This window comes from Chelonia mydas, chromosome 3, assembly GCF_015237465.2.
Source record: "Chelonia mydas isolate rCheMyd1 chromosome 3, rCheMyd1.pri.v2, whole genome shotgun sequence".
Classification (NCBI taxonomy): domain Eukaryota; kingdom Metazoa; phylum Chordata; order Testudines; family Cheloniidae; genus Chelonia; species Chelonia mydas.
Window position 1 is genome coordinate 43,251,020 of NC_057851.1, and position 268,178 is coordinate 43,519,197.

Here is a 268,178-nt window from a genome sequence, read left to right on the forward strand (position 1 = left end):
AAATACTGTGATCTCATGAGAAGTAACTTGAAATACTATGTCATCTGTGCAATATGACCATGTTAATGTTGCTGTGAACTCTGACTTTCCAAACTTGTGAGTTTAAATGTTCATACTTAAGTTGGTATTCACATAGTATTTTATATTTATGTGTTTGATTTTTTTGTGACATTATCTGGTTTCATGCATTCTAATTAATATTTACTGGTTGTGGGTGATTAAATTTGCCAATACCATCATGTAATTAACGCTATGAGGAATAGTTTTAATATTTTAAGCTGTTGCCTCTAGTGCTTTACATTTCAGCATTCCTTCTGGAGGAAAAGAGTGGAGTTAGGTAAAATGCCATTGTATGGTATGAATTGTTTAGTTTGATTTGTGGGGTGGGGGAATTTATAGGTAGAAGCTCTAGACAGAAAAATGAATACAGACACATCTGTGAACCAAACAAACCTCGTTTGCAAGGCTGGAAGGCCTAACCGAAATTCCTCTCACCAACAACCAAACTACATGAACTTTAGACACACCAGGTTGCTATCTCATCTTAAAAATAACACAATTTGTCAAACATGCTGTTTCATCTAAACTGAAATGCTTTGCAGAGACATTTTGGTTTCAACAAAATTTTCAGCATGAAAGGGGAGGAGAGAGGGAGTGTATGGCTTTAGCCTGGTAGACACACACAAACTTCCTGAATTGAAAAACTCAATCAAAAAATAAATTTTGATACAATTTCATTTTCACAAAAGCGTTCAAAAGATTTGAGTTTCATTCCAGATTTCAAAAGCTGTCATGAAACAGAATTGTGTTCTGGTCAGCTCTGATACATAGCAGCTGAGGGCTTGTCCACACAGAGAAATTTACCAGCATAATTTTACTGATATATATAATTATGCTGATGTACGTTCCCACGTGTACACTTATTCCAGAATAAATGCTTCCACATGTGGAATTATACCAGTATAACTGTAGCGGTATATTAGTAAATTTCCCCATGTAGGCAAACCCTAAACATCAGTACAAGAGTTGTACTCTTTAAATGATCATGAAAACTACATGGAAAAAGCTGAACCATTTTGGCTGAAATTAAACAAACAAAAAAACCCAAAACAATCAGTTTGAGGCAGACACCCAGGATACAAAATTTCAGGCTGAACAGTTACACTATGGCAAAACTATAAACAACTGAAAACAGGGTCTTAGAATGGGATGCATCAGGCACCTTGCTAATAGGTGGCCCTAGCAGCCCTTTCCATAAAAATGAGCAGCCCAGGTTTCCAGAAAAGAACTTTTTTGATAGGTATAAACAATCCACTGACAGGGCTTAGTAAGAAATTTCCTCTGTGGGCCGGTTATTATATAAGCGTCCCCTACATGGTGTCTTGCACCTTTCTCTGAAGCAGGTGGCCACTGTTAAAGATAGCATATTGTTATTATTTATTTGTGTTGCAGTAATGCTTTGGACCCCCATGGTGCTCGACACTGTACAAACATGGGTCAGACAGATAGTCCCTGTCTCAAGGAGCCTGCAGTTTACTGTCCAGTATGGCAACTCCTAGGCAACACTCACAGAGAAGGACCACCAGCACACACTGAAAACTCTGTCACCAGCATCTTGCTACACTGGCATCCCAGCAGCTATAAACTGGGGGAACCCTCACTAAGCCTGCTCCCCTGGTGACAGGGGTGGGGGGTGGCGGGCACCCAGGATGGGGGCGTATCTGTGTGGATGGGGGCAGGCGTCCAGAATAGGGGTTAAGGGTGGGAGGGGCCCAGGATGGGGCTGTGAGGCAGCGGGTGACTAGAATATGGCTGGGGAGGGGGCAGCAGGGCCCAAGACGGCGGTGAGGGCTGGCGGTACCTGAGACGGGCTATGGGGGGAAAGGGGTGCCCGCGACTGGGGAGGGGGCAGCAGGTGCCCAGGATGGGGGTTGGGAGGAGAGGGTGGCCAGGGCAGGGGGGAGAAGGAGAGTGGGTGCCCAGGATGGACCTGGGGCGGCGGGCGGTTGCCCGGGACGCAGCATGGGGGGAGGGGAAGGGCAGAGGCCCGGAGCTGTGGAGGGGGCGGGGAAGGCAAGAGCTGCCTGGTCCCCACCGTCGCTACCCAGCCCTGTCCCGGGGACACACCTCACGCCGCCCAGGCTCCAGCCCCACCAGCACCCGCCGCCGAGCTAGGCGGGGCGGCGGCCTCCGGTCTCTGCCCGCCCCCGGAAGTCTCCCCGCAGCCACTGAGGAGCCACCTTGTTGCGGCCCGCGCCGCCGCCGCTGCTGCCGGGCAATCTGGTGGCCAAGCGGAGGCGTCTGAGGGGCAGCGCTGAGCCCGGCCCAGCCCCCCACGCCGCCGCCGCCGCGCTCGCCCTAGCCCTAGCCCGGGCGCCGCCCCTGCCCGCGCCCGCCGGGCGGGCCATGCGGCTGGGGGCCGGAGGCGGCTGGAGGCAGACCGGACGCGCTCTCAGCCCCGCCGGGCGCGGCGCACGTGGATGCTGAGGGGCGGCGAGGCCGGGTCGGGAAGATGCTGTTGTCCCTGGTGCTGCACACCTACTCCATGCGTTACGTCCTTCCCGCCGCCGTGATGATGGGCACCGCGCCGACCTACGTGCTGGCCTGGGGCGCCTGGCGCTTGCTCTCCACCCTGCTGCCCGCCCGCTTCTACCGGGAGCTGGATGACCGGTTCTACACCATCTACCAGAGCATGGTGCTCTTCTTCTTCGAGCGCTACACCGGCGTGCAGGTGAACCCGCCGCGCCTGGCACCGGGAGAGGGCAGCGAGCAGAGCGGGGGGCCCGGGGCGGGGGGAAGGGAGGGCTACATTTGGGGTCACTGCCAGTCAGCTGCCACGTGGAGGGCCCGGGATCTGCCCTGGGACTCGTGAATCCACCCATCGCCGTGCCGTTCGGGTGCCACTACATGGACTGCTCAGAGCGGGCGGAGCCTGGTCACCCCGCGGCAAGCATTTGTTGCACCTAAACTGGTGCCCTGGTAAATACTTAGGCAGATGTTAGCCTTGCTCCCCCGAGTAGTCTCACTGAGGTCAGAGTAGCATGAAGGCAAAGAAAATATACTCAGACCACCACTGGATGTTGTGATTGCCCACCTAACCCTCTGTTTGCACAACCTCTCCCTTCAACCTCGTCACTCCTTCCTGTTCTTGTCTCGGTTTTGCAACTAAGCGAGCTGCCCTTGATTGCTGCCACTGACCTTGAAGCCCTTGAGCAGCACTCTTGGAAGTCAGTGGTAAAACTCCAACTGACTTCTGTGAAGGCTCTGACCTTTCCATTGTAAGCATTTGGGGGGCTCCGACTCTCTTATTTTGTAAAGAATCATCACAAAAAGTTTTTATCTGCACTTTTTATTCACAGCTCTAAAAGTACTTTACAAAGGAAGGCAAGTATTGTTATGCTCATTTTACAGGTGTGGAAACTGAGTCATACAGTGGGAAAGAGACATGGGCACAATAATGCTATGGAATCCAGACCCCCCAGTTTAGTGCTTTTAACAACTGAACCATGTTGTCTCTTTTGCACAATCATGATACTAAATAGATAGGTATTAAAATAATAGTCACGAGTAAGGCAAGCAGAGTTAATGAAACTACTAGATGTTGCTACTGCTACCCAAAGCAAAACTTGAGTGACCTTCTTTCAGTCCTTTGCAAATAATGGATCCAAACATATCTGTAGTGCTGAACACTATGAATACAGCTTGGGTATTGCTGATGTTTGACTTGGGTTTCAGGCTGGACTTTTTCTATTATCCTCTAATTCAAAGTAGAGGGAGTGTTAAAGGGATACCTTTGAGATAAAATAGTATGTAAAATGAAATTCCTTACTATATTGCTGCTAATAGTTTAAATTATTATAACTAATGAAAGTAAACATAATGTCTTAATATTTGTACTGCTCATTTGCCCAAGTTTTGGGTCAACTGAAGTTAATAGGAGCTGTGATCACTCAGCAGTTCTGAATTCAGGTTCAAGACCTCAAGTTAGGAACCCAGAATTGGTGGCCTCTCTTGCAAGTTTCAGCCGTCTGTTGCCGCTGTCAATGTGCATCTGTGTGCAAATAATTATACTTCATATTTATTGAGCACCTTATCTTGGAGAATCTCAAAACACTTTACAGATATTAATGAAAAGTCTCCTAATGCCGCTGTGGGGGGGTTACATCTCCATTTAGAGTAGGAGAAACTGAAGTATAGAGATGTTAAGGCCTACATTTTCAAAAATGTCTTAGTTTTGGATCTCCATTATGAATCACCTATGCCCTGATTTTCGGAGCAACTGAGCACCCCTTATAGGTCCAACTGTAGTCAATAAGAGCTGCAGGTGCTCCGCACCTATGAATATAAGCCCTAAGTGTCTAAAGATGGGTAACCAAAATTGTGTACGCTTCTGAAAATGTAGGACTAAATCGTTTGGCCAGGTTCACACAGGAAGTTTGTTACAGAACTGGAAGTGGAGCCCAGATCTCTTGACTCCAGTTCTGTAACAAGACTATGCCTCCAAGCATTAGCATTCTTGGAGACTTCAGGAGCCAAGTTAGCGATGTGCATATTTTTGTTTACAAGCTTGTTAGTGCCTTTCAGTGCTAAACTTGGACTTCTCCTGTGTGGAAGTTAAATGCATAAGGAGCACTAACTCATTTGATTTGTGATATGAACTAGAACAGGGAGGAAGGATAGTGCTGTGTTTAAGGCACAGGACTAAGATCTGGGAGTTCTGTTCCCCGCTGTGCCACAAATTGTGTTACTGTGGCCAACTCAATTAACTTCTGTCTCTGTTTCCACATCTGTACAATCAGAAAAACAATACTTCCTTATGTCACAGGGTGATGTTAATTGCTTACTCTTTGTTCACAGCCTTGTATTCACATAACGTCTTCCATCCAAAGATCTCAGTACATTATTATTTATTAGAATTGATCTGCCAGAGGTGAAAGGCTAGCCATTTAACTCAACCAATCTTAAGGACAAAATTCAAAATCAAGAATATATGTATGATGTAAACCATAACAGAATAAATATATGGTTCAGATTTCTTGTTAGGAAGGTGCCCTGGGGTAAATATTATGAACAGGACACTTATCATTGAAAAATGCCTGCTCTGTTGAAAATCTAGCACTAACTCATAAGAAAATAAGAATAGAGAATGTCCAGGAAAGACATAGAAGGGGAAACATCAAGAAAACCACTAGCTATGCCAATGCTGTGCTTTTTTCTTAATTTCCCTCAGTTGCTTCAGTGCAAGTCTATCAGTGATGGCAACATAGACCATCAGTTGCTATTTTTGTCATAGGATCAAGTAACCCTGCTAAGAATTGCAACAGTGGATGATCTTTGGAAAAAGTGCAGTGCAGGCAAGGCTAAAAAGAAAGAGGGAACAGAAAGGAACCGAAAGCTAACAAAGGGGAGAGTCCCCAAGACCAGTGCTTGTGGAATAAAGCTTGTGGCTTAAAACCAGGAGATGGAAAAATAAAGGGAGGGAAGAGGGAAACTGAGAGTAAGAATTAGTCGGAGAAATGCCAAATACCTGGTACTTTCAGCATTTTCAGGTGTAGGAGAGAGAATCCCTGAAACTCATTTTATGTATACATTTTACTACTCTTGATTGCATTTCTCTGAAAAATATTCCATAGCTCTTAACTTGGAGAGGGGTCAGGTCCTGGCATAGGCCCCAACCTTGCAAACACTTAAGGAGATGTTTGCTGGATTGGGGCCATAATCTTGAAACTGCTACTTTGGGGCATATAATTAGGTTAACAGGGCAGGCAACAATTTTTCCCTAAATATCAAGGCCTGGTGCTTATAGTAAAATATCACTAAACTCAAATCAAACAACAAAAATAGGATATAAGAATGTTAACATTATACTTCTATAGCACTCTTCATCAGGGCTCTCAAATTGCTTTACAAACATTAAAGCATCCTAACATCTCACCTGGGGGAGCTAAATTACTGGATGATGAATTGCATAAATTAGTAGAAATGAAAAAGATGTAGCTTAAATCATTCTCTGGTTTTACAGACAGGGAAACAAGATGTTAAGGACCTGATCAAGCAAAGCACTTAAGTATATATATAGTGTCATTGAAGTCAATAAAACTACACATAAATTTAAATGCTTTGCTGGATTAGGGCTTTAAGTGACTTGCTCAAAGTTGTACTGTGAGACAGTGGCAGAACTGGAAAAGATCATTTTATTTGAGACTGTATCCTGTCCAGGATTCTTTGGATCTGTTATATTTGCATGATTTGTGGATTTTTAATGCAATAATATATCTATTCTGTCATAAATATTGGATGTGCCTGCTTTTGATATCCTATCTGTCATGAAATTTCCATTGATATCAATGGAAGTTTTACTGGGTTAACACTGTGAGTTGAGTCCTATATGTAGATTATTTTTTTAGCTAAATTAAATAATAGTGTATCTTATTTTTGCAGGAATGGAGAGGAGAGAAAAGGAGGTTTCTGTGTAGCAACAGCTGTTAATCCACAAAGTATCTAATTACACACAGTTTTTTTCATTCTTCTAACTTAGGGTTTCTAACCAACTTGAGTTCATAAAAACAAAAACCCTCCTCCATGCTGCATATGAATTTTAACTTTATAGCAAACACTTAAAATTTAAATTTGTGAAATAAAATGGAAACTGGGATATATATTTAATTATGTAGCAGAGCTAGTCTGATATGTAATAACCTATAGGGATTGGGACTAGAAATTAAATTTAAATATATAGTTGTTATTGCAGAGCTCTACAACTATAGGAACCACTGCTCCAGCATTTTGTTTTAGAGTGTGGTTCTGGTCAGTGATCATGTAGAAGCAGTGCCTTCTTACTCAATCAGCTGCTGTTCTTATATTTTCTGAGTCATATCTGCTTACCTTCCTGCCAAAAATATGCTTTTTGCTCCTGATAGCTTTGCAGATCCCATACAGCAATGAAAGAGAGAACTAGATTCTGTTGTGGCTCTCACGTAATCAACAAAACTGTTAATGAATTTTCAAATGCAGTCTTATTACTGATAATGATGCGTCGCTTGGCTTTCAGAACCCAGAGTGAATTTACAGAGTTGGCAATTAGAAAAAACTTCCTAACCTGCAAATGAAGTCAGTTTAGTCAGACACATTGTGACTGTAAACATGAAATCCCATGATGCCACTTAGAACCATTTTTCAGTGTATAACTATATTTTAACTGATATTCGTGCACTTTGTTGTGATTCACATGCTATAAATATTTATTAAAATAAATCTGTATGCTACGTTCTGACAACGCCCAGGAGCACTAGCTTGGATTACAAACTTATAATGACTGAAATGTGTAAATGCAATCTGCTGAAAAGTGGGACATGGATAATCGCCACATTCCTTTCCCTCACACGTCTATCTTGTTGCGAGATCATTGTGTTCTTAAGATACATTTCTATTTTTCTTTGACTTAGCTGTTGACTCCTCTTTGCTCTGCTGTGAGCTACAGCAGTGTTACAATATATTTTTTCTAGCTAGCACATATGTTTAAAGATGTTTAAACACTTTTTAAATTTAAAGTGAATAGAAAATTTGACAGCAAAGGATGTTACTGAATGACATGGTGGGTCAGAACGGCCACTGACACAAACAGGTGCAACTCCTCTGAGTCATTGGGGTAGCATTTGCTATGCTAATTGTGGATTTGGCCCCAAGTTTCTAAATCTTCAAATATGTGGCCTATTCGCAGTTGGTTCACTTAGTTTATTATCTGTTAGTATGTCTATTGTTTCTTTTTGAATTCACCTTTATGTTTTGAAGCAGTTCTGTACCCTTGCCTTCAGGGAGCTCAGAGTTTGTATGTTCTTATTTCAAGGTGTGACTGTGAAAACTAAAATGTTTAAAAATATTTCTGTGATTAGAGTGCTTGAATGGTTGAAAGAATTGGAAATGGGATATGGTAAAGCCTTTCACCTCTCAGTGACCATTTAGACCAGGGGTTCTCAGGAAAACTTTTTTGGTGGACTGGCCTCAGAGTGCGGCCACCAACTCTTGCTGGTGGCCGCTCTCATATTTTTTTCCTAAAATACTTGTGGGCTGGAGCCTGAAGCCCTGTGTCCAGCTCCTGAAGCCCCACAGGTGGGGCCGTGTGGCTGAAGCCTGAGGCCTGCTGCCACACAGCCAGAGTCCAGGGCTGGAATCTGAAGCCCCATGGTCAGAGCCTGCCTCCACTGGGCTGAAACCCAAAGACTGAGCCTCACTGCCCCTGTGAAGGTGGGGAACTCAGTGGCTGCCTGCTCCTCCAGCGTTGTGCCCCAGGTGTCTCCAGAAGGGGGCAGAATCCAACCCCTGCTGGCAGCCCCAGTAACCAACACCAAGGCGGTGCATCCAGGAGCAACAGGGAGGGACCGCTACTTTGCCATTTCCCCTCACTACCCCACTACCCCCAATAACAGCCCAGGAGGCTTTGGCCGCATTAGAGAAACACTGATTTAGACTCCTATCCCAGTTGCCGTCAGGGTGATGAAATTAATGCCTGTGGTGGTTGTGCATGTGTTTCACAGCTGGTGAGGGGTAAATGCTCTTTATTGTAATCTTTTCTAATTTTGTTTGGTATTTGGGTTGACTGGCAATGTAGAAATGTTAAAGAAGCAGCCAGAGTGATGATTTCTTTAAGAATTATATTCAAACTGCAGGGTTTTGACTGATATAAAATCCATGCCTGATTTACTGTGAATGGTTTTTGGGTTTATTTTCCTTGTCCAACATGCACACATCTACCTTTCTGTCTCCATTTGCACCCTCTTTGGAGCAGGAAATGTTAGAAGTGATGCTTCTAGAAGCGTTATGAAATTCTAATTTTAATAGGGCTCAAGTTATTAGGAGAATTGGATGTGTCTCATTGGTAATGCTTCCACAATTATAGTCAGCACAACCATGTTGTTTCTAACATCCATTATAGAGTATGTACTACACCACAAGTACGCTACGTTGTATAATATGCTTTCTGCAATGGGAGTTAAAGTTTGGACCTGTATACATTCATAGACAAATAGTTTTTAACGCTTTGGCCTAGTCTGTACTGGGAAAACGGCATGGTGTTAGAAAATGTGCTGACTAACACATAGTTAAAAAACAACTTGGCACCTAGTAGACAAGGACAGCTGTGTTTAAAAATGTTAGCTGCTGATGGCCAGGAATGCCTTGTTTTTCCTAGAGCTCTCACTGATATTGCCACTGGAGATGCTATAGTAGCAATCATGAGATATGTTGGGGGGAAAAGTCCAGTATAGTCACAGCCTGGTATTCCTGGCTAATGCTAGAAGCTCTTAGTGAGGCAAATGGGTGGGAAAAGTTTGGGAATGGCTAAGGGGACAGGTTTGAGACTATAATGAGTGTGTTGATGGGAATGAAAGTTAACTATCCCTAGAAAGGGCATCCCTTTAGTGACAGACACTATAGAGGAGTGCTAAATCTCATGATATAAGGTAACGAAACAAGGAAATGTTGGGACCTGACCCTAAGTTTTAAAATTATGACCCATTGTTTGGGTCTGACTTTCACAAACTTTAGAAAGGATCCCTACTTTTTCACAATTATTTCCCAACTGGACACTCACAGAGACTGGTTTTAGAATAAAATGTCTCACTAGGGATGTTAGATAGACCAGGTGGGGGAGGTAAAATCTTTTATTGGACCAACTTAGGGATAGTCAGGAAGAGGATTCTTACTAAGGAATATGTGCCTTATATAGTACAATATTTCTTTGTGTATATTATTTTACAGGTGTTAAATGATGCTGCTTAAGCACAATGGATAAAGTTTCCAAACATAGATACCTAACTTTAGATACCTAAATCCACAAATAGATCTAGGTAGCTAAAGTTAGGCACCTGAGTGAAACTTTGGCCATACTCTGTATGTCTCAAACATATTTTGGGGTATGTGTTTCGTGCTACAAGATGCAGAAAATCCCACACTGGGGGTGCATGTATGCATGCAAGATAGATAATGTGTGTCTATCTATCTGTGCTTAATTTCTATTCTGATTGCCTTTGACTGCCACTGAGAGTGAAAGTGGTGTCCCATTTAAACACACAGAGACGGTGTTTACCATTCAGCTGGATGCCAAGTAGAAGTTTGGTATATTGCAGCCTGTGACTATATGTTAGGGGCCAGCACTGGGAGATTCAATTAAATCATACAGGGCCTGACATTGAGGTGTTTTGTGCTTGTTGCTCCCATTGTCTTTGATTGAAGTTGTGGGTACTTAGCATTTCTGAAATCAAGCTTCTATTGTCAAAACCAAAAGTAACCTAAAAGCTCCGGCAGTTGGCAAACTAGTAAAAACTTGTTTGGACAGTCTTGTAAACTGCACTGTCTTTTTAGTCTCCAAGTTATGACTGTACTTGAGTTTCATAATGATGTCAGCGATCGAAGGTTGTATCTGTATCTAGTACCAACATGTGGAATTGTCAGTAAATATAAAGTTATGCATCTAGGGAAATCCTAAGAAGTCAAAAATATATGCTGGCTAGCACTAAAGAGAAAAGGACTTATGAATAATACCTTGGGGGATTAAAACAAAAAGGCTTTGTGTTTGAAGGCAGGTTCAGCTGCAAGAACAAGAGGATGAACTAGAAGGATTTGCATTTCTAAACAATCGTTTAAACAATCCTGTTTGTGATTGAGAGTCAGGAGATTTAACTTAATCACAAACAGGATTGTTTAGATTAAGTCAGATCTCTTGACTCTCCGTTTTTACAATCCTGTTTGTAATTAAGTCAAATCTCCTGGCTCTCAATCTAGTGCTCTATCCTCTCAACCTTCATATAGGGATAGTTTCTCTCCTCAGATACATTTTACCTCAGTGGTGGCCGAGCAACTGAAAGGGTGACCAATGTGTAGCTGTTGCCTTATTTAGTATAGTGAAACCACCTTCTCTTATTAAGCATCTGTTTTGCAGATTTTCCTACTTTGACCTTATAACTCTTCAGGAATTGTTTGAACTACATTGACCCTTTTTTGTCATCATAGTTATTAACTGGTGGATAATGGATCATGGAAATATCCACAACAGCTTTATATTTAATACAACCAAATAGTTTATGTACAGTTGACTGTTAACAGAATGAGAAAAGACTCCTTTATATTTGGTATAGTGCCCCTCTTGCTCTGCTATTGCCACTCTTAACATCGTTTGAAAAAATTGGGTGTTACTCTGGATTGACAGTGAATTACTTCAGTGAATTATTCAGATTTAAAGTGGTATAGCAGAACAGAATTTATCCTAGGGTCCCTTAGTAGTGTTAGATTTGAAAATAGGTTTGGATGAAAGAGATCCTGACACTTCAGATATAAAGAAGTGTTCTGTTGAGGAGAAAACTTCCCTTATCTATTTTGGATTATTTTTTAAAGAACTTTATGCAGAGTGAAATGAGGAAAATCTTCTTTCCCCTCCCCCTGCTTCTGTCACTCAATATGTGCAAAGCAACCCCACTATAATAGATGGGGAGCTGGATGATCATAAGTATTGGAGGGAGAGACTAGTTTGTTTCAAGTTATTTTGATTTGCATTTAAAATTAGTCACTCATACTTGGGTGAATTCTGCTTATTTGAACATATGCCTATATACTAAAAAATTAAATTTCAGACTGCATCATGTTTATAACATGAATATCATTTACAGAATCATACATTGCTGTTAGACCAGAGAAGTGTTGGAGAACTAAGTAAGGCACTTTTGAAAATTTTTAAGTAACATTTTCAAAAGTAACTTTGGCGCCTGCGTTCCACTGAAAGTCAGTAGTATTTAGGCTTCAAAAGCACTTTTGAAAATAAAGAATAGGTGCTTATGAAAATCTTATCCTGAGTCACAAATGAAGAAACTCTAGCATTTTCACTATCTTCCTTTTCCATCCCTCATGATTCATTGATAAGTACATGCCAGCCTAAGAGTTTAGGGCAGGGGTGGCCAACCTGTGGCTCCGGAGCCACATGCAGCTCTTCAGAAGTTAATATGCGGCTCCTTGTACAGGCACCGACTTTGGGGCTGGAGCTACAGACACCAACTTTCCAATGTGCTGGTGGGTGCTCACTGCTCAAACCCTGGCTCTGCCACAGGCCCTGCCCCCACTCTATCCCTTCCTGCCCCCTCCCCTAAGCCTGCTGTGCCCTCACTTCTCCCCTATCCCCCCAGAGCCTCCTGTATGTCATGAAATAACTGATCAGGGAGGGAGGGGGAGGTGCTGATCAGTGGAGCTGCCAGTGGGCGGGAGGCACTGGGAGCCGGGTGGGGGAAGTGATGGGAGCTCCTGACGTATTACTGTGACTCTTTGGCAGTGTACATTGGTACCTTTTGGCTTCTTCTCCGGCTCAGGTTGGCCACCCCTGGTTTAGGGCATACTTTTGTACAAATATTTGTACAATGTTACAGATAACATTTAACGAGCGCCCTCTTCAAGTCCTTTGCAAGAGGTTAACTATAAGGTCCTGTACAAGAGTGTTTCTCTCGCTAGAACTCCTAAAGATGATGTCTGTCAGAATGTCCCTGATTCTTGCTGTTAGGGGAGGGACTAAGGATAAAATTTTCAAAAAGCACCTAAGTGATTTAGGCTCCTAAGTGTCATGTCACTTTTGAAAATTTTAGCATTATTCTAATTATTCATTAAAGGAAGGTGTGTTCTTGGGAAACAATAGTTCTTACATTGCATTTGAGTCACTCAGCTCTCTTTTGAGGAAATCCCAAATTTTCATAAGTCTTGAACGACTTTGCTACAGGATTATAGGGGAGACTATTTCAGGCATTTTTGCTATCTTAATGAAGTCAGTTAGAACAGCTTGTTCTAGGTGGGAAGTGGTTTCAAGTTTTTAAAAAATCAAGATGTTCACTTTCCAGGCAATACTCTTCATCTAGTTCAGCTGAAATCTCAGCTTGTAAATAGATTTCCTCTCACTTTACTTTTTCAGGTTTCAGAGTAACAGCCGTGTTAGTCTGTATTCGTAAAAAGAAAAGGAGTACTTGTGGCACCTTAGAGACTAACCAGTTTATTTGAGCATGAGCTTTCGTGAGCTACAGCTCACTTCATCGGATGCATAGCATATCGTGGAAACTGCAGAAGACATTATATACACACAGAGACCATGAAACAAAACTTCCTCCCACCTCACTCCCCCGCTGGCAACAGCTTATCTAAAGTGATCCTCAAGTAGAGCCATTTCCAGCACAAATCCAGGTTTTCTCACCCTTCCCCCCCCCCCCCCCACACACACAAACTCACTCTCCTGCTGGCAACAGCCCATCCCCCTTTGAAACCCCTCTTTATAATGCGCATGATAATCAAGGTGGGTCACCTCCAGCACTAATCCAGGTTTTCTCACCCCCCCCCATACCCCCCCCTTTTATGGCTCTACTTGAGGATCACTTTAGATAAGCTGTTGCCAGCGGGGGAGTGAGGTGGGAGGAAGTTTTGTTTCATGGTCTCTGTGTGTATATAATGTCTTCTGCAGTTTCCACGATATGCTATGCATCCGATGAAGTGAGCTGTAGCTCACGAAAGCTCATGCTCAAATAAACTGGTTAGTCTCTAAGGTGCCACAAGTACTCCTTTTCTTTTTACTTTTTCAGTGTGTGCTTGAGGGACCTGCAGTCCTCTCTAGAAAATGCAGTGTTTTAGTAATTTATATTAGGGCCTGCTTAAAGGGTGTATTGACTTTCGTCTTCCCATCAATCACCCACTATAAGGACTGCAAATTTTTGCCAATGCAAGTAATGTCGGCATAAAGCCACTGCAGTTAGTATATTGCTTGACTCCTTGCGTCGGCAATGTGTGTATTCACCAGGAGTGCTTATTTTGAGGCACAGTGCAGTGCACCGTGGATAAGTATCCCAGCATGCAACTCGCCACCGTTCAGCGCACTGTCTTTTGGTAAGTTTTTGTAATGCATTGAAGGGCAGAAACGGGTGACTGGGACTACAGGGTCAAGTCCCCATCATACTGTTTTCGCCACCCCATAATGCCATCTCTATTCCATAAATTTTGTGCCTATTTTAAAAATCCCATGAACCCACACAGGATTTATCACTGTCTGCCATCTTGGACAGAAGCGTGGACTTTTACAGCTTTGCACTGTTGTCATGAGCTTTGCAAGAACAGGATGCATGATCTTTGGTTTTTGCAGAGCCACAAGAAGAGCCATGGGGAACATAGAATCATAGAATATCAGGGTTGGAAGAGACCTCAGGAGGTCATCTAGACCAACCCCCTGCTCAAAGCAGAACCAATCCCCAACTAAATCATCCCAGCCAGGGCTTTGTCAAGCCTGACCTTAAAAACTTCTAAGGAAGGAGATTCCACCACCTCCCTAGGTAATGCATTCCAGTGCTTCACCACCCTCCTAGTGAAAAAGTTTTTCCTAATATCCAACCTAAAACTCCCCCACTGCAACTTGATGATTTCCTGGAGGGCATACTGCGGTGGTGTTCATGGAGCAGCTGGAAATGGTGGAGTGCTCCTTCTGGGCTGGAGAAATGAGCACTGACTGGTGGGATTGCATCATAATGCAGACTTGGGATGATGAGCAGTGGCTGAAGAACTTTCAGATGCATAGGGCCGCATTCCTGGATCTGTGTGCTGAGCTTGCTCCAGCCCTCCAGCTTAGGAACACCAGAATGAAAACTGCATTGACAGTGGAGACGCAAGTGGTGATTACATGGTGGAAACTTGCAACGCTGAGTTGTTACCACCGGTCAGTGGGAAATCATTTTGGAGTTGTAAAATCCACTGTGGAGGCCCGTTGCGATGTGAGACTCACCTCGCCTCAGTATATGGATGCTGCCAGTCACCACCTAGCCCCCATTCACTGGGGCGGACTGCAGTGTACAAGCCACTCATCACAGGCAAGGGGGGGGTTGGACCTGCTGCCTCCACCTACCCTTGGGCTGCCCTGTGGCAACCCCAGTACCCTGTCTTAGGCCATCTGCCAGGCCTGCAGCCTGGGGCTTTTCCAGTCTGGAGCCTCCTAGCTCCTCTGGCCTTCCCCAGCCCTGCTTCACCTCAGGTACCCTGGTACACTCCCCAGCAGCCAGGCCGGTCTCTCTCCACAGCTAGAGGAGACTCTGTCTGAGCGTCTGGCTCACAGTCCTTTTATAAGGGCCAGCTGTAGTCTGTTTGGGGCGTGGCCCCAGCTGCGCCTACTTCCCCAGTCAGCCTGGGAGCTACTTGCCCCCAGCCACAGCCCTCTCCTGGGCTGTTTTAAGCCCCTCTGGGCAGGAGCAGGTGACTATCCCGCTACAAGGCCATTGTCATGCAATGGTACAGGGCCATTGATCATCTCCTGCTACGCAGAACTGTGACTTTTGGCAATTTGCAGAACATAATGGATGGCTTTGCAGCAATAGAGTTCCTGAACTGCGGTACTCCAGCAATAGACGGCACTCCTCTTCACTATTTTGGCACCGGACCACCTTGCCACAGAGTACATCAACAGAAAGGGCTATTTTTCTATGGTTACGCAAGTGCTCGTGGGTCACTCGGAATGCTCCAATGACATCAGTGTTGGCTGGTAAAGGAATGATGCTTGCATCTTTAAGAACATAGGTCAGTTCAGAAAGCTACAAGCATGGACTTTTTCCCCGACCAACGGATTACCATTGGTGATGTTGAAATGTCAATAGTGATCCTAGTGGACCCAGCCTACCATTAGTCCCCTGGCTCATGAAGCTGTACATTGGCCACCTCAACAGCACCAAGGGAAAATTCAGATATTGGCTCAGCAGGTGCAGAATGACAGTTGAATGCACTTTTGGTAGATTGAAGGAACAGTGGCATTGTTTACTCAAAAGATTGGATCTCAGTGAGAAAAATATCCCAATGGTTATAGCAGTCTGCTGTGTCCTGCATAATACCTTTAAAGCAAAAGGGGAAAAGTTGTTGCCGGGGTGGTGGGCGGAGGTGGAACAGTTCTCTGCTGCGTTTGAACAGCCAGACATAAGGGCTATCAGAAGAACTCAATGCGGAGCTATAAGGCACTTAAAAGAGCATTTTAACAGCGAGCCACAGTAATGCATCATGGTGTACAGTGCTCTACCTGCATTTTGGGTGCCTGTTAGGAATTGTTTGGTGCTTAGTGCACATCTGTAAATATAACACTGACAATGCACATACTAATTTTGTGGAGCTTGCTGTACATTTATGATTGTTACACTGTGTTTGCCACTGATCCTATGAGTTGTGTCACAGTGTGTAAAACAACTAGTGGGTGCTTTCAGTACCGTCAGGCTCTCTGCAGCATATGTTGGGAACTAATAAAGATGAATTATTTTCCAAACAATAGAATTTTATTGAGTAGCAAAAACACTTCAAAAATTCTGTGCAAGTTAAAAGCAAATACATTAAAACCTCAATAAATTTATGGAACAGAGCGTAAAGAAGAGGAAGGAACATTCAGGTTCATTTTAGCTACAAATGCATCAGTCATAGCTCTCACAGGTCAGTGTATGTGAAGCTGTGATTCTCCTGAATGGTCCCTGGTGTGCAGCGGTAAGAAAGGGATGCAGCCCTCGATGCCACGTGGAATGTTGGGGGGGTGTAGGGAGGTGCTATACTGGGGTTGTCCAGGGACTGCAAAGGGAGGTGAGCCTTGGATTGTTGTGCCTATAGATCCACAAGAGTTTGCAGCATCTGTTTGTGCTGCCAGAGAAGCCCCATTATGTCCTGGTGCATCTACCTCTCCTTTTCCTGCAGGGCCTCTTGGACCTTTCTCCTGTTTGCTGTTTCCTTCTCCATATAGTCTGTATTATTCATCCTCCAGGCCCTCTGTTCATGATCTGATGCAGCCCTGGCTTACAGAATCTCACTGAATGTGTCATCCCAAGTCATCTTCTTTCTCCTCCTTATCTGGCACAGGCATTCTCTGGGTGTGGAAGGGGAACCCATCAAGGCCTCAACAGCAGCAGCTACAGATAAAACACACAGAGCTAGGATTGTCAGTATAATCACAATGGAAAGTGAAAGTTAAGATTCAGAACTCCCTTCCCTTGCTCCCCTAAAGTTTAAAACAAGACATGGTTATTACATACTTCTGCTTTATGGTGCCACGCACAAGCACTCTAGCACCAGCCATGGTGACTGTGGGCAACCAGGATTGAGGGAAATGGGGAGGGGATTGCTCGGTTGCACGAAACTATGATTATAGGGCAATGGCACTGAAAATTGGTACCATTTTCCATAGGTTGTGGTGACGTTAGCTGATATCTCACTCATGAGGGTAACAAAGGCAGAGAGCGCACAGCTCCTGTGGGCATCCCAAAGCTACCCAGTCCCTTTTTACTGGAACTTTTCCTGCCAAAGTTGTCACTGACTGGCGAGGGAAAGTGTCCTACTGTGGAGGAAGAAATAGGGCTGCCATCCTAGAAACCTTCTGGAGAGGATTGCAGAGCACCGCCATGAAAATTTCATCAAGATCGTTCAGGTAAATTCTAGGGACATCCCTGTACGTAAACAAAGTGCTCTGCATGGTCCATCTCTTGCTCTACAGAGGAATGGAAAGCAGATGACAATGCGCTCTCTTTTTGTTCTACTGCTGTCTCTTCTAGTACGAGTAAATAAATGAAAAGTTGATAGCTGTGTCCTGCTAAGTTGGGGCTGCCATCACTGTAATGGAAAATAAATTTACACACTTAGCCAAGGTTCCTTTCCTGCATTGAGCTCACCCATGCTCAACTGCCAGGACTGACTGGACTGTGGTGGAGTCTCAAACAGGTCATGGCTCATGGCATCGCCTCTTCTTTCTCCTCCTCCTCCTTGTTCATGCCAGGGGCCTGTGACTTAAGCTTCATGGCGATATCGGTGGTGTGCGGGCTGGTGGTAAGTATGCAGCTCTTTGTAAAAGTGGCAGGTCTGTGGCTTGGCACTGGATTGACTGCTGGCTTCCCTGGCTGCCTGATATGTCTGACACACTCTCTTCACTTTCACGTGGCACTACTGCTGATCCCTGTTGTACCCCTTCTCTTGCATCCCCCGTGCAATCTCCTTGTAGGTTTCCACATTTCTACAGCTGGTCAGGAGCTGTGCTTGCATACCCTCTTCTCCCCACAGGCCCAGGAGATCCTGTCTGTTCCAGTCCAGAGAACATCTGGAGCATGTAGCCAGCATGGTCACCTGCGAAGTTGTGCACGGCAATGAAGAGCTGCTAGGTGTGCTCGCCAAGCTGGGCAATCAGGACAAGGCATTTTAAAAATTCACAGGGTTTTAAAAGGCTTCTGGTCTCCATGACCTCCGGGCAGTGGAGTTCATAATTGTGATCAGAGAAGTCAGTGTCGGGCATTGTGGGACAGCTGCTGGAGGACTGTTAAGATTGACATAGGTAACACAGTGTCTACATTCGCACGGTGTCAACTTCAGTTTGACTGTAGTTCACCATTGTTGGGGAGTGGTGTTACAATGTAGGCGTAATGGAAAGCTTACATCAGTGGGAGACAAATACAAGTGTAGATGCATGCACAGCTTCATCGATGCAAGCCATCTTAGATAGACCTAACTTTGTACTGTAGACTAGGCCTCACTCTCTGTGGGGCTCCAGTTCCAACTCTGCCACAGACTTTCTGAATGGCCTGGGGCAGGTCACTTGGGTGTTTATTTTAAGAAGTGTCCACTAATTGAAATTACTTGAAGATATTTGGCATGTGGTTGTTCAGTATCTCCAAAAAAAAGGCCCTCAATTTAGTACCCCAAATTAGTGGATATTTTTGAACCTTTTGTTTTTCTCTCACTTAGTTTTCCCATCTCTTAAAATGGGGTCAGTAAAGCACGTTGAGACTATTCAGGCAAAAAAGTGTTAATAAAAGAAACTCAGGACTGCGTTTTGTATTTTTCTGTATCTAGGCAGAACAAGTAAACGCATTTGTAGCTAGCTTTCCTCCTGTGAACTTAGTTAACTGAAATTAGTGGTTTAATATTTATAAAATAAGTGTTTCCTGCTATTATCACCTGCCTCTTGTTCTTTTGAGTAAGGTGAAGATAATGAGCCTTTTTTCACTTTACATTTTTCCCTTCTAATGGGTTATCTGCTGTGGAAATATCTTTTTACCCATTTTAATAGAAGCTTTCTGATTCTAGATGGATAGATTACTATAGTTTGTTAAGGCCTGAATATTTGAAAGTTTACATTTTTAGGGTCAAATACTAAAAATATATGTAGTCAGAGAAATATGAGCAGAATGAAAGACTTCAAAACTATATTTTTCATGCCATTTATAATGCTATTTTATTACAATTATTGTTGTATGTTTTCTTTGGCTGACTAAAATAATCCCATTTCCTTTTAAAATGTCAATGATTCCTTTTAGCTAGGAATAGCCCCTGCTGGCAAGGCTAGATCAGATCCTTTGCAGTTCAGACTCAAGACATATTCATAACTGTCAGATGTTCTTGTTTAATTCAGGTGGGAAAACTAGTGGAGCAATTCTTTATATTTTAGTGCCTGTAGCAGTGCAGGACTCACCCCTGCAGCGCCTCTTGCTGGTCGTCCAGGGAATTAGCGTTCCAGCCTCTGGAGCGCCCTCTGCAGGCCAGTGTCCCACTTGCCACTGGCCCCCGTGTCCTTCCCGGACCCCAGTGCCCCTTTTACCTGGGGTGCTTCCCCCTGGCAGTACCCCCACAGATCTGGGTCTCCCCACCCCGGGGAACCCCCACCCTCTCTCCCACACCTTGCCTCCGTCTATAGCCACTGCCAGTTATCAACTAGCCCCCATTCCCTGCGGCTGACTGCAGTGTAAACGCCACTCATCATAGGCAAGGGGGGTTGGGACCTGCTGCCTTTGCCTACCTTTGGCTGCCCCCTGCAACCCCAGTACCTATTTGGCTTAACTCCCCAGCTCCTCTGGCCTTCCCCGAGCCCTGCTCCACCTCAGGTGCTCCACTCAGCTTCCCAGCAGCCAGGCCACTCTCCCTCAGCAAACGTGAGGGAGAATCCTCTCAGCTGCTGGCTTCCCTGGCCTTTATAGGGCCAGCTGGGTCTGTCTGGGATGTGGTCCCAGCTGTAGCTGCTCTGCCAATCAGCCCAACTTTTCCCCTGCCCCAGCCCTCTCCCAGGGCTGTTTTAAGCCCTTCCAGATAGGAGTGGGTGACCACCCCGCTACAGTGCCCAAAACCCTGACCCTACAAAACTTAAACATTTGCCTAATTTTATGCTCGTGAGTAATCTCATTGACTTCAGAGTAAATACTCAGGTGTTTACATGTTTGCAGGACTAGCGTGTAAGAATAAAAGTCAGGGCAAACAGTTGAGATACAGAAGTTTAGTACTATACATCAAATGACATAATTGGAGTAAACAAAATAATAAATTGCTAGCTCTAAGTATCATTTCTAGACAGAGGAAATGAAATAAATCAGAATATCTTTTTATTAAATCCTCTGCTTCTCAATACAGCCAAGTAAAGGATTTCTCAAACATCTTAAATTACACATAAGACTCTCTACAAGGTGCCTGTAAAGTTCAGTCTGTGGGGTTTGGCAATAGTTTCCTTCCCTGAAGACAAACAGAACACACAAGTACCTCTATTTCTGAGTGAATTACCTGCTTTAGTAATCTGGATTGGATGTAAACTGTGACTTCATTGTCTGATGAGGCTTTCAAGCCAGGAAATTGCACTTTGTGACTATGAAGTCTCTTTGCCCACTGTATTGCTATACCTCATATCTTATTAAGCAGTTGTATAAAAATATGTGAATGTAAAGGATTTTTTTTTCAGGAAAAAATATTATTTAGAGCCAAGAAGTTTGGAGTTGCCCTTTCGTAAGAACGGCCATACTGGCTCAGACCAAAGGTCCATCTAGCCCAGTATCCTGTCTTCCGATAGTGGCCAATGCCAGGTGCCCCAGAGGGAATGAACAGAACAGGTAATCACCAAGTGATCCATCCCCTGTCACCCTTTGCCAGTTTCTGGCAAATAGAGGCTAGGGACATTATCCCTGCCCATCCTGGCTAATAGCCATTGATGAGCCTATCCTCCATGAATTTACCTAGTTCTCAAATTAATGGACTAAAAAATTAAAGGACTCTTTCCTTCCCTCTCCTTTCATCTCTCCTGTCAGATGGGGGTTTGAAAAATACTCTCTCTCTTACTCTCCCCCCCCCCCCACCTACAGGAGTGTTGTGAGGATACTATACATGAAAAGATTGTGAGATGTTCAGTTACTGTGGTATTGGGGGCCATATAAATACCTGAGAGAGAGAGAGTTCGGTATTCCAGCGCCTACAGTAGCATTCTCTCTCAAGCCCCATTACTGCCAAATGAAGGAGAAGGTTCCGTGATCTGAACTACTTCTCCTGAGAAGCCCATTGTGGGCTATTCTCATCAGCTGAATAAGTAGGAAAGAAAGGAGAGAGACAAAAAACCCAGGATTTTTTTAAAAAATAAAAATGTGAACAACCTCAAACATACAGAAGCTGTTGTGATTTAGTAGTAAATAAAACTGACATCAGAATGGTTATAAATAGTTATTCGTTTCCTCCAGTAAATCCTTTTATAAGAGCAGTAACATCACAGGACCTCAGTACATACACAGTGTATGTTGGTTTCTGAATGCATACCTTACAGTTTGTTTGGTGTTTTGTGGGCGATACCCCATTGGACACTGCTACAAAAATATCTCCATACTGATCAGTTGCCATTTTGAAAGAAAGAAACAAATGAAGTAATGCCCCCAAACTTACTGTATTGGAGTCTCTTTGTGGTAGGTGTTGTATTAGAATGAGTTGGGCTCCACCCCAAAGAGCTCACAGCCAAAAACTATAGTATCATGATAAGCTGTAGTTATTTGGGCTGTTATTGTACAATACTTCTTTGAGGTTGAAAAAAATGTACTTTTTTGAGGTTGAATCTAGGGCTAATGATTTTTTTAAAAAATCATAATCGCGAGATTTAAAAAAATAGTTGCAATTAATCACAGTGAATTGAAAAATACTATTTCTTTTGTTTTTTACAGTGCAAATATTTGTAATAAAAATAAAGTGAGCACTGTACACTTTGTATTCTGTCAATATATTTGAAAATGTAGAAAAACATCCAAAAATATTTATAATAATTTTAAATTGGTATTTTTATTGCTTAACAGTGCGATTAAAACTGTGATTAATCACAACTATTTTTTAACCTAGTTAATTTGTTTTAAATTAATTGTATGCATTAGCTGCGGTTAGTTGACAGCCCTAGTTGAATCCTTACCCTCTACTAGATCTGATTAGTTTAAAAGGACCTGATCCACCTTCCATTAAAGTAAATAGGAACATTTCCAGTGACTTCAGTGGAAATTGGATTGGTACAAGTATCCCTTTATAGAAACATAATAACCTTTATATATAAACAAAAGGGAGATCAGGCAGCACTTGAAACCTATCGCTGTGCAGGAAGAAAGAATAACCAGGTATTTGCTTGCATGGACAGCTGGCTTTTTCTATCTGGTTTATTCTCTTTTTCTTCAGCTCACTACTCTGACACTGTTTTCTCACTCTCTTTCGGCTACTCCCCATTATTGTTAAGTTTCTGTGCTACTTCATTAAACAGATAACAAAGTCCTGGTGCCAGAGAGCTCACAATCTTAAATTAGTAACACAGGAAAAGGAGGAGATGACAACACAGAGCTGGGAGTTGTGGGTAAGGGAAGATTAAAAACAATAGGATCTTGTGGTTGTTTGGAGGAGAAATGCTGGTAGCTTGAGTGTGTGTTTCTATGAACTCTTTAACCCTTGACTGTTCCCTATTTCTTTTTCACCTATGGACAGGAGGGAGAGTAGCCCTGCTAGTATTTTTATACTTTCAATTCCTCTCTAATTGGCATTCCCCATGTACTTGAAACCTTATGTAACTTTCTGATTACACATTCTGCCCTTTCCTTCTGTAAAAGGAGCATGGTGCAAAACACTTAGCTTGGTGCTGGAATAGCAGCAAAGAGGAGAAGACTGTTACTTATTGTGTATTTCAATGCGCAGCTGCCATCCAAAAGGCTAACAGAATGTTAGGAACCGTTAGGAAAGAGATAATAAGACAAAAATATTATAAAGCTACTGTATAAATCTATGGTATGCCCACATCTTGAATACTGCATGCAGTTCTGGTCACCCCATCTCAAATATGTATATATATTTGAATTTTTAAAAAGTACTGAGAAGGCAACATAAATGATTGGGGTATGGAACAGCTTCCATATGAGGAGAAATTAAAAAGACTGGGACTGTACAGCTTAGAAAAGAGATGATCAAGAGGGATACGTATATATATAAAATAGAGGTCTATAAAATCATGAATGGTGTGGAGAAAGTGACTAGGGAAGTGTTATTTACCACTTCACATAACACAAGAACCAGGAGTCTTTTAACAGGCAGCAGGTTTAAAACTAACAAAAGGAAGTACTTCACAAACAAACACAGTCAGCCTGTGAAACTCATTGGCAAGGGTTGTTGTGAAGGCCAAGAGTATAACCCGGTTCAAAAAAGAATTAGATAAGTTCATGGAGGATAGGTACATCAGTGGCTATTAGCTAAGATGGTCAGGGACGCTGCCCCATGCTTTGGGTTTCTCAACTTCTGACTCCTAGAAGCTGGGATTAGATGACAGGTATGGATCACTTGATAAATTGCCCTGTTCTGTTTACTCCCTCTGCTTCTGGCATTGGCCACTGTCGTAAAACAGAATACTGGGCTAGATGGACTGTTGATCTACCCAGTATGACCATCTTTATGTTCTTATCCAGTTTCCTTTTGCATTGGGGAAGAATTTCTGCAACTGACACTGCAGCTGGTTAACCTGTTGGGACTGCCCTGCACGGCTCTTCTACGAATGAAGCATTTGCCTATTGTGATAGACCTCTCTTCTGAGCCTTTGTACCTAGAATATAATTAAGAGACCTGCTTTATTTTCTTTAGCATATGTGGGGCTTCCTAAGTGCAAAGCTTTTTTATTACTATTATTCTTTAAATCTTTGCCTAAATGAAATGATCTCACATATTCTGTTAATCATAGAATCATAGAAGTGTAGGACTGAAAGGGACCACAGTAGGTCGTCTGGTCCAACCCCCTGCACTCAAGGACTAAGTAATAATTAGACCATTCCTGACAGGTGTTTGTCTAACCTGTTCTTAAATACAGTACCTCCAATACCAGCGATTCCACAGCTTTCCTAGGCAACAGTGCTTAACTACCATGACAGAAAGTTTTTCCTAATGTCCAAACCTAAACCTTCCTTGCTGCAGTTGAAGCCCACTGCTTCTTGTCCTATCCTCAGAGGTTAAGTACAATTTTTCACCCTCCTCTTTGTGCACAACCACCCTTTATGTACTAGAAAACTGTTATGTCCCCCCTCAGTCTTCTCCACACTATATGAACCCAGTTTTTTCAGTCTTACCTCATAGGTCATGTTTTCTAGATCTTTAATCATTTTTGTTGTTCTCTTCCGGACTTTTTCCAGTTTGTCCATATCTTTCCTGAAATGTGGCGCCAAGAACTTTAGACACAATACACCAGTTGAGGCCTTATTAGCGTGGAATAGAGTGGAAGAATTACTTCACATGTCTTGCTTACAACACTCCTGCTGATACGTCCCGGAATGATATTCACTTTTTTTTGCAACAGTGTTATACCGTTGATTTGTATTTAGCTTGCGACCACTATATTCCCCAGATCCCTTTCTCCAGTGCTCCTTCCTAGGCAGTCATTTCCCATTCTGTGTGTGTGCAACCGATTGTTCCTTCTTAAGTGGAGTACTGTGCATTTGTTCTTACTGAATTTCATCCTGTTTGTTTCAGACCATTTCTCCAGTTTGTCAGATTTTGAATTTTAATCCTGTCCTCCAAAGCAGTTGCAACCCTTCCCAGTGTGGGTATTGTCCACAAATTCTATAAGTATACTCTCTATGCCAGTAGTCACCAACCCATTGATCACGATCGACTGGTCGATCCTGGAGCCTCTGCCAGTCTGTCGCAATTTCCGGGCTGCTAAAAGTCCAGCAGTGCAGCTGGGCTCAGGCAGGCAGCCTGCCTGAGCCCGGCTCTGCCGCCAGCTGAGGCCGCCTGTGTAAGCACCTCCTGGCCGGGGCCTGCACCTCACATCCCCTATGCCCCCCCAACCTGCTGCCCCAGGTCAGAATCCCCTTCTGCACCTAAACTCCCTCCCAGACCCCACACTCTCTACTGCACCCTAACCCTCTGCCTCAGGTCAGAATTCCCTCCTGCACCAAACTCCCTCCCAGAGCCCGCACCCCTCACTCTCTCTTGCACCCCAATCTCCTGCACCAGCCCGGAGCCACCTCCTGCATCAAACTACCTCCCAGAGCCTACACCTCTCACCTTCTCCTGCACCCCAACACTCTGTCCCAGCGTGGAGCCCCCTTCTGCACCCAAACTCACTCTCAGAGCTTGCACCCCTCACTCCTGCATTCAATCCCTCTGCCCCAGGCCAGCCAATGCACACCCCACAGTTGAGAATGTTACACTGATTTGTGACAATCCCTGAAGGATTTTGGATCTATAAACCACAAATGACACTAATAAAAAGTAAAATTCATGAAATGTCCAGTGGATTCTATGAGATTATGTGCACTGTGACCATATGACCCCTGCACCCAAACTCCCTCCCAGAGCTTGCACCCCTCACTTCTGCACCCCAACGCCCTGCCCCAGGCTCAGCCCGGAGCTGCCTCCCACACTCCAAACCCCTCAGCCCCAGCCCAGTGAAAGTGAGTGAGGGTGGGGGAGAGTAAGCGGTGGAGGGAGGAATGGAGTGAGCGTGGCAGGGACCGGGCCTTGGGGAAGGGGCAGGGTAGATCCTGGATTGATTTTACATTCAAAAAATGATCTTGTGCATAAAAAGGTTGGAGACCACTGCTCTATGCCATTATCTAAATCACTGATGAAGGTAGTGAACAGAACCAGGACTCATCCCTGTAGGACACCACTCGATATGCCCTTCCATCTGGACTGTGAAGCACTGATAACTATTCTCTGGGAGCAATTTGCCAACCAGTTATGTATCCACCTTATAGTAGCTCCATCTAGGCTGTATCTCCCTAATTCGTTTATGAGAGGGTCATGCGAGACAATATCAAAAGCCTTACTAAAGTCAAGATATACGATGTCTACCACTTTTCCCATTCCACAAGGCTTGTTGCCCTGTCAAAGAAAGGTAATAGATTGGTTTGACATGATTTGTTCTTGACAAATCCATGCTGACTGTTACTTATCACCTTATCTTCTAGGTGTTTGCAAATTGATTGATTGGTTATTTGCTCCATTATCTTTCCAGGTTCTGAAGTTAAGATGACTGTTCTGTTATTCTCTGGGCTGTCCTTATTCCCCTATTTAGAGATTGGCACTATATTTTCCCTTTTCCAGTCCTCCTGAATCTCTCCCATCTTCCATGAGTTTTCAAACGTAATTGCTAATGGCTCAGATATCTCCTCAGGCAGCTCCTTGAGTATTCTAGGATATATTTCATCAGGCCTCGATGACTTGAAGACATCTAAGTTGTCTAAGTAATTTTTAACTTGTTCTGTACCCTATTTTAACCTCAGATCCTACCTCATTTTCACTGGTGTTCACCATGTTAGATGTTTGATCGCTCCTAACCCTTGTAGTGAAAATTGAAACAAAATACGCATTTAGCACTTCCGCCATTTCCACATTTTTTCTTACTGTCTTTCCCCCTCATTAATCAGTTAGCAACCTACGTCTGTGACCTGACTGAACTGCTGGTTTGACTATGACCAAACTGGTGTTTTAAACATGGATGAGCTAGTCTGTAGGCAGCAAGTCAAATTGCATCGACTACAAGCAGGGCTTTGAAATAACCAAAACTGACTAACTGACACACTTGCATAAAAGTCAGGGTTAGAAATAGAAACATAGGACTGGAAGGGACCTCGAGAGGTCATCTAGTCCAGTCCCCTGCATTCATGGCAGGACTAAGTATTATGTAGACCATCCCTGACAGGTGTTTGTCTAACCGGCTCTTAAAAATCTCCAATGATGGAAATTCTACAACCTCCTTAGGCAATTTATTCCAGTGTTTAACCCTCCTTACAGGAAGTTTTTCCTAATGTTCAACCTCAAACTCCCTTGCTGCAATTTAAGCCCATTGTTTCTTGTCCTATCCTCAGAGGCTAAGAACAACAATTTTTCTCCCTCCTGCTTGTAACAACCTTTTATGTACTTGAAAACTGTTATCATGTCCCCTCTTAGTCTTCTCTTTTCCAGACTGAACAAACACAATTTTTTCAGTCTTCCCTCATAGGTCATGTTTTCTAGACCTTTTATCATTTTTGTGTCTCTTCTCTGGACTTTCTCCAATTTGTCCACATTTTTCCTGAAACGTGGTTCCCAGAACTGGACACAATACTCCAGTTGAGGCCTAATCAAGCACGGAGTAGAGCGGAAGAATTACTTCTCGTGTCTTGCTGTGCTCTAACATAGTTGCAATTTAAAGCCTAAAATAGTTGTCTACTTTACTTTCTATATTGTCAGTCACATTCCTGGTTAAAAAACGTAGCTCACTATATTGCTCTTCCCTTTAACTTATTTTCCTTTCCTGGCTTCACTATGCTATTTTTCTCTTCCTGTGTTGTCTTCAATGTTTTTCCCCCCCTCCTTCTCCACTTGCCTTAATCTCTCTCTCATAAGAACATACTCTTCTTTCTTAAGCCACTGATCTCTCCCACTAATGCATCGGTGAGGCTTAAAAACTTTTACGTGGTAGGTAGAAGACTAAACTTACGAGCCAAAGTTTGATATGAAAGGCTGGGATGAGGGTGGGAGGTATTCTGCAGTGAAACTCCCAACAGCCCATGCTTCCTCTCCCTCAAGCTGTTGGAATTGACAAGACTAATCAGGTCACTTTGCTGCAGCTTGGCAAAATTATAAGCAGCAGGAAGGAGGCTGAAGCTATCTGTCTGCGGACTTCAGAGTACAGCACTGCATTGTTGACGCTCGTTTCATTTTGCAACCATAAATGTTAGGCTCTCTTGTTCATAGTAAGGCCTAGATTGGTTAGAAGTTGAAGGCATTTGCTGAGGAAAGCTTCCCACACTCGTCATGGACAAGTAGATTTTTCAAAATCCATCTCTGAGCATTAGGTCTAGTCAGTGTTTTCAAGCGCTCCAGTCAGGAACACCTGCCTCTGTATACCAGTTATATGTCATAGCTAGTCCACAATGTTGAAGGGTCAGAAATTACATTTTTTTGCTGTCTGCTGTGGATCATATTAGACTGATTTGAAGAGAGATTTTTATAATGTACTTTCTAGCGCCATCATTTAAGGTCTTTGTGAGACTCTTCAGCTGAACTTGCTAAGGAAAGGGTGTATTATTTCTGTTCAATAGAGTTCTTGAAGTCTCCGCTAGTCCTATGTTTAGTGCATATGAAGATACTAGGTATACAGCACTGAAAACAAAACTTATCCATCCAAAGGAATAGTATGACATGAGTGACAACAGTGCAAGCTTCTCGACTGTGCCCTGCTGTGTCCCTCAACTCAGACCTCTTAGAGTGAGAGGGTGGCCCTGTAGTTTCCATCAGGTTCTTCTTGCCAACAAAGCTAATGAGGGTTTAGATGATGTAGTTTCAGTGCAGTTCCTAGCGGATGAGTGTCTAAATTCAGTTCACTAAGGCCACCAAACAGCTGTCAGATGGTAACAACCTTTTGGTCGTCACTGAAATGGGCCAAATTGAAATCGGTGACCTAGGAGTGAAAGTCTTTACATCCTGTTAACCTGAGCCATCCTGTCCCTCAAGACTTGACAGTATTTGGATCCTCTCTTTCTCGTTTATAAAATAAGAGGTAAAAAAGGCTGGAAATATTCTCTTCAGTTCAAAACGGGAGAATGTAGATTTTATCTATATAACTAAATAATGTGTCTCTTTTATTGGATATAGCTGTATTTTGTGCTTAACGTGTGTCTTGAATAAATCAATTTTTCTTTGGTCATGTACATGGAAAACCTGTTATGAACATGGAATACTCACTATGAAAAAAATCGATTTAGAAAAAGCATCGTAAAGGTTCTTTACCAAACTGGGATTATAAAAAATAAATTATAGGGAAAGATCCAACTCTGTAGAAATAAATAATGTAGATTTCCTCTTGGATTTGGCGGATAATCATGGCTATATCATAGGATGCTATCTTGGGAAACAGTACTGTTTGTTTTTTAAATTCATTTTTCTTATTTATTAGTCATAAGTCAATTGTGTATCTCAATACTAGTGTGGGGTTTGGGGGGAGAAAAGGAGGCACTAAAATTTTGTTTTTTAAAATATTTGTTTCTCACTGGTAGCTTTATCCCTCTTTTGTTGTACAAGGTTAGTGATAGTACACAGTTTTGTTGTTGTTGTTGTTCTTGCAAGACTTAAATGTTGTGAAATAGCTGTTACTGTTCAGTGACCTTCTGCATGAGTGTTTGTTTCGTAGGGATGGATTTAGATTGAGTTTTCCCTCTTCATCTGAAGCTTTATCTTTGCCAGGAAGGGTGTCATTTGATTCAGAAAAATCTACATAATTTCAAGAATGTCACCCTCTGCAGCATGGCCAGTGGAGACTTGCTTCCCTCCCTTTCCCGCCGGCTCCTAGCTCCAGGTCTTGGTCAATGTTCCCTCTAATTTTTTCTGTCTATGTGTGGAATGAATTTTATGTGCACCATATCGAGGTAATGTGCAGATGTGTACCACCAGTAGAAACAAAAAACCTAGGTATAATATATATATTTTTAAAAGTTACCATAGGGATAATTATTCCAGTCAGGACAGATTAGGCATTATAGAACTCACTACTCACAAAATTAAATTTAAGCGTAAGAGAGAAATAAAAATTATGAAATGCATAGAACAGTCACAACACTAAAATAAGAGCACATTGAAAGAATAATATTACAGAGAATATATGTGTATTGCATGAGGTATCAAGAAGTAACAACAATAATACAAGTATGTACTGGGAGGTGAGCGGGAAAGACAGACACATAGAGTGTGTGTGTCAGAGAGAGAGAGACTCTGTGTGTGTGTGTGTGTGTGTGTGTGTGTGTGAGTCAGACAGACAATGCATGTGTGTGAGTGAGAGAAAGACACATGCTGCCCCTTTAAGTATGCCGCCCCTTTAAGTAGATTGGCACTCACCACTCTGAACCCTGCTTGTTCAGACACAGCAGCAGCCACTAGCAAGCTCTGTCCGGTGTCCCACTCCTGAGCCCTGTCATGTTGTCCCCCTCGCTCTAGAGATGGGGTACAGAGGTGGGGGGAGGACATCAGTGCCCCTCCCTGGCCCCCCAGCTCTGCACAGCAAGCAGAAGGCTCCGGGGAGCAGCTAGCCAGGGGCTCCAAGGTGGAGGGCAGGAGCAGTGCAGCAGTGGGGGTAGGGGCACCTGAAGTGCATGGCATTTGATAGATTGCTGGGCGGCCACGCAGCTTAGGTGTTGGTGGAAATTTTGATAATACAGTGTCATCAGAAGTGGGTCAACTTGGGTATTATTAAAAACCCTTTCTCCAATGAACACAATGGTACCAAACATGGCAAACCTAAACAATTATGTAAATATATATTCAAGAAAATTTTTAAAAATCAACATTTTTTTAAATGATACTCTGACACTGGCATATCAAACATGCAGCCCTCGCAAAGTTAGATTGAGGCCCTCAACTGACTGTTCTTTATCACCTCCTAAAGTGACACCAGATTAATTTTTTTCAATGCTTAACAGATTACTATAAATGGAAGGAGTGTTTCAAATTGATTTGCCATCATGGGCCAAAAAAAAGAAAGTGGCTCAGTGGTATTATCAGATTTATTATGCCAAAAGAGTTATAATGGGGCACCAGTTAAAATGTCAACAGCCAACCAGAAATTACTGAAATCCCTCTGCAAATAAGTATGCACTTATTTATATAACATATAGTACATAACATAATATAATTACAATCCCAAAGTAATTTATTACAAAATCCTTGTTTTTACTTTGGTCTTCATGATTTTTAGGCATCAATGGGGCGATGAACAGTACTGACTAGTAGTTGAATCTTTGGAGATTATTTCTGGGGAGGATCTGGTTAAACACAACGCTCAGTGGCTTCTGACATTCTGTAAGAAGTGCACCCATAAACTGAATTTGGCAAGGTTGGAGTGGAAATCCATCAGGAAAAAGTTGAAAATGCCAGGACGAATGCCAGCTGTGCATAAGACTCACCTTCTGTTCGGTCCCATGATATGGGTTTAGAGAAGAATGCCTGCTTCTTCTGCAGTAAGCTGGAAACCCAATGGCATCCATTGAGCACAGTTTCAACATGTGAGATAGATGAGAAACTGTATGAGGCAGTCACTCTTAGCAAGAATGTTGCATGGAAAGTAAGTATGTGCATTAACTCAAAAGACATCCATGCATACAACATTGCATATCACATCATGTGCTATGCCAAGAATAAATGTAATGTGTTGCACCCAAAGGAAAAAGCAACAGAAATAACTACTGGTTTTTTTACTGTAAACTGTGCAACTCAGCTGGAGTTCATAAATTGCCTCGCAGAGGCTCTAATGGATGGGAAAGTGGTGGTGGTGGCCGTTACAGAGGCTAAGAACAGAGAAATATGTGTTTTGTATGGGATTGAAGAGGAACAAATGCTCAGCAGAGAGGCTCTTAAAGGACTTATTGAAGATGAACTGTGGGATATGGATGTAGTTTTTAGCAATCCTATCTGTAGAAATGAATCACAGCGCATATCTTTAAAAACTGCAAAATAGGTGATCCTATCAAAAGCAAAAGAAAGTGCTGATGTCAACAGTAATATGAAGACTGTTTGCAGATGCTAAATTTTTAAGAAAAACTATTTTGTCTTGTAATATATGGGAGTTCCAGAGATTCATAACTGATGGCAAACTGAAGAAATAATATTGTGTGACCTGTATTACTTGAAGTTTTGCATCGGTAGTCTCAGTGACTTCATCACCATCAAGTATGACAGTAAGCAAATGGAGCACAAGGATGCCGTTTTATTGCAAAGCCTCATATATGAGAGTTTGAGCAAAAGATAGGTTTCCAACACGTACACAACAACTGTATGGAATCTGCATAATTACCACTACAGGTAGGTGTTGGCTTAACAATTCATTCCAAAACCCATAGCAAATTCCTTGTGTAGCTTATGCACAGGATTGGCTCCTCCATTGACTATAGCAAAGTAGTCCGCCTGGAGACTGCAATTGCAAATGAGGTTCTTCACTGAATGGAAGTGAATGGAGAGATGTGCGTTCCCCCAGAACTCGTCAAGGGTGGGTTTATATTTTGTGCTGATTTCCTTGAAGATACATCAGGTGACAAACACACCTTCGTGCTTCAGTTATGGTCTGCTATCAGGAACATATTAAGGGGGACCTGTCCCAGTCTCAAGTCCTGTCTAGATCAGCAAAGACCATTCCATGAAGGGGCTTCCTGTCTTCATGGCTTGCTTACTTTCCTGCCAAGATCCAAAAATTCTGAAGCCAAGAAGTCCAGTTTTCAATGAATCAGCAGTTGAATTGATTATAGTAGAGCTTTCAACATTCACTAACCTTGACTTCACTTGATCATTGTGCAGAAGTCAGGTACATTCCAGGGGTGAAAAATCATTGAGTACGCCATCAGCTGAAGAGAGAGAAGACATATCCTCAAATGATCCAGACGCTCAGCACATAGCATACCACACACCCTTTCAGGAGAAAGCTACATTCCGACATGGTCAGCCTTTAACTTGGCACTATGTAAAATGCAAGAGTGAATGACCTGCAGATGCATCCTGCCAATTGTTACTGTTTGCCCCATGGTTGCTGTTTGAATGTGACAGAACATTGCATATGTGCCTGGGGAAAAGCAAACTAATGCTATCTTGCATAGTCTTCCTAAGCCAGCACCTACTGACAGTGTGGCTAGTACCCTATGCCAACAGAGGGATGGCATAGCAATGGTACGAGGTACAAGCTTTTGACCATCCAGAAAAAGTTAATCTTCTGAGATTGGCTGAATTCTTCATTATGAGGCAACAGAGAAAATACTGGACTTATGACAAAGTCCGCTTTGTGTTTGACATGTATGCAGGAGAATCAATTAAAATATTACCATAAAGAAAAGACTCCATGGGATTGCACCAGTCCAGTACAAAATCATTGACTCCACAAACATCTCCAATGTCACAATGAAGAAGTTATTGTCTCATACTCACAGGAATGAGGATTTAACCACATACATTGCAGGAAAAACGCTCCAGCATGCAAAGAATTTTGTCATTGCATGGCATAACAAAGTTGCTGCCTCACACTGTTCTGTGGAGTTTCTTTGTAGGTCCCATGAGTAGGCTGACACTAAAATTATCTTGCATGCCATCGGTGCCACAGAGAGAGGTGCTACTAAATTATTGATTTTTGCACAAGACACAGGTATTCTAGTGCTCTCTATGAAATGCGACCAAAGACTTTTGCAAGACTCTTTTTGTGCCTAATGCTATAGAACAGAATTGCTGGGTATCCCTCAGCAATGTGTTCATATCACTTGGACCATTTAAGCCACCACACTGCCAGGTTACCACACCCTTTCAGGATATGACACTACTGGAAGGTTGGCTGGAAAGACCAAATTATCTCTTTCTGGAAAGCATTTGATTAGCCTCCGAAGACTTTTCTTGCTGTGAAGATGCTTGGAATAGCTGAGACAATCTCTGATATGCTGTGTGGGTGACAATCCGTGTGACAACGTGTCTAGCAGTGGTGCCCTAGACTAAGACAACACTGATGATGACTTTGATTTGAATAAATATTTTCAGTCCAACATGTCAAGGCTAACTTCCCTAGAATTATCAAAGATCAATGCCTGTTTTATGTAAGCAAACCATCCCTATGTTAAAGTATAGTTTTAAAAAGTTGATTTAAAATAAAATCTTCTCAGATATATAGCTACATAATTATTCTAGGCTTGTCGCATTTGGTACCATTGCATTCATGAGAGAAAGGACTTTTGAGTAATACCCAGCTTGATCCATTTCCAACTAAATTGTATTATTAAAATTTCCACCAACCAGAGGATCTGGATCTGGGCTTCAGGGGGACAGCAAGTCCCCCCCAGCACTCTGCAGAGGGTGACGCCATTGAAATTATGATTCTGTGGATTTTTACAAATCAAATGATACCTCCCTTGCCTTTCTATCACTAAATTGCCCATGGAATAAGATTTTACTACATTATGCTCCCACACTAACAAGACAAAGCTTTGTTTCGCAAACTAGATGATTTATAATTTCAGTGGAATTCCTGTAAATGACTTGTAGGATCCGGCCCCTAAACTGTTGCTTTGTTCCTGAACAATGTGTAATATTTACAGTTGGCATTAAAATTTAAAATTAAATTTAAAATGTCCAGTGTAATGCAGTGGCCAAACGGGTTTGTGATCCTGGAATGGTATAAACAGGAGAATAGCAAATAAGAGTGAGGAGATTACACCGTCTTTGTATTTACACTGGTGTGACTGCTGCTGGAATACTGTCCAGTTCTGGTGTCCACAGTTCAAGAATAATGTTGATAAATTGGAGAAGGTTCAAAGAGCCACAAGAATGATTAAAGAATTGAAAAACCTACCATATAGAGATAGACTGTTTAGTTTAACAAGAGAAGATTAAGTGGTGACTTGATCACAATTCATGGGGAACAAAAATTTCATAATGGACTTTTCCGTGTAGCAGACAAAGGTATAATGGGATCTAGTGGCTGGAAGTTGATGCTAGACACATTCGGACTAGAAATTAGGTGCAGATTTTTATCAGTTAAGGTAATTAACCATTGGAACAGGTTACCGAGATTTGTGGTGAATTTTCCATCAACTTTCAAAATCAAGATGGGATGTTTTTCTAAATGATGTTCTCTAGATAAAACCTTAATTCAGGGAAGTCTTATCGTTTGTGGTTGTGCAGGAGATCAGACTAGACTAGCACAGTGATCTTTTGTGGCATCAGCATCTATGAAATCTTTACATAAGAAAATGTTCAGACAAATTCCATGAAGGTTTTGGAGGGCTTTCATTCTGGATATTTTCCTTGAATTGTTGACTGTCCTACCATTCAAATTACAAAGACAGTTTTAAATTGGAGTACTGACTCTTGGGCTAATTTTAACTCAGTGGGAGTTACACCCATTTATGCCACGCCTGAATTTGACGTGTCTCTTTGCCATATACTGATGTAATTCTCTGCAGACATTGTAATCAAGTAATTTGTGTCTGTGTGTATAAATCCACTAAAGCAGTAGTCCAGTATTTTCTATGTTTTCTCTGTCTTTAGTAGTAGAGGAGCTGAACGTGTATGTAACATAGTTTAAAAAAAAAAAAAACTGGTTACAGGGATTATGAATAGGAAAGTTTAAAATAAGTGTGGCAAACTTCCCTGGGCCTGAACAGAGACGTCTGTTCATAAGAGCCAAGAACTAAAGCTAATCCACAGAAAAATGCTTTGAGACAGTTTTATTATGGAAGTTGGTGGTTTCTCATGACCTGATTACATTCAATATGGGCAGAGGACAGTCCCAACCTATACTATATATTGAGTGTTTCAAAGGGCCTATTTTCCCAAAACTGAGGGAAATTATCAATACAATTGTGTGGGGGGGTGGGAAATTGAGACCAAAAAACGTGAATCAAGATTGGCAGTTTCTTTTAAATGTTTATCAAATGGCCAAAAAGCACAATGCCACAATTAATAAAAGAGGACTGTGCCGCACTCTATATGATTTTATAAAAATATGCTAATGAGTGTGAATATAATGTAACTGGAATATGCTTCATGCAAAAGGTCTCTTGTAAGGTATCATTACAAAGCTTATACTCTACTGAGTGTGGTCATCCTATTTGTATAAATGTTTCACTCTTGTATCTGAAACTAGAAATATAAAATGTAACTCTGAGGGCCTATTGTAATTATGCAAAGTGTGGGCTATTAATGGTGGTTTGGAATCTTGATGGCTCCCATTAACCAGGACAATCTAGATGGCTCTGTTTCACTTGTAAGCCTTCCTGTATACGGGTGTGCTGGCAAGTGGGTAATGAAGTCTTACAGTGACATGTGATCATGTCACCTGAACTGGAATCCATCTTTAACCTGGTGCTTTCCATTGAGAAGGAGGGGGTAGGAACACAGAGAGGGACAAAGGATTCCCGCCTTAAGCAAAAGATATATAAGTGGGTGGAACAGAACAAAGTGAGGCAGCCGTCATGAGAAATCCCCTAGTTACCACCTGAGCTGGAACAAAGGCTGTACCAGGGGAAAGGATTGTGCCCAGACTAGAAAGGTGTCCAGTCTGTAAAAGAAACTTATTGAAACATCTCTGAGGGTGAGCTTTTATCTGTATTCAGTTTTACCCTGTATAAGCTTTACACAGGGTAAAATGGATTTATTTAGGGTTTGGACCCCACTGGGCGTTGGGCATCTGAATGTTAAAGGCAGCACCACTTCTTAAGTTGCTTTCAATCAAGCCTGCAGCTTTGGGGCACATGGATCAGACCCTGGGTCTGTGTTGGAGCAGACTGGCGTGTCTGGCTCAGCAGGACAGGGTGCTGGAGTCCCAAGCTGGCAGGGAAAGCAGGGGCAGAAGTAGTCGTGGCATATCAGGTGGCAGTCCCAGGGGGGCTATTTTCCCAAAACTGAGGAAAATTATCAATAGAATTGTTTGGGGGGAAAAAATTGAGACCAAAAAACGTGAATCAAAATTGGCAGTTTCTTTTAAGTTTATCAAATGGCCAAAAAGCATGATGCCACAATTAATAAAAGAGGACATCTTTGGCTAAAAGCTCATCCTGTTTCAGTGCTAAAGTAAAGGCAGCAATTAGCTATGAAAAAACAATATATAACAAATGGAAAAAAGGGGAAAGATGTAACAATCAGTGTAAAATAGAAGTCATGAAGTGCAGAAAATGTATAAGGAAAGCTAAAGATAACAGGGAAAAATCCCTGGCTGGCAGGGGTAACAACAGTAAGAAGGGATGGTTGCGTGTGTTTTATAAAGTTTGTTGTTAACAAAAGAGATCCTAGCAATGGAAGAGTTCCATCACTAGACGGAGATGGTAAAGTTGTTAGTCATGATGCAGAAAAGGCAGAAATGTTCAATAAATATTTCTGTTCTGAATTTGGAAAGAAGTGGGATGATGTATTCCTATCATATAAGTACTTTCCAGTCAATTAGTAACTAAGGTGTCTGTTAGACAACATCTACTAGGAATAAACATTTTTAAATCAACAGGCCCAGATAACTTGCAGTCAAGAGTCATAAAAGAGCTGTATGAGGAGATCTCTGGCCCACTGATAATTTTTAATAAATCTTGGGGTACCGGGCAAATACCAGGGAGTGGAAGAGTGCAAATGTTGTGCCAATGTACAAGAAGTGCTGGGTTGACCCAGATAAATGTACGCCAGTGGTTAGCCTGACATTATTCTGAGGCAAAATAATGGAAAAGTTGATACAGGAGCCTGCCTTCAATTCAATTTATTTGATAGAGAATTGGAGGATAGGAATATAATTAATGTCAGTGGACATGGATTTATGGAAAATAGTCTTGTCAAACCTTATTTTATTCTTTGTTGAGATTGGTTGATAAAGGGAACTGCTTAAATGTAATATACTTAGACTTTTGTTAGCCATTTCATTTAGTATCAAACAACATTCTGATTAAAAAATTAGCACTGTACAAGATCATTAAATGGATTAAAATCTAGCTAACTGACAGATCTCAAAAAGCTGTCATTCGGGAATCATGATTTAATGGGGTTGTCTCTAGTGGGGTTCCATAGCAATTAGTCCCAGGCCTGATGCTATTCAACATTTTCATCAATGATCTGGAAGCATAAAATCAGAGTTGATAGCAGATGGTGCAAAGATTGGTGGAGTGGTATCATAATGATGACAGGGCATTTATACAGAGCAATCTGGATCACTTGGTAAGCTGGGCCCATTCAAACAAAATGTCTTAATACAGCCAAATGCAAAGTTATACATCTAGGATGAAAAGTAGGCCATGCCTACAGATTGAAGGTTTGTATCTTGGATAGCAATGGGTCTGAAAAAGATCTGCATGTCCCAGTGGACAAACAAATCAACATGAGCTCCCCATGTAATGTTGTGGGAGAAAGGGCTACATGTGATTGGGCCCAGTTTTGGTGTCCACATTTTAAAAAAAATATTGAAAAATTAGAGAAAGTGCAGAAAAGAACCACAAAAGTGATTTGAGGGCTGGAGAAAATGCCGTACAGCGAGAGCTTAAAGATCTAAATCTGTTTCGCTTATCAAAAAGATGAAGAGGTGATTTGATTGCATAAATACCTTCACAGGGAGAAAATACAAGGTACTAACATACTCTTTAGTCTAGCAGAAAAAAGGCATAACAAGAACTAGTGGCTGGAAGCAGGAACCAGACAAATTCAAATTGGAAGTTAAGCACAAATTTTTAACATTGGGACACACTACCAAGGGAAATGGTGGATTCTCCATCTCTTGATGTCTACAAGTCAAGACTGGATGGTCTTCTGGATGATATGCATTAGTCAAGCGCAGGTTATTGGGCTCAATGTAGGGGTAGCTGGGTGAAATTGTGTGTCCTGTGTAATCCAGGAAGTCAGACTAGGTGATATAATGGTCCTTTTTTTGCCTGAAATGCTATGAATTTATGAATCGCATGGGCATAAGGATCTGCCTTCCTGGATCCAGTGGCAGGATTGAGACTCAAATAAGGAAATGTCTTTCTTACTTCAGAAGCGGCGTATAGACATTACTCACTATTTGGAAATAAAGTATACACATAATGGGTCCTGATAAGATCTCATTAGAAGTTATTTTAGTTAATGGTGGTAACTGGCTGAGAAGTTCTGTTGCTTATTGTTCGTTAAGTCTCTTTATTAATTGAAGTAATGAATGTAAATAATGAAGTAATGTTTTATTTCTTTTTTTAGATTATAATCTATGGGGATTTGCCAAAAAATAAAGAAAATGTAGTATATTTATCAAATCATCAGTGTACAGGTTTGTATCTCATTTGTTTGCACTTTTTTTTTTTTTTTTTTTTTACTGAAAGATAGAAAAACAGAATTTTAAAGCTGTTGGTCATGTCATTTAAAGAGAAATATTTCAGATTTGCCTCTGAATAATCTTAAAGTATAGATAGTATATATGTTTTAGCTAAATCTCGGTAGTATTTATGTAATCTGTATTTTTTAAAAACAACCTTAGCAACAAAGTAGGAGATTTTTTTTAACAGAAAGTCATAAACTGACCTTGCAAATGTGTATTATAGCCACTTATTTCTTAAATTAGTTTCTTAAAAGGAGGGTGTCACAGATTGTTAACTCAGATTATTAGCTAATGTGAGTCCAGAGAAATATAATCTCCACATCAGAACCTGTGCTTTAAATTTCTGTTGGTGTTTCTGGACCTGAACCTGCAAAGTGTCTTTGCATATGATCCTATTCAGCACTGCGTGCAGCTAATGAGGGGCACTTGGCACCTTGCAAGGTTCAGCCCTATCTGAATTACCACAAAATGTAAGTCATAACATTTAAACTCTAAAACCAAGATGCACTCTAAACGGAGGGGATGAGGAGGCAGCTAAATTCAGCAAGAAAAACTCCTGAAATGATTTCCTCTCTCAAGCACCTTTCAGGATCAGGTCCTGAGTACCTTAACTTCCATTGACTTCAGTGAAGGCACTCAGCACCTTAGAGGAGTAAGCCTTTTAGTCCAATCTGCTATGCATTATAAGGTAACATGGTTCAGCTCTGCTCATCCAAGTTTCCTTATGTCTGGATTTCTCTACAGGGAAGACAGATACCACCTGTAACTCAAGGATAAAGGTTCAGTTACCTCCCTGCTAAACATTTGATTGAGTCTGTGCACCTCCTCAAACAAAGGTTGAGTGAGAAATCCCACTGAAAACTACAGCTAAGAATTGGTACTTACAAACTTATGTGCTTTATGGTCCATTTGTTTTAGCTTTCCTCAGAGGATTTAGGTGTACAGTTGGCTGATATGTGGGGGTGTTGGTATTTGATTTATGTGGTGCTGCTCGGTACAGGGGTGAACTGACAGTATTGCATTTTGTTTTTGTAACTTTAAAGGATTGGCTGTGTGCTCAGACCTTCTGTATGAGAGCTTTTTATTTATTCTAAATTGAATGAAATGTATTCATGAAGCTGTCTACAGCATAGTGTCTGGGCAATGATCAACAGTAATGGTTCTGTACCTAACTTGTTGATCATTGTCAACTCTGGAAGAGTCTCACCCATCATTTAAATTATATAGCACCCCCTAAATGCCCCCATTAGGCAGAAGCCCAGGAGAAAACAGTCTTGCACTGTGCTCTGAAGATCAATGGAATCTGGCTTTGGCAACCTAGGGAGAGCAGCAAGTTCCAGAGCTAAAGGCCCTCCACTGGAGTGATGCCACTGTATTTCTTTTGATTGATTTGACAAAGTCTGTTCTTACTTTAGATAAGTGTTTTGCGCTATTCATCACTGGTCTTTGCAGCTGATCTAAAAAGCAGCAATGAAGGACTCCAAAGGAGAAATCCATGGTGTCCTCAGAGGTAGGGGTCATAAAGAAGAAAAAGTTAAATGGCAAGGAAGTGAGGGAATCTCTCAAGCTTGAGTAGCGACATACAAAGTAGGGGACCTTCCAGGCTTGGAGGAGAGGAAAATATATTTTTCATACATGGTAGAGAAAACTAGTAACCTAAAACAAAATTTCCTGATAAATTCAGTGCACCTGATGGCTCTTTGTACGAGCAAATTGCAGAGGTACATGCCTAAATGCCACAAATTGGACTTTCAGTTGATCAATGAAACTGGAAAACAGGCAAGGCCCCTTTAAAATATATTGACTGTAATGTTTAACATATTAAAATAAGATGATTGTTATCAAATGTCTGCTTTCCATATTGTGGGACATGTAAGAAGTTGCCAATATGGAAATGGATTCTGATGCAAGGTTTTTCAGAAAGATGTAATTTGTGTATGCACATGGCCATACACACAAAATGCGTGTCATGTAAGGTTATTGCAAGCAACATGCCTAATGCAAATCTTCAACAACAAAGAAACAAAAAGTTAAGTAACAGTACATACCGTCTGTTCCTCCACCCAGAAAGATATACCTCACCACAAGCTCAATCACTGTGTACCACAGATAATGTATCTCAACCTTAACTCTGCCCCATTAGGAATGCCCCTCTTTCAGTGACCACTTTCTGAAACCTCCACTACAGTTATCTTCATAAAGACCAGATACCGCCCACTGTTACTTCTACACAGTTTTGGGAATTCATGTGAACTCAAACTTTATAGAATTTAAGTCAATGTGGCTACTTGCGTGCATAAAGTTATGCTTGTGCAAGATCAGCCCCTTAATCTTTGCAGATAATTGATGACAAAATTTCAAGTGTCACCAAGTTTTTGGATCTGGAGCTAAATTTTTTTTTCTTGTTAAAGATGTAGTGAAGTGCTGTCCGTGCATGGGAAATGACTGCCTGGGAAGGAGTACTGCAGAAAAGAATCGGGGGGTTATAGTGGATCACAGACTAAACAGGAGTCTACACTGTAATACTGTTGTTTAAAAAAAAATAAACAAACATACATTCTGGGATGTATTAGCAGAAGCATTGTAAGCAGGACACAAGAAGTAATTCTTTCACTCTATTGAGCACTAATAAGGCCTCAACTGGAGTACTGTGTCCAGTTGTAGACACCACACTTCAGGAAAGATAACGGACAAATTGGAGAAAGTCCAGAGAAGAGCAACAAAAAAGATTGAAGGTGTAGAAAACATGACCTATGAGGAAAGATTGAAAAAAAATGGGGTTTAATCTGGAGAAACAAAGACTGCGGCGGAGGCACATGATAACAATGTTCAGGTACATAAAAGATTGTAAAGAGCAGGGTGATAAATTGTTCTCCTTATCCACTGAGGATAGGACGAAAAGTAATAGGCTTAAATTCCAGCAAGGGAGATTTAGGTTAGATATTAGGAAAAAATTACTTAGGGGGGTTGTGGAATCTTTGTCATTGGAGATTTTTAAGAACAGTTTAGACAGACATCTGTCAGAGACGGTCTAGACAAAACTTAGTCCTGCCTCACTGTATGGGAATGGACTAGATGATTTATCAAGGTTCTTTCCAGTCCTACATTTCTATGATTCTGTAAAACTAAAAAACAAACAAAAACCCAACACCCATCTCTTGGAATGAAATATTTAAAGTTATGAATGAACAGGAGTAATTAATGTGTGGGGAAGAGTTGACAAGGAAGTAACAAATAAACGTGATTCTGGGAAGATTTCTTAGTATTGCCATTGAAAAATATCAGTTATCTTGAGTGTTTACTACATGCTTTTTTCCTCTCATGAGATTTCTGTTATGAACATCAGAAGCATAATTACTGTTTCAGAAGCACTTTATTACTATCTTATGTACAAAATGTGTTTTGTTTCCTCAGGGATATTTGAGGCCTAGTTTGACTAAAGAGTTCTGGGTTTTTGTCTTTGCAGTTGACTGGATTGTTGCAGACATGTTGGCAATCAGACAGAATGCTCTTGGACATGTCCGATACGTTTTGAAAGATGGGTTAAAATGGCTTCCCTTGTATGGGTGGTATTTTTCTCAGGTAACTCCCGTTTGTTTGGTTGTTTTTTTCCTACTGTTTGCACAGGTAGCGTAAAATTTATTATCTTCTTTACTGTGTATTTCTAATACTACTTGTCCAAAAGCAGTAGCAGTGAGTCAGAATTTTCTTGGTGTGCCTTTATTTTAAGAAGAAAATTACTTGGTCTCATTCAGAAGTGTGTACATTTGAACATTTATCTAATGTTGATGTAAAAAACAGCTGTTTATCAGAGGATCGATTCAGCTTTTTTAATTAATATTTCTAATTAACAAAATACTGTGTTTTAGAGTAATATCAGAATTAAAATCATGGGGCAGAATTTAGAGGTGGTGTCTAACTTGGGGTCCTTTACACTTGTTCTCCTTTTCAGATATTTACATATGTGTGCTTGTCAATGTGTAAGAGCCTGATTCTCCTTTCATACTTCTGTAAATTGGGGGTAATTTCATTGAAGAAAATGGAGTAATACTGATGTAAAACCAGTAAGAGAGGAGAACTGGGAGAATATTGTCTCTGTCATTTTGTCAAGGGAGATTGAAGTTTGCCTTCATGCTATTGCCACTGCAGAATGGTCAGGGTCACCTTAACCTGCAGGTGTCATGAGATCTGCACAGATCTCATTACACCAATAACGGACTAGTGCTTCTGCACAATTGTCTAGGCCAACCTCTCCCGCATGACAGCATGACTCCTTTAGTACAGTAGAACCTCAGAGTTACAAACACCTTGGGAACAGAGGTTGTTCGTAACTCTGAAATGTGCATAACTCTGAACAAAACGTTATATTTGTTCTTTCAAAAGTTTACAACTGAATATTGACTCAATACAGCATTGAACTTTACTATGCAGAAGAAAAATGCTGCTTTTAACCGTCTTAATTTAAATGAAACAAGCACACAAACAGTTACCTTATCTTGTCATATCTTTTTTTAAACATTCCCTTTATTTTTTTTTAGTAGTTTATGTTTAACACAATACTGCATTGTATTTGCTCTTTTTGGTCTCTGCTGCTGCCTGACTGCGTACTTCCAGTTCCAAATGAGGCATGTGGTTCAATGATTATTTCATAACTCTGGTCATAACTGAGGTTGAACTGTAACTACTGCCAGTGGCTGGCATGTCCATAGCTTGGGAGTAGTAGTTGTAGAGATGGTTTACTCAAAGTCAGTGCTGCTTGGAGCAAGCATCAATTCTCAAACACCCTGTGGGTATGGATGGGAGCATGCCACAGAAGGTATCTGCTTCCTTGCTCCACTCAACTCAGTACGCACAGAGCCCAAACCCTGTGGTGCTCCAGTGAAGGGGCTTCTATTGGGTCCTGAGAAAAGGGGAGAATGTGCTGTGGAGACAGTGACCCTTCCTTCTGTGTTCCCTCCCCACCCACTTAAGCCCTCAAACCAAAGTGACAGTTTCTGATGCTCTTTTATTTCTCCTCTGCCGTGCAGAGTGCAAGGAGAGACTACGATTTGTGGAAAGAGCACTATTGTTGCCCTTGCATATAGTCACTATGTCTCTGGTGGTCTAATTCTGCTTTTATTATAATGCTAACAGTTCAGGTTCTCTATTGCATCCACTATCACTAGGTGTCCAAAGTTATTTTTGTTATTTTCCAAAATCTTGCAATGGCTCGCTGGAATATTCTGTGTTCAACTTCCTGACTACTATACTGACTGTTAATAGACTGTTCCTCTGGAAATTAGTGTAAATGTAGGCTACACTTTTATACAGAACGTAGTTATTAACTTAAACCTGTGTAGTTTTGTGTGCCCCACAATATTTTTCACACAATTAAAGACATTAAACAGAGATGGATATATTACTAATCCAGGAACACAAATGGAAGACTGTTTACAGACACTAGTGTTGGGTCTGTATTAAAGAAAATGTGTTTAAATGACTGAAAAGGATACACCAGGACTGTAGTGCAAGCTATTAGGTATTTTTATTGTCTTTATCACACCAAACACTGCGAAAACATAAAACACTTCCTCCTCTTCCTGTTGATGCTCTGTCAGTGATGTCACTCACACTCCACTAAAACTTTCCAGTGATATGTACTTACGGAATACTCATGGAATTTATATTCCCTACCTCAGGTAAACATCCTGTTTGGAATATACACATATTTTGGCTACTCAGTTGTGCAGAATTCAGGCGCTAAGGAAACATATTTGTAAACATAGTTCATTGTTGATCTAGAAACATGTTTTAAAGTACAGAGGGAAAAAATTGAAAATATAGACAGTGTGCTTATGGACCTCCAGAAATCTGTTTTTGAGACATACACATATATTTTGATATTATTCAAAAGCAAATACAGTAGAAATTCAATATAAATTAGGAAACTGGATCTATAGATGACTGCATAGCTAACAAATTCCTTTTTTTAAATATGTATTTCTAATGGTAACAAACAAAGAAGCTCCTTACATTCATCTGCTATGGCACAGGATTGTTCTGTTAGCTAAAAATATAAAATCTATGTATCTAAAGTTGTCCTTAGTATTTTTGTGTGGGTCTGCAGAACAGTTTCTGCCCAGTCCTTCTCCACTAAAATGCAACCATGCTGGGTAAAAGGTCAGCAGAGAATTTTGGGAAAAATTTAGCAAAAAAAATACTCTTTTTTCTATGCTTCCTTCTAGTCCCCTACTAGCCATCACTGCTTGTCTGGGTAAGTAGCCATGCCTCAACTGGCTATCAGCCTGTGATGGTTTTGTGATTCCCTTCTGAGATGGAGTGACAGAACAAGTAATGAGGAGTTAATGCTCCATTGAATTTATGCTCGCTTTTGATGCTTTTTTTGGAGAGCAACATGCTAAGTGTGGCTCTCACTCTTCAAACAGAATATCACTTCTAATACTATGTGGGCTTCTGCAACCCACAAAGCTCATTTGGGCAAGTCCATCCTCAGTTTAGCCAGTGTCTAAAAAGATGGACAAATTATATGAATATTTACCCCAAGAGGATTTTTCAGACTCTTTGGTAGTAGAAGCTGCTGTTCAGAGACCTAAGGGTGGATTAGTACACTCTATTTCCTCAGATAAAAATAGAAAGAAAATGAATTTATTGGGAAGAAAAGTCTTCTCATCTTCCACATTAAGTTAAATTCCATGAATTACCAAGCCACAGTGCACTAACAATGCCGTCTTTGGAAGAAAATGTCAGTGTTTATTGACTTGCTCCTGAATGAACAGAGGAAACATGCTATCATAACAGAAGGTCTCTGAGTAGCATGACATGCCTTGATAGCATCTATTGACTTCAGATGCAGCAACTAGAGCTGTAGCTACTACGATTTCTATCAGAAGGTAAATTGGCTTGAATTTTTGGCACTGCCTCTAGAGAGCTAAAGTGGAGGATCTTCCTTTTAAAGGAAGAGGACCATTGGGAACCAGCACTGATGAGTTTCTGTAAAAGATGGAAAATAGATATACTGCCAGTTAGTTGAGCATCTGGAAAAGGCCACAAGTACTAGGTTTTAAATACCAAAGACAACACTGCCCTTGATTATCTTCTTACCTTACTCAAAGGAGACAGTAATATCACCAGCAATAGCCTCTTTGGCAGTTTTCTAAACCAAAAAAAAAAGAGCTTCAAACTGAGATCAAGGGGCAGCCAGGCATCTTGAGTAGCTATGTTATTGGGCAGTATGTTACTGGGCAGTATGTCAACTTTGTGACCTAAGACCCGAGAGCTCTGATCCAGTCTTAATCCAGGTTCACGCCCCTCCATTTGAGGACTGGCTATATCATTTTTTTCCACTGTTGGACTTTTATAACCATGGATAAGGCTACGATTTTTTTACGGAGCTCACAGAAGTCACAGAATCCATGACTTCCAGCGACCTCCGTGAATTCAGCCGGGAGCTGCAGGGTCCCCCGTAGCACCCGGCCCCCATGGGAGGCAGGAGCTCCTGGCCACTGCGGGGGGACCACGCCATAAATTCAACTAGAGCTGGGAGCAGGCCCCTGCAGCTGCCCAGCCTCTATAGGCAGTGTGCCGATCCCACAGCTGAGCTCCCCATTTTGTCATAGATATTCTTAGTAAAAGTCACGAGGTCAAAGGCTTCCATGATTTTTTCTTTAATGCCTGTGACCTGCCCCTGACTTTTACTAAAAATAGCCATGACAAAAACTTAGCCTTACCTATGGACAAGTGTATTTTAGAGATTGTCCGTAGAAGGTATTCAATACAATTTAAAAAAAAATATCCATCCTTCCAATTGTACTCTCCTTCCCTCTCACAGGAACCTGTTGAGATCAGAGATTCTAGCTCTCCTCAAAATAGGGCTAAAGAGGAGATAATATGTACTGCACCCCATAGAACCTGCATCACTCAATCCTTGAGATGGTACTTCTAAAAAAAAAAAAAAAGTTTATCATCTAATTTAAAATAAACCTGCACGCTTATATAACAGTAAAACTGAATAAAATAATAGTGTCTTACATTGACATAATACCAATCACTTGAGGGCCACAAAAGGCTTTGTAAACATGAGTCATATCAGTATCACGATCCTGCTGTGAAGTAGATGGTCCTCATGCTCCAGGACTTCCACTGGTTGCCTAGAGGGGTCAGGAAAGAATTTTTTCTCCAGTACACAATTGGCTAGGTGTAGTCTAAGTTGATTTATTTAGCCTTCCTCTTAAGCAGAGACTGGCCAGAGCAGGAGACAGAATAACATATGGTTCAGACTAGTGCTCTGAGATGGTACAGAGAATCCTTTTTCTATATGTTGGACTGGTATGTCTTGCTCACATGCTCAGGGTTATAACAGGTTGCCAGATTTCAAGTTGGGAAGCAACTTCCCCATGTCAGATTGGCTGGGACTTTGGGGGTTTGGTGGTTGGTTGTGTTTTTTTGTTTTGTTTGTTTTGGCCTTCCTTTGAAGCAGTGGGCATGGTTCATATGTTGGGATCATCTGGGCATCTCTCACCTAATCAAGTCCCTTTTATTGCAGAAGTCTTGGGTATTCATGGTACTTTGGTCTCTCACAATCTCTCCTTGTGACACAAAATAAAAGGTGGAAGCCTTTGCCTTATATTATACCTCAAGAAGTTCAATACTTTCATCAAGACATCTTGTTTCTGTATGCTACCCTAGCCTCTGTCATACCCTCACTTTGAAAGATTGGCTTGCAGCTCATTATTTAAAGGACAGGCATTTCCATATTTCCTCTTGTTCTTATTGCAAATACCGTCGTTTCTTAGTGGGAGAGGACTACTTCCAGTACAGGATCCTTCCATTTGGACGTTATGCTGCCTGCATAGTATTCTCAAAATGTCTATCAGCAGTGGCAGCTCATCTAAGAAGAGAGGGAATTCTCGTATACCCTTATTTGGAGGATTGACTAATAAAAGTGTCATTAAAGGAACATTTTTGTAGTGCTGTCCTCCGCACATGTACTCTCTTCAGAAATATGGTTTCATGATAAACCCTAAGAAGTCACTCTAACAAATCAGTTAGCAAATCTTATCTCTGTTAGACTCTGAGATAAGCAGAGTACTTCTTCCTCAAGAGAGGTTCCTGAATGTAAAATCAGCAGTAGAAACTTGGCACTCTCAAAGGGTAATGTTCTATCTCAAGTTGATGGGACTCTTAACTTCAACAACATATGCATGTCTCAAAATAAGAACTTCATAGCACTGGCTGTCAGCAAACTATAGACAAAGTGCAGACAGATGAATCAAAAGCTTTCCATTCCAAAGAAAGTGCTAATATCTCTAGATTAGCAAGCTCAACCTTATGATGTCCTCAAAGGGGTATCGTTCAGTCATCTTCCGTCCATAACAGATACTGCATGTGCATCCAACATAGAGTGGTATGCTCACTGCTGCAGGTTCACAGTCCAGGGACATTGGAATCCCCCCAAAGACAACATTACGTTAAATTATATTAAAACCTTCTAGAGCTCAGAGCAGTTTGTTGGGCATTTAAAAACATTCTAACCTCACGTCCAGCACAAAGTTGTTCGGGTGCTTATGGACAGCATCTCTAATATTATATATATGAAGAATCAGGAAGGTGCCCATTCTTAATTTTGCAGTGAGGCAATGGAAATGGTGCCCTCTCCACAACATGTGGCTATGCATCTAACAGGGAAAAACAGCCATCTGGAAGACCAGCTAAGCAGAATCATGATAGCCACCTGTGAGCGGTCACTGAAAACTTCAGTGATACAGGAAATCTTCACATGCTAGGGACACCCGTAGACAGACTTCTTCACAATGAAAGAAAATGCAAAATGGCAGAAGTTTTGTTCGGGAGCAGAGACCGACAGACATTCAATTTCAGATGTGTTCCTCATATCATCATGCCTTTCCTCCTATTATGTCTAATAACAGAGTGTTATGGGGGACATGAAGATAATTTTAATAGCGCCTATTTGTTCACAGATTTACTACACATCTCATAAGGGATGTACAAAACGTTGCCTGTCATTCCAGATTTGCTTACTCAACAGGATGGTTGAGTCTGCCAATCAGACACATACTCTGTTCACCTTATTTAGTTTTCTAATGGAACTGAATTTATTGCCTATCTTGTTCCATTTCTGTTCAGGATATATTAGTGAGCTCTGGAAAACGTTACATTTTAAAATAGAAAAGGTTCACAATTTGGGCAGAGGATGACGATAATGATCCCATCTCACAGCCTCAATCTAATGTATACTGAGTACTTCCTCCAGCTCAAAATAGCAGACCTATCTGTCTCTTCAATTTAAGGTTCATTTATTAGCCTTATCCGCCTTCCATTCTCTCAATGATAATAAATTGTTGTTTGCTCATAAGACCATATTTACTATCCTATTGAAAATCCATCATCCTCTTGGCACCTTAATGTAGTTTTCATATATTTAATGAAACATCTATTTGAGACTATAAGAGAATGTTCTTTACTTATGTGTTTAAATCTCTCAAAGATTTTTATTGAAAAAAATCAATGCAAGTAGTCTATTACAGTACTTAGAAAAAGCAGTAAATATGCAGCAGTGATGAAAAGATGATTTGGTAAGATAACAGATTTTAATTTTGAACATTCAAAAATATTGTTATTTATAACAATGAGGAATTTATTTTTAAGAGGCAAATTTTATTTATATCCTCTTTTTTATCTTTTTTGTTTTCATTGTGTTTCTCTCTTTTCAAAATTAATAGTGCAATCGGTCTCTCAGTTTTAAAATGTTAATAGTAATATGTCTGGGACAAGTTATAAAACTAATCTTTTCCAGGAAATGGTTTAGTTTTTCATAAGGTTTTCCAGTGAAAATGCTATTGTTGTGAAGAATTTTTGCCTTCTAAAACAAGTAGTTATTTTCATTTATCTGAGCATCATCAGTAGCTAATGTTCTCTTTGCAATTACCAGACTTTCTTTTGTTTGTGAAAGTGTATAATAGTGTGATATGATCAGTGCTGCTTGTTACTACATGCGCACATACATACATACGTACATATGTGTATCTTCAATATGATACCTATTACATGTGTCTTCAATATTTGTCTTGTGTTGCTATTTACAGCATGACATCCAGATTTGAAAATTCTGATCTGCAAATACTTATGCAAATGAATAACTTTACTCATGTGAGCAGTCCCACTAATCTCAGTGGTACTACTTGCATTAATAAAGTTACTTCTTTGTGTGTATTTGTAGGAATAGACCATCGTGTCAGTTCCAGTGTTGACTTCTGATTCAGTAACATTATTAAATGAGACAGGTCAGGTGCTTTCTAATTATTTGTGTGGACATTGTGATCTGCATGTATAACATTTCTCCTTATATGTAACTTTGTTGAAGAGTATGTATTGCTTATGCAAATGTAAAATAGTGTGTCTTTCATCCTGAGAGAGAATGTTCTTTACTATGCAGGCTGCTAATTTTATCTCAATAGATGCTTCTAATGACCTGTCACCATAATATCTAAAAAATTTTGTATCCAAATTCAAACGTTTTGTTTTTTCATCAAATGTAGTACGTGATAAATACTAAATACTTTTCATTTTGAAATGTTTATGTCCTAGCATGGAGGAATCTATGTAAAACGAAGTGCCAAATTTAATGAAAAAGAAATGAGAAACAAGTTGCAGGCCCAGGTGAAAGCTGAGACTCCAGTAAGATTACACTTTTTTCTCTTTATTTTATTATTATTTTTAAATAATCAATCTTTGTACTGGAAATGACTGCATCAGAGGAATTAGAAATAACTAATATTTGTAAATTACAAGACAAGCAACCATGTGCATGTTTTCTTTATGTATTTTCACTGATTATTCTTGATAATTAAGACTTCTAGTTAGTCACTGTTTATAAAGTCTCTAAAGTCTATATTACATAGGAAAAATTAAGTGTGTCAAACTTTTCTTCTCCAGTAAACCTTAGAGCTACCATTACAGCAGCTGAATTTCTTTCCAGAAACAGCCAATTTCACTGTTCCCTATATTTTAAAATAGCTTCTTGCTTACTGTAGTAATGCCTGTCAGACTGATTTTTTTTTTAAACTGTATATCAAATTAGTTTGGTCTTTTGAAAGTCAAGAAACATTCTTACAAAATGTTTAATTAATCAGCTGTCAGGATGATTAATCATTTTTAATGTAAGTGACATTTTAAAGCTGAATAACTTAGTCTGCTACAGGGAAAATCTCTTGATAATTTTCTATTTGAAGAACAACTGTTACTGCCAAGTGACTTTTCTCATGACTCCCTCTATGGTCCGTGGTTCAGTGGTTGGAATCACTATGCTTTCATTTGTATTAGTTATTGTACATTAATATGTTGTGTTTCCCCCCTTGTTGGCTTTGTGCATTATAACGCAGTTGGTAACACTTGAGATATCTCAGTTGATCAGCTATGCTTTAAATTATATGAAAAAGGAACCTACAAAAAGTGGAAACATGGACAAATTGCTAAGGATGAGTACAAAAGAATAGCACAAGCATGTAGGGACAAAATCAGAAAGGCTAAGGCACAAAATGGGTTACACCTACCAAGGGACATAGAAGGCATTAAGAAGAGGTCTTATAAGTACAGTAGGAGCAAGAGAAAGACAAAGGAAAGTGTAGGTCCTCTACTTAGCGGGGAAGGAGAGCTAATGATGGATGACATCAAAAAGTATGAGGTGTTTAATGCCTGTTTTGCTTCAGTCTTCACTAAAATGGTTAATTTTGTCCAGATACTTAACACAATTAACATTAACAACATGGGGAAAGGACCATAATCCAGAATAGGGAATATACAGGTTAAAGAATATTTAGATAAGTTAAGCCTGGTCTACACTTAAAAGTTAGGTCAACATAGCTGCATCCAGTTAGGAATGAGAAAAATCTACACCCCTGACCGAGGTAGCTATGCCAACCGAACCCCCAGGATAGACACAGTTATATCAAAGGAAGAATGCGTCTGTCAACATAGCTACCATCATTTAGGAAGATGATGTTTGTACTCCGATGGCAAAGGCCCATACCGTTGATATAGGCTGCATCTACAGTAACAGAGTTTTGCTGCCATAACTACAGCGATTTGGCTGTGCCGGTATAGTCTCTGTAGTGTAGGCATACTTCCAAATGTATTCAAGTGGATGGAATTCCCCTTTGGGTACTTAAGGAACTAGCTGAAGCAATCTCAGAATTACTAGCTATTATCTTCGAGAACTCACGGAGGATGGGTGAGGTCCCATAGGATTGGAACAGAACAAACATATTACCTGTCTTTAAAGAGGGGAACAGGAGGACCCAGGGAATTATAGACCAGTTTGCCTGACTTCGGTTCCAGGAAGGATACTGGAACAAATTAGTAAACAATTAGTTTGTAAGCATCTGAAGCATAATAGGGTTATAAGTAATAGCCAACATGGATTTGTCAAGAACAGATCATGCCAAACCAATCTAATTTTCTTTCTTGACAGTGTTACTTGCCTACTGGATAGGGGAGAAGCAGTAGACACTATATATCTTGATTTTAATAAGGCTTTTGACAGAGTCCCACATGACATCCTCATAGTCAAACTAAAGAAATAAGTCTGTCCTGTGTCTAGTACCATTTAATATTTTCATTAATGACTTGGATAATGTGGTGGAGAGTGTGCACATAAAATGTGTGAATAAATCCAAACTTGGTGGGTTGTAAGTGCTATGGAGGAAGTGCAAAATATTATACTTAAGAAGGAAAAATCAAATGGGGAATAAATGGGCAAGGCAGTAGTACTTCTGTAAAGGATCTGCAGATTATGGTGGATCACACTTTGAGTATGGGTCAAGAAAGTGACACATTTTGAAAAAGAATGGTGATCAGTTTTTCTCCATGTCCATTGAAGGCAGGACAAGAAATAATCAGCTTAATCTGCAGCAAGGGAGATTTAGGTTAGATGTTAGCAAAATCTTTCTCACTATAAGGATAGTTAACTACTAGAATGGGCTTCCAGGGGAGGTTGTAGAATCCCTGTCTTTGAAGGTTTTAAGAACAGGTTAGACCAACACCAGTAAGGGATGGTCAGTACACTGGACTAGATGTCCTCTTGAGGTCACTTCCAGCCCTACCTTTCTATGAAATATACACACAAACATTTTTAGTGATGAGTCCTAATGATGGCACGTGTTTTAAAGCTGAAACCATGGTAAAGATTATTTGGTCTTAATACTCTTCAGTATTCAAGGATTCAGCATGGTATGACTTTCTTCAAATATTAAAGTGGCCTTTTTGAATAGTCAATCAAAAGAAGTTTATACTTGATAGTATGTTTTCAGTCAAAGCTCTGATGTGCTTACTTAAGGCCCTAATTCCAGAAGGCATCTGTACTCAGGACAGCATTTAAGCAGATTCTATCCTCAATTGGGGCTTAGTATGGACATATTTTGTTAAAATGAAAAGAGCAAACTTGTCTGTTCGGGTTTATAAAAGTAAAAAGTGGATTTAAGTTGACAACTAAATATTTGACAGAGTTTTTCTGTCGGTCTTTGGCTAGTGCAGGGGTCGGCAACCTTTGGCACACGGCCCATCGGGGTAATCCGCTGGTGGGCCGCGAGACATTTTGTTTACGTTGACCGTCCACAGGCACACCACGGTTCACCATGGTGTCCATAGGCACAGCCACGGTTCACCATTCCTGGCCAATGGGAGCTGCAGGAAGCGGCGCAGGCTGCAGGGACATGCTGGCCGCCACCTCCCACAGCTCCCATTGGCCAGGAATGGCAAACCATGGCCACTGGGAGCTGCGGGGGGCCGTGCCTGAAGATGGTCAACATAAACAAAATGTCTGGTGACCCGCCAGTGGATTACCCTGATGGGCCGTGTGCCAAAGGTTGCCAACCCCTGGGCTAGCGTGTGAAATGTCATTTAGTTTAGCAATGCAAAACTCTTATTTGCCCTGTGTGAGAACTTTTTTTGTGGGTAGGTAAGTGATACAATTATTATTAGGGCATGGTAGAAGGCGAATTAGTACATGTCTTGGTGGTTAGATTTTCATGACACTTCTGTAATGCTGGCTTAGTTCAGTTTTAGTAGCTATATATTATCATATCTGTGTTTGTGTGTGTATTTTGTTTTTTAAAAGGGCCAAATTCTGCCCTATGTTATATGGGTAAAATTTACTTTGAATTAAGTTATACCTCATAGCAATTTCATGTTATAATTAACAATAAATGCTCTCAAAATTGTTGGTTGCTTAAAAATATTTCTGCTAATGAAAGTGATCATTTTTTGCACAAAGCAAGTTTACGTTCAAATATTTATGTAATATATCTAACCAGTTTTAAGTATTAGTATTACAGTGAAGTCAGATTTATACTGTTGCATTTGTGTTTGAAATTTTACCATGTGAATACATTAAATATTTGTGCTTCCTGTCAATCTGGATAAGAATCCTTCCATTTTCTTTCAAGCCCAAAGTGCCATGAAATAATAGCATAGTGAACATATACATTACATTTAACTCGTACTAGCAAATGGCAGACATCCAAGTTGCAAAATAACCTACAGAAGAAAATGCTTGCATACAATACGTTGTCCTCTCATCACAAATTAGAACCATTTTATTCTTTCTGTAAATAGACACATATTAATTATTATAAATCTGCAGAAAGACTCTTTCTCTGCCTTTATCATACACAAAAATGTCTCAACATAACTTGAAGACCCAGCTTGAAGTAACCGTGAAAAATAAATAGTTGGAAAAATCTTTCCTTTCCCTGTTTTGAGATATGAGATTGTGTCAGGATTTTGGGTGCTTTCAGTATTTAAATTTGAGTCACTAAAGTCTAGGCCATGTGCATGTTTAACTTAATCCTTGGAGTTGGGTGGAGACTGAGTGACACTGCCATATCGTTTAAACAAAATGATGCTTCAGAATCCTCTTTAGTAATCCATCAGAGATTACTAGTATTTCTGAAATGGCTTAACATATTTACATTTAACAGTGAGCACGGTAGCAAATGTGTTAATCAACACCGCCTAGTCTGTTGAGGTGAATATAAAATAGAAATAATTACTGAATACCTGGATTGATGTTATGACGGCATGTCTTAAACCTTTAGACCTGGTCTACGCGCGCGGGGGGGGAGTGTATCGATCTAAGTTATGCAACTTCAGCTATGTGAATAACGTAGCTGAAGTGGATGTACTTAGATCTACTTACTGCGGTGTCTACACTGCTGTAGGTCCACTGCTGACGCTCCCCCATCAACTCCGCCTACGCTTCTCGCTCCGGTGGAGTACTGGAGTCGACGGGAGAGTGCTCGGCAGTCAATTTATCGTGTCTTCACTAGACACGATAAATCGACCCCCCGCCAGATCAATCGCTCCAGAGGAAAGTGTAGACGTGCCCAGAGTATGAGTGGCCTGTTTCATTTCAAGTATTCTAAAGCTATGAAAACAGGTTCAGGAAAAATAAACAGTCAAAAAACACACTCTAGATACAGGCTGGATTACTGTAACGTTCTCTACATGGCATGACTCTTGAAGTTCACTCAAAAGTTATGGCTGGTATGTTATTCAACTGCTTATTTATTGATTGGTGATAGTCACAGGGAGCTTTGCTTCGGTGCTCCACTTGATTTGCTGGCTCTCTATTCACTTCTGGGATCTTTTTATTGATACAAAGCAGGAGTTCTCAACCTTTTTGGGCTCAGAATCCAGTTGCAAACCTTAGTGGACTGTGACACCGCACAGGCAACCCGCCCTTCCCCAATTACTCCAGCCATGATAAAGGCTAATGCAAACCTAGGATGCATGAGGTGATGTATTTCCAGTAGAGAGAGGGAAGTGTTTTTACCATTGTACAAGGCACTGGTGAGACCTCATCTGGAATACTGTGTGCAATTCTGGTCTCCCATGTTTAAGAAAGATGAGTTCTGACTGGAACAGATGCTACTAGGATAATCAGAGAAATGGAGAACCTGGCTTATGAGAGGAAACTTAAGGAATTTGGCTTCTTTAGCCTAACAAAAAGAGAAGCTGAGGGAGATATGACTGCTCTCTATAAATACATCAGAAGGATAAATACCAGGGAGGGAGAGGCATTATTTAAGTTAAGGGCTAGTGGTGGCACAGGAACAGATGGATATAAACTATCCATGAACAAGTTTAGGCTTGAAATTAGTTGTAGGATTCTACCCATCAGAGAAGTGAAGTTCTGGAACAGCCTTTCAAGGGGAGCAGTGGAGGCAAAAAATCTAACTGGTTACAGGTCTGAGTTTGTTACATTTATGGAGGGGATGATATGGTGAGGTTGCCTACAATGGCATATGGCCTGTCTGCATTTGCTGTAGCAAATATCTCCAACAGCCAGAGATGGAAGAGGAAGGCTCTGAGTTACAACAGAAAATTGTTTCTCAGGTGCTCAGGGTATAACTGATCACCACATTTGGAGTCAGGAAGCAATTTTCTCTCAGGTCAGTTTGCCTGGGACCTGGAATATTTTTTGCCTTCTTCTGCTATATGGGACACGGGTCACTTGCTGGTTTGAATTAGAGTAAATGGTGGATTCTGTATAACTTGAAGTCTTTACATCAAGTTTTGAAGACTTCAGTAGTTCAGCCAGAGATTATGAGTTGCAGGAGCGGGTGGGTGAGGTACTCTGGCCTGAAATATGCAGGAGGTCAGACTAGATGATCATAATGGTCCCTTCTGGCCTTAAAGTCTGAGAGTGAGATGCTCCTTGATCCAATTTCAAAATGTTCACGGAGGGCATTGTTCTGCAAACTTTTCTTACACTGAGTAGCACTTACTCATGAAACTGTTCGTAGTGAACTTTTGAAAATGGTTTTCAAGTGAAATTGGGACTGTTCCAGCATTTTAGCGATGGTGTAGGTGTGAACTTATCAGTGTAGCCAACATATAAATGGGTGTACTGTTTTATAAACCTCTTTCCAACCAAAGAAGAGAATGTAAGTTTATCAGGTTGAAATAGAACTGTCAAGGTTATACTTACTAAACCAAATGCTCATGTCTGTTAAGATAAAAGAAGCAGTGCTTCTGAGTCATTATTTCAGGGAAAACTTAAGTTTCCATTATCTACTCTGTCTGAGAATAGTTTAAATATAGATGTTGTAAATACCCTTTGATCTACAATTACCATATTGAGACAAGAAAGTGATAGCTTTATGCATTTAACACACTATTCATGAAGATACGTGGTTGTTCTGAAATCTAACATGACATGTCCACAAGACATCAAATTGTGTTTTTAATGGAAGACCTTTTAGTCAGACAGAGCTTATGTGCCAATGAATTTAGCACAAGAATAAATATTGCTGTATTCCTTGACATGACAAATAATGGCAGACATTCCAGAATAATAATTTGTTTACCTGATGCTGCAGTCAGGGCAGAAAAGCAGTGTGACAACATGCACAAAATAAAACAAATCCTTTTATTTGGTGTTTCTAAAAAATCTTATCTTATTCATTTCTTTAAGTGTCAGGGTACAATTAACTTAGGTTACCTTGCATAATGACTTAACCACTCCCAGTCTCTATTCAAGCCTATTTCCCCTTGTTTTTTCCTACCCCCCACCCCCTCAGATGTTCTTGTTAAACCCTGGATTTGTGCTGGAAATGGCCCACCTTGATTATCATACACATTGTAAGGAGAGTGATCACTTTAGATAAGCTATTACCAACAGGAGAGTGGGTTTGTGGGGGGGGTGGGAGGGAGAAAACCTGGATTTGTGCTGGAAATGGCCCAACTTGATTATCATACACATTGTAAGGAGTGATCACTTTAGATAAGCTATTACCAGCAGGAGAGTGGGGTGGGGGGAGAGAAAACCTTTTGTAGTGGTAAACACCCATTTTTTCATGCTTTGTGTGTATAAAAAGATCTGCTGTAGTTTCCACAGTATGCATCCCATGAAGTGAGCTATTGCTCATGAAAGCTTATGCTCAAATAAATTGGTTAGTCTCTAAGGTGCCACAAGTACTCCTTTTCTTTTTGCGAATACAGACTAACACGGCTGTTACTCTGAAACCAGGGAAAAGGTTGTTTGCAGATTGAGAGAAGTGGGGGAATCTGGATTTGGGATCACTTTATTATTTATCATTTTCACCTACAGTTTTAAAAAAAATTCAAAATGATTAATGTTTAGGCTTTCTGGAGTAATGCCTGTTCCCATTAACAAAGAAACTTGAGAGTTCAAGGAAGACAGGAACGGAGTTGAGGCAGACCAGCTCTTAGTTTAGTGCATCTTTTGGTTACATATATATATATATATATATTTGTCCTACCTCATGTCATGTGGTCCCGTTCATTTTTCATTCTTTTAAAAAATAACACTTGAGTAAAAAGGAAAAAAACTTGGCTGCCTCCTGTATTAAACTGCTGCAAAGATAAACTGCCCCTTCTTGTGTCTGCTGCTCAGAGTGGTTTCATTCTTTCCAAATAATGTGTACCAGAAGAGTTTTCTTTCAAGAGCTGGAATTTGATTTTTAAACTTGTTAGAAATTCTCACAGTATAGTAAGCTGAAACTTCTTGCTAGAATTTGGAGATTATCAACTACTAAATTGCCTTGTTTTTCAGGAAATTTCACTTTTGCTTGCTAAATCCACATTGAAATGGATAGTCAGCTGTGCCAGCATCATATCTTTTTTTTTTTAAATAGGCAAAGCATTTAAGTACCTGTGCAAAAGGTAAATAATGGAAAACCCAACCAAAAAACTATTAAATTGTGTTACTTCACTATCAGCTATTTCTTATATAATTTGCATTTGCATCATAAGGGCAATAACTGTTGTCACAAGAGTTTGTATGGCAGCTTTAAAATCATATTACCATGAAATAGGGGCATTATTACTAGTTTTTTAATATTACTACAACTTGTGCATTAGTATTGTTGCAGTCAGAAAAGTGACTGAAAAAATTACTTTAGTATTCAATATTCTTCAGCAATTACTGATCTACTTAATATGCTAATTCATAAATAAAGTTGACCTTTCCTAACTGCAAGTTGTGAATCTTAACTTGTTTCCTGAAAAGGTAGCCTGTATTCTCTCTCACTAACCGTCTAGAAGAACAAACCCAAAATCTAAATCCTGCCTCTCTTGTGCACTGCAAGACAGCTTGGAGGTGTTCCAGATGTTCTGCCCATGAATCTGAGAATATAGCCACATCATCAAGATAGGCGACTGCAAATTCCCCAGATCTAGCCAGAAGGTTATCTACCAGTCTCTGAAAGGTGGTGGGTGCATTTTGCAGTCCAAAAGGGAGCACATTAAATTAGTACAGCCCTACATGGGTGATGAAGGCTGACCTTTCCTTGGCGGGGTCATCTAGTGGCACTTGCCAGTACCCCTTAGTTAAGTCTAAGGTGGAGATGAACTGGGCATGTCCCAGTTTCTCCAATAGCTCATCTATGCGTGGCATTGGATAGTTTTCTGGGAGAGTTACAGCATTTAGTTTATGGTAGTCCACGCAAAAGTTTAGGAACCAGAACCACTGGAGAGGCCCATGTACTCTCAGAGGGGCGGATTACACCCATCTGTAACATGTCCTTGATCTCCCTTTCTCTTGCAGTTTTGGCTTGAGGAGCCATCCGGTAGGGTTCAGCTCTAATTGGGCGAGCCTCACCTATGTCAATGGAGTGGTACGCCTATTCTGTCTGTCCTGGGGTGGCTGAAAACATTGGTACAAAGCTGGTGCACAGCTCCTGGATTTGTTGTCGCTGCTTACGCCCAAAGGTCATGGAAAGGCTCACCTCTTCTATGCCACCATTTCTTTTTCCTTCATAGTATACTCCTTCCGGCCACTCAGCGTCCTCTCCCTCCTGGGCTGTAAACTGGAGAACCTTGATTTCTGAGGAATAAAAGGGCTTTAGAGAATTAACATGGTATACTTTAGGTAGGGCCTGGGAATGTTATGAGGTAATTAACGGCTCCCAGGCACTCTCAGACCATAAATGGCCCCTCCCAAGATGCTTATTGGCCTGGAGCACTTTCAGGACCATGACTTGGTCATCTACTCCAAAGGTTTCAGAGTAGCAGCCGTGTTAGTCTGTATTCGCAGAAAGAAAAGGAGTACTTGTGGCACGTTAGAGACTAACAAATTTATTTGAGCATAAGCTTTCGTGAGCTACAGCTCACTTCATCGGATGCATTCAGTGGAAAATACAGTGGGGAGATTTATATACACAGAGAACATGAAACAATGGGTGTTACCATACACACTGTAAGGAGAGTGATCAGGTAAGGTGAGCTATTACCAGCAGGAGAGCAGGGGGGAAAAAACCTTTTGTAGTGATAATCAAGGTGGGCCATTTCCAGCAGTTGACAAGAACGTCTGAGAAACAGTGGAGGATGGGGTGGGGGAAATAAACATGGGGAAATAGTTTTAGTTTATGTAATGACACATCCACTCCCAGTCTTTATTCAAGCCTAAGTTAATTGTGTCCAGTTTGCAAATTAATTCCAATTCAGCAGTCTCTCGTCGGAGTGTGTTTTTGAAGTTTTTTTGTTGAAGAATTGCAACTTTTAGGTCTGTAATCGAGTGACCAAAGAGATTGACGTGTTCTCCTACTGGTTTTTGAATGTTATAATTCTTGACATCTGATTTGTGTCCATTTATTCTTTTACGTAGAGACTATCCAGTTTGACCAGTGTACATGGCAGAGGGGCATTGCTGGCACATGAGGGCATATATCACATTGGTAGATGTGCAGGTGAACGAGCCTCTGATAGTGTGGCTGATGTGATTAGGCCCTATGATGGAGTCCCCTGAATAGATATGTGGACACAGTTGGCAGTGGGCTTTGTTGCAAGGATAGGTTCCTGGGTTAGTGGTTCTGTTGTTTGGTGTGTTGTTGCTGGTGAGTATTTGCTTCAGGTTGGGGGGCTGTCTGTAAGCAAGGACTGGCCTGTCTCCCAAGATCTGTGAGAGTGATTGGTCGTCCTTCAGGATAGGTTGTAGATCCTTGATGATGTGTTGGAGAGGTTTTAGTTGGGGGCTGAAGGTGATGGCTAGTGGCGTTCTGTTATTTTCTTTGTTGGGCCTGTCCTGTAGTAGGTGACTTCTGGGTACTCTTCTGGCTCTGTCAATCTGTTTCTTCACTTCAGCAGGTGGGTATTGTAGTTGTAAGAATGCTTGATAGAGATCTTGTAGGTGTTGTCTCTGTCTGAGGGGTTAGGGCAAATGTGGTTATATCGTAGAGCTTGGCTATAGACAATGGATCGTGTGGTGTGGTCTGGATGAAAGTTGGAGGCATATAGGTAGGAATAGCGGTCAGTAGGTTTCCGGTATAGGGTGGTGTTTATGTGACCGTCGCTTATTAGCACTGTAGTGTCCAGGAAGTGATCTCTTGTGTGGACTGGTCCAGGCTGAGGTTGATGGTGGGATGGAAATTGTTGAACTCATGATGGAATTCCTCAAGGGCTTCTTTTCCATGGCATGAAGATGGCATGTTTATCATACCAGGCCTTTTGCTCTTGTTGAGCATCCTGTAGGTTTTCTCGAGCAAGGGCTAGAGGGTCTTTGAGAGTGTTTTGCAGGTTGGTTACAAAGTCCAAAATGTTAGTTTCTGGAGAAGATGTAACCACCACCCCCTACCACCCCCATTGCTGCTTCACCAACTGTAATGGCCCCTTAACTTCGTAGCCATAAACAAGTTCAAAGGGTGAAAATCCCAAACTGGGATGTTGTACAGCCCTGTAGGCAAAGAGCAACTGCTGCAACTCTAGGTCCCCAATCATTGGAGTGCTCATTCACAAATTTACCTATCATGGCCCCCAAAGTCCCATTAAACTTCTCCACTAGGCCATTCATTTGACGGTGGTAAGGGGTGGCAACTAAGTGGCTCACCCCATGAGCTTCCCAAAGAAGTTTCATGGTCCCTGACAGGATGTTAGTTCCTGAATCTGCAAGCCTTCCCATTGGGTCTTTTGGTCAGGTGCCCACTCCTTCTCTTTTACCTGTGGGCTTGTTAACCCTTTACAGGTAAAGCAAGCAGAGAACAGACACCAAGAGGGATTTTACAGCTAACTGCCTGGCTGCATGTCCATAAAAGGGAGCTACCCCCCACTTCATTTATCACAGGAGCATAAACTCTAGCAAATGAAATGTAAAAATATAATTAGGAATGCCAAAAAATAAATTTGAAGAACTGCTAGCCAAAGACTCAGAAAGTGATAGCAAAAAAATGTTTAAGTACATCAAAAGCAGGAAGCCTGCTAAACAACCAGTGGGGTCACTTGTCCATCAAAATGTTAAAGGAGCACTCAAGGATAAGGCAATTGCAGAGAAACTAAATGAATTCTTTGCATCAGTCTTCACGGCTGAGGATGTGAGGGAGATTCCCAAACCTGAGGCATTCTTTTCAGGTGACAAATCTGAGGAACTGTCCCAGATTGAGGTGGTGTTAGAGGAGGTTTTGGAATAAGTCGATAAACTAAACAGTAATAAGTCAATAGGACCAGATGGTATTCACCCAAGAGTTCTGAAGGAACTCAAATGTGAAATTGAAGAAATACTAACTGTAGTCTGTAACCTATCATTTAAATCAGCTTCTCTACCAAATGACTGGAGGATAGCTAATGTGACCTCAATTTTTAAAAAGGGCTCCAGAGGTGATCCCGGCAATTTTGGCCGGTAAACTTGACTTCAGTACCGAGCAGATTGGTTGAAACTATAGTAAAGAACAAAATTGTCAGATACATAGATGAACATAAGTTGTTGGGGAAGAGTCAGCACGGTTTTTGTAAAGGGAAATCAGGCCTCACCAATCTACTAGAATTCTTTGAGGGGGTCAACAACCATGTGGACAAGGGAGATCCAATGGATATAGTGTACTTTGATTTTCAGTAAGCCCTTGACAAGGTCCCTCACCAAAGGCTCTTAAGCAATGTAAGATGTCATGGGATAAGAGGGAAGGTCCTCTCATGGATTGGTAACTGGTTAAAAGATAGGAAACAAAGGGTAGGAATTAAATGGTCAGTTTTCAGAATGGAGAGAGGTAAATAGTGGTGCCCCCCAAGGGTCTGTACTGGGCCCAGTCCTATTTAATATATTCATAAATGATCTGGGAAAAGGGGCAAATGGTGAGGTTGCAAAATTTGCAGATGTTACAAAATTACTCAAGATAGTTAAGTCCCAGGCAGACTGCAAAGAGCTACAAAAGGATCTCTCAAAACTGGGTGACTGGGCAACAAAATGGCAGATGAAATTAAGTGTTGATAAAAGCAAAGTAGTGCACACTGGAAAACATAATCCCAACTATAAATACATATAAAACAATGGGGGTCTAAATTAGCTCTTACCACTCAGGAAAGAGATCTTGGAGTCATTGTGGCTAGCTCTCTGAAAATATCCACTCAATGTGCAGCAGCAGTCAAAAAAGTGAACAGAATGTTGGGAATCATTAAGAAAGGGATAGATAATAAGACAGAAAATGTCATATTGCCTCTATATAAATCCATGATACGTCCACATCTTGAATACTGCATGCAGATGTGGTTGCCCCATCTCAAAAAAGATATATTGGAATTAGAAAAGGTTCAGAAAAGGGCAACAAAAACTATGGGTATGGAACAGCTGACATATAAGGAGAAATTAATAAGACTGGGACTTTTCAGCTTGGAAAAGAGACGATTAAGGGGGGATATGATAGAGGTCTATAAAATCATGACTGGTGTAGAGAAAGTAGATAAGGAAGTGTTGTTTACTACTTCTCATAACACAAGAACAAGGGGTCACCAAATGAAATTAATAGGCAGCAGGTTTAAAACAATTAATAGGAAGTATTTTTTCACACAATGCACAGTCAACCTGTGGAACTCCTTGCCAGAGGATGTTGTGAAGGCCAAGACTATAACAGGGTTCAAAAAAGAACTAGATAATTTCATGGAAGATAGGTTCATCAATGGCTATTAGCCAGGATGGACAGGGACGATGTCCCTAGCCTCTATTTGCTAGAAGCTGACAATGGGCGACAGGGGATGGATCACTTGATGATTACCTGTTCTGTTCATCCCCTGTGAGACACCTGGCATTGGCCATTGTTGGAAGACAGGATACTGGGCTAGATGGACCTTTGGTCTGACCCAATATGGCTTTCTTACATTCTTATGAAAGATTGAAAAATTTGTGTGTGGTTAGTCTGGAGGAAAAAAGACTGAGAGGGAACATAACAATCTTAATGTATGTAAAAGATTGTTATAAAAAGGAGGGGTGATAAATTGTAGTTCTTACCCACTGAGGACAGGACAAGAAGTAAGGGGCTTAAATTGCAGTAAGGGAGATTTAGGTTACACATTAGGAAAAACTTCCTAACTGTAAGGGTAGTTAAGCACTGGAAAAAATTACCCAGGGAGGTTATGAATATCTGAGATTTGGAGGCTTTTAAGAACAGGTTAGATAAACACCTCTCAGAGATGGCCTAATACTTAGTCCTGCCTCAGTGCAGGGGACTGGACTAGATGACCTATCGAGGGTCCTTCCAGTCCTATGATTCTATGACTATGACTACTCTACTCCGTGTCACTCTGGCCTCATCTTTGACTCCTCCCTCTCTTTTCCTCTACACATCCAGGCTGTGTCCAAGTCCTGTCACTTTTTCATCTACAGCCTTTAAATTCCTTCCTTTTTTTTCTCGTCCATGCAGCTGAAGTTTTCTTATTCAAATCTTTCTCATGGCAATCAAGATATTGCCTCTTTCTCTACACTTTTGCGAACCACCCAAGTTGGTCCCTCCAGTTAGTTTAAAATGTAGCTGCTAAGATTTTTGCATGTTGCCCTGACCATATCACCTCCATTTTCTCACTAAGTTCCACTGCATAAATCTTAAGCTTCTTTTCCTACCATTTAGGGCCCTTCATAACTTTGACCTTTGATAATGGTCCATTCCTGTCTCATATCACATCCCTTCTCCCTCCAAAGACTTCGTACCACAAATGCCAGTCTTGTCCTCTCAGGTATCAGCTTCTCATTCCAACCTCTCCGTAACTTCTTCTCCACTGCCCTTATGCATGGAACACCTTCCTTTCACTATCTGCGAAGCCACTACCTTTTCTTCCTTCACATCTTTTTCCACAAGACCAACCTCTGCTATGACACCAGAGAAATCGGCTATTTGGGTTAACCATAACTGGCTGACATGATTTTTACACCGAATAAAATCAAATCATGTTTAATTTCATGCTAGTTAACATTTGCTATAACATGGCATTTCCAATGCATATATGTATGTGTTTAATGCAAATCCAATCAAAGGTATGGAGCATTTTTATGTAACATTGTGGAATTTATATTTGATCAACTAATAGAACTTCTGGTGATTATGGAGTCTGAGATAAAGTTTAAATTAAAAATAACATCAGTGGTAACGCAGAAAATCCAGTTTAGATCCTCTGTGATATGTCAATGGAAAAGAGTAAACATGTTATATTTAGAGTTCATTCTGCCACTGTATTTCGAGTTGAATACTATCTATATTACTAAAAATTATTACATGAGAACAGGAATTTTGTTCTTAGCTCAGCTGCTCCTGCTGTTTATTTCCTCAATTGATTTCCTAATGTTTCTTTTGATATGTGGCTTTTTTATCTTTCCTCTTAACATTTGTTAAATCACTGCAGACTTATAAAACCCTGAAAATTGGGTTAATGATGGAAAATAGTTTTAAACCCTAAACTGTAGCATTACAAATGTACCAGCTATGTATGCGACATAGTTAAAGTAAGCCTCCTGTAGCTTTGTAATGAGCGTTCATTTTCTTCCAATACTTGCAGCTGTATCTGGCATGTGATGTTAATCTCATGTGTAAGGCCAAAATTGTATTAATGTTTTCAGAAATTATCTGCTATGTCTGATTTTTAAAATATGTGCATATATATTTTTTTAATCCCACAGATGTATCTTGTGATTTTTCCAGAGGGAACTCGTTACAATCCAGAGATGCCAAAAGTCATTGCAGATAGTCAGTTATTTGCTGATAAAGAAGGTAAGCAAAACTTCAAAGAACTTTGGTGAATGAAGAGGGAGAGAACATTATTCTTTTATAACATCACATGTATGTGTTTGTGTTTGTGTGAGTGAGATAGAGAACGAGAGAGACTTTTTTTTGTTTATTTTGTAACATATAAAACATTACTTCATATGTCTTCTGATTTGAATTAGGAATTAAGTTTGTCCACTCCATAAATCACTCTTAACAAAATGATAACCTTCATGCGGTGCTTCTGTTAAGTGCTGGGGGGTTTTGTGGTCTGTGTTTTGTACAAATCCACCAACATACCAATGTCGTCAATTGGCCACTGGACATCGTTTTACCGACCTCCAAGTGAACGTAGCAATGATTATACGTCTTCATAAATTTGTAGTTGTTGCTACCTACCCAAGCTATACGAAAGAATAAGAACAACAACAAAATCAGCTACCATTTTTATTTTGTCATTATTGATTTACTGATGTTTTTTAATAAAATAGTAGTTTACTTTTTGAAGTTTTAATGTATGTTTTCACTTTGTACAAGCTTGTGTCCATTTTCTAAAACAAGGTTGTCTGTTTGATTTTTATCTATAATATCTATACTTCAGGGGAATTACTTCAGAAGAGCTTTTAGGAAGATGGATCAGACTACTGGTCCATCGAGTTCAGCATCTTGCCTCTGATGATGATCAGTACTACATGTGTAATGAACCCATGGTATAGAATGACCCGCCCAAGGGAAAAGTTTGTTCCTGGCATTCATTTCTAGGAGCCCTCATCGTGGATCAGGACCCCATTGTGCTAGGCACTGTATAAACAAAGGACAGTTCTTGTCTCAAAAAGTTTACAATCTACGTACAAGACAAGAGAGTACAGATGGTGGAGTACAAAGGAACAATGAGACCATGTTGATCAGCATAATAGGCTGTGATGTCAGCACACCAGTGCTCTAACTGTTGAGGTTTTTGTAGGCATTATGACAGAGGAGAGTTTGAAGGAGGATAATGAGTTCGTTTGGCAGAAGTTTATGGGGTGCTCCTTGCATGTGGTCAAGGAAAGCAAGGGAAAAAGCATGAAGGTGCTTGTTTGAAAATTTAATAAGTAGGCAGTGGAAGCTGACATCATGAGCCACGTGAAAACAGGAGTCAGCATCTCCAAATGTTTGTACTTTTAAGTGTAGCTGTTGGGAGAATGCATTTCTTGGTTTTTGTTTGTCTTTTTTCATTTTTTTTTTCCTGTTGATCAGAAGTGAAATCAAAAATACAACAATGGTTCTCAGAAAGTCATTTCTGTGACACTGAATTGAATTGAGAAGTGAATCAGCATGCTGATATTGTCAGGCTGTTGAACTTTTGTTAATTTTAGCCCAAAGAGAGAGACATTTTTTTTCTGCTTCTCAAGAAGAATGGAATTTGTATATGTGTACGTTGTGTGCATGTTTAAGTCATAATGTATACATCGCTTCAGTTTCCTGTTGAAAATGAACGACGGGTGTTAGTGATATTTTTTCCTGGTCTTAATTATATCTGTTCTATTTTGTCACGTTATTATGGTTTTTTCATGGTCCTTGATGTTTCATAGCATCTGTTTACTTATTCCAGCACCTTCTGGGACGATATATTCTGTTGTTGTTCTAAATCTTAAGAGAAACTCTTGTTTAAAAATACTAAAAATTGATCCTTCTAATATAAATATTTCTAGGTTATAAAATGCTTTTAGTTTTAAAGCAGAATCTTCCTCTTCTGCATTTTTCTAATTCTCACATTTTGTTGGATAAAAATGGTCTTTCCTCAACCCCGCAGGCAAGATATAGTAGCTCAGTGTGGATTCATTCCTGCTTCCATTCATGACAATGGAAAGAGTCTTAAAGTAAAGTTTACTAACATGTTATGAAATATCATAAAAATGAACTACAGTTGTGAAAATAGTGCATTTTGTTTGCAGTATCCTTTTTTGTTCACTTGTAATTTCACAAAATTTAGTAATTCAATTGTAATTTCACAATTTAGTAATTCAGAATTCATTGCCTACTGTTTAAACTTTGCTTGACTTGGACAATAAAAATAGTCTGGTCAGTTTTATCTTTTGTTACAGTCAGTTCCACTTTGATTTTTATGCACTAACACAATGAATCGATGTTTGGGTTGCAAACACTCTAAGGTGTTTGTTTTTTTTTTCCTTAAAAAAAATTGAAACTTGAATAAAAATACAAGGAGACATTTCTATTGATTTTTTTTAATTTAATTTAATTAACTTTTATTTTTGCTAAACTTAAATTTTGATACAAAATTTATTGAATATAATTCTCTTAAAATATTTGTTCAGCATCAGTTGAAGTGATGAGACCTAAAGCATAAAAAATGTTGCTGTAACTACTATATGAATATACAAAATTGTTGAAGATCACAAAGCTGTCCCAGATCACACAAAAAAGTTCTTTTATACTTTGTTCTCATGTTTGACCTCTGGAAACATTGATTGCTTTGAGCATGATTGAGTATACCTGAGAAGTTTATTTTGCTTTTACAAAGTGAGAAGTATGGAAACCTTCCTCTATTTTTACCTTCTGTAGGACAAATTGATTCCCTGGAGAAGCTTTCTGAAAACAGGAAGAATTTATTTCCCCTCTCCCCCCAATCTTTGGTGTATAAGATAGATATGTATCTTTGTCTGGTTATTGATATTAGTTAAACATCAGTTATAAAAAGGCTGCAGTGACTACACATTCAAATTGACTGGATTGCAAGATAGTTTTGGGACTGTAGAAGAAAAAAATCAGACACTTTGGGGAACATCCAAGCACTTGATTTGCAGGTTACTGACCTGAAATACATGCGCGTGACATGATGCAATATGAAAATGTAAATAAGCTTAAATGTGCATGGATAAGATGGAAGAATATCAAACGCAAAGAATTTAAGCCAGTTGAGCTCTCTGGTGAAACAGAGAGGTGATTTTTATTTTTTTATTTTAGTTTATTAAATAGATTTCCACGTGATGGTTTGCTGAACCATGAAATTTGGGATCTTGTCTGCCTGATTTGGTTAGGAAGCCTCCTGTTTCTAAAACAGAAGCAAATGAGATGCATAGAATTGTTTCTGCCTTGTGGAAATCTGGGTATGAAGAAGATGAGGCTGAAGATTGTGGAACATGGGGAAACTTCCCTGTTAGGAAAATGGGCCTCCTCCTTACCCCAGTGCTCTCAGAAAAAAGGATAGATTCTCTAACATGAAAAATGAGCTCAATGAACTGGATTTGCAAATTGCCATAATGCACTCTGCCAAGTTCTCAGTTGAGTATACTGCCAGGCTTTTTGTTTACAAAAATCCAAAGGATGCCAGAAACTTCTGGAGGCTAAAGATAGAGTTAGGGGGCATTAATATTCCTGTTTGGGGGAGAAACTGAGATGGACACACACTGATTAGACAATACAATCAAATATTCCTGTATATCTGATGAAAAATATTATAAATTGTTCCACATCCTTAAACCTGTGTGTGCAAATACGAGTTAATTTGTAGCCTACAATCTATCCCATAGATAGTATCTGTAGATATGAAAGGGGATGGATACAAAAATATGAAAAGTATGAAAGAACAGCTTTTTTCTGTGATCTGGGACAGCTTTGTGATCTTCAACAATTTTTGTATATTCATATAGTAGTTACAGCAAACTTTTTTATAGCGGACTTGCTTCAGAAATAACTTATCTCCATAGCATTCCTGCAGTACATCATACTGAATGCTGTAAAGCAGGGGTTCTCAAACTGGGAGTCACGACCCCTCAGGGCGTCGCAAGGTTATTACGTGGGGGGGTCGCAAGATGTCAGCCTCCACCCCAAACCCTCTTTGCCCTCAGCATTTATAATGGTGTTAAATATATTTAAGTGTTTTTAATTTATAAGGGGGGGTCGCACTCAGAGGCTTGCTGTGTGAAACGGGTCACCAGTACAAAAGTTTGAGAACGATTGCTGTAAAGTATTTTGGATGGAGGCTATGCCTCAGTTTCAAATTATGCCCCAATGAGTGGGGGGCTGAACCCTAATGGGCTGCTGTGAAGTTAACTTTTTACTACTACTATAGCAGAAGTAGAAGTAACTTTGAGTCGGGGGAAGCAAACTCCATGACATTGCCTACGAGCATTTTGTCAGTAGAGAGGCTTTCAGAAAAACTGAAAAAGACCGTATATGCATTTTTTCCCATGTGTTCATTTTGTTGTTGTTTATATTTGGGCGAGGAAGCACTGTTATTGATAATTGGTAAAATAGTCGAGAGTTTTACCACTGAATTCATTTGGGCCAGGATTTCACCCACTGCTTGTAAGGTACTTTTGAATATGTAAAGGGCTATAGAAGCACTGTTTATAAACATTAGTTTTTTGGATTTTAAAAATGTTTTACTCATCAAGATCTGAGATAAGTGTTGTTATTTTTCACTTTTTAAATTATAGGCTGAGATTTTAAAAGGAGCCTAAAGAAGTTAAGCACCCAAATCCCATTGTAATTCCTTTAGGTTCCATTGAAAATTCCAGGCATGAGTGTATTCTAAAATACTAAATATAGGCATTGCTTTATTGAGATGTTGATTGTGTTGTGGTATGGTGAGATACTTGGATAATCAAATATTGAGGTGACATCAACTCTAAGGAACTAAAAATATTTACTATTCACATTCAGTGGGTGCCAGAAAGTTCTAGGCAACCTCTTACATTTTAGTTGGAATAAGAATAGTCAACATTTTAAAAACAAAATCAGATATTTGATGCAATTCAGTGCATTTCAGAAGCGAAAAATGTGCTCTCCAGAAAGAAGTATTTAATGAGCCCGTGATATAAAAGTGATTTCTGAGAGGCATGATACAGCAATACCCAGAGAAATGAGGATGTTCTGTAGAGAGAGGGAAATCACTTGAACCTTTCATTCAGCTTGGTGCCATAAATATAACAATTCAAGAGACTTTATAGGCATAACAATCTATGCAAGTTTTGTCAGAGTGCAAGAGAGGCCCTCGGGTATCTGTCAGAGGCAGACACAACCTACCCCATGATAGGGTTACACACTAAGTCTGCGTTTGATCCCCTGTATCCATTTATAGTCTATTCCTGACATGGTATAGGTGACTGTGTAATACAATGCCATATCTCCTTTCTCCCAGAGTCAGGCACAATTGTTTTCCTCATCACTTTCTGATGAGATGTCTTTTAATGATTCCTGATAATTTGAGGAAATTTCTTTCTCACGCTTCTTCGTATTTGGGGTATTGGAGTAGAAAGTGTGTCCATTTCAGTTCCCCCTGTGTCCCATTGTATGCATAAAAAGAAAAGGAGTACTTGTGGCACCTTAGAGACTAACCAGTTTATTTGAGCATGAGCTTTCGTGAGCTACAGCTCACTTCATCGGATGCATAGAATATCGTGGAAACTGCAGAAGACATTATATACACACAGAGACCATGAAACACTCCTTTCCACATTTGGACTATGTTTTTTGCGTCCCGCTTTCCACAAATTCCATATTTCTGTTTGTGGTCACTGATTCTGCAGTTGGGGAAAGTCTGTCTTAGTTTTGCACATTTCATTGTGATGAGGTAGTTAGCTACCTGGTTGTGATAGTTCTGTGTATGATCTGTCGCAGTCCAGTTTGTTGGTGTCTTTGGTTTGTTCTTCCCAATGACATGTATACTGGTATTTTAGGTAGTGATCTAGCATCTTAAGCAGCTCCCAGTTTTTAATTGTTGACTGCACTGGTCAGAGGTTTTGAGTTGTTGAGCCTGAGGAGCAATAACATATAGGTGTGGATTGTATTTTAATTTGGATTTAGTATTTGATCATTTAGTCCTTTGTAGTGGAAGTAGTGTTTACTGCCTTCTCTGGTAAAAATCTACAGACCCTTGATAGCATATTACTGGCCCTCTGCTGGAGACAAATATTTCTGTAAAACGCACAAAATATACGTACATTTTTCTTTACACTTTTACATCTAAGTTAGGAGCTGCTCTACACTTCACTATAGATACCATGTTTAATTGTGATCTTTCTCTAGTGGTTAGGCCTATACCATCACAAACAGGAAAGCAGGACCTCATTTTCAACATTCCATTAGGTTTAGTAAAACATGAAATTCACTAGATTTCACAAAGGGCACTCAAAAGTTTTGAAAACAAATGGCAGTGAACTTGAGCCTTGCCATTCCTAAAATTTCTTTAGTAACTTTTGAACTGATGAAAAGATATTTTAAAATGATCAAAAATTAAACTTGGCTTATTATTACCAAACCAAGACAAAACAATCTCCCCAGGCAAAATGCATTCAGGAATTTTCTATAAATGCCTATGCCAGAAACTAGACACATTTTTGCACACATGTTCATACCCACACCAAATAAAAATTAATTTATTAAATGAAGAGAGTTGAAAATATTTATTTTAAAATGTTATTTAAATGTAAATATTATCTTGATTGAGATTGCTCTTTCAATTTAAGCTTATTCTGCATGTACAAACATTTGTCTTACTTTATCTGTAAAAGTGGTCTGTAAAAGTGATATTTCAATTGACTTAATTAGGTCCTGATACTTGTTTTGGTTTGCATTTAAATAATTTGTAGTATTTTTATATCTAGAAATGATTATTTGGAACCCCCTCTTACAGAAATAGCAGCTTTGGTGATATCTTGCTTTTGCATACTTTCAACTCCTATATAAGCAAATTAAATACAAAATACAGAACAAAATGTGGAGAGGAAGGTGTAGAATAAATTGAAAGTGTGACTCCTGTGTTGCATTGGAAACGTTGGAGGGTCATGCTTAGGAAAAAGAACATAAGAATTCCCTAGTGTCCTTTGTTTCTTTCCATGGGGGTGTCTAATACTGGCAACGGTATGTTAAGCAGTTTTTTCTGGGGTTGGTTTGTTATGGGAAAGCCCTGCTGCTTTGGGTGTTAGTTTCTTTCCTTGTAGTTAAGTATATAGTAACAGGAGTCCATCTTACCCAGAAGGGTTTGTAATACTCATATTAATGTCTTTAATTATCATTTGAGTCCTACCTCTTGAAATTGGTGGGAAGGCAATGCAGAAATGGCATTCTTGACTGTGGCGGGTTGTTACACAGCACTTCTCTTTAGAATTGTTCATTGTCACAGGCAGTGTAGGATGGGGCATTCTCTTTTGCTTGTTCTAAAAGAAACAGTAATAAGGAAGGGACATTGTTATCCCAAGCCATAATCAAAGGCTAAAATGTTTAACCTAATGTTCCATACTTAGGCACCTAATTAAGTAAGCTGATTTTCTTCTTCGAGTGCTTGCTCATGTCAGTTCCGTTCTAGGTGTGCGTGTGCCCATGTGCATGGTCGTCGGAGATTTATGCCTTAGCGGTACCCGTAGGGTCGGATGTGGCGCCCCCTTGAGTGCCATGCTCATGTGTCGGTATATCAGGCACCGCCAGCTCTGCACCCTCTCAATTCCTTCTTACCACCCATGGTGATTAGTCGGAGTGCCTTTCCTTGCATAGCAAGGGCTAGCAGTTTTGTCTCTTCTGACTTCGAGCCTTAGGGCCTCGTAAATAGTTGTTTATAGTAGTTAGTGTTAAGTAGTTAAGTGTAGTTAGAAGTTAGAGTCCCAGCGGTGACTTCGCCCCAAGCGGGGCATGCCTCGGTCTCCAGAGCTTAAGCCCTGTGTGGACTGTAACAGGCCTATGCCTGTAAGTGACCCCCACAGCAGCTGCCTCAAGTGCTTGGGGGAATCACATTTGAAGGACAAGTGTTGTATTTGTAAAAAATCTTGACCCAGAACTCAGAAAGAGTGGGATAGTTGGTTGAGGGCTCTCCTCATGGAGGCTGCCCTTCATCTGGCTTCAGAGCCGTTCCACCAAGACTTAACTCCTACTATCTTGGCCTTGGTGCGCAGTGCACCCAGGGCACTGGGTTCCACCTGGCACCACTCCCCATCACTGGTGCCCAGAAAGAAAGCTAAAAATCAGGGCTCCCCGGCACCGTGCAAGAAAGGCCATGGGGCATCGGGCAAAGGACACAGTTTGGGCTGCCCAGCCACTCCAGAGCCAAGTGGATGTACCTCCCTGGTCGGACCCCTTAACCCCTTAAAGGATCCACCACCAACTCCCAGGAGTCATAGGGGACCCAAACTTGTGGCGAGATTGATGCCTTCCCAAGCTCCCCTGGCACTGAGAGAGCAGAGGCCTCCGCCCATGCCACAGGAAACATCAAAGTCTCCCTACAAGGGAAAGCCAGCCTCGAATACCACCCCCCACCCTCATGGGGGCAGTGGAGTGCTGCCGATCCCCCGAGCCAAGGCAGTGCTCTCCATCTCCACGTCGCAGATCTCCGTCATCACAGACCAGATCTTCTGGGTTCGCCCTCAGTCACCGGCACTGCATTCATGATTCCTGCCATCTCAGCGCGGATCACCTAGGAGGAGGCACCGGTCTTCATACTACCAGCACCGTTTGCCCTCCCGCTGGTCGTCCTCTCGGCACAGATCTCGGTCACATGCCCCGTGGGAGTGCTCCCGTCATGATACCGATCCCCCTTATACCGGCACCAATCCTCCCACTCCAAGCACTAGTCTCTGGCGGTGACAGTCAGCAAGTAGACCCAGGCTGCGATGGCTCCACGATGGTCACCGGAAGGGCAATTTAACCCCTCACCGAGACTCCACCGGTGCAATTGGACACCTGAGGCCTCATTGACTTCTGTGGCACCACCTAGGCAGCACGGCCGGTGACCATTGCAGGGGCCTTATTGGAGTGTGTGGTGCATGACGAATTTAGGAAACAAGCCCAAGAGAAATAAAGTATATTTGATAATCAGCAGTACGGTTCTGATGTGATAGATATGCAATTTCCTGCAATATCCTTGAAAAACCTTACTGAATTAAGTTTAAGTATCTTTGGAGTCCATTGTATTAAATGCAAAGGTTATGTATTATTGTAGGCTGGGTTTCATGTAACTTCTGTAGGGGGAGGTGAATGCAAATTTCCTACCCCCTGCTTATGCAAAAAAAAGTCTAACCTTTTGAAGCTGCGCCCTGAGGAGTGGACCATTGTCATAAGAACATAAGAATGATCATCCTGGGTCAGACCAATAGTCCATCAAGCTCAGTGTTCAATCTTCCAACAGTGGCTGATTTCATTATCAACATTGAATTCCATCTGCCATTTTGTTGCCCAGTCACCCAGTTTTGTAAGATTCCTTTGTAATTCTTCACATTCTGCTTTGTCTGCTGATCACCTGTTCTTGGAATCTGAAGATCAAAGGCCCAACCTGTATAAAGAAAAGACTGAATTATTCGTGGTTGTGCTAATTATGAGCTTAGGCTGTTATGAACCACAGAAAAAACCCTTGGTGGGGTTTGAAGGACTGATTCCTTCCAAAGCCCTTCAGGTGTGACCTTTAGTAAGTTTGTTAACAGAGGCGACGTGTGGGGGAGCATGTAGGGTCACGTGCCCTCTCCCCAACTTCTGCCAGTTTTTTCCACCCCCCACTCAGCCACATGGTGCAGCCAAATCCCTCCTCCCTGCCAGCAGCTGCCAGACTCAGCAAGCTGCGTGCCCTGGGGAGAGGCAGGAGCAACACCTGGGAGCTTCAGGGAGGGGCCACTGCTTTCTGGGAGGGGAGATTGAAGGTACGTCTCCTGGGGGGAAGGGGCAGCACATGACTCAAGCTGTTCAAGGGGCAGCCAAACCTTTAAACTGTGGGTCCCCCATCAGCAGGTACAGGTCGTCTCTGCTTATTAGCATGTGTGTAAGTTCTTTTATTTTTATTAATATTTTTCTCTGCAATGCTTTCACCTTACAAATAAATGTGCTTGCTTACAGGGAGCTGTATGGTAACTTGTAACTGCTGACAGTTACATTGTTCATAGTGCTGAAAAGAGAAAGAAGCGCACAGATGCTGGCCTGTTTAGGCAGTCTGGCTTGCTGGGGAAATCACAGTGTGGGCAGGGAACTGTGGAGCCTGGAAAATCCCCAGTCAGGAGGCCAAGAGATGCGGATCTCTACCCAAGGGAGGTGATGGCTAAAGAGCCAGGAGCCTAGAGTTGGGTGCCATTGGTAGACCGCAGAGGGGGAATTCAGGCATAGTTGCCCTGAACTATGATATCTGGTAATGCAAGTCCAGCCCTACATTGGATGTTCCAAAGTCATGAACAAAATGGCATTGCCACCAGAGTAGAAGTGTCTTTTAAACACAGCAGTGAGATGGTTTGTTGTGTAATATAGCCTATCAGACATATGGTACGTTCTGCATCATGATTTTCATTTTAAGAGTTCGCAAAACAAAACGACCTTCACTTGCTACTTGTCTGCATGTTTTCATACGTTTTCTTGATGTTCCCCCTTCACCTTCCTCCTCTGTCTCCAAAGTCCCTCCACCAGGAAGATGCATATTTGTTCCTTGATTTTATGAATCTTTTAGGGGGGATTTATAAATTTCTGATGCTAGACTCATTTTAAGATTGTGGCCTAACAAATGGTTTTCTGTCTGTGTGGGTGGTCTGGTAATGTGTATCTTATTGGTTGGATAGCAGACAGTGTCTTTATCTGAAGATACTAGAAACAGGAGATGTGAATTTGCCACAGAGCAGCTAACTCACCCACTGTGGAAATAGCTGTGATATTTTTGTAACCTCACTTTTGATCAGTTCTTTAGCATAGTGGTGTTATCATAGTTCTCTACAGTGTAGTCCTGTAAAGGGAGAATATGTGACCCTAATAATATAAGAGACTCCCACCCAGACATCCGAGGTTAGCAAGGGCTTCTTCTTCCATACGTAACTTAGAACTGTCTTTCTCTGTTTAACTTTTAAAAACAAAGCTGTTAACCATGTAGAGCGAAGAAATTGTAGGACTAAAAAAGAGTTATTACCAGATGGATAAAATGCATCTAGCTTATCCAGCTTGTCAGCAGAATTTATCACTTATCAATAGATGTAACCATACAGTAGAACCCTGATTTTATGAACATCAATCTTCTGAATGATCGGTTATATGAACGATTTTTCTGCTGTCTAAGCCAGGTTCCTGCTGCCAAATATGAACTTCAGTCCTTCAACCGATGTTCAAGGAATTGTACAGGGTTAAAAACTAAGAGATTTGATGGCAAAGGATTCCGTTCTCTCAAAGAAAAATCATTTTTATTGTATACATTTATTATCTTCATTATGTATACTATGCACTGTACCTATTGTAATTTTCAGACGTTCGATGTTATGAACTTTTTGATTTTATGGACTGTTCAATTCTCAATTAGTTCATAAAATAGGGCTTTTACTGTGTATAAATCCAATCAACTGGATATTGATCTATCTGAACCTATTAGAAAGTATTTTAAAAGTGTTAAACTCAATGTTTCTCTCGCCACTTTCATCCACAGAAAATACCGTCGTGGAGTTTTAAAATTAACATTGCTAAATCTTGTATTTTTCTCCATAAACCTCAAAATTGCTCAATGCCAGTCTGTGAACCATGATGTTCTCTGTGGAGATTGGGGTGAGACAGAATACTGTGAAAGTATCCATAAATGTTGTTAGAATGTAATGAGTATGTCCCATAGATGTTTCTTACTCGTTGGTCTGTTTGTTGGGTGGAGTTTCCCATAAGTAAGTTTTGGAATTTCACAGTGTCCCTGAATTTTTGGTAATCACAATCGTAATTTTTTTCTTGCCTTGCAGAAGACTTTTCATTTATCTCTGGAGGACGAAGATTGGGGGAGGAAAGGAGGTGTTTGCATTTCCTGTGTTCATACCTCATGGTATGCTCCACAGTTCGGTTTGGTTTGGGTCAGAGACTGTGTGAGAATCCTAATGTGTATTTTTGGAAAAGTAGATTTTGGACTACTCAGAGAGTTTGTGAAGATGTTTAAGTTTTACAAGTTAACTAGTCTTATGGATTTCTTCGCTATGTTAGACAGTGTCTCTGTCCGTTCCAGTGGGAAGCCTTTCATGTCTGATTTTTAGATTAGAACAATGTCCAGGTTAGTCCCTTTGGACTCTCAGTGGAGATACTCAAGGGATTCCGATTCAAATTAGATTTTCCTGTGTCTGAACATAGTAGGAAATATCATGGCTCCTCTCCTCCAGATATGTTCTCTCTTGGTCTGTGGTGAATACAGTTTCTGGGAGTAAGATTAAAAAGAGGGGAACCAGCTGACCTAACATTAGTCCTGGATGATCACTGAGCCGGTTTCTTGTCCAGTGATTTGTCTGCAGTAAAATTATGAATGGTATAAGGCATAGTAGACACTGATCTTTAGTTGATCAACCTGACTCTGAGGTCTAGGTTTCAGTCTGTTTTGGGCTCTGGTGACACAGGCATTCACTGACTTTACCAGATACATTATAACTATCCACTGATTTTTCCAGGCTCTGGTTGGCATTTTCTCTGTTCATTGCCTTCAGATACGACTTGTATCGAGGAGGAAAAAAAGTGAATGGTCAGACATTTATATATCTATTTTTAATTTAAAAGGTTAATTTCTAAAGATTGTGGTGGCTGGGACTTTCACACTCATGAGGGAAAACTTCCCATTCATCTCTGCTAAGTGGTTATTTTTTCTGAGTTGAAATAATCTTTACTTTTACTAGATCTGTTCACCAGAATGATACCTGAAGCATCATTGTGCTCTTGATTTTCTTTAGATTATCTGACCATTTTAATAGAGGCCAGTTCTTTTTTGGTTTTATTGGCCTCCCTAGCTTATCTGTTAAGACTTTGTATTTTTTATAATAGTTTACTAACTTGATAAAATTCAAAAATTAGGTTCTCCTCTATATATTAGCAATGAGAATAGCATTACAAGGTAAAGTATGACATTATTAGATATTTAGCTTGTTTTCTTTGGCTTTTAAAGTAAAATCTCATGACCTCAAATATTTTAACATAGAGTCTTAACTTTGTATTGCCCAATATTAAAAACAGTTTAAGCACAGCTTGTTTTGTGAATTGCATGCAGACAGGCTGCCAAAATAATTGTAACTAGTTGTTTTTAAATAATGGTATGTTGACTTTAGCAAAGATTATCAAGTGATTGCAAGACTATCTAACATTTTTTATAAAACAGATACTTTTAAAAGATGTGATGTATGCCCAGTACTTTCATTTGTTTACAATATACTGAGCTAGGCATATTAAATAGTGCATTACAGCTTTTATTTTTTAAGATATTTCTTGGACCATCTTCATTATTAACCAAATGGGAGGCCCTAAATCAGAGCTTACTTTGTGCTTAGGCCTTCAGAGCTCACCAGTAAATCCTGGAATGGGAAGGAAATTAACTCTACTTTCACAGTTAACAGCTTCCCAGTGACTACCCTAATCTCCAAAACAGGATCATATTTTCAGAATTTCATGTTCTTTGAGTGCTTGCTCATATCCATTCCATGTTAGATGTGTGCATACCCGGCACCATTGCCAGAGATTTTTCCCTCACTGGTATCCATCAGGATGGCTCTAGTACCCTCTGGTGCCACGTTCTTATGTGCTGGTATAAGGGGTGCCACCAGCCATGCACCCTCTCAGTTCCTTGTTTCCGCCCACAACTGTTGCTGGAACAACCCCTCCTGCTTCAGCAAGGTTTCCCTCTCCCTGTTGTCAAGGGACTGGGGTCAGGCGTGCCCTGGTCCCTGGGTTTCAAACCTTGTGCTTCCTGTGGCAAGCCTATGCCCATGAGTGACCCACACTCCAGCTGAAGTTTTTGGGAGAGACTTACGTGAGAGACAGGTGACAGATCTCTCTGGACTTTTGACCCCGTACAAAAAGGGACTCAGAGATTAGAGGTTATCCAAATGGAAGCAGTGTTCAGACCAGCCTCAGAGCCAGGCCACTCCCATTCTGCACCAAGCACTTGAGACTCAGTACAAAGTGCTCCTCCGGCAACACACACTTCCTGACACCATTCCCCATCTCCAGTGACAAGAAAGCAGCACACTGACAGAAGGCGCTCACCGATGCAGAAGAAAGACAAACATGGGGAAGGCAGTAGAGTGTGACCAGGCCACTCCTCCAGCCCAGGTCCCACGGTGACACCATCGACTCCATTCAGAGCATTGAGTCTATCTACCTCGAGGTTTCACATCTTCTGAGAGCTCGGAATGCACTGACGGGTCACTGAGCAGATCCTTTTCCTCTCACCATGAGTGGTCCCTTCACCCGGAGTTCACCAGGTTCATCTTCCAAAGGGGGTGGGTCTCCTCAGGTAGACTTGTTTGCGACCGAGCAGAACAGGAAATGTCATCAGTTCTGCTCACTCTGCAGGCACAGCCCACGTTCCCTCTCAGATGCCTTCCTGCTTCCCTGAACAGAGCTCCTGTTCTACACATTTCCCCCCAGCCCCTCTGGTTCACAAGATCCACCTGAAAATCAGATGGGAGAAGGCAAAAGTTAGTCTTATAGCTTCAGCATGGGCATGCCAGCACTGGTTCGTCACGCTACTGGGTCTATCAAGAGCAATCCTGCTTCTACTCTGCCCTGGCCTGATCTCTCAAGACCATGGTCGGTTACGCCACCCAAATCTCAATTCTCTTCACCCACCAGTGCATGGATGTTACATGGCTGAACGCAAAAGAGCAGACCTGTTCATAACAAGTTTGGCAGGTCTTGTTAGGTAGTAGGAGGCCATCCACTAGGGCCGAATTTAAGTACTTCTCAATATGGGCATCCCAACAAGGCCTCTCTCCAATTCCGTCTTCCCTTTAGTCTATCTCAGACTACTTGCTCCATCTAAAACAGCAAGGTCTGGCCCTCGCATCTATCAAAGTGCATTTAGCAGCAGTTTCAGCCCTTCACCCACCAGTGAATGGCAGGTCAGTGTTCTCTCACAAGAGGATGGTCCTTTTTCTTAAGAGACTGGAGAGACTTTATCCTCAGGTCCATGAGACAATTCCCCCATGCAACTTAAACCTGGTTTTCTCAAGGCTCAAGACTTCACTTTGAGCCACTAATGTCGTGCCCTCTACTGCTTCTCTCTTGGAAGGTCGCCTTCTTGGTGGCGATCACCTCACTCAGAAGGGTCTCTGAAATCAAAGCTCTTATGTCAGAACCACCATACCTGGTTTTCTTCAAGGACAAGGTCCAACTGCGACCCCACCCAGCCTTCCTGCCAAAGGTGGTTTCGCAGTTCCATAGCAACCAGGCCATTTTCCTGTCAGTCTTCTTCCCAAAGCCTCACAAGAACTCAGAAGAGCAGTTGTACATTAGGCGTGCCCTCACCTTCTATATCAAGAGGACTAAATCCTTTCGCAAATCCACACAACTCTTTGTAGCAGTAGCAGGCAGGATGAAAGGGTGTCCAGTGTCAGCCCAGAGAATCTCATCCTGGATAACCTTGTGCATTCGGGCATGTTACGAGCAGGCAAATGTCCCACCTCCAGTCATCTTAACCATTCACTCCATTAGAGCTTGGGCCTCTTCAGCAGCATTCCTGGTGCAGGTTCCAATCCAAGACATTTGCAGGACTGCAACTTGGTTGTCAGTGCATACCTTCACATCGCATTACACCATTACCCAACAGGCTCAAGACGATGCCAGGTTCGGAAGAGCAGTGTTGTTGTCAGCATGTTCATGAACTCCAAGCCCACCTCCTGAGGTACTGCTTGTGAGTCGCCTGAATGGACGTGAGCAAACACTTGAAGAAGAAAAAACAGTTACTAACCTTCCATAACTGTTGTTCTTTAAGATGTGTTGCTCGTGTCCATTCCATGACCCACCCTCCTACCCCTCTGTCGGAGTTAGCCAGCAGGAAGGAACTTGAGAGGGTGCGTGGCTGGCAGTACCCCTTATACTGGCACATAAGCGCACAGCACCAGAGGGACTAGAACTGGCCCGACAGATACCACTGAGGGAACAATCTCTGGCAGCGGTCGCACACACACCTAATGTGGAATGGACATGAGCAGCACATCTTGAAGAACAGCAGTTATGGAAGGTTAGTAACCGGGTTTTTTCTGTAAGTACCTACATGGGGAACAAATGTGGAATAATGGGCTCTTCAGACTAGCAGAGAAAAGCATAACACAGTCTAAGGCTGGAAGTTGAAGCTAGACAAATTCAGACTGGAAATAAGGTGTAAATTTTTAACATTGATGCTACTTAATCATTGAAACAATTTTCCAAGGGTCGTGGTATCACTGGCAATTTTTAAATCAAGATTGGATGTTTTTCTAAAAGATATAGTCTAGGAATTATTTGAGGAAGTTCTATGACTTGTGTTATACAAGAGGTCAGACTAGATGATCACTGTGGTCCCTTATGGCCTTGAAATCTATGAAAACAGCTCAGCACCTAATAGCTCCCATATAGACACCTAAATGAATGACCGGTCATGAAAAGAACTCTGTTCCCATTTAGGCTTGATTTCCAGTTGTGCTCCTCCCCTATTAAGACTAATGATCCCATTCATGGTCATACTTTTTAAAAAAAAACTAACAAAACACACTCCTCTGAGTACTGTGTACACGCAGAGTTTGAAAATCATGTCAGTATAGAGTTAATTGAACGTGCGCAAATCATAGAGCATTCCTTGAATGTAGAGAGGGTTGGTTTTTTTCTTTGTCTGAATGGATGTAAATGTTTCCAGAAAGATCTACATGGTGATGGTAGCAGGGGGAATGATAAATTTCAGGCCACAAGGAGTGTATTTGGGGAAAATGAAGCAACATTAGGTATGCTGAATAGAATGTCCACACCCATAATTGTATAATTACAGGTACAATACTGTAATCTTCAGCAACATATTTACCGAATAAATATTTTGAAACACAACATAGTGGCATCGTTTGAAGTGACAGTTCACAAAATAGAAAAATATGGCCACCATATTATGCTTCTAAATATTTACATAATTGATGTACAATTGAATAAACAAATATCACTGGGGCAAGTAGGGCTTGTTGTATATGAGGTGTACCTCATTCAGTGCACTAAATGCCCCGATAACAACTATGTGGGTGAAATGAGACAATCATTACACTCTCAAATGAACTCACATAGAGAAATGATAATAGACAAAAACACTGTATCACCTGTGGGTGAACACTTTTCACAAAGCAGTCACTCTATAGCTGACCTCTGAGTCCTCATCCTGAAAAGATGAGGACTTCACCTTCAAAAGTTGAGCCTGGAAGCTTAAATTCATAACGTTGCTAGATACTAAAAATCATAAACTGAATAGAGACACGGGATTTATGGCTTATTACAACAATCTATAACCCATTTAACCCTCTTCCTCCTCCAGCTTTTTTTTTTAATGGTTATTCCTTTCCCCCCTGTAACTGGAGAGGTGTTAATGGGTTACTTCACCTTCAGTGATCTCTAGAAATGTGTTAACTACTTATACTAAACAATCTGTTCCAGCTTCTATTTAGCTGTGACACTCTGGGTATGTCTACACTGAAATTAAAAACCGATGGCTGGCCCGTGACAGCTGACTTGGGCTTGTGAGGCTCGGGCTTGCGGCTGTTTAATTGCAATGTAGATGTTTGATCTTGGGCTGCAGGGACCGTGTGAGATGGGAAGCTCCCAGAGCCAAATGTCTGCACCACAGTTAAACAGCCCCTGAGCTTGAGCCTTGCAAGCGTGAGTCAGCTGGTTTGGGCCAGCCATGGGTGTCCAACTGCAATGTAGACGTACTCTTTTGAGTATCTTCCCACGACCTGAAGAGCTCTGTGTAAGCTCAAAAGCTTGTCTTTCTCACCAACAGAAGTTAGTCCAATAAAAGATATTACCTCACCCACCGTGATGCTCTAATATCCTGGCACCAACATCGCTATACCATTGCATACTCCTAAAGAAGCAAGATAGGGATAATGACTTATACAGATCCTTTCAACTTTAAGGATCCCAGAGCACTTTAGAAATGAATTGTTTAATAGCACTCAGTAGTACTACAGGGCAGTTTCAAAATTTTAGGTCAGGAAGTGAAGGAAATCCCAGAGGTTCTCCCCAAAATACTTCAAGGTGTCTCAAACTTTGTCATAGCATTCTTGTAGGCTTCTGCATTGTAACGATTTATTTAAAGAATGTAGAGGTAACAGACGGTCACTGGCAAACCTTTTTAATGTTGCAATGATTTTGTCAAGTCCTAAGGAAAAAGAAACTGTTAATATTTTAACTCTGTAAGTTCAAAAATTCCTTAAGCAGTACTGCAGTATTTAATATGTTTACACTCTGCTTTGGAAATTCTGCTGTTCAGTGAGCAGGTGGCCTGGGGAACATTTTTGAGACAGAAATAACAAAAGATAGAATATCTCCTTGTAACAGTTGAGGCTAAAAGTGAGTAACCTCCAAAGCCTTCTAATATTTTACTTGGAGAAGAAGTTTTGTTAACAGCAAGAGACTGGAATTTTTCACTTCACATGCGGTCCATTTTATAGAAGTATTTTTAAAACATCAAAACACTGACTTCAAATCATCTGTTTCTGAGATTCAGTGCACGTTCAAACTCTGTGGAACTAGACCATGGTTTCACTTCAAACACAAATAAAAGTACATATATTCTGGGCATGCTCAAAAGTGTGTTTTCTTATATAGAAATGGATATGGTCAGCCACAGCAATCATGGATTTTAAACATTTTGGTTAAAACTTTTAGGATGCTATGAAACTATATACCTTTTTGTGTCCAGTCACATATATCTTCAGACTGAACCAGTGTGCAAGCCGCGGGGCATCTCGGTGTTCCTCAGGAAAACTCTGAAGGTTTAGCTGTTCAGGGAGTGTAGACCTCTTAACTTTCCTTCAGAGTTGTTTTCTTAATTCCAGATTTCCCAACTACAAATACAGCCACATCTGCTCAACTTATCTTCTGTTATGCACCTGTCAGCTGAAGTAAGCTTTTTTTCCCAGTTTTTATCTAAGCCAGTGGTTCCCAAACTTGTTCCGCCGCTTGTGCAGGGAAAGCCCCTGGCACGCTGGGCCGGTTTGTTTACCTGCTGCGTCCACAGGTTCAGCCGATCGCGGCTCCCACTGGCCACAGTTCGGTGCTCGAGGCCAATGGGAGCTTCTGGAAGCAGCAGCCAGTACATCCCTCGGCCCACGCCGCTTCCAGCAGCTCCCACTGGCCTGGAGCAGAGAACCGCGGCCACTGGGAACCACAATCGGCCGAACCTGCGGACGCGGCAGATAAACAAACCGGCCCGGCCCGGCCCGCCAGGGGCTTTCCCTGCACAAGCGGCAGAACAAGTTTGGGAACCACTGGTCTAAGCCATTTCTGAGGCCTCAATTCAGTGTCTCACCTTTAGCAGGAGATAGTCCCATTAACCAATAGTCAATGAGATTATATGTTTAAGAGTATCTTGTTGAATTAGATCTTCATCCGCTCATCTTTACTGTGTGTGAAAAATACAGCAGGTATTTTGGCATCCCCAGGAGGAGTGAGTGTTCCATCCATTTCACTATGTGCCTGCCTGCCTTAATGGAGTTGAGAGTAAGTTACCTTTGAAAACTGTTTTTCCCATGAATTGTTGGACTAGTCTTAAACCATATTTGCAAATAACAAGGTGCTTGTTTGCCTGGGGATCTAGTCTTCTTGGAGACCACATAAAACTTTACTGACTTTAATGGGAGTTGTTACAGTTTATTGATGGAAGGCTATGAGCAGTCATTGGCAAATACCATTCATTAGTTCTCATATCTTGAGGGTTTTTTAACCTTTTTTCCTCCTTCCTGGTGGGCAAAGAATTCTTTCCCAGTTATATACAAAGGAAGATACAGAGAATAAACTGGGAGAGTATTCAAGGCTTATGAGTTCTTCAGTTAGCATGAAGAGATATTTTCTAATGGAAACTTTTGAAAGCCCTCCATTTTTAAATTATTAAAAAAAAAAAAAAAAAAAAAAACCCCCACAGGCGAGGAGTAAATTTCACAAGAATAAAACTTCAGTTTCCAGTTGCTAAGCAGCTCCCAGGTCAGATGTGCAAAGACTTCATTTTTCATGTGAAATGCAAAGTGTTTTTAAACAAATATCTTGTCAGTTGTATTAACAAAAATTATACATCATATGGCTTTGCTGAGCTAGTCAAAACACACAGCTGCATTACTACTGTCCTAAGGATGGATTGTTTAGTGAGCCAAATGGTATAATTAGCAATAATGGAATAGAAATGAGGAAAGAACAATGTAGGTTGCATCGAAGGGATAATATACTGTGAGATCTGTTAGACTTGTAGTAATCTCTCAAGTGAAGTTGTGAAAGCCCCACTGCTTGAATACATTTTAAATTGGAGTGGTCAAAGCACTCAAGTATATTCTATAGGGAACAGTTATCCACTGCAGATATCTGAATAAAACAACCGTGTCTCTTTTCAGTCTACAGCTTCTGTGATGCTCCATGATTCACATTATCAAAATATTATTTCTGTAAAATAAATGGGTAGTGATACTTCCTGATACTCATTTCACACCTTAGGTATTATCACTTTCCTTCTATCCTATCTCAACATGATATCTCTTACTGTTTTCTGTTACTGGCTTGATTTTATAGAAGTGTGGAAACAGGATTAATCAGATATCTCCAGGTTAAATGTGATCTGGAGCTGGAGAACGTGCATGTTTTTACTGTCCGTCCTTGCTTTTTTCAAAAATTCTTTAATAGCAGAATCCAATTTGTCATGCTGCTGCTACTATTTCAAACAGTGCTCCCTTGGCAGTGGCGGTATAAGCAGCAGGGATGCGGTGTTGAGCAAAGTGAAAACAAAATTGTAGAGAAAATGGGATGAGGAAGGGCCAGGAACAGAAGTTGCAAAGATGTGTGCACACACAGAGAGGGGGACTGAACCATTAAAGTATAGCCACATCATTTTAGTTAGGAACAGAATTTGGTTACTTGTATGAGGAAAGACCTTTGATTGCTCTTAATCAGTCCCTTCTGGCAAACTGAAAAATTGGATGGTTTCAGAGTAGCAGCCGTGTTAGTCTGTATTCGCAAAAAGAAAAGGAGTACTTGTGGCAGCTCGCTTCATCGGATGCATCCGATGAAGTGAGCTGTAGCTCACGAAAGCTTATGCTCAAATAAATTGGTTAGTCTCTAAGGTGCCACAAGTACTCCTTTTCTTTTTGAAAAATTGGAGTTGATGAGTTATCAGAATAACATCTCAGACAGTGGGATGGTTGCGGTTATACAGTGCGTTTGAAAGAGGGAGAATTAGTATTTAGGGAGGAGAAACAAAGCAAGCATAATGGAATCACCAATTACACTTTGACAGTGGGGCCAAGAATAGCATCCTGTCTATTCACACATAATTTGAATAGATTTCTGTGTCACTGATATTGAGGGGTAATGGAACTCAATATTTAGTGGACAAAAAATTGGTTTCACACAGGGAGTAAGATGTTGGGTGAATATTAAACTTGTTTGAATTTACCTGTGTTTATGTTTTGCCTTCTGAGTTGGTTCCAGGAAACAGCCTTTATGTTCTAACACTTCTTCACAATTTCAACTCACTTTATACCCCTGTGAGACAGAAAGAAGGTATAGAAGGGACATTTTTCATACTCCCCACTCGTAGAATTTAAATGGTGTTCATTACTACTTACAGAGGTTCCCAAACCTTTCCACAGTGAACCATATATTTAATACAGAGATTGTTAATGGAAAGAGAGGCTGGTCCACAAAACAATCACATAATATCTCTAATGCAACTACAGCAGTTGTTTAGGTAAAAATACATTAAATATGTTCTATCTTCTTAATACAGTTTAGGAAATGGATATCAGTAGGTGAAACCAGCAACATGTAGCCAGACCGCTCTACACAGACCATAGTTTGGAAACCACTGAACAGTCATCTTTTGAAAATGGCTTTTCCTTTGTATATTTTCAGTATTTAAGTCCAGCTATTTTATCCAATGTCTGTCTGTGCTCTTTCCTAGGGCTTGCAGTATTAAAACATGTGCTGACGCCACGTGTAAAGGCAACTCATGTTGCCATTGACTCAATGAAGAATTACTTAGATGCAGTTTATGATGTTACAGTAGCATATGAAGGTACTGTGGACCACAAAGGGCAAAGAAAAGTGGCACCATCCATGACTGGTGAGTTGACATTATTTATTAATTCATACATGCACTTATAAAAATACAGGGCCAGATCCATCGCACAGCTCAGTTTGCGCTGCTCAGATGGTTAACAGCAGCAGTATAGCTTGGTGAATCCAACCCACTGAGGACTTCGCATTGGGGATCCATGGATGATGAACATATATAGTGACTCCTACACAATTTGGTAGGAGGTTCCCAAACTGTAGGCTCCTATACCAGGTCACCGCTTCTGGCTCTCAATTCAGGGAGTATTCCCATGGCCAAGTCCTACCAAATGATTAAGATGAACTCTTGTGGCCATTGGCAGCCAGGTGACATTAACTTTTAGGCTTGTGCTGACTCCAGGTTTGGGAGACTGTAACAGTTGCTTAACGCCTTCCTCTCTGGTCCCCCTATTTTTGTCATGCTTTTGGATTTCTGTGGAACACCTTAGAATATAACTGCTAAAATTTACATGGGAAAGTATACACTTAATAATATTATTTGAAAAATTAAAATACAATTATTACAGTTTAATGTAATCTAAAATCTTATAGAAAATATAGCATTTTGTCTCCTAGGCCCAACCAAGTCATATGGACACATGTCCAATAAAACTTTAAACAGTGTCAATTTTAAATCAACATCTTTTATTGCACTGTAGCTTTTCCAGAGTTTTTTTTTTTAATATAACCTTCTGCTCTCATAAAGTTCAATTGCTTTCAATTATCATGTGCTATTAGGATGAATTAATGGAGATTTCTAACTTAACTAAGTAGTAGTAGTTCCTTTAACTCTCTTAAAACAGGAGCCAGAATTTTTTTTTTACTGTAACAAAGTAACTCAAGTTTTCTTGCAACCGTATTGACGTGCCAGATGTTTTCCTTTTGCCAGCTTCAGTTGGTGAATTATCATCACTTCTAGGCATCACTATCTGAATCCATTAAGTTTCCTCTGTCAGTAATGAAGGCCAAAATGTTCATTGTCAAACCTGATCTTTAACTGTAATTTGTCTTTTCAGTACATTACAAATCTGACTTTGCATATTAGCTGACCAGGCCTTTTTGACTTCAGAGTCTGCTTTGGTGCAGAATTGTTTTTTTAAGTCGGGGCAAGACTAAAAAGGATTGCATGAGCATTCTTACTCTGTTCTATAAATATAAATATAAAGTATGCAGCTGAGCTTTGAGTTACTCTTCTGTGCTAGTATGAAGGAGGAGCCTGGATCTTTATCTAACCAATATGACCATTGTTTTGTTACAGTTTAATGGTGGGTTTCTTGTACAAATCTTAAGTGTGACCCACACATTTTTTTCAAAATAATTAATCAACATATTCCTTCATTGCAAAAATTATGTATATAAAAATCTGTCTTTTCAGAGACCTTCAGGTCTCCTTACAGATGGACATTCCTTATTCTTCTTCCATCTAAGAATAACTCTTAGATGGTAGACAGAAATGTAGTTCAGCTGTTCCCAAATCCAAATTATTTTTTGTTCAATTATAAAATATTTTCAAGAACATGTGAAACTTTTTGCTATGACTTGCATTTTTTTCCCTATTTAATGTTCCAAACTCCGAAAGCATTTTGTCTCCTAGGCCCAGCCTAGTCATATGAACACATGTCCAATAAAACTTTAAACAGTGTCAATTTTTAATCAACATATTTTATTGCACTGTAGCTTTTCCAGAATTTTTTAATATAACTTTCTGCTCTCAAAGTTCAATTGACTTCCCCATTACTGTTATAATAGAAGTTTGTTTGTTTATTAAATATATTTGTCTAGTTATTTTAGGTAAGGATTCCATACATTATTACTTTTCATCTTAAAGTTCTCTTCAAACTTTTTTGGAAGCTCCCTTGTACTGAGTATTGCCAAGATGCACTTTTGTAAAACCTGATTCAGTTTGTAATTCTGCAAGCCTGATGAACATCTGTAGTGAACATTTTGAGAACACTATTTTCCATTCAGTTCTTCAATATTAACATTTAGCTTTCTCTTTTTTAAAAAAAAAAAATCTTTTTGAACTTTTATCTTGTCTTAAGTGTTATGATCAACAAATATATTCTGTTTGTAAAGTGCTGCGTAAGTTTATGATGATAAATAAATATGTAAAAAAATTTGAGATGTATCCTTCAGCCAACTAATTGTGAAGGTTGAGATGACTACGGCCTCACACTTGTCTGTACTTTCAGCAACAGAAAAAATGTGATGAACATTCAGCTAAATAGTTATTTTATTCATAACCAAGTAGCCGTATGAAACATCTATCCAAAACATACCAGATTCTTGTAATAGTCACATAATCTACGTAATTTATTATTGGACATATAAAAGCTAGGGCTGTTAAGTGATTAAAAAAATGATGATTAATCATGCAATTAAAAAAATTAATCATGATTAATTGCTTTGTTAATAGAAAACCATTTATTTAAATGTTTTCTACATTTTCAAATATATTGATTTCACTTACAACACAATACAGTGTACAGTGCTCATATTATATATTTTTTATTACAAATATTTGTGCTGTAAAAAACAAAAGAAATAGTATTTTTCAATTCATCTCATACAAGTACTGTAATGCAATCTCTTTATCATGAAAGTTGAACTTACAAATGTGGAATTATGTACCAAAAAAAACTGCATTCGAAAACAAAACAATGTAAAACTTTAAAGCCTACAAGTCCACTCAGTCCTACTTCTTGTTCAGCTAGTCATTCATACAAACAAGTTTGTTTACATTTGTAGGAGATAATGCTGTCCACTTCTTGTTTACAATGTCACCTGAAAGCGAGGACAGACGTTTGCATAGTACTGTTGTAGCCGGAGTTGCAAGATTTTTACGTGCCAGATGTGCTAAAGATTCATATATCCTTTCATCTTCAACCATCATTCCAGAAGACATGCGTCCATGCTGATGACAGGTTCTGCTCGATAATGATCCAAAGCAGTGCAGACCAACACATGTTCACTTTCATCATCTGAGTCACATGCCACCAGCAGAAGGTTGATTTTCTTTTTTGATGGTTTCGGGTTCTGTAGTTTCCACACCTGGGTGTTGCTCTTTTAAGACTTCTGAAAGCATGCTCCACACCTCGTCCCTCTCAGATTTTGTAAGGCACTTCAGATTCTTAAACCTTGGAATGAGTGCTGTAGCTATCTTTAGAAATCTCACACTGGTACTTTCTTTGCATTTTGTCAAATATGCGTGAAAGTGTTCTTAAAACGAACATGTGCTGGGTCACCGTCCGAGACTGCTATAATATGAAATACTTGTCAGAATGCAGGTAAAACAGAGCAGGAGACATACTATTCTTCCCCTAGGAGTTCAGTCAAAATTTAAGTATATTATTTTTTTAACAAGCGTCATGATCATGAAGGCATTTCCTCTGGAATGGTGGCCAAAGCGTAAAGGGGCATACGAATGTTTAGCATATCTGGCAAGTAAATACCTTGCAATGCCAGCTACAAAAGTGCCATGCAAACCTCTGTTCTCACTTTCAGGTGACATTGTAAATAAGAAGCCGGCAGCATTATCTCCCGCAAATGTAAACAAACTTGTTTGTCTTAGCGATTGGCTGAACAAGAGGTAGGACTGAGTGGATTTGCAGGCTCTAAAGTTTTACATTGCTTTGTTTTTCAGTGCAGTTACGTAACAAAAAAAAAATCTACATTTGTAAGTTGCACTATCACGATAGAGACATTGCATTATAGTAGTTGTATGAAGTGAATTGAAAAATACTATTTTTTATCTTTTTTACAGTGCAAATATTTGTAATCAAAATAATATTTTGAAGTGAACAATGTATATTTTATTCTGTGTTGTAATTGAAATCAATATATTTGAAAATATAGAAAAACATCCAAAGATAGTTAATAAATTTCAATTTGTATTCTATTAACAGTGCGATTAATTGCGATTAATTTTTTTAATTGTGATTTATTTTTTTGAGTTAATCACGTGAGTTAACTGCCATTAATCAACAGCCCTAGTAAGGATATATGAAAAATTACTAATATGGTCATATTTGTCATTCTCTTGAACCCTCAAGCCACAAAATAGAAGAAAAGTATATGTTCTGAAAAGTCAAGACCATTCTACCATTTGCCAGGCAATAGCCGAAGAACTGTTTTGTTCAAGAATTAATATAACATGGTTTGAGGGCACTGGGAATCAATACAGAAAAATTCCTAAAATTAGTACTATAGAACATCCAGTATATGATATGTAGATATTCATGTCAGAATTAAAAGGGGAAAAAAAATGTAACTTACATCAAAAACAAAATGGCAGCACAATCTTGTTAACTTCCAAAAGAAGATAAAGTTGACATTCCTTTTTCAATTTAGTAGCTTTGATTGGAATTTATTGCATGGAAAACAAACTTTTGATAAGCACAACTCTAATTGAAGGCAATAGATTTATTATGTTAAAGCATTATTTCCCATGTGAATGAAATTTGACTTCCATAAAGTTAAAACATATTTCTCAAGAAATCCAACATGCTTTCATAACTGTAAAACAAAATTCTTCACAAAAGCCCCTGTCATTCTCAGAACCCATATGTGTCTAGGGACTTGGTTAATTCTTTGCTCACAATTTTTGTTCAGTGGTAGTCATGAGTAAGGCTACATTTTAGTCACGGGTATTTTTAGTACAAGTCATGGACAGGTCACAGGCAGTAAACAAAAATTCATGGCCCGTGACCTGTCCATGACTTGTACTAAAAATACCCGTGACTAAATCTTGAGGGGATGTATTGCCAGTGGGGGGCGGCCCAGGGATCACTGCGGGTGCAGGGGGTGGCCCGGGACCCCACTGGTGCTGGGGAGGTGATTGGCAAGGCTGACAGGCTTCCTACCTGGCTCCTCGCACCACCCTGGAAGCAGCGACATATCCCTCCCTCAGCTTCTAGCTCTGTGTGCTGCCCCCACCTCAAGCATTGGCTCTGCAGTTCCCATTGGCTGGGAACCGCAGCCAATGGGAGCTGCGGGGGCGGTGCCTGCAGGCAGAGGCAGCGCACGGAGCTAGAAGCTGAGAAGGAGGGACATGTCGTCACTTCCGAGGAGCCTCCCACGGTAAGTGCCACCCAGAGCCCGCACCCCCCCAGCTCCCCAGCCCTGATTCTCCTTCCACATGCACCCAAACAGCTGCTGCTGCTTGGTGGGGGAAGGGACACAGTGGCCCAAGACTGACCCAGCAAAGGCTGGTGCGGCTGGCCCAGGGGCTGCCTGAGCTCCTCAGGCAGCCCTCGGGTCAGCTGCTGCAGGAGTCACGGAGGTCTCGGAAAGTCACGGAATCTGTGATCTCCGTGACAAACTCGCAGCCTTAATCATGAGAGAGAAGGTAAAGTGGGCACTATGTACTCTATGGTTAAAATACAGTGCCTCTCCAGACAAGCAAGATGTTGTCAATGTAAATGACTAAAGAAACAGAACCTAAGAACTGTATTAGATCAGACCAATGGTCCATCTAGCCCAGTATCGTGTCTCTGACAGTGGCCTGTGACAGATGCTTCAGAGGGAATTGACAAAACATTTGACAGAATTTGCTGTCAATTCTGAAAAGTCCTTGTGGCACCTTAGAGACTAACAAATTTATTTGGGCATAAGCTTTCATGAGCTAAAGCCCACTTCCTCAGATGCATGGAGTGAAAAATATAGTAAGCAGTGTACGTATACAGCACATGAAAAGATGGGAGTTGCTTTACCAAGTGGGGGGAGGGGAGGGTCAGTGCTAACAAAGCCAATTCAGTTAAGGTGGAAGTGGCCTATTCTCAACAGTTGACAAGAAGGGGTGAATATCAAGAGAGGGAAAATTACTTTTGTAGTGCTAATGAGGTCAATGCAATCAAGGTGGATGTCGGCCATTTCCAACAGTTGACAAGAAGGTGTGAGTATTAGCAGAGGGAAAATTACTTTTTGTAATCAATTCTAAGTCAGCCTCTCTCATCCAGTCTGTTTCTGGCAGTTGGAGGTTTAGGGACACCTGGAGCATGGGGTTGCGTCCCTAATAGCTGTTGGTGTACCTATCCGCCATGAACTTACCTAATTCTTTTTTTAACCGTTATACTTTTGGCCTTCACAACATCCCATAGCAACAAGTTCCACTGGTTACTATGCATTGTATGGAGAAGTACAGTAACTCCTCACATAAAGTCATCCCGGTTAATGTTTCGTTGGTACTTTGCTGATCAATTAGAGAACATGCTCGTTTAAAGTTGCACAATGCTCCCTTATAATGTTGTTTGGCAGCCGCCTGCTTTGTCCACTGCTTGCAGAAAGAGCAGCCCGTTGGAGCTAGCTGGTGGGGGCTTGGAAGCAGGGTGGACCAGCAGCCCCCCATCAGCTCCCCGCTCCCCTAAGTTCCCTGTGTGGCAGCTGCAGGCTATTAACTGCCAGGCAGTTCAGCTGTCCCTCCCTCCACTGCCGCATGTTAGAGAGCTTATTCCTTCACTCTCCCACTTCCCTGGTCCTTCTTGCATGAACAGAGAGCAACAATACCCGAAGTCCGAAGGTGCAAACAATTTGATGTTTATTGGGGTGAACTTCCAGCAAGCTTAAATACAAGTTCCTTTTTCCTTATTTTCGAATCCCAACTTACTTCCTGTTTGCCCCTAATTTATATAGTAATATTCTTAGCTATACCTTAACCAATCATTCTACTGAACTAACCAATCCTAACATATTGTAACATGATTAGCTAACCAATTATATCCCACCACAGTAATTAGATTACACCCAGCAAAATTAATTATACAGCAGACAGAAACAATCGCAGAACCAGACAGAGATTATACAGACAAACAATAGCAAAGTGGGAACTATAATGACAAAACAATACAGAAGTGAGGATTTCACATCCCAGCTATTGATAAGTGAGTTCTTGCCAGACAGGATGCTATCAAACTAAGTTTCCTTTTACATTTTCTAGGCACTTCCCTTTCTCTGGAGGTGATAGGAATACAATCCTGTCCTGATAGTGCCTGACAGCCCAATAGCACCTTATTTCAATGTGACTAGTTTGGAATGTGAGGAGCTGACCGTTCGCTTTCTAGCTTATGGCTGCCTCTGCTGCTTAGCCAAAGGCCTTAGCCTAAGAACAGGGCCTCAAACTCTCACAGTAAGAGAAGGCCCTTACACCGGCAGACAGTGATTTTGATTCTCTCTTTTATACCTCTAGAACTAGCCAAGTGATAAGAATACACCTAAATTCTTAAAGTACAGGCCTTTACAGACAGGCCTGAATATCTATATCCTAACACCGCATGCCTTATCTCCCCGGGGAGTGGGGTGGGGGACAACACAACAGGGCTCAAGATGGAGGGAGCTTGCTGGCAGCAGCTGCTGTCTCAATTTGCTAATCTACTTTAAAAGGCAGTGTACTTAGAGTGGGCTCAGCGTACTTAAACGGGTAAGTGCATCTCTCACACACACGCTGTGTATCTCTGCCATGCTGTCTCCCCTCCCTCCATTCGTGCTGCCTTGTAGAGTGTGAGGCTACATTAACAACAATGTGTTTACCCTTGTGGGCTCAGCCAAATGCTAGATCATCATTTAGCAGTAAGGCATTCCCTGGGAAATATCCCACCCTCTGAGTTCACCACCTCAACCAAGCTTCACGATCATCATTACTGTGTACAGTATTAAATTGTTTGTTTAAAACTTATACTGTGTGTGTTTGTCTGTCTTTTGTCTGGTGGAAAAAATTTCCCTGGAACCTAACCCCCCCATACTTAATTTAATTCTTACCAGGAAATCGGATTCGCTTAACATAGTTTTGCTGAAAGTAGCATTTTTCAGGAACATAACTACAACATTAAGCGAGGAGTTACTGTATTTCTTTTTATTTGTTTTAAACTTGCTACCTATTAATTTAATCAGGTGATCCCTCGTTCTTATGTTCTCTAAAGCAGTAAATAACATATCCCTATTTACTTTCTCCACACCATTCATGGATTTATAGACCTCTATCATATCCTCTTCTTAGTTGTCTCTTTTTGAAGCTGAACAGTCCCAGTCTTTTTCATCTCTCCTTGTATGGCAGTGTTCCATGCCTCTAATCAATATTGTTGCCTTCTCTGCATCTTTTCCACTTCTAATATATCTTTCTTGAGATGAGGCAAACAGAACTGCACCCAGTATTCAAGGTGTGGGTGTACCATGGATTTATGTAATGACATTGATATTTTTCTATTATCCATTTCTTTTCTAATGGTTCCTAACATTGTTAGCTTTTTTTGACTGCCACTGCACATCGTTAGATGTTTTCAGGGAACTATCCATGATGACTGCAAGATCTCTTTCTTGAGTGCTAATATCTAATTTAGACCGCAAGATTTTGTATTTATAGTTGGAAGGTTTTTTATTCCAATATGCATTACTTTGCACTTTTCAACATAGAATTTCATTTGCTATTTTGTCACTCAGTCACCTAGTTTAAATGAGATTCCTTTGTGGTTCTTCACTGTCCACTTTGGACTTAATTGTCTTGAGTAATTTTGTTTCATCTGCACATTTTTCCACCTCACTGTTCACCTACTTTTCCAGATAATTTATGAACATGTTGAACAGCACAAGTTCCAGTACAGATCCTTGGTGAACCCTGTGTTGTGTCTCTTTTCACTGTGAAAACTAACCATTTGTTCCTACCCTTTGTTTCCTATCTATTAACCAGTTACTGATCCAGGGGAGGATCTTCCCACTTATCTCATGACAGCTTAGTTTACTTAAGAGCTTTAGGTGTGGGATCTTGTTGAAGGCTTTCTGAAATCCAAGTACACTATAGTCACTGAATCACTTGTGTCCCCATGCTTTTTGACTCCTCAGAGAATTCTAATTGATTGGTGAGGCATGATTTTCCTTTTCAGTAGTTGTGTTGACTCTTCCCCAACCTATCTTTTTCATCTATGTGTCTAATAATTCTGTTCTTTACTTTCAACTAATTTGCTTGGTACTGAATTTAGACTTGCCAGGATTGCCTCTGGAGCTTTTTTTAAAAATCAAAATTATATTTGCTACTGTCCAGTCAACTGTTTCAGAGGCTGACTTAAGCAATAGGTTACATACCACAATTAGTAGTTCTGCGGGAAGCGGCGCGGGCCGGGCCACCACTTCCCTCAGTTCCCATTGGCCAGGAACGGTGAACCGCGGTCACTGGGAGCTTCGAGCGGCCGTACCTGCAGACACTCAGGTAAACAAAGCGTCTCACGGCCCGCCAGGGGCTTACCCTGAACAAGCCGCAAACCAAGTTTGGAAACCCCTGGTCTACTGGCACCACTGATCGTTTGACAGACTTTCTGCTTCAGATGTACTTTAAAAAAATTGCTGTTCGTGTCTTTTGTTAGTAGTCTTTCAAATTCTTTTTCGGCTTGCTTTATACTTATACATTTGACTTGCCAGATTTTGTTCCTTTCTATTTTCCTCACTACGATTTGACATCCAATTTTTAAAGTATGCCTTTTTGCCTCTTATCACCTCTTTTACTCTCTTGTTTAGCCATGGTAGGATTTTTTGGTACTCTTATTATTTTGTTTTATTTGGGATATACATTTAATTTGAGTCTCTATTATGGTGTTTTTAAATAGTTTCTATGCAGCTTACAGGCATTTTGCTCTTGTGACTGGTCCTTTTAATTTCCATTTAACTAGCTTCCTCATTTTTGTGTAGTTTTCCTTTTTGAAATTAAATGCTACTGTGATGGGTTTCTTCAGTATTCCCCACCCCCAAAGGATGTTACATTATGGTTGCTATTGGCAAGCGGTTCAGCTATAGTCATCTCTTAGGACCCCATCCTGTATACCACTTAAGACTAAATCAAGAATTCCTTTCCCCTTCAGGGTCTCAGGAATAGCTGCTTTGAGAAGCAGTCAGATGGTGTCTAGAAATGTTATCTGTCTTGAGGTGAGGGGTACCGACTATGGGGATAGTTGAAAGCCCCATTATTATTGGGTTTTCTTTTTTGTAGCCTCTCTAATCTCCCTGAGCATTTCACAGTCAATAGCCTCATACTGGTCAGGTGGTCAATAGTATATTCTTACTGCTATATTCTTATTTTTCAGCCAAGGAATTTCTATCCATAAGGGTTCCATCGTATATTTGATTCATTTAAGATTTTTACTATATTTGACTATGCTTTCTTTAACTTAGTATTACTCCCAGCTACTCTGTCATTCCTGTGTATTTTGTATTCTGCTATTACTGTGTTCCGTTGATGACCATTGGTCCACCAAGTTTCTGTGATGACTATTATATCAGTATCCTCATTTAATACCATACACTCAAGTTCATCCATCTTAGAATTTAGACTTCTAGCATTTGTATACAAGCACTTATAAAATTTGACTATATTTAGTTATCTGCCTTCATGTGATGTAATGGAATGGGACTCTTTTTCATTTGAGTATTTTTCTTCATTTCCTGCTTGTACTTTATCAACTTCTGTCCTCACTCTATTATCCTAGGAAAGAGGAATCTCCTTTAATAAATCCTTCCCTATGGGATGTCTCTGTCCAAACCATGTGCTCCTCCACCCCAATCAGCTTTCCCTCAGACCTTAGTTTAAAAATTGTGCCAAGAATACCTGTCCTCCATTCCTCACCCCAGTCTCAGCAATATCTCAGCAGTCTCCAAGCATGCCTGTTCGTAACTCCCCATCCAGAGGGGCAGAGCATCCCCAGATCCTGGCTCGCACACATTGAAGTAGACATCCCTAGAAGGGCAGTTATCAAAGAGCACTTCGGAGGGAAGGATGGTGAGAAGAAGGGCTCAGCCCATCTCTCCCCCCCCCCCCCCCCCCCCCCCCCCCGAAAGGCAAGTCCTCTCCAGTACCTGGCTTACATGAAGGGGGACTTGGAGGAGAGTCAGATACCCATAAATGGTTAACCACCTCCCCACCCACCCCGATCCTGGCACACATACAGGAGCACAGGGAATGGGGCTCAAAGAGAGGCAAGATCCTCATATCTCAGCAGGGAGAGGGGCTGTGACCCTCCTAGATGGTCCTGGCACACACACAAAAGTAGTGAGTGGGGCTCAGACCCACCCAGATCTTGCCCCACACTCAGAAGGCAAGAATGTAGGTGTGAGGCAGCCCTGCCCCTATTCTCCCCCGCCACTCCCTTCCCTGTGTCCCTTACCTCTTCCACCTCCCCCCATTGAGGTAGGCCCAAACCCCCTGACCCCTTTCCTCCCACTCTCCCATCCATAAAGTGCCCCTCCCCTTCCAGCAAACATTTGTATGTCTAATTATTTTTGCAAAAATACTTTGATTACACCCCACACCACCCCCATCTGAGACAGATTTTTAGCAATATGCCTTGTGTTTGAGGTGGGACTCAAACTGACGCTCATTGGATGTGCCAGTTTCAGAAGGAGTACTGCTTATCTTGAGCCATCTAGTTGATGTGAAACTTTCAGCACTAAATCCCGTTGGCTCCTCTGTCTGTGTATGCTCAGTGTAATCTGTTTGGTGCAATGCCAAACATTGCAAAGGTTGAAGTGCCTAATTAAAGAACTAAACTCTTTGGCTAATAATATTTTCCAGGCTAATGAATGGCATGCACTCTATTGGAGTCACTCAAAGCACTTGAGACCCTCGTGTGATCATCTCAGCCCTCGTTTGATCTGTATCTGCACAAAATTAGCTGCTAGAATGTGTCAGCTTTAAGAAAAGCTGTTTGATTTCAGGGCTATGTCTTGAGAACTCCTTGTTTAAATAGCCCCAAATTTGGATCACTGACCAAACCCCATGCCCCCATGAGGCACACAAAATTTAAAGGCAATCTGAGTAACCACACAGATTTTAGAGTATTTAGAAGAGTCGAGCTTTAAACATAAAGCTGGTTTTAATCTGAGGCCTTGTCTACCCTACGAAATTAGGTCGATTTTATAAAAATCGATTTTTAGAAACCAATTTTATACAGTCAATTGCGTATCTCCACACTAAGCGCATTAAGTCGGCGGAGTGTGTCCTCACTACCGTGGCTAGTGTCAACTTACAGAGCGGTTCACGGTGGGTGGCTATCCCACAGTTCCCGCAGTTGCCACTGCCCATTGGAATTCTGGGTTAAGCTCCCCAATGCCTGATGGGGCAAAAACATTGTTGCGGGTGGTTTTGGGTACATGTCATCAGGCCTCCCTCTCTCCGTGAAAGCAATGGCAGACAATTGTCTTGCACCTTTTTTCCTGGGTTACCCATGCAGATGCCATACCACGGCAAGCATGGAGCCTGCTCAGCTCACCGTACGTCTCCTGGGTGCTGCTGGCAGATGCAGTACTGCATTGCTACACAGCAGCAGCTCCTTGCCTTCGCGGCAGACAATGCAGTAGGATTGATAGCCGTCGTATGTCTCCTGGGTGCTCCTGGCAGACCTCGGTGAAGTCGATCAGGGGCACTTGGACAGACATGGCTATCCTCCTCTTAAAGCACCGAATGGGAGCCAGAGACTCCAGGTCATTCTCTTCTTTAAGTTTCGTCTCATGGAGTTTCTGTCCTGCCTGGAATATCATGCGAGCTGGAGGCTTCTGCCTCAGGCTGCTCTCCCAGCTGGCAGCACCGCACGGTCACACCTACCCCTGGCTCCCATGGCTCATGAAGCCTGGACAGTAATAAGGAGCAGTTCAACTATAGGCTGAGCAAGTGCAGAATGGTGGTAGAATGTGCTTTTGGACGTTTAAAAGCTTGCTGGCGCTGTTTGCTGACTAGGTCAGACCTCAGCACAACCAACATTCCCATTGTTATTGCTGCTTGCTGTGTGCGCCATAATATCTGTGACAGTAAGGGGGAGACATTTGTGGTGGGGTTGGAGGTTGAAGCAAATCGCCTGACGTCCGATTTTGAGCAGCCAGACACCAGGGCAATTAGAAGAGCACAGCAAGGCACGCCGCACATCAGAGAGGCTTTAAAAACCAGATTCCTGACTGGCCAGTCTTCGGTGTTACAGTTGTGTGTGTTTCTCCTTGATGCAAACCCGCCCCCTTCGTTGATTTTAATTCCCTGTAAGCCAACCACTCTCACCCTTCGAAATAAAGTAACTATTGTTTTGAAACCATGCATTCTTTCCTTATTAATTTTAAAAAAATGAGATAATGGACAAGGTAGCCCGGGTGGGGTGGGGGAGGAGGGAAGGACAAGGCCACATTGCTTATTGTAGCCACACTAAAAATCAAACTGTTTGAATGACAGCCTTCTGTTGCTTGGGCCATTCTCTGGAGTGGAGTGGCTGGGTGCCTGGAGCCTCCCCCTCTGCGTTCTTGGGCATCTGGGTGAGGAGGCTACCATGGAGAGGAGGGTAGGCGGTTATACAGTGGATGCAGCACGGGTCTGTGCTCTTGTTGGCTTTCCTGCAGCTCCAACAGATGCTTCATCATGTCGGTTTGCTCCCCCAACAGACGCTTCATCATGTCCATTTGCTGCCCCATTAGCCTCAGCATTGCGTCCTGCCTCCGCTCTTCACGCTCACTTAATTCTTTCCTGGCCTCTGCCACTGAATGCCTCCATGCATTAAGCTGTGCCCTATCAGTGCAAGAGGACTACATGAGCTCGGAAAACATGTCATCGTGAGTGCGGTTTTTTTTCGCCTTCTAATCTGCGATAACCTCAGGGACGGAGATGTTAGGGGATTCTAGGCTCTACGATTCTGGGGGGACTACATGGTCACCTGTGCTGCTGAGTTTGCCACGCTGACCAAACAGGAAATGAAATTCAAAAGTTCCCGGGGCTTTTCCTGTGTACCTGGCTAGTGCATCAGAGTTCAAAGTGCTGTCCAGAGCGGTCACAATGGAGCACTTCGGGATAGCTCCTGGAGGCCAATCTCGTCGATTTGCATCCGCACTACCCCAAATTCAACCAAGCAAGGTCAATTTTAGTGCTGCTTCCCCCTTGTTGGGGAGAAGTACAGAAGTCTATTTTAAGAGCCCTTTCGGTCGACGGAACAGGGTTGGTTGTGTGGACGCAGTTTTTTTCTTAAATTGACCTAACACAGCTAAATTCGACCTAACCCCGTAGTGTAGACCAGGCCTTAACTATAGCAAAGTTGGTGCAGGGCTCCTTACTGCTGTGGTACTGCATCACAATCCAACCCCAATCACTAAATGAAAGTTCTTCCTATTTGTTGGTTATTCATTGCCTCTTGTGACATGAGTGAGTGGTCTCAGTCAAGTTTCTTGAGGACATCCCTCAAAAGAACTGGTTATTACACAAAATTATCTTTTCCCACACCTCTCAAGTTGGTATCTCCTGGTAAGGGATGAGACAGTTTGGTGGACCAGTTTGGGGAAGCTTGCACTGCTCGTTACCTGTTTATTTTTAATAATCTCTGTTAGACTCCAGTGTTGTCATTGGTACTTCAGTGAACACGAAATTCATATTTATCTCTCTATATACTCTGCCTGGGGTTTTTAACACAAGCAGATGGTATTTATCTGGGATTCGGGATTAAATAAAGTGTGAAGTAGTAGCATCTGACAATGATAAACACTGAATAAAGATAGCAGGTGACATAAAGATAGACTCTGTGTTACAGGAGCCAAAGGAAATCCTGAGAAGTACTGACTGAGCCCTATCACCGTTCCAGACAACATGATCTGAAAAGTTTTGTTTTGTTTTATAGTTACTACAGCATTTTGGTCAATATAACCTGAGAGGATTAAACCAGTTTGACTTTGAGGGAAAATGATGCCTTTCTTATTCCTTAAATTTTTGGTACAATCTAATAAAATGGTAGATAAGTAACCCAGTGAGAATAATTTCCTGGATTTTTCAAAAGCATTTAGATTAAATCCCTCAAAAGATGATTAATGAAGATTGATTTGCTATGGATTAATGGTCAATATCTTGTGAATTAAAAGATGGCTAACAGATAGGAAATAGTCATAGTGAGTGATTACCACCTGATGTAGTGAGGAGGTAATAGTGGGTTAGCCAGAGTGCAGCGTCAATAAAAAGAAATCCGAGATATAGAAAATAATCCTCATCAGGAGCACTGGCCAAATTTTATTTAACCTTTTATGTCTTAAGCTCCAAAGAAAGGTAATAGAGATAGCTAGAGATATGATGTAAGAATCTGAAACTAGATGTACTAACCTGTTAAAGAAAAGAGTGAGGGGGGCTTGAATAGCTAATTGGAATGATGATGGTCATAGTGAGAAATGATAGAGTCACATCACTTCAACCTGTCCCTTAATATAAGAGCAAAGGGACACTTAGCGAAAATTAAAGAACAGTGAATTTAGAGCAGGTGAAGTAAAGAAAACACTACCATTCTTGATGCTGCGTATTGTTGGCATGTGGAATTCAGTACTGCAGAAAGTAATTGACCTGAGTATGTGGCTGGCTTTTGAATATGACTAGATAACGAGATGCCTTGAACAGCCTCTGACTAGGTAAAAGCTAAAATAAAAATACTTCTATTTCGTGGTGTAAACTTTCCATTTGAAAGATGCAGGAGGAATTTTTATTTAAGAAACTTTTAGCTTGAATGACAGGTTTCAGAGTAGCAGCCGTGTTAGTCTGTATCCGCAAAAAGAACAGTACTTGTGGCACCTTAGAGACTACCAAATTTATTAGAGCATAAGCTTTCGTGAGCTACAGCTCACTTCATCGGATGCATAGAATGGAACATATAAGATATATACACACACACACACACACACACACACACACACGTAAGAAGTTACCATACAAACTGTGAAAGGCTAATTAGTTAAGATGAGCTATGATCAGCAGGAGAAAAAGACTTTTGTAGTGATAATCAAGATGGCCCATTTAGACAGTTGACAAGAAGGTGTGAGGATACTTAACTTAAGGAAATAGATTCAATATATGTAATGACCCAGCCACTCCCAGTCTCTAGTCAAACCCAAGTTAATGGTATCTAGTTTGCATATTAATTCAAGCTCAGCAGTTTTTCCTTGGAGTCTGTTTTTGAAGCTTTTCTGTTGCAAAATTGCCACCCTTAGATCTTTTACTGTACTTTTACTTGCAAGTACCTTTGTGAGGTTCTCAAAGTGGTGGACAGCACTACAGTCTGTGACCTGTTAATCATCCAAACAACACTGAATACTCGGAGCACCCTTAATACCTGATACAGGTCTTGCTACTAAAAAGTGGGTGCTGACTATTCCAAACACTACCCTGTTATATTGAAATAAGACCTTCTGTGTGTTAATTGTGAGGTACATTGTCTTCAATCCCCATTTTTAGACAGGCTCGGGCTAGGTTGATCTTGGAGAACAGCATACCACCAGTTATTGAGGCAAACATATTCCCTATTCTAGGTAAAGGAAACTGGTTTGAATGCAATACTGAATTAATGGTAACCTTGTCCTCACAGATCAGGACAGCCCCATTCTTTTTCAGCATTGGCACAACAAAGGTGTTTCATTTGCTCCAGTTAACCTTTATACCTGGATGAGGATCATCACATCCTCAATGCCAATTGTTGCATCCTTGCTTTCAATACAACATTAAGAATATGGGAAACCACGCTGGCAAAGTTGGCATTCCACATAACCATGTTTATTAACTACGTAAAAACAAAAGACCTAGGTACCTATATTCACTGCTGGTCTGAGGGTTCTAATGGCTTCTGCAATTGAAGACGGAGGGCTACTAGAGGGTTCCCAAACTATTTAAAGCATAATAACCAGTTCCTACCTATACTCTACAATATATATCAATATCAGATCCAGATTTCCCCTTTAACCTTGAAGGACTTTGGCAATGTTTGGAACACACTGAACATGACATCACAGGAGGTTGAAATCTGACCTGAAGGAGATCTTATTAATAGAAATAAAATTGAAAATGTATCCTTTTAGCAATAGAATATTGAAAGTTGTGGTATATAAGCCCTGCCTGTTATGGCTACAATTCATGTAAATAAAGCTCTTGTCCAAAGTGCAAGTGTCCTCCTTTAGTTATTTTATAATGTTTTTCACTTTGCAGTTCATACAATCATTAGTCTAGACTGAACCTTTAGACTCAAGCCATTATTAATGGATTTGATCTATAGAGTAAGACATACTACCTCACTGCTTTTTACTGTTTTATAGCCAAAATTAGCAACCAATAAGTAAATCAAACATTAATTCTGAGTGCCAGAGTATCTCTCAAATTCACATCTGTAACCATTTTGAATCCAGTTGACAGAAAACCCTTTCACTGCTGGTTCCAGTGAAAAATGGTGACATTCCATTGCAATGTTGACTGTTGAAAGGCAGCAACCTTGTACAGGGAAGTAGCATTGTGGGGAAGGGGACATTCTGTCTGACAATGCAGGGAACAATTACTTGATTAAAGATAAATCTATCATGAAATTGTTACTCTTAAGGCCAAAGAAAACAGGTAATTAGAAACTTCTGAATTACAGGGTCTCTTCAGGAAATTATATGTAGATTGAGGTTCCCAAGACATGTAGATCTAGACATGGAGGCTCTCAAATAATTAGCTTTTGCTATTCTAAAAAGGTAAGTGGTATACTGTATTTTTCTATAGTGCTATTAGCACAGGAGATCAGACATTTGAAAGGGCTAATGCACACTGTTTAGCTGAAACAAGACAATATTTGACAGAGAACAGTAGTATTTATAGGGCTTTGTTCACTGAGTAAACCCCTTCCATTCTGTCAGACTGAAAATATAAAGTAAATACTCTCTTCTAGTGTAGACACACATTGTGAGAGATTTGAAGCTGATCTGTAATATATGAATACTGTATGTTGGGCAGATTACTGGGATACTTACTGTATGAATATAGGTTTCAGAGTAGCAGCCGTGTTAGTCTGTATTCGCAAAAAAAAAAAAAAGGAGTACTTGTGGCACCTTAGAGACTAACAAATTTATTTGAGCATAAGCTTTCGTGAGCTACAGCCCACTTCATCGGATGCATTCAGCTGTAGCTCACGAAAGCTTATGCTCAAATAAATTTGTTAGTCTCTAAAGTGCCACAAGTACTCCTTTTTTTTTTTGGTATGAATATGCTGGTTTAGCTCAATAGGAGGCTGTTTGGAAAAAACAAGCAGGAAGGAAAAGAATAGCTCAAGATTGCCACCTCTTAGCAATCATCATTCAGGAACAATGCCAGAACCGTTTGCTTGATGTTTCTACCTCTCCTCCAGCAAACCTACAAAACTGATTTTGACCAGCAGCGAAAGGACCCAGGAACACAGAAGAACTCCAGCAAGATTGAAAAGACACACTCCCTGAAGACGGGGTAGTTGTTATTCAGGGGAACCACTCACACACAGGACCCTGTTGGGTGCCTAAAGAAGTCAGGCCTGCCTAGATTATCATCAGAGGATTATGAGCCTTTAGGTAAAATAGATGTGTGTAGACTATTGCTTTAAAATCCTTTTTTCCCAAATGTGTGGCTCCTACTGCAAAACAAAACACATTTGAGAAGGCTGTTTTGTATACTACTGACCACAGACTACCAAAGGGAAGAACTGCGGGTGCCCAAACTCGGTCAGACCTGCAGCATAATAATGGCAGACGCACAGGGTACCTCAGCCCAGGTCCTAATCTAAGAGTGTGAAAACTGCTAAATTCCACCCAAGACAGGTAAAGGCATGAGGCTTCACACCTGGGGGGAGAAGGGGGAGGTGAAGTATGTGCACTCAGAGATCAGTAAGGAGTCAAAGGTGCAGTTAGCTCCATAAACTGTGACAGACATCAGACATGCCCAGAACATCCTGATTTCTTCCATTAATCTGAATGGATTTTCTACAGAAAAGACTACTACAAACTACACCGGGTTCCAACCCAGGGGCCTGTGGATAGCAGCTGTCTACAATGTCTCCTGTATCAGCTGCATGACAGCTACAACTCCCTGAGCTACTTCCCCATGACCTCCCCACAGCACCTTCTTTATCCTCACTGCAGGATCTTCCTCCTGAAGCCTGATCACATTTGTACTCCTCAGTCCTCCAGCAGCATCCCTTCTCACTCCTTGCACGCCCTCTACTAACTGATGAGAGGTCCTTTTTAAATCAGATGTCCTGATTAGTCTGCCTGCCATAATTGATTCTAGTATGTTCTTAATTGGCTCCAGATGTCTTAATTAGCTTGCCTGTCTTAATTGGTTCTAGCAGGTTCCTGATTGCTCTAGCGCAGCCCCTGCTCTGGTCACTCAGGGAACAGAAAATTATTCATCCAGTGGCCAGTATATTTACCTTCTACCAGACTCCTGCACCCACTGGTCTGGGTCTGTCACAAGTCTTAAAGCAACTAAGAGAAAATGTGAATTTTTCAAAGATTCAGTAGCATATAGTGGCCACATCGTTGACAAAGATGGTTTCTGTAAATTCCAAGAAAAAGTTGAAACTATCCTTAAGGCACCTGTAATGCAAAATTTGTCAGTCACACTCCTTTCTGAGGATGGTCAATTATTAGCATAGGTTCCTACCTCATGCAGCAACACTGTTACACCCCCTGAATGAATTGTGACCCAAAGGACAGAAATGGCATTGATCCCTACAGTGTAACGAGGCTTTTGATGAAGCCAAGAGGCTCATATAATTTGAAATGGTTCCTACACACTTAAAGGCATCTTTTTCTATAAAGTTAGCTTGTGACACTTCCTTGTATGGAATAGGAACAGTAAATTCATATGTAATGGAGGATCATACTGAAAAAGCCTATTGTCTTTGCTTCTAGATCTCTAGCCTCAGCAGAATGTAACAGTGCTCGAATTGATAGAGAAGGGCTGAGTTTAGTCTGGGGAGTTTGAAAGTTTCACCAGCATCTCTATAGGAAACAATGTACTTTTGTTACAGATCATCAACAGTTTTTAGTTTTTAGTTTCAGTTTTTAGAAAAGGAATACTGGCAATGACTGCAGCACAGTGACAGAAATGGACATTCTTGAGTGCTCACTGTTCCAATATTACGTTCAATGGTACCAGCCAACCTGGTAATGAAGATTGCTTATCACATCCACCATTAGAAGTGGTAGGAAAGGATAATGAAGTGGAGACACAGAGAGTAAATATGTTCTATATGGCACAAATTGAACCCTTGCCAGTAACAAATGCAATGTGAAATTTAAAATGATCCAGTGCTGGCTAAAGTTCATGACATTATAATGAGTGGATGGCCTCAGGCACACAAATAACTGTGTCCAGTTTTCTTAGCTTGAAAAGAATAGTTAAGTGTATGTCAAGATTGCATAATATGTGACACTAGAGTGGTTATTCCTATTTAGTCAAGGTCTCACAAACTCCAAGAGTTACCCAAAGGACATGTGGGAATTGCAAAAGTGAAAGTCCTAGCCAGGAGTTTTGTGTGCTAGCCTGGGATTGATAGACAAATAGTGAAAATGGCCAAACAGTGTCAGGGTTGTGAGCAAACTCCATACATGCTCCATTGCATCCTTTGGAGCATTCAGCTACCTTGTAGCAACAAGTCCTTACAGACTGTTTGAACCATTTATGGGACATATGTGTTTGGTTGCAATAGATGCTCATTTTAAATGGCATCTGTATGAATTGAGCTAGTTCAGTGGAAGTGTTAAAATTTTTGTTTTCAAGGACAGGAATTCCTGAACAGACTGTAAGTGACAATGGAACTCAGTTCACATACGAAGAGTTCCAGTTGTTTGTCAGAAGAAATGGTATCAAACGTTGTGATGTTGCACTCCATATGTTTTATGGAAATATGCTTATGAGTGTGAATATGGTCTAACTGGAATATGCTTTATGCCAAAGGTCTCTTGTAAGGTATCATAACAAAGGTTATAACCTACTGAATATATTCCTCCTATTTGTATTTATGTATCATTCTTGTATCTGAAGCTAGAAATATGAAGTATAACTCTTAGGTCCTTTTGTAATTATGCAAAGTGTGAGCCATTGACGGTGGTTTAGAATCTTGATGACTCGCATTGACTAGGACAATTGGTTGTAAATGGTTTATTTACTTGCAAGCCTCCCTGGGTACGTGTGGGCCAGCCCATGGGTAATGATGAATGAGGTCTCACAGGACATGTGGCCATGTCACATGATACTGGAATCCATCTTAAATCTGGTACTTTTCCATTTAGAAGGAGGGATGGGGACCCAGAGATACAAAAGATTCCCACCTTGTGCCAAAGCTATAAAAGGGGGTGGAACAGAAGAAAGGGGGCTGCAGTCATGAGAAAGTCCCTGTTTTCCACCTAAGATGCCTGTTGGAACTAACAAGGACTGTACCAGGGGAAAGGATTGGGACCAGACTAGGAAGGAGACTAGTCTGTGAAAGAAGCTTATTGGAACATCTCTGAGGGTGAGATATTATCTGTAATCAGTTTCTTAATGTATTAGACTTAGACTTGTATGTTTTTGCTTTATTTTGCTTGGTGACTTACTCTGTTCTGTCTGTTATTACTTGAAACCACTTAAATCCTACTTTATAAAATCACTTTTATTTATTAATGAACCCAGAGTAAGTGATTAGTACCTGGGGGAGCAAACAACTGTGCATATCTCTCTATCAGTGTTATTGAGCGTGGACAATTTATGAGTTTACCCTGTATAAGCTTTATACAGAGTAAAATGGATTTATTTGGGGTTTGGATCCCATTGGGAATTGGGTGTCTGGGCGTTGGAGATAGGTGACCTGCTGAGCAGTTTTTGGTTAAAGTCTGCATTTTGGGGGCATGGACCAGACCTGTCTGTGTTGAAGCAGGCTAGCATGTCTGGCTCCACAGGGCAGGGTTCTGGAGTCCCAAGCTGGCAGGGGAAACGGGCTCAGAGGTAATTCCAAAATGTCAGGTGACAGTCCCAAGGGCGTCTCTGTGACCGAACCCGTCACACATATCACATTGTATTTTTACCAACCTGCTGCAAAGGAATTAGTGGAAAGATTTATTCAGATGTTCAAGCACGTGATTCATGCTACAACCCTGGATAAAGGTAGCTTTGCAGACAGGTTTGTAGATTTTCCATTGGCCTATAGGAATTCAGTACATGCTACAACTAATCAGGGACCAATCATGTTTATGGGTCATAATTTAAAATCTCACCTACACTTGTTAAAACCTGACCTACAGAAAGACATTTGAAAGAAACTGTGATCCAATGGCCCCAAATAGTCCCACTTGCACACCTTCATGCAGAAGGAAAAAATCTTAGCAATTTCCAAGAATTCATGGAAGCCTAGCGTGATTACATCACATTTCAGTACCCTGTCTTATTGGGTAGAAGTAGCACCAAATATGTAATGGAAAAGACACAAACCAGTTTTTGAGCACAAGTTCAACAGGATATTCTGCACCTGTGATGCCTGTTGAAAATCCTGAGCCTTCAGTACAGCTACAGACAGTGACTTGTGATAGCGCCTGTGAGCCTCATGTCCCTGTTTCTTCTACGAAAAGACCCTAACACTTCAGAGCAGGAAGATGTTGTTGACACAGCTATACCAGAAAGTGCAGTTACTTTCAGAAACTGTTGCTATGCCTATGAGACTTTATTTAGAAAGAAGCCTTTAATCGATTACCTCTCAAACTTAATTTGTAGCATGTGTATTAGTAGTTTATATAGTAATACATTTATAATTATTTGTATGTCATTTCATGCAAAGGGGGGAAGACTATAGAAATTGTAATAGAAATTGGGTAGTATTTCTTTAAATAGTTTGGGAAACCTGTAGTGGGTCACCCCTTCTATTGCAGAAGCCACCAGAACCCAGTCACAGCAGCAGTGTACATAGGTAGCTTGGTTGTGTATATTTGTACATAGTCAGTAAACAGTTATTTGGAATCCATCTGTGACCGTACGATTCCACAAAAAAACTTATTTCTGGGGAGCGAAGAGGTTGAGGCTTTTCATATCCATCATTCAGTGGAAGTTTTATATTTATATAAGTAGTGTTTTTGTGTTTGAGGGCGTTTGGTTTTTGCTTTGCAGTTCATCTTTTATGGACTCGTCTGTGCCTTCCTCGATACAGAAGACTGAAAATGTTAATCTGTTTTGAAAGTACGGCATTAATATATAAAAAGTGGTGGAATTTTACTGGAGGCTTAGCTTGTGAAATACCATTGACTAAGATATTTGTTTGAGACTGAAATACATTTGAGATTTGATTGTCCCTTGGAGACTATCAGTGACATTTTTAAGAATCCAAATAATACATTATAACTCTCTATGCTACATTACCATGAATTCTTTCTTGTATATGGGGCTTGGAATTTCACTAATGGATTTAACATTCTTGCCTTAAAACATTGTAAATTGCCATATTTTCCTTCTTCTTGCTTTGATTGGTCATTAGTATCATTATAAGAGTTTTATGCTCTTAGATCTTAACTTGCTGCTAAGTCATTTTGTGAGACTGAAAACTTTTATTAGCAAGTTATCTCCCATACGAGAGTCAGTCCACTTTGGTCCCATGTGAATTATTAATGTTCATTTAACACGTATTATACTTGGTTCTTGATTTATAATCATAACTAAAGTTGTCCCTAATCAAAAGTTTGATACAGTGCATGATTCTCAATTATATTATATCTTTTGCAGGAAAGTTCAGACTTTTTTGTTCCTCCTGTTTATTGTAACAGATTCCGGCGAGAGCCGGGATTTGCAAAGCCTGTCAAATGTTGGCTTTTAGGGCCAACAACCCTAAAGTTGAATTTAATTTGTGCATAATAAATTGCTACAATAAGCTTTCTTAGCTTAATTACAAAAGCCTTTTGGGAGTTAAACTGATGTGAAATTAAGGGTCATGGGACTACCACAAACTTCTGGAGGTTATAGTGATAAAATCCATCTGTTTCTTCTCAAAAGCGGCAGCTCAATAAATTGTTCTTATCCACTGGTGTACGTAAGTGGTTGCAGTTGCACTGTGTGTCTAAAAAATAAAAAAATGGATTAGTCACATTAAACCCTAATATGAATTGCATAATAAAAATAGCTCAAGTAGCTGGCATGATTGCTTGCATTTGAGCATTTTGTATAGATGTACTGGAGAGCACAGTTTAAAAATGATCCTGCGGCTAAGAGCAAGGGGATTGGGGTGGGGAGGGAAAAGGATCTTTTAACACTTGTAGCTACAGATAAGAAAGTAGCACAGCAGCCTTGGATGCAGGCCAATCTGGCCATCCAGCTGCAAGGGTGAGTTTGGTGCAGATATGAGGAAAGGGATTAGGTTTACATAGTGAGGAAACCTGGATGGGTAGGAAGGTTTAGGACTTTGGTTTAGGTGAGTTAAACTTATGCTGTGCTGAAAAGCTAGAGGAGGAAGTAAGGCTACACATGCATTGGCATTTGCTGGAGAGAGGCAGCATCAGTGCTCAGATACATGGAATTTCTTTGCCATGAAAGAAGCGTTTCGTTTTAAGTTTGATTAAAATTGTTTTTGAGTAGCAAATCTTGAGGAATCAAATCCTCCTTTGTTTAGCTGTATGGATAAAACTGCAGAAACTTTGAAACATTTTTTCAGTTTGCGTTTATTGATCTACATATGTTCTATTCCCTTTTGTTAGCAGTACTGTAATGAGGTAATGTAGTCCTTTGCTATTTTACAATGACATTGGGAGCTAATCAATATTCTTCTACAGAGTTTGATAATAGTTGTAAAAATACCATATGGCTGTTAACAATGCTATTTTAGACTGGTTGGGGTTTTGTTTGTTTTTACTTAATTGTGTATAAATAAATGTCAGGGAAGAGCTATTTGTTCCTTTATAGAATAAAGTCATAAAATAAAACTTGAAATAAATGTACACCGTAAAAGTTCCACCATACTCCAGAACAATATTTTAAATATCTTTTAAAGGTAAATGGATACATTTGTATTTAGCAGCAGTTCTCAAACTTCAGGAACCCAAAGACCCCCATTTTGATTTAAAATTTTTCGGGGACCCACCAGCCCCCCTGCTCAGGCCCCGCCCCCACTTCACCTCTTCCCCCAAGGCCCCACCCCCGTCCCACCTCTTCCCACCCCCTCTCACTCTATCCCCCCTCCCTCCATCACTAACTCTCCCCACCTCACTCACTTTCACTAGGATGGGATAAGGGGTTGAGGTACAGGAGGGGGTGCAGGGTGCAGGCTCTGGAAGGGAGTTTGGGTGTGGGAGGAGGTGCGGGGTGTGAGCTCTGGGAGAGAGTTTGGGTGCGGGCTGTGGGAGGGAGTTTGGGTGCATGATGGGGTGCGGGCAGAGGGTTAGGGTACAGCAGGGGGTTCGGGGTGCAGGCTCTGACTGGGCAGCACTTACCTCAGGCATCCCCAGAGGCCACAGGGACGTGCCGGCCGCTTCCGGGAGTAGCGCGGTGCCAGGGCAGGTAGGAAGCCTGCCTTAGCCCTGCTGTGCCGCCAGACTTTTAGTACCTAAAATCTCCCTGTTTGGCTTCAGTAGATAGAAGGAGGCAGAGGAGTTGATCAGCAGGGACCACAGACCCCCTGGAGTACCCTCAGGGGCCTGGGGACCCCAATTTGAAAAATTCTGGTGTATATGGTAAAATGCTGCCTAAAATCAAGTAGAAAAAAGACTCGATAAGACAGCTTCCAACCATTTGTTTCCTATTTTTGCATATTTTAGAAAGTTCCATGTTAAGGCTTCTCTCCCTTGCCCAAAGGATGAGTTGTGCCCTAATGAAAGTTAGTAATTAGTATTTATTAAGACACAGATAATGCCCCTTTGGTTTTAAAATATGAATTGTGCACTCTTAGGCATCCCCACTCCATTAGTTTCAGGATTAGAATCTATGGTATGGATCTCTCATTTGTTTTGTTAAAGTATTTCAGAATCTTAAATGTGTGAAAATTGAAATACTTGGAAACTGTTTTCCTCTAAAGAGACAGTCTGTGCCACCTTCTAAAGATTTTGTCCTGTATCACATCTTCCCGCATATTACCACATAATAGATACTGGTGTGGTCGTGCAAGAATCAGGATGGGTTTCAGCTTTGACAAGCTATGATGTGGTGCATATGTCTCTGACTCTTTGGTCAAGTTTTAATTATTCCTCAACATAGCCCATATCTTGCATGACTGCACTGTTCACTAAGTAAAATTACAGCCACTTATTATATGCACCGTGGCCATCTGTTTTCCATCTGTTGTCTGTCTATAATATATAAAGGCATTTTTGGACCCTTTTCAAGGTTTAACATTGTCCAAATGTGGAGGTACTGCCACCTTCCCCAAAAATGCAGCATCAGGATGAGAAAGTGTGTTAAGGGTTTCTGTTGGTGGGACACCATGGTCACTACCTTTTAAACTTACATTTTCATCATTATTCATAAACACAAAGTGATATTATCAACAAAAAATCCAATACAGGATGTAAGATCCATTAGTATGTAACCGTTTAAACAGTTTAGCTGAGGTAACAGCTTCCAATAGGCTGTTCAGATAATAAAGAGTTCTATTCATAATTGGCTCAGTATTTGCATAGTGAACTGCTCTAAGCATAAATATGAGGTGAAAAAAAAAGAAGCAACAATCAAGCAATATAATGCTCTCTATAAAAACAGAAAAATGAAGAGGTATCAGAGGATCTGCCTTCTAACCAGGGGGGTGAAATAACTCCAGGTGACTATATTTTAAAACAAGTTTACCATCACTGAGATTATATTGATTATCAGATAGTGTAAAACATAAGTATACCCTGTGCTCTATCAAGAACACAGAGAAGCCAAGATTCACTGCCTACAACTAGCATCACCTACAACTTGTCTCTGGTGATGCCAGTATAAAAGAGTCATAGAATCATCATAGAATCATAGAATATCAAGCTTGGAAGGGACCTCAGGAGGTCATCTGGTCCAACCCCCTGCTCAAAGCAGGACCAATCCCCAACTAAATCATCCCAGCCAGGGCTTTGTCAAGCCTGACCTTAAAAACTTCTAAGGAAGGAGATTCCACCACCTCCCTAGGTAACGCATTCCAGTGTTTCACCACCCTCCTAGTGAAAAAGTTTTTCCTAATATCCAACCTAAACCTCCCCCACTGCAACTTGAGACTATTACTCCTCGTTCTGTCATCTGCTACCACTGAGAATAGTCTAGATCCATCCTCTTTGGAACCCCCTTTCAGGTAGTTGAAAGCAGCTATCAAATCCCCCCTTATTCTTCTCTTCCGCAGACCAAACAATCCCAGTTCCCTCAGCCTCTCCTCGTAAATCATGTGTTCCAGTCCCCTAATCATTTTTGTTGCCCTCCGCTGGACACTTTCCAGTTTTTCCACATCCTTCTTGTAGTCTGGGGCCCAAAACTGGACATAGTACTCCAGATGAGGCCTCACCAATGTCGAATAGAGGGGAACGATCACGTCCCTCGATCTGCTGGCAATGCCCCTACTTATACACCCCAAAATGCCATTGGCCTTCTTGGCAACAAGGGCACACTGTTGACTCATATCCAGCTTCTTGTCCACTGTAACCCCTAGGTCCTTTTCTGCAGACCTGCTGCCTAGCCATTCGGTCCCGAGTCTGTAGAGGTGCATGGGATTCTTCTGTCCTAAGTGCAGGACTCTGCACTTGTCCTTGTTGAACCTCATCAGATTTCTTTTGGCCCAATATTCTAATTTGTCTAGAGTTCTCTGTATCCTATCCCTTCCCTCCAGCATATCTACCACTCCTCCCAGTTTAGTGTCATCTGCAAACTTGCTGAGGGTGCAATCCACACCATTCTCCAGATCATTAATGAAGATATTGAACAAAACCAGCCCGAGGACCGACCCTTGGGGCACTCTACTTGATACCAGCTGCCAACTAGACATGGAGCCATTGATCACTACCCGCTGAGCCCGACAGTCTAGCCAGCTTTCTATCCACCTTATCGTCCATTCATCCAGCCCATACTTCTATAACTTGCTGACAAGAATACTGTGGGAGACCGTGTCAAAAGCTTTGCTAAAGTCAAGGAACAACACGTCCACTGCTTTCCCCTCATCCACAAAGCCAGTTATCTCATCATAGAAGGCAATTAGATTAGTCAGGCATGACTTTCCCTTGGTGAATCCATGCTGACTGTTCCTGATCACTTTCCTCTCCTCTAAGTGCTTCAGAATTGATTCCTTGAGGACCTGCTCCATGATTTTTCCAGGGACTGAGGTGAGGCTGACTGGCCTGTAGTTCTCCAGATCCTCCTCCTTCCCTTTTTTAAAGATGGGCACTACATTAGCCTTTTTCCAGTCTTCCGGGACCTCCCCCGATCGCTATGAGTTTTCAAAGATAATGGCCAATGGCTCTGCAATCACATCCGCCAACTCCTTTAGCACTCTCGGATGCAGCGCATCCGGCCCCATGGACTTGTGCTCGTCCAGCTTTTCTAAATAGTCCCGAACCACTTCTTTCTTCAGAGAGGGCTGGTCATCTCCTCCCCATGCTGTGCTGCCCAGTGCAGTAGTCTGGGAGCTGACCTTGTTCGTGAAGACAGAGGCAAAAAAAGCATTGAGTACATTAGCTTTTTCCACATCCTCTGTCACTAGCTTGCCTCCCTCATTCAGTAAGATGCCCACACTTCCCTTGACTTTCTTCTTGTTGCTAACATACCTGAAGAAACCCTTCTTGTTACTCTTAACATCTCTTGCGAGCTGCATCTCCAGATGTGATTTGGCCTTCCTGATTTCACTCCTGCATGCCCGAGCAATATTTTTATACTCTTCCCTGGTCATTTGTCCAGTCTTCCACTTCTTGTAAGCTTTTTTTTTGTGTTTAAGATCAGCAAGGATTTCACTGTTAAGCCAAGCTTGTCGCCTGCCATATTTACTGTTCTTTCTACACATCGGGATGGTTTGTCCCTGTAACCTCAATAAGGATTCTTTAAAATACAGCCAGCTCTCCTGGACTCCTTTCCCCCTCATGTTATTGTCCCAGGGGATCCTGCACATCAGATCCCTGAGGTTGTCAAAATCTGCTTTTCTGAAGTCCAGGGTCTGTATTCTACTGCTCTCCTTTCTTCCCTGTGTCAGGATTCTGAACTCGACCATCTCATGGTCACTGCCTCCCAGGTTCCCATCCACTTTTGCTTCCCCTACTAATTCTTCCCGGTTTGTGAGCAGTAGGTCAAGAAAAGCTCTGCCCCAGTTGGTTCCTCCAGCACTTGCACCAGGAAATTGGCCCCTACACAGTGCTTTGTATATCTCAGACAGCCAAGTTAACTAAAGGAAAAAAATACCCAAGTCCTGTGTAGTTCACTTTCCTTTAACAAACTATGATGACTGTGTTCTGACATTAGGCTGTAACTTATTGATTTAGGATGCATAACAAGCCAGTCAGGCTATTTCCCCAGAATCTTTTTGAAGTATTTTGGTTCAATGTATGTTAAGTAAATGAAATACCTGATCTGGGAGTAAAAGATACTATCAATCCTACACAGTCCATTCCAGTTAAGAATAGGTTGGAATTTTCGCTCACTTTACACTGTTCTATCAGGAATGACTTGATATTGAAGTCAGTAGCATTGTACAATGTAAAAGAAGTATGCAATCCCAATCAAACCCCATTACTATTGGCAATTAATGGAAGACAGAAGTGTATGTTTTGAGGACTGCATTTGATTTTTAGCTATTACACACTTAAATTATAGGTTATTTCAATTCTAACCCACATCCTCTTAGAGATGGCCAGGGAAGTTACAGTAATTTGAATTTTGTTATACAATATTTCAGGCTAGGAGCTATTTTAAAAAAAAAAACTAACTTTTGATTTTAAAAGGGACAAGACATGGGTATTAGATTTTAAGCAGTTTAAACCAAAATCTAAAAATCGTAGACTGGATAATTTTATGACCAATAACATGTAATAAAATATGCTGAAACAGAGACACATTACAGAACATCTGCTGATTGCTACTGGGATCTGGAAGGAACTTTCTCCATGTTGTACAATTGGGTTGATGGATTGTTGGAGGGTTTTCCACACTGGATAAGATAATGGATAAAATTTTCAGAAGCACCTGGGTCACTTAGCAGCCTAAATCCCCCCCCCAGTGACTTAGGTGCTTTTGAAAATGGTACTTAGGTTCCAAAGTCACTTAGACATTTTGAACATTTTGCTCTATATCTGTCTCTATTATTTAGTATTTATTTGGGGAACGTTTTTTCTACCATGTAAAAAGTACTTACTAGACTCGATTGTGTTTTTTTTGTTTGTTAGAGTTTCTGTGTAAGGAATGCCCAAAAGTTCATATTTACCTTGATCGGATCGAATTGAAAGATATTCCAGAAGAACAGATGTATATGAGAAGATGGCTTCATGAACGCTTTGAAGTAAAGGATAAGTGAGTAGCGATAGTCATGTCACATCTGAGATTTAAGATTTGATATGCTTCAGAGTTACTTATTTTTAGTATTAACACAATGAGCAGTCTTAGACCTTCTAAACATTTCCATGGACCAGATCACGCACTCTGCTAAGAATCCCATGGTAGGGGTCTGCTGGAAGCAAACTCTTAAGTTTGTTTTTCCACAGTTTTCCCCCAAATTGTTCCAACGATGGGGGTAAATGGCGTTTCCCACATTGGAATGTTTTATGGGGGGGGCACACACACAGTGGATCCACATGAGGGTCTGGCATACTTGCAGAGGTCTGTGCCTCCACATGAGCTCAAATTCCCTTCCAGTTCTCTCTTGTTCCCATGCAGCATGGTTCAGCAGGAACTGGCCTGCCAGAGTTTCCTCAGTTGGCAGCTGCTCCTAGGTATAAATAGGTGATTACTAATTCCTAACCGTCTATATACCTGCATACATCCCGTAAGTGAAAGGCTGCCACTTGTGACTCAACGGGTTCTGTAGGGATATATACCATTTCAAAGTCACAAGGCTATAATTGTCCCTGGTATAACTTCATTGAGGTCAATGAATAGATTAGATTAATTTGATCTTTGAGCCCATGTGTAAGGCAACTATAGATCTAGGCATCTATATATGGCCCTCATCACCACAGTATCTGAGCATCTCACAACCATTAATACACTTTCTCTTCACCGCACTCCTGTGAGGTAGAAATGTACTATTATCCCTATTGTGCAGATGCAGAACTGAGTCACAGGCAGAGGAAGTGACTTGTGCAGGGTTACACAGGAAGTGTGTGGAGGCAGGAACTGAATGGAGGTCTCTAGTCCCAGTTCGGTGCCCTTTTCACTAGATCATCCCCTACCTAGATACATTACTGCTTGGCATGTGAATTTTAGGGATATGAAACATTCAGTATTTTCAGAATTTAGTTACATGCTAAAATATTACTCTCCAAACACAGTAGAAGGAAACTGTTTTTGTTGCTGAGCCAATAAAGCAATATCCACTGTAGACATTTTGACTTCAACATGTAAGAATAAAATGTTGGTGTTTATTTCCAAAACCCTTTGAGTCTCCTGAGACTTCATTATCTTCCTGTTTTGTTACATGCGGACACTTTTCCTTTTGTTCACAGAGTTGCTTTTGTTATTGACAAGAAAATATTATTTTATTTAATATTTATTTTACAGGATTGGGGACTTGTTTTGCTAGGGACTGAGTAAATATAAATGTAGACACAATAATATACATTGAAAAGAATTGTTTTTAGGATTAGCATGGGATGACAGGAAAAATCATTTGTGTTCTTTTAAGGGATTAAGTTTGAGCACGCAGGTACAGAACATAACTTTAATTGATTGACAATATACTTACAGTATGTTGTCTGTTCTTACCAAACCATTGCCATATGCACTGCTAAATATTTGATAGGTAATATAGGATAAGATATAAAATTATTAGATGAAAGAAAATTGCTTTAAGCATGAACTAACACATAAATTTGTCTCTCACAGATTACTAATAGAGTTTTATGATGCAAAGGATTCTAAAAGAAGAAACAAGTTCCCAGGGAAATGTGTTCATTCCAGACTAAGCCTCAAGAAAACTTTACCATCCTTGCTGTTTCTAGGTGGCCTGACTGCTAGTATGCTTCTGACAGAATCTGGAAGGAAACTTTATGTAAAAACATGGATATATGGGACTTTAATTGGCTACTTATGGGTTAGTGTTAAAGCATAAGTAGATGCTGGTCTCTAATGAGAGAAATGTGCTCTCTTGTCTTGCACATTGCACCAAACTTTTTCCTGAATTTGTAAAGAAATGTAAATAAAGCCTTATTGATTGAACATTGGATAAATTGGAATTTGTGACTTACACCTGTGTGTGGTTGGTCTGGGGAAAATATACTTAGTTTTACAAATTTGCTACTGATTTTGCTGTAAAAATGACAGATAAACTGAGTTTTGTTACACATTGCTTTCCCCATGAACGAACATCCATCTGTATCTGCTGAAGATTAGTGGAAGTATGTCGTTATAGATACATAACTAAAGTGGACCAGTGAATGTATTTACTAACATTAATTTAGGGGATATATATATTCTTCTACTACTATTATTCATGTTTAGTTTTTGTTACTTTTCAATTCATTGCAGCAACTCAGTTATATCTATTCTAGCTGCATTACAGCTAACAGCAAAGCTAATGTTCTTCAGGATCTTGCTTTTCAGTTTTATCTAAATATGTTCCTCAGAAGCTGATCAAATAAATTCGTAAATCATGACATGTTATGCAAGGTAGGGAAAAAGTTCCTAAGAATTGTTGTTCATCGGGAAGAAGTTTTATTTATCTAGTGCATGATCTTTTGATTGCATTGCACTATTACCTGATTTAATTATTTTACATATGCAAAACATTTAATTATAATTAATATTATTGAACCAACAGCTTATTTTGTGCACCCTGTGTTTGTGCAGAAGAGAATATGTGCAGTATAATGAAATGTTAAGTTTAATTGTGGCCTAACCAGATTGTAGCCTACCTTATGTCTAAATCGTCAATAGTTTGTTGAAGATTCAGCTCAGCTAATAGAACTGTAGAGTGTATGTGCCATACACGGTATGAACATTCAGAAGTTTCCTGTTACCTCATCATTATCTCTAAGCAAATTGATGTAATCTGTATAATACATAGTAATACTATTACTTCAGCAGGAGTGTATATTATGGTAACAAGGAACTTTCAGATGTTCCTACTAAACTTAAAGCATGTGCCTTTGTCTGGTAATCTATGATTTAGCCTGATATTCATTGTCAAGAAATCATTTAGTGTTATAATATTACATTAGACTTTCACAGCATCCTAGTTGATGTACACTTCAGATGGATTGAAGATTTTGGTGTGGATACATGTGGTTTGCACGGTAGAATAATTGTGAAAGAAATGCATATCTGACCAGTATTTCACCTGCTTGAAAATACACATTTTGAAAACCCCTTGTGGTCAGCAAGCCTATGGTTCCCATGGCTATTGTATCTGTGTGTTACGTGGGGAAATTCCATTTCCTCTTGTCCAGGAAATAGGCTGTCTGCACGAGGGTTCAGATAGAGAAGAGGATCCTGTATTATCTTCTTCTATTAGGAAATCAGACTCCCAGCATCACAAGACCTAGAGTATGCTTTTATCTCACTTCTCCAAGCTTTAAATGTGCATCTCTTATTAGCTTTAATGGCATTTACATTGCATAAGCTCCTTATGCATTAAAATAATAATATACATCTTGAAATTATCATTGTTCTCAACTTCCATCATAGTCAGAATAATTGAACAAGTGCTTGCTTTTAATACATATTTTTTAAAAAAATTTATAGAAGAATATTTACAAATCACCTTAAAAATGATCCAGTACAATTTTCAGTTTGCAATTCTGTATCCAAAATATAATGGATTTTGTCACTAGACATATTTGTATCATTCATTTATGCAGGAGGTGTTGATGAACCATCTTAAAACAATGCCAGGGAACAATGTTTAGAATAGTATTGTTGTGAGGCTCTGAAACCATGGAAAAATAAGCCATTTTATGTAATAGGCAAACGTGCTTCCCATGTGCGTCGTACAGCTTGTGCTGTTCTCAACAGAATGGCCAATGGATACAATCAGAACGCAGTGTTCTCCTGTTAATCTGACTTTGACGTATGAAATGTAAATTTACAATGAATCCTCACTGTGTCATGATTTTATGTAACAGTCCAAAAGTTAAGAATAACACTTAACTGTACAACAAAAATAAATGCAAACTGCTTAACTCACTTGTAGCAGAATTACTGCTGTTTTGGAGGTCCTAATGACTACAATTTTGGCTCTCTCGTGTTAAACTATCTAGAATATAATTGATTCAGTGAAACAAAGCAACTGGCCTGTTTATTTTGAATGTCATTCTCCTGGCTACTCTTACACAATTTTTTTCCTCACAATTAATTTATACTTGTTATGAATTTGCTCATGCATTGGGTGTTCGGAGCATTGTATGCGATTTCTTAATATGCACTGGTGTCAACTTGAAATATTTCTTTATTAAAAAGGAAAGAGCCAGATGCTCATTCAACTTTTTTGCTGTTCCTACTCTTATTTGGAGTAATTTTTTAAGCTTTTATGTTTGTAACTGTTTACAGCTGAATTATTCTTTACAAAAACAGTCAACATGCATGATTCTAACACTCTTCAGTAAAAAGGTTTGTGTGAACAAAAGTCAAATAAAAATGCACTTGTCTTTCTTTTCTGTGCTGCTAAAAATTTTCAGAAGCTTGGAATGTTTTATAAATGCCCATGTTCAGGACTAAGGAGATGGCTAGACAGTGATAGTAGCTTCGCAACTGACAATGCCTGCAGGATTTCGTTTTTAGTATTATTAATCATGTTTATTATGGCAGTGCCTAAGGACCAACAAAGAGTGGGGTGCTGTACAGAGTAGTTGACAATCCCTCCCCCTCCCCCCCCCCCGCAGTCTAAATAGGCCAGGCAGACGGAGAGTGGGGGGCAGGGAGGAATAACGTGCAAAGCAGTGTGATGGCACAAGCATGATGGCACAGTGCCATGACTTTTTTGTGAGGGGAGGGGAGTTAGTTAGGAGGGGATAAGCTAACAGGAAAGGAAGATGAGTGAGTACGACAGGGCAGGAGAAGGGGAGGCAGTTGTGGAGTGAAGCTGAGATGAGGAGACGGGGAGAGGCAGGTTTGGAGCAAACAGCCAATTAGCACCGAGCAGAGGAAGTCCAGTCAAAACTGGAGAAAGTTCTCTGTGTCCACAAGCCTCTGCTTCAGGTGCTTCTGTAACTGCTCCTCCAGACAAGTCTCTGGTTGGCTCCTCTGTGGAGTTCTTTTTCACCAAGGCCACGGTGGGAGTGGGGGAGTGGAGAAGGGAGGTACCATCTGTGTCCTTGTGCCCCCAGAGTTGGGAAGGAGCCTTCCTTGCAACATTCTTCAGCTCTGCAAAGCTCAAAAGATATGATTGCTCTCTATAAATGCATCAGAGGGATAAATAGCAGAGAGGGAGAGGAGTTTTTTAAGCACCAATGTGGACACAAGAACAAATGGATATACAGTCCCATCAACAAGTTTAGGCTTGAAATTAGACAAATGTTTCTAACCATCAGAGAAGTGAACTTCTGGAACAGTCTTCCAAGGCAAGCAGTGAGGGCAAAAAACCTAACTGGTTTCAAGATTGAGCTGGATACATTTGTGAAGGGGGTGGTATGGTGAGACTGCCTATAATGACGTGTATCCAAGCTGCAATTGCTAGTAGCAAATATCCCCAGTGGGCTGGAGATTGGATACTAGATGGGGAGGGCTCTGAGTTACTATGGAGAATTCTTTCCCAGATGTCTGGCTGATGGGTCTTGCGAAAATGATCAAGGTCCAACTGACTACCATACTTGGAGTCAGGAAGGAATTTTCTCTAAGGTCAGATGGTCAGAGACCCTGGGTTTTTTTCCCCTTCCTCTGCAGTATTGGGCACAGGCCACTTGCAGGTTTAAATGAGAATAAATGGTGAATTCTCTGTAACTTGACATCTTTAAATCATGATTTGAGGACTTCAATAACTCAGCCAGAGGTTAGAGGTCTATTACAGGAGTGGGAGGTGAAGTTCTGTGTCCTGCAATGTGCAGGTCAGACTAGATCATGATTGTCCCTTCTATATGAAAGCTTGTCTCTCACAAACAGAAGATGGTCCAATAAAAGATACTACCTCACCCACCTTGTCTCTTAGTTTAGTATGTTCAGTACTACTAGATTTTGTGGATAGTCGTGTATTTTAGGTGTCTGTGTGCCAACGGTAAGGAACGGAAGTGGAAGTTTTGTGGGGCTTGTTTATTTTGGTGAAAAATAAATAATGGAAGGTGATTTAATTTTAATTTTTAATTTTATTTTAATTTTTTTTCTCACACAGAGAAGGAATCCCCTAGTCTGGGGACTGTAGGATTAACCATGCCCACAAAGGCCATAGAAACAGCTAATAGACTACAGATCTTATCACCTCCCAGCCTTCTGCCTTATAAGCCTGGGAACTGCAGCACAGCCTTTCATAGAATCATAGAATATCAGGGTTGGACGGGACCTCAGGAGATCATCTAGTCCAACCCCCTGCTCAAAGCAGGACCGATCCCCGACTAAATCAGTCCCCAACTTTGCGTGCTACGGCTGTGCTACATTGAACAGATCTACTCCAAGTATAGGAATTTAAGTGGAAGTGGTGGCGGTTTTTGTGAGCTCACCCTTTCCAGTACTTTTTTGTCTTTTGTTCATCTGGCCTATCTCACTGATGTGGAGTCCTGTGGTCCCAGGGAGAAGGAGCTTGGAATGTTTTACAACAACTTGCTGAACATGAAATAAACAGGAAGTTTATAGGTATGTTTGCACAAGTCTGGTCCGTGATGCAATTCAAGCAACCAAATATATAGATAATCAAGTGAGTGAAAACCAGTGAAAAATACCAGTTCATTTCATTAATTTAAAATATCTACCATAACTTACGGTAATTGAGTTCCCTATTTTGTAGTTCATGTAACCTTGTTTTCTGAGAAATGGTTTGGCTTCTTATATTTCTATGTTATGAGCTGTGTCCCTGTTCTGAAGGGGTCGTGATCCATAGTAATGGAATGGATTTTGCTGTTCTGTGTGTGGAAATTAAATATTTATGCCAGGTCTATATTAAACATACATTCCACTAGAAATGAGGGTGTGTGGGGAATAATATCAAAGGAACATACTATTGATTTTGAATGTGCACAATGACAAGTAAATATTGAAACTGGAACCATCCCTTCTAACTGGTCAGTTGTATCTGGTTCATGTTTATATGGTGAAAACTTACCCTTATTAGTTATTTTTGTACAAACTGAATATTTCTTGGCTGCTCTGTAATTTTTTTATATTGTATAAAATTAAGTCTCCAATAGAAACAACTCTGCTTTTTGTTAGTCTCAAGGTGACTACAAATTCAACGTAGGATTTTCCATCAAACCAGAATTAACCTAACCTACAAACCTGATTGTATTATCTGTGTGTGTTTTATGGCACCCATGGCCAGGGGAGTCCCCAGCAGTGCAGCTCCATTGGCCGGAGCTACTGCAGAGCCTCTGTGCAGAATATCCTGGCCAGCTGTTCATGTCCCAGAAGCCATATGGGGGGAATGGGAGCCTGCTCTGATTTTGTGTTCTGTTGAATTCAGTGGACTTTGTATCAGACGATGGAGGAGAGTCAGTGGAGTATCCAGCTGACCCCAGAAGGCTCTCAGACTTGGCAGATATCCTTGCGTTATCTCACCAGCACATTTTCAAAATGGTGCACAGGTAATTATACACACCAAGGCTTGGTGTTATGAGCACTCTCCTTTTTTTTAAGCCTTTGGAACCTTGATTGCAGAGGTTTAGGTAATTTATTTAAAAAAAAATACTGTGTGTGTGAATTTGTGCCAGTAAAATACAAGATTGACAGAACAAGGGATGTGCTAGTACAAGCTTCCCTGCTGATGTGCTTCAACCATGACCTTAGCGGGATTGCCTCTAGGGATGAAAGATTAGGTCAGTCTCTATAGAGTAGCTATAGATCTGGCTAGGCATGACTAAGCTTGCATATAGCTTGATTTGAGTGTAAAGTTAAACTGTAAACAGGGTGTGATATGCTGTGTGCAGGAGATGGTATTTTTGAGTGAGTTGAGATAATTGGGAACCCCCTGAACTGATAAGCTTCAAATGCAGATAAGGTGAGGACATAAGTGATTGGTCCTTACATGATCTATACGATAGCCAAACCAATTAGATTCAAGAAGTATAGATGTTAGTAGCTAGTAAAAATGTGTGTGATAGGTTTGGAATTGTGGTGTTACCCTCTACCTAAGCCACCTGCATTGTGGCCTGGCCAGCATGGGCTTAGGGCTGTTACATGCCTAATAAAAGTAACCTGAGTGACGAGCTGGAGTTGAACTGAGGTGTTTTGGATCCCAGAAAACTGGATGAAATGTTCTCCCAGAACTGGACAAGGTGCTTTGAATAAGCCGAGTGGAAAAGGTCTTGGAGGGAATCCCACATGTAGCCCATTCATTCCTTGGCCTCTCGTTTAGGACTGCTGATAAAGAAGCCAGTTAGTGTGATTAATGTGTGTGCATCTTTTCACTAGGACATGAACTTAGCCTGTATGAAATGACTATCTACCAGCCATCCCATAGTACGTTCAATCTCTACCTGCCCAGGCTTCATTAGCACCAGGAACTTGGAGCTGAATGCTCCTTACTATCCTGTTACCCTCCCCAGGGCCTGTGCAGTCATCTGGGTTCAGCCATTTTATGAATTAAGGGTTAACTCTTTTTACCTTAAGAAAGCATTTTCCTGTTCTTAGTAAATTGTAGTGAGGACAGGTATACTCCACCTAGCCATTTTATTGTTCTCGTATATCATCATAGCAGCTGTGCCCCCAATATAGCATGGCTCCCCACTACCAGTTTCTGTGAAAAGATGTGGGTGCATGCGCACGCACCTCTCTCTCCCCCTCTCCTGGACCCCTACTATTGCTAGTAGGAGAGTTCCAATTACCCAGCTGGAAGCCAGCTGTACTCTTCCTGCCCAGCTGTTTTCTGCAGCTGGCCTATGCTTGAGCACGCAAGCACTCTGGGCCCCATGGCAGGAAGCATCTATCCTGTCTTCTGCTGCAGGCATATGCCATCTCCCCAGTGCTGCTGCTCTACAGTCAAGTATTTCTCAGTCAGGACTTTTGAGTTCTGTTCCCAGCTCTGTCACAGACTTGCATGATGCCCTGGGGAAATCAGTCACCCTCTCTGTGCGCCACTTTATAAAGAATGAGATATGAGACAATTTGCTTCTGAGTTTTTCCAAAGAGGTTTTATTTGATCAAATCAGAGCCAAATGTCTTGTTCACTTTCGCGTACTCGGGAGACTAAACTATTGTGTGCCAGGCAGAGAAGAGAGACCAAGGTGCTGCCAACACCGGAGGCCCCTACCATGGCAGGGAATTGATTAGGTGGGATGTTATGCTGAGATGATCCTAGCAGGTGATCCCTGCCCCATGCTGCTGAGGAAGCTGAACCTCCCTTCCACAAGTCCTTGCCAATCTGATATTGGGAAAATTCCTCATCCCTGATGCTGATGAGGAAGATGGGAGGGGGGAACATCCCAGAATGCATCTGGCCAGTTGTGCAGGGGCAGGAGGGAAGGATTCTTCCTGACCATTGCAAATGACCAGCTGGAGTCCTAAAGCATGAGATTTGATTACATCATTATTTGAATGCAGAGCTGCAGGGTTTATGAGCATACTGAGAGGAGCAAGGCTGAACGTCCTGTTCTCTCCATGGCCTAGAAGGGAGAGAAGGAGGTAGATGGATGTGGGGAGGGGAGAGATTTGTGGTCTTTGCTTTCAGCTAAAACGGAATTCATGTCAGGGATGGGGCTAGAGTACCTCACAAGGATAGTCCCTTAAACGCACTCTGCCCTTACACAAGACAAATCCAACATGTCGCTGACCTAAGGAGCTCACAGACTAAATAAGGGAAGACACAGAAGCAGAAAAATTCCATCTGATCTTATCTCTGTTGTGTGAGAGCAAAAAAAGCTCAGTGCACTGTCCTTGTGGCGTGCATTGGGCTTTGCTGAGGGACCCCAATCTCTCTCTCTATGTAGTGAGGATGCTTGTGGACGTAGGGTATTGACTGAGTCTCCTCATCATCATTCTGACTCTCAGTGAAGGCTGTGTCATCCCCAGTAGCAATAGAGACAGAGAAGGGGTGTGGCTGCTTCTGATATTGGGCTCATCCTGACACTAAAACTGAAGGAGAGAGAGCTGGTCCTGACTGAAAAGAGCATTGTGAAACTCCATTGATCAAGCCAACTGCTCTGAAGAGTTTCTTCCCAGTGAAATGGCTGTATTTTGAGTAGCCCTGAGAGCAAATGGTAACTCCTGGGAGTTGTAGTTTGGGTGCCTCTTGCTCCTTTTCTCCTCTATGGGCACAGCTCTCAGGTTGGACTCTGACAGTGCACCTACAGTCCCATGACTCCCATGATGCACCAAAAGACTCAATGAGAGATGAGATCCCAATTCATTTTGGATCCTTAGCAGAGAAAGGAGACACAAATTCCCTAAACTACAACTTTCCTGGCTTCCAGTGTCATTGCCCAGCCAGTCACAGTCTTTCCATTCCTCTCCAAGGCTCCTAGTCCGTCTACTCCCACCATCCTCACAGGTACATCTCTTGTCCCGCTGCATTCAAATCAGGAAGCTTCCACCTCCATGCTGCCTGAGCCCAGCAGAGGGATCAATGAGAGCACAGGAGAGACAGTCTCCCTGCTTTCAGGTGTTGGTGCTCAGCCCTGGTCTGTCCTGGCCTGAAGCAACCCAGAGCAGCAATTCCAGGGAAAGTCCTGTTTAGACCTGGGCTGCATCATGCTCATTGTGATGGAATTTGAGTTACTACAGAGAATTCTTTCCTGGGTATCTGGCTGGTGAATCTTGCCCATATGCTCAGGGTTCAGCTGATCGCCATATTTGGGGTCGGGAAGGAATTTTCCTCCAGGGCAGATTGGAAGAGGCCCTGGGGGTTTTTCGCCTTCCTCTGTAGCATGGGGATGGGTCACTTGCTGGAGGATTCTCTGCACCTTGAAGTCTTTAAACCATGATTTGAGGACTTCAATAGCTCAGATATAGGTTTATCTCAAGACTGGGTGGGTGAGATTCTGTGGCCTGCATTGTGCAGGAGGTCAGACTAGATGATCATAATGGTCCCTTCTGACCTTAATATCTATGAATCTTTGGAGATTTTAGGGGCTAAAATCTAATAAGGCTTTAGTGAGAATGTCCAAACTGAGATTTTTTCAAAGGCTGATAATTTTGCCAAATTTAATTGGATTTTCATGGGGACAGCAAAAGGCACATCCCTGTCACATAGGCCACTCCTTCTGTCAAATTTCAAGTCCCTGCTACAAGGCAGAGGAGTGCTAAAGCTTTTCAAACAAAAGGTTGCTGGAATTTTGCCAAAACAACATTTTTGCCTAGCTTTTGTTCTGAGAAATGGCTGCAACATTTTGGCTGAAATTTTCTAAAAAATTCAGCATGAGGCACTCATCATATGAAATTTCAGCCAACATGAATAAAGTTTGGCAAAGTGATAGGGAACGGAAAACAGGGTTTTATAATGAGAGCTGTTGGGCAACATTAATAATAGGCAGTTCTGCCAGTTCTGTCTATAATATCTCTGTTTCTGACACTGATGATTATTCTGGCATCTAGCTCTTCCCTAAGTAGTTTCCAGAATTAGGATGTGAACACTTGCTGTATCAATTTTTCTGGTTTCTAAATTACCCATTACCCAAAACTTTTCTTCCTTAACTCCTAGGAAACTCGCCACTGGATATAACCTTAGGTTTGGCCAGTTTCCAGGCTTTAAGAGTAGGCCACTAAGGAGGTGTGTGCCAGAGGAGAATAAGGGGCAGGGGCCACTAGAGGAAGGAGCTGTGTAGAACTCCTTCCTACAGCCAGTCCTGCTTTGCCTTGCTACATCTTCTTGGTGGGAGCTGCCTCCCTCCTCTCCTAAGCCTAGGGAGCTGCAATGTGAGGCAGCACGTGTCTGCAGCAGAAGCTAAGGGGCTTCCTGTCCCAGAGCCCCGAACAGCTGCATGCTGAAGAGTAGGACCACTGCTAAACACAAGTGAGAAAGGAGGATAAACCTGATGTCTTGGGGTGGATGGGGCTTTTCAAAAACCTGTAGTGGGAGCTAGCAGAGGGCTAGCTAAGAGGAGGTGATCTCATTTACACAGGAGAGGAAAAGAGAGAGAATTGTGTTAACACAGGATATAGGCTATATGCAAGGGAGGCTGCAGGTCCACGGGATGAGTATATTAGTCTGAGGCATTGCAGGACATTGTAGCATACTTGTCCTGAGGGAGGGAGAGACCTTGCTCACCAGGTGATTTCTCTCAGCTCTAGTATTTACTACCATCTAGTGGTGAGATGGAAAATACCAGCTGTACTCAATTTCCATTTAACCCTATAAATAACGGAGAAAGGAAACAAGTTTTTCTCAGTTTCCAAGCTTTAGAGATGCTACCCAGCTCTGTGCTGCTCTGAATCATCTTTTCAATTTCCTGACAGAAAAGAAGGCAGGCAGCTTCCGGGAAACATTTTCAAGTTAAATTGCTATAGTTAATATAGATGTTGTTTTTCAGTGAGTGGAGCTATAATGGGGAAATTCTCAGCTAGGCTATGGCCCTGACCCACTGTTTGCAGATGGGAATTGTGTCCGTAAAAAAGGCCTCGATATGAATTACAAATGTGGGTCTTGGAAGATTTACATGTCTACTACCTGTTTTGTACCTGCCATGAAACTATTAGGATTTGTGCCCATAGTTCAACTGCGGTGCAAAATTGTGTGCGCAGATTTTGTGCTTATAAAAGTCATGGGTGCAAACTGTGCCTGAAAAAGGTGCCGATCTGAAAATGTATCCCTTTAAATGTATCCCTTCAGAGTGGCACCCTAAATTAGGTTCAACTAGAATTGTTGGATGTAGTAAAGTGATCATCAAGATGTTAACTCGGTTAGTCAGCAAATTATGGGTTGGAGCCATACTCTAGCCCTCTCTTACTTCCTGTTTAGTGTGTGTTTTCTTCCCTCTTTGTTTGTTTATATAGCTGAATAAAGCAGCATGTTCCCAGCATGCACAACTGTCAATCAAGTATGTTTCTTGTGCATTGCAAGGTCCCTTTACAAAATTGGAGCAGCCAATTGTTTCAGTGTATCAGCACTTTAAATTTCTGATGTTGGGGGTAAGAGGGATCCTCTTTACTCTTCTGTGGAATAGTAAAACAAGTGTTTACGGCATTAATAATAAACCAGCACCAGACATGCGACAGTTTTCTTGTGCCACAGTGAAAGGGAATCCTATAGAAATCCTGTGCTTCTGTATCAGTTTGGAGAAACAGAATTTCATATGTGCTGAGAATAAAGACACAGGAGATTTAGGATAATGGCTTCTTGCTAAAAATATATTAAACCAGTGGTTCTCAAACTTTTTTTTGCGCGGACCACTTGAAAATTGCTGAGGGTCTTGGTGGACTATTTAATGATCTTTCCAAATGTTGTTTGTACCGTTAGCGAACTATTGTAAAGCGCTTTGGATAAAAGCGCTATATAAAAAAAAAAAACCCTTAATAAATAATTAACTTTTTTTGTTCTACAAATAAAAGCACCCAACTCGTATTTTAATATCAGTAGTCTTACCTTTGTAATGCAATGGTTGTGCACTCTCTCCCCTGCTGCAGCAGCTCCCAAGCTGGGGATGGGAAGGAGGGGGGGATCTCTCCCTCTCTCCCCCACTGCAGCAGCCCCCGAGCTGGGGCTGGGACGGAGGGGGGTCTTTCCCCCACCACAGCATCCACAGAGCTGAGGCTGGGAAGGAGGGCCAACTCTCTCTGGCAGCTGCAGCCCTGGAGCTGAGGAAAGTCGCCTCTTTCTCTGGCCACCGCAGCCCTGCATGTACCAAATTTCCCCCTATCCCCCTCTTGTCACCCCCCACTGCCCACTCCCACCTACACCCTATTCCTCCCAAGGCCACCACCTCACCTTACATGTGCATCTTCTCCAGGGTCCAGGCACCTAAGTAGTGGAGCCGCGCCTGTTCACTTCTGTTCAGGGGCACAGCGATGAGTCTTATTGCACTAAGGAGCTGCAGCCACAATGTGCTTTTACTGACTGATTTCATTAATCAAAAACAAGTGTATAAAAAAGCCACCTGGCTCATGGGATGGACTTTTAACATACAGTTTCTCAATATGGGGGCAGTTGGACCTGCTTTCATCTCAGATTCTCCATTGCACCATTGAGCCCCAAACAGCTAGCCGCTCTTCTATGCTGCATCCTGGTTTCTAGAGCTCTGTGGAAATCCATGGAAAGTCACCTGTCATCATATACTGTCCCTTCAATCCGAGCCCTGAAAGCATTTTGCAGACATTGGTAGATTGAGCCTTACAGTGCCCTGTGAGGTAAGGGGTAATATTGTTCCTGCTCTGCATATGGGGAGGCTGATACCTGGAGAAGGGGATTGGCAAGCCAAGGTCACACAGAGTCTGTGGTAGTGTAAGGAGTAGAACCCAGTATGACTCAAAGGAATCTGTGTTTGTGTGGAGAATTAGAAGATAATATCTTGCCTTAGAAGGCTCTAAATCAAAATACCCTTAAGCCCAGAAGTACTGAGTGCAAATCCATGCCTCACTCCTCAGGACTAACAGTTTCGTGGGTTATATCCCACGAAAGCGCATGCCCAAATAAATTTGTTAGTCTCTAAGGTGCCACAAGGACTCCTCGTTGTTTTTAGTTGCTATTATGTTCTCTATTTTTGCAGCACCAGAGAAAGAAAGGGAGGGAGGAAAAGAAACAGTTTCCCTGACTCTGACTTTCATCCCCTTATAGCAGAATATAGTAAGGACATTCCCCTCCCTTCCTCCAGTGCAGGGAAGGGATACAACCTTCTTTGTGAACTGGTTTGCCTCCAGGTCCAATGTTAAACACCTCAGATTCTGCACTTAAGTGTTTGACAGTTTATCTTTATTGTGGGGTGCCCGCAGGGAGGATGTATTAACAGGAGTATTGTATGTAAGACCCAAAAGCTAATTGTACCACTCTACTCAACACCAGTGAGGACTCAGCTGGAATATTGTATCCAGAGCATCACACTTTAAGAAAGATGTGGAAAAATTGGATAGAGTCCAGAGGAGATTTGGGAAACCTAACCTATGAGGAAAAGTTAATAGAGTTGGGCATGTTTAATCCGCAGGAGAGAAGACTAAGAGAGGATGTAAGTCTTCAAATATGTTAAGGGCTCTTCTAAAGAGGCTGGTGATCAGTTGTTCTCCATTTCCACTGCAAGTAGGACAAGAAGTAATCATCTTAGTTTGCAGCAAGGAAGATTTAGTTTAATTATTAGGAAAAACTTTCAAACTATATAGATAGTTAAGCACTGGAACAGTTTACCAAGAGATGTTGTGGAATCCCCATCATTGGCAGTTTTTTAAGAACAGGTTAGACAGCCCCCTATTGGGGATGGTCTGGGTATGCTTAATTTTGCCTCAGCACAGGGGATAGACTAGATGACCTTTTGAGATCCCTTCCTGCCTTACATGTCTATAATTTTGTGATCTCTGATCCATAGGTCCTGTGCTATATCTGAGTAGTAACTATTCTGATTACCTTCAGGTGGCACTGGGGACCCTGGTTCTCTTAGCTCTTGGACTTTGTAATGGACCCATCCTATTCATCTTATTCTTCTCTTCCAAGGAAGAGTCTCCTTGCACAACTCTGCCTTCCTGTTCTTTATGGTTTGGAGCTCAGAGGAACAAGTTCAGAGAAGAAGCCTTCTCCCAAGAGGTTGTGCAGATTATGGCCAGGGAGCCAAAAGAAGTTCAATCAACAAATTGTACTTAGACACTTGATCCAAACTCATAACTGTGAGGCACACAGACATACCACACCCCCTGCTGGTTTGGATTTAGGAATAGATCTGCCATTATGCTCTGCTTTTCACTATTTCCTGGTTTCTTAATAGGTGGTGCCATAGTGCTAGCTATATTGAATCCTATCTGAAGATGACATAAGAAGAGGGTTGCCAACAAGATCACTTACTATTAAGATACATTCCCATATGAAATATTAGAAAGGGCACAATTCATCTTCTGGGAGTGCTTACTGTACTTCACACACTGAAAGATGGACCACTGCTGTGATCCAGGCTAGCAATTAATATGTTCCTATTGCAAAACAAACAAACAAAAACCCAAACAAAAAAAGAATAAAACTCTCAGACATCTGCTGTTTGGTCTACATAAATATCGGGGAACACTCTAAAAAAGTTCTCTTTAAGGTAATACAAGGCATTGTATCAATAATCTTGTAGGATGGTAAAACAAGATCAGATGGGCGTTAACAATGTTAACAGCTCTGTATAGTGGGGGGGGATTGGGATTCCCAGGTTTTGCAAAATATTCCTTAGAGCCTGATATGGCACCCTGTTGCCAGTGGGTTCCAGCTATACTGTTCCTTTCTACTTGTGTTTGGAAGTTTGTGTAAATAATAAGCTTGTTATGCTGTTGATATGAGTTATTTGTCCTATGTGGAAGGCTCACTTTCTGTTTGGTGTTGATAATCTTTTAAACATTGCTATTGTTTGACTTTCCATGAAGAGTGATGCACGATGAAAGGCTGCATTGTATTATGTTACATTTTTATAGTGTTTCTCACACTGACATAATGAAATACCTGCAGTGGAGCCAGAGTGTCCAAAGCATCCCGGTGGGTACTAAACAATATACGAGATGCAGCTGTGCATATTTCTGCTAGTGCAATCGGTGGTCAAAGAAAACTGAAGAATCTAAAATGGAGGAACTTGTCTAGTCTAACATTACAGAACTGGGCACTGCAACAGTGCATAGTTTATTTATGGAGAAACTTGGGGCCTGTATTAAGTTAACAGCTGAACAGTGGAAGGATAGACTGAGGAGACTGATCTGTCTAAAATAGATAACTGCTGTAACTTTTATAACTGTATGTATCCTTCTTATAACCCATAACTTATACTGCCCGCACTGTGCTGTATCCCCTTATCTGTGTATCTAACGCCCACTCTTATTGCTTATACAAACAATAATTTGTACTGTCAACAGCTTGGTTTAATAGTTATTTTAAAAGTGGGAGGAAAAAGCAAAAGGAAAGGAAGAAAGTGGTGCTGGGAAGAGCCCTACACTGCAGGGGAACAGACTAGTTGACCTAATAGGTCTCTTCCATCTCTCATTGCTGTGATAATCCCTGCTGTTTAGAAAAACTAATACAAATAGAACAAATTCAATGCACAATTGTGTTAAGTTTTTCTATATTTATTTTGGGTTTATCTTGCTATTTCTCATCCCACGCTCTCATCTCTCACCTTTGTCTCTCTGTTGGTTAACTTTTCTAAAGGTTTCTTTCACTTTCTGCAGGTCTGTTATCTTCCCCTTTCTTGGTCCCCTTCCCCTCCATTGGTTTCCACATCATCTTTCTCCTAACTTCTGCTCTTTCTCCCATTTGCTTTGTGTTGTATTCTTGTTCCTGTGTGCCATCTTTCCCAGCTCCTTTTCTTTGTTACTTTCTCTCTCTCCCCACCCCCTCTTCCCAGTTCTCCCCTTCTCTTTCAGGATGTTTTTGTTTTTTTTGTCCATCTTTGACTGGTCTTGTAATATTCTTTAAACATGGGATGCCTGATCTTCCTCTTGCTCATAATTGCTTTTACTCTACTGAATTTAATGTCACCCCAGCCACCTGCGCTGGTGTGAGAAGCGGAGAATCCAGCCCCTGGCACAGCACAGTACTTGAGTAAAGGAGAGGCAGCAAAAATCTCTGGGCTAAATCCTCCCCTCTTGTGGGGGGAGGGGAAAATCCTTCAAAAGGGTAAAACCTGCTAGAACCCTCTCACAGAGACCCTGGTGGCATTAGTGCCATATTCTGCACCCAGCGGAGCACAGAGTGAAGCCTTTAAACTCATTTGAACATGAGAATCTGTCATAAATATAAAGGGAAGGGTAAACCCTTTTAAAATCCCTCCTGGCCAGAGGAAAACTCCTCTCACCTGTAAAGAGTTAAGAAGCTAAAGGTAACCTCGCTGGCACCTGACCAAAATGACCAATGAGGAGACAAGATACTTTCAAAAGCTGGGAGGAGGGAGAGAAACAAAGGATCTGTATGTCTGTCTATATGCTGCCTTTGCCGGGGATAGACCAGGAATGGAGTCTTAGAACTTTAGTAAGTAATCTAGCTAGGTATGTGTTAGATTATGATTTCTTTAAATGGCTGAGAAAAGAATTGTGCTGAATAGAATAACTATTTCTGTCTGTGTATCTTTTTTGTAACTTAAGTTTTTGCCTAGAGGGATTCTCTATGTTTTGAATCTAATTACCCTGTAAGGTATCTACTATCCTGATTTTACAGAGGGGATTTCTTTATTTCTATTTACTCCTATTTCTATTAAAAGTCTTCTTGTAAGAAAACTGAATGCTTTTTCATTGTTCTCAGATCCAAGGGTTTGGGTCTGTGGTCACCTATGCAAATTGGTGAGGCTTTTTATCCAACATTTCCCAGGAAGGGGGCGGGGGGTGCAAGTGTTGGGAGGATTGTTCATTGTTCTTAAGATCCAAGGGTCTGGGTCTGTAGTCACCTAGGCAAATTGGTGAGGCTTTTTACCAAACCTTGTCCAGGAAGTGGGGTGCAAGGTTTTGGGAAGTATTTGGGGGGAAAGACGTTTCCAAACAGCTCTTCCCCAGTAACCAGTATTTGTTTGGTGGTGGTAGCGGCCAATCCAAGGACAAAGGGTGGAATATTTTGTACCTTGGGGAACTTTTTGACCTAAGCTGGTAAAGATAAGCTTAGGAGGTTTTCATGCAGGTCCCCACATCTGTACCCTAGCGTTCAGAGTGGGGGAGGAACCTTGACAGAATCCAACTCAGCAGAGCCCAGGACATAGTGGTACAGCTCTTTTGCATGGCTTTTGCATAGCATTGCTTAGAAGTAATACTCCCCTCCCATAATCTTCCCACATTCTAAACCTGTATTTGGGGCTCCAACGACAGATTCTTAGGAAAGGAGGAGGTGCCATGTAGCCCCCTTTTCTCCACTCATTCCATTGGTGGCAAATCATTTTAGCTACTCTTTCTTCCATATTGTTTGCATTTTTGCTCTGAAGCAGAGTGAGCACTTGACCCTTTGGTCTTCTTTAATGAAAGCCAGATCTACTCAATTTTTGTACCGGTATACCTATTTTGGTTAGGGAAGTGATTTTTTCCCCCAAAATAGTTTTACCAGTACAATCCCTGGCGTGAATGCAGGTATACTGCTATAAAGGTGCCTTATACTGTTATAGCTTATTCCCCTTCTTGTATTTGTTTAATCAAGGCTGTGCCCATCAAAACCTTCTATTGTGGCATCCATCTAGAGTATTTTTAATTTGTACAAAAATGTGTAAGAGCAAAATTGAGGAAATAGACCAAATAAAAATGTCATTAAAAAAAAAAAAACCCAAACTCCAATTTTTAAGCCAATCTCCCAGTAATTTTAGTAATGCTGCTAGCACCGCATTAGAAATCAGAAGAAAGGCTCCCAAGAAGTAGTCAATCAGTCTGCAGACATAAAAGTTACATACAGTACACCCTTCTTTAGTCAGAACTATTTCATATATGAAACATGGTCATCTCTCCTGATGCCTATTAATAATAATAAAAATTCCCTCTGTCATCCAAAAACTTGATTATCCAAACCCATTCAAAGTCCCCCATGACACTGGGATAATCAAGACTGTACTGTAGTTTCTTCAGCTGCTCTGTTTCCTGCTATGCAGGGCCATCCTTACTTTTCAGGCTCCAAACTAAGAACAATATTCGTGTGTTCAAGTTTTGTTTCCCACATTGTGTGTGGGTTTTTTGTTTGTTTTGGTTTATAAAATTGGCAGTCGAGGGCTCTGGAGAAATGATTTTCTTGGACGTGACACTTTGAATCACCTTTAGTTTGCAAGTACAGCCCTCAATGACAAAGATCAGTTCAATGGATGTTGACCCATTTGAAGTGCAGAACAGCTATGGTTTGGGTTTCTGAGAGTCCTGGTAACTTTTGAATGCTTACTGAGCTGCAGTGTGTGTATTAGCAATTGACACTGATGATCACAAGTGTTGAGGATCATTGTACATTAAAATTGCTACAGAGAGCTACTGTAAACATTGGAGCTGCTCTGTGACCCCAGCAAAATAGGGAAAGGGACTTGAGAAGTGTCATGGATATATATGTCACATAACCCAATGCTATCTACACTAGAAGTTTGGCTTGACAAAATCCATGATGGAAAATAGCCTGCAATTTTTGTAGCTAGTACGTAGAGTAATTTTAGGGAAATATAAATATACCACAAATCTTAAATGCTTTACATTTATTGTGGTGATGTGAATGAAATAAATATTATATTCAACTTACAGTATGTAAATTTTTCAAGCCAGGAAAAACATTCCTTCCCTCTCGCACCATGTGGGCTTGGGAGAAAACTGCAGAGGGGAGCCAGCCAGAGACTCTAGCTGATAGGGGCAGAAGCTGCCAAAGCAGGGACCTTGGTTCTTTGGACACTCAGGGTGTGTCTACATAGCAATGTAAACCCCTGGTGAGTGGAACTTTAGTCATCTGACCCTTACTTAGAGAACCCAGAGCTTGAGCGTCTACACTGATTGTTAACCCTATGGTAAGAATTTTCTAACACAGGCTGGAACCTGGGGCTCTGGCGTTCATGCTGCAGCATGGAGACCCAAGTCAAACCAAGCATACCCCAGACTCCATAGTACCCTCCTGAAATGTGGCTAGTCTAGGTCTTTGACTGTTGTGCATTCTGGAAACACTTGGCTGTCCACCCTGCAGGTTACTGAAAGTTTGAACAGCTGCCAACACTGCCTGCTGAGCAGTCCTTTTGATCTGAGAGCTCCCAGCTACCAGAGCCAGCAACCAGGAGGAGGCACCTTTTGAAGAACTTCTCTCGCTTGCGCTTTCACTTCTGTGTCAGGAAATGGGCAGAGCACTTGTGAGGTGCTGGTGGACATTTCAGTGGCCTTTTCTGACCCACCAAATGTACCTGACAGTTTATGATGGAGCAGGAGGAAGAAGGGGCAGCAGAGGGGTGCCCCCAGGCCTGGAAGACTTGAACTGGCTCATGCTATTCATGACACTCGGTGCAGCTGCTGATGCCCCCTATGTAGACCGGCACTTCTGGCACAGGGCCACAGGCACAGACTGGTGGGATCACATCACCAGGCAGAGCTGGGATGACCAGCAATGGGTCCAGAACTTTTGCATGAAGAAAGCTATATTTATGGAACTTGGTGAGCAGCTTTCCCCAACTCTCCAAAATCATCATGGTCCAGAAGCAGAGTGCTATAACCATCTGGAAGCTGGCTACACTGCATGGCTACAGGTCTGTTGCCAACCAGTTTGGTGTTGGAAAGTTGATCTGGGTAAAGTGGTGGAGGAGGCGTCTGAGGCAATCAGGCATGTGGTTTACCCCAAGGTGACAGCATAAAAGATATTCCTGAGGTAATTGCTGGCTTTGAGACAATTAGATTTCCAAACTGAGCTGGGGCCATTGATGGGACTCATGTACCCACAGTTTGGCCTCCTCAAGGAGCACAGGAGTACATAAACAGCAAAGGGTGCTACTCCGTTGTTACGCAGGCCCTTGTGGACCATAGAGGGCGATTTATGAATGCCAATGTGGGTTGCACTGGGCAAGTTAATGAGGCCAGGGTTTTTTGCTGTTTGGGATTCTACATCCCCCACAAGGGATGGCCCTGGCCCTGGGACCTGGAATTGCTGTCGGCAGGCCTGGCTACTCCTTAGAGGGGGCATCAAACAGCTCTTCCAAATATGGCCCTAGGAGGTGCTGCTGCTGCTTCTGCTCCTGCTCCTGCTCTAAAGCTGCCTTTGGGTCCAGTTTCAGCAACAGAGTGACTTTTGCTGTCCTCACTCAGCGCCCGCTGCTGGCTCCCATCAGTCCCCGTGTTGGATTCTGGGGGTTACCAGCAGGTGACCATCCTAGCTGAGCAGCTCATCATGCACATGCACCACTGTTGGCACCATGCTTGGTGCAAGGCCCAGCACACCTCAACACAGGCATAATGTTAGTGAGTTGCCCAACACGTGGTTCTGGTCCCTGGGTTTCCTGTGCTCGGTCTTGAGCCACTTAATCCGCTCCCTGCACAGTTCACCAGTATGGTAAATTTGCAGCGTTTCTAGCTTCCTCACTACTTGCTGGTATGCACGGTCATTCCTGGTACTCTTACTAAAGGCCACTGTTTTGCGGGCCTCCCACCAGAGATTTATCAAAATCTGGCTGTGCTCCCATGACCATGAAGCAGTGCACTTGGCAAAAGGCTTCTTCTCTTCAGTCTCTGTTGCAAACACAGAAGGCTCTCTGATAGTATGTTTGCAGCTTGGTGGTCAGAAGACAATGGAAGGGTTAAACGCTGACTCCCAAGCTGCTGCAGTACACCAAAGAGGTTGGGGGGGGCTTTAATTTTCACTGCAGTTGATTGGAGATTCTTGGGATAGAGAGGACAAAGGAAATTGGCCCATGGGATTGTGGGATACTTTTGGCTCACTCCCAGGACCCAAGTTCGGGGGGATGCATCTATACTGCAAAGCAAGAGCGTTTGAAGCCTGAATCCCGGCCAGATTCTGGTCTTGATCATCCACCCCTGCAATGTCATAGAACCCTAGGTTCAAGCCCAAGACTGACAGATTTGCGAGTACACAGAACAGGAGTTTGGGCTCAAGCCTGATTCTGAGCCTGGGCTTACGCTGCAATGTAGACATACCTACAGAGAACTTGCTACAGTTTTAACTGGACTTTCTGTGCCCTGTGCTGATTGGCTGTTTATTCCAACCCTTTCCCTCAGTCTTTTCACCTCGTCGTCACTCCACACCTGTCCTGTCTTCTCCCCATTCTCCCTTCCCTTTTCTTTCCCTTTAGCCTATATGCTCCTAATGACTCTCCCCACAAAACAAACACTGCGAAACTAACATGATGCTTGCTGCCATTACATTGTTCACGTTGCTTGCATGTTATCCCTTCCCCCAGTCTGCCTTGTCTGGTTAGACTGTAAACTCTTCAGGGTGGGGACTGACTGCTACTCTGTTTGCACAGTGCCTAGCACAGTGGGGCCCCACTTAGGTACTACCATCATAAACATGTTAAATAATATCACGTTTATGACTATCTCATATAAGCAGCAGGGTAGCTTCCCATGTTCCTCTACTATCTTATTCTTGCCCTACAGTGACTGAGGGCACTGATTTACAGTGAACAAATTGCACAAATTCCATGTTCAAGCTTCACAATCCCAGGACTGGAATGGTCTCTGATGAACTTGGGGGGGGCTGTGGGGGAGGAGAGGGTTGCTTATTAGACAGTTCTCTGAAATGTTTCATGTAGCTCTGTGCCCTCCAATCCGCCATTCATGTCACTCCTTGCGCTTGGCCTGCTTTCTTCTTGCCCCTACTGAAAAGTATCTGAGTGGCACTTTTGGCTGGGGGGTGTCCTTGGCCGTGTGCTCCAGGATAGGTGCCACTGGCTCCCTGACTCCATCAAATGCTTCTTCTGAGAGCATATAATGCAGTGGTTTTACCTAGAAGGAAAGGATGTTCTGGTGGTTAAAGCACTGGACTGGGACTTGGGAGATGTGTGTTTAATTCCCAACTTTGTGATCTCAGGCAAGCCACTTTAATATCTTTGTCTTAGTTCTAGACCTAATTCACTGCAAGTTCTATGTAGCAGCATCTGTCTCTTGCTGCAGGTATCTATGGTGCCTATCCAACGGAATCCCAGTCTCAGCTGAGACTGCTAGGTTCTACGGCAACACCACAGCTGCTCATAATACAACAATCTAAGACTCAAAGGGTCTTACTAAGAAACCAAATTTATGATGAATAGCCGAGAAAAAAATCAGATTAAAACAAAAGAAATGGTGCAATCCCTGTAATCTTCAATCTAGGTGTAATTTGTACAATCTGTGTAGTTACCCTGGAGATGGAAAGGATTACTTGTCTAAAGTAATCCACTCCCCCAACCTTCGGTCCTTCTCTGACCCCTTGGCAGGTCAGAATGTCAGAATTCCCCCTTGGGATAAAATGTTTTGTTTTGTCATCTTGCTTTGCTCCCCAAATCTTTTATAGTCTGTGTCCCTTAGATGATGCAGGCGCATCAGTATGCGTCCTCATATCAGGCAGGAAGGTGGAGAATCACATCAACATTGCAAACTATGTAATGTTTGATCAGGTGCACTGTCTGGGGGCTGGGAACAGGCAGAGTTCAAACAATCTCTTATGTGTACAATAGCTATAGTCCCCTATATCTGTTAACTCCAGAGCTAGAAAGGGGAGATGTTGTTTCCCAATTTTCTCTCCCAAAGTCTAGCATTCAAAATACCCCTTTGATCTTGCCTTTACCTAGAGTGTCAAGGTAACAGGATCCTGGTTTGCCTATTAAGGGCTCTCTTTCCTCACTTGGAGCATTAGAGCTAATAAGATTTGGGGCCTGGGTCTCTGTTGCCTTCCCCCTCATGCTGTCATTTATATTTGTGCAAAGAAGGTGTAAAATGCTGCCATTTTGATCTGGAATGTTTTGCAGAGCTGTAAATGGTTGTTCAAGGCAATGGAGCAGCAAGCTCTATAGGGCTCATATTTCCTAATCCTCCTATTTCATCTCCAAACTCTCAGTTTCACAGGATATAAACTATTGTCCCCTTTGTCGACCCGAGCAGCTAGTCAAAGTTCAGGGCCCTGGGGATGTTCTAGTTGGAAGTAGAAATTGATGGAGTCTGGTACTTCCTTTGATGCAGTTTTGTTTAATTACAAGGAACGTACACAGTCCTGCTTCTCCAAATGCAGGAGGCATCAAGAACAAAAGGAGCATTTTCTTAGCTTACAGTCCCAAGCCTCTTTAGCCAACAGACCCAAAACCACATTCTTTAGCTTCTTCCAAAGTCACACAGTGCTCACCAGCTACTGCTTGGCTTTCTTGTCCGTCCCCCGGCTTCTATTTCTCTGTTCATGTCTGTCCTCAGTTTCTGTGTTTTCCCTTCTCTCTCTCTCTCTCTCTCTCTCTCTCTCTCTCTCACACTCACACTCACACTCACACTCACACACACACACACACACACACACACACACACACACGGTGCCATACAGCATCAGATCAATGGTTCATATATCCAGAGTCCCAGCGCATCAGGGGGAGTACACAGAACAGGGCTATTGGCATGACCCATCCCTGTCTTCCCCTTCCAGCTTTTGGCAGTCACATGATACTCAGGGTATGTCTACACTATGAAATTAGGTCGATCTTATGGAAGTCTATTTTTAGAAATTGATTTTATACAGTCGATTGCGTATGTCCACATTAAGCACATTAAGTCAGTGGAGTGCATCCTCACTACCATGGCTATGCTCGACTTTCGGAGCATTGCACTGTGGGTACCTATCCCACAGTTCCCACAGTCTCTGCTGCCCATTGGAATTCTGGGTTGAGCTCCCAATGCCTGATGGGGCAAAAACATTGTCGCGGGTGGTTTTGGGTACATGTCATCAGTTGCCCCTCCCTCCATGAAAGCAATGGCAGACAATCTTTTCGCGTCTTTATTCCGTGCAGATGGCATACTGCTGTCAGCAGACGGTGCAGCAGGACTGCTAATCATCATCCACCGCTTCCACTGCAACTCTGCTCTCCTGCAGATGCCGTACCATGGCAAGCATGGAGCCCGCTTAGCTCACCGCTGCTGTTGCGAGCATTGCAAACACCTCGCGCATTATCCTGCAGTATGTGCAGAACCTGCAAAAGCCGGCGAGGAGACGACGACAGCGCGATCACGATAGTGATGAGGACATGGACACAGACTTCTCTCAAAGCACGGGCCCTGGCAATTTGGACATCATGGTGGAAATGGGGCAGATTCATGCCATGGAATGCCGATTCTGGGCCCAGGAAACAAGCACAGACTGGTGGGACTGCATAGTGTTGCAGGTCTGGGATGATTCCCAGTGGCTGCGAAATTTTCGCATTCATAAGGGCACTTTCATGGAACTTTGCTTTCCACTGCCCTGAAGCGCAAGAGTACCAAGATGAGAGCAGCCCTCACAGTTCACAAGCGAGTGGCAATAGCCCTCTGGAAGCTTGCGACGCCAGTCAGCTGCTGGTCAGTTGGGAATCAATTTGGAGTGGGTAAACCTACTGTGGGGGCTGCTGTGATGCAACTAGCCAACACAATCACTGAGCTGCTGCTATCAAGGGTAGTGACTCTGGGACATGTGCAGGCCATAGTGGATGGCTTTGCTGCAATGGGGTTCCCTAACTGTGGTGGGGCAATAGATGGAACACATATCCCTATCTTGGGAATGGACCACCTTGGCAGCCACCTTGTAATACTTAAAGCAAAGTATTACAGCCTACAGGAGACTAGACTATTATGTGTCACCAGCAGAGCTGAGATGGGCTGGCCAACTTTCTAATTTGCAAAACTGGACATTGAGCTTTGGAATCCTCCCGCACCCCCTACTCTGCCTCTTCACCTAAGGTCCCACCCCTCCTCCGTCTCTTCCCTTGAGGCCCCGGCCTTCCACTTCTGTGCCCACTCCCAGTATTCACTGCTCTCTCCACCTCCCTGCCCCCGCCATCTGAGCAGGGTTTTGGGGTGGTGGGGTGACTGGGGCAGGACCTTTGAGGGAGAGCCACACTCCAGGAATGAGTGACTGAGATGGGACTGTGGAGGGAGAGCCACACTCCAGGAGTGGAGGGGTGACGGGCATAGGATGGGGGTGGGAGAACCAGGCTCCAGGGGTGGAGGAGTGACAGGAGTGGGACGGGGGAGGGAGAGCCACGCTCTGGGGGTGGAAAGGTGACAGGGACAGGAGGGGGAGGGAGAGCCACGTTCCACGGGTGGAGGGGTGATGGGGGTGGAAGAGCCACGCTCCAGAGGCAGTGGTGTGATGGGCGCAGGATGGGGATGGGAGAACCAGGCTCCAAGGGTAACGGGGTGATGGGAGGCAGGATGGGGAAGGGAGAGCCGTGCTCCAGGGGTGGAGGGGTGACGGGGACAGGACCGGGTAGGGAGATCCACGCTCCAGGAGTGGAAGGGTGATGGGGGCAGGACAAAGGAGGGGGAGCCATGGTCTGAGGGTGGAGGGGTGATGCAGGCAGGATGGGGGAGGGCGAGCCATGCTCTGAGGGTGGAGGGGTGACAGGAGTGTGATGGGGGAGGGAGAGCCGCACTCCAGGGGTTGAGGAGTGACAGGGGCAGAACGATGGAGGGGTGACTTGGGCAGGACAGGGAAGGGAGAGTGATGCTCCAGGGGATGAGGAGTGACAGGGGCAGGATGGGTAAGTGGGAGTCGTGCTCTGGGGGTAAAGGAGTGATGGGGGCAGAACTGGGGAGGGACAGCTTCGCTCTGGTGATGGGGGGGATGACTGGGACAAGACCAGGCAGGGAGAGCCATGCTCCAGAGGCGGAGGGGTGACTGGGGCAAGCTGCAGGCAGAGCTCAAAAGAGGCTGAGAGTGGGGCCCGGACAGTGAACCCAGCCACTGGCCCTGCTCCTCAAATGCCACACGCTTCAGGATCCCTCCCCCTGGCTGCCAGTACCTCTCTCCACCGGAGCCAGGCAGTTCCTGCGTGATCCTCCAGCTCCAGCAGCAGCTGCTCTTCCCACCCTCCCAGAATGGAATGGAAGCTGATTGAGGACCAACTTTTGGTGTCTGGTCAGTAGTAGTGACTGGACACTGTCAGGTCCCCTTTTCAACCAGACTTTCCAGTCAAAAACCGACACCTGGTGCCCCTAAGCTGAGACCCAAGAGAACCAGTCAGGCTGAGATATGGCATCCATGACAGCCATATTTATTGTCCTGGGTTTTGGCAAGGCCTGCTGGGAAGTAGGAATGTGTATATAAAGATCACCCTTCTCACAGATCAGGCAGAAATTTGGAAGGAGCCTGCCTGACTGCGGGAAGAGGTATCTTTTCAAGAAGTACTGGGTAAGCTACTTATTGCTTGTTTTATCGAGTAATATTTCTTTGTAAGGACTCTGGGGCAGACACTTCCATAAAATGTGTGGTACAGACCCTGAGACTGGATGGAGGGATGTTTCCTCTTTTTTCATTTAAAGCCATATGAACCAGAGACCCTGACAATGGGAATTTTTGTTAAAAAATTCAGGAACTTTGTTTTGTGGCTTGGCCTGTAATCATAAATGATATTGTACCTAACTAGCTAGGTAATTTTATGGCCTGTCATTTCTTCGAATCCTTTGTCTGTCCTGCTGCTGCACAGCACAGTGTCTGCCCTTTGCCACTCAGATCGCCTTTGGAGCGTCAGTGAAAGGAAGTGCTGTGTGTGTCCCAGAAAGCCGTGTTAGCACATTGCTGCAGCCACACTGGCAGACTACCACCAGCAGGACTGGTACAGTAGCAGAAATAATCTTTTTTATACCATGTGAGTGAAATGGCAGCCATCATGCTGTAGAAAGCAGCTGGTGGAAGACATGGTTCTGATCAGACCTAGCAAGATTAGGGCCGGGGTACACCTGAGACATGTACAAGGGCAGCAACAGCAGAGGCTTAGAGATGGGGGTGGGCCTGGGAGTCCAGAAAGGCAGCAGTAAATGATTGGGAATTTGATGTTTATACACCAAACAAGAATGTCACATTCTCCCTAGGGTAAAATTCACATTGCCTGGCTTACATTTGTTTGTGTGCAAAGAAAAGACACTTGTCCCTGATAAGTGAGCGTCAAAGCTGAATAAAGATAAAGTTCCAAATACAGATGCAGATAGTGAGAGCAGCTGTCCAGCCAGCCTGCTGGAGAAGATATAGCTGTACAAATACAACAACATCCCTTTTATCATGAAACAGGCGAGTTATTTATTTAAAACGTTTGCTCTCAGAGAGCCTGCCTTGCTGAGATATACATCTTGCTTTTATGAGAGTCCCAGAGGACACCAGTTAATTATTATTTCACCGAAGCATACTTCAACGGGCACTCAGATAATTACAACGCATACCACTCATGCAAAAGGTGCAGACAACACTGAGCAGTCGTGGTGGTACTGAGAAGCTTTCTAAATGAAGAATTAAGATTTTCTTAAAGTCAGAAAACAGGGGTGTCTGTTCTAATGGACTAGGGAGCTGACTCCAGCTTTCTTGGGCACAGCAACTCTAAAGCCTCCCTCCCACAGTCCATTTGAATGCTGGATACTTTAATAATAATAGCACTTCAATATTTTTGTCTGTAGATTCCAAAGCGAGAAAAACTGAGGCCTGGAGAGAAAAATAACTTAGCCAAGGTCACCCAGCAGGAACTGAACCATGGTCTCCTGATGCCACATTCATTGCCCTGTTCACTAAGATGCATTGTTTCCTTTAATACAGAGATATATTACAATGTATATGAGTGTTATCAAAGCTGGCTTTCAGTCTGCATGACATCTTTCAGGTGACCTGCAAGGAGGGGAAAGTTGGTTACAATACACTTTTGGTTCTTCTTACAGATGGACTAAAAGGCTACCCTCTGGATAAGGGCAAGTTTTTTACAGAGCCATGGTGGCTTTCTTTCTCCCACCCTTTTAGCAGAGTATCCTGATAATACTTTACACGTGGAGGTTAATACTTCCCTGCAGTACACCTGTGCCACGACCATTACCCCACTGCTCAACCCTTGGTTCTTCACACGGTTTTAGCTGCATCACTCCACAGGACAGAGCTGTCTAACTGAGGGGTACATTTCCAGTGTATAGAGGCTCAGGAACCGAACTTCCATTAACAACATTAGCAGGAGTTCTGCATCTAAGCCCTTGTGTATTACACCAAGCCTGACCCCATTGAATTAAATGGCAAAAACACCCATTGACTTACAGGTGACTGCTTGCCTTATTTAAGTGTTGTGGCCACATGCAGACAATCTTTAAAAAATATATTTGTACACAATACTTTAGTGAAACCTAGCCAGGTTAATGGAGTTACACCAGTGTAAAACTGGAGTGACAGAGGGGTGAATCAGGACCCGCCCCACCATGTGCACTATTTCCCCCTCCCCTTCATTTTATAGTTGCTCATCTTAAAGCTACACTACAGTATTTCCCACAGAACTTTCACACTTTCCCATTATCTGGCTGTTTAGAAGGCTTTGTCCCACAGAACTATGTACACTGCTACCAGTGGGTAGGAGCAGGCCTCAGCCACTATCCCAGGACTTGTTAGGCAACTACTGAATTTCTTGGGGGTGGGGTGACAATTCTCCCCCTGTCCCCCAAATATGGAACACACACCAATGCTTAGAGGGCCTGAATTGACAGGACGGGGATATGATCTGTTTTATGGATTAGATATTGACCAGAGTGTTTCCAGGACTGATGGAGACTGGTTCACATGTAGCCCCAATCTCTTTGTATTATTTCTGGTAACTACCATCAGTACGGAGGGGCTGAGTCAAGCCTTGTGTGCATATATAGTCTTGGACTGTGCAAGGAGATCATGCTGAGCTCCCCAACAGAATTATCATGGAAAGAAGAAAACTGAGAAAAAGAGTGGCCCGGTGGTTATGGCAATGGCATGGGCCTCAGGATCTTCTGGGTTCAAATCCTACCTCTGCTGTAAGCTTCCTTTGTGACCTTGGGCAAGTCACTTAATATCTCTGTGTTTTAGTTCCCCATCTGTAAAATGGGAATAACAATATTTCCTTTCTTCTACCTTTTGTTTGATCTGTTATTACAGATTGTAAGATCATTGAGGCAGGGATTGCCTTTTACTACATGTCACCCAATGCCTAGAATACAGGGGAGGGGAGGGTTCCTCGCTCTGTTAGGGCCACTTGCACTACCATTAATAATGATGGAAATGAAAGAGGAACACTGGGAATGAGAAAATCTTGGCACACATGTAAAATCCCTGTACAAAAACATTGTACAGGGAAAATGAGATGATGAATTTCCATGATTTTCAAAAGTCTGTCAGTATTTTGAACGGCTGCCGACTTTAAATCTAAACGGACATGTTTCTTATGTTACTGTGTGTAGGGGGAGATAATTGCATTTCATTTCTCCACAGTTCACTGTGTAAAATGCTGAACCGCATTTCCACTCTGTCTGTTCTTCTTAACTCTGAGGAGCTTTAACTACTTTTGATTCTGGAGTCCCAGAAAGTCACTATTTAGCAATTAACTTTTTTTATGAACTATTAAGCCAAATATGACTGAAAATGCCAACGAAAATATGTCTGAAAAGATAGATAACATGGCTGTGCCAATAGAAACAGATTGTCGCACTATATGTTTCCAATGTATTTAATGAACATTTTGTCAAATGGAAAGGTATACTGATTCTGACTCTCTAAAAATAATTGTCTTAAAACTGGGAATTTTAAAAATACAAATAATAATCCTATGCTGCAGCTTTAAAAACATAAATTCTTCAACTATTCATATGTGTTTCTTTTGTGACCTGGAGTTCAAATTTTGCTGCTGTTTCACTGCCTACAGTGAAGCTGGAAAAAGCATGTTTGGTTTTGAGCTCTAGCACTGCTACACAATTGTGAAGGCCGAAGTTCCTATCTGTTTTCCTTCTGTAAGCGGCGAAGGGAAATAGCTGCCTCAATAGCTATTTCAAAAAACATTTGTAGGCCTCTCTGTAATATCAGTCTGTACATGAAAAAGGGATTCCTCCATTCTTTAATTCAAAATTCCATTCAAAGGTACCTGATTAGAAAGATTTGTTTAGGGTTTTCCTCACTTTATTACTTTCATTGTAGAAGATTGTTCGCAATGATAGTACAAGGGCGAATGCTACATGGTCTTTCCCAGCAAGGTACAGGGGTTCTTGTTTGTAAATGGTCTTGTTAGCGTAATTTTAGTTAGGTGTTTGTTTGTGCATCCTAAATACCAGGTAGCATGCTCTGCAATATATTGCCATTGCAATGTGAATTACAATATCAGTAGAGTATGTTTTATTGAAGAGACTCTTTAGTACACTTCCAACCTAGTTTCCTGGCACGTCATGTTCCTACTAATCTTATCTCCCTCTCCTCTAGCCTGCACTTTTCTAATGTAAAGCACTGATAGATCCTTTCCTCTGGATGTTGGAAAGAAAGCAAGTTGGCTTACTTGGACAGAAATGGTGATTTATGAAGGCTGAATAGATGTGCACAGCAGAAAAGGTGGGACTAGTGTGACTGATTCAGTTTTTGTCCAAAGAGGTACAAGGTTAACAAAATTATTCTAGGCAAAATATAGAATGAATGAATGCCCCTTGAAGTGCAAATATATATCAGAATCACTGATATAGTCGTAGCAATTAAACATAGCTTGTTGTATTTAAATTCTACTTTTAATTTTTAAACACTTCTTAGCAATCTTTGTTTATCTTAATAGTGTGACAGCCAATGTAGGTGATGTACATATGGCGCCATAACTGTTGTTTACAATATTTACCAATTGGAACCTGATGATATAGTCCAGATACAATAAGTTAGTCTTTGCTTCATCCAGCCCACTAGACAAACAAAGTAAACTGATGAAAAGTTATAGTCTAAGAATACAGGAAAGCTGCAGAAGTTTTCACTAATTGTCAGGGACACAGACTGGGCACCTGAACAGGAAATATTGTCCAATATTTGCTTCTCTTTAAAAAAATTTGGTGACAAACACCCATGCTAATTTTAATATGATAAAGCACTAAATCATTTAAGTAACGTCCACTATTTCTGAAAATCATGTGTAATGGGGTGTGTGGTAGACCTTCTTTGGAAAACCAGTGTGATTTGTGCTTCTAAATCTTTCTGGTAAATCTGAAAATCACCTTTAAGTGAGTTGTGTTTTATGGGGAAGATTTTCAAAGGCACAGAAGGGAGTTGGATACTTTAAAAATCTTCCCCATAATACACAACTACATAGGGTTTTCAGAAGTCCCTAAAAGTTTTAAAAGCACAAGTCCCATTGGTTTTCCAAGGAAGGTATAGCTACACCCCATTACATACAACTTTTAGAAGTACCTAACTCCCCTTGAAAGTCTATGGCTATTGGGCATATAACTCCACTTTGGGTCTCTGAAAATCTCTGTCTACAATGGACTTTGAAATGAATCCTACATATTCAGCAAAGTTTTCAGAATAACGATTCAGCTGCAAATCGGTTATGATCCCTCAGAACGTAAGTGGGGGAATTAAAATCCTGGAGCATGATTTGTCAAACAAAAGGGAGGGAGATTAAGTCAAGTACATAAGACATAAATATGAGGTTAGAAATGACATTTGGCTGTGAGGTCATGTTTAAAACTTTTCCAATTTGGTTTGCAGCCAGTACACTGCCTAAACCACACATTTTTGTTTAATAGTTTACATGATATGTGCTTCTGCTTGCATGTTCTTTCCTACCATTTAAATCACTGAAGGAACATGAAATGTTATCTGTGGAATACTTTTCTTTTAGGCACAACACATATGGTCCGAGTTGCTTTACTTAAATGTTTGGAAATACAGAGACCAACTGCCTTGACAGAGGTATGGTACCTGTCTTGTCCACTCCTTCCTGTTATGAGGGTCGAAAGATTAGAGGTATTTGGAACGATTTATGTTTTTTTCACATGCTTGGGTAACTCGTCCTTTGGTTCAAATATGGACCTGTGAGTGAGTAATACCAGTGATCATTTTGACCCTTTGTGGATAGCTAACATGTATGGAGCATTAAGATCTTGAGAAAGGATCATGTGGTCAGTCAAATCCTGCCAGCCTCTTTTCTGTTTTTTTTTTTTTTTTTTTTTTCTGGAAGAGATTTGTAACATAGCATTGAGATTAAAGGGCTCATTCACTCTTTTGATAGATTATGGGGGAGGGTCTGGGATGGAAAGGAAAGAGTAAGGAAATATAATTTTAATATCATATGTATATAGTGCTTTTCTCTCAAAATAATCTCATGTACAATAAACCTACATGATTGCTTTCACCCACAACTGAAATGTAGCCACTTCTCAGGTAGAAAGCAGAAGTGATTTAAGACAGGAAGCAAAGAATACCATAGACAATGGAAACTGCAGAGAGAACTGAAGTAGGCAGAATGTTCTTAACTAAACTAGGTTGGCCAAGACTCAAAGATTACCACCAGGACTGGCCTTACCATGATGCAAACTGAGGCAGCCGCCTCAGATGCCAGACACTGTGTGTGTGTGTGTGGGGGGGGGCCTAGGACCCAGAGAGTAGAAAATTGTGTCTGCTGCTGGTGCATATGTATTCTCTCTGCTCTAGATGCACAGAGATCGTGGAGTGCTGGGCTGGAGGAAGGAGGGCACAAGAGACATAACAGGCAGGCAGGAGAAAAGGTGAGAGGGAATAACAGAAAGCAGCAGGAGCTGCAGGGAGAGAGAGGAGGAGGAGCCTCTTATGTACCTCTCTAGCACCCCCAGGAGCCTGGACTGATTAACACCAGCTTCTCAGGGAGCTTCCTGTTTCCTGCTGCTTCCCTGAACCCACTTGAGGAGAACAGGCAGTCAACTGAAGTAGTAGGAGCCACTTAGGCCCTTAAGACGCTGCTATCTTCCCTCACTCAGGCCCTGCTACTATCCTGCTCATTTGTTCCCTTCAATTGAGTATTGAGAGCCACTATAGCTGGCACAGAACAGCATTCAGAAAAAGAAAGAAAGAAAAGGAAGCTTTTCCATCTAAGCAGGAAGGAACTCTCCTGAGATACATAGACACAAATGTTCACGGTGAGCCTTCCGGCCCCAGTGAGGATGAGAGTGGTGAGGAGATGCCTGATCTTCCAGTTAGTCAGAGTGCAGGTGACCTGGCAGCTACTGCAGGATCCATATCTCCATCTCAAATGGATGTAACCATTTTCCTGAAGAAAAGTGTAGCTCAGAGAAGAGCATGGTAGAGGTGCAAGAAACAGCTGCTGCTCAGTTTAGTTCCTTAAGTCTAGATAATCCAGGACTGTGGACCCACTTGAGTAGTAACCTGAGGGACTTCCCTGTACTGCATGGGTCACAGCAAGTGAAAAACTTCATGTTGCCCAAAGACAATGAAAATAGATGTTTCCATCCAACACATTACTGGCGTGAAATCCCCAATAGTGACAAAGTGGAGAGTCCATAGCTTATGTACTCAAAAGCACAGAATGCTGCATACCGTTTTTGTTGCAAACTCTTCCAGTCTAATGTTCCAGCCACATTAGGTTCTACAGGAACAAAGGACTGGAAAAATCTGGCTAGAAATCTTGCATGCCATGAGAAGGCAGCAAATCACCAGAGAGCATTCCATAGGTGGAAAGAGCCTGAGATGAGACTAAGGTTAAAGGCCACCATAGATGATCAGCATCAAGAGAAGACTGCATCAGAGTCTAGCAAAATGTTCTGAAAAGGCTCATTGCCATTGTGAGAATGCTTGCTACCCAAAACCTAGCACTGTGTGGCACTTCAGATCAGCTGTATGTGCCAAACAATGGAAACTTCCTTAAAATTGTGGAGCTGATGGCTGAGTTTGATGCTGTACTCCAGGAGCATCTAAGAAGAGTCACCACCCAAGAAATGTACACACACCACTACCTTGGAAAAACAATTCAAAACGAGATCATACAGTTACTGGCAACAAAAGTCAAACAGAAGATTGTGGCAGAGCTGAAGTCAGCAAGATATTACTCTGTTATTCTGGACTGCACACCTGACATCAGCCATATGGAACAAATGACTTGAATGGTGCGTTTTGTAACAACAGAACCTAGTGAAAATGTCCCTGCAATGGTGACTGTCAGAGAGCATTTTCTAGAATTTATTTGACTTTGATGATACTACAAGAGCTGGTATGACCAATGTTCTTCTTTAAAAGCTGGAAGATACGGGAATTGCGATAGCTGACATGAGAGGTCAGGGCTACGATAATGGTGCCAACATGAGAGGAAAGGACAGAGGAGTGCAGACATGGATCTGAGAGTTAAATCCTCGAGCTTTTTTTGTCCCATGCAGTTCTCATTCATTGAACTTGGTGGTCAGTGATGCACCATCAGCTTCTAGTAAGGCTGCTGAATTTTTTAATGTAATTCAAAGCATCTGTGTATTTTTCTCTGCATCAACTCATCGATGGCAAATTTTGAAGCAACATCTGGGAACGTCCTCTCTGACACTGAAACCACTGAGTGCCAAATGATGGGAAAGTCGAGTGGAGGCAATATAGCCTATCAAACACCAAATTGGGAAGATAGATGATGCCACAGTTGCCATTATGGACGATAATGCTATGACAGGAACTGTTCATGGGATAACAGTGGCAGAGGGAAATGGAATCACCAGAAACATACATAAATTCAAATTTCTGTGTGGCTTAGTGTTGTGCATGACATACTGTTTGAAATAAATGTTGTAAGCAAGAGACTCCAAGGTGTTGACCTTGATATATCTGGAGCAATGGAACAACGTGACAAAGCAAAGTCATACCTACAGTCTTACCGGTCAGATGGGGGATTTCAAAACGTTCTGAAGAGTGCACAGAAGTTGGCACAGGAACTTCACACGGAAGCTATTTTCCCACCCATTTAAGAATACAAGAGTCACCGAAGAAGCAGAAGACATTTTGATTATGAGGCACGAGATAATCCCATAAGAGACCCCAAACAACAATTCAAAGTTGAATTCTTTAACCAGGTGCTAGATTATGTAATACAGTCAGTTGAAGAACGTTTCATGCAGCTCAAGGAACACAGCAGTATATTTGGGCTGTTGTATGATATTCCAAAACTCCTCGCTATACCTGAAGAAGACCTACACCAGCAATGCAGGGCACTAGAGACAGTGTTGACACATGATGACATGCGTGATATTGATGTGAGTGATTTAGGTGATGAACTGAAAGCCCTTTCAAGATACATTTCAGCAGGATCAACTCCAAAGGCTGTTCTGGAATATAAGTGCACAAATATGATGACCACCCTCTTTCCAAATGCTTTTGTTGCTCTGCGCATACTTCTAACACTTCCTGTAACAGTTGCCAGTGGAGAACGCAGCTTCTCCAAGCTGAAGTTAATAAAAACATATCTACGCCTCCACAATGACACAGGAGAGGCTGGTCGGCCTTGCAACCATCTCAATAGAGCATGAGCTGGCCCAGATTGTGGACCTTCAGGAAGTTGTTCAAATCTTTGGAACGAAGAAGGCGCGGAAAGCACCACTTTGATTATTCAAACAGATAAAAATGCCAGTGTTTACTTTGAAGACAAGAAAAGTGACATTTGCTGTTCAGGCGTTTGAAAGTTAAGTGTTACTTAAAATTTTTGAACAAGGCATTTTAAGTTGTTAGTTCTCCTCTATTGGAGTAGGTAGCAGAGCATTTCCATGAGAGGAGTAGAACAGGAAGAAGGCAGAATTGAGACTTTTCAAAGTTTTGGCCCAAGCGAGGGGGCATGGGAGCGTCATTTGAGCTCCCCGCCTCAGATGCCAAAAGGTTGTGGGCTGGCCCTGATTACCACTCAATTTACAAAAAGTGCTATGGCTTCTTAAATGATTACAGTTGGTCAGGACCTTGGGAAAGAGATCTCCTAACAGCACAGTGTCCCCAGCACCAGGCTGGGATACTGCTATAGTACTGACTCCAAGGAATTAATGTCATTTACTAAATCAACAACACCACTTCCTATGGCCCAGTCCTACAGACTCTCCAATCCTGACCAATCTCCCAGCTCCACCCAAGCATGCTGTTAAGTGAATGTTCTGCAGCTTCTTCCTGCTGCCAAAAGTAGATACTATGGAAAGGCGGAGGAGCCTACTCTCAAGCAGAACATGGTATTTTGGAAAGTTTACTTCACAAAAGCTCACCTCAAAGCTGGCATATGGTTTTTCAGTGAACTATGGTTTCAGCAGCGGCAGCCAAATGTAAAGGTGTCAATTTCAGGGTTTTTCCTGAAGGTTTGGTGAAATACCATCTATATTGCTATGCAAATGTCATGATTCCCATCCACATATTGGGGGTGGTGCAGCAGTGGTAGAAGATGCAAACTTCATATGGCAAGTTCAAATCCAATTAACTCATTTATGTTTGGATGCAGTTTGGCTGATACAAATGTGTCTGAAACAGACGCATTCAGCTTGTTCACGAATGGTACATGAAACCCTTATTTTTACCCAATTTTACAGCAAAGATGGCTAAACTACAAAGTCAAGTAGCTCACTGAAGGTCATATCTTGAGTCATAGGAATAGAACTCTCCCGTTCTGGGCTCTAGGACCATTGCTTTAATCTTTAGTATACAAAATGTAATGAAATGTTGGCATATCCCCAAAAGAGAGTTTTGCTTAGACCACTTCCTCTGTAGTTCACTACCACAATTCTGGGTTTAGGCACATTTCCAGCTCAAATACATGATCCTAAACAGCAGCATTTTAAGTTAAATTTCAAGCAGGATAATGAGCATCTACAGTATTTCAAACTACAATCATTGTTCTAAATTTAAATATAATAGCAAGGAAGAATGTTAGTGAATATTCAAGAGACTAAACAATATATAGGATAGGAAAATATATGACAGGCTCATTGTTAGTCACTACTTAACATGTCTAAAACAGTTCTTTGCATTTAGTAATATCTGTTTTTCACCAAATTTTTTCACTTAACAAATATCCCTTCCTCTTCCCTCTGTCCCAGGATAAAGTGAAAACTGAAGAGCTGGTAAAGCTAACTGGCTGTGCTGACTTGCTGAGAAATCATTGATAGCAATAGACATTTTATTAAACTTTTACTATTTAATAACATATTGTAAAGAGGACTTCATTTTATAAAGTCTTAGGGTGTTGGAAGGAAAGATGTGATAATTCCCATGTAACCTCATAAATTCTCTTCCTAGTCAATCCTGAGTCTATGAATGCTAATAAAATTCTCATGAGAACACAGCATCCATCCATAAAAACTCCTGAACTCCCCATGGGAATCGGCTGGTTTAGAAGGGTTCAGGGGTTCAAGTCTGTGGTTTATTTATTAAAATTTTCTCAGTAAATAGATCATGGTACACGAGATAACACACTGTTCTGTACAAGAAACAACCATCCTTTATATAATACATGAACATTAAGCCTTAAAAATAGAAATATGGAAGAAGCTTAAGCTAGATTGAAATGAAAACATATTGGATTTTCTCTAACAGAGTCTCAAAACACAGAGAACGGTTGATTTGCTTTAAATACAAGAAGCAGCTCAAATTTTGCTATGTTAGGTCTTGAAAAGAAAATTCAGTTCACTTGTGTTGTTAATAGATTGTGGCTAGGTGCTTACAACATAACTGAGTCAGAGAAGACAGTGGTGAGTTGAAGCTAAAAAACAAGGACTAATATTAGAAGAGTGTTTCTGATCCAGAATCTTGGCGGGAGCCTGCCAATACCAAATGCTGGAACTATGTTCCTTTTGTGTATTTTGTGGTTACAGCTTTCCACCATAATGGGTATGACTTAGACCTACCCACCTCTCAAAAACCAGAAATCCAAGCAGATCCTCCTACAACTGGGGAAGAAAAGTCGAAGACTCCAGTAAGTCCACAAGGGATCCTCTACAAGGATTTAATTTACCCAGGAGGCACTGAAATAGTATGGCGATGAGTCTGATAGTTAAATTATATAAATCTAATTACTCTAACATCAGCTCTAGATATTCATTTCCCTGTGTGAAGACATGTATCACCAAAATACTTATTGATATATCCTTTTTTGCTGAAAAAGCAAAACCTGTTGGCCTAAATCTTGAGCCTCTTGTTCCACATACATGAAGAATGCTCACAGAACATACATCCTGAATCAGTCCTCCAGGAAGCATAGAGATGCCAGGCTCTCCATACACTCTAGATACAGTCTTTAGTTTCCTGGGATGCATTTCTGCTAGTGCAGAAATGAAGAAGCCCAGGACAGGTTGCAGCTTCACAGAGCAGTAGAAAGTTTAATCTCATTTCTGTACATAGTTCTGTTCAGAATACAGTGCTTCTCTTGACGCCAGTCTGCTTGTCAGTAAGATCCTACATGGCACCAGGAGCGGAAGGCAGAACGTGCTGGGAGACCCAGTGAGAGACAACATTGCAATGGTTGCTAACAGAGCCTGTGCATTACAACTACTTCCCCCCACCCTGAGAATCAGGGGAAATGCTAAAGATGCCTGGAAACAGTGAAACTGCAGTTTTAGCTGTATATGAAAGCCATGAAACTGGAGGATGAGCAAAAGATTGCTTTGCTCTTAACAGTGGCAAGCACAGAAGCCCTAGATGTCTACAATGCATTCCACACAGAAGAGGTGTGGGGTTGATCAGGGGAGGCAAAAGCCTTGTGGAAATAATGAAAATATTTGAGGACCACAGAGTCCCTAGGAAAAAAGTTACTTATATGTTCAGGAGGAGAACACAGAATGAATGAGAAACAGTAGAGAAGTCTGTCACAGTCTTAAAACTAAAAAGTCAGTCCTGTGAATATGGAATATTAAAAGACTCAATAAAAAGAGAGGCATAACAATAAAAATTCCATGAACAGTTACTAAGGGAGAAGGATCTGACACTAGAAAGGGCAATATGTATATGGCAAGCAGCAGAATGCATAGGAACAGAAATAAAAAGCATAGACTGGCACAGTGCACATGACTGTGAGTAAGAAAGCTGAACCAGTCAGAGAAAAGTTCACAGAAATTAAATTGGCCAAGGACAGAAACATGGAAAGCAGGAAACAATGCGAGAGATGTGGCAATCAGAATGAGTATAGAAAATGCCCAGCGTTCAGGCAAATATGTAGACACTGTAATAAAACCAACCAGTATGCGAAAATGTACAGAGAAACAGGAAAGAGCACTTATTAAGTGCAGAAAGGGATTACTTAAGTGAAGAGGAAGAACTGTCCTTAAGCACAATAGCAGAGGATGCTGAAAATGCAAACGATTGGCTACTTAAAATGTGCACAAATGGCACTTGTGTGATAGACAAGGTAGTCATGGGGAACAAGTAAATGTAATGACAGAAACTGAAATAGATGTAAGGACCATATGAAAGAAGAAAAGTTAAAAATATTTGTGAAATAGACTATAATGAAGGAACAATTCCAGTCTTGGGAGAGTGCACACTGATGCTTTAATACAAAGGGGAAACGATAAAACAAAAGTTTGTGGTGGTACACAGAGGCAAGCCACCAGTCTTGGGCCTATACACGTGTGAGGAGCTTGGTCTGGTTAAGAGGCTGCAAACCATGGAGAGACAGAAAGAGAACACAGAACCAGTTATGAGAGTATTAAAAGCATTGAATAAAACGTATTCACAGGCAATAGGTGCCTCCCGTAACATACAAGATTTAGTTAAGAAAAGACGCAGAACCTGTAGTACAGGCTACGAGGGCTTAAGAAGGAGGCTGAAGAAGAGCCGCAAAACATGACGGCAAATGGTATGCTTTGGAGTACAGTGGACCCAACAGATTGGGTTAACTCCTTAGTAATTGGTTTCAGAATAGTAAAAAGTAATTAACTCCTAAGTAATTGTAGAGGAAAAAAGGAGGGGGGCTGTTGCTGTGCATGGCCCCTAAGGAGTTGAACAAAGACATAGAAAGAACATACTTTCACTAGCCCACAAGAAGTAAACTGTTGTCTGAGATGAGAGGAGCCAAATTCTTCAGCAAATTAGATGCATTGGCAGAATTTTGGAAGAACCCCATGGACACTGAGAGCTCCAAGATCTGCTGTTTCAATACATCTGACAGATACTGCTCAGTAAATAGATCATGGTACCTGAGATAACACACTGTTCTGTACAAGGAACAACCATCCTTTATATAATACATGAATATTAAGCCTTAAAAATAGCAACATGGAAGACGCTTAAACTAGATTGAAGTTAAAACATATTGTGTGTAAAATCAGTTGGACAGATTGATTTTGCACACACTTCTGTGCCTAAACATTTTTGGTTGCCACGGTGTTAAGGATGCAGGATATTAAGTTTGGCTTCTTCAAGAAAGAGTTGTTTGACTGTTTTTGTTAATTATCTTTCTAATTCAGGCATTTGAGTTCTGTAGATGTAGTGAGCGCACATTGAGAGAAAAGATATCACAATTTTTTAATAAAAATGCAATCCCAACAGTGTTTGAACTTGACAGCTTTAAAATATAAAGCTAGCACTTTCTTCCCAGGACAAAACAAATTTTTGTAACATATACATTGGAATGTCCAGGTGTTATTATGGTCAGTGGAGGGAGCCAGTTGTTCCTTGGATTCAATACAAACATACCAAGAATCAAAGAGAACATTATTTTAAATTTCATTGAATGGTAAGGGTTACCTAGTTCACAATGAAGTCCATATTTCAGACCAAGAGCTACGTGCAAGCAAACTATGGAAAGAAGCAGACTGAAATGTAATGTGGCTCAGCTGCTGCAAAGGACCCCTGCTCTTTGAAGGAGAGCTCTGCCCTGGCCTTAATGACCATGAGGATGGGTAAGCTAGCACAATAGGTGCACACAGCAGCTAAGCAGACAGACCACATTTGGGTCCCACAGAGAGCCTGTGTGTGTGTGTGCGTGCACACGCGTGTGTATATGTGTGTGTGTGTGCCTGTGTATATGCATGCGTGTGTCAGTAGAGGGAGAAACGCATGGAAATAAGCTTCCCACCCCCTCTGCGTGACATCCACTGTCCTAGATGGCTCTTTTTCCCCACTGTGGAGATGCCTGCAAGGTGGAAGTGATGGTGAACTCTTTCAGGACCTCTGAAAGCAACAATGCTTTTGGTGGGAGTGGCATTGAGGGCTCAGTGAGAGGGAAGGAGGGTTCCACTGCCCTCCCAGACTGCCTGCATAAGGCAGTGTCTTGGGGCTGGTGGGCTCTGTTGTTCATTGGCAGCTAATTTTCAGATTTGTCGGATGGCTCTGATGCCGGACAGCATGGACTATTTGACCTCCCCTCTCACTGTCTCCCCATTATCTCAGAAACTACTCAGAGGGAACATTAAAAGGACACACCACCTCCTCTGATGTTTCTCACTGCCACATATAGTAGTAAGCAGGTCTCTGCCTCCTAGGAGGAAAGGGGTGGGATGGGGCGGGGTAGGGCAAGGCAAGACGGGGCAACAGTAGAACATTTCTAAGATCTCTGCCTAGGAATATCCCCCTTCCCTCCCTCTGTAGTTTATTGCTGATGTGCAAACCAATGTCAGGATAAACCCTTTATTATTAGGTTTCAGAGTAGCAGCCGTGTTAGTCTGTATCCGCAAAAAGAACAGGAGTACTTGTGGCACCTTCGAGACTAACAAATTTATTAGAGCATAAGCTTTCATCTGATGATGTGGGCTGTAGCCCACGAAAGCTTATGCTCTAATAAATTTATTAGTCTCTAAGGTGCCACAAGTACTCCTGTTCTTTATTATTAATAGAACTATGTACAGAAATGAGGTAACAAACTTTCTACTGTTCTCTGTAGCTGCAGCCTGCATGTGCCCTGTCCTGAGCTTCTATATTTCTGCCCCAGTAGGAAGTGTGTCCCAGGAAACCAAAGGCTGCATCTAAAGTGTGCAGGAAGTATGGCATTTCCACATTTGCTGCAGAACTTCCTTTATAGCACATCTTCTCTTTATAAAATTTTCTGAATTAACTCGCCAGGTTTCTTAAACACAACCCAAATACATCTTGATCAGGGCATTTCAGAAGCCTCCTCGTGTGCTGTATTGCAAATCTTCTTTAGTCAAGTCTTTGTAACCAATTGTTCAGTCTCCTGGTCAATAACATGGTCAGTTTGTCAATTGTTTTCACCTTGTGCATCTGTTCTCACTTTGTCTCAACCAAGTTTTCAGATATCTTCAGCAGATTCTTATGATTCCTTCATAAGATTTTCTTTGATCTATGTATGACTATCAGCCAGATGACTCCTCTTTGACCATTGTGGCTTTGACTGGCCAGTGCCTATCATGCCAAATTCTTACCAAATCTTTGCTTTTTAACTGTAGAAGAGGTCTTGCTCCTTTATTGTAATATTTTGTCTGATTGTTCTTTCTCAATCTTTTCTTCACTCTCACAAACTCCTTTGTCATCCTTTGCTTTTGTCCCATACCCAGTAATCAAGTATTTATACATCTGTTATAGAGGAGTTCAGCAGGTGACTCTCCACATTTCAGCAGTGTAACACTGTAGTTGCGTATTGCTAAATATGGATCTTCTCTTGCAACCATTGATTTTTTGAGCAAATTGTTCACGATATGTAATCCACAATTCAGCTAATCCACTGTCTTGAGGCTATCTGGAACTAGATGTCTCATAATGAAAGTCAGACCTTTTAGCAAAGTCCATTAATTTCCTATTCTTGAACTGTGGCCCATTGTCAGTTATTACTGTTCCTGGAATTCCATGACATGCAAATATTACCCATGCCTGCTTGGTGTGGCCCTCGGTCTTCCTCCTCTAGTGGCATCTAGACCAGCTAGAGATTGATGAGTCTCCTACAGCCTTAGGTAAGAGATTCATCTTTTAGCTCATGCAGTAGGAGCTTATGCATTAAGCTCCAGAGGTCCCAGGTTTGATCCCGGCTGCCGATGGCCGGGTTCTGTTGGCATTACACAACTACAGATTTAATTGTGTGACAACTATCACTGCAGTAGTATCTTCAAGTCTGATTACTGGGAAATTGCTAAAATAGTCCATTATAACCAGGCGATTGTGTCTTCCCAAGTTGAATGTCAGTTCCAACTTTGTCCCATAAACTGAGAGTTGTTCATGCAGTATAATTAGTTCTTTCTGTTGGGAATCTCTGCACTTCTGACATGTTCTACACTTGCTCAGCATTTCTCATGGCACTATTCAGCTGTGGCCAGATGACAATTTCTCTATCTCTCTTTTTTGATTTGGTCATTCCCAGGTGCTCTCTCTGTATTGGTTCTAATATTTTCCTTCTCATCACTGTGGGAACCACAATCTGTGTTTTCTCCAAGAGCACTCTTGAGGCCACTGAAAGCTCTTGTGTATAGTGGGAATATGTAGGTGGGAAGTGTTGATTTTTTCCTCCTTTGCTTATTACTTGTATCACTGCTTGCAGCATTTCATCTTTAGCTGTTTGTCTCCAGTTCATCCCATATGCCTGAAGATACAGAACTTTTATCATGTTCACATATATGTTTTTGCTTCTTCCAGCTCATCAGACTGTGTATCATCAGATGGAGCACATGCTCCTGAGAGCGTGTCTGCCATTACTAAATGGTGTCCAGGTAGAAACTCTAGGGTCACATCATACTTGTGTATTTTCAGTGGTCGATGCTGTAACTTTGGAGGTGCTTCTCCAAGTCCTTTTTTGTGTATTGTAATCAGCGGCTTTTGATCCATTTCTGCTTTGAAGCTACAACTATAGATAAAGTCATGACATTGTGTATATCCATATGCCACTCCTGACACTGTAATAGTACTGGTCCCAGCCCTCCTTCTGAGGCATCCGTGAAGAGTTTGATGACTTTCAATAGGTTAAAAAATTGCAGCTGATGTCAGAATAGGCTTTAAAACAGTTGACTATCTGTTATGCTCTTGCATTTGTGCTCATTTGCGGAGGAGACGTCGGCAGCAAGTTGAGCAAGCTGTATAGTTAGGTATGAATTTGCTGACATGATTCAACATGCCTATCAGTCTTTGAACTCTTGGCATGTTCATTATTGCTTGAATCATTGATTTATCATACAAGATTCCCTTGGAGCTCAGTTTCTCTCCCAAGGATGTTATTTTGTTGTTTGATATTGACATTTGGCCTTATTTAGTTTAAGGTTATTAACTCTTGCAATTTCCATTACACTCCTCAGTCATTTCTGATGTTCAATGGCAGTACCGTGCCAAATTATTACATTACCAATGTACACGTGCATGCCTGATAGTTCCTCTAGCATCTGGCTCATTGTACAATGAAATACTTCAGGATCCAAACATATTCTGAAAGGTAGTCTTAGGAAGCAGTATCTGTCAGATGTGTTGAAATAGCAGATCTTGGAGCTCTCAGTGTCCATGGGGTTCTTCCAAAATTCTGCCAATGCATCTAATTTGCTGAAGAATTTGGCTCCTCTCATCTCAGACAACAGTTTACTTCTTGTGGGCTAGTGAAAGTATGTTCTTTCTATGTCTTTGTTCAACTCCTTAGGGGCCATGCACAGCAACAGCCCCCCTCCTTTTTTCCTCTACAATTACTTAGGAGTTAATTACTTTTTACTATTCTGAAACCAATTACTAAGGAGTTAACCCAATCTGTTGGGTCCACTGTACTCCAAAGCATACCATTTGCCGTCATGTTTTGCGGCTCTTCTTCAGCCTCCTTCTTAAGCCCTCGTAGCCTGTACTACAGGTTCTGCGTCTTTTCTTAACTAAATCTTGTATGTTACGGGAGGCACCTATTGCCTGTGAATACGTTTTATTCAATGCTTTTAATACTCTCATAACTGGTTCAGTGTTCTCTTTCTGTCTCTCCATGGTTTGCACCCTCTTAACCAGACCAAGCTCCTCACACGTGTATAGGCCCAAGACTGGTGGCTTGCCTCTGTGTACCACCACAAACTTTTGTTTTATCGTTTCCCCTTTGTATTAAAGCATCAGTGTGCACTCTCCCAAGACTGGAATTGTTCCTTCATTATAGTCTATTTCACAAATATTTTTAACTTTTCTTCTTTCATATGGTCCTTACATCTATTTCAGTTTCTGTCATTACATTTACTTGTTCCCCATGACTATCTTGTCTATCACACAAGTGCCATTTGTGCACATTTTAAGTAGCCAATCGTTTGCATTTTCAGCATCCTCTGCTATTGTGCTTAAGGACAGTTCTTCCTCTTCACTTAAGTAATCCCTTTCTGCACTTAATAAGTGCTCTTTCCTGTTTCTCTGTACATTTTCGCATACTGGTTGGTTTTATTACAGTGTCTACATATTTGCCTGAACGCTGGGCATTTTCTATACTCATTCTGATTGCCACATCTCTCGCATTGTTTCCTGCTTTCCATGTTTCTGTCCTTGGCCAATTTAATTTCTGTGAACTTTTCTCTGACTGGTTCAGCTTTCTTACTCACAGTCATGTGCACTGTGCCAGTCTATGCTTTTTATTTCTGTTCCTATGCATTCTGCTGCTTGCCATATACATATTGCCCTTTCTAGTGTCAGATCCTTCTCCCTTAGTAACTGTTCACGGAATTTTTATTGTTATGCCTCTCTTTTTATTGAGTCTTTTAATATTCCATATTCACAGGACTGACTTTTTAGTTTTAAGACTGTGACAGACTTCTCTACTGTTTCTCATTCATTCTGTGTTCTCCTCCTGAACATATAAATAACTTTTTTCCTAGGGACTCTGTGGTCCTCAAATATTTTCATTATTTCCACAAGGCTTTCCGCTCCCCTTTCCTCTCCCGTTAGATTTTCCTCCCAGGGGACCTTATCTACCTGTTCTCTGAGTCTATTAATCTGCTTTTTAGAAGTCCATTATACTTGTTCTGTGATTTTCACTCCTTCCTTTCCTGTGAATGAGGTTATTAAGGACCTGTCCATATTACAACTTTCAAACAAGTTTGTTACCATCTGTTTATAAGATTTGTGTCCATGCACAACATGGTTAAAATGGTGGCAACTAACAACTTTTTCTCCTTGCCAGAGACCCAGACTGGCCGATGGCTAGTTGTCTTCCTGTAACTCGTTGAGCACACTCTTCTTAGCAGTGTGGTCAGATCCTCTTAATTGTGCCTGTGTAAGTGGTCTGGCCAATTCTCCTTCCTCCTAGCTCTGCAGTATGACATTCCAGAGTTTACTGCCTCCTGTATTGATGCTGCTGTTCTGTGTGCGTGTCCTTTGGGACCTGTGCTCATGCACTGTGGGATAGCTGCCTAGATTTTCCCAGCTGTGGATACATACTGACCTGTGTTACTTGCAATCAGATCAGGAGACCATGCTTCTGAATGGTACAAAAGTGCAGTTAGGACAGGACCTAAGCAAGCAATCAGTAATGGTCTGTCATTTTGAACAGAAACAATTTTGTCTGAATTTGTAAATGGACCAAAAAAAATTGCTGGGGGGCTGGGAATCTCTCTGCTGGGTATTCCAGTCAGAAATAATTGCATTTCACAAAATTATAAACCTCAAATTAGGGTTTATAGTGGAAATACTGATGGGCCATTATCTGTATCATTGTACTCTCAATGCTATAATTACACTCATCATGGTGGAGCTATAACTTTGTGGTTAAAATGATGGCTGAAGTATGGTATTTTCCCATGGGATATTTCTTCCTTAACAGATGTTTAACTTGAAATCTGGAATATAGGCTGTAGTTTTATTTGGCATCATTTTTCTGATACTCACATGCATAGGGCTTGCTTATTTATTTTTTATTTTTTCCTTCTTAAAAGCCTCCAGCTGGTTTCTCCTTTTGTGCCTGCAAATAAATGTAAATGCACAATAAATTGCAGGTTCAAATAAAAGTGTGTAGACCTCATATGGTAATTTGATGTCAACATGATGGCATTTGGACCCACAAAATTACTCACACAGTTATTATCAGTCACAAAAAGTAGGGCTGCATTTCGAAAATGAGCTGACTAATGTTTTATGCCAGATCTGTGGGTCTGACCAACGTGCACTCCCACAATCTTGGGGACAGTTTTGGGGTTGCTTTGGCCTCTGGGGTAAGTTAGAGCAGATTCAGGACTGCTCTTAACCTATGTTGGCTGGTAACAACTCCCATTGGGTGCTGGTTTCACCAGCTCTATGCCAGCCAGACATTCCCTCAGGCTAGGAGAATCACTAGCTGCTCCTTGGCACTATGGGAGTGGCACAAAGGAAATGGAGCAAGGGCTCAGGGTCTGGCCTTATTACTGTACTAACCTGAAATATGGTACTATCAAACAGTCACCATTGTATCTGGTTTGGCTGTGTTTTGGAAGGGGAGGATCAGGGAAAGAAAATTCTAATTTGAAAATGTTCAAAAATGATGTAAGTAGCCCCCATCATGGAAAAGTTGACGCAGTACTGACTGAAATGGCTGAGTCATATGAGACAACAAAATGTGGAAGAGTACAAGAGCTAGTAGTCACAGTACAAGACCATGAGGAAGACCTAGAAAATGGTGGTTGAAGAAGCTGAAGGAAGGTATGAAGGTTGGGATAGCTGCCTAGATTTATGTATGAAGGTTGGTTTCAGCTTGGCAAACATACTTGACAAGAACACTTAGAGATGAAGAACAAGAGCTGCCAACCCCGATTGATGGGATAAAGCAAAGAAAAAGAAAAAAGAAGAAAAAGTTCAAAAAGGTCTGATAGTCTTGGGGAATGGGGTGAGAACCATAAACAGACGCAGCTGAATATTGGTATGGGCTCTTTCCCTCCAAATGTCCCAGCTCTAATAAGTTTTGGATAGGAAACTATACCAAAAACCTCACTGAGAAAAGAAGTGGAGCATAGAAATGGCTACACTAGAACAAACTAGGAGCCCAGTCCTGTTAAACATTATTTACCTGAGTAGTGTTTATGAAACTAGTCAGTTGGACTACCTGAGAGAATAAATACTACTCACATAGGTAAGGGCTTTCAGAATTAGGTCCTAATCATAGAATCATAGAAAATCGGGGTTGGAAGGGACCTCAGGAGGTCAACTAGTCCAACCCCCTGCTCAAAGAAGGACCAATCCCCAACTAAATCATCCCAGCCAGGGCTTTGTCAAGCCTGACCTTAAAAACCTCTAAGGAAGGAGATTCCCTAGGTAACCCATTCCAGTGTTTCACCACCCTCCTAGTGAAAAAGTTTTTCCTAATATCCAACCTAAACATCCCCCACTGCAACTTGAGACCATTACTCCTTGTTCTGTCATCTGCTACCACTGAGAACAGTCTAGATCCATCCTCTTTGGAACCCCCTTTCAGGTAGTTGAAAGCAGCTATCAAATCCCCCCTCATTCTTCTCTTCTGCAGACTAAATAATCCCAGTCCCCTCAGCCTCTTCTCATAAGTCATGTGCTCCAGCCCCCTAATCATTTTTGTTGCCCTCCGCTGGACTCTTTCCAATTTTTCCACATCCTTCTTGTAGTGTGGGGCCCAAAGTACACATAGTACTCCAGATGTGGCCTCTGCACACAGTACTCCAGATGTGGCCTCATCAGTGTCAAATAGAGGGGACCGATCACGTCCCTCGATCTGCTGGCAATGCCCCTACTTATACATCCCAATTTGCCGTTAGCCTTCTTGGCAACAAGGGCACACTGTTGACTCGTATCCAGCTTTTCGTCCATTGCAACCCTTAGGTCCTTTTCTGCAGAACTGCTGCCTAGCCACTCAGTCCCTAGTCTATAGCAGTGCATGGGATTCTTCCGTCCTAAGTGCAGGACTCTGCACTTGTCCTTGTTGAACCTCATCAGATTTCTTTTGGCCCAATCCTCTAATTTATCTAGGTCCCTCTGTATCCTATGCCTACCCTCCAGCGTATCTACCACTCCTCCCAGTTTAGTGTCATCTGCAAACTTGCTGAGGGTGCAATCCACGCCATCCTCCAGATCATTAATGAAGATATTGAACAAAACCGGCCCCAGGATCGACCCTTGGGGCACGCCGCTTGATACCGGCTGCCAACTAGACATGGAGCCATTGATCACTACCTGCTGAGCCCAATGATCTAGCCAGCTTTCTATCCACCTTATAGTCCATTCATTCAGCCCATACTTCTTTAACTTGCTGGCAAGAATACTGTGGGAGACCGTGTCAAAAGCTTTGCTAAAGTCAAGGAATAACACGTCCACTGCTTTCCCCCATCTACAGAGCCAGTTATCTCGTCATAGAATGTAATTAGATTAGTCAGGCATGACTTGCCCTTGGTGAATCCATCTGTTCTGGTATCCTTTCTCCATATTGGCTCATGCCAGATGCTGCACCAGAAGGCATATCCCTCCCATAATTGACTGCAGATAATTCATCTAAAACATGTCATGAACTTAAAATAGTAATATATCACTGGGCTCTCTGAAATCCCTGTGACATCAACAGGGCTCCATGCTGGCACTTGAGTCTGTCCACATAGAGTTAGTTGTAGGATAACAGACTATATTTGTCACAAGGATTTTGGGACAACAGACACCAGAGTGTTCCCAGAGAATCCTTCCCAGATTTTACATGGCCCCCATTGGGACCGGACATTTACTGATGATTTCATTTAGCACTATGGGATACTCAACAACTGAAGACAAATCTCATGGTTAGGGTACATTAAGAGAACATTAAGGTTGCAAAGTCAAACATGCAGAAGTTAGGAAATGCCAGAATTAAGGTCGCCCATGCAGGGGAACACACCATGAGTGAACTTTGAAGCAACATTTATAGCACTTTAATAATACAGACCATCATCTCCTGCTTTTCCTCTTCTTGCCTGGTTGCCTCCTGTGATGACCAACAGGAAAAAAAAGGGTTTGCTGCCACCTTATGGAAAAAGTAGGGTATTACCAGCTCAACAGCACCCACAATGCACACCGGTAAAGCTGGGCAAAAAAAACATTTCTGGCAAATAGTAAATTTGCTGAAGAATGTATTTTTCAGGGCACTGAAACGATTTCCAAATTTAGGCTCAATTTGGCAAAGAGTTTCAGCTGGAAAAAAATGGGGAACATTTTCTAAAAAGTCAAAGCAGTTCATTTCAACCATTGTGAAACGGTTTGTTTTGACTTTTCATTTTGAAACAGAAATTTAGCTAATTTTTAACAATTCAGTTTAGAAATTTAGCATTTTTTAAAGAAACAAGCGAAATACAACATCAACAACAAAAGGTAAAAATCCCCAAACTAAAAATAAGAAAAATGTTGGTCAACCAAAACATTCTGTTCGACCCAAAATGGGTTGTTGTTGTGCTGTTTTTGGTGAGAAAAAAGGGATGGGAAATCAGTTTTCATTTGAATTGAACCAAACAAATGTTTCAGTTCAGCAGCCCCCAAACTGGTTGGTGTGTCTTCTGCAGTGTCCTTTTGTCATTAATGTCCATTCCTGATCTGGTGGCCATTTGCTACAATGTTCAATGCCATCTCTGTTGTCTGTCCATGGTAGTAGTATCTGAAATGCTTGCACTTCCATGTGCAGGACCAGTTAGATAGGCAGAACTGCAGGGTCTCAATGTGTGGCTAAGATGATGGTGTAGGGAGAAGAGTTTTAGGTTTATTAGGAAAGGAGGAGCCTATACAGGAAGGATGGGCTCCACCTCAACCAAAATGGAACCAGATTGCTGGCATGTAAAATTAAAAAGGTTTTAGAGAAGTGGTGCCCAAATTTTTCCTGGGGCTGGAACTGGGTGGTAGAATGGAGGTGCGACTGGGGCTGGAGCTGGGCTGGGGATGGAGTGGAGTGTAGCGGAGCTGCGGATGGGATTGGAGCTGGGCTGGGGGCAGAGAGGGGCTGGTTGGTGGTCCCTCTCCATCCTCAATGGGGGCTGGCCCAGGCCCCACCACACACCCCCCACCAATGTTCCTCTGTGCCCCCTAGAGGAGTACACCCCACAGTTTGGGGACCACTATTTTATAAGATTTTTTAAACTAAGGGCTGGGGAAAAGCCAGCAGATGTGGAGGAGTACATGGTTTGGGCAGAGACATCCCTAAGGGATGAATTTATTAAAGCAGGAACTCTATCTCCTAGTAAAGGGAATAGGAAAGAAGTTGGTAAAGTAGAGGCAGGAGCTAGTGGGGAACAGTCAAAAGTAAAAGAGTCCCATTTAAATATAATGCAAGCACCTGAATGTTGACATAATGTACAAGTGCTTATATACAAATGCTAGAAGTCTAAATATTAACATGCGTGAACTAGAGTGCCTGGCATTAAATGAGGATTTTAAGATAATAGGCATTGCAGAAACTTGGTGGAATGAGGGTAACCAATGGGACATGGTAATATTAGGGTACAAAATATATAGGAATAACAGAGCAGGTCACACTGGTGGGGGAATGGCACAATATCTGAAAGAAAAGATAGAGTCAAATATAGTACAAATCTTAAATGAATCAGACTATAAAATCTCTATGCATAAAAATCCCATGCTTGAACAATAGGAGTATAACAGTAAGAATATACAATGAACCACCTGAGCAGGATTGTGAGTGACTGTGAAATGCACAGGGAGATTAGTGAGGCTACAAAGATAGTTGAAATCCCCCATTATTATTGCATTTTCTATCCCCATACTGACAGCGTAAATGTCACCTCAGGAAGGGATGCAGAGATAAAATTTCTAGACACATTAAATGAGTGCTTCTTAGAGCAGTTTGTCATGGAACCTACAAGGGGAAAGGCAATTCTTGATTTAGTCCTAAGTGAAACACAGGATCTGAATGAATATAGCTGAACCACTCAGTAATAGTGACGATAATGTAATTAAATGTAACATTCTCATATGGAGAAAAATATCAGAAACCCACCACAGTAGCGTTTAACTTCAAAAAGAGGAACTACACAAAAATGAAGAAGCTAGTTAAATTGAAATTAAAAGGAACAGGGTGAAATGCCTGCAAACTGCCTGGAGACTGTTTAAAATCACCACAACAGAGGCTCAAACTAAATGTATGCCCCATATAAATAAATAAAAAACAAAATACCCATAAAATGTCACCATGGCTAAACAGCAGAGTAAAAGAGATGGTTAGAGGCAAAAAAGGGAATGTTTAAAAAATTGGAAGTCAAATCCTGCTGAGGAAAATAGAAAGGAGCATAAACTCTATTAAGTCACGTGGAAAAGTATAAATAGGCAGGACAAGAAAGAATTTGAGGAGCAACTAGCAGAGGACATAAAAACTAATGGCAAAACATTATGTAAGTATATCTGAAGCAGGAAGCCTGCCAAACAGTCAGTGGGCCAATGGACCATCAAGGTGCTAAAGGAGCAGAACCTAAAATTCTTTGCATTGGTCTTCACTGCAGAGGATACAGGAGAGATCCCCTCACCCTATCCATTCTTTTTAGGGGAAAAATAAGGAATTGTTCTAGACTGAGGTGTCAATAGAAGACATTTTGGAACAAACTGATACATTGAACAGTAATAAGTCACCAGGACCAGATGCTATACATCCAAGAGTTCTAAAAGAAATCATATATGAAATTGCAGCACTTCTAACTGTGGTATGTAACTGTGAAGGGGTATACAAACCCCACACTGGGCAGCCAGGGTTTAGGGAGTTGGTCTGGGCCCAGCCAGACCTGCCCTGCCACACCTGCAAGAGATGCACAGACTAGAGAAGGAGTTAAAAGGGCAGAGCAGCTCATTTGTGGGCTGACCAGGGAAAAGAAAGGATCTTTAACTTGCAGCTGCTGAGGCAAAGCAGGATCTCTCCCATCAGTAACCCGCCTGAAGATCCCTCCATGAGGAGAGGGAGGACTTGTGTCTGATAGACCCTGAGAGAGAGTAATTTCCCCCTCTTGCGTACTGGCTCAGTTTGCTTGTGTTCATTTCCTTTGTTTTGTTTATGGATGACGGGGATGGATTACTTGATGATTACTGGTTCTGTTCATTCCCTTTGAAACACCTAGCATTAGCCCCTGTCGGAAGACAGGATAATGGGCTAGATGAACAATCGGTCTGATCCAGTATAGCTGTTCTTATGTTCTTACCATGGATAGGAAGAGACTTGAAACTGACCTGGCTGGAGGCTCAAGTCACAAGAGGCTCAAGTGGTTGCCACACCACATCTGGCCACAAAGAGGCCTCAAATGGTGAACTGACTCCCTTCAAACCCTCTTGTTACGGACAGCAAAATTTCAACATTAGAGGGGTGATAGGAAGTGGCATAGGGAGGGCAGCCTTAAGGTGCTCTTGAGGCCAGACCCTTTTGTTAGCCCTCACAGGGCCCTGGATCCAAGTCTGGTGGAGTGAGAGGGCGCAGGCTCCCCTACCAACCCCCTCTCCTGCCGTATTTCAAAGGGCCTAACTCTTTGACCACTAGGTGATGCTCTCCATGAGCACTGGCCATCACAGTAACCTATTGCTTAAATCAGCCTCTGTATGAGATGATTGGAGACTAGCTAATGTAACACTGATATTTTTAAAAATAATAGGCTCTACAAGCAATCCTGGCAATTACAGACCAATAAGTCTAAATTCAGTACCATGCTACTTGGTTGAAACTACAGTAAAGAACAAAATTTTCAGACACATAGAAGAACACGATACGTTGGGGAAGAGTCAAGAGAGCTTTTGTAACAGGAAATCATACCTCACTAATCTATTAGAATTCTTTGAGGGACTCAACAAGCATGTGGACAACGGTGATCCAGTCCATATAGTGTACTTAGACTTTCAGAAAGACTTCGATAAGGTTCTACACCAAATGCTGTTCAGTAAACTAAGTATGAGAAGGAAGGTCCTCTCACGGATCAGTCACTGGATAACAGATAGGAAACAAAGTGTAGGAATACTGGTCAGTTTTCACAATAGAGAGAAGTAAATAACAGGGTTTCTCAAGGATCTGTACTGGGATCAGTACTGTTCAACATATTCATAAATTATCTGGAAAAAGGGGTAAACAGTGAGGCAGCATAATTTGTAGATATTACAAAATTACTCAAGATAGTTAAATGCAAAGCTGACTGTGGAGAGTTACAAAGAGCTCTCACTAAACTGGGTGATTGAATGAGACAATGTGGGTGAGGTAATATCTTTTATTGGACCAACTTCAGTTGGTGAGAGAGACAAGCTTTTGAGTTTACAAAGAGCTCTTCTTCAGGCGTGGGAAAAATACTCAGAGTGTCACAGCTAAATAATTATATTAAACCGGAGATAAATATATCATACCAGGGTAAAACACTATTCTCACCGGGATCACCGGTGCCCATACTGAATTTCACATGACTTGATATAGCAAACATAAAGTTCGTGTCCCATTGTTACGAGTACTTTTTGCGGGCCCTTGATGACCTGTGACCACAATATCGACTGTGCAGCAGTTAGCAATATGGCTCACTGAGTTTAGTACAGCCCAAAAGATTCACTAGTGGGATGAGGTGGTAAGTCCCGCCAAAGATTTAATAGGCAGCAGGTACTAAAATCCCCAAACCCTTATCATGTGTCCCTAGCCTTTGTTTGCAAGAAGCTGGGAATGGATGACAGGGGATAGATCACTTGATGATTACCTGTTCTGTTCACTCCTTCTGAAGCACCTGGCATTTGCCACTGTCAGAAGGCAGGATTCTGGGCTAAATGGACCTTTGGTCTGACCCAGTAAAGCCGTTCTTAAATACATGGTGAAACAGACTGTTTAGCATAAGTAGTTAATGCATATTTCAAGAGATCTTTCGAGGTGAAATGGCTTGTTAAAATCCCTCCAGTCATAGGGGGAAAGGAAGGTGGGGAAGTTAGCTGATGGTGGTTGTTAGTGGGTTATAGGTTTTTGTAATAAGCCATAAATTCAGTGTCTGTCTTCAGTCTATGATTTTTAGTATTTAGCAAAGTTATGGGGTGTTGGGCAGTCTAAAAGTATAACTGGGTTCAAAAACATTAGCTAAGCTCATAGAGGATAGGTCTATCGATTCTATTAGCCAAGATGGTCAGGGATGCAGCCCCCTTGCTCTGGGCCTCCCTAAAACTCCAACTTCCAGAAGCTGGGACTGTATGACAGGGGATGGATCACTTGAAATTGTCCTGTTAATTCCCTCTGAAGCATTTAGCACTGGTCACAATACTAGGCTAGATGGACCAGTTTTGACTGGTCTGCTCTGACAACAATCCTGATTTGGCTTGTTCATGGACTCTGACCCCAGTTCTAATCCATGGTCTGTCCCCAGACCCTGGTTTCAGAGCTGTCCTTGGCCTGATCAACTCTATGTCTGACTTTGACCACCGCTCCAGCCTTCAGACCTGACCACCTAGAACCCAGAGCCTGACATTCTTGTGTTCTCAGTGCCCCCAGTGGATGCCCAGGCAATTAGGAGGAGGAGGAGGAGGATGCAGCCTCACTTAGAATGCAAAGGAGTGAGTAGAAATGGGAGAGGGGGTTGCAAGAACCAGAGGGTTGAGGAGGTGACACTAGCTAGGAAGATGAGAGGGGGACAGAAGGGGAGAAAGCTGGAGGGGGTGCAGCAAAGTAGGAGGGTTGGATAGGAGAAGAAGAGGGGAAACAATCTGGGGCTTGAATGGGGGGTTAGACGGGGCAGGAGCTGGGGAGTGGATGGTGCAAAAGGAGTGGGGCAGGAACAGGGCCGTCCCTAGCTGGGTGCAGGCCCCGGGACATTAGAAACTCGGCGCCTATTTGCCGGGGGGTACTCCTCCTGCCTCCACCCCGGCCCCACCCCCACTCCACCCCTTCCGACGAGGCCCCGCCCACCCTGCATCTTCCTGCCCTGCCTGTTCCCTGCCCAGTTTCGCCCCCTCCCCCGAGCATGCTGAGCCCTTGCTCCTTCCCCCTCCCCCCCGCAGTGCCTCCTGATGCTGCAAAACATCTGATCCGTGGCAGGCAGTAGTAGCTGGGAGGGAGGGAGTGAGGGAAGGGGAGGTGCTGATCAGCGGGGCCTGCCAGAGGGCAGGAGGCACTGGGGGAGAGAGGGGTTCTGGTAGGGGGGCTCCTCCTTCCCCCTCCCCCCGCCCGCTGCCTGCCTGCCGCTTGCCTCCCCATTCGCCTCCTCACCCAGCTTGCCCTCCTGCCTCACCTCCCCACCTGTGGGGCCCCCCCAAATTGCGGGGCCCAGGGCAGTTGCCCTGATTTGCTATACCCAAGACACGGCTCTGGGCAGGAAGGATAGGAAGATGCAGACTGGGGCAAGAGGGCATCTCATCCCCCTCGGGTGCCTGATCCACATACTCAGTCTACCACTGCTATCAGTTACTACATTAGCTCAAGTGCTAGAGGATATGCTGTGGATCGAAAAGTCCAAACACTGGTGATGACCCAAGCTGGGGGTTAATATGGTACCATGTGATGCAACATCTGTTTTTTCAGGTTGGTTTTTTTAAAATCAGGAATGATATTCCAAAAAACAGCATTAAAAGAACATTAAGGTTGTAAAGTCAAACACCCAGAAGTTAGGAAATGTCAGATTTAAGGTTTCCTTGCAATCTTAATTAAGCCCCTTTGTGTGTAATACAATCTTTAATTACATGCTAACATATTTGTTCCACAGGACCCCTACCTCATTCAAAGTACAGAGTGAACTGGGAATGCTCTGGGAATGAATCAGCATTGTATAGTGAAGAACGATATTGTTTTTAGGACGTTTGCCTTATTTGGTGCAGAAGTTGGAAGGTGTGTAGTGAATGAGACAAGATTACAGAAAGAAAGGATGGTCTTGGTTGAGGAAGTTGAATGCTACCCTGGAGAACTAGATGAATAGATTGTAAGGCTAGAAGGGACCACTGTGATTATCTAGTCTGACTTTCTGCATAACACAGGTCACAGAATGAATAATTCCTGTTTGAACATATTAGAGTATATCTTTTTGAAAAACATCCAATCTCGATTTTAAAATGGCCACCAATGAAGAATCTACCACAACCCTTGGTAAATTGTTTCAATGTTTAATTAACCTCATTGTTAAAAATTTACATCTTAGTTCCAGTCTAAATTTGTTTATCTTCAACTTCCAACTATGGGAACTTATTATTCCTTTGTCTGCTAGACTGAAGAGCCCATTATTAAATATTGGTTCACCGGGTAGGTATCTATAAACTGATCAAGTCACCCCTTAACCTTCTTTCTGTGAGCTCTTTGAGACTAAATCTATGTAGCTTATTACTATAAGGGCATGTCAGTACATGGGCTAGTGCATAGCAAGCTGAGGTGTAAAATCTACAGTGCTCTAACACAGCACTAACTGGCTTTACAGACCTTTCTACCATGAACTAAAAGTTCTGTATTGTGCTCTTACCTACTGTTGTTTCAAACTGAACTTTTAGTATGTGGTCACAGGGTCCACAGAGCCAGTTGTAGATTTACACCCCAGCTTGCTGAGCACTAACTCCTAGTATAGACAAGCTCTGAGGCATGTTTCCAATTTTTTAAACATTCTTGTGGCTCTTCTCTGAACCCTCTCCAATATATCAGCATCCTTCTTGTACTATGAACACCAAAACTGAACCAATATTCCAGTAGCAGTCATATCAGTGCCAAATACAAAGATAAAATAACCTCCCTACTCCTACTCAAGAGTCCCCTTTTATGTCTCCAGAGGTCACATTCACCCTTTTGGCCACAGCAATGTATCCTCAACTGATTATCCACCATAACCCCCAACCTTTTTTCAGGGTCACTGCTTCCTATGATAGAACCCCCCCCATCCAGTAAGTATGGCCTACATCCTTTGTCCCTTGATATATACATTTACATTTGGCTGTACTAAAACACACATTTTTGTGCCCTGCTTACCAAGTGAGTTGGATCAACCTCCGTTAGTGAGCTGCCTGTGTGACACTGACAGACCCCAATCGTCATCAGGTGGGATCAAACCTGGTACTTCTAAAGCTTAGTGCATGAGCCTCTACCGCATGAGCTAAAAGCCAACCGGCTGTTACGCTAAGACTGTAGAGCAAATTTCTTAATCTCTCTAAGTGGTCTTGGTGCCACTAGATGGGACAGACTACCACACACAGGAGGTGTATGGGTTACACCAGCTCCATAATTTACCATTCCCCAGTGTGTCCTAAGCCCTGCCTCCCTCATGGAATTCGGCAGGAAGGCACCATGCTTATCTCAATTTATGACCCACAGCCATGAGCCCCCTTCTGGAGAGGAGGTGCCTTAGGTGCCTAAAGTGTTTCTTGCAAGAACAGTAGCAGTACACCCCTAACTCCACACAATGGCCTAGGGTGAGAGGGGGAAGAGGAGGCCTGCCTTTAGCCGTCCGCACCCAGGCTGTGGGAGACCTCCCCTCCCCTCCCTTCCCCCTGTTCAATTCCATCCTCAGCCTCATGAGGAAAAGGAATTTGAAGAGATGTTTCCCACCTAGGAGGTGAGTACCGTAGTTACTGGACCATAGAGTTTCTCTCTGGCCCAATTAGTGTTTTAACTGTTTAATACAAAGTGGAACAGCTTTAACAAGAGAGACCCATATCAGACTATCCCACAGTCCAGTGGTTAGAGCACTCTCCTAAGAGATGGGAAACCCCTCTTCAAATTCCTTCATCTATCTTCACTTGGTTTGAGGATTGTGCTGGGACTTATGTGCCAGCCTGAGACAGCAGTGTGCATCCCCGGAGGCAGAAACTTAAGCAGCTAGGGAACTTTCTTGGTGAAAATATACGTGCCCAAACTGCCTTAGGCAGTGCAGTTGTAGCTGTGTCAGTCTTTCTCTCCAAGAGATGTTGGGCCGATAAAAGATATTACCTCATCCACCTTATCTCTCTAATTGGCTTAGGCAGTAGCTGACTGGGGGAGAGGGAGTATGTGGATTGTAGTGGCACCTAAATCTACAACTTAGATGCCTAAATCTTTTTTTAAAAAGGAGTACTTGTGGTACCTTAGAGACTAACACAAGTAACTCCTTTTCTTTTTGCGGATACAGACTAACACGATTGCTACTCTGAAACCTAAATCTTTTTGTGATTCTGGGCCTTTGTTCCTACGTTCCCTATTTAAAATGGATGCTATTACCACCTCTTCTCACAGGGGCACTGTGTGAAATTCATTCATGTTTGTGGAGCAGTCAGATACTATGGGGAAGACATCCCAGAAAGGCCGAGGAGGAAATTAATAAAGTTGGATTCAGGTGCAGGATTTGGATGGTGTGTGTTGAAGAAGGCCTCCTTCAATTAAGATGATAAAAAGAAACAGTGAATGTATTCATTCAGTGAATGCAGCAGGGGTTGGTCCAGTCGAAAAAATAGTATGTGAGCATGTAATTAGACTGTATCAGAAAGCATAAGCACAAGGGGGCAACCAGAAGTCTGGCCATGTGTGTGTAAAAACATTTTACACAGATTTCAGAGTAGCAGCCGTGTTAGTCTGTATCCGTAAAAAGAAAAGGGAGGACTTGTGGCACCTTAGAGACTAACAAATTTATTAGAGCATAAGCTTTCATGAGCTACAGCTCACTTGATGCAACCTTCCACAGAAACTTCCTTGTGGCTGGACTTTACAAAAACTAGACAAACCATTTACAACACACACTTTGCTTCTCTACAAAAGAAAAAGGACACTAAACTATCTAAACTACTACATGCCACAAGGGGCCACAACAGTGGTTCCCTTAACCCACCCAGCAATATTGTTAATCTATCCAACTATACTCTTAGCCCAGCAGAAGAATCTATCCTATCTCGGGGCCTCTCCTTCTGTCCCTCCACCCCCACGAACATGATACAGTTCTGTGGTGACCTAAAATCCTATTTTTGATGCCTCCGACACAAGGAATATTTACAACACACCTCTGAACAACATACTAACCCACAGAGAGCTTCCTACCAAGACTACAAAAAGAAGGATTCTGGGTGGACTCCTCCTGAAGGATGAAACAACGACTTGACTTCTACAAAGAGTGCTTCAGCCGACGTGCACGGGCTGAAATTGTGGAAAAGCAGCATCACTTGCCCCATAACCTCAGCCGTGCAGAATACAATGCCATCCACAGCCTCAGAAACAACTCTGACATCATAATCAAAAAGGCTGACAAAGGAGGTGCTGTCGTCATCATGAGTAGGTCGGAATATGAACAAGAGGCTGGTAGGCAGCTCTTCAACACCACTTTCTACAAGCCATTACCCTATGATCCCACTGAGGGTTACCAAAAGAAACTACAGCACTTGCTCAAGAAACTCCCTGAAAAAGCACAAGGACAAATCTGCACAGACACACCCCTGGAACCCCGACTGGGGTATTCTATCTGCTACCCAAGATCCATAAACCTGGAAATCCTGGACGCCCCATCATCTCAGGCATTGGCACCCTGACAGCAGGATTCTCTGGCTGTGTAGACTCCCTCCTCAGACCCTACGCTACCAGCACTCCCAGTTATCTTCGAGACACCACTGACTTCCTGAGGAAACTACAATCCATCGGTGATCTTCCTGAAAACACCATCCTGGCCACTATGGATGTAGAAGCCCTCTACACCAACATTCCACACAAAGATGGACTACAAGCCGTCAGGAACAGTATCCCTGATAATGTCACAGCAAACCTGGTGGCTGAACTTTGTGACTTTGTCCTCACCCATAACAATTTCGCTATTTCACTCTATTTGTGCTACACTGATGACATCTTCATCATCTGGACCCATTGAAAAGAAGCCCTTGAGGAATTCCACCATGATTTCAACAATTTCGATCCCACCATCAACCTCAGCCTGGACCAGTCCACACAAGAGATCCACTTCCTGGACACTATGGTGCTAATAAGCGACGGTCACATAAACACCACCCTATACCGGAAACCTACTGACTGCTATTCCTACCTACATGCCTCCAGCTTTCATCCAGACCACACCACATGATCCATTGTCTACAGCCAAGCTCTACGATACAACCGCATTTGCTCCAATCCCTCAGACAGAGACAAACACCTACAAGATCTCTATCAAGCATTCTTACAACTACAATACCCACCTGCTGAAGTGAAGAAACAGATTGACAGAGCCAGAAGAGTACCCAGAAGTCACCTACTACAGGACAGGCCCAACAAAGAAAATAACAGAACACCACTAACCGTCACCTTCAGTCCCCAACTAAAACCTCTCCAACGCATCATCAGGGATCTACAACCTATCCTGAAGGACGACCCATAACTCTCACAGATCTTGGGAGACAGGCCAGTCCTTGCTTAAAGACAGCCCCCCAACCTGAAGCAAATACTCACCAGCAACCACACATCACACAACAGAACCACTAACCCAGGAACCTATCCTTGCAACAAAGCCCATTGCCAACTGTGTCCACATATCTATTCAGGGGACACCATCATAGGGCCTAATCACATCAGCCACACTATCAGAGGCTCATTCACCTGCACATCTACCAATGTGATATATGCCATCATGTGCCAGCAATGTCCCTCTGCCATGTACATTGGTCAAACTGGACGGTCTCTACGTAGAAGAATAAATGGACACAAATCAGACGTCAAGAATTATAACATTCAAAAACCAGTAGGAGAACACTTCAATCTCTCTGGTCACTCGATTACAGACCTAAAAGTGGCAATACTTCAACAAAAAAACTTCAAAAACAGACTCCAATGAGAGACTGCTGAATTGGAATTAATTTGCAAACTGGATACAATTAACTTAGGCTTGAATAGAGACTGGGAGTGGATGGGTCATTACACAAAGTAAAACTATTTCCCCATGTTTATCCCTGCCCCCCACCCCCCACTGTTCCTCAGACTTTCTTGTTAACTGCTGGAAATGGCCCACCTTGATTATCACTACAAAAGGTCCCTCGCCCCCGCCCCCCGGCTGGTAATAGCTCACCTTACCTGATCAGTCTCGTTACAGTGTGTATGGTAACACCCATTGTTTCATGTACTCTATGTATATAAATCTCCCCACTGTATTTTCCACTGAATGCATCCGATGAAGTGAGCTGTAGCTCACAAAAGCTTATGCTCAAATAAATTGGTTAGTCTCTAAGGTGCCACAAGTCCTCCTTTTCTTTTTGCGAATACAGACTAACACGGCTGCTACTCTGAAATCTAATAAATTTGTTAGTCTCTAACGTGCCACAAGTCCTCCTGTTCTTTTTACACAGAGTTCTTCACCTAAGGCCTCTGTTTTAGTGCAGGGCAAAGCACCAGCCATAGGCAAGAAAAGGCAGGGCAGCGTGGGTGCTGTGGGCCTGGCAATACCCTACGTTTCCCATGAGGGGGCAGCACGCCCCTGTGTTAGGATGCGGCGTGCACAGAGAGGAAGCAAGTGCGGGGCTTGGAAGCGTTGTAAGCAGGCTCGCTCCGGTGCACGCCCCGGGGCCCTCCCTCAGGCAGGGGCTCCGGCTCAGCAGCATCAGGAGGCGCGCGGAGGAGAGTGCGGAGGGCGTTGGAGGCTGGAGCCGGGGAGGTCTGTTCAGGTACAAAGGGCTCCTGGGCTCGGCCGGCCTGCAGGGGCGCTTCCCCCTTTCCACCAAGGAGCCCGGACGCCTGGCTTGGGGGCAGCCGGTGTCGGTGTCTCTGCAGAGGAACGGACGGGACGGGAGGAGCTGCAGTCCTTCGCCGGGACTCAGGAGCGGAAATGAACGCGCAGCTACTAATGCCCGGCGGAGGCAAGCGCGAGGTGTGCGGGGAGAGGTGCCCAGCTTGTCCCCCGGGATCCCCGGCTGGTCAGAGCCTCCCTCCCCCCACTCCCCGCGCGCGATGGTGAAAGTTCCCGCGGGGCCAGAGCCGGGTTCTCAGCTGCAGCCCTGCGGGGTCTGCAAAGCGCGACCCCCGCCTTGCGCCAGCGCTTTGACATTCCCTGGGAGGGCACGGAAAGGGGGGGCGCCCCCTGCCCTCTCCCACCACCCAGCTGTGCCTGAGAGCGGCCCCGGCCACACCCCCGTTTGCACGGGGCAGAGCAGGGTCTCGCCAGGCCTACGCAGCAGGCTGAGACGAGTAGTATTGGTCTGCGTGGTTACTAGAGCACCCTAACCAGCGCGGAGCGGGGCTGCTTTCGGGTTCGCCCCCTTCTAGAGTGTGCGCACTTGTGTCCCCCTCTCTGGTGCTGACAGGTCAAACACAACTGGACTTGAACAACCCCTCTCACTCCCACTTAGTTCTGGCCTTACTGCTTGGTGAAGTGCCTAGGCCAAATTACAGCTGGAAGATGGGATGCAACATAAAAAGGAAAGTGACCTGCTATGTTGGTGCCAAGTTATTGATCATAACTGGGACTGCTTGTCACGCTGTAAAGTTAGTCACTGCTTCAGAGTTGGCGTGATGGGGCCTTTGGGTAATGAGCTCTAGGCCGGCGGACCACAGGACAGAACTCATTGCAGGACAAGAAGCCCTAGATTATACCCTCTTCAAACCATGTCTCTACCTGCGGGGTTTGTAGGCCTCTAGTGCATATCTAGAGGATCAAAATAAGTGCAGTCATAATGTTGGTGGTTAAATTATAACACGTGCTTGATCAGCTCTCTCCCTGCCTACTCTGTGTTTTGTTTTTTAACATTTAAGATCTAGAAAACCTCCCTTCCCAGGACACAACCCAAGGTAGATGGAGAAAGGAATGAGCAGAAAAGAGGAGGCTTGCTCTTTGGTTGGGAAGGGGGGAGATTTTATCTACATAGGAATATCAAACTTTTGCATGATTTTTTTACACATTTAATGTTTTTACTATGGGATTTTTAATGTAGCACTCCATTATTTGTAATTCTGTATTTGGTGAATTATATTACTTATTTGTGTAGCACCCAAAAGTGTTCAAGGAACTTTGCAGAAGGAACAGACCAGCAATAATACCTAGCTCTGGTATAGCACTAGCACTTTTCATCAGCAGATCTCAAAACATGTTTTTATATCATGCTTTAAAAAGGAGGTCAGTATCATTGTCGCCATTTTACTCATGGAGAGATTGCTTGTTCCCCTCCCTGTGCCTGAGAGAGCGAGCTCCCTACCCCAGTCAGTTTACTGCCTGTAGCTTCTAAGGCCCTAATCTTGGCAAGGACTTGCTCATGCGCATAAGTCTCTGAAGGACTGGAGCCTAATTTTAGATATGCTACAATGTGTAAGGTAAAAGGGCATAGACAGATAGGAAGATGTGAGAAGGAACAAGGGTTACAGTAAAAAGATCACACAGTCAGGCCTGCCCAAAGGGGACAATTGCTCAGGGTCCTGGGCAATTTAAAAGGACCCGGGGCCCCTGGCTGCCGCTGCTGCCACTGTGGCAGTGGTGGTGGCAGTGGCCAGGAGCCCTGAGCCCTTTTAAATCACCCAGGCAGGCTGCAGGGCTCAGAGGCGACGCTGGGGTGGGGAGACAGGAAGGGTTGGCCACCCACCTGCCCTCCCCAGATGCCCGCTTGGGCAACTTGTCGACCGCAGCCAGCCCCAGCTGGGGAGTGGAAGGGCAGGGCCAGAGCTGGAAGGGAAGAGGCAGGGCCAGAGCCTCTCTTCTTCCGGCCACGCTGCCCAGTGCAGTGCAGCGGCTGCCCCGGGGGCTCAGCTTGTCTAGGGACAGTGGCCGAGAGAGCTGGAGCCCTTCCTGGCATGCTCAGAGTCAGCTCCTGTCCCCAGAGGCTGAGCCTGGGCAAGGCAGGGAATGGCAACAACGGGCAGCCCTCTCCCTGCCCAGGGTCAGCTTCTGGGGACAGGAGCCAACTCTGAGCATGCCGGGGAGGGCGGGGGAGCCCTGGGTCACTGGCCCACGGTCACCAGAAGCTGAGCCCGGGGCGGGGATGGCCTGCTGCTGCCGCTGCAGCCAGGAGCTCTCCCAGGCAGCTGCTGTGCTGCACCGGGCAGCATCCGGGAGTGGCTCCGGAGCCTGGCTACCAGAAGAGCAGCCGAACAGCCAGGGGGAGCCAGGCCGGCACAGCAGGAGGACAGAGCGCCATGCTCAGCTAACATGGTAGGGGGAGGAGGGGACGGGGAGAGCGCGAGGGCCCCAAGCTGGGGGCAGGGTGGGGAGAAGTCACATGGGAGGTCATGCAGGAGGGGTCACGTGGGGGTGTCACGTGTCCCCCTTCTTAGCTGGTGCCCCCATTTGTGTCCCTCCCGCTAGTTGCCTCTGGCAGGGCCAGCACAGGCGCAGCACTGCCCACACATCAGGCGGACCAGGGGCCCATTGACTGTTCAGCTGTGGGGCCCGGAATTGTTGTCGGTGGGCCTGCCAGTTTAAGCACATGCACATTTTGAATATCGCCGCAATACTGAAACTTGTAACTTATTATCTATTATTGTTTGGGATCCTCATGGATAACACTTCATAATCCTAAACAGGAAAACTATTTTTAAAGCAGAATTTGTCCTTCATTGTTGCAATTTGTTGTCTTTTTTAGAGTTGTGATCATGGCTGTTGACTGGATTGGTTTTTGTTATGCGGCAGTGGTGGCTCTTGGCGGTGTTGTAGGATATACTCGCAAAGGTAAATGTGGGGGTGGCAGGATTTGGAAACAGAGGGATTGATTCTCTACTGCCTTACACCTTGTGAAGTCATTTACACCAATGCAAAGGGGATAAATTGCTCCTAAACCAGAATGATGGTATTTTAAATCCACTTCACGCTAGTGTAAATGGCTACGAGTCAGATCCTGACAAGTAGCTCAGACCAAGTCAGGAAAGAATTACTGCATCTGCTGTCTAGATAAGTGGTGGGCAACCTGCGGCCCATCAGGGTAATCCGCTGGTGGGCCGCGAGACAGTTTGTTTACACTGACCGTCCGCAGGCACGGCTGCCTGCAGCTCCCAGTGGCCGCGGTTCGCCATTCCCAGCCAATGGGAGCTGCAGGAAGCGGCGTGGGCACCCAGGGCTCCACTCCCGCACCCAGCTGTGGTCCCGGCCTTGGCCCCCTTACCCCTGTCCACGTCCCTCCCCTCCTGGAGCCGCGGTCCTGCTCCCTGCCCCAGGTGGGGGAGTGTGGCCGGGGTAAGGGGGGGCACAAGATAAAAGGTTTGGGGATCACTGTTCTGTAGTGATGGAAGAATCCCTTTTGTCTCTGTAGTAAGTGTCTACCCTACATAGGCACAGCGCCGTAGTGTTTCTAGTGTAGACATACCCTAAAACAGAACTCAATAGAGAATCTGGTGTATGGACTTCACAATACCCAGCATTGGAACTTTTATTTATTTATTTATTTTTATTTTCATTTTAGCAGTACTTTTAATGGGTGACACACAGGAGACCATTCTATTCTTGCATATTTTCAATGGTTTCTTCTTTGTATTTGCCCTTCTCCTTGTCAACTTGGCCAGACTTATCAGGCTGTTATACAAGACCTACTCTTTGAAACATTACATAGTAAAAATTATTCTTTTCCAGAGTAATTCATAGCCAAAATGTGGGAAAACTCCAGTTCATCTCAGATTTTAGTTGTAGCAGCAAAGTATACAGTAAATTGTCTAATAATAAGGTATTCTGTAGTCTGTTTTTTTCAGTTGTTTCTCACGTTTTCATTTTCATATTCCTTTAAATGGTTTGCTGCAGGAAGTATAGTGTCTTTGGCTGCTGGTCTCTTCTTTGGTTTGGTGTCTGGTTATGGAGCGTATTGTGTAACACATGACTCCAGAGATGTGAAGATATCATTTTGTAAGTATTAAAATGTGTACAGTTTAAAATAGACTTTTACATTAATTAAAGACTGTTCAAAATACATATTCTGTTTAATTTTTTGCCTCGTATGACACCTCAGTCTTCCTGATAGTTTAACTAGTTAGACACTTTGCTTCAATTTAGTCTTTTAAAGTTGGAGGCTTTATACATACAAAATACAGGTAATAGGATATGACAGAGACTAGATGTTCGACCAACTTCTGTTGGTGGACGGTACAAGCTTTCAAGCTTCACAGAGCTCTTCTTCAAGTCTGGGGAAGGTAACCAGAGTTTCTAAGCTCCACATGCTGCAGGAGGCCACTTAAAATGAAGTGGGCAATTAAGGGCTAGCTCACCTATCTTGTCTCATATCCTGGAACTAACAAGGCTACAACAATGCTGCAGACAGGTAAATGTTCTCTTTACATATACACCTTTACCTTGATATAACGCTGTCCTCGGGAGCCAAAAAATCTTAGTGCGTTATAGGTGAAACCGCGTTACATCGAACTTGCTTTGATCCACTGGAGCGCGCAGCCCCGCCCCCCCCGGAGCTCTGCTTTACCGCATTATATCCGAATTTGTGTTATATCGGGTAACGTTATATTGGGGTAGAGGTGTATTTTAAAAACTCTCTTCTACTGTTAGATTTTTTTTTTTTAAATTGTTTTTGACTGCTTGCAAAGGTCTGAGCCTGCAAAAGCCTACATACATGTTTAACTTTGTGCATGGCAACAGCCCTAGTGAATCTGGAGCTCAATAAGATGATGTATGTCTGATAAAGCTAAGCATGTGCATAAGTTTTTACAGGATCTAGGTCTAAAAAACAATAGTCACAACTATCTCCATCTCCAACTCTGATTGTAATAAGGGTATCCTATAATAAATGGTAATGCAGGGGTCAGCAGTCTTTCAGAAGTGGTGTGCCGAGTCTTCATTTATTCACTCTGATTTAAGGTTTCGCATGACAGCGTATTGCTGTCATGCGTTTTTAACGTTTTTAGAAGGTCTCTTTATATAAATCTATAATATATAACTAAACTATTGTTGTATGTAAAGTAGATAAGGGAAAATGTTTAAGAAGCTTCATTTAAAGTTAAATTAAAATGCAGAGCCCCCCGGACTGGTGGCCAGGACCCGGGCAGTGTGAGTGCCACTGAAAATCAGCTCGCGTGCCGTTTTGGCACACGTACCATAGGTTGCCTACCCCTGGGTAATGCTCTGCTAGGAAACCAGGATAGTAGCACTCTTACTTTTTACATGGGTGGGAAATTATACCATACAAACACGAAAGGCATGTGTTACCAGATTTGCCCGTTACTTTGGGATATGTTCATTTATGAGGTAACTCTTTGGGGTGGGGTATTCTGTAATTCTATCAATGTACTGCTTGTGTTTTCATCCGGAGCTCTACTTCTCCCTCCTGCAAGTTCCCTCCCAATGGAGCTCTCCTGCAAGGACCTAGGTTCCCCAGTGCTGGGTTCCTCCTGCCCCAGAACCAGTTGAACACACACATACATTAACAGAGCACATCTGAGCGGACTGGGTCAATCAGCACTCCCAAGCCTACCCCTTATGTCCCTGGACTCAGCAGGCTGGGTCGAACAGCACTTCCAGGCTGATACCCTCATATGCCACACGTTGTGGCGGGGGGGAAGCAACCAGCTTAATCATAAAAGTTATTTATTGCCAAGTAATAACCATACAAGGAGAGCCAAACAAACAAAACAGTTACAGTAAATCTATCTTAAATTTGATTACAAAAGTCAGGTTTAGAAAACTATAACTGATCACACAAGTCAGGGTTAGAAACCTATACCTGGAATAGGAAAAAACAAAAACAAAAAAACCCGGTAGAGAGAGAGAGAGTTGGGTTCTCACCACTCTGTGAAGCTTGAACTGGTCAGGGTTCCCAGGTGGTGGTGGTGGTAGCTGAGGGTCCAGAGTGCTGGAGACAGGCAGAGCCCCCAGCACAGTCAGTGAGGAGAAGATGAAGTCCCAATAGAACTGTTGCAGATTTTGGATCCAGGTATCAGAACCCTTATTTGAGCGTGGGTAGGGGTTTTTGTAGGGAAATGACGATGATTCAAGGGAGAACACTAGATTTGTTTATGGGTAAACTGGTGGCTCAAGGGAGTATACCAATGTTGTTTGTTCAGGCTAGACAATAGGAACTGATCATTCCTGGCTATGGGCGGTGTTCCTTCGAGGGAGCTCACAATGCAATTAAGCAGCTTCAGTATTTTGGATACCAATCAAGGATTTATTACAAGAATTCGTCTGATAACTACTGAGCTGGGTGTGTGCAGGTGTGGGTTTCATTAACATCTGGAGCAGAGATACCCCATCATGCAGTGCTTCCCTGCTTTTCTGGTCCCAGAGTTCAGTGTGGTTCTTGCCTTCAAATCTCTGTTCTCTATTCTATATGCTAATAGAGATGCCTCCCTATCCTATCCTCGATGCAGTTGAGGCTAGGGGAGTTGCCTTAATCCTGTCACCCTTGTTCCAGAGGGGTTTAGGTGTGTCTCTCACTGCCTTCTCATTGCTTTTTGTAAGTCTCTTTCTTCTGATTGGTTTTGGTTCAAGCAGAGACTATGGAGGGGTGGGGGGGAGATGTCCTTCGTGAGTCAGGCAGGCTGGGTACTGGGCCTGATTTCACAAGAACACAGAGCTGACAGAGAACATGAGTTTCCATCTTCAGTGTTTTTATACATTGTATACGATGTCCTGACTTCCTTGAACTCTTGAATTCAGATTTCTGTGACTGGAGCAGCTGTGAGAATTTAGGCCTAAATATTCAGAAATAGTCCATCGTTTCTGAGTGCCCAATTTGAGACACCTGAAGCCTGATTTTTCTTAGGTGGCTGAGTGCCTACAGCTCCCACTGGCTTCACTTGGAGCTGGGGGTGCTCAGCACCTATGAAAATTGGACCCAAGGTGTCTCAGCATTCTTGAATAATCCAGGCACGGGTGCCTCGTCAGTAGAGCCTTTATGCAATGGACACGCTTTTTAACCTGGAATGGTGGTAAGTATATTCAGGGCTAGAGGGGAAGCTCATGTGATGGAGCAGTCTTGTTTTTGCTGAGGCACATGCCTGAGGTCAGATTATGGGAGCATAAAAGAAAAGCGGTGATTAGAAATCACTTTTGCTTCATTGCTCAGTGAGTGCATGCTTAGTGAGTGGAATTTTATGATCTGTGTGTAGCTGTCAGAACTTGTCTTAGTATTGTGGGATGAGCCTAAAGAACAAGTTTATGCTCCCTTCCCAAGCAGATTCTTGTCCACTGTGACTGCACTGCTGTGCATAGGGCTGGCTTGTGGGTTCTGGAAAGGGATACTTTGGGTTGCTCCATAATAAAAGAGGAGGAATTTAGCTTCACTGCCAGCTGCAGGAGAAGTAGAGGCCTGCTACCTATGGTGAGACCCCTGTTCTTGCCGACACTTAAAAATTATTTCAAGTGATAGTTCTTCATCTCCCCCCACCCTCCCAAATAGCTGTCTGTATTTTCTGGTGAATCTTTCCATTCATATAGCATTCTACTAATGTATCAAAAACCCCTATGATAGACAGTTAAGGATACATTGGCATTTCCATTTTACAGATGGGGAAAGAGTGGTAGGAGCATTGTATGCTTCCCACAGTAGCCTTAATTATGCCAGTGTTGGAGTTGGGGTTAGAACCTATATTACGCTGCATCAGATACCCTATCACACTACTGAGCTATCCCATCTCTTTTAGGCCAATATGTGGCATTGTCCAATGTCAGAGGAACTAGCTGGGCTGGAACTTTTGGCTCCCCTGATGCCATTAGTGGCAACTCAGATGGCACTGCCCCTCACAGCCAAGAATTGGTGTCAGGTCTGCCCCCCGTGAACCAAAGAGCCTGGGGCAATGTCATAGGCCACATCAATAGCAACGTTCTTTAAGGAAAATATGTGACAAGCAGCTGTTTATATTTTCAAGGCAAACTTTGCAACTAAAAGATTTAACTTTTTTTTATTGAAAGTAGAGATTAGCCTGAGCATTTATAGGTTCCTGAAACTGGGGGTTGGGAAAGGAGCTATAATGGTATATGATGCGGGGATTTGTGAGGCAGTGTTCAGTCAACTGGTACAATGTGTAGTGGCTTATACAACTCTCCTGATCGCTCTTTGCATGCAAATGTAGTGGAATAATTCACACTGTTTGACAGCGTTACAAGTGTCTGCAAAGTAAGATTCTGCATGTTTCTATATTTAGAAATGTTACTTACAGCTGAGAAAATCAGAGTACTGTATTTTGAAAGATTTTTGGGACTGTAGGTTAAATTAACAATGCACACTTGTTCCATCTCTAGATCTCAAAATACTTGACAAAGGAGGTAAGCATCATTACCCCCATTTTACAGATGGGGAAACTGAGGCACAAGGAGTTGCCAAGTGTTAACTAGCAATCTAGTGACAAGAACCCCGGTCTCCTGAGTTCTAGTCTGGTGCTTTATCCGTTAGGCCATACATGTAGCTTGGTGCAGTATGCTGTTAGACCAGGGAGAGTTCTATCACATACACTTTTCACTACCTTCTGCTGTGAAACTTTATTTGGTAGTCCTTTGATAAGTAACCACAATCTTGAAAATTCCACTGATGAATAGTGTTGGGGAAAACAGTAAATATGGTGTTGATTTGTCTGTTACAGTTTCAGCTTTTATTCTGACCATTGTAATGGGAATGAGGTTCAAGAGATCCAAGAAACTAATTCCGGGTGGACTAATAGCTGGTTTAAGGTAGGTGTGTATATTTATGTTCAGTTCCTGCTGCAATGATTTCAGCCTATTTCAAATGGTAGCCAGTTGACATCCAATCCAAGAACATGGTGATTGAAGTTGTTACTATCCAGTGATTGTTAGATGGGCTAAATGAAATGACCATGAAGTCCAGTTTCCAGTAGACAGCTGTCCACAAAAAACGCACATCTGATATAATTGGGAGCCTCAGAAAAGAGGATACTAACAGTTAGGTATCAGTGTGTATTGATTGAAGGCCTTAAAAAGTACGTGAGGTAATTATGTGCCAAAGTTTTCAAACAGGAATACTTAAATTTGGGCTCTTAAGTTCATATTCAGTGACCTAAAGAAAAATGGCCTGGCTTTTCAGAAGTTGTGAGCAAATTTCACTGTAGTCCATGGAAGATGTAGGTGCGTTGAAAATAAGGCTACTTTTATTTAGTTGTCTTGATTTAGGTAGCCAGGTTTGAAAATTTTAGCCAGTATTACTGCATATGATGACTCAACTGTTTCATTCTCTGCTGCTGTTCTTTATTTTTACATATAAAGAACAATTTCCATATTTATTCCCTAATTTGGTTCCATAGTAATTCCAAAGTTATTCTCTGTGACTCCATCTCGCAAAACATTTTTCAGTTTGTAGGTAAATTGTTTTTCTAACTGTTCATACTGCAAGATGAATGTGCAAATCAATTTTTTCCTACATTTTACATCATCCTTATTGAATGATTTAGCTGTGAGAACTTTCATTGATGGTGCATGCAATAGAATAAAAAATATCCTCCTTTCTCGGAGTTATAGTGTCTGTGCATGGCTAACAAAGATACGCATCAACCAAACTGTCAGCTTGGTTCTCCTGGTAGAATCTTCAGTAGGGATTCATAAATTTTAAGGCCCCAAGTAAATATTATGATCATAACACAAGCCACAGAATTTCACCCAGTAATTCCTGCCACAAACCCTTAACTTCTGGCGGAGCTAAAGTATTGTCAAGTGATGTAAGATGCAGAAAGTATTCGGATCGATATTCAGGTCCTAGGCTGAATTTGCAGGGAAGATACTTAGAAATATCTTTTTAACTTGTAAAAAGAAATTGTATATGTTGTCACTGAGAGAATAAATATGGAAGTCTGGTGTCACTCTTCTGACAATAACTGCATTTCATGCATGCAGGCCATGAATAAAACAATCCCCTTAGATTAATTATGGTGTCTTCATTAACATCTAGTACAGAACTCTTTGTACGGCTAAACCAGCTCACCGCTAAAACTAAAAATACTGGATGAAATTCTGCTCTGAATTCACTGGGGCTACCCAGAGTGCAAGTCAAGACTAAGACGGTGTTTCAAAATGGAACCATTGCTGGCAACTGTTATCAGCAAACTTTGCAAGTGAGCTAGTGCAAATGCAAGTGTAGATAAGGTGAAACCATGTTGAGCATCATTTCAACTAACTGTTGTAAACAACGGCTCCATTTCCAGGTGCAGACGCAGCCAAATATTCTGTTTTAACCCATATAGGGTTAAAAGGTACTTAAGCGTTTCACACCACTCTTAATTAAATCTTCCTTGTAGCAACTCTGTGTTGGACTGTGCCTTTTACTGTATTTATTGAAACACTGTGAAGACTATTTCAGTTAGAACATGTACTTTATGCCTGGACATGAGCACTTTGTCTGGAAATCATTAAAACATGCGAAAGAATTCTGGTAACTTTGAAACCTAGAACACACTGGAAAAGCAATTCAGTATTTTTGTTTTCAAAATCTCTCCATCTAATGGATCAAAACTTAGAAGAGTGGTGTCTCCAATCATGTATACCTTAATTATATTCATATAACTCAGGGGTGGGCAAACTTTTTGGCCCGAGGGCCACATCGGGGGTACAAAACTGTATGGAGGGCTGGGTAGGGAAGGCTGTGCCTCCCCAAACAGCCTGGCCCCGGCCCCTTTCTTCCCCCTTCCACTTCCCACCCCCTGACTGCTCCCCTCAGAACCCCTGACCCATCCAACGCTCCTTGTCCCCTGACAGCCCCCTCCCGGGACCCCCGCTCCTAACCGCCCCCTGAGATCCCACCACCTATCCAACCCGCCAATCAAACCCCCCCTGCTCCTTGTCCCCTGACTGCCCCGACCCCTATCCACACCCCCATCCAACGCCCCCCCGTTCCCTGACTGCCACTTCTCCGCCCCATCCAACCACTCCCTGTCGTCTGCCCCTTATCCAACCCCCTCCCCGCCCCCTGACCATGCCAGAGCAAGTCACGCCGCTGCACTGCCTGGCGGGAGCTCAGCCCCGCCGCCCAGAGCGCTGGCGGTGTGGCGAGCTGCGGGGCAGAGGGAACAGTGGGGGCGGGGCCGGGGGCTAGCCTCTCTGGCCGGGAGCTCAGGGGCCAGGCAGGATGGTCCCGCCAGCCATAGTTTGCCCACCTCTGATATAACTCCATTCACACAGTTATAGGTGACAGGAGAATCAGGCCCAAAAGATCTAGAAGATTGCGCTTTCTAGAACCCATAAGTCCCGATTCTCACTAGTGTTATATTGGTGTAATTTCACAGACATCTTCCAAGGTATGCTGGTATACAACTGGTAAATGCAGTGGAGAACCAGACTCCAGAAATATTTTAAAAGATTTTAGGCTCCAGATTCTTTCATCTATACCCAATAGCAAATTCAGGAATGGGCTTTATGCTATTTGATTGTTCATACCCAAACTTTGTGTTTTTTACTTTTGTTCTGTGTTTTGATGCAGCCTTTTGATGATTTTGAGATTGGTTTTTCTGCTGCTGTAAGAGACAACAGCAACTAAGGACTGAAGTAGGAGGATCATTTCCCTTCAACAAGCAGACAAGCTATTTGTACTTGAAGTATGTCTGTCTGGTTTTTGTTTTTTTTTTTTCACTGTAAAAGTTAACAAATACATCTGAAATTTAATTCCTCAAAGTTTTTTCATATTTTGAAAGCTTTTTCAATTAAACAAGAAGGTTTTTGATAGTTTGTATCATTGTTTTCATTTAAGCAATTTATTGGCTGGATTTTTTTTTCCAGAGGTGCTGAGGGGGCATAGCACCACAAAGAAATCAGTGGAAGTTAGAAATGTTCTGCCCCTTTGAAACTTGAGCTATGTTTGGATGTGTCACTAAACTAAAAAGGGGTATAGTATTAAACCATAATCTTGTAAGCTTCTAATATCAAGTAATCAATAGAAGCTCGACATAACATGCAAACTAAAGTCTTGTCAATATTGATCATGTAATGCACTGTGTTTTATCAAAATCACTAACAGATGAGGGTATATGCTTCTGCTCCATATTGCACTGGAATATATTTTGTTTCCAAACATGTAAATATCTTCTTCCACTGGATAGAGAATGTATAAATTGTTACCAGTAATCAAATAAAAGATGGAACATTTAAAGCAGTTTCTCTTTTAATCTTTCATGTTGACCAACAAACTCCAGAGACCATTATTTGTAGTGTCACCTGTGAATGGAAGAGTTTTGATTGGTAGCTGTGTACACCTTACCTACTAAGAGTGCAATTCAGTAAGGTGCCCTCAACTTCTATTGAAATCAATGGAAGTTGAAGAATGCTGAACGTTTTGCAGGATTGGGTCCTAAAAATCTCACTTCCAAACAAAACGTGCCCAGTTTGCAGTTGTGATATGAAGCTGACTCTCAGAATTGAGTGGAGCTGCACAGGGATTCACCTCTTTACAATAACACTCCTGCACCAGCGTCTGGATATTTCCAGCAGCTAATTGTAGTTGGCTTCTGGCTGATCAGCGAGGACTGCAGCTCTCCCTGTAGCTTCAAGGGATGACTGACTGGCCTTGTCCTAGCTCTTCATAGGGCAACTTTGCTACTTGTTTCTTGAACATTTGAGGAGGTGCCAGTAACACTGTGCCTCCCTCTTCGCCACATGCAGTAGGGGTTCCTGGGAAGGGGAAGGAAGGCAGAACTCCTGTTCCTCAGAAAGATTGGTTGAGAAGACTATAATTAGTACCACTGTGTTTTTTCGTTTAATGTGGTTAGAACAGCAGTTCTCAAACTATGGGTCCCAACCCCATTTGAATGGGTTTGCCAGGGCTGGCTTAGACTTGCCGGGGCCCAGGGGTTTGACACTCCTAGATCTTAGACTAATATCTGTGAACACAGACAGTGTGTGTTGCTTCTGCCTAGCCAGATGCGTTTGTTAGTACAATGGGAACAGATAAGAACAGCTACAGTGTTAGTGGGCACGGTGGGAGTATAATATACGAGTGCATACTTTTAGACTGCCTCAACTCCTATCTCAAGGCAAGGTCAAGCAACCAGCTGGGAAGGGCAAGGGAGGATGTGTGTTGGGGGGAGCGAGGGGCAGACATAAACACTAAAAGCCAAAGAAAAGCCTGGCCTTGGCCAGTACACAACCTCACTCCTTACCCCTCCCATGGGATACAAAAGAGGTGGGAGGAAGACCTCCCTCCCACCCCAGACTCATGACCCTTCAAAATGGAACATGACCATAAGTTGTAAGGGGTGGCATTGCACGTATATTTGGGCCTGCTAAGGAGGAGGAGGTGGAAATGAGGAACAGAGACACAGGCAAGGCTCTGTAGCATCAGAGCTGGGAAGGGGGCTACTATGTAAATGCTTTGCAGCATCAGAGCTGGGAATGGAACACTGAGAAACAGACTCTGCGGTCTTGAAGAGCTATGGATATGCTTGCTTACAACTAAACCCAATAAACATCGCATTGCCAGCACTTCCGACTTCTGGTCTTCTGATTTTTGTCTGCGTGACAGGAACCAGGGGAGGAGGTGAAGGGAAAGCCCGCTAACACTCAAGGTACAGGCCTCGTGCCTGGTGCTGAGGCCCTTGGTCTTCTGCTTTGGACCCCATCCCTAAGGCGGAGGGGGCTTGGGTGGGCTCAGGCTTTGGTCTTCCCTGCTGGGGTCATGTAGTAATTTTTATTGTCAGAAGGGGGTTGCGGTGTAATGAAGTTTGAGAACCCCTGGATTAGAACAGTGGATGAAAAGGGTTTAGGTGTTGCTTGTTTCCATGCAATACTCAGAGCTGTGCATTCTCTCCTGCAACTAGGAGCCTAAGTCAGGTCAGACATTTCTCAAAAAAACACCACACATGCCAGTTACCCCAACCTCCACCCCATTGTAGCTACTAGGTCTCTAAGATCCTTGTTTTCGAATCCCACTTCTGCCTGCTTTGGGGCAAGGACTTGAAGTTGGGTCTCCCACATCCCAGGGGAGTGCCCTGACCACCAGGATACAGTGTCCATCTCTCTCTCTGACCTAGTGAAAATTTATTGATACAGAGTGGAACAACTTCAATAGGGAGATCAAGATTCAGCCCATAATACCCAGGGGCTAGGATACTGGAGAACTGGATTCCAGTCCCTACTCCAAAACAGGTCACCCACATCCCAGGAGAATGCCTTGATCGCTGATTCTTATTACCCATGCCCATTCCCAGTTAGGTTGCTCATGGGTGTGTTTTGGGAAGATGCTCTGAATATATAGGCAGGGAAGGTGTAGTTTGAGAATCCCCTTAGGGCTTAGGTGTTATCTAGCAATAGGCACCTAGGGGACTTTGCCAGCAGAAATTTAGGGCACCTCCGGTGTTAGGCAGCAGCTTTTGGGGAGGTTTAAAGGTGTTAAGTTCCTCTATGGATCTAGCCCGTAGTCTAGCAACAAGATTTGTCTCTTGTACAGTTACAAAGTTAGCCCTTGGAGTAGCAAGAGGAGCTAGCAGCCCCCTCCCCAAGTCCTTGTTTTTTTCATTTTATTTACATGGTACATTTAGCTGCCCTCCTTTATATGCAGAGGAAACAGTGTAGCAAAGTAATCAGTCAGATCTAACCCTCTTGAAAAGACCACCAGCAAAGAAATAAAACCAACCCCTTTATGTTCCCTGTATTCATTAAAGAGGTCATTGGCAGACTGGAACTTATTGAAATTAGCCAAGGCTCAAGTGTAGTTGCTGAAAGGATACTGAGTGCACTTTGGGCTTGTCTAAATGGCTTTCAGCCCTGGGTGATACACCCATTAATGATTCTTGTCAGGCCCAGGGAAACCTCCTCTTGTAGCAAGTGCTCTCCAGTGTCCAGTCACAGCATAACCTGTGCACCTGCCTTAGGGTTCCCAGAAATAGTCCAAACAACCTGAGTAGGAATAGCCCTTGCAGGGTTAGTTTATTACAAAGGAAAGCTCCAGCATCTCTCCCCACACTCAAGTCCAGGTGTCGCACTGGCATATCTCATTATGCCTCCCCTCAGCTTTCAGCCCCCTCTGGCTTCAGCTCTCCCACTCAGAATCAGCAGGCATCTCCCTTGGCTGCTCTCAGACTGCAGCCCTCTCAGGCCATGGTCTTCTGGTTCAGGAAGCTCAGCAGGCTTTGCCCTCTGCTGCTTCCTGCCCATTCCTTCCTCCTTCCAGGGAGGGGCTGCATAGCTTTCTGCAGGTTTTCTCAGGGCAACTCTCTTCTGTACCTTCTGTTTCTCCTGTGTTCAGACAGCCCTCGTCTGCCCCGTCCTCCCTCTAGAGCCCAGGTGCCCTCTTAAGCCTAATTGGAGATCAACTGACCAGACACACATGCACTGGCTTCTTCCCTCTTCAAGGGATGTTGCTGTCACAAGGTGACACTAACAGTTCAGAGGCCAGCAGCCATCACATCTCTCCCTCCACCCACCATCTCTTCAAAATGGACTAGCAGTGGGGAACTGAGCTCATTGGGAAATAGTAACATCCTCCCCTCGCCCACCTTGGCAAGGTGAGGAGTCAAGGATGACATGCAGCATGGCTGGCTGTTCCTCCAGTCACCCATCTCCCCTTCGAGTTGCCTCATAATGAGCTGGGAATGTGGTAAAAGAAGAGCATAAACATCTGCCAGCTCCCTTTGCTGCTCAATCATGTGTTGTATTTAATTAGTTTGGCATATTTGCCAACAAAACATTTAAAATGAGAGTTTAACCCAAATTTTGAAAACTTCAGAGATTCAAATGGTTTTTCCTTTCTGCTTATAAAATACCACTTACTGTAGAGTTCTGAGCTCAGCATATTTCCTTGTGTATGGGAAGTACTTCATGCAGCAGAAAAGGTATTAAAAGCTTTCAAGGACATTGGGAGCACCAGTGTGATCAAAATCCAACCGCCATGAAATACTAATGGAGGTAGCGTGGTCCAGCGGGTAGGAAAATGGAGAGGGAATCAGGGATCGGGCGCACCCACTTTTCTAAAGCACTTCAAGAGGTACAGCTGTGCGTACTAACTTACATATGTTATTAATAAATGAGCTCCAACAGAAAGCAATGAGTGTTTTATTTCAAGTAAATGTATCTTCCAATTACAAGATTATTTAACACGTTACCCTAGTCTACAATACATTGTAATCTAGTTATAGCTATTGCAGTGACATTTTTAAAGTGTTATGTTTCTGCATGCTAGCATTTAACATGTCTTGCTAAAAACTTTCAAAATCCAGTTTCACAGACTAAAGCCAAGAAGAGCCCATTATCATCTAATCTGACTTCCTGTATAGCTCAGGTCATTAAAAATTTGAGTTATGTGAAGTTTACAGCTATATTAAGCATGGCTGAGCTACTATACTGTTGGTGCAGTGATTTTTAGTAACCACATAGTGATTAGATGTTGAATATTTTCTTCACCTGTGCAACGCTCTTGTCATCTGCTGGTGATTTCCTTTGGCTACCAGGCTGCAAGAATTTCTTAATTGTGGGGATGTTGCTTATTCTTCCTTTAAAAGCCTAAAAGAAGAAGCAGTAAAAAGCCTTTCAGATTAAGGAAATGACATTCAACTTCATAGATTAAAATTCACAATGTATTTAACAAAAAATTTGCATGAGCAAAAAAACACACAAAACAAAACAATTGGTAGCTATTTGTGGCCAGATTTCCAGAAGAGGTCAGTACTAGAGCTGGCCAGAGGATGACCGTACATTTTTGTGGCAACTTTCAAGGTTTCAAAATTTGTTTTGTTCCAGATTGTAACCTTTCTAAGGTGTTCACACAAATGAAATTGTGTTAATGTCTGTTTTCAATTTGGGGAGCAACAGCATGTGACTGCATGGTGATTTGGGCACCAGCCTAGGACCTAGAAGACCCAGGTTCAAGTCCTTGCTCTGCTTTGAGTTGGTCAGAGCAAGGACTTGAACCTGGGTCTTCCACATCCCAGGCCAGTGCATGAGAGTGTCTCCCTCTAAAAAACCGTCTTCATCAAAATTGAAACGTCTCTCTTAAGCATTTTGGCTTCAATGCAGGGGTTTTTTTGCTGAAAATGTCCTGAGCAGCTCGACTCTTTCCACAGCATCTCCCACTGAGAATAATGAGAGCTCAAGTGCTGCAGTGGCTCCAAGGGCTTAAACATCAATACTTTACATTGGGCAACAGAGTCTGAATATAAGTGTATGTTCCTTGGTGAGATCAGGCGATTCAGTTACCTGTAACTGCGGGAATGGGGAGAGTATATCAGACTTGCACTCTTCTGCCATTAAAATGGCCTCAAGCAGATGGACATCCGCCCAGCTAAATTGGTTACCAACAAGAAACTGCTGGCTATGCTCCTTTAAAACCTATGGAAGATGAGAAAACAGAGAGGTCTTAGGGGTACAAATGGGAAATAGCTTACTTACTTGGTTAAATATGGATTTGTCAGGACTAGTCCAAGCAAGACGTCTGAGGTGATAAGTAGAGGATTATGGGCCATCAGAATGCAAAGTCATTTAATTCAAATTGGGTCCACGATTCAGTGTATAACCTCTCCTAGGTCAGGATAACTGCAGGACTTCAGTCCCCAAGAAGGAGATTCATGGCAACGGTGCAAACAGAAGGGGATTATTTGTAGAAGTGGTTAAGAAATAGCCTGATTTTGTAGATTTCCAAAAAAACATTTGATAGTGTAGCTAGAGAACCACCATAGTAAATAGTATGAATCTATGGAGTCTCCAACAAAATCATCAAAATTATTTAAAACTTGCATCAAAACACTCAGTGTGAAGCGAAGATAAACCAGGAGCTAACAGACTGGTTTAATGTTAACATTGGTCTCAGACAAAGTAATACCTTGTCCCTCATCTTGTTTGGAGTTGCTATTGAATTTAAGTGACAGATTGTCACAGTATGGAAATGAGCACTGCATGGATAAATGGCAAGCTTGGAGATTTAGACTTTGCAGATGACATCCGTCTTCTAAATAAGACAGCTGAAGATAGACAGCCAAAGACAGATGGTCTTGCAAGTTCTGCCAAGCAAACAGGTCTTATCACTAAATCAAAGATGGAAGTTATGAAAATTAATTTACCTACAATGATTTTCTGTACTTGGAAGGTGAAGCCTTAAAAACAGTCAATAAGTTGACTAATCTAGGCAGTATCACTCCCAGTACTGGTGACTGTGTTTGAAATAGAATCCAGAATAGGTTAAGCAAGTGTTATATTTCAAAGTCTCAAGTCCAATGTGGTTAACAAAACAAACTTAAGATCTTTAAAAGCAACATCCTAAGCATCCTCCGAATGGAGAAGAGTCCATCCAATGCAAACTGAATATCATTCAGTGCAGATGTATGTGTAACATATTCAAAGTAAAATGGACTAAAAATAAGTAATGAAGAGATCCTAGAATGGGCACAACTAGCTACAACAATACAAGCAGAAAGGAAGAAGAGCTTGACTTATTTGGGAAACCTTGCCCAAAAGGAGGTTACCTAAACAAGCACTATTTGGCAACTCTGGGCAAGAGTGAGAGAGGCCAACCTAGAGACACACTCCATAGCATCATAATAGCTGAAGTGGCATTATTACATCTCAATAAAAAAGACCTGGAAAAGTGAACCCAGGACAGGGATGACTTGTGCTGTTTGACTTCGAATGTATGCAGCTGATGGTGCAGGAAGAATGATGAGGATGGTGATGACTGAATTTCTTGCATATTGTAAACACTGATTTTGCTTGTGCAAATCTGAGGTTCTGCTGAGGAGACATCAGGTGAAGCTGCATAATTGAGGTTTTGCATTCTTACTGACAAATCCACCCTTGGGCATTTCTGCTTTACATGTGACACTTCCTGTACAACTCTCTTCCAGTCAGCTCTCCATGAACTCCTGCTGTGTGCATATTTTGTACAGTGCCCAAAGATTTTAGAAAAGGCTGCATATTTGTCTACAGCTCAAGAGTGAATAAAGAGATAGAACTCATGTACCAAATCATGAAAAATGTACTCAGATTTCCTCATTACTCCCAAGGTGACTTCAATGGGAATTTTAGTAACCATGACTAGGGCCCTACCAAATTCACAGTCCATTTTGGTAAATTTCAGTCATAGGATTTTTTAAATCTGAATTTTCACGGTGTTGTAACTCTGGAGGTCCTGACCAAAAAGGGATTGTGGGGGGTGACACAAGGCCATTGTAGGGGGCTCACGGTATTGTCACTCTTACTTCTGAGCTGCTGCTGGTGGCAGCGCTGCCTTCAGAGATGGGCAGCTGGAGAGTGGCGGCTGCTGGCTGGGAGCCCAGTTCTGAAGGCAGCTTCACTGCCAGCATCAGCGCAGAAGCAAGGGTGGAATAGTATGGTACTGCCACCCTTACTTCTGCCCTGCTGCTGGAGGTGGGTCTGACCCAGCCCCAGGAGCAGCCCATGCAGGGGAAGAGGAAGTCCTGTCCCTCTACAACCTGGCTGGGGCTAGCAGCTGGAGCCTGGCACATGGTAAGAGCCCCCAGCCAGGGCGCCTCCAGCCCTGCTCCTCTAAAGCACTTGGAGGTCAAAGGGGCCTCGAGGGGGGGAGGGGATGTGTGGGGGGAGGGGGGACCACAGCACCCTAAGTGGTCGCCCACCCGTAATGCTGGCCCTGCCCTCCCCCAAAATGATGATCCCCATACCATGCCACCCTCGCTTCTGTGCTCCTGCTGGTGGGAGCGCTGCCTTCAAAGCTGGATGCCCAGCCAGCCTCCACTGCCCTCTGGCCACCCAGCTCTGAAGGCAGTGCAGAAGTAAGGGTGGGAATATCACGACCCCCCCTACAATATCCAGATTTCATGAGGGAGACGAGATTTCACGGTCCGTGAAACATTTTTCACGGCCGTGAATTTGGTAGGGCCCTAACCATGACAAAGGGACCCTCAATCCTAGCTGGAGCCACTAGGAGCTATTACAATACAAATAAATAACAGTTTTTCCTGAGTAAAGATTGTAGGATTAGCTATTAACACTTCTGAATCACAACTATATTTAATTCAGAACAGCAGAAACACTTGAACTTCTTGGAAAAATATACCCTCATATATGCTCTCAGGACTGTATCCCAGCCATTGATGTGTATGCATATACCACTATGGTGCTAGTGAAGAGTCAATATCACTGTGTTACCATGGTCTAAACTACTTTAGAAGAGCTGGATTCTGCCATCCCTGCTCACAGTGAATTGCATCCTACTCTGTGAGTGGTCCTACTGAGGTCAATGGGGGCTCTCCGTGCCAGAATCAGCACCAGGTTGTTTGGTGGCCCCCATTCTATGAGGTTTCCCCGAGCGGTCCTGCAATCCTACAACTCCACCTGCCCTGAGGACATTTCCTCCTGAGCAAGGGAAATTTCAGCAAACACCATCTATACAAACTATTCTTCTCTATGATCTGTCATGTCTGAACTGTTGCCTCACTGTCACTTACCTTTTCATAGACTGGGAAGTATCTGGTTGTGGCCCTCTCGATGATTAAAGCAAAATTCTTCTCCTTTGCCTCGGGTGGTTGGAAAGGGAGAAACATGATCATTCCCATCAGATCTGTTGTTCCTTCCACGTACATATCAATCCTGAAACAAATGGTTTTTATTTTCCATTTAGAGGAGTCCATTTATTTCTGAACACTTGACTCTTGTCCAGTCAGCTTGTTATTTTATTGTAGTGCAATGGCAGCAGTACTCAGGAGGCTAACTCAGCCACTGCACAACAACAAAATTGATTTGACCTCTTGATCTTTACCTGTGCTATTAGTAATACTTTAGACTAGAGGTTCTCAGTCTTCATTAATATGAGATCCATGCTATGAAAGAGAGATTGTCCCTGTGGCAAGAACAGCAATAGTTTACATGAAGAGTAATATTAGGAACTTATCTATGTATTTTTAGTTGTGCTATTCAAAAGCTGTTTACATTTTGAAATTCAAAAAAAACCCCCCAAAAAACAGGAAAACCAGCTACAACCACAGCTACACTGCTGGTCAGAAAAACTTTTTGAATTTTGACAATAAATGGGAATTTTGGAAGAGGTTTTCACCCTTTGTTTTCTCTCTTTCAACAAGCTCCAATTTGTAGCAGATTGTTTTTTGTTTTTTTTTTTTTAGTAGCAGGAAATACAGAGGCACCAGCAAGATATATACATATATAACCAGCAAGAGCTCTACAGAACATTTTGAGAACCAGCACCTTCGGTTTTTGACAACAATAATGCTGAACAGGTAGCAAATGGTGGAATCTAGATTTACATGATCAATCCTATTCTAGTCAAGGGTAGAATATAGCCTTCAGAATTGTTAATTTGCTGGTAATGATGCTGAAAGAATCAGAGCTGAAAATGAGTTCACAGGGCAGGGGAGGGTTAGGGGGAAGGCTCTCCTGGTAAAATGAACACATTTATTTGTATATAATACCACAAACACTGAACCCCATAAAAGGATTCCCACTGAGTTAATTTTCAGGAGAAAGCACACTTAATATGTTCTCTCAACACTGATGTTTTTGTTATGATTTTGTTAGGAGGGGTGGACAAGGAAAATTTCATTGCTCACATGTTAAGCTATAGCACAGCAGTTCTCAAACAGTGGGTCAGGACCCCAAAGTGGGTCACGACTCAATTTTAATGGGGTCACCAGGGCTAGCTTAGACTTGCTGGGGCCTGGGGCCGAAGCCAAAGCCCAAGGGCTTCAGCCCTGGGCAGTGGGGCTCAGCTTACAAGCTCCCAGCCTGGGGCTGAAGCCCTTGGACTTCAGCCCCCCACCCAGGGCAATGGGGCTTGGGATTTGGCCCCCCCACCCAGGACAGTGGGGCTCAGGCAGGCTCAGGCTTCGGCCCCACCTCCTGGGGTTGTGTAGTAATTTTTGTTGTCAGAAGGGGGTCACAGTGCAATGAAGTTTGAGAACCCCTGCTAATGCTGTGAAACTAGAATTCTTACATACAATGAAGTCCTTGTCTAAGCAACAGAGTATCCGAAAATTGTTTTGCTTTAGGAGATTGTATAGTGCATATGTACAAACAACAATCTATGGTAATTTTTAAAGTGAACAGAAGTTTTCAGCTGAAACTGGTTGTTTTTAAATTGGGCCAACAGGCACAAACACACCCCGGGCTTCGTCCAAAGATTAAGTCTCTGAATCGTTATCATTAAATAGGAAAGAAATCAAAGTAAGTACCAAGGCATATGAGGCCTTTATTATTATCCCATTAAGGATTGGAAATTGCCTCAGGAACTTAAGATGCTTCTGGTCTCTATATAACTTAAGAAACTCTGTGGAGAGCCTTAACAGTATCATCAATTTGTTCATGTTCATCAACAGTCATAGGGAACAAGTATTTAATCATGGGCTCTTCAATTTAGCAGAGAAAGGTATAACATGATCCAATGGCTGGAAGTTGAAGCTAGACAAATTCTTACTGGAAATAAGGTGTAAATATTTTAACAGTGAGAGTAAGTAACCATTGGAACAATTTACCAAGGTCATGGTGGACTCTCCATCACTGGCACTTTTAAAATCAAGATTGGATGTTTTTCCAAAGGATGTGCTCTAGGAATTATTTGGGAGGTTCTGTGGCCTGTGATATACAGGAGGTCAGAAAAGATCACAATAGTCTCTTCTGGCCTTGGAATGTATGAATCTACCAAGTAGATAATGACCATGAATCAAAACTCTGGATTTGAGACATCAGTGGTGTTTGGACAGGTTTATCATTTTAATATACATGCGGGGGAGAAGGGGGTTAAATTTCAAAGCAGTATTCTTCTTTATCTATTTCAGGCAAATGTTCAAATAAAGATAGTGTATATTAATAAGGGTCGTGTTACAGTACAGTGCTCTCTCCCTCAGGTCCTTCCCATAGAGGTTGTGTTTCCCTGCTATGTAGCTGAGAATGGCTCTGGTCTGCACCATCTTCATCCCGTCAATTTCCACCATGGGCACTTGTTGAAACAGCAGGGCTCCATCTTTGGAAAGGAAAAGAAGTTAAGTCACTCAGTCCTCATAAACTGTTGTATCACTGCTTGGATCTGAGAGAAAACGCCTTACAATTTACATGGACATTTCCAGTTATATTAGAGAGATCCTAAGCTTCTATTGCCAGAGTAAAGGAATATGCAGTACACCTCTCACGCAGGCCATATCACATTAGAGAAGTGGTCTCATGAACAAAACTCCCCTTCCATTGACAATCCAGATTAAGCCAAACAGAAGAAAGTTGTTCTTAAAATATGACTGTCCAGACCGTGGCTCTCAACCTATTTACCAATGTGGGTTGCCTGTGCAGCTCTCTCTGTGTTATGTGGGCCGCATCAACAATCGATTACACACACACACACACACCAACAATCGATTACACACACACACACACACACACACACACACACCCTGTACATCTACAAAAAAAATAAGGTTTACTATTTGTAAAATGACAGCAATACCATGCAAATCGATATAGTACCTTTCTTTTCAACACTGGCAAATATCTACCAAGAGCATTTTAAATTAGCAAAATAAGTCAAAACATCAAACTGTTAAAATTAATTAATTTACTGAAAGGGTGGCATGGCATGATATATTGTTACCCTCACTTCCGCTCCGCTGCTGGCAGCATAGCTGGGCTGAGCGCCTGGAGAGCATGGCTGCGGAGCCTGTCTGCAAAGATGGGGAGCCCTCCACCCAGGGGCTGCCCCTACAGCCAGGGAGTGCTCCCCCCTCATCCAGAGCCCCCAAACACTGGGATGGCAGACATGCCTGCCCTCCAGAGACAGGGTGCCCTGTCCAGGGCAAAAAGGCCCCCCCAGGGACTGCCCCCATGCACCCAGCCCCCACCTAGGGACTGCCCCCCATGCACCTGCCCCAGCCCCCCCAAGGACTACCCCACAGCACTCAACCCGCTGCACCCAGGGACTGTGCCCAGTATCTAGCCCCCATCCAGAGACTGTGCCCCAGACATCTAGAGTCTGTCCCCCATGCAGTGGCTGCACCCCCCTCCCTGAAGCCCTAGCCCCCTGCACTCCGTCCCAGCGCCCCTGTCCCACTCTCCCTGTGGCCCTAGCCCCTGCATCCCCCCTCTCAGCACCTGCTGTCTACCATCTCACCTGCATGTAGTTCAGCTTGGCAGCCCACCCTGCCCCTGCAGTTCTAGTGCCAGAGAGCCTGCTCCAGCCAGGGTCACCGGACTCACAATCCTACTAGGGTACGAGGGGGGAGCTGACACCTGGGCCTGGTCTCGCACCACCCCATTTTTGCACCCCCGGGGCAGGTGCCCCTACTGCCCCACCCTAGTTATGGCACTGAGGATGTCACACGGGCCACAGCTGTGTACTGATTGGGCCGCAAGTGGCCCACAGGTTGTGAACCACTGGTCTAGACACAAACTTGCACCAGTTTAAAAACTACATCTTTAAGGGTATGTCTACACTACAAAATTATGTCGAATTTATAGAAGTCAATTTTTAGGAAGCAATTTTATACAGCCGATTGTGTGTTGTCCCCACTAAGTGCATTAAGTTGGCGGAGTAAGTCCACACTACCGAGGCTAGCGTCGACTTTCGGAGTGTTGCACTGTGGGTAGCTATCCCACAGTTTCCGCAGTCTCCGCCGCCCATAGGAATTATGGGTTAAGCTCCTAATGCCTGATGGGGCAAAAACATTGTCACGGGTGGTTTTGGGTACATGTCGTCAGTCACCTCTCCCTCCATGAAAGCAACGGCAGACAATCGTTTTTCGCCTTTTTTCCGTGCAGGCGCCACACTGCTTTCAGCAGACAGTGCAGTAGGACTGCTAACCGTTATCATCCACCGCTTCCACTGCCACTCTGCTCTCCTGGTGGTCTCGCATGGCCGCTTCCGCTGCAACTCTGCTCGGCTGCTCTTGTCTCGCCATAACACGGCAAACATGCAGCCCACTCAGCTGTTGTGTCCTGGCAGCAGACGGTGCAGTCGGTCTGCAAAACTGGTCATCCAACCACTGTTTCCCCTGCAACTCTGCTCTCCTGCAGACGCCATACCATGGCAAGCATGGAACCTGCTCAGATCACCGCAGCAGTAATGAGCATTGTAAACACCTCGCTCATTATCACGCAGTATATGCAGAAACAGACCCTGCAAAAGCAGGTGAGGAGGCGATGGCAGCACGGTGATGAAAGTGATGAGGACATGGACACAGACTTCTCCCAAAGCATGGGCTCCAGCAATTCGGCCATCCTGGTGGCAATGGGGCAGGCTCATGCCATGGAATGCCAATTCTGGGCCCGTGAAACAAGCACAGACTGGTGGGACCGCATAGGGTTGCGGGTCTGGGATGATTCCCAGTGGCTGCGAAACTTTTGCATGCGTAAGGGCACTTTCATGGAACTTTGTGACTTGGTATTCTTGCACTTCAGGGCAGGGGAAAGCAAGCTGAGAGCAACCCTCACAGTTCACAAGAAAGTGGCGATAGCCCTCTGGAAGCTTGCAACGCCAGACAGCTGCTACCGGTCAGTCGGGAATCAATTTGGAGTGGGCAAATCTACTGTGGGGGCCGCTGTGATCCAAGTAGCCAGCGCAATCACTGAGCTGCTGCTATCAAGGGTAGTGACTCTGGGAAACATACAGGTCATACTAGATGGCTTTGCTGCAATGGGATTCCCTAACTGTGGTGGGGTGATAGACGGAACGCATATCCCTGTCTTGGGACAGGAGCACCAAGGCAACCAGTACATAAACCGAAAGGGGTACTTTTCAGTGGTGCTGCAAGCACTGGTGGATCACAAGGGACGTTTCCCCAACATCAGCGTGGGATGGCTGGGAAAGGTACATGATGCTCTCATCTTCAGGAATTCTGGTCTGTATGAACAGCTGCAGCAAGGGACTTACTTTCCATACCCGAAAATAACCATTGGGGATGTTGAAATGCCTATAGTTATCCTTGGGGACCCAGCCTACCCTCAATGCCATGGCTCATGAAGCCGTACACAGGCACCCTGGACAGTAGTCAGGAGCTGTTCAACTATAGACTGAGCAAGTGCAGAATGGTGGTAGAATGTGCATTTGGACGTTTAAAAGCTCACTGGTGCAGTTTACTGACTCGGTTAGACCTCAGCGAAACCAATATTCCCATTGTTATTACTGCTTGCTGTGTGCTCCGCAATACCTGTGAGAGTAAGGGGGAGACGTTTATGGCGGGGTGGGAAGTTGAGGCAAATCGCCTGGCCACTGATAACGCGCAGCCAGACACCAGGGCAGTTAGAAGAGCACAGCAGGGCGTGCTGCGCATCAGAGAAACTTTGAAAACCAGTTTCATGGCTGACCAGGCTACAGTGTGACAGTTCTGTTTGTTTCTCCTTGATGAAAACCCGCCCGCTTGGTTCACTGTACTTCCCTGTAAGCCAACCACCCTCCCCTCCCTTCTTCGATCACCGCTTGCAGAGGCAATAAAGTCATTGTTATTTCAAATTCATGCATTCCTTATTAATTCATCACACAAATAGGGGGGATAACTGCCAACGTAGCCCGGGAGGGGTGAGGGAGGAAGGGAGGAGGGAAGGACAAGGCCACACTGCACTTCAAAACTTATTGAATGCCAGTCTTCTGCTGCTTCGGCAATCCTCTGGGGTGGACTGGTTGGGTGCCTGAGGGGCCCCCCACCGCATTCTTGGGCGTTTGGGTGAGGAGGCTATGGAACTTGGGAAGGAGGGTGGTTGGTTACACAGGGGCTGCAGTGGCGGTCTGTGCCTTTCCTGCACCTCAACTATACGCCGGAGCATATCAGTTTGATCCTCCAGTAGCCTCAGCATTGCATCCTGCCTCCTTTCATCATGCTGCTGCCACCTTTCCTCTTGATCCCGCCATCTGTCCTCGCGTTCATTTTGTGCTTTCCTGGACTCTGCCATTGTCTGCCTCCATGCATTCTGCTGGGCTCTTTCAGTTTGCGTGGACTGCATGAGCTCAGAGAATATTTCATCAGGAGTGCGTTTTTTCGCCTTCTTGTCTGCACTAGCCTCTGGGATGGAGATGCTAGTGGCAGCGTTGAAACATCTGCAGCTGATAGATAAAGAACGGATGTTGCTTGAATGCCAGCAAACACCGGGACCACACGCTGCCATGCTTTCTTATGCAATGATTCCAGACTATGTGCTACTGGCCTGCCGTGATAAAGTGTCCTACCATGGAGGATGCAATAAGGCTGCCCTCCCCAGAAACCTTTTGCAAAGGCTTTGGAAGTACCTCCAGGACAGCTTCATGGAGATGTCCCTAAAGGATTTCTGCTCCATCCCCAGACATGTTAACAGACTTTTCCAGTAGCTGTAGTGGCCGCAAAATCATCCCAAGTCTTCAGGACAAAGTAATCATTAAACACGCTTGCTTTTAAAGCATGTATTATATTTACAAAGGTACACTCACCAGAGGTGCCTTCTCCGCCTTCAAGGTCCGGGAGCCCGGGTTGGGAGGGTACTGTCAACAGGGTGATAAACAGTTCCTGGCTGTCGGGGAGAACGCTTTCTCCGCTTGCCTGCTGTCCGCTATCTCCTCATCATCATCTTCCTCGTCCCCAAAATCCTCATCCCTGTTGCGTGAGACTCCCTTGCAGGAGTCCACGTACAGGCGTGGGGCAGTGGTAGGGGCACCCCCTAGAATTGCATGCAGCTCATCATAGAAGCAGCATGTCTGGGGCTCTGACCGCGAGCGGGCGTTTGCTTCTTGGGTTTTTTGGTAGGCTTGCCTGAGCTCCTTAAGTTTCACGCGTCACTGCTGTGGGTCCCTGTGATAGCCTCTGTCCTTCATGCCCTTGATGATTTTTTCAAATATTTTGGCATTTTGTCTTTTGGAATGGAGTTCTGATAGCACGGATTCATCTCCCCATACAGCGATCAGATCCAGTACCTCCCGTTCGGTCCATGCTGGAGCTCTTTTGCGATTCTGGGACTCCATGGTCACCTCTGCTGATGAGTTCTGTATAGTCACCTGTGCTGATCAGCTTGCCACGCTGGCCAAACAGGAAATGAAATTCAAAAGTTCGCAGGGCTTTTCCCCGTCTACCTGGCCAGTGCATCTGAGTTCAGAGTGCTGTCCAGAGTGGTCAGAATGGAGTACTGTGGGATAGCTCCCGGACGCCAATACTGTCAAATTGCATCCACACTAACCCAAATTCAACCTGGCGATGTCAATTTCAGCGCTAATCCCCTTGTCGGGGAGGAGTATAGAAATAGATTTTAACAGCCCATTAAGTCGACAAAAATGGCTTCGTTGTGTGGATGGGTGCAGGGTTAAATTGACCTAATACTGCTAAATTCGACCTAAACTCGTAGTGTAGATCAGGGCTAAGTTAAATCAGTGCAAGTTTGTGTCTGGACTAGGCCCTAGACTCACCGTTGCGTAACTTTTCTAAGTCTTCTTTTGTTTCCACATACTCTTCTTCAAACTGGAAAACAGAAATAAAGGGGGTTGATTGCTATATTTCATGGATCATGAATGAACAATTAGTGGATATTCGCCTTTGGGTAATTTATTTAAAAAGCAGCTGATGCTACATGGAAAATGTTGAGAAACTACAAGAGACAATTCTGCCTTTATGTTTCTTGCCTTGATTTAAAAAATAAAAATAAAAGACATTTGAATGAGAATAGGATCTTTGTTGCTCCATAGCTTGTTCTCTAGCAGCTTATCTCCCACAGTAACATACATCACTGCAAGTCATAAAGAAGATTTTTCACTTCAAGTGTTGAGAAGCCAAAGAGGAAAATGAATTCCTAGGAAATGACAATAATTTCAAGCAAATATTCAGCACAGAAATTAAGCCATATCATGCCACACTTTTGCTTGATGTGAATCAAGGTAGCTTTGTTGACTTCGGGAGAACTGTGCTAATTTATACAAGTTTGAGGATCTGGACAAAAAGTATACAAAATTATCTCTAAACAAAATGTTTTTCAAAGTTATTCATATGGTGTGACTGGGTCTTTAAAGCAAGAGTAAATGAGAGACAATTGCAAATAGCAATCATTCAAAAGAAGCTGGAGAGATTCCTGACTTTGATCTTCAAATTAATTTTTCTGAACAAGACGACAGCCAAGGATAGTTTCTCCTTGGAAACAGAAACCCTTGTTATTGCAAAGAATGAAATGAATACATTCTACAGGACACGAAATGCCAGTTTCACTAATATCCTTGCTGAATATTATTAGGACCGTGTAAGTAATATAGGACAGCTGACATGCAGAATTTACATCCAGCTTCGTGACTCTTGTACACGTTGGTGTAATCACTTGTGTGTTAGGAGATTGTGCTAATAACTAGTCATTAGTCATATTTTCAAAATAGAACAGTCATTTCAACCATTGATTAATCTGATCACTTTATGAGAAATACAAACCTCAACCCCAGCTGCTGCTAACAGCCATCGGATAGATTCCATTTTACCTCTTCCTTTAGTGTAGTGCAGTTTGGGTTTTCCAGCCATGTTTTCAGATTTCTTGTTGCCTGACAAATAGAGCAAAGGAAAATTATTTTAAAAGGAAGTATTTAATTTCAAGGGGGGATTTTGAATTTTACGTGCCAATGCAGTAAATATTGCTGAGTGTCTTGCAATGGAGATGCACATGAGGAAGAGAGAGGTAATCATGACCTAAATATCTGGGCTTGAGTCATACAAGCCCTCTATGGGCTCAGTGGAGAAAGAGTACCCTCTGTCTGTTTATTGAATGGAAGAGCGAACTGTTTTATAGGGAATTATGGAGCTAATGTTGAACTAGCATTGTCTTATTGATCTGCTTTTTTAAAATTATGATTTATTAGGAATAAGGCAGCAGTGACAGTTTTTATGCCTCTGTGACATTTGGGGATGCAATCTAAACCAGCAAGTGGTTATACCACCGTCTGCCCTACAACCCTGGGTGCATTAAATGCTCTACTGGTGCGGTTTACAGCCCAGACACCAACAGCTAGCAGACAAGGAGGCAATCCCCAGAGCGTCGGTATACTTTGCAGATCTGATTCAGCACCCTGACCCCAGCAGCGTGCCTACCACACATCAATCCCATAGGTTAAGTGATACCAAGTAGAAGTAATAAGGGTTAAGAGAGGGTTACAAACAAACAAAAGTAGGAATGTGCTTCTAAGACTAAAACTTAATTTCAGCCAGTTACAATCTTTGCCTAAGCAGGTTTTTCCCTATAATCAATTTTATACATGGGGGAAAATCTGCACCACTGCGGGCATGCAGAATTCATGTCCCCTACAGACTTCTTTGCTTCCCTGGATAAAAAATGACTTTCTGATGGGGAAGCAAAGGGAAGCCACAAGACCATTCACATGCCCCTCCACAGCAGCACAGACACGTCCTTTTGAACGCCCAGAAAGGGTGGGGGGGGGGAGGGACAGAAGGAAGGGATGCTCACGCCAGGGCTGGGTCACAGCCACCTGGGGCTGGGTCACACCCACCCCCATCCACCCAACCCCCATGCATTTGGACCTCTCCCATGAGACTCACCCCCCCCCCCGCACCCAGAACTCCCCCCCCACCAAGCCCCCTGCACCCAAACCCCAACCCTGCTGAGCCCCACCTGCATGTGGTCCTCCTACTGAGCCCCAACCCCCCTGCATCCAGACCCTCCATATCCAGAACCCCCCCAAACCCTCCCACACCCAAACTTCCACCCTACCAAGTCCCACCCCCCTGCACCCAGAACCCCACACCAAGCCCTCTGCACCTGACCCTGACCCCTGCACCCAGACCACCCCCAGCTGAGTCCCCATCACTCAAATCCCCACCCTGATGAGCCACACCCCTTATGCACCTGGACCACCCTGAATGAGCCCACACCCAGACCCCTACCCCACCAAGCCCCAAGCACCTGGACCCCCTGCTGAGCTCCATTCCCCGCATACGCAGACCCCCTGTTTAGTCCCAACCACCTTCACCTGTACCCCCCTGCAGAGTCCTATTGACCCTGCACCCAGAACCCCCCCAACGACCACCTATGCCCCCAGACCTCCCACTGAGCCATTCGCACCCAGATTGCCCACATAGAACCCTCTCACCCCACACCTGGATCTTGCCAGGCTGAGTCTGCCTGCCCACACCTGGTGCCGAGGAGCTTAGACCCCGAGGTGTTTCTGGGGCAGGCCCAGCCCTTGCGCTGTGTCAAGGTTGGGTGCAGCCTCACCATCAAGTCTGTGTCCCAGGGAGGGCAGGGGGCTGCAGAGTAATCTTCTACCTCCCTGTAGCCAGTAGCCTGTGCTCCCCACTGCTGGAGCCTCCACATTTATTTATTGACAAATAAAATTTGCAGAATTTTAAAATATTGTGTGCCAAATTTTTATTTTTGGAGGGCAGAATTTTATTTTATTATTTTTTTTTTTTGGTGCAGAATTCTTTCAGGAGTAGCAAACATGACAAGAATTGCTGACACGGTAGTGAACCACAGATGGTCCTCTGTGTTACAGCCACCCACTAGTGGAAAAGTCTCTAGACTGAAGAAGAACTGTAGAGCTTAAGTATCTGCGAGATTATTTAAATACATTGAAAAAAAATAATTTTCAACTCAGCCTTCAGCGCTCACTTTGACCTTATATCCTGAGCAGATCTGTAGATTGTACTTAGATAAACTACTTAGTCCTTCAGGCTCCAGCCAAAGGCCAATCAATCCCCTCCTGGGATCTAGGCTATCCAGTCTCAGCCACCCAACCTATAAGCCAGTACCTGATCCAACAATGTTTAGATGTGGCTTTGGGACTGGGCTGTGACCCTTTTGGTCTTGCTCTGTAACTCTGCATCTTTTTCACCAATCTGTTCTACATCTACAGCTAAAGCAAAGGCAGCTGCATACACGGTCCCCACCATTTCTATAAACACCAACTGGCAGAATACTTAGGACACCTATGCAGGGATGGCTTCACTCACACCCTGTGGTTCCCTTTTGTCTCACTTCCCATCCCAGATATCACCAAGGGGCAGCACTGAGCCTACAATGCTAGTTTCAGTAGTTTCCAGTTTTGTTAACAGTGCTCATCTCACAGCAGCCTTTGCATTTTGCTGAGTCTCCTCTCCAAGGACACAAAGGAAAAGATCTGGAACCCTTGAGGAGGACTAGCCTTAAGGCTGAGGGCAAACTCAACACATTGTACGCAAGGTAAATGAATTACTCCATTGTTAGAGACAAAGTTTAATTATTTATGGAACAGCTTTGCAACAATTTTTCAATCTCTTATCAGGGCCCAAAGGTTAACTCTGTAGCAGAGAATCAGAAAAACACCAGTGAAATAGAGGTCATGAACAAAAGAGTGCATGCCAGTTGGGTGGTGGAGTCTTTTGCATCATTGGCTGTCCCTACCCAAGTCTCCCCATTGGATGTTTTCCTCAACAATTCCCAAATTAATGACTACTGCAATCACTACAAATTTTGCCTGAGTAAAGACAACAGAATTTGGCTCTCTCTCCCAGTTTCTATTTTGCTTCTCATTCTGCTTTCTGTCTTTTCCTCTGCTGATACCCTTCTTTCCTGTTTCCTAACAGCCTGCCTGAAACCACACACACCCAATTGCTTCTTCCCTACCCCCTCTCCTAGGCCCTAGATCCTCTTGTTCTCATCCACCCTGCTCACAAGCACCCAAGGCTTCACTGAGCAGCAAACTGAAGCTACCAGAGGGCAAACTGTACTTATCAGTTGAGCTCTGCCCCTATTTGCCTCCATCTGTTCAAATTTGAACAACAAAATGCAATTAAGAGATAGAGCATTTACAGTTTGTTCATTTCAATCCCTCCTTCCCCAGGAGTAGTGAAAGGGAAGTCAAATTAACACTTAGACACAAAAGCATGTTAATATCAGCTGGCTGCTCCACTCAGAACAGCTGGGGAGTGGAACAGAGCAGTGGGAAAGAAATCTGAGCTGAAAAAGAAGTGCCTGTACTTACACAAGCAGTACGTACCCAATCCAGTTTCCTGCAGGGAGAAATCAACCTGGAGACGAGTCTATTTGCAAGGGGCCTATGTCAAGGCAGCTTTGGAACACACGGGAATTATGCAAATTGTTCTGAGATTGCCCCACTCCATGATTGGTTTAGGTACGTCCAGCCTGCACATCTGATCATGGCTTATAGTAGCAAGGGAGTTAAGTGACTCTGTAGCTACATTTTGTGATGGATACATGTTTTTAAAACATTAATAATGTAAGAGAAGTTAAACCATTGTTAAGTTGCCTCTGACTTGATAATAAGATACTAGACATAACCTTTATATTTTGAAAATCTCAGGATTTCCTATCTATTCTAATGCAATGTATTTTCTGTCTCAAACAGCATTGCCAGACTCTCAAGGTCCCAGATCCCACTCTGATTGTTAAATATAATTCACACATACTTTTTTGTTTAACCTGATTTAGGTTCTGATCCTGCAATAAGCTCCACACAGGTGGGCCCCCATTTATACAAAGGCCATTGCATGGCCTTATTCCATCTTTCTAATCAGATGGGGTGTTCAGAGTAGCTTTTATATTGTAATGCAGTATTCATTTAACAAAGCCTTATGAGGGCTGTTCTAGCAGATTGATCACATGGCATACATCCCACATTAAATCAAATCTGACTCAGTCTAGAGATGTGTGAACCAGTGAACTGGTCTTTGCTGGGACTTGGACCAACAGGGTTTGGATCCAGACCACAAAGTGCCCTAATAGGATCAAGGGTAAATTACCTCTGAAGGTTTAAAATTTACAAGTGGTGATAAAATCTTAATCTCTCTTCAGATATGACTAAGAGCTAGAGCCATACTCCTCCCCAGGCCAAGCTGCACAGCTCCATGTCCCAACCCTGCATGATGCTGAGCCCCATAGAGTCAGTGGAAGTTGAGGGTGCTCAGCCCCTTGCAGGAGGCACTCTGCGCCACTCAGTACCAGCTGCCAAATGAAGAGTCTAGCTTTTCATCCATGTAAATCTAGCCTTTTGCTTTCACGGCAGCCAAAATGTAGTTCAGCAGTGCACAGGCGACCCTATCTTTTCATGGAGAGTAAAACACCTGTTAGGTCAAACACCCAGAGGCAGACAAGTTAAACCTAGTGCCACTGCAGACAATCCTAGACATGTCTGCAGAAAAGAACTATCAAAATGTAACAAAGTTAAACAATTCACACAGTGCTGCAAGTTATGCAAAATAAATTGTCCTAAGGCCAGATAGCAATTTGGGCTACATGGCTGTGGGGAGTCTTCAGAGCCCAAACTGCAACTTCAAAGCGCTCTCTACACAGCTATTTTTAGAGCCCGAGCATGAGTCAGTCAACCTGGGCTGGGTGGCTCACTCCCACAGGCTCCCAAATGCTGGGTAGATGTACCGTAAAAGTTCAGATGCCTGTGTCATGCCTAAACCCCAGGCCAATCCACAAAGCGGGGAAAGAGGAGCAGGCACCTCCAAGACACAGGAAAAACAACTACTGGCCACCCCTCCCACCAGCAAAAAGGATCCTAGTGATGACTATTGCGGATTATTACTAAAATTAGTGAGAGAACCATTTCCCCCTTCTCCTCCCCCCATCCCATTTTTATGTTATTTTATCATTTGTCTTACTTTATCCTAACACAGTGCCACAGTCCACATCTCAGGCATGTGAACTGTGAGCACTTTAATGTGTCCCAAGTGAAAAATACCATGGCATAGTAAATCTTTTGACCAATATAAAAACTGTCCAAGTGGCAACCCTAGATAACCACCTGTCTCATCCGTGGGGCCCAATGCAATAGATGTGCTCAGAGTATGCCTAATGCCACACAAAATGGCAGGGTCACAAGGGGGCAGCCTCTTTCGCAACATTTAGCCCAGGGTACTCCACAAGGATGTGGGGGAACCCTGGTTCAATTCCCCCCTCTACCTGATGAGGTGATGGGATTTGAACAATGGTTCTCCAGCTCTTGGGTGAGTGCTCTAACTACTGGACTATGGGATGTTTCCTATTTAAATTGCTTTACTTTAATTAATAACTGATAATTATATATCAATTGGATCAGAGTGAGAATCACTCTGTAGCCTAGTGGTTAGGACACTCACCTAAGAGGTGGCAGATACCTCCTCAGATCCTTTCTCCTCAGTGGGAAGAGGAGGGAACTGAACAGGGGTGAGTATCCTAACTGCTGAGGTAAAGATTAAGGGAGGAGGCTGCTTTCTTCTCCCCACCCCAAAACTATTTTGTATAGAGTTAGGCAGGCAACTAACTCTCTCTTGCAAGAGAGTTGCTAAATGGCTAAGCTGCCAGACTCCCAGTCATGGATCGCAAACAGAGATAGGACCCTCCCTCGAGCCTGGATTTAGGCACCTAACTCTATGGGAGGGGTGGGATTTAGGACACATCCATCTCATTAGCAAGCATTTCCAATTGGCTATTTTAGGCTATGTCTACACTTAAAATGCTACAGTGTAGACACTCACTACAGCAATGGGAGAGGTTCTCCCATCACTGTCATTAATCCACCTCCCCAAGAGATGGTAGCAAGATTGACAGAAGAATTCTGTCTACACCTGGTGCTAGGCTGGCTTTTCACACCTCTGAGTGCCATAGCTGGCTTGACCCAACTTTTCAGTTTAGACCAGCCCTTAAGCAGCTCTCTGCCTAACATGCTGGCTCTTATTTATCCATTCTTAGGCTGCTGTCTCCATAGGCGCACACATAGAATCATAGAATATCAGGGTTGGAAGGGACCTCAGGAGGTCATCTAGTCCAACCCCCTGCTCAAAGCAGGACCGATCCCCAACTAAATCATCCCAGCCAGGGCTTTGTCAAGCCTGACCTTAAAAACTTCTGGGAAGGAGATTCCACCACCTCCGTAGGCATTCCAGTGTTTCACCACCCTCCTAGTGAAAAAGTTTTTCCTAATATCCAACCTAAATGTCCCCCACTGCAACTTGAGACCATTACTCCTTGTTCTGTCACCTGCTACCACTGAGAACAGTCTAGAGCCATCCTCTTTGGAACCCCCTTTCAGGTAGTTGAAAGCAGCTATCAAATCCCCCCTCATTCTTCTCTTCTGAAGACTAAACATCCCCAGTTCCCTCAGCCTCTCCTCATAAGTCATGTGTTCCAGTCCCTAATCCTTTTTGTTGCCCTCCGCTGGACTCTTTCCAATTTTTCCACATCCTTCTTGTAATGTGGGGTCCAAAACTGGACACAGTACTCCAGATGAGGCCTCACCAATGTCGAATAGAGGGGAACGATCACGTCCCTCGATCTGCTGGCAATGCCCCTACTTATACATCCCAAAATGCCATTGGCCTTCTTGGCAACAAGGGCACACTGTTGACTCATATCCAACTTCTCGTCCACTGTAACCTCTACGTCCTTTTCTGCAGAACTGCTGCCGAGCCATTCGGTCCCTAGTCTGTAGCGGTGCATTGGATTCTTCCATCCTAAGTGCAGGACTCTGCACTTGTCCTTGTTGAATCTCATCAGATTTCTTTTGGCCCAATCCTCCAATTTGTCTAGAACCCTCTGTATCCTATCCCTACCCTCCAGCGTATCTACCACTCCTCCCAGTTTAGTGTCATCTGCAAACTTTCTGAGTGTGCAATCCACACCATCCTCCAGATCATTTATGAAGATATTGAACAAAACCGGCCCCAGAACTGACCCCTGGGGCACTCCACTTGATACCGGCTGCCAACCAGACATGGAGCCATTGATCACTACCCGTGGAGCCCGACAATCTAGCCAGCTTTCTATCACACTTCCCTACCAAGGGCGTGCCCAACCCCCCCCCCCCCCACCACCTAGGTCCTGCCCCCACTCCACCTCTTCCCCCAAGTGCACTGCATTCCTGCTCCTCCCTCTCACACCCAAAGCCGACCTGCACGCCAGGATACAGCAGCAGGCAGGAGGCGCTGGGAGGGAGGGGGAGGAGGCCGCCGGCGGGGAAGAGGCGCTGCGGGTGCTAATTTTTCTACACAGGTGCTCCAGCACTGGAGGACCCTCGGAGTCAGCGCCTATGCCCGTCTCTCCCCACGCACTGTATACCAAGCCTAGACACCTAACTCAGGCTTTGTGGATCCCATTATTGTTCCAGTGGTTTTTTTAGACATCTGAGCATTGCCACACCTAAGTCCCTTTATAGAACAATGTCTTAGTGCTAGCTTAAGGAGCAAGAATCAAAGAAGTGCAGGATTGGAAAGGACCTCGAGACGTCATCTAGTTCAGTTCCCTGCATTCATGGAAGGACTATGTAATAACTAGACCATTCCTGACAGGTGTTTATCTAACTTGTTCTTAAAAACCTCCAAAAGAAGGAAGCAAACATGTCTCATAAGGGAGTCAAAATGCCTTCTGGGGCAGTACAGCTCATGCAGCTCTCTTTGCTCAGGCCTGAAGATAAAGTCACAGTCTAGCTCCAAAACCCTTAAAGTTATTTATTTAGTGCCTAACTCCCTAAACTTTGAGGAATGGGGCACCAAATCCTTAGTGTTAAATACATACACACACTCTCCAGCAAGGTTCAAAACATACAGAATGGGCATTTATGACTTGGTTGATGTCAATGAGAGTTGAGTGCTCAGCATCTCTGAGGATCAGGCCCTTAACTGGATGCCAAAGTGTTAAAACAGGAAGAACAAAACTCTCCTGGGTGAGTTCAAACAATGGAATTAGGAGCCTAGACTAGTTCAAAGAAAAAGTTAGGTACAGGGACTACAGCTATTACATTACTGAACTCTGCAGATATAACTAGAGCTTATGAAATCACTGCGTGCTTTGCTAGTTATGTAGTCTGACAGGCTCTTCAGCTAACAGCCAGAAGGCTGAAGACAACAGTAAACAAAGCAGCAAACTTTTTGGAGTAAAGGGTCGGTTTCAATGTCTTTCCCATTTTGGAAAAAGGTTTCAAAATTGTCAGTGTCCCATTTTGACATTTTTCAAAACAAAAAGGTGCATTTTTCAGTTTGAAACGACATTCTGTTTAGAAATCTAAGTTTACCATAAAAACAAACCAAAATGTTTCCTTTCAGCTGATCCAATTTCCACAACCCAACCCAACCCCCTTTCAGATTTATGGTTCATGAAAAACAGATGTTTGACTGTGCCCCGATTTGGGACTAGAAAAGTTTTGAAACCTCAAGAATCCATATAAACAGGGTTGCCAATCTTGGTTAGCCCAATTCCTGGAGGTTTCATCACATCACATAATCTTTAATTAAAAATTAAGTTTTAATTCCTGCAGACTCCAGAACAATCCGGGGGGGGGGGGTGGCAACCCTACTTACAGGAGAGGGAAGGCACTTCCTGCCCAGCGCTAGTGGGATCACGGCCCAGCCCACGCCCGCACAGCAGGGTAGCGGGGTTGGAGCAGACAATCGCCCTCTCCAGTTGGAGGCATCTCTGCACCGAACCCTCCCTGGGGCTGCGGCCTGAATCCACAGCCGGGCTCAGAGCTCAGCCCGCACCCTGTGACAGGCTGCCTGCGCCCCTCGCTGGGCAGCGTTGCCTCCCTCAGCCATTTCACCCCTGCACAGTCAGTGCCAGCTAACACCGCCTGCGCAACAGCAGCGCTTCCCCCAGTGACTCGGGGCCCTGCCGCCCCTCCGAGAGGGCGCGGAGGGAAGCTGACTCCCGCCCCATTCCCACGCCGAGCAAAGGCTGGATTCCCCCTGCTCTCACACCGCAGGTGCACTCACTTTGCCCTCACTCAGCCAGCAACACAGTCACCTCACCGACCCCTCTGCTCTTAGAGAGCCCCAACTGAACTCCCGACTGGCCCCACGCGTTACAGCTGCAGAAAACCCAGAGTCAGCCCCGCCAGCACGCTGCGTACCCCACTAACGCTACCCGGGAGCAGAGCCGGTACCTGGCGGGTTCGGAGCACTGATCTCGGACTCCTGCCTCACTCCTCCTCAGACACAGCCCGTGACAGTGTGGCTGCCTTCAGCCTGTGTCTGGCTCCACCTCCTGAGGGCCCTATGAGGAGGAGAAGCTCCCACCGGAGATCAGTTTTCTCTGGCTTCATTTCCAAGTCTCTGTCGCCCAGCAGTGCAAGGGGGAGGGAGGCTGGCTGTGGCTGCCTTCAGCCTGTGTCTGGCTCCCCCTCCTGAGGGCCCTATGAGGAGGAGAAGCTCCCACCGGAGATCAGTTTTCTCTGGCTTCATTTCCAAGTCTCTCTCGCCCAGCAGTGCAAGGGGGAGGGAGGCTGGCTGTGTTTTGTTCCAGGAGATTTGTTTGTTAACAAACAAACAAACAAAAATGAATAAGATGTTTTTCATGCTGCTGGCTTCTGACTCCAGGCCTTGCTTGGTTCTGACTCCAGGCCTTGCTTGGTTTGAGAAACTGAGTGATATTGAAGCTTTGCTCCAAAATGTTAGTCAGACAAATGCAGAGAGAACAGGTGCTCTTGGATTCTGAGGAACAGCCGGATCAAACACACTGGTGGCCTGGCTTATATTCTGTAATTGTCAGGTTATTTCCCAACACAGTTCTGTATTATGAGAATGTTCTTTGGTCCTGTCTACCCAAGCAAGGCTACCAGCGCCCGGTGTCTTGTGATAATCAAGGAATCAATTTTATAACAGTCTCTACTGTGCGCACACACAGTCAATCTGGGGCTAAAAGCCACCCTTCAGTGTGAGAGACCAACATGGTAACATGGATATATAAACTGTGTGTATGTGTATATATATATGGCAAGGTATACAGAGTCTGGGTTTGGTTCTGGACATTAAAACCAGAATCCTAAACTCATCAGACAGCCCATGCACAGGGTGAAAACCCCACAGTTTACCCCCCATTACTAATCATGCTGCTTCCTTCTTCCTGTACCAGACACCTCAACTGTTCCACAATCTATGCTGTTTTATCTAGAGCAGATTTTGGCATTTTTTCACCTCCCTGCCTCTGTCCCCCTCTCTTATTCCCTGTTAAGCTCCGTGTTGCCACCCGTGTCCCTCAGTCTGCCTACCAAGCCTATCTAGGTTTTCATAGTGCATTCATCTGTGTTGATGGATGCTCTGGATGGGATGTGCGCCTGGGTGCTGGTGCAGCAGAAGGAAAGCTAGGAGCTGCAGTAGGGTATTGGAGCTGGACACTTGGGAGCAGCTCTTCAACAAATGCTAGAACAAGATGACCCAGTGGCTGTTGCTACAGTAGCCTGTTGCTCCATGGGCAGAGTTGGGGAGGTGGGAGCTTGTGTATTATTCTTCAGAGGAATGCTCTCTGATAACAGTACCTAGAACCCATTTCCAAATTAAGGTCATGGGCAGCTAAGGGGAATCATATCACTCAGGGGAGTTGACTAATGGCCCTCACCCCCACCACTTTACTTTTGCTGTAGTTAGAAATGGTAACAGAGGTGGGTTCCTTTAATGATCCAGAGAGCCCCCTGCATGATTCAGGAGCATTGCATTGCTCTGTCAGAGAGCTAACAAGGGCACAACTCCTTGCTCAAACTTCAGTCTTCTTCATCAATTCAGGCAGAGGTTTCCAACACAAGCTTTTGACAAACAAACAGTCACACTGCAATGAGCACCTTACAAATCTGAAACCAGTAAGAGGGATGTGAAATTAGTTGTCACTAGTGATTAGAAACTTTTGGCGGGTATATGAATTCTGGTTAATACACACACTCTGCTGCAGAATTCCTTTGATCCTCCTATCTTTATGTTGGAAGCCAACTAGTTTCTAAAATAGGAAATGCCATGCAGGACCACCCTCTATAAATATTAAAATCTGACAATAACTCTCAAATGGTTGTCAATGGGATTTTTATTGCCCTGAACTTGTTCTGCTTCAAATGTAAGGTACTAGTTCTTTACTAAATGACTTTGAAAGAGGATTAGGTATTGCAGATATTCACTGTTTGTATCAAATACAAATTTATTTATTTATTTGTCTTGCTAATATTTCTGTATTATAGCTTTTTCACATTACTTCATTTTTGAACTGTACAAAGGCATCAATTATTTACTGAACATCAGTGTGAGTCAGTGGAAGAGTTCTACATCTCTGGGCAGAATCCTAGCACCTGACACCCAATCAAGCACCTCTTTTCTCAACAGAAACCAGAAACTTAGGGTTAGAACTACTGAACTTCTAACAATAAAAGCACATTAGCTGCTTAAAACATGCATATATGTGTTGCAGCAGCAGACCCAACACTGAAAAGAGGCTCATTTAAAAAAGATAGCATTTGGGACACATCAATAAAGCAATAACTGCAGAGGGACAGGTAGTTAAAAACAACTACTGGCCGGAACCATGACCCCAGACCTGAATACACCTCAGGAAGGTTGATTCTGTATCCAAATGTGTCTCATGCCCATTTTGCCAAGGAATACCTGTTCTGCCTGTTTTTTTCTGGAATTAGAATGTGCTGTACCTTGCAGTTAGGGTGTTCTAGGATTTTCCTGAACTCCATCGTGCTACCTAAATGGCTTATGAGAACAAGGTAGGCTACCACAAAGAGACAGCGTAGGGAGCTCTGATCTGTGTCATCAAAGCCCAGCAGTCATTAAATAAATTGCACTCACACCACAAGAGTAATGAAATGTTTTATTTCATTTTATTCTCTTAAAGCTAGTGGTTTAATATCACCCCTTTTGCTCTGTGCATCCTATAATTCAGTTAACCATTTCTTGTGCTCGTGCAGTTATTTGGATTTACTGTGGAAATTTTTGCACACATAATTTCTAGCTTGTGTTAACGATTTTGTCACTATAATTTTCACACTTTGAATTAACTTCACTTTGCAGTTTTATCAGCTAATACACAACTACAGTAAAACAGCCGCCATGATTTTAAGCCATCATTCATTGCCAATGTTGAAAATGCTCATCACTTTTGGAAGTAATTTTGCATCTAGTGGTGGTTTCTTCTGGCTGCCAGGCTGCAGGAATTTCTTAATTGTGGGGATGTTGCTTATCCTTGCTTTAAAAGCCTGGAATGAGAAACAGTACAACATTTAACAGCAAAGAAATAACAGCAAAAGATACTTGGACCAGACATATGTTAATCATGTTTTAAAAAAGAGATCCTCTGGCCTGACCCTGCAATGAATTGTAAGTGAGCTGTGCAACAAAGCCCCATTGACTACAGGGAGGCTGTGTACAGGTGCAGGGTACTGTCCACCTGGGACTTATGATAGGATCATGGCCTCAGAGCCGGTTGAAATTTTCTTAAGAACTTTTTCCACTGAAAATTGGGCTTTTGACAGCAACTACAATTGTCCTGGAAACATTTCCTTGTCATCTAATGTTTCTGTGACACTGAGCCAGAAAGGGTTAAGCAACTAGCAGGCTACATGACCCAAATTCAGCCTTTACTAGTCACATACTTTTCTAATATATCTCTAATTAGGGCCATTCCACGTTAGATTGACTAGAGCTTTGAAATGCAAACCTGTATTGTTAGAGAATTAGAGGTAATACTAATTGTATGTGTTTACTTATATCTTGTTAGATGCTAACCATGTAAACAGATGATTCCTGTCTGTTACTATATTCTATTGATTCAGAGGTCACAAAGGTAATGGAACTTGGATGTAATAATATTGTCTATTGTTCGCTTTGAAGTTTGTAGAAAACTGTCGATGAACTGGTTAATGGATAATTACCTTATGCTGATGAATGCAACTAGTTACCTGTGCATACATAGAAAATAGGAGGTTTTACTTCAAAGCCCCAATGCTTCACCCAAGGAATGCCTGCTGTCAAGAGGCTGCCAGAGAACTATAAAAAGAAATTTATGGCCCTGATCTTGTATCTGAGTTCTGTTTAAGTTTCATCAGGGGAAATTTGAGTCATAAGACTGATGTCTGGATCACCCTGATATTGGACATTGGACTGTAACCTATGGAACTAATCCTGGAAGAACTATTGGCAATGTATGGTAACACCCATGGTTTCATGTTCTCTGCGTATATAAAATCATCCTACTGTAGTTTCCACTGCATGCATCCAGTGAAGTGGGCTGTAGCCCACGAAAGCTTATGCTCAAGTAAATTTGTTAGTCTCTAAGGTGCCATAAGTACTCCTGTTCTTTTTGCAGATACAGACTAACACAGCTACTACTCTGAAACCTGTCATTATACAAGACACTGAATTTAGCCGTGTCATAAATATAAAGGGAAGGGTAAACCCCTTTAAAATCCCTCCTGGCCAGAGGAAAACTCCTCTCACCTGTAAAGAGTTAAGAAGCTAAAGGTAACCTCGCTGACACCTGACCAAAATGACCAATGAGGAGACAAGATACTTTCAAAAGCTGGGAGGAGGGAGAGAAACAAAGGGTCTGTGTGTCTGTTGGTATGCTGCTTTTGCCGGGGATAGAACAGGAATGGAGTCTTAGAACTTTTAGTAAGTAATCTAGCTAGGTATGCATTAGATTATGATTTCTTTAAATGGCTGAGAAAAGAACTGTGCTGAATAGAATAACTATTTCTGTCTGTGTGTCTTTTTTGTAACTTAAGTTTTTGCCTAGAGGGATTCTCTGTTTTGAATCTAATTACCCTGTAAGGTATCTACCATCCTGATTTTACAGGGGTGATTCCTTTACTTCTATTTCTATTAAAAGTCTTCTTGTAAGAAAACTGAATGCTTTTTCATTGTTCTCAGATCCAAGGGTTTGGGTCTGTGATCACCTATGCAAATTGGTGAGGATTTTTACCAAACCTTTCCTAGGAAGTGGGGTGCAAGGGTTGGGAGGATTTTGGGGGGGAAAGACGTGTCCAAACTGCGTTTCCCAGTAAACCTACTTAGAGTTTGGTGGTGGCAGTGGATATTCCAAGGACAAAGGATAAAATTAATTTGTACCTTGGGGAAGTTTTAACCTAAGCTGGTAAAAGTAAGCTTAGGAGGTTTTCATGCAGGTCCCCACATCTGTACCCTAGAGTTCAGAGTGGGGGAGGAACCTTGACAAGACGTATGGAGTGGAAATCCATCAACTTCATGGAAAAAAAACTTGTACAGATACAGACATCTTCCTTTCCAAATGCAAACAGATGGACATCATACCAAAAGGACTGAAGGTAAAAAAATCCATTAAAATCTACATACCACACAGACTATGCTGACATATTGTCCACACTCTCAAAGAAACTGCGGAACCACCTGATCAACATCTGTCATAAATATAAAGGGAAGGGCAAACCCCTTTAAAATCCCTTCTGGCCAGAGGAAAACCCTTTCACCTGTAAAGGGTTAAGAAGCTAAAGGTAACCTCGCTGACACCTGACCAAAATGACCAATGTGGAGACAAGATACTTTCAAAGCTGGAGGGGCGGGGAGAGAAACAAAGGGTTCTCTGTGTGTGTGTTGCTTTTGCCGGGACCAGAGCAGGAATGCAGGTCAGAACTCCTGTAAAGGGTTAATAAGCAATCTAGTTAGATATGCGTTAGATTCTGTTTTGTTTAAATGGCTGATAAAATAAGCTGTGCTGAATGGAATGTACATTCCAGTTTGTGTCTTTTAGTAACTTAAGGTTTTGCCCAGAGGGATTCTCTAGGTTTTGAATCTGATTACCCTGTAAGGTATTTACCATCCTGATTTTACAGAGGTGATTCTTTTACTTTTTCTTCAATTAAAATTCTTCTTCTAAGAACCTGATTGCTTTTTCATTGTTCTTAAGATCCAAGGGTTTGGGTCTGTGTTCACCTATGCAAATTGGTGAGGATTTTTATCAAGCCTTCCCCAGGAAAGGGGGTGTAGGGCTTGGGGGGATTTTGGGGGGAAAGACGTTTCCAAGTGGGCACTTTCCCTGTTATATTTGTTAGATGCTTGGTGGTGGCAGCAATAAAGTCCAGGGACAAAAGGTAAAATAGTTTGTACCTTGGGGAATTTTTAACCTAAGCTGGTAAAAATAAGTGTAGGGGGTTTTTCATGCAGGTCCCCACATCTGTACCCTAGAGTTCAGAGTGGGGAAGGAACCTTGACAACATCCTATACAGCAAACAGGGAAATATTAAGAATGAGCTCTCAAAACTGGATACTCTCATAAAAAAAGCAACCTTCCACACAAACTTCTTCGTGGCTGGACTTTACAAAAACTAAACACACACTTTGCTTCTCTACAAAAGAAAAAGGACACTAACCTATCTAAACTACTACATGCCACAAGGGGTCACAACAGTGGTTCCCTTAACCCACCCAGCAATATTGTTAATCTGTCCAGCTATACTCTTAGCCCAGCAGAAGAATCTGTCCTATCTTGGGACCTCTCCTTCTGCTCCTCAATCCCCACGAACATGATACAGTTCTGTGGTGACCTAGAATCCTATTTTCCACGTCTCCGTCTTCCAACACACCTCTGAATAGCATACTAACCCACAGAGACCTTCCTACCAACACTACAAGAAGAAGGATTCTGGGTGGACTCCTCCTGAAGGTCGAAACAACAGACTGGACTTCTACATAGAGTGCTTCCTCTGACGTGCATGGGCTGAAACTGTGGAAAAGCAGCATCACTTGCCCTATAACCTCAGCCGTGCAGAACACAGTGCCATCCACAGCCTCAGAAACAACTCTGACATCATAATCAAAAAGGCTGACAAAAAAAGAGGTGCTGTCGTCATCATGAATAGGTCGGAATATGAACAAGAGACTGCTAGGCAGCTCTCCAACACCACAGTCTATGAGCCATTACCCTCTGAGGGTTACCAAAAGAAACTACAGCACTTGCTCAAGAAACTCCCTGAAAAAGCACAAGAGCAAATCCGCACAGACACACTCCTAGAACCCCGAGCAGGGGTATTTTATCTGCTACCCAAGATCCATAAACCTAGAAATCCTGGACGCCCTATCATCTCAGGCATTGGCACCCTTACAGCAGGATTGTCTGGCTATGTAGACTCCCTCGTCAGGCCCTATGCTACCAGCACTCCCAGCTATTGTTGAGACACCACTGACTTCCTGAGGAAACTACAATCCATCGGTGATCTTCCTGAAAACACCATCCTAGCCACTATGGATGTAGAAGCCCTCTACACCAACATTCCACATAAAGATGGACTACAAGCCGTCAGGAACAGTATCCCCGATAATGTCACGGCAAACCTGGTGGCTGAACTTTGAATTTGTCCTCACCCATAACTATTTCACATTTGGGGACAATGTATACCTTCAAATGAGCGGCACTGCTATGGGTACCCGCATGGCCCCACAGTATGCCAACATTTTTGTGGCTGACTTAGAACAACGCTTCCACAGCTCTCGTCCCCTAATGCCCCTACTCTACTTGCGCTATACTGATGACATCTTCATCATCTGGACCCATGGAAAAGAAGCTCTTGAGGAATGCCACCATGATTTCAACAATTTCCATCCCACCATCAACCTCAGCCTGGTCCAGTCCACACAAGAGATCCATTTCCTGGACACTACGGTGCTAATAAACGATGGTCACATAAACACCAGCCTATACCGGAAACCTACTGACCGCTATTCCTACCTACATGCCTCCAGCTTTCACCCTGACCACACCACATGATCCATCGTCTACAGCCAAGCTCTGCGATACAACCGCATTTGCTCCAACCCCTCAGACAGAGACAAACACCTACAAGATCTCTATCAAGCATTCTTACAACTACAATACCCGTCTGCGGAAGTGAAGAAACAGATTGATAGAGCCAGAAGAGTTCCCAGAAGTCACCTACTACAGGACAGGCCCAACAAAGAAAATAACAGAACGCCACTAGCCGTCACCTTCAGCCCCCAACTAAAACCCCTCCAACGTATTATCAAGGATCTACAACCTATCCTGAAGGATGACCCAACACTCTCACAAATCTTGGGAGACAGGCCAGTCCTTGCCTACAGACAGCCCCCCAACCTGAAGCGAATACTCACCAGCAACCACATACCACACAACAGAACCACTAACCCAGGAACCTATCCTTGCAACAAAGCCCGTTGCCAACTGTGCCCACATATCTATTCAGGGGACACCATCACAGGGCCTAATAACATCAGCCACACTATCAGAGGCTCGTTCACCTGCACATCTACCAACGTGATATGCCATCATGTGCCAGCAATGCCCCTCTGCCATGGGCATTGGCCAAACCGGACAGTCTCTACATAAAAGAATAAATGGACACAAATCAGATGTCAAGAATTAGAACATTCAAAATCCAGTCGGAGAACACTTCAATCTCTCTGGTCACTCGATTACAGACCTAAAAGTTGCAGTTCTTCAACAAAAAAAACTTCAAAAACAGACTCCAATGAGAGACTGCTGAATTGGAATTAATTTGCAAACTGGACACCATTAAATTAGGCTTGAATAAAGACTGGGAGTGGATGTGTCATTACACAAAGTAAAACTATTTCCCCATGTTTATTTTTTCCCCTGACTGTTCCTCACGTGTTCTTGTCAACTGTTGGAAATGGCCCATCTTGATCATCACTACAAAAGGTTTTTTTTCCTCTCCTGCTGGTAATAGCTCACCTTACCTGATCAGTCTCGTTATAGTGTGTATGGTAACACCCATTGTTTCATGTTCTCTGTGTATATAAAATCATCCTACTGTATTTTCCACTGCATGCATCTGATGAAGTGAGCTGTAGCCCACGAAAGCTTATGCTCAAATAAAATTGTTAGTCTAAGGTGCCACAAGTACTCCTGTTCTTTTTGCGGATACAGACTAACGCGGTTGCTACTCTGAAACATCTCTACTATGAAACTGACCTAAAAACTCTATTCATATCTCTATGTATAATGACCTTTTAACTTAGTGTCTCTTTTTTAAAAAAAAATCTTGGCTTAGTTAATAAGAATTGACTGTAAGTGTGTATTTGGGTAAGATCTGGAATATTCATTGACCTGGTGGGTAATGTGTCCACTCCTTTGGGATTGGTAGAACTTTATCTATGATGAACAAAATTTTAAGTAATCCTCATCATATTTGACTTGGCTGTGTGGGTGGGTGCCCAAGGCTGGGTTGCTTTAAGAGAACTGGGTTTTGGCTTCTGGGTCACCAGTAAGATGTCGTATAAGCTGTTTTGTTGCTGGCTTGGTGAATCAAAGTATTAGAATAAACCACCAGTTTAGGGGATCGTCTGCCCCATTCTTTGCACTTTGCCCTGATTGAGCAGTCTCACCATGGCCCACCTGGGGCACCAGTCACCGTTTCATTTTGACATTGTGGAGAAAACCCCACTTTTGCCTTCTTATTGTAACTTTTCCCCTCAACTCTGGAAAAAGGATGGACAAACGATTCTCTCCTCCCTCCTATCCCAATGTACACTAACTTTTTCTCCACCATTTTCTGGTACCATTTAAAAAAAAAAAATTTTAAAAAGTGGGATTTTCCCTGACCAAAACTAATTTTGTATAGAAACTTCTCATTGAACATATTTTCTTTTTTGAAGGAAATTCCTAACAGTTTTGCAAACGTTTCCCAACCAGCTCTACTGGCCCCAGACAGGTAAGGCCCAAAACTTAGATTCTTTTTTTAATAAAACAAAGTTTTACAAACCCTAATATAAATGTTTTAATACATTTTAAAATCTAATTCAATCAATTTTTTTGTTGGCATTTAGACCCACCCTGGCTGTGTTTACAACCAAAATATGGCAACTTTGCATGAGAGTGGAGGAAGCAGTTGTTGGAGCTGGCAAAGGAAAGCTGTGGAAGGAAGTGCAGTGGAAGTACTAGGAACCTTTAATCTGAGCTGTTCCTAAGCACCATGTTAGCACAATGTTGGTGCTGGAGGACTGAGAATTCAAGGAAGCACGCAGTAATTTGTAGGCCAGTAGGCACTCCTTGGGATGATCTAGCCCTGCAGGCATCTCAGGCCCATTTAAGGAACTCTATGAATACTGTTTGGTTTCTTTGAAGGAGAATTACCATATTTCTAGTTAACTGTTCTATTCTGATTCTAAGAGAACCAAGTGATGGTTATGATATTGCAATCCACCAAATTCAGATCGCATTGCAAATCTAATTTTTCTCTAACGTTTGAGGGGATTCAAAACCAAAGTTTCTCTTCTATCAGATGAGGGCTTTGAAAGGTAGAGACAAATCCAAACTTCACAGCTTGGACCTAGATCCAATTTTTTCCAGAGCTCACAGAGGTTCAGATCTACTGTTTTAGATCAGGCTCATTTCTCAATGCAAGGCAAAGCACTGATTGGGCTGGATGCTGCTTTTGTTTACACCAATATAAATCAAGAGTGGCTCCACAGATGCTCTTGTACCTAGTCCGGTGTAAAAGTGGTATAACAGAGAGCAGAATCAGGTGTTCTGTATCTTTATCTCAATGCTATTTAAATCAAGCCAAATTCATCCCACCTCCATTGGCTTCAGGGATTAATCTGACCCCATATTCTTATACTACATAACATGATTTGTTCAGTAACAGTTTTTAATTTAGGCAATATCCGAAACACTTGTACATGTTTAAGAGCCAGATCATCAGCTTGTGTAAAGCAACATAGCTCCATTGACTTCAATGAGGATCTGTCCCTACACATTTCATTGCCTGTTAGAGATATTAATTCTTTTACCTGTAAGACAGGGAATTTGGAGAGTATATCAGGCTTACACTCTTCTGCCATTAGAATGGTTTCAAGCAGCTGTACATCTGCCCTGGTGAATCGGTTGCCAACAAGAAAATCCTGTCCATGGTCTTTCAAAGCCTACAGGACAGGAGACAATGAATTTATGCATATAAATGAGACATTCTGTGCTCTGGATAAATACATAAAGTTAAGCCTAATCTGACATTTCAAAATCACATCTAGGTCTGTGTAAGAGTTACCCTTGAAAGGAAGCAATACAAAATACAGCATTGTTTGAACAATTAGAAAACTCAATTTCACCATTGTGGTAGGCCTTATTCAAACTAATACAGCTGTGGGTGTGACAGGAAGGTATGGTCTCTGATAGTAGGAGTTTTTTTAAATCTGTAGCTCTTATGATCACAGCTGAAATGGGCTGGGCATGGGGATTTACTAGTCTCTTTCTATGGTCCTCCTCAATGCAAGAGTGACCAGGCTCAGAAACCATTTGAAATAAGTGACCTTAAGCAATTCCAGCTAATAGTTTTACTGACAGTGCAGACAAAGCATAATCCTTAAAAAAAAAAAAAAAAACCCACAAACATTTTATAGACCAGGTGGGAAGACACATTCTTTTAACAGTTAATAATAATAATACTGTATAGTGTGCCATAGGTGTGCACAGGTGCCAACTGAATATTGATCTTAAAATGTTTGCACAAGGCAGTTTCCAAACACTATCAATGGTGCGGTGCAGACAAGGCACATCTGATGGAGCCTCCTGAGACTCCGTGCAACACGATAGTTATTCCAAATAGCTGTAGGGGGTTCACAAGAAACTTAGAGAATCCCAAGCCACTACGACTTTCTCAGGTCAGTGAACAGTAGAATATATTGGACACCTTCACCTATTCCTGCACATTTCGCACCCTTCTCTCCTTCCTCCCCAGTAAGGGGTGAATTTGGTGTTGGGCTTCAAGAACAGACCTGGCATTGGATAACTATGTAAAGCTTCCAACTAGCACTTGGCTCCCCACACTGGGTGTGCTACAAGCAGAACTGTAATGTACTTTATATAGCACGTACATTGTACAGACAGCACCATGTGCCAAGAATACCTCAGGAAGACACCTAGCACAGAAGAGATGCTGATGCTACCTTGGCATCTAACAAAGTCTCTCTTAAAGGGGTTTACTAAAAGATGTCACTGGAAATTTGGAGTACAAAAATTATCCTGGCTCTTGTGCAGCTTTGCCATTATGAGGCTAAGAAAATTCCATCAAGCAAGCTCATAAATTTATACTTGCCTTAAATAGTTCTTCCATGGGCACTCTAAATATATCTGTTCTCATACAATACAGGCTGAATGTGCATTTACTAGCATAGATCCAGGAAATATTATCAAGTGACCAATACTTCAATGGGTGTAAATTGTTGCCTTGCTGTCACATACCTTTTCGTATACAGGGAAGTACCTGGTTGTGGCCTTCTCAATGATTGAGGCAAGATGCTTTGCCTTTGCCTCCGGTGGCTGGAGAGGATGATGCATAATAATTTCATTCAGATCCATTGTTGCTTCCACATACATATCAATCCTGAAAGGCAAAGTGTGTTCACATTGGTTTGAATAACTAGTATTCATATAGATTCCAGCAGTGAAATAACTCCAGGGTCAGGAGGCTTACCACTGACCAATTTGTATTTGCTGTTTAAAACACACACACACACACACACACAAAAACAAAAAGCACCAATAGATATAAGACATCACCTCCTTTTTCAGAGATGGTTGGAATCATCTATATTAAAGACAGAGCAAATATTTTCATACTTAGCTTCTAAAAGTTAAGCATAGCTATCTAAATCACCCAAATCTCTATTTAGGTACCTAAGTGAAATCAGTGAGAGGGCAAGATCTAATATTAGTGACACACAATGTTTCCCGTTAAGAATTAAGTTGGGACATCACTTTAGCTATAAGTGATATTTGTATCCATAGCCACTAGACCATCATACAACAATACAATTTATTTGCCCTTGCTAATTAATCAGAGGAGTTTGGGGACACATAGGGAGAGTTCTCCATCTGCACGAGCATCCTTCCCCTAAATATGCAGTTCATGGGGACAAAGGGCAGGGATTTCCTGGCTCTTAGCTTGCAAGAACTATGTGCTGCTTGCACCTGTGGGAGACAAGACCAACAGTCTTCCTGGAAATGGAGAATGATATTAGGAGAAATTCTGACCTCTGCAGCTACAGTACATTTGTTATCTGACTGGCTGGGTTTTGAAAACTGCAGTGACCTCTGATGAGCTAATCAAGATGAACTCACATGTACTTTTCTGCATCTCTCTAATCTAATCTAGTTATTTAACATTGTTCCAGACCTTAGTATTGTTGACCTTGGCTGGAGGTAAACAGAAATGTGCTGGCTCATCATATAATTTATCAGGATGTTTCCCCCTTGTACTGCACATAGCAATAAAAAAATAATTATTCTATCAGAAAAAGGTAGTGCTGTTACAGTACAGTGCTCTCTCCTTCAGGTCCTTCCCATAGAGATTGTGTTTCCCTGCTATGTAGTTGAGAATGGCTCTGGTCTGCACCATCTTCATTCCATCAATTTCCACCATGGGCACTTGTTGAAACAGCAGATATCCATCTTTTAAAAGAAAGGTGAGACGTATGACTCAAATAAATTACAGTCTCTCTCCCCAAACTATTATCATTGCCGTGGAGTTGAGAAAACCTCTAACTTGCTATTTTCTTTTTAAGTTGAGGGTCTTTTATCTTATACTGTGAAGTGAAAGAAGTTTACAGTAAAATGTGAATGCTATTTCTTGTGGAAAAGGGTAAACATTCTAATAGCTTGGATTATAACAATAAACTTCTTAGAATAGCTGCAAATCCAATAACGTCTCCAAAATAAAACCTTTAACAGTGATTCAAAGGGACAAATGGTGCATTGTGTAGTTTACTCAGGTAAAGTTCCCACTGAGGTCAATAGGGGAAGACTGAAGGATTTGGCCCCTAAGAAAACTTTTATCATGCTCCATATGAACTTTCCAAAATAATAACTTTTTATACAATGTCTTTAATCTGACCATCTCAAAACACTGTACCAAGCAAACTATAGAGTAACATATGTTACTCTTATAAAACTGGTTTAATAGAGCGGAGGTTGGTGTCCAATATTTGAGTGAAACAAAATGGTCTTACTGCAATGTCAATTATGATTCACCATGTTCATGAACCAGTCCAGATTTTTCTTTTTAAAAGACAATTACATTTTCAAGAATTCCACATTAGGATCCACAAACAGTTCTAATAAAAAAAAAAAAAAAAACCCACCACTCACCCTGCTGTAACTTTAAAAGATCTTCCCTTGTTTCACAGAATTGTTCTTCAAACTGGAAAACAAATGGGTAAAAAAAGAGAGAAAAGAGTCTCATTGTTACTCCATGTGTTAGGTTAGGAATCACTTGAGAAAATAATGATTAATAGAGTATTTGTTTTTAGAATTTTTCACGTAAAAAGAAGCTGAAGACTTTAAAATATTCTGTATTTAGATAAAATCCTGCCTCTGTCCCGTTCTCCCTTTACGCTTAATTAAAATGCCTTTTGTATAGGAGCCTGTGTTAGATTGTGACTATCCCTTCCCAGGTGTGCAAAGTGACCAGAGAGCAAAACAAACTCTCTTCTGTGCAAGAGGCAGCCACAATGTTCTTGCACTCATGACAGGCAATGACTGGGGTGTCTAAGCTCCCCGTGGTGGGCTGAAAGGAGAGCCAAGCATGCGGGAGGAGGGAGAGCACACACAGTAGCTGTTGGGCTATTCTGTGACTTTTTTCCCACAACACATGGCAAGGGAAGAGAAAGGGTTGTGCAGCAGCAAGAATCCCCAGAGGCTTCCTGGCTGACTGCCAACTGGCATGTCAGAGCAGCCATGCGGCATGTCTTCCAGAGGTAACATGGAAAGCAATTAGTTTCACAAGATACTTACTAATATTAGTATCATGTCGGGCATAGAGGTCCCAGCCCCACAATGATAGGCATATGGTCTCCATCTTGGCCAATATCAGGCGCTGAAATGGGGACTTTCAGAATTGGAAGCATGCATCTCTATAGCTTGAGGTAAAGGGTCAGGCTCTACAGGTGAAGCTGTGAAAGACTCATGTCCTCTGTGGACTGGGAACAGAGGGGGGACATATAAAACGCTGACTACAATGGTCGTCAGTAAGTATAGAACCTGGGCCCTACTATTTGACCTAATGGAGCAGCTCCATTAACTGTAATTATGTCTCATTGTCACCAGGGAAAGCAAGTAAAGGGAGACACGATCACACATCTAGTCATAAGTTTACATGCTGGCTGTATAGTCACTTGTATACCTCCGGTTCTGGGCACTGCATTTCGGGAAAGATGTGGACAAATTGGAGAAAGTCCAGAGAAGAGCAACAAAAATGATTAAAGGTCTAGCAAACATGACCTATGAGAGAAGATTGAAAAAATTGGGTTTGTTTAGTCTGGAAAAGAGAAGACTGAGAGGGGACATGAATCTGATGATAGTTTTCAAGTACATAAAAGGTTGTTACAAAGAGGAGGGAGAAAAAATTGTTCTTCTTAACCTCTGAGGATAGGACAAGGAGCAATGGGCTTAAATTGCAGCAAGGGAGGTTTAGGTTGGACATTAGGAAAAAGTTCCTATCAGGGTATTTAAGCACTGGAATAAATTGCCTAGGGAGGTTGTGGAATCTCCATCATTGGAGATTTTTAAGAGTAGGTTAAACAAACACACACCTGTCAGGAATGGTCTAGATAATACTTAGTCCTGCCATGAGTGCAGGGGACTGGACTAGATGACCTCTTGAGGTTCCTTCCAGTCCTATGATTCTATGTGCAATGAGTTCTGAACTAATGACTTAAAATGGTCACATTTGTAATATGGAACAGTCATTTCCACCAATTTATGCATTGCCAACTTGGTTTCTTTAACTTGGTTTCTTTCTATAAAATAGAAACGAACCTCAACTCCAGCTGCTGCCAACAGCCACCGTATCGTTTCCATTCGGCCTCTTCCATTGAAATAGTACAGTTTGGGTTTCCCAGCCATGCTTCCAAGTGTCTGGCTTCCTGTTAAATTAAATAAAGGAAAAGATTTCAAAGAATCAACACAAGAGAGATCACTGTCTGTGACTCAGGAAGTCAGCACTGCATTCTCAAGTCTCCCTGCTCATTGTATTTAATATATCTGCATTTCCCAAGCACCTGTCACTAGGGCTTCTACTTGCTACAATTATATAAATAAAATATAATAATAATGCTGGCTATAAAACAAACAAACAAACAAACCACTGAGGACCAGACAGGAGCAGTAGCTTTTCTCAGAATGCTGGAATTCTTCTCTCTCAATGCTGGACCAAAAGGCTCAGAAAGGCACTCACTGATGGAGGGATTTGTAGCTAAATGCTAGAACCACAGGCTTAGAAAAGCACCTGGTAATATTGTGGGGAGGGGGTTGCATTACCATAGATGCTGAAATAAAGGCCTATAACATCTCAGGTTAGGGAACCTTTCCTTCTTTTTTCTGTTCCCTTCTCTCTTTCCCTGTGTTGGTTGTCGCCTCCACCCACCCCAAAGCGAAGCTGGCTGGCTAGCTCCCTGCCCTATTGCTGCTCCTGTTGTCTCATGGAGAGAAACTCATTTAAATGGACTGAAATGCCATGAGATCAACTGCTTTTTGTGAGATTTTTGCCATTTGGGACCAATATCAGGAACGTAGCCTTGTAAGATTTTGTCCAATCCCAAATCAGAAGTGGGTAAGGGCTCCATGAGGACCACTGGATACAGTTTTATTCATTCCCTAACAGCTGTGAAGAGTTCTGCTAAAAGATCCTAATCATACAAAACTCCTGTGCAATGAGCTGAATGTCAACACTGTTGTTTTAAAGTCAACAAAAGGAAGTAAACTAAAACTAAAGTTCAACTAAAACTGAAGTTCAGATTAAGCAATGAAACATGAAATATTTGTCCCAGGAGACTAGACTAAAGAGCAAACTGAATAAGTTACGCAATGGGATTAGAAGCTGTTGCAATGCTGGACTCTGGGAAGGAACCTATATGTTCTTTTTGCAAACTATAATATCCGCCAGCAGAAAGGATTTACTATAGGTTGAGGGGAAAGAGAGGTGATTCCAAAGAGTATAAATATAAACATTAATGGCCTGACGATCAGAGAAGCTGCTCTGAAAGTGCCATTGTGGAACTTGCTTGACCTTCAATCTTCTTTTAGCTCCTAATCTCAAGGGACAATTTACTGTGTCATTAATCAGTTAGTGGGAGTTGTTTTGCTGCTCAGCGCCTTTGATAATCTGACCTTTATTTTAAAAAACAGATGAAATGTTATCCATGGTATGTGAAAGCCTCACTTTTTTATGAATTTGCCACCTATGGTGATAGTTATCTGTAAGTCATTCAAACAGCTGCTCTCAAACTGCAGTCTGTGGTTACAGGATACTAACTCTCCTTGTTTCCACCTGCTAATCCAGGTGATAACATTAAATACGCATGAAATACCTTTCTAGTATAACTTTTTCATGCAAGCAATTGCTGTCCTTGCACCTGGAATGTTATGCAATTACAAATGGGAAGGGTGTGTATGTGTGTGTGCAATACACCCCGGTAAAATATGGTGCACACTGAAAAGTTTGAGAACGCTTGCATTAAAACAACTAAAATGTAACTCTGTGACTATTTTAAAGCCCAATTTATTTCAGTCCTAATTAGCAGAGTGCTTTATGACTGAGAAACTCTCAAAATACTGTGCAGATGACACCAAATATCATTATGACCCTTTTACGTAGAGGGGAACTGAGGTATGTATGGACCTTTCCCAAGACCACCCAGCAAATCAACGTCATAGGCATATAAGAATGGCCATAATGGATCTGACCAATGGTCCATCTAACCTTGTATCCTATCTTCCAACAGTGGTCAATACCAGGTGCTTCAGAGGGAAATGAACAGAACAGGCAATCATTGACTGATCCATCCCCTGTTACTCAGTCCTAGCTTCTAGCAATCAGAGGCTAGGGACACCCAGAGCATGGGGTTGCATCCCTAACCATCTTGGCTAATACTCACTGATGGACCGATCCTCCATGAATTTATCAAAAAAAAAATATATATATATATAAAACAACAGTCTCCTGATTCCTAATTCAGGGTCCAACCACTGGACCACATTATCTCCCAGTAAGTGCCATTTAAAAATAGAACATGCATGTAACAGCATGCTAGTTCATAGTAGTATAATTAGTTATGTCTAGTGCTCATTAAGCTATTATGATATTTTTCATCACTTCTATTGGTAACACATTTCTGTAAATACTTATGAAGTGTAAAACTCTTACATGTAACAAAAATCAGAACAGTGGGACCGATCCTCAACCAGTGAAGTCAAGGGAATGATAATGATTTGTACCAACTAAGGATTTGACCCTGTGTTTTCATTAAGTTTTAAGTGTAGTAGTGAGGAGGAAATTAAAATACTATAAATAGAACACTGTTCCTTCAGCATTTTCTCTAATAATTTTGCTTTCACCTCAAGATGTCTCAGATACTTGCAGCATGTTATATAAACATAGTGTTCTTTAGCATGTTGCCACACCTCAGAGAATGACCAGAATAAATTTGCAGAAAAAGTCCCCCACAAAATGCTTTATTCTAACCAGAAAGCTGTGGTGTGTGCTGTATACTTTGGTAAACCTTCAGCTATTCACCAAACTAGACTTTTCCCTGTTTTATAACTAAAGGAACTTCTGACAGTAAAGACTCAGAAGAGACCCTCCTTAGACACATTTTCTCTAGTAGCCATTTTGTTGTAGTTGCAGAAAAGAAAGTCTAAAGCAAAATGATATTGTCCTACCTTCTGCATTCAATTAAAAGATCTGTTTCACCAGTCCCAGCTGCCTCCTGTGTCCTCAGGAAGGTATTATGGTATTTGTTATGGAGGAGTTCAGCTCTTTTTTATTTGATCATTTTAGATTATCTCCTTACCTCCTCTGCTCTGTCAGCCAGCTTGTACAGCAGCAAGGAGAGTCCAGTGAAAAAACTTTCTTCATTCCAAGTTTGAATTCCTGTTATTGCTGCCTCTCCCCCTTGCTCCTTCCCCTCCCTCAGCTTGTGCTCCCAAACTGTATCCATGCTAGCCTCTCTTTTCAGAAAAATGTCCAGCACTGAAGAAGTAATCAATTTAATTTGCAGCAAAGGAAATGTAGATTAAATGTAGAAATTTTTTCCTAATATCTGAGGATAATTAAGAGCTGGAACAGGGAGGTTGAGGAATCCCTGGCCTTGGAGGTTTTTAAGAACAGGTTAGACAAACACCTCTCAGGGATGGCCTAGGCATTCTTAATCCTGCCTCATGGCAGGGTGGAGGATGGACTAGATGAGCTCTTGAGGTCCCTTCTAGCCCTATGTTTCTATCATGGCTAACACCAGTTCAGGCTCCACCAGCAGGAGCAACAGTGTGAGCGCTAGTGTAGATAGAGCTATAGGCAATCACCAGCGTTTTTAGCACTGTGTCATCTCACTCTGCTGAGAGCAGGTCTACCTGATTCGATGGAAAAAAATGCTGGCAGCACCTACTCTATGCTAGCTCTCCCATAATAGCTAATGCCATGGCAACAATGGAGCTGAAATGGTGTTAGGAACAAATGCCCAGCGTTCACTTTGCCTTCAGAAATGCCATGTCTTGATCCTCCCTGAAATCATTATTTTTTTCCTTTCTCCTCTTAACCCTTCTGACGTCTGGATTCCCCTTTTCTCCCTGTGCTACAGCGAGCAGTTGAACAGCACCCGAGCTACTTTAATGCACATCAGGCTTATCATACGGAAAGTTAGCGCAACAATTCTATTAATATTTAATCCATTAGACCCATTCACTAAAGTTACTTTCAAACCGTTTGGTCAACTCCCTGTACATTTACATTTCTAAAACTCAGTACTAACCTCTGTGACTCCTGATCCAATCCAAACTCTTCTTGAATAAGAAATCGTGCCTTTGAGTTATAAGGTTTTGTAGCTCCACCTACTGGGAGGTGAATCCAATTTTGTCCAATAGGTAAAGGAAATGCCCACTGTTAAACAAATTAAATCAGTTGGCTCTGGCTGCTTTCTGACTTGTCACCTGCATCAAAAACTTCCTAATACACACTTGGCTAATCCACAACCCTAAAAGTCCACAAAAAAATTCATGATGGATTGGGACAGCTATTTGTGGAAAGCGTCATCCATCGTGTTTTCAGTATTACCCTTTCTGGGCGGGAGGCAGCATCTCCCGTCTAGCGGTTAGGGCCCACAGTGGCAGCTACACTCAATGGTTAGTCTCTGGCAGCAACCCCAGCTAGTGGGCACAGTTCTTGGGTGGGCTAGGAGAACTTCAGTCCTGCCACTCCACCGGGTTCTGACTCAGGGCTCTGGGAGGCTGGTTCGGCTTCGCTCACTCTGCAGTGCCTTGCATCAGCATCAAGTCAACTTCCCTGAGTTGCGTCAGCATCAAGTCAACTCCCTTCCTTTGCATCCCAACCAGCTGCTGGCCATCCCTGGGGAGTGCTGCCTTCTGGGCTCCCTGCCATGGTCCCAGTCTGAGGGCTGTGGCTCCCCACATTCCCTGGCTTGTTGCAGGATCCAGCCACATCTCCCCTGGAGCCTCCAGAGCACATCCTTCTCCTTGGCCTGCCAGCGCCTACTGAGCTGTCTGGCTGCCTCTTAAACACTGCCTCCATCCCAAGCATGCTTGGCATAGGTGGAGGGCAGGGCCTCCTGAACCCACAGTTGCTCCTTAATCCCCTTCTGTCCAGTGAGTGATTTATACACTCCATCACACAGTCTCCCCCTTCAGAACCAGGGCTGGAAAGCGGTTCTGTGTTTCTTGCAGCCCCGTCTCTCAAGGAAAAAAATCTGCATTTCTGTGATCCTTCCCTAGCAAGTGAAGGATTTCAGAGCTATACAGCTGCAGGGAGAGGTACCACCACATAATCCTGGGGTTGGTGTTCTTTCATGGTGTTCAGCCTCTGTAGCAGCACATGGTCAGTCACTAGCTGAAAGGCATTCCTGCACAAGTAGTACTTTAAAGCATCCACTGCCCATTTCACTGCTAGGGCCCACTTCTCAGGGAGCAAGTAGGCAGTTTCTTGCAGAAACAACTTCTTCTCCATTGATGTCTAGGGATAGCATCTCACTCAGGCTCACCTTGGAGGCATCTGTTTGGATTGTAAACTTCTTGTTGAAGTTGGGATGGGCACGACCAAATTTGCTACTGACAAACAAAGGATCCCTCCGCACGTAAATATTGACCTCCCATTAATCAACTGTATGACTCAACTATGCAAGCATTACACAATGGGAACTGATTGATCACTGTGACTTCGGGATTGCTTTATCTCTGTGACTCAGCAAAACCCACATGCCTGGGCTAGTGTCTGCCAGGCACATGGGCCAAGGGTATTGTGGCACTCTGTGCCTCAAAGCAGCAACCTGGAACTCCTATATTCACCACTGTCATATAATTATGATATGTTTTACACCAAGTATGCCTTGTGAGGTATCATTTTAAAAGTCTTCATCTGTTGAACATTAATATCCTGTTGGATTGTATGTGCTATCATTGTATGTGAAGTGATGAAATTTTGCTCTGTGTGTGTTACTGAAATATGTTGAGAGGTTGGGAACACTCACAACCAGCCTTTCATGTACAACAGTGAAGGATCCAGACATGCCGATGGCTCATTAAAGGGAATCCACACTCCCAAGGGCCATCCCAGGAACTATATACAATGGAGACTTCTCAGAGATAGCACATAGACAATGGAGAATGCTTGAGCAATGGAGACGGACCCCTATGTCACAAACAAAGGTTCTTTCCCGCATGCTGGAAGAAACTATAAAAGAGAGGAAGTGACATAATCACTTGGCCTCATTCTCCCCACAACTCCACACCTGGAAATACGTTTGGAGGACAAAGATTGAAAGAGGGAAGGTGGTTCTGGGCTGGAGGAGAATTCCAGCCTGTGTATTGAAGCTCTGTAGCCGGCTTGTACTATATATCAAGGGAACATTCTGCTTGATTCAAATCCTGTTTAGTTTACAGAACTTAGATTGTGCGCTTATTTTTATTTGCTTTGGTAACCATCTCTATCCGTCATGCCTACTACTTATAATCACTTAAAATCCATCTTTCTGTAGTTAATAAACCTGTTTTATGTTTTACCTAAAACAGTGTATTTTGCTTGAAGTGCTTGGGAAACCTCAGCTCAGGAACAAAAAGTGGTGCCTGTCCTCTCCATATTGAAGGGGGGCTGACTGGGTTATAAATGTATATTGGTCAGGCTTCTGACCAGGGCAGGACGGTACAACTCAGGAGAGCTGGGGGGAATTGGCTGAAGCCTCTCTATTGTTAGTTCGTAAGTGGCTGGGAGAAGCATTCATGTAACTCAGCTAGGTGCATCCCTGCCTGTGGATGTCTGTATAAAAGCAGTGCCTACCAGAGGTCTGCAGCTTGTCACAGAAACACCATGAGAAAGGAAGCCCAGGTTGGTGGGACAGAGGGCTCAGTGGTCCCATAGTTCAGGTTGTACCCTGGAGACCACGTCACAGAGAGGTCTGTGTCAAAGTATGAATTCCATTTTTGTGTGTGTGAATGCCATTTGTGATTGTACCCTTCATTGTAGATTATAGCATCCATTATGTAGCAGAGGCTTGACACCTAGTGGGTTGATTATGGGTGTGTCTACATGGGGGTTTAATCCAAAACTTTTTGTCAGGCATCAGGTAACTCGCAGTCGGCGAGTCGCACCAAGAGCATGCACATAGAATGCTTGTTCCATTTGCAGTTCACATTGTGTGAACATATGGCAGCTGTTTGCTGAAAACTGAGGATACAGCATTCTCTAGGGGATATCCTACTGAGCAGCGTCCATCCTGGGATTGTTTTTGCGGTAACTTCTGGGAAACCAGGCAGGTTCAATTATTTAAAAAAAATTCCACAGTCTCCATCCCATACTTTCTGGGCTGGTTCATGCCATTTTTGAATTGCCATTGGCCAGCATGGACTAAACAATGTTCCATGCTGCTCTGGGGAAAAATGTGAATACACACAGGCTGCTTCGGCTGTATTACAGCTCTCAGAGCCTGACAAATTCTGCATTAGACTTTTCCCATCACACTATCGAGCAGATAATGCAGGAGCAAGAGAATATTCTATGGCAACAGCAACTCCTCTGGCAGCAGGAGGATATTTTGCAGCAATGGCAGCAGGATAAGATGTAAGAACAGTAGGATACTGAGCTGTTGGAGCAAGAGGACTGGTTTCTGAATGACCTAAAACAGCATTCAGCACCATTTCTGGGCCCCGGAAACCAAGTGTGGGTTTGTGGGAGAGGATCGCTCTGCAGACCTGGGCAACCAGTAGCATCAAGAGAACTTCAGAATGGGGAGGGCTACCTTTTTTGAAATCTGTGCAGAACCAGAGTTTCAGCAACAGCGTACCAACATGCAGTGCCCCTGCCTCATACCTGTGGAGAAACAGGTCACCATTAATATCTGGAAACAGGCTGCTCCAGAATGTTACCAGTCTGTAGTAAGCCAATTTGGCATGGGGAGATCAAGTGTTGGGACCATTCTCATGCAGGTCTGCTATGCTATTGATATGGTGTGGTCATAAAACTAGGTAATGCTCAGGAGATCACTGATGGCTTTGCATGCATGGGATTCCCAAACTGTATTGGAGCAACTGGTGGAACCCATGTATCTATCATTTGCTTGACCCCCCTCCCTGGCCAAGGTGTAGAATTGATAAACAGAAAGGCTTGGTGGACCACCGCAGCAGGCTCACAGAACTTTAATGCAGGGTGGTCTTGGAAAGTCCATGATGCTAGGATCAGTTATTCTGGAAGACCTGGTTTATCCCTCGATACCCTGGCTAATGAAGCCATACACAGGCTGTTTGGACAGAAGGAAGGAACATTTTAACTATCACCTGAATAGCTGCAGAATGGTAGTCAAGGATTAATTTGGACTTTTGAAACTGAGCTCCAAGTACAACAGTAAGAAAAATGTCAAATACAATGAGTGCAGGGTGTTGGTGCATAAAGTTAAAGATAAGAAAAAGCCTCACCTCTGATTCTTCTTGTCCACATAGGTTCTGGGGTTGAGTTCCTTGGCTCAAAATTCTCAGGGACTTTGCAGGGCTCAAAAGAGCTGAACAACCACGTGCTAGTGCTCTCAATGCCGAGAAGCTGGATCTGAGAGGTCAATGGGAGCCACTAGGAGCACTGCTGTGGGGATGTGAAGGTTAGAAGTTGCTGCAGGTCCCAGTAGGCAGCATTATCTAGGGGCTGAAGGGCATGTCTGGGTCCCAAATTATGGGGCTGCAGGGCCTGCTGGCCTAGAAAAGCATGTTTTGTAGAAGGGATTCTGGCTCAGGCTAGAATCCATGACTTGCCTCTGCAACTCTCTGTCTTTTTCCATGCTCTCCTTCAGCATGGTGATGCTGTCCTTGGCCACTGCCACAATCTCCTGGGACAGCTGCATTCCTTTCTCCCTCTGAGTCCTTATGGCCTCCACCTCTCAGCCAGCCTGGTTTCCCCTGTGACTCTGCCATGAGTTCTGCAAATGACTCATCCCAAGTTTTTCTTTTTGGTCTCCTCAGGTTGATCAGCCTCTCAGCAGTATGTAGAGGCCCTGTCCTTAATAGTGTGGCTGTTGCAGGTGGGAGCAGGGGAAAAAACCCATCACTTATTGTTCATATCCCAGACAAGTCATGATAGCTTTTTTTAGTATGTATATTTGACCTTGCTTCCCTGAGACTATTCCCATCTCTGAGCTTCCTCCAAGAATGAGAAGTGCTCTGTGTATACAAAGGGTGCTGGGTGTATTTGGATTTCAGTCTAATGTACCTGCTTTCATGCTATTGGGGTGGGTGGTGTGGTATGGTTGGAGCTATGTTCCAGGTTTGTTTTTGAAAAAGATTATGGGGGGCAAGCTAGACAGTAATCCTCTCTACATCCTTCTTAGGTGGTCCTTATTCATGATGACGTTATGCCGAAGCTGGTGAGTAGGAGGCAAAGAATGGTCTTATTCAAAAAAGCAAAGAGCAGAAGTGAGATACACTGTATAGTTATTCACCAGGATAGTCCCCCCAGAAGCGGTGCAGAAGTGGAAGGGGCTTGCAAACTATGGGTGTGTGGCTATTCCCTATAATGTGCAAAACAAAATTGAGCTATTTCTCAGTCTTAACTTCTGCTACATTTTCCCTGCAGGCATGGAGAAAGTGCAGAGAAAAACAGATAGGGTCCTACAATGATTTTCAGCTACAATGAGTATTACAGGGCATTTGTACCTCAGTGGGGAGCAGTATCACTTGTGCCTTGACCAGGTGTGCCGTGTGCACTTATACCTAATGTAAATTATAAAAAGGAACCAAATTTCTCTTCCTTTAAGCTCAATAAACAGTTGAATTTTGAACAAATAAATGCTTTTGTTATTCAGATCTGCAGAGGGGTAGGAGGGGGAGCAGGAGGGACAGATGGCGAGTGGGATACAGACTGTGACTGCGCCATGCTAGTGGGTGCCATTTTGAAGCCACACAAGGCAGGAGTGGGTGGGAGGCAGGGGCTCCTAACTCCCATCCACCAGCAATAATACTAAATAATAACTTGTGAACCCAGAGAATTACATGCAGAAGTTCCCCCTAGGGGATCTGACTCTTTGTTTCTGGCCTGGGTTTCTGGCTGGAACTCGGGCTCAGCCGAGGCAGGCCAAGGCAGGCACCAGGGTCTGTAGCAGCATGGCAGGACTGGACTGGCTTTCTAGTTGACTGTCGTAGTCTTGAGTCACAAAAAGATCCTGGCTCTCAGGGGGCAGGCAGCTCCTCTCCAGCATCCTGGTCATCCCCTGCTGGGTTGAGCTGGTCATCCTTGGTGTGGGGCAACAGGCTCCAAATAGTGCCTGGGATGGGTTATACTATAATTGTGTCGAATCCTACCCAGTTCATCACAAAATGGACAGGTCACACGTCTCCTGCTGGATTATCTCCTTTTATCCCTTGTTTCAATGTACTTTCTCCTGAGCTGCTTTCTCTTTATCAGCACTGATCGGTGTCTCATTTGTGATCCTTCATTTGGCAATGGCTGGCCACAAGAGCTTCTTGAACCAACACTTCTCCCCAGATGGTGATGAGACTCAGGTCTTAGCTCCAAGCAGCTGCGTGAGACATGTTGTGGGGCTTCTGGAGTGCTTGTATCACACCAGAATAATGATACACTGGGATCCAGGAGCAAATGGGCAAAATCTGGCTCTGTTCCACCTTTTAAAGGTGGGGTAGGGTCACCTTGGAAATTTGACAAAAGGGCAGGGAAGGCACACAAGTACACAGACAGGTCAGTAATGGACGGCCTACAAAGCACTGTGAGATAGCTGTTGAAAGTGTGTAAACAGTAGTGCTCAGCAATTGCATACACACAAACCAAAACCTGAACTAGTTAAATTTGAAGCAAACCTAGTCCATTTTGCAAGAGGTCTCCAGAATTCCTGATAAATGGAGAGTTAGTGTACAGTGATGGGTTTCATTGTGTGTATGCAAGTGTTTTCAAACTGGATTACCTTAATTTGATCTGGTTTAAACCCCCATGTAGACAAGCTCTATGTCTGAGAAGTTGTGACATAATAATCAAGGGCCATCACTTTGGAATGATTCTTCCTTTTTGGGCCTTCTACCAGCAGGACTATTGACTTTGAATGTCTATCTACATAGAAACCTGCAACACATGGAGAAACAGGGAACAGAACTGATTTTAAAAGGATTGCTTCCCTAAGCAAAGAGAGGGGTGGGGCATTGCAACCCCAGAAGCAAGACAGCCAGTCCAATAAGGAGGGAAGATGAGATGGTGAGATCAGAGTAGGAGTATTGTGTTTGTTATTTTACATAGATCTGTAACTCTCTTGTGCATCAGCAAGTCCTTTGCTAAGCCTATGTTCATTGCTTTACTGCCACGTAGTCCATCAAGGGACTAACTAAGGTTCCCGCATCTCAGGGCCAGGGATGCCCCCTTCAGCTGCATCAGGGAACCAGCACTCTCACCTGGTTAGTCTATCGGGCATCCTGACTTATGACTGAGCAACTGAGCAAGTAGTAGCTCAGACTTCCTGCCTGAGGGCTGAGCAAATCAACAGTGTGTTGCCCAGGCTTCCTGGCATAAGGGCTAGCACTCATCCAGCCCCGAGTGTGGGGCCAGGGGCAGCGGGACCTGGGCATACCCTGCTTGACCACGTCCCAGCCCAGGGCCCTAGAAGTGATGGGTGACATGACACACGATTGATGGAGGAAATGAGGTTGCTATCTTGCCTCCCAACAACACAATAGGAGCAATGTCTCTTATCCTTGGGCTACTTCCTACCAGCATCTGGTGGGGCTGCTTCACGGCTGCTGGGCCCTAGTTCCCAGTCTCCTTGCCGAGTGGCTCACTCTCCACTTCCCCACTGGGTTTCTCCAGCTCCTGGGGCAGTAGTTTGCCTTCTCTCCAACTGGGTCCAGAGGGTCATCGCTCACAACAGCCGATCGTGGGCGCTGCAGGCTATTCGGCTCCCTCAGAATGATGTCTGGCTCCTTCCCTGGTCTAGCCCCAGCTGAGCTGCAGGGCCCTGCTCTTATACTTCCTGCGAGAGGGATGGGATGGGGTTAACTGAGCCCATCAGGGTGAGCTAACCCCCTTTGCACTGGAAAGAGGCCACTCCACCTCATTACAGTAACCATCAAATCAGCTCCCACAGACAGATCGATTCTGAAGGGAATGTGTCTAAGCAACTGGGGGGCTTGGAAGAACTGTGGCACTGATTCTAGGATCTAAGTGGCCAAACTGGGGGTCCCACTGCCCAAGAAGGGTTTCAGACATGGGGTGTGCCCCTGAGAGACTGAGAGCTAGGAACAGTGCTCAATCACTATGAGACCTAGAGGTCTTGGAAGCCCATGGGATTCAGCAGTCGGATCCAATCACAACCGACTGGTGTCCAGCCAGAGAGTGGGTCTCAGCCAGGTTGTGATGCTGAGGCTCAAAGAGATGAACACATGACTTACCCAAGGACACAGTGAGTCAGTGGTAGATTTGGGAATAGACACAAGGTCTTCTGAATCTGATGCCCGTACCCTATCTCTATAGGGCGATAGATGGGGCTTGCAATAGTATACCGTGTACTTGGGTGCACACTGGAATCTGTGAGGGGACTGATATCTGGGGTGAGGGCAGGCATACTGCTTAAGGCATAGGTAACTGCATTCTTGGTTATGGTGGAGGGCGCAATTCAGAACTGCCAGGCCTGGGATCAGACCTCATTGCCTCTTACAAGCAGCACTGCTGAGTTTAACATTGCATTACAATTTGTGAAATGTGTGTAAATTATTGTGCTAAATAATTAGCTATATTAAAACTGAAAGCATGGCATATCACTGCTCAATGGGCATCTTGGGAAGTATGTCATATTACTTGTTGATCTGCTCACCTAAAATTACCTGTAAGAGAGGAAATTCTGAGAGAGCAGTGGGATCATACTCTTCAGTCATTAAAATGGATTCAAGTACTTGCACATCTGCTCAGCTGAGCTGGTTGCCAACAAGAAAATCTTGTCCCTGATCTTTTAAGATCTATATATGAGAAAAAATATTTTGGGGGCACAAATAGGCCCTACATTGCATAAATACAAACCACTAAGCAGTCTGACATTTTCAAAGCAAATTAGTTTAAAAATCTGTTTCATTTTGGGGGAAAATTATATTCTATTATTATTATATATTATTTATATATAAAATAAATAATCCAGGACAGCAAAACTACCATACTAGTGGCATTGAGTGAGAAAATCCATCCGTCCTAATATTGGCCCCTTTTCCACAAAAAGATCCATATGAATGAGCTACTGCCTCTGAGCAGAGCCCCACTAAAACTACATCTGTCTGAAGCCAATGGGATTATGTGCAGGAATAGGGGTCATAGAATCATAGAATAACAGAGTTGGAAGGGACCTCTGGAGGCCATCTAGTCCAACCCCCTGCCCAGAGCAGGACCAATCCCAACTAAATCATCCCAGCCAGGGCTTTGTCAAGCCTGACCTTAAAAACTTCTAAGGAAGGGGATTCCACCACCTCCCTAGGTAACGCATTCCAGTGTTTCACCACCCTCCTAGTGAAAAAGTTTTTCCTAATATCCAACCTAAACCTCCCCCACTGCAACTTGAGACCATTACTCCTTGTCCTGTCATCTGCTGTCACTGAGAATAGTCTAGATCCATCCTCTTTGGCTCCACCTTTCAGGTAGTTAAAAGCAGCTATCAAATCCCCCCTCATTCTTCTCTTCCGTAGACTAAACAATCCCAGTTCCCTCAGCCTCTCCTCATAACTCATGTGTTCCAGTCCCCAAATCATTTTTGTTGCCCTTCGCTGGACTCTCTCCAATTTCTCCACATCCTTCTTGTAGCGTGGGGCCCAAAACTGGACACAGTACTCCAGATGAGGCCTCACCAATGTCGAATAGAGGGGAACGATCACGTCCCTCGATCTGCTGGCAATGCCCCTACTTATACACCCCAAAATGCCATTGGCCTTCTTGGCAACAAGGGCACACTGTTGACTCATATCCAGCTTCTCGTCCACTGTCACCCCTAGGTCCTTCTCTGCAGAACTGCTGCCTAGCCATTCGGTCCCTAGTCTGTAGCGGTGCATTGGATTCTTCCGTCCTAAGTGCAGGACTCTGCACTTGTCCTTGTTGAACCTCATCAGATTTCTTTTGGCCCAATCCTCCAATTTGTCTAGATCCCTCTGTATCCTATCCCTAACCTCCAGCGTATCTACCACTCCTCCCAGTTTAGTGTCATCCGCAAACTTGCTGAGGGTGCAATCCACACCATCCTCCAGATCATTAATGAAGACATTGAACAAAACCGGCCCCAGGACCGACCCTTGGGGCACTCCACTAGATACCGGCTGCCAACTAGACATGGAGCCATTGATCACTACCCTTTGAGCCTGACAATCTAGCCAACTTTCTACCCACCTTGTAGTGCATCCATCCAGCCCATACTTCTTTAACTTGCTGACAAGAATACTGTGGGAGACCGTGTCAAAAGCTTTGCTAAAGTCGAGGAATAACACGTCCACTGCTTTTCCTTCATCCACAGAACCAGTTATCTCATCATAGAAGGCAATTAGATTAGTCAGGCATGACTTTCCCTTGGTGAATCCATGCTGACTGTTCCTGATCACTTTCCTCTCATCTAAGTGCTTCAGAATTGATTCCTTGGTTCAGGACTGGGGCCCAAGTCATCATGCAGAAGGAAAGGCACCTCACTCTCTCTTGAGACAGAGAACAGTCATATGAATATACATGGCTGATGACAGGTGGAAGAAATCAAGGCCATTTCATTTTGTCCTCCTTTCCCCCTCTTTATTCAATGGTTTATGGCCCCATTTTACAGATGGGAAAACATCAGCAGAGAGAGATGCCCAAGAGAACACTTGAGTTTTTTTAAAAATAGGAATTAATGTAAAAAACAAAAATAAAAAAATCACTTACATTCCCCCCATGTCCTTCCCACCCTCTGTCTACCCATTGCAATGTTCTGTAGCTGCCATATACCTTCTCATATACTGGGAAATATCTGTTGGTGGCACTCTGAATCATGAAGGCAAAATTCTTCTCCTTTTCCTCAGGAGATGAGAAAGGGTAAATCCTGGGCATTTCATTCAGGTCCATTGTTCCTTCAACATACATATCAATCCTGCCATAAAAATGGTAATTGAAGAAATTTCAATGATTAATTTACTAAGTCATTCTACTGCACGATGCTGCAATGCCTGTATAGGAAGGCCACACCCAAGCAGCAGAATGTCTGTCACCTGGGGAGTGAATCTTTGCATGCAGAGGGACTGGGGGAGGAATGGCAAAGCTCAGATTTTTGACTGAGCGTTCCCAAACTAAATAGTTTTTTAAAAATTGTGGGGAAAGGGAGAGAGAGGTTCTGAAGGTCAAATAGCCTTGTTTAAAAGAATAATTACAAAACCTGCCCCAATACAGTAGTAATGAGCTCAAAAAACCAAACAAAAACAGGTGGTTAGAGGCTACAGCCCCAGGCCAGCCACACATTGTGTGTGAGTGCACTGGGTTATCTTCTTGGAGCTCATGAAGTAAATGGAGCCCTACCTGGGCTCAGAAGCATGTCCACAGGTCCTGATCCTGCAATCCATTACACAGCTCAGAAAATCACTTCAGTTTTGGAATAAATTTTTGCGTAGCTGCTCTAACTTTCCTATTGTCATTTTGGAAATGGCTGGAAGGGGATGTGACAGGCATCCTCTGAACAGGTATGTAATAACAAAAATGGTTCACTTTAGAGGAGGGAGTAAAAGTTATTTGCACAGTGATAGAATTTCTAGAGGGATGGCAAGTTAGATGGTCCCGTTCAGAAAAGATCCTATCAGAAATCAGCCTGCATCTAAAGAATAAATTCAATATATAAAAAGATAATTGTAAGGATGATTTCATTTCCATAGAAATGAGAGAGTCCTAATATTTGTTAATTTGAATACAAAGTTTTCATTTCATTTTCAAATAAATATTTTTCATTTTATCTAAAGCAGCTTTTATAAAATATTCTGGTACAGTCTGTTACAGTACAGTGCTCTCTCCCTCAGGTCCTTCCCATAGAGGTTGTGTTTCCCTGCAATGTAGTTGAGAATGGCTCTGGTCTCCACCAACTTCATCTCATCGATTTCTACCAGGGGCACTTGGTGAAACAGCAGGGATCCAGCTTTGGAAAGGAAAAAAAATTGAGTCATTTAATCCCTGTAAATTGTCAGATCATTGCAGTGGGATTGAGATAAATGACATTTCTTCAGTTGCCACTTAGACCATTGTCTTGGAGTTTACTAATCCCTGAACCTAAAATTCTACAGAATTTTTCACAGACCCATAAAATGCATGCCAGTGCTAGCTTTTGCATTTGACTCTATCAGAAAAACATCAGTAAGGGATATAAACACCAGGGTAGCCATACAGCTATCAACCGGCTGCATGGCTGGAAAATGGAGATACTTATCGTATTTCTTCTCAAGTCAACTTCCACATACTCTAACTAAACTGCTTTCAAATCAAAGCTTCTTTTTTGTGACAGAAGTGTAGGAATGTCATGTTGTAAAATGCACATTTTTCAACCTAATTACTCCCTTGCAGAGCTTAATCTATCACTATCCCCTAACTCCCTTTTAGAGATTCACCATTGTAACCCTTCTGCCTGTCAGAGTTGGCAGCAACAAGGGCCGGGTTCAGTATCTAGGGGATCCATTCCAATAACACAATGCAAACCGGCTCGAGCCCCCACCCAGTGACCTGGGACAAATATATACCACCCCCGCTGGGCGCCTCCAAGAGGCAATACTTCCCCTCTCGCAAGCACATAGTCTGAGTGTAGCAAAAAGCTTTTTAATAACAGAGAGAAACAATGTGGCATTATGTTGGGGAAACACCACCAACAGGATTCATAGCACAACCCATGAGCAAAAAAAACCCCACCCCAAGCAAATTGGGGCATGCCCCTTTCCCTTTGGTTCTTGAGTCCAGCAACCCCAAATCACCCAAAGTCCCAAAAGTCCAATGACCCAAAAGTCTCTGTCCCTGGTCAGGGCAGCCCCAGAGTTCGAAAGTTTATCTGCGGAGCTTTACCTCCTACCCTGGGTGGAGATGGGACGGGGGTAAGAGGCACCTTACATGATCTGAAGCTGACCGCCCCACAGCACCATAGGCCTTCGCTCCGCTCCGCTCCGCCAGCCGCCCCACAAACTCCTTCGCTCAGCTCCGCTCCGCTCCGCGGCCCACAAGCAGCTCCCGCCGTCCCACGAACTGCTCCGCATCCCACCAGCAGCTGCCACCGTCCTATGAACTGCTCTACCAGCCTGTCCACAAGGCACTCCAGCCATCCGGCAAACTGCTCCACGATATATCTTCAGGCTCCCCCACTACTTAACACAATGCTCAGTGATTTCAGCTCTTAGTCAGTTCAGCTCTTTGGTGAATTCAGCTTGTAGTAGGGGAGCCTCAGTGCTGGTGCACTATTAGCCCAAAGTGAGCTCAGCAGCCTGTAACTAGACTTCTAATGAAATCAAAATTAGCTCTGATATTCCACAGTGGAGAGAGGAGGAAGTGCAATTAGCATATAAGGCCCTCACCAAGGGGCCCATGCCACCAAGTATTAATACTTGTCCCCAGCCTCTCTCAATTCACAGAGTTTTGGAACCCATCACCCTTGCCTAGCGAGTGCTACTTAGTTGATGGTGAGTCCCTCCATCATAACAAAAGGCCAAGTACAGTTCCAAGCACAGTTCCCATAATCAGGGTAATAACAATTTATTCTTCCTGCCCCAATAACAGAGACACTGGGGATCCCACAGCAGCCAAAGTGACCATTTGGGCAGCTATGGCCTCAGTCTAGGCGGGGTGGGTGTGCCTATGCAAATGAGATCGGCCCCTGAAGTTTTTTTCCACAACTTGCCACACCTCACCATCAGATGTCAGGGTGGAGCTCATCCTGACACTGCTTACACCATTATAGATGCAGAAGTGATTCGGTTAATTGTGGGGCCCCCATCAAGTTATAAGGAGACCTATATATTTATATATACATTTAATATTAGATGTGTCCTAAAAACATAGAACATTATGTTGTGAGAGTGCCACTAAATGATAACACTTTGCAATGTGACAGTGCTATACTATTGTGTCTATAGCATGTCTGGGCTGCTTATTTGGGCCCTTAAAAGCAGCTCTGATTTTGGATATGTAGATCCACACTTTTGCAGGAGAGCAAAATAGTAGTGGATCAAATGTGTGACACAGAAGCTACTTGTCAGCCCTTCCAACTTCAATATGACTCCAGAGAGCAGAACCTAAGGGTATGTCTACACTTCAGAATTAGGACGAATGTATAGAAGTCGATTTTTAGAAAGTGAGTTTATACAGTCAATTGTGTGTGTCCCCACTAAGCGCATTAAGTCGGCAGAGTGCGTCCACAGTACCGAGGCTAGCGTCGACTTTCAGAGAGTTGCACTGTGGGTAGCTATCCCACAGTTCGCGCAGTCTCCGCCGCCCATTGGAATACTGGGTTAAGCTCCCAATGCCTGCTGGGGCAAAAACATTGTTGTGGGTGGTTTTGGGTACATGTCATCAGTCGCCCCTCCCTCCATGAAAGCAACAGCAGACAATCGTTTCGCGCCTTTTTTCTGTGCGGGCGCCATACTGCTTTCAGCAGACGGTGCAGTAGGACTGCTAACCGTCATCATCATCCACCACTTCCACTGCCACTTTGCTCTCTTGCTCTTGTCTCAATAGCAAATTTCTCCATGTTGTCTCTCATGGGCTCCCACTTCCGCTGCAACTCTGCTCTCCTGCTCCCATGAATCCACCTCGCAGGTTGTCAGCCACCGCTTCCACTGCAACTCTGCTCTCCTGGTGGTCTCGCAAGACCGCTTTCGCTGCAACTCTGCTCGGTTGCTCCTGTCTCGCCATAACACGGCAAGCGTGCAGCCCACTCAGCTGTTGTGTCCTGGCAGCAGACGGTGCAGTAGGTCTGCAAACAATCATCATTGAACGACCGCTTTTGCTGCCACTCTGCTCTCCTGCAGATGCCATACCACGGCAAGCACGGAGCCCATTCAGATCATCACGGCAGTTATGAGCATTGTAAATACCTCGCACAATATCATGCAGTATATGCAGAACCAGAACCTGCAAAAGCAGGCGAGGAGATGATGGCAGCGCGATGACGAGAGTAATGAGGACATGGACACAGACTTCTCTCAAGGTCTGTGTCCATGGCCTCATTATGGGCCCCGGCAATTTGGCCATCCTGGTGGCAATGGGGCAGGCTCATGCTGTGGAATGCCAATTCTGGGCCCGTGAAACAAGCACAGACTGGTGGGACAGCATAGTGTTGCAGGTCTGGGATGATTCCCAGTGGCTGCAAAACTTTCGCATGTGTAAGAGCACTTTTATGGAACTTTGTGACTTGCTTTCCCCTGCCCTGGAAGTGCAAGAATACCAAGATGAGAGCAACCGTCAGAGTTCACAAGCAAGTGGCAATAGCCCTCTGGAAGCTTGCAATGCCAGACAGCTACCGGGAATCAATTTGGAGTGGGCAAATCTACTGTGGGGGATGCTGTAATCCAAGTAGCCAACGCAATCACTGAGCTGCGGCTATCAAGGGTAGTGACTCTGGGCAATGTGCAGGTCATAGTGGATGGCTTTGCTGCAATGGGATTCCCTAACTGTGGTGGGGCGATAGACGGAACCCATATCCCTATTATGGGACCGGAGCACCAAGGCAGCCAGTACATACACCAAAAGGAGTACTTTTCAGTGGTGCTGCAAGCACTGGTGGATCACAAGGGACGTTTCCCCAACATCAATGTGGGATGGCCGGGAAAGGTACATGACGCTCGCATCTTCAGGAACTCTGGCCTGTTTAAATGGCTGCAAGAAGGGATTTACTTCCCCACCAGAAAATAACTGTTGGGGATGTTGAAATACCTATAGTTATCCTTGGGACCCAGCCTACCCCTTAATGCCATGGCTCATGAAGCCGTACACAGGCACCCTGGACAATAGTAAGGAGCTGTTCAACTATAGGCTGAGCAAGTGCAGAATGGTGGTAGAATGTGCATTTGGACATTTAAAAGCTCGCTGGTGCAGTTTACTGACTCGGTTAGACCTCAGTGAAACCAATATTTCCATTGTTATTACCGCTTGCTGTGTGCTCCACAATATCTGTGAGAATAAGGGGGAGACGTTTATGGCGGGGTGGGAAGTTGAGGCAAATCGCCTGGCCACTGATTACGTGCAGTCAGACACCAGGGCAGTTAGGAGAGCACAGTAGGGCACGCTGTGCATCAGAGAAGCTTTGAAAACCAGTTTCATGGCTGACCAGGCTATGGTGTGACAGTTCTGTTTGTTTCTCCTTGATGAAAACCTGCCCCCTTGGTTCACTCTACTTCCCTTTAAGCCAGCCACCCTCCCCTCCCCCCTTCGATCACTGCTTGCAGAGGCAATAAAGTCATTGTTATTTCAAATTCATGCATTCTTTATTAATGAGTCACACAAATAGGAGGATAACTGCCAAGGTAGCCCGGGAGGGGTGGGGAGGAGGGAAGCACTGGGTGGGGTGGTGGTGGAGGGGAGGAGGGAAGGACAAGGCCACACTGCACTTCAGAACTTATTGAATGCCAGCCTTCTGTTGCTTGGGCAGTCCTCTGGGGTGGAGCGGTTGGGTGCTCAGAGCAGTGGCAGTCTGTGCCTTTCCTGCACCTCAACCATATGGCGAAGCGTATCAGTTTGATCCTCCAGTAGCCTCAGTATTGTATCCTGCCTCCTCTCATCATGTTGCCGCCACCTTTCCTCTTGATCCCGCCACCTCTCCTGTTGCTCCCGCCACCTGTCCTCGTGTTCATTTTGTGCTTTCCTGGACTCTGACATTGTCTGCCTCCACCATTCTGCTGGGCTCTTTCAGTGCGGGAGGACTGCATGAGCTCAGAGAACATTTCATCGCGAGTGCATTTTTTTCGCCTTCTTATCTGCGCTAGCCTCTGGGATGGAGATGCTAGTCACAGCGTTGAAACATTTGCAGCTGTGGGAGGAAAAAAAGGGAGATTAAAATTGAAAAAGACACATTGGCCTTTTAAAAGGAGGGGCTGATGTTTTCAGGTTAACGTGCAGCACAAACCCAACTAACCCCTCCCACACACCCAATTCTCTGGGATGATCGCTTCACCCCTCCCCACCACGTGGCTAACAGCGGGGATGATTTCTTTTCAGCCACAGGCAAACAGCCCAGCAGAAACGGCCACCTCTGAATGTCCCCTTAATAAAATTCCCCTATTTCAACCAGGTGACCATGAATGATATCACTCTCCTGAGGATAACACAGAGAGATAAAGAATGGATGTTGCTTAATGCCAGCAAACACCGGGACCATACGCTGCTTTCTTATGCTATGATTCCAGACTACATGCTACTGGCCTGGTGTGCTAAAGTGTCCTACCATGGAGGACGCAATAAGGCTGCCCTCCCCAGAAACCTTTTGCAAAGGCTTGGGGAGTACCTCCAGGACAGCTTCATGGAGATGTCCCTAGAGGATTTCTGCTCCATCCCCAGGCACGTTAACAGACTTTTCCAGTAGCTGTACTGGCCGCAAAATCACCCCAAGTCTTCAGGGCAAAGTAATCATTAAACACGCTTACTTTTAAAGCATGTATTATATTTACAAAGGTACACTCACCAGAGGTGCCTTCTCCGCCTTCAAGGTCCGGGAGCCCGGGTTGGGAGGGTACTGTCACCAGGGTGATAAACAGTTCCTCGCTGTCGGGGAGAATGCTTTCTCTGCTTGCCTGCTGTGTGCTATCTCCTCCTCCTCATCTTCCTCGTCCCCAAAATCCTCATCCCTGTTGTGTGAGACTCCCCCCTTGCAGGAGTCCACGTACAGGGGCGGGGCAGTGGTAGGGGCACCCCCTAGAATTGCATGCAGCTCATCATAGAAGCGGCATGTCTGGGGCTCTGACCCCAAGTGGGCGTTTTCCTCTTGGGTTTTTTGGTAGGCTTGCCTAAGTTCCTTAAGTTTCACGCGTCACTGCTGTGGGTCCCTGTGATAGCCTCTGTCCTTCATGCCCTTGATGATTTTTTCAAATATTTTGGCATTTCGTCTTTTGGAACAGAGTTCTGATAGCATGGATTCGTCCCCCCATACAGCAATCAGATCCAGTACCTCCTGTCCATGCTGGAGCTCTTTTGCGATTCTGGGACTCCATGGTAACCTCTGTTGATAAGATCTGTACGGTCTCCTATGCTGATCAGCTTGCCACATTGGCCGAACAGGAAATGAAATTCAAAAGTTCGCAGGGCTTTTCCTGTCTACCTGGCCAGTGCATCCGAGTTCAGAGTGCTGTCCAGAGCAGTCATGATGGAGTACTCTGGGATAGGTCCCGGAGTCCAATACCGTCGAATTGCATCCACACTAACCCAAATTCGACCCGGCGATGTCGATTTCAGCGCTAATCTTCTCGTCGGGGAGGAGTACAGAAATTGATTTTAAGAGCCCATTAAGTCGACAAATTGGCTTCGTTGTGTGGGTGGGTGCAGGGTTAAATTGATCTAACACTGCTAAATTCAACGTAAACTCATTGTGTAGACCAGGGTTAAGGGGAGAATTTAGCTGTTATTCAGCAGGCTTACCCTGAATTATCTTTTCATATTGTTTTCTTGTTTCCAAATATTCGGCTTCTTCAAACTGGAAAACAAAGGGACAAGAGGAACTAGATAGTTATATCTCAGAGATTACAAGTGAAGATTTTAGTTAGGGGATATTTGCTTAATAGCTTCTCATAAAGGGGTTAATATAGGAGACGCATCCCAAAATATCCAACGTGAAAAGAGGATGATCTAAATGAGGCAGTGAATGACCCAAATAAAAGTTTGTGCTGCTATTACTCTGTACCCCATCTGATCTCATCAGGTTCATTACTTCAAACTCAAAGATGGCTAAGACCCCCTTGGAAACACAGAACATTTCATGAGGCAGTCTGTGATCATCAGAATGTTTGACACTATCAGTAGAATCCCTGTGGTTATACTGTGCAGCTGAACACCCCGGGTCTATTAGCATAAAAACTGAGGGTAAGTGGTATTAGTGTTTCAGCATCAGCCGTCCAAGCTTCTTTTCTGTTATCATGTTTAACAGTTAGACTAGCATAATTCTGTGTAAGAATTTTTCACAAGCTTACTTGGAAATTAATATCCACTAACATCCAGTTATGTAAGCCTTGTATGTAAGCTGGGTGCTGTTAGCACAGTGACTAAGGAGAAAGTGTGGAAAGCAGAATGTATACTAAGCTACTCCTGGGGGAATTCTGTGCCACAAAAATTAAAAGTTCTGCACACAATATTTTAAAAATTCTGCATATGTTGGCAAAATAATGCAATTTCATCACTCTGGTTTCTATTATTTTGATAATTTATTTAAACTACAATACAATGGATGAAGAATGGGAGAAGGGAGCATTGGGAGCAACCCCCCTTTCCTAATAGTAATGTAGCTAGGTTTGACCCTTTATTTCTAGTTATTAGTCATTAGTTATTAGTCAACAAATATATGCAGCCATATGCTCAGTTTTACATCATAGGCAACTGAAGAGCAAGTGAGGGCTGGGGAATCAAACTCACAATTTATATTGGCTACTGACCATCTCCAGAAAGATTTGATAGGAAATTTTTTTAGTCCAAAAATTTAGACCAGTTTTAATCACTAAAGGATCATAAGCATTTATAAGGCCATACTGTCCTTTACACCACTTTGGCAATGTAAAGGAGCCTTAAAACGTTTACACCTGATTTATACTCATGGGGGAATTCACAAAGACAATGGGAAAAATTCACTAAGCAGGCAGGCTGCTACTTTCTGCTCTGCCTCAGGAGACAGAGCCTGCCTCATGTCTACCTCCTCAGAAACAACCCGAAGCCTTGCTCCTTCATGCCAAATGTGCTGCAATAGCGAGTACGAGGGCCAGAGTGTCTCTCTCTCTCTCTCTCACCCGCATGGCTGCCCAGTGGTGATTTACGTCTCGACCTGCTTTTCTGGGCACCCAAACCAACCTGCCTGTGCTGCTGGGAAGGGGCACATGACCACTCTTGCAGCTTCCCTTTGCTTCCCTGTCAGAAGTCATTTTTCTGCAAGGAAGCAAAGAAATCTGTGGGAGACATGAATTCTGCGCACGTACAGTGACGCAAAATTCCTCCAGGAGTAGTGAGCCCCTGGTCTTTCCAGCCTTATGGGACAAATATGACCTTGTAGCTAGGGCCCAGGGAGATCTGGATTCTACTGACTCTGGCAGAAACGTCCTGTATGATCTCAGGCAAGTGCCTTTGATCTCAGTTTCCTAGACCTAAACCTCAACAGTGTTGTCCAGGCAAAAACAGAATGGCACCACTGAGCTCTGGATTGCAAGGTGCAGCAGCTCAGAGCAGGAATGGCCACAAACCTTCCAGCCTCCTCCAGCCACCCTGGCAGCTGCCGCCTCTTTGGGCCAGCCCCTTCTCCTCACCTTCCACCCACCGCTTCCGCTTTGCCCTTTGCCACCTTCCAGGGGCGCTGGGCTCCTCCAGACCTGGGAGGGGATCATTGCCAGCTGCCACTCAACCAATGTATACAGTTTGGGGGGCTATGTCTGCCCCATACCCTCCCAACTCTGCCCATGGCAGACCACCTAAGACTGTGTCACAGCCCACCTTTGGGCTGCAGCCCACAGTTTGGGAACCTCTGCTATAGAAGTCTTATTCTGTGCCCCTGGGGCACATGATCATTCATGTCCTGCTGGGTTCAGAACTGTGGATTGAGCTTCAGTGAGTTAAAACTTGGAAAAATCTTTTCAATCAAACAATCTTTATGAGATATCTTAATTGATACATTATGAACAAACCTCAACCCCAGCTGTTGCTAACAGCCATCTTATCGTTTCCATTCGCCCTCTTCCATTAAAGTAGTAAAGCTTGGGTTTTGTAGCTATGATTTGGATTTCCTGACAAAGAAAGCAAGGAAAAACATTTTGCACAGTTCTAACAAAAAATTTCAGTTGTCCATAGATCAAAGCAGAACTTTTGTATATGAATTTGTTTTGGGAGCATATTAGAGGTTGTAAGCTTATATTTAAAATATACCAATACTGCCTTACAAAGAATACCCAAAAATCACCTCTGTGGCTTAATGCATATTATGGCAAGGGGGGATGAGGGGATGATGTGCACGAGGAACCTGATTCTGGGTTAATGTGCACTGCTGGGAGGATGCCAGATTAGTCCTACCTGCTTGCAGAAGTAAAGCCTAATGCCAATGGTTTCAAACTTACATGCCGAAGAGTAGATACCCAAATAAACACCCTGGTTTATTTTTCAACTAGAGCTGCCAGTGCTAAGAAACTTTGAACTATCAGCTAGCATATTATTGCCCGCACATTCCTATGCTTCACATCATTTTTGACACACATTGTAACAAACCAAGTAGATACTTGGAGCAGAATATTCTTCCAGTAACTATGCAATAGAAAAATCGTATCACTGACTGTAAACCAAGGCATGTATTTATTAATTGTAGTTGGGAGTGTGGAAGAGGAGGGGGTAGCAAAAGCAAATAACCTCCCCATACCCCCTTTCCTTTTAAGATGCTCTCTAGCTGTTCATTTAGTTTAGACATTGAAGGGTATTGTTTCCTGTCTCTTTAAAGTTTTTCAGATGCAGGAAGTGGGATACCTAGAAATGGGCCAGACTAGTCTTAAATGGTGCAATGCTCTAATATGGCCTCCTCACTGTATCTTTGCCAGCAGTTGTTTTCTTTGACAAGATTTCAGTGACAAAAATGAAGTCTTAATAAAGCAGTGCTGCAGCATTCGGTGAAAATGGAAAGTGCCTTTCCTCTGACCAACACCCAGGAGTCAGGGAACAGAGGGGGAGGGGATTTTGATTTTTGTAGATCGCATCGCTGTAGCTTTTACAGCTGTCTGTCTGTCCCACACATTCCGCCTGATGCACTCAGAGAAAGCAGACGCTCAGTTCCTGGCTTCCCTTCCAGTCACTCTCACTCACTTGCTCACCTCTTGTCTCCCCCTTGGCATGTGCTCTCTCTGTCCTCGCTCAGCAAACTAAAAGCTGCCTCCCTCCTCTGAGATTCCTTCCTGCTTTCCCCTCCCCACTTCTAACCCCTGGACTTTCTTCCCTTCCCAAGGAGGCTGTGAGCAATCAGACGGCATTTGCTGCAAGTAAAGATATTAGCACAACCTGCTGCTCCATTCATGCCCAACAGGTTAGAACGTAAGGAAATTGCCTGCATGTACCCCTCAGTACAAACCTGTTCCAACTTGTGGCTCTCTCAGCTGTTTTCCATCTTAAATGAAATATACTTTCAAGTTATGAGATTGTAGCTCCGCCTCCAGACTCCTCAGTCACACAGGGGCTTATCCAGCTTCCCTTAAAGTCTATGCGAAGACTCCCAGATAGAGTTACACTGAACCAGTAAGGAAAGGAAATGCCCACTTCTTTTAACAAACAAACCTATCTAACCCTTATCTGACTGTCTCAAGCAAAGAATATCAGAATGGCCACAGTGGGTCAGACCACAGGTCCATCTAGACCACTATCCTGTCCTCGGACAGTGGCCAATGCCAGGTTCTTCAGAGGGAATGACCAGAACAGGGCAATCATCGAGTGATCCATCCCCTGTCATCCACTCCTGCTTCTGGCAGTCAGAGGTTTAGGGACACCCAGAGCATGGGGTTGCCTCTATGACCCTAACCTCCTCCGGTCCACACAATGAAACCTCTCACCTGAGGTTAGAGGTCCTTTCATCCTAGGCTAGCTGGGAGTGTAGTTTAGAGCCAGAAGGACAGACAAGTTGTCCCCCAATTCAGTGGGAAAAAGTCATAGACTGGCTCAGATATGCCTCCCAGAAGTCCTAGTGATGCCCAAAGGGGAGTTCAGCAGCAGTGAGGACACTGGAATTTGACTGTGGCTTTGCAGTGTGGCTGCTCACACCTGGACTAGGCTAATCTGGGTGCTCAAACACCCAAGCTAACTCTGCATACCCCAGCTCTGTCTCTCCATCCAATGCTGCTGTATGAGACACAGAGAAATATACTGAGCAGTACTGAATTTTAAAAAGAATAATCTTTTGCAATATCTTGATATGTGAATCCTGTCCTAGGGCCTGATCATTCACCCATATTAGACTAATGCAGAGATCCTCTATATGGACAATCCCAAACTGGATAGAGGAAAGGGGTTACCTGCCTCTATTACACGATCCTCCAGGGGCTTGTGAGGAGATGGCAGGAAATACACTTTGTTTTCTCCTGCCCAGACAGACCAGTAGAAAATTAATGGCACCTCTGAGGTGCACATAGGAAGCCTTCTACAATCCTTGTGGACTAAAGATCACAAAACTGTATCTTGCAAGTAGCACTTGCCTTATAGAGGCGGGACTGTGCCAAATGTAACGTTAAAAGTAATGCCCTCTGTCCTCAGTGCACATGTAGTCTAATACTCCCTTGATCCCTGATAGCTCAGGTAATTGGAAAATGGAATGAAGTTCAACTGTTCCAATTTTTTAATAAAGACAATGTCATGTCTCAAGGTGAAAATGGAACTTGCCAGAATGGCTCTGTGCCTTTATTTTCAGATAAAGAACGTCCTTATTCAGCCTGCAGTAAGTGTTGGGAGCACTAGAGAGCTGTTTATTTTTGAAATTGTGTTTCAATAAATTATTAGGGCTGCCTCATAAGTACCCAGTCCTGGAAATACTTGAACATAGAGGTAACTTTACTCACACGAGTAATACCATTGACTTCAGTCCCATCTGTGACTTCAGTAGGACTACGCACTTGAGTAAACTTACATGTGTTGTTATAGAGACAAGGTGGACGAGGTAATAATACCTTTTATTGGACCAACTTCTGCTAGGCTTTGAGCGGCACAGAGCTCTTCTTCAGGTCCAATAAAAGACATTGCCTCACCCAACTTGTGACACTCTTATACCAATAAAATAAAACCCAACAGGATCTTCTAAAAGGGGATAAGACAAAATGCCGCACTTATTGTGGATACAAAAAGCGGCACAGTAAACAAGTAATCATAAACATTCTATCCCATGTACTCACACAAAACACCAAAAGAGGCAAAGCAAGTAAACAGTCATATTTACTACATCCCATTCACTTCCACACACATACACATGCAAATTCTGCAAAGTTGTTATAGTTGCCAGTCTAGAGGTTGCTCACGCCAAGTTACTGGCCAGGTAACCTGGGCATGAGGGTGGAGCTGAGTCTTCGTCAGATGAGCATCTGATGCTCCTGGAGCGTGGTTGCAGAACCAGACTCAAAGTTCTTAGTCTTTAGGGTCTGTTTTTATAAGAGTTTTATTCCTATGCCAGTCTACGGAGGTGGCTTTATCATGCTGTTGCTGAATCCATCAGCAGATGGCACATCCCTGATGGCTCCGTGCTGCCAGATGTTATCTTGCTCTTTGGTTCTCCCATCCTTGAGGCTGTTAGGTGGATTCCAGTCTGCCCTCCAGGGGGTCAGCCGGTTATCCCCACTTTGCGCAATCGATACTGAAGTGGTAACTCTTACCCTGGCACTCTTAACCATTCATCTTCTATTTACACACAACATCCATTCATATGCATTCTCGAGCTTTATTTCAACATATATCTCTTCTGACTTTAACAACTCTTAGGGTGTAACAAAACTGCTTAACCCGCTAACCATATAACATACATAACAAGCAAGATAAAGAACGTGAGTCTCTATTAAGGGTGTGTGCTGTTCCGAGGAACAGTTGTTTTTGCAAAGTCTTATCTCTTCTGAGAACAGACTCTCTGTCCCAGGATGTGCTCAGCAGTTTGGCCTTCTAATTAACATTACTTTGGGATCTTTAAAATATATCAAATTAAAGATCATACAGAAATCCTCTGGTATAGTAACAACACTAACATCCTGGGACAACACTGCAAACAAACATGGGGTGTTAGTATTGACCATCAGGATTGCAGTTGTGCACAGAGGCCTCAGCTCTGTTGTGCTATGCCCTGTACAAACATATAACAAAGATGAGTTTAAGGATTTGCAGGATGAGTTACCCAATTGTACCAGATACCAGTGAAAATGAACAAGATGATAAGTTGGTGTCCTGACAGACTTAAAAAGCCTTTGCTCAGCACAGAATGCCGCTTTTCATTCTTAGGTGCTGCCTGAAATTATTTCAGTATTGGTCTCTTGTCCTGTATCACACTGGAGGAATAAAAATACTGGCTTCTCAGTACCAAATCCTCTAGAATCCTGAGATATTCAAACGCTGAGGAATGTAACAGCCAATTGTGTGTTTCATTCAATTGTTGCTTCTGGCTACTTGATGAACTGTTTGCAGGAGATGGAAAAACTCTGACTCTCCCATTCATGTTGAAGGGGTACAATAAGGTTAGAACTTTGCAACACTTTACAAATCTACACATCTGTAAAATTCATAGTTTGATTGTGGGTGGTGGTGGTGGTGGTAGGGGGTTGGATTATTTTTGCAAGACACAAGAAATCATCTAATATGATACCTCTTTGTTCTACTTTTCTGCTTTTTTAAATTCCCCTTTTAATTTCTTCCTCATTTTCTCTCTCCTTCCTTTGTCATCTAAATTCTTTTGTAATATTAAAATTAAGCACTAACTCTTGTAACTGATTATGTAAAAAAGAAAACCCCAGAAAACTGTGAGCCAGTTTTTCCAATCCTTGCACACAAAATAAAAATGAGATTTTGCACAGAAAACTTTGAAAATCAAATTCACTCATAGGCCATAAATTAAAGAGAGATAATATTAGCAATTACATTTTGATCTATCTCTGAACATGTCAGAAAGTCTGTGAATCCAAAGATTGTCAAAGTAATTCCACTTGCATATTAAAAAATCCAATCTCCATCACTTTTGGTATTTTCTCTGAAAATTTCTTCTCTCCCGTCTGTATTCCACTTAATTTCTCTCTCTCCCTTTGCAATTATTCTGAATTTCCAACTGTGCTATTTCACTCCTAAAGCATTTTAGGATACACCTTGCATAAGATGTGTTCTACAAAGCAGGGGCTCACTGCTGCAAACACTTTCATGCACGTAATCTCATTACAAGGCCCAGAACCCTGTCCCCAACCCCTTTTCCCACCCGCTCACACACAATATTCCAGGTTCAGAAACCTCCTTCATGACTCCTTGTTGCTTGTTACTGGACCTGGAGAAGCAGGGGCAGAAAGCTGAGAGCATGACATAGAGCCTTCCATAAATCAGTATTAGTATTCCCTGCTTTGTGCTTTTCCCTTGTCAGCAGTCTATGCGCTGCAGAACCAGAAAACCCCGGTGGTGCGGGGTATACTGAGTGATGAGCTGCCAAAATTTTAACAACAGGTTCCCTCCTCACCCACGAGGGGGTCGTTGCCCACCCCCACCCCCTGAGACTCCTGCCCCATCCAACCCCCTCTCCTGTCCCCTGACTGCCCCCAGAACTGGGCAGGAGGGTCTCGTGGGCCACCATAGTGGGTGCCCACCCCACCCCTCAGAGCCAGAGGCACCTGCCGGGGGCGCGGTGGGGAGTCCCGGCGGTGCTTACCTGGGGCAGCTCCCAGGAAGCATCCGGCAGGTCCCTCTGGCTCCTAGGGGGAGAGGGAGCGTAGCTGGGGGGGAGCAGGGGGAGCGGCCGCTCCCCCCACTGATCACATCAAAAGTGGTGCCTTAGGCGCCGACTCCCTGGGTGCGCCAGGGCTGGAGCACCCATGGGGAATATTGGTGGGTGCAGAGCACCCACCGGCAGTTCCCCTCCCGGCCCTGCACCCGGCCCCAGCTCATCTCTGCTCTGCGTCCGCCTCCTCCCCTGAATGCACCGCCCCACTCTGCTTCTCCGTGCCCCCCTCCGCCGGCTTTCCGCAAATCAGCTGTTTGGCAGGAAGCCGGGGAGGGCTGAGAAGCAGGCCGCGGCTTCTCGCTCAGGCCGAGGGAGGCAGAGGTGACCTGGGGCGGGGAGCGGTTCCCCTGCATGGCGCCCCCCCCTCTCCCCGGGTTACCTGCTGCGGCACGGGCAGTCCTCCTCACGCGTCTCCCCCGGCCCCAGCTCACCTCCGCCTCCCTGGTCCTGAGCGGGAAGCCGCCGCTTGCTTCTCAGCCCACCCCGGCTTCCCGTGCAAACAGCTGATTTGCAGGAAGCCTGCAGGGGCGGAGAAGCAGAGTGGGGAGGCATGTTCAGGGGAGGAGGCGGAGCGGAGGTGAGCCGGTGCCGGGGGTGGGGTGGAGAGCTGCCAGTGGGTGTTCTGCACCCACCAAATTTTCCCCTTGGGTGCTCCAGGGCAGGAGCACCCATGGAGTCCGCGCCTAAGGCACCACTTTTGGCCGGTTAAATTTAGAAGCCCTTTTAGAACCGGTTGTCCCTAGTGGAACAACCGGTTCTAAAAGGGCTTCTAAATTTAACAACCGGTTCTAGCGAACCGGCTCCAGCTCACCACTGGGTATACTGCAAGCCTGCCGGGGCTCGAACAGTTTCAGTCCCATTGGGAATCCTGCAGTGGTAGTAGGTGGCACTGCACCCTGAGTTGCATCAGTCCCAGTGCAGCTCACTTACCGTATTGCCAGCTCAGGTGATTTTATCATGAGTCTCATGATATTTGGTATTTGTCTTAAAGCCTCAGCTCCTGCAGTCAGGTGATTATGTGAGAGTCTCAGCTTTCATTTACAAAATCCAAGAAAACAGAAAACAAACCAAGACCCCCTCTCCAAACAAACCAACTGAATCAACCAACCAATGGTAAGTTTCTAGTCCTCATGGGTGTAGAAAAAAAGCTTGAGAAGATGAACCCATGCCAGAATGGCCTGCTGTGCTGTAGAAGTATTCACCCGGGACGGGGGTGGGGCTCTTCCTCTGCTGCCCTCCCTCTGAGGTTCTGCCGGTTAGGGACAGCATTAATTCCACTGAGGGCTCCACAGAAGTGTCAGGAGATGGACTAAATCAGAGCATCCCACACTGCCTACATTTGGGGCTACCCTGGCCTGGGTGAAGGCCGCTACTTTGCACTGCCACAACCTCTTTCCCCCTCCTTGGAT

The 268,178-nt window shown here is 43.0% G+C and overlaps 5 protein-coding genes and 1 long non-coding RNA gene across 16 annotated transcripts; 3 read left to right on the top strand and 3 right to left on the bottom strand.

The window, feature by feature from the left end:
* The first annotated feature begins 2,217 nt into the window (after nucleotides 1-2,217).
* AGPAT5 (1-acylglycerol-3-phosphate O-acyltransferase 5) lies at nucleotides 2,218-122,416 on the top strand. 2 transcript variants are annotated; one of them, XM_007055053.4, is made up of 8 exons: nucleotides 2,227-2,731; nucleotides 38,959-39,028; nucleotides 42,543-42,658; nucleotides 50,681-50,770; nucleotides 65,982-66,072; nucleotides 87,929-88,090; nucleotides 118,156-118,279; nucleotides 119,810-122,416. In XM_007055053.4, exons 1-8 carry the CDS (start codon nucleotides 2,513-2,515, stop codon nucleotides 120,033-120,035), a joined length of 1,098 nt encoding a protein of 365 aa, XP_007055115.2. In that variant the 5' UTR covers nucleotides 2,227-2,512; the 3' UTR covers nucleotides 120,036-122,416. The 2 variants fall into 2 exon arrangements, with proteins under 2 accessions (XP_043398292.1, XP_007055115.2); XM_043542357.1 differs by lacking the exon at nucleotides 87,929-88,090 and having other exon boundaries at nucleotides 2,218-2,731.
* Nucleotides 122,417-181,620: 59,204 nt separating this feature from the next.
* On the top strand, nucleotides 181,621-194,180 carry TMEM14A (transmembrane protein 14A). Of its 4 annotated transcripts, none has more exons than XM_037894199.2 (5): nucleotides 181,621-181,847; nucleotides 184,749-184,834; nucleotides 185,894-185,995; nucleotides 190,675-190,762; nucleotides 193,515-194,180. In XM_037894199.2, the coding sequence occupies exons 1-5, from the start codon at nucleotides 181,642-181,644 to the stop codon at nucleotides 193,552-193,554; spliced, it is 522 nt and encodes a 173-aa protein (XP_037750127.1). In that variant the 5' UTR covers nucleotides 181,621-181,641; the 3' UTR covers nucleotides 193,555-194,180. The 4 variants fall into 4 exon arrangements, with proteins under 4 accessions (XP_037750127.1, XP_043398294.1, XP_037750128.1 ...); XM_043542359.1 differs by having other exon boundaries at nucleotides 181,627-181,847; nucleotides 191,996-194,180; XM_037894200.2 differs by lacking the exon at nucleotides 181,621-181,847 and adding an exon at nucleotides 181,858-182,050.
* A 3,880-nt stretch (nucleotides 194,181-198,060) lies between these two features.
* Nucleotides 198,061-220,934, bottom strand: LOC102932275 (glutathione S-transferase). Of its 5 annotated transcripts, none has more exons than XM_007055055.4 (7): nucleotides 220,788-220,934; nucleotides 211,351-211,457; nucleotides 210,348-210,399; nucleotides 204,830-204,962; nucleotides 202,438-202,579; nucleotides 199,217-199,348; nucleotides 198,061-198,523 (listed from the first exon to the last, which is right to left on the bottom strand). In XM_007055055.4, the coding sequence occupies exons 2-7, from the start codon at nucleotides 211,435-211,437 to the stop codon at nucleotides 198,401-198,403; spliced, it is 669 nt and encodes a 222-aa protein (XP_007055117.1). In that variant the 5' UTR covers nucleotides 211,438-211,457; nucleotides 220,788-220,934; the 3' UTR covers nucleotides 198,061-198,400. The 5 variants fall into 5 exon arrangements, with proteins under 5 accessions (XP_007055117.1, XP_027673230.1, XP_037750131.1 ...); XM_027817429.3 differs by having other exon boundaries at nucleotides 211,398-211,457; nucleotides 220,788-220,849; XM_037894203.2 differs by lacking the exon at nucleotides 220,788-220,934 and adding an exon at nucleotides 220,207-220,336.
* Nucleotides 220,935-223,467: 2,533 nt separating this feature from the next.
* On the bottom strand, nucleotides 223,468-240,573 carry LOC102932496 (glutathione S-transferase). Of its 3 annotated transcripts, none has more exons than XM_037894205.2 (7): nucleotides 240,436-240,573; nucleotides 236,450-236,556; nucleotides 234,782-234,833; nucleotides 233,953-234,085; nucleotides 232,877-233,018; nucleotides 231,430-231,561; nucleotides 223,468-223,865 (listed from the first exon to the last, which is right to left on the bottom strand). In XM_037894205.2, the coding sequence occupies exons 2-7, from the start codon at nucleotides 236,534-236,536 to the stop codon at nucleotides 223,734-223,736; spliced, it is 678 nt and encodes a 225-aa protein (XP_037750133.1). In that variant the 5' UTR covers nucleotides 236,537-236,556; nucleotides 240,436-240,573; the 3' UTR covers nucleotides 223,468-223,733. The 3 variants fall into 3 exon arrangements, with proteins under 3 accessions (XP_037750133.1, XP_027673212.2, XP_037750134.1); XM_027817411.3 differs by lacking the exon at nucleotides 240,436-240,573 and adding an exon at nucleotides 239,482-239,621; XM_037894206.2 differs by lacking the exon at nucleotides 240,436-240,573 and adding an exon at nucleotides 239,351-239,487.
* Nucleotides 225,211-233,138, top strand: LOC122464953. The gene is made up of 3 exons (XR_006289417.1): nucleotides 225,211-225,279; nucleotides 230,293-230,348; nucleotides 230,464-233,138. It is a non-coding gene; the product is annotated as an uncharacterized LOC122464953 (long non-coding RNA).
* Nucleotides 240,574-250,655: 10,082 nt separating the features above from the next.
* LOC102936865 (glutathione S-transferase 3-like) lies at nucleotides 250,656-262,477 on the bottom strand. Its single transcript, XM_043542361.1, has 6 exons — nucleotides 262,405-262,477; nucleotides 260,984-261,082; nucleotides 258,744-258,798; nucleotides 252,147-252,279; nucleotides 251,109-251,250; nucleotides 250,656-250,825 (listed from the first exon to the last, which is right to left on the bottom strand). Exons 2-6 carry the CDS (start codon nucleotides 261,023-261,025, stop codon nucleotides 250,817-250,819), a joined length of 381 nt encoding a protein of 126 aa, XP_043398296.1. The 5' UTR covers nucleotides 261,026-261,082; nucleotides 262,405-262,477; the 3' UTR covers nucleotides 250,656-250,816.
* Between the last annotated feature and the right edge of the window lie 5,701 nt (nucleotides 262,478-268,178).

What these genes read in the sequence shown, in the direction of transcription:
- LOC102936865 (XM_043542361.1), bottom strand. Translation starts at nt 261,025, where the DNA reads ATGGAAACGATAAGATGGCTGTTAGCAACAGCTGGGGTTGAG. An exon ending in TAGCAACAGCTGGGGTTGAG is followed by an intron (nt 258,799 to 260,983) that starts GTTTGTTCATAA and finishes TTTGTTTTCCAG; the next exon opens with TTTGAAGAAGCCGAATATTT. An exon ending in ATATGAAAAGATAATTCAGG is followed by an intron (nt 252,280 to 258,743) that starts GTAAGCCTGCTG and finishes TCCTTTCCAAAG; the next exon opens with CTGGATCCCTGCTGTTTCAC.
- LOC102932496 (XM_037894205.2), bottom strand. Translation starts at nt 236,536, where the DNA reads ATGGCTGGGAAACCCAAACTGTACTATTTCAATGGAAGAGGCCGAATG. An exon ending in ACTTCCCTGTATACGAAAAG is followed by an intron (nt 231,562 to 232,876) that starts GTATGTGACAGC and finishes CCTGTCCTGTAG; the next exon opens with GCTTTGAAAGACCATGGACA. An exon ending in CCAAATTCCCTGTCTTACAG is followed by an intron (nt 223,866 to 231,429) that starts GTAAAAGAATTA and finishes TTCTCATTCCAG; the next exon opens with GCTTTTAAAGCAAGGATAAG.
- AGPAT5 (XM_007055053.4), top strand. Translation starts at nt 2,513, where the DNA reads ATGCTGTTGTCCCTGGTGCTGCACACCTACTCCATGCGTTACGTCCTT. An exon ending in GTTATTTGCTGATAAAGAAG is followed by an intron (nt 66,073 to 87,928) that starts GTAAGCAAAACT and finishes GCTCTTTCCTAG; the next exon opens with GGCTTGCAGTATTAAAACAT. An exon ending in AGTGGCACCATCCATGACTG is followed by an intron (nt 88,091 to 118,155) that starts GTGAGTTGACAT and finishes TTTGTTTGTTAG; the next exon opens with AGTTTCTGTGTAAGGAATGC.
- TMEM14A (XM_037894199.2), top strand. Translation starts at nt 181,642, where the DNA reads ATGAGGGGGCAGCACGCCCCTGTGTTAGGATGCGGCGTGCACAGAGAG. An exon ending in AGCCGGGGAGGTCTGTTCAG is followed by an intron (nt 181,848 to 184,748) that starts GTACAAAGGGCT and finishes TGTCTTTTTTAG; the next exon opens with AGTTGTGATCATGGCTGTTG. An exon ending in AGATGTGAAGATATCATTTT is followed by an intron (nt 185,996 to 190,674) that starts GTAAGTATTAAA and finishes TGTCTGTTACAG; the next exon opens with TTTCAGCTTTTATTCTGACC.
- LOC102932275 (XM_007055055.4), bottom strand. Translation starts at nt 211,437, where the DNA reads ATGGCTGGAAAACCCAAACTGCACTACACTAAAGGAAGAGGTAAAATG. An exon ending in CTTAGAAAAGTTACGCAACG is followed by an intron (nt 204,963 to 210,347) that starts GTGAGTCTAGGG and finishes TCCTTTCCAAAG; the next exon opens with ATGGAGCCCTGCTGTTTCAA. An exon ending in CCCCATTCCCGCAGTTACAG is followed by an intron (nt 198,524 to 199,216) that starts GTAACTGAATCG and finishes TTCTTCTTTTAG; the next exon opens with GCTTTTAAAGGAAGAATAAG.